General features: G+C 44.6%; 17 protein-coding genes and 1 long non-coding RNA gene across 50 annotated transcripts; 5 read left to right on the top strand and 13 right to left on the bottom strand.

Moving 5' to 3' along the window:
* The first annotated feature begins 6,489 nt into the window (after positions 1-6,489).
* loxhd1b (lipoxygenase homology PLAT domains 1b) lies at positions 6,490-25,845 on the top strand. Its single transcript, XM_078087173.1, has 42 exons — positions 6,490-8,691; positions 9,058-9,172; positions 9,438-9,518; positions 9,690-9,874; positions 10,070-10,168; positions 10,280-10,428; positions 11,277-11,400; positions 11,755-11,864; positions 12,080-12,220; positions 12,307-12,442; positions 12,824-12,984; positions 13,062-13,148; positions 13,304-13,439; positions 13,530-13,684; positions 14,065-14,219; positions 14,300-14,376; positions 14,464-14,660; positions 14,913-15,105; positions 15,329-15,489; positions 15,625-15,937; positions 16,283-16,434; positions 17,304-17,437; positions 17,587-17,732; positions 17,846-17,950; positions 18,030-18,158; positions 18,243-18,407; positions 19,234-19,415; positions 19,495-19,611; positions 19,754-19,916; positions 20,380-20,534; positions 20,608-20,817; positions 20,943-21,069; positions 21,482-21,690; positions 21,893-22,078; positions 22,172-22,299; positions 22,572-22,689; positions 23,193-23,370; positions 23,608-23,793; positions 24,136-24,306; positions 24,438-24,570; positions 24,771-24,926; positions 25,007-25,845. Exons 1-42 carry the CDS (start codon positions 8,430-8,432, stop codon positions 25,485-25,487), a joined length of 6,768 nt encoding a protein of 2,255 aa, XP_077943299.1. The 5' UTR covers positions 6,490-8,429; the 3' UTR covers positions 25,488-25,845.
* Positions 25,846-28,759: 2,914 nt separating this feature from the next.
* ark2cb (arkadia (RNF111) C-terminal like ring finger ubiquitin ligase 2Cb) lies at positions 28,760-36,490 on the bottom strand. Of its 2 annotated transcripts, none has more exons than XM_078087176.1 (8): positions 36,290-36,490; positions 32,474-32,795; positions 32,178-32,306; positions 31,113-31,242; positions 30,874-30,978; positions 30,496-30,591; positions 29,902-30,005; positions 28,760-29,617 (listed from the first exon to the last, which is right to left on the bottom strand). In XM_078087176.1, the coding sequence occupies exons 1-8, from the start codon at positions 36,348-36,350 to the stop codon at positions 29,500-29,502; spliced, it is 1,065 nt and encodes a 354-aa protein (XP_077943302.1). In that variant the 5' UTR covers positions 36,351-36,490; the 3' UTR covers positions 28,760-29,499. The 2 variants fall into 2 exon arrangements, with proteins under 2 accessions (XP_077943302.1, XP_077943301.1); XM_078087175.1 differs by lacking the exon at positions 36,290-36,490 and adding an exon at positions 32,927-33,328.
* An 8-nt stretch (positions 36,491-36,498) lies between these two features.
* Positions 36,499-41,822, top strand: LOC120830858 (ATP synthase F(1) complex subunit alpha, mitochondrial). 2 transcript variants are annotated; one of them, XM_040195805.2, is made up of 11 exons: positions 36,499-37,692; positions 38,168-38,243; positions 38,781-38,950; positions 39,151-39,324; positions 39,472-39,638; positions 39,735-40,035; positions 40,211-40,435; positions 40,547-40,654; positions 40,751-40,895; positions 41,010-41,160; positions 41,242-41,822. In XM_040195805.2, the coding sequence occupies exons 1-11, from the start codon at positions 37,633-37,635 to the stop codon at positions 41,318-41,320; spliced, it is 1,656 nt and encodes a 551-aa protein (XP_040051739.1). In that variant the 5' UTR covers positions 36,499-37,632; the 3' UTR covers positions 41,321-41,822. The 2 variants fall into 2 exon arrangements, with proteins under 2 accessions (XP_040051739.1, XP_077943300.1); XM_078087174.1 differs by having other exon boundaries at positions 37,379-37,692; positions 40,547-40,895.
* A 118-nt stretch (positions 41,823-41,940) lies between these two features.
* Positions 41,941-45,983, bottom strand: LOC120830865 (uncharacterized). Its single transcript, XR_005713963.2, has 3 exons — positions 44,717-45,983; positions 44,106-44,208; positions 41,941-43,717 (listed from the first exon to the last, which is right to left on the bottom strand). It is a non-coding gene; the product is annotated as an uncharacterized LOC120830865 (long non-coding RNA).
* Positions 45,984-47,978: 1,995 nt separating this feature from the next.
* LOC120830862 (phospholipid phosphatase 1) lies at positions 47,979-52,513 on the bottom strand. Of its 2 annotated transcripts, XM_078087171.1 has the most exons (7): positions 52,465-52,513; positions 52,294-52,392; positions 50,559-50,710; positions 50,180-50,460; positions 49,478-49,535; positions 49,013-49,189; positions 47,979-48,799 (listed from the first exon to the last, which is right to left on the bottom strand). In XM_078087171.1, exons 2-7 carry the CDS (start codon positions 52,349-52,351, stop codon positions 48,674-48,676), a joined length of 852 nt encoding a protein of 283 aa, XP_077943297.1. In that variant the 5' UTR covers positions 52,352-52,392; positions 52,465-52,513; the 3' UTR covers positions 47,979-48,673. The 2 variants fall into 2 exon arrangements, with proteins under 2 accessions (XP_077943297.1, XP_040051749.2); XM_040195815.2 differs by lacking the exon at positions 52,465-52,513 and having other exon boundaries at positions 52,294-52,449.
* Positions 52,514-54,231: 1,718 nt separating this feature from the next.
* Positions 54,232-59,811, bottom strand: LOC120830859 (chondroitin sulfate N-acetylgalactosaminyltransferase 1). Its single transcript, XM_040195806.2, has 10 exons — positions 59,644-59,811; positions 58,532-59,149; positions 58,330-58,430; positions 58,050-58,228; positions 56,918-57,134; positions 56,617-56,718; positions 56,261-56,442; positions 56,062-56,156; positions 55,905-55,986; positions 54,232-54,680 (listed from the first exon to the last, which is right to left on the bottom strand). Exons 2-10 carry the CDS (start codon positions 58,892-58,894, stop codon positions 54,415-54,417), a joined length of 1,587 nt encoding a protein of 528 aa, XP_040051740.2. The 5' UTR covers positions 58,895-59,149; positions 59,644-59,811; the 3' UTR covers positions 54,232-54,414.
* Positions 59,812-61,827: 2,016 nt separating this feature from the next.
* LOC120830863 (RING finger protein 122) lies at positions 61,828-65,532 on the bottom strand. 2 transcript variants are annotated; one of them, XM_040195816.2, is made up of 6 exons: positions 65,249-65,532; positions 64,464-64,581; positions 63,820-63,862; positions 63,692-63,733; positions 63,476-63,558; positions 61,828-62,749 (listed from the first exon to the last, which is right to left on the bottom strand). In XM_040195816.2, the coding sequence occupies exons 1-6, from the start codon at positions 65,292-65,294 to the stop codon at positions 62,632-62,634; spliced, it is 450 nt and encodes a 149-aa protein (XP_040051750.2). In that variant the 5' UTR covers positions 65,295-65,532; the 3' UTR covers positions 61,828-62,631. The 2 variants fall into 2 exon arrangements, with proteins under 2 accessions (XP_040051750.2, XP_040051751.2); XM_040195817.2 differs by having other exon boundaries at positions 63,476-63,555; positions 65,249-65,517.
* A 3,199-nt stretch (positions 65,533-68,731) lies between these two features.
* On the bottom strand, positions 68,732-77,996 carry LOC120830864 (RING finger protein 122). Of its 4 annotated transcripts, none has more exons than XM_078087169.1 (6): positions 77,708-77,971; positions 77,188-77,323; positions 75,608-75,650; positions 75,480-75,521; positions 75,264-75,346; positions 68,732-68,871 (listed from the first exon to the last, which is right to left on the bottom strand). In XM_078087169.1, the coding sequence occupies exons 1-6, from the start codon at positions 77,901-77,903 to the stop codon at positions 68,868-68,870; spliced, it is 504 nt and encodes a 167-aa protein (XP_077943295.1). In that variant the 5' UTR covers positions 77,904-77,971; the 3' UTR covers positions 68,732-68,867. The 4 variants fall into 4 exon arrangements, with proteins under 4 accessions (XP_077943295.1, XP_077943296.1, XP_040051752.2 ...); XM_078087170.1 differs by having other exon boundaries at positions 75,264-75,343; XM_040195818.2 differs by lacking the exon at positions 68,732-68,871 and adding an exon at positions 72,428-73,546 and having other exon boundaries at positions 77,708-77,996.
* Positions 77,997-78,954: 958 nt separating this feature from the next.
* On the bottom strand, positions 78,955-83,539 carry LOC120830861 (gamma-glutamyl hydrolase). Its single transcript, XM_040195808.2, has 9 exons — positions 83,125-83,539; positions 82,932-83,046; positions 82,733-82,783; positions 82,553-82,637; positions 82,106-82,244; positions 81,704-81,810; positions 81,390-81,483; positions 81,150-81,287; positions 78,955-79,286 (listed from the first exon to the last, which is right to left on the bottom strand). The coding sequence occupies exons 1-9, from the start codon at positions 83,240-83,242 to the stop codon at positions 79,168-79,170; spliced, it is 966 nt and encodes a 321-aa protein (XP_040051742.1). The 5' UTR covers positions 83,243-83,539; the 3' UTR covers positions 78,955-79,167.
* A 1,398-nt stretch (positions 83,540-84,937) lies between these two features.
* On the bottom strand, positions 84,938-88,253 carry nmrk1 (nicotinamide riboside kinase 1). Its single transcript, XM_040195814.2, has 8 exons — positions 88,070-88,253; positions 87,111-87,201; positions 86,964-87,012; positions 86,261-86,429; positions 86,030-86,101; positions 85,778-85,884; positions 85,516-85,599; positions 84,938-85,355 (listed from the first exon to the last, which is right to left on the bottom strand). Exons 1-8 carry the CDS (start codon positions 88,096-88,098, stop codon positions 85,345-85,347), a joined length of 612 nt encoding a protein of 203 aa, XP_040051748.1. The 5' UTR covers positions 88,099-88,253; the 3' UTR covers positions 84,938-85,344.
* A 338-nt stretch (positions 88,254-88,591) lies between these two features.
* Positions 88,592-95,395, top strand: ostf1 (osteoclast stimulating factor 1). Its single transcript, XM_040195306.2, has 10 exons — positions 88,592-88,774; positions 91,273-91,319; positions 92,141-92,191; positions 92,415-92,478; positions 92,554-92,607; positions 92,796-92,903; positions 93,162-93,211; positions 93,880-93,958; positions 94,222-94,320; positions 94,433-95,395. The coding sequence occupies exons 1-10, from the start codon at positions 88,741-88,743 to the stop codon at positions 94,489-94,491; spliced, it is 645 nt and encodes a 214-aa protein (XP_040051240.1). The 5' UTR covers positions 88,592-88,740; the 3' UTR covers positions 94,492-95,395.
* A 338-nt stretch (positions 95,396-95,733) lies between these two features.
* Positions 95,734-109,235, bottom strand: mapkapk5 (MAPK activated protein kinase 5). Of its 2 annotated transcripts, XM_040195305.2 has the most exons (14): positions 108,169-109,235; positions 105,884-105,957; positions 103,405-103,480; positions 102,417-102,514; positions 102,169-102,277; positions 101,807-101,896; positions 101,446-101,541; positions 101,227-101,307; positions 100,750-100,937; positions 100,489-100,609; positions 100,282-100,412; positions 99,949-100,064; positions 99,379-99,483; positions 95,734-99,143 (listed from the first exon to the last, which is right to left on the bottom strand). In XM_040195305.2, exons 1-14 carry the CDS (start codon positions 108,202-108,204, stop codon positions 99,049-99,051), a joined length of 1,416 nt encoding a protein of 471 aa, XP_040051239.1. In that variant the 5' UTR covers positions 108,205-109,235; the 3' UTR covers positions 95,734-99,048. The 2 variants fall into 2 exon arrangements, with proteins under 2 accessions (XP_040051239.1, XP_077943294.1); XM_078087168.1 differs by lacking the exon at positions 103,405-103,480 and having other exon boundaries at positions 108,169-109,119.
* Positions 109,236-111,091: 1,856 nt separating this feature from the next.
* On the top strand, positions 111,092-128,199 carry atxn2 (ataxin 2). Of its 16 annotated transcripts, none has more exons than XM_040195733.2 (26): positions 111,148-111,909; positions 113,386-113,416; positions 113,740-113,799; positions 114,195-114,266; positions 115,485-115,635; positions 116,379-116,393; positions 117,664-117,788; positions 117,994-118,085; positions 118,344-118,532; positions 118,882-119,054; positions 119,349-119,597; positions 121,209-121,394; positions 121,732-121,899; positions 122,039-122,146; positions 122,241-122,311; positions 122,398-122,744; positions 123,021-123,084; positions 123,190-123,336; positions 123,897-123,914; positions 124,442-124,508; positions 124,830-125,023; positions 125,447-125,573; positions 125,680-125,916; positions 126,289-126,500; positions 126,912-127,089; positions 127,398-128,199. In XM_040195733.2, exons 1-26 carry the CDS (start codon positions 111,794-111,796, stop codon positions 127,424-127,426), a joined length of 3,426 nt encoding a protein of 1,141 aa, XP_040051667.2. In that variant the 5' UTR covers positions 111,148-111,793; the 3' UTR covers positions 127,427-128,199. The 16 variants fall into 16 exon arrangements, with proteins under 16 accessions (XP_077943281.1, XP_077943280.1, XP_077943284.1 ...); XM_040195732.2 differs by having other exon boundaries at positions 124,442-124,514; XM_078087155.1 differs by lacking the exon at positions 116,379-116,393 and having other exon boundaries at positions 111,092-111,909.
* Positions 128,200-129,783: 1,584 nt separating this feature from the next.
* sh2b3 (SH2B adaptor protein 3) lies at positions 129,784-170,724 on the bottom strand. Of its 2 annotated transcripts, none has more exons than XM_040195684.2 (8): positions 170,348-170,724; positions 157,202-158,425; positions 138,130-138,231; positions 137,094-137,182; positions 134,317-134,408; positions 133,735-133,949; positions 133,411-133,588; positions 129,784-133,206 (listed from the first exon to the last, which is right to left on the bottom strand). In XM_040195684.2, exons 2-8 carry the CDS (start codon positions 158,399-158,401, stop codon positions 132,839-132,841), a joined length of 2,244 nt encoding a protein of 747 aa, XP_040051618.1. In that variant the 5' UTR covers positions 158,402-158,425; positions 170,348-170,724; the 3' UTR covers positions 129,784-132,838. The 2 variants fall into 2 exon arrangements, with proteins under 2 accessions (XP_040051618.1, XP_040051620.1); XM_040195686.2 differs by lacking the exon at positions 170,348-170,724 and adding an exon at positions 160,279-160,388.
* Positions 170,725-172,070: 1,346 nt separating this feature from the next.
* On the bottom strand, positions 172,071-175,871 carry LOC120830784 (sesquipedalian-1). 2 transcript variants are annotated; one of them, XM_040195690.2, is made up of 3 exons: positions 175,703-175,871; positions 175,182-175,297; positions 172,071-174,723 (listed from the first exon to the last, which is right to left on the bottom strand). In XM_040195690.2, exon 3 carries the CDS (start codon positions 174,670-174,672, stop codon positions 173,881-173,883), a length of 792 nt encoding a protein of 263 aa, XP_040051624.1. In that variant the 5' UTR covers positions 174,673-174,723; positions 175,182-175,297; positions 175,703-175,871; the 3' UTR covers positions 172,071-173,880. The 2 variants fall into 2 exon arrangements, with proteins under 2 accessions (XP_040051624.1, XP_040051625.1); XM_040195691.2 differs by having other exon boundaries at positions 175,441-175,716.
* Positions 175,872-179,221: 3,350 nt separating this feature from the next.
* On the bottom strand, positions 179,222-190,883 carry prr16 (proline rich 16). Its single transcript, XM_078087167.1, has 3 exons — positions 190,200-190,883; positions 185,679-186,748; positions 179,222-181,047 (listed from the first exon to the last, which is right to left on the bottom strand). Exons 1-2 carry the CDS (start codon positions 190,332-190,334, stop codon positions 185,885-185,887), a joined length of 999 nt encoding a protein of 332 aa, XP_077943293.1. The 5' UTR covers positions 190,335-190,883; the 3' UTR covers positions 179,222-181,047; positions 185,679-185,884.
* A 928-nt stretch (positions 190,884-191,811) lies between these two features.
* Positions 191,812-214,262, top strand: hsd17b4 (hydroxysteroid (17-beta) dehydrogenase 4). Its single transcript, XM_040195688.2, has 25 exons — positions 191,812-192,000; positions 192,480-192,533; positions 193,411-193,518; positions 193,865-193,924; positions 194,046-194,067; positions 194,199-194,245; positions 194,587-194,671; positions 196,620-196,807; positions 198,273-198,364; positions 198,559-198,583; positions 198,747-198,875; positions 205,979-206,082; positions 209,135-209,247; positions 209,346-209,469; positions 209,625-209,676; positions 210,062-210,133; positions 211,112-211,215; positions 211,299-211,364; positions 211,731-211,800; positions 211,916-212,022; positions 212,215-212,301; positions 212,404-212,490; positions 212,614-212,752; positions 212,874-213,001; positions 213,438-214,262. Exons 1-25 carry the CDS (start codon positions 191,949-191,951, stop codon positions 213,525-213,527), a joined length of 2,205 nt encoding a protein of 734 aa, XP_040051622.1. The 5' UTR covers positions 191,812-191,948; the 3' UTR covers positions 213,528-214,262.
* A 595-nt stretch (positions 214,263-214,857) lies between these two features.
* dmxl1 (Dmx like 1) lies at positions 214,858-264,325 on the bottom strand. Of its 8 annotated transcripts, none has more exons than XM_040195678.2 (51): positions 263,937-264,325; positions 262,179-262,422; positions 260,868-260,993; positions 257,970-258,047; positions 257,482-257,560; positions 257,225-257,366; positions 256,822-256,888; positions 256,356-256,534; positions 255,847-256,054; positions 254,038-254,218; positions 253,435-253,611; positions 253,024-253,265; positions 251,123-251,840; positions 250,667-250,788; positions 250,098-250,187; positions 249,752-249,854; positions 249,490-249,609; positions 249,059-249,277; positions 241,051-242,285; positions 240,630-240,888; positions 239,817-239,950; positions 239,298-239,484; positions 239,107-239,217; positions 238,050-238,219; positions 237,774-237,871; positions 237,436-237,601; positions 236,159-236,296; positions 235,888-236,026; positions 234,182-234,957; positions 233,763-233,861; positions 233,247-233,414; positions 231,386-231,574; positions 230,669-230,745; positions 227,992-228,113; positions 227,629-227,886; positions 227,038-227,234; positions 226,682-226,830; positions 226,381-226,466; positions 226,060-226,261; positions 225,429-225,546; positions 225,035-225,097; positions 223,488-223,574; positions 222,736-222,854; positions 221,798-221,945; positions 220,712-220,772; positions 220,153-220,280; positions 219,569-219,646; positions 219,351-219,442; positions 219,097-219,149; positions 218,254-218,471; positions 214,858-216,972 (listed from the first exon to the last, which is right to left on the bottom strand). In XM_040195678.2, the coding sequence occupies exons 2-51, from the start codon at positions 262,263-262,265 to the stop codon at positions 216,736-216,738; spliced, it is 9,300 nt and encodes a 3,099-aa protein (XP_040051612.2). In that variant the 5' UTR covers positions 262,266-262,422; positions 263,937-264,325; the 3' UTR covers positions 214,858-216,735. The 8 variants fall into 8 exon arrangements, with proteins under 8 accessions (XP_040051612.2, XP_040051616.2, XP_077943277.1 ...); XM_040195682.2 differs by having other exon boundaries at positions 236,168-236,296; positions 263,937-264,293; XM_078087151.1 differs by having other exon boundaries at positions 255,862-256,054; positions 263,937-264,286.
* Positions 264,326-268,504: the final 4,179 nt, after the last annotated feature.

The raw sequence follows: 268,504 nt of genomic DNA, 5'->3' as shown, positions 1-268,504 counted from the left end.
ATTAGTGCCAAGATCTCCCTTTGTGTGTGCATGACGTCCGTGGAGCAATATGATCGCAGTGATCTAATGTATCAGAACAACAAGGCCTTGTTTGGGGACAGTTTAACTGGTCATTTCACCCTCTCGCACCAAGCAGATAGTTACTTTCCCAGGATCTGATACTCATGCTGACAGTTTTAATAGGGACAACTGTTTTTGTTCAAACCACCGAAGAGGTCAATGTTTTTTAGGTCCATAAAATCATTATCTATTAACTTTAATGGTTTGGACCATTTAGCTTCCACAACACTAGTGGAAAGAAAACGTCCAAAATGTACATTTCGGTGTTTATTTTACTTTAGCATTTGCATCTGTAACACAACTTTGCATATTCAAACAAGGCAACATTTTTTTCTCTTTTCAATAAAGGGAGAAAAAAGAAAATGCATCACTAAATTGAAGCGCAAGCAACTTTAGGCCGGGCATGGTTGTGTTTTTCCTGTTTGTAAAGTGCTTATATTTGTTGCCATTTCTTATTATAAAGTAAATACTTAGTTTCCATATTTCATTTCAGTAAAAAACTAACCAGTTGAGTCCAATTGTAGCTGGAAAACTGTTCTGCGAAGGCGGCCTGATCGAGCCCCAGCATCAAATTACCAAACAATTTAAACCACTTTGTTGGGTTTTTTATAACATCTCTGCTTCATAATCACATTTGAATCTACCGATATACCATCTTATCAATCTAACTATCTCTAGCTCCCTGCAGCCTGGCCTTGTGTGCGGCCTGGTACGGCACGACAATGCAAACAGCTCCAGGCGAGGAATCAGTCAGCCTGCTGACTTCTTTAAGCCCTTAACAAATATACACTCTGTAGAGGGACTTATTTCAAAGGTTGGAAGCAGAATTTTGCACATCAGCAAGTTCCCATGACATCAGCAGCCAATGTGTGACTTTGATCTCTGCTGTTACATAACACCCAAGCAACTAGGAAAAACTTAACCACGCGAGTTGACCTGCCGCACAACGGGCCAATCAGACATAAATGGCTTTTTAAACAAAGTACAAACATTTTTGCTTTGAGAAATTGTTAAAAGAGTTCATCTGATTTCATGAAAGCCTTATAGCATATGGCGGAGGTCGGTAACCAAATATGAGTCACATCCATCAAAAGTCAAATTAGTTTGCTGAAAGAGTCAATTCCCATCAAGTACATAACGTTTGTATAGTGTGTGCACACTATTACCAAAGAAAGAAAAGGTTGATGAGGTTGAAATAAAACACCATTCAAAAGGAATGATTAGCACTTTGCTCCACCAACGCTGTGTTTACATCAAACCAGTGATTGGTTCAATGGTTGGGGAAACACTGGAACAGTTACTGGAAGTTTCAGGAAATTAGATTTTGGTATAAAGACGCATAATACGAGATTAGAGCATTTCTATCGCCTTTCAATAGCTCTCAGCATGGCAATGCCGACCATGCTAATAGCGCTAGCCATGCCAGCCAGGAGACGTCTGACGGGGCTCACAGTGTTCCCCTGAGAGGAAGTTGGCGGATGGGTGCAGCGTAACCATGTCGATAGTGAGCAGCTGTAACAGCTGTATGAGAGCAACGTAGAGCGGCAGCTGTGAGCTAACCAGTGGCACGTGCACTGAGATATGCTAATAGCCCGCGGCCTGTTTCCTGTCTTATGCTAAGGTAACTGTAGCAACTCAAAGCAAGAACGGGAATGAATGTTTTTCCCAAAGCTATCTTTTTTATGAGAATTGAATGATTACGCAGCAGAAATTGTTGGAAAAAAAAACAAAGACAGTCCCTTCGGTGATCATTCATGAAGTCATTACAGCCTCATCAGATGGACTTGAGTAGTTTCAAAGGTGATGGTGTCACCTTAAAGCAATGCAGAAACAGGGAAGTAGGGTGACCGCAGGTCCACAAGGAGACGTTGCAACGGTAAGTCATGTGTTCAAACTTACTGGAAGCCAGCACCATTTCCCAGCTAGCAGCACTGTGCCTGCCAACTGGGCTCCTCACTTCAAGTATTTCTTGAAGCATTTAGCTAGAGCGGAGAGTGCGGGTCGGGGTGTCGGGTTTGACCATGCCCCGGATGTAGACTGGACCTGATCCATTCACAGCACGGTACCTGAGCACCAGTGTTTTGAACTGGATGCGGGCAGCCACCAGTGAAGAGAGCGGAGGAGCAGAGTAGTGTGGAAGAATTTAGGAAGGTTAAAGACCAGTCGAGCTGCTGCGTTCTGGATGAGCTGCAGAGGTCGAGCGGCGGCAGCGGGGAGACCTGCCACTGCATGGGAACCTCTGGCGAAAGGTGCAGACAAATAGAAAAACGTGATTTAGTGGAGGGGTAATTTAGGAAACCAAGATAAAACTACAGCTACTGGCTGTAAATCTGCTATTTATGTCAACCTGAAATGTTTTATGACAGCAAAAGGGCGAGGAATCAAAGGGGAACTGTGTGTTTCAGGGAATTTAATGAGCAGATTATTCGTAATATTAATCATGTGTTTGCTTGTTTTCCTCATAAACAGGCCTTGTCCGCACAGCTTCACCGCCTGATGCTTGGCTTCAGTTCCTCGTGCCTCACCAAAGGCAATTAGACGCCGTCCTCATTCCCTCCACCCCGACAGGGGCCACTAATGTCTGTGGCGTGGATCAACATGAACAAAAGTGTTTTACCAGCGCTTCGCTGGAAGCAGACATCAAGAGCGCCCACTTGCACGCGCTGTATCAGATGTCGCCGCTCGGTGCACTTTTTGCAGTTAAAAAAATACCAAAGGACGTCACGACGTGCAGGAGAGCAGATGTGGGGTTGTGGATCCGTCTTTGTCTCCTTTGACGGCACCACCACTGCAGCAGTTGTGTCAAAAATAGACTAATGTCCAATGATTTATCGCCCTTCCTCTGACGTCGGCCCCAGCTCGCCATGACGTTCTTACTCAAGCTGAAACAGGCCGTATTCAGAGGTACCAATTACCTCCCAGATTTGATATAACATTTATTCCACGAGCTTAACTATCCGTCACAACGGTGCATTTCAGCTTTCAGCTACATTGGCCAAGATGGCTGTTCATGTGAGGTGCATTGTGCAACTGTTATTATTATGAGGATATCAATGACCTAATAATTCTTTGAATAAAAGATAAATAATCTTTTTTGCAGGTTCATAGATTTAAAAATGTCTCCAGACAGAGTGAAATAAATATATATGGGCTTATCTGTTCTGACCCCACGGTGGGACTGCAGGCATCTAGCTTTGAGAAAGTCTTGAAGTAACCTTATCGCTCACGGTTTAATTAGAAGCTAAAACATAACAGGAAGTTCACACTGGGAGTTGAAAGATGGCGATAAAACAGCTGTATGAAATGTACACTAAAGCTTACGTAACTGTGCTCTGCTTCAAAGGATGTTCTGATCATCTAATTGGGGTTGAGCATTGATGCCGATGTTCAGTCTTCTTTACTTTTCATTTGTCAAACCATCAACTTTGCATCACAACCTTATCTTTTCTCTGAGGGCCAATTGTGATTCTTTGGCCACAGAAGAAATGTTCCATGAAAGTCTGAGCGGTAATTGTGGGAACCAAAATTGTTGGAGAAGATTATCTACTATCACAAAGTGTTGACAACATTACAAACCCCTAAATAACAATTAAAGCCCACGAATGCACAATCCGTAATTAATAGGCATGCTTTTAGTATATGGACTGGCACCAAAATCAGGTTATTGTTTTCTTTCTGCTGAAGAAAACCCACACAAGTGTGTTTAACACATTTGGCCTCTAGCAGAGTCATTTGCAGAATAAATACTTCTTTTCATCCATGTTGGATCGAACAAGATCCGCTGGATTCAAAACAAGTTGTTGCTTTAAAGAAACCAAAAGTATAAACTGGAGTCTTTTTGTGACATCCAGTGCAAAGGTTTGATGTACAACTTTATGTGTTTAAGAAGCTTCACACTTCTCACCCAATCACCTGTTGAACAGCAACCAAACCATCACCACTAAACATCGACTTACTGAGAGAGATGACAAATCGCCTGGTCAAATAAATCAGTGTTCAGGTTCCACAACAATCTGATCCCTCATAACATCACTTTTGGGGACAAATGGGGACTGAGAGGCGGAGCAACGCGACAGAGACTGCGTTCCTCACGTATCCTGCTGTGTCAATCTATTTCCCCTTCACTTCCTCCAGCGCGTCCTTCGTGAACCCGAGGACCCGCCACTGTGTTTGTTGGGAGAGTCTTCGCCGATCATCTTCTGTGTTGCAGAGGCGCAGCTATGTTATCACAAAGCTCCTTGCGGATGTGATGGACAATAAACATTCTCAGCTTTGGGAAATCAATTAAACCCATGATTTAAAGACTGTCTATATATACTAAATATGTATATGTGTACTCTGAATCGTTCATTAACCTTTGCTTTTAGTGCCAGTGTAAACGTCAAAATCGTTTAAAAGACTGTTAAAACTACAGCACAACTTAAGAAATATATAACAAATAGAAAAAAAAAAAGAAAAAGGCCCTTAGATGTTCCAACGTGCCAACACGTTTTACCCACTTTAAGATGAACAAACCAATCAAAATGGATTTGATAGGCAGCACCTTTATGGAAATCAAGTGAAATGTGATGTGAAGATACTTTTATCTGCTATGAAATATAGATTTCATCTGAGATACTTTGAGAAAGTTTTTATACATAAACATGGACATTTTGGAAAATGTTTGCCGGTTTTAGCTTGTAGAGGCTTCACGTGAACCAAAGACAACAACCTCCAATGACAATAGCTTGACCAGTGACACGAGCTTTGGGATTCAAACCCTTTCAATCGACGTTCAAAGACACTACAAATAATTGTACCGTCTGAAGTCCAGTATCTGGCCCCTACGGACGTCTACACCCACGGCATGACAGTCTGCTCCTCTGTAGTCGAAAATGCTTCCTTTACTTCCCCTGAATCTGAAAGATAGGATTTTCAGTCAGCTTGTTTAGGTTGTCGGAACGAACTTGTGATGTAAATCAGTTTTCCTGCAGCCATCACTGATATGCATCTTATGAAGAGAAACAGAAAGGTTACAAACCAGGTCATTGGGTATCCGCCATCTTCACGTTTCAACCGAGTTTCTTTGCTTAGTGAAAACATTTCTGTCATCTTGATTCATTTTAATATACTCGTCCACAAACATCAGCACAAGCAGGTCAAGGGATGCAGATGCAGGTGCATTGTGACTGCGTAACTGAACAGCAAAAGCTAAACGGGATTTTAGATGAATACATATTACTAGAGCGGAGGAATTTGACCAAAACTGCACATTCTGCAAAAAATGCTTTTTTACAAACAGGTTCAGAACAGAACTCCAGTGGTAAAACACACCATGTGGCTGTGAATCAGAGTACACACAGAGTTCAAGGATTGGATGAATATGCTGTAGCACGGCAGACAGACAGACAGACAGACAGACAGAGGAGCAGGGAGAGACAACGGGTTGTTACAAACAAAATAATTGATTGTGGCTTAACACATCAGGATTGTATTGTACAGCAATATGAAACATGCAGAAAGTGGAGACAAAAAAAGACTTGGTCTAACAGAAAAATAAATGTATTTGTAATAAAAGTTTATAAATGCAATCAGTATTCACATTTTATGTATAACAAATCTTTTCACGTTGCATGGAATCCATTAAAATACATAATGCATTTTGTCCTGCTGTCTCTCTTGCTTTGTTTCGTGTGTAGCATCTTGACAATGTAGAAAGGCTTTCCTTTGAATGTGTAACAATTGTGGGTAACAGGCTTTGAGGGAGAATCCACGAGAAGGAGGAAATCAGCTTTAGGTCTTTCGATAGGAGTGTCACAATCCGGTTGATACAAACAGTGATCATCCTGTGAGTGTGATGGTGCAAACAATAACGCAATTGGAATCCAAACGCAAACGAAGGTGTCTCCCTCTGCCGGCTGTAATAAATCCTACACGCAGACTGTTAATAAACCGTCTCTGGGAGAAACGTCTATCCTTTAATAGAGAGGTTGTGTTAAATAACAATCTCAGGCTATTAAATACTAGTCCATAGTCTGGACGCACACAAGCAGTATTTTTCTACTAGTTTCACAAGTTATCAGCAGAATTATTTTGACAACAAACACACAATATGTCCTGCAATAACTAATAGGGCAAGTAAAAACACATCAGGCCAACTTTAACATGTATACATTAATAATTCCAACACAATATTCTAATATGGATTGTTCTCAAATGGGCAATTTTTTATTTTAATTTTTCGAAATAATAATACATTCAGTCGTTTTACTTAACAGCCAGGCACAGTGGCTTCTTTTACTTAAATAAAAGCTCTATATACTGTACAACATGAACAGGGAATATATTGTGAGGCAGCGCGTCATTTCGTAGTATCCATCGTGATGACCACGAGGCGGCAGCATAGTACACAAAAAGGTTTAAAGTACATACTTTCTACTCAAACAGTAAAAGTAAAGTGACATTACGGATAAATCATGCTTCTTCCTCAACATCTGCTTGAGGCCGAAGCGTCGACTCCAGCTCAGCACCCATGCAGTGAGGCTGTTAGCACCTAAGGGGGGGAAATGTGTCCAAACAATGTTCAGAATTACTAACGTTATGTCGTCCGACTTTACCGACTCTGGTTAAGGCAATGTTAACTCTTATAATTAAAACAGTATTCGGCTCGAAAGTTAAGGCACTGACCTTTACTTTAACACCATTAAGTCACCTGAAAATATTTCACAATCATTTCTATCAATAGTTTTACTGGAAAACACCGATTTAGGAAACAGTGCCGTTAGCTGACCTAATTAACAAGTAACGTTAAATGCTAACTAGTTATCCAGCTAGCGTTAGCTCGCGTCAGCTAGCACTAGCTAGCGTTAGCTGACCTAATTAACAAGTAACGTCAAATGCTAACTAGTTATCCAGCTAGCGTTAGCTCGCGTCAGCTAGCACTAGCTAGCGTTAGCTGACCTAATTAACAAGTAACGTCAAATGCTAACTAGTTAGCCAGCTAGCGTTAGCTTCTCACCAGCTTCAGCTGGAAGTGAGCAGGCGGTTTTATATAACTTTTCACTACATTTAAGCTTGCTAATGTAACTTTACTTTGTAAATACATTGTTTTTACAAACTAAACGTGTTAAGCAATATAATGAACATTATTACGCTTTGTTCAAAATAATTATAAATGAGGTTCGGTTGCAGCTGGGACATTTAGCTGAATATTGTTTTGATTAAATGAAAATCTATTGGCAAATAACGTTGATTGGATTTGTCTGTTTAACGGTTTCAGCTTCACAAATGTGGGGATTTGCTGTTTTTTCTTGTTGGAACAGTAATTAGGACGACACCACATTAATTATGAATGAAAATAGGTTATTGGTAAATCAAAACAGTTAAAATGATTTCAATCGGAACCAGCTGCAAAATTAATGCATTTATAATATGTAATTTTATAATCAGCTTAAAATACTTTATTTAATTATACTTAATTGATATAATTATTTCTTATTACTTGATGCCTTTTCTTAAGAAATATATTTAATGCAGAATTTGTATTTGTAGTATTTTATACAGTTTCTTTTTTGATTTTGCAGTTGTCTCTGCAGTGGCCAAAGATCACACAATTCCACTTTTCCTTCTTACAAAACGTGTGATTAAAAAATAATACAAAAAATATAACATGGAAGTGTAAACTACAATGTACATTGTGATAAAGGACCTGAAGAAATGTATTCTTTCTTATCAACAAGAGATTGCAGAAGAGGTACTGAAGTAGATATTCTAGCAGCGGGGATTTTTTTTGTCTGCTCATAACATGCCAATGATCATTTCTAATGAGGCCGCAGCATCTGCTTTAGTTGTAGGTCAGGGCGAGCAGCAGAGAAGGGCTTCCCCAGCAGGCTGCCAAACAGCATTCCGTGTGCTCTGACTCGGACGTGTCGTCACTCCTCCGCGGGCTTGGGTCGGCTTAATCAAGTTTCACCAGAACACACAACAATCGGTTACAGTTACAAGGTAGTAAATAAATTAAAGATGCCTACAAAAAGAGAAAGAAAAAAAAAACAAGACAGAGTGGCGAGGAGGAAACCAAAGATGTAGATGACGATGACTCAGGGGATCAGGAACCAAAGTCCAGGAAGAAAAAGTAAGCAAGCGGGTGATTCCGAGGACGCTGGAGGACTAAAGAAGACAAAGTTTCCCATCGGGGCCGGAGAGGACTACGAGAAAAAAGGACAGGGATAAAGAAAGGGTCGAGAAGAAAAAGAAAGCCAAAGAGGTGAGTTGAGCAGTGACTCTCAGAATTTGGATAATGAAGATAACGACAATGACTCCAAGAGTAAAAAGGGAGGAGATGCACTACCTGATGTGATTGATCAAGGAAGACCTCGGTCACAGAAAAGATGGGGCCAAAGGATAAAAAATCCAAGAAGAACTCTGATAAAGAGGAAGAACATGCAGCTGGGGAGGAAGCGGAAGGGAAAAAGAAAAAGAAAGTAAAGAAGAAGAAAGGGTCTACTAAGGGAGATAGTGAAGAAGACACCAAGAAGACGAAAGGAAAGAAGAAGAAGATTGAAAATTACGCTGAGATCTATGAGCGTGAGCTTCGCAGCTACGAGGCAGAAAAAGTGGAAAACTACGAGGATGAGTATCATAAAAAGAAAGGTAATTGAAAAGTTTTCATCTAGATTTCTTTACACACAAACATTCACTCTCTAACACACAGAAACACACTGGCAACATGCACTCCATTCACTGAACATGTCCTGCTTTTACCAAATCTTTCATGTCAGTGGCATCGTGGCATCTAAATTCTCTTATACAGTAATATTTATGTACCTTAATATTTCACTCTCAAATTGACGTAAAATCTGCCATTTCAAGGTACTGCGCATTATTATCAATATCTGTTATTTAACGTGTTTATTCAGAGGCTCATAGTGTTTGCTATTAAAGTAATGTTTGCTCAATTTAATGGAACTTTTCGCATCAACTGTCCACATTGGCATCACGTCACCAAACCCCCCCCAGTGTATGAGGTGGTGACCATCACTGGCGATGAGCCAGGAGCAGGCACCGATGCCAACGTGTTTGTCACTCTGTTCGGAGACTACGGCATCACTCCCAAAGTCCACCTGGCAAGCAAGTAAGTCCCCTGCAAAGAGGATTCTGTAGATCATTTCAGTAAACAGCTCATGTCTAGCCAGAGGCCTGAGATCCTATATTTTGAGTTACTTTTCATGCTTGAACTAAACACTGTCCCCCCCCTACGCCTTCTGGCCACCCGGCCCCCTCTTCCAACAGCACAGAAAAGAAGTACGTATTCATGAATTAGATTTACAATGAGTTTGCACAACACGGTTTGCTGCCTGGCTTTCCCAAATGTTTTTGTGACAATTTTGTGATTCCAGGAGCCGCACGGCCTTCGAAAGAGGCAAAACTGATGTTTTCCGAATTAGAACTCACAATGTTGGACCTTTGGAAAAGATAAGGTACGTCAGACGTTTCACCCACGATCAAGTCGGTCTTTCAGGACGGCGCCGATCACCTTCACTTTGACCGAGACCAAACACTGCTGGCCTCGGATCAGATCAATACATATTTGTTTCTTCCCCTAAATTTGTTTAAAAGAAGAATGGGTCTTATTCATTCTGCTGCTTTAGGATTGAGCATGACAACACGGGCCTGAGCGCCAACTGGTTCTTGGACAGGGTGGTGGTGACGGATGTGATCCGGCCTCACCTGAGGTTCTACTTTGCTTGTAACAACTGGCTCAGCAAGGTGGAGGGGGACTGCCTTCATGTGAGAGACCTGCTGGGTAGTATGGACCCCATGGTCATCCCCAAATGTATGTATACGCAGATGTGTGCACAACTACATGTGTAACCCTTTCAAAACTGGTAATGACATAATCAATGCACTGCATTTGATGGTTATTTATCTGTGGAATTCAAACCCTCCAGTGAAAACGAAAAAAGAACACCAATACTTTTTGAGCATTTTCAGAGGGGTTGCTGGTGGTTGACACTGTTTGTGTTTACAGATAACAAGTATATCGTGAGTGTTTTTACTGCGGATGTAAAAGGCAGTGGAACGGATGCAGACGTCTTCATTAATATCTTTGGGGAGTTCGGAAACACAGGTAAGTTACAGATGAGCTGACTCAAGAAGGGAATCCCAGCTTAAGTGCAGTTGATTCTTTTCCCGTCTGACATCCACCTCGTAGACTTTACAAACATTTTTGTTGTTTAAGGTGAACGGCGACTTAACAATGACAAAAACAACTTTGAGAAGGACACCGAAGACAAGTTCACCATCGAGGCTCCCAACCTGGGTAAAGTGAGAAAGATCTCCATCGGCCATAATAACAAAGGCTCTTCTGCAGGGTGGTTTGTGGACAAGGTGAGAAACAGTCAGATATTGTTTTGTGAGTCCAGAGTCACTCCACTGTTTGCATCATGTGTAATGAAGGGATTTACAAACATCTTGAAACAAAACTCTCTCATGGGGTCTTACTGTACCTCATTCTGCTCAGCTCTGTGCTTGTGGGCTCCGTGCTCCCTCCAACACACAATGTGCTCAAATGACTCAAGAGTTGGGTCAAACAGACACACACACACACAGATACGTGTCGTCATTCAAGCCTCTGTGTAAGTGGAGACCGTGACCCGTTAAGGGATTGCATTACGGCGCATTACGACAGATGAGTCGGTAGTTAATCATATCCTATTTGCATTGCACGGTTGCTGCTGTTGAGGGAATGTTGTCTTTTAGCAAAACAGTTTTTGTTCCTGTTATAATAGGCTTTAGCCTATTTACAATATTGCATGATAGTAAATGATTTACGTTGTAAAAACAGCTTTTTCCTGCAAATGATTACAGGATACTAAATAAAAACAAAGCGATTCAATATTTTTAAACGTTCATAAACTAATTAGCTGCCATTACAAGTTATACATTTAATTTCAGAGGACAAACCAAGAATCACTTTATATCAGAACATCACAATTATACACTAAGTTATATAATCTGCAATTAGCAATTAGCGCCGATTTTAACCTCTAAACTGACTTATTATTACCTGTTACTTTTATTTGGATAGTCATGATTTAAACCGAGCAACCTGTCCTGTCTCGAAATGTTCTCTCTAAAAGAAGGTGGCCTTGCTTTGCAGTAACATTTCAGAACATTATCTACATCAGACCTACAAATGCTGGCTGTGTTCACCATCTGATTTACTTTCAATACAGGCAGTTGTGGACGATATGGGAAACAAACTAGTGTATGAATTTCCAATCGGTCGTTGGTTTGCCTTTGATGAGGACGATGGGAAGATCCAGAGAGACATTTTGGTGGGGGCGAGCCAGCCCACAGGTGAGCCTGGAATAATACCCTCACATACACCTCGTGTCAGCTGATTCAATCATGGCAACGATGGACATGAACTTAAACCTAAATGATTTGCTCCATTGTGGAGCAATGATCCGCTTGCCTTGGCTGAAAAACGCGTTGCTGTTGCTAAGCAACCGATCGTGTGCTGTCTCTCCTACTCCAAACATAAGGAAGTGTTTTCTGTGTGAGCATCAATTCTTGTTCCAAACTATCAAATGTATTCGGGCAGTTGATCTTCCCGGTCCCGCTCAGCCTCGTGGGGAGAATGGGTGAAGTGAACCGTGGTCGCCCGCTGGCAGATCCTCTGATAGCCTGACATGAAACTCTACCCACCAGGTATCGTGTACAACGTCCGGATTGTTACGGGAAACGTCCGAGGTGCCGGCACCAACTCCAAAATCCACATTGTGATGCACGGCTCGAAAGGCTTGAAGAACAGTGGCCAGGTGATGACAAGATAACGTGGACAACTTGTACCTCAGTTTAAAAAAAGCAATGGCTGCTTCATTTTCACGTTTGTTCTAGTGGTAATCAAGTTTGTATTTTGGGGACGTTCAATTTCCTTTTTGGTGCTTAATAATCATCGCTTTTCTATTTTCTGACTGCGTTACCCCTAAACTAATTCACACCACTGAGTATGAATGTACGTATTTGTATCCAGGTGTTCTTAGAGGGGGGGCAGTTTGAGCGCGGCCTGACAGACATTTTCAACGTGGAGATCGCTGCGCTCCTCAGTCCCCTCAGCAGGGTCACCATTGGACACGACAATGATGGAGTCAGTGCTGGGTGGTACTGCGACAAGGTAAATCAGGAAATGCACAAGCACTTTGCAAACACTACAAAGTGGCAATTTACTGTGTTCAGTTGAATCCTTGGTTTTCTCCGTAGGTGGTGGTTTTCTGTCCGTTCACAGGCATAGAGCAGACCTTCCCGTGCTGTAAATGGCTGGATGAGAAGGAAGGAGATGGGCTGATAGAGAGAGAGCTCTATGAGATGGTCTCACTCAGACAGAAGAGACAGAAGAGTGAGTTAAATGTAAATATATATGGATCGTCTGCAGCTGCAGGAATCACGGCCATTGTATTTATAAAAAGCACTGAGTACTTGAAAACTCCATTCAAGGCTCCATTATAGGTATCATTTGCATAAGGACTCCGGGGGCATTGTTGTTTCTTTCCTATTGCTTGTGAAATGTCTTATAAAGAAAGGTAAATGGCCCGTGCAGTTATTTAAGTAGCATACTTGTTTTCTTCTGGTTCAGAAGAATCTATAGCAGAATAAGGAATAATCAATTTACGCAGCTTTGCATCGGCTTAATCATTTTCTGTCCACACAAGTTACCACTGCCCTCAAATGTATCAAGAATTTAAAATGTATGGATCTGATTTGACTTGATTGTCCTCAGAGCACCCCTGGTCTTTTTGGATCTGGACATCGGACATTCCCGGTGCCGGGTCTGATGCGGACATCTCTCTCCAGGTGTACGGAGAAAGGGGCAAGAGCGATGAGCTCCGACTGGACAACAAAACGGACAACTTTGAGCAGGGACAAGTAGACAGGTTTATGGTGAGTTCATACCACGCACTTTTATCAGCAACTAAATAAGAAGACTTTATGGGCAACTTTTCATCCTGATCTTACAGATTGAACTGCCTGATTTGGGAAAATTGACCAAACTCCGCCTTTGGCATGAGAAGAGAAATCCTTTTGCAGGATGGCATCTCAACAAGGTGAAAAAAGATCTTTGATAGTAATCTGCTGGTAGTAATGGATTCACATGCACACAGCTGATTTTGGTATGCTTCTGTATTTATGATATAAGGCCTGAACGATAATCCAGACACATTCCTTTACATGTATCGAAGCGTTGCATTTTTCCAATTAGGCAACTCTGATGAAGACATTAACAAAGGAGAAGTATAAGTTTCCTTGTGGCCGCTGGCTGGACACAAACGAAGACGATAACGAGGTTGTGAGGGAGCTTCCCGCCATGGGAGACTCCATCGCTGAGCCGCTGCCCGGTATGTCGATGCACCTGCACTCACCACGACCAGCCGCTTTGCAGAACATCATACGGTCAAACCTGATGGCGTTATGTTATCCTTCTGCAGTGATCAAATACAGAGTGACAGTTTGCACGGGGACGGTCGGCGGCAGCGGCACCGATGCTTCCGTTTTTCTAAATCTGATTGGAGACCAGGGGGACACTGGAAATCGACAGTTGGTCAACTGCAAAAACAACGTCAATAAGTTTGAGAAAGGCAACGTGGGTGCATTCTGTTCTTCGTTGTTGGACATACAGCTTAGTGAAATATCACAGTCTTTGTACTCTCCTTCTTCATATGCTTCACATGACAAGCGTTTTTTTTATCCTGGTCTTTGTGTTGAATCGAAATCTGGTGCTTGCTGTTTCTGGTGAGGGGGGAGTAGGTTCCTGACTGATAATGAACTTCATCCCACTAACCCTTAGGCATGGATTCTGTCCAGCCTATGGTGTATTTCATCAAAATATTTTATCTGGATAAACCAGACTCTGCTGACGAGAGTGCTTCTATGTAAACTTTATATAACTTCTTAAGCGAAACACTGCTATATTGAATAATTACACATTTTTATAATCTCTTATTTATCTTTTGGTCCTTGCAGTTGGATGAGTTCATAGTGGAGGCAGTAGCCATCGGGCAGATTCGCAGGGTGAGGATAGGACATGATGGCAGGGGTGGAGGCTGCGGATGGTTTCTTGATAAAGTGATTGTAAAAGAGGAGGGACAGACTGACGCAAAGGAGTTCCCCTGCAACAGGTGCATTAGTCTCGGTGTGAATACAGTGAAAATGTGCCGTGCAGTAATCGATGTAATTGATGAGAGTTTACTCACCGCAGGTGGCTGGACCGCAACGAGGATGACGGACAGATTGTTCGAGAGTTAGTGCCGTTCTCAGATGGACAGCGACTTTACAGTGAGTTTGGGGAATCTTGAATTTCATTTTCAACGCTTTAACGTGAACTCCCCATGACGCTCCTGTTTGTGCCGCTGCGTGTGTCAGACGTTGACTACCACATCGCGGTGAAGACGGGTAGCTTCGCTGGCAGCAGCTCAGACTCCAACGTGTTTGTCAAGCTCTATGGAGAGAAAGGCGACACCAGTACGATGACGCTTTTGGTCTCCGCCAACAACCTGGGGAACTACTTTGAGACGGGCCGCATGGACATCTTCACAGTGGAAACGTTTGATATCGGACAGGTGACTGTACTTTATTGAAGGCACACATCGTAGGGTGGCTCACTTTGTAGCCTTCTTTCCTAGATTTGGATTAGTAGTATCGTTATCTTTTATTAGACCAGGTCCCACTATGACACTGCTTTTGTAAACTTGTGGATTTGTGGAAAAATGAATCAACGCGGTCTTTTTTCTGACTCAAATGCATGATGCAGGTAAATGCATGAAAATCCTTTATCAAATTCATATATTGTCATCCATTTCATCTTATTCTAGATCAACCGGATTATGATTGGCCACACCAACAAAGGCATGCATGCTGGCTGGTTCTTGGACAGCGTTCAGCTCATGGTTCCAGTCCATGGAAAGCAATACATGTTCCCCAGCCACCGCTGGCTGTCTAAGGACGAGGCCGATGGAAAGACGGAGGTGGAGATCTATCCAAGCGAGATCCTGGACATAGAACAGCGTAAGCAACACTCTACTGCTATTAGAAGGAACTGCTTAGATACGCACGCGTTCATTTGTCTTTTCTTTGATGTGGTAGAAAAGACAAATGATTTGTTGTTAACATTTTTAGACTTTTTTTTCAAATTGCACTACCTGATTTGCGTTCGGATTATTGCCAACATTTGTTCCTTTATTCCTATGCTGGTGTATGAATTTCCTCTCATTGCATATGTTCTTTCCAGTGATTAATTATGAGGTGACAGTAGTGACAGGAGATGTGACTTTTGCTGGTACCAACGCCAGAGTGATCATCCAGATCTACGGAGACAAAGGGAAGACAGAGGTCATCATCCTCGAAAGTAGATCCAACAACTATGAACGAAACACCACAGAAATATTCAAGGTATCTGAATGCACACATAACTCGCGTCAATGGCGGAAAAATGCGCCTCTGTAGTTAAATCTTAAAGCTAAAGAAAGAAAAATACATTGTCACGATGTTACATTTGAGTGAAAACAGCTAAGAACTGTTCCTCAGATAGAGGCCAAAGATGTGGGGAAGATCTTTAAAATCCGCATCGGTCACGATGGCTCGGGGATCGGATCAGGCTGGTTCCTGGAGACCGTGGACGTTAAGCGTCTAATCTTGGCCTTGGTGCCCAAAGAGAAGAAAAAGGAGGACAAGAAAAAAAAGAAGAAAAAGAAGGAGGATGTGGACGAGGAGGGAGGAGAGGAGATGCAGGAGGTGGTGCTGACTTACAGTTTCCCCTGTTCGCGCTGGCTGGCCGGGGGAGAGGAGGACGGCGAGCTGGTGGTGGAGCTGCTGCCCGACGATGCAAAGGAGCTGGAAGGTATCAAATGTAACCCCCCTGTAAACGGCACAACGGGAAAATGCTCTAGAACTACCTTGTTTTTCTTTCTAACATTTAAAACACACAGTAATACCAATCAAACTACTAACTCCGAAATAGTTGAAATATTCTTCACCCACAGTGTGGTGCAGCTGCTGGTCATACACAGAAACTTTCAGGGTGATGAAAAAGTCATTGTTTCATTCTTTTACACAGGTTTGGGTCTGTGTTGATGTTGCTAGAGATGCATGATTTGATTTTCCTTTGAGTTTCCTGGCCCACATATGCAACAGGTTAAAGAGGTTTAAGAGGTGTGAGTAATTCGTCCCTTGTATCGTCTCCCAGTCAACACCTATGAAGTGTGCATCTTCACTGGTGACATGGCCGGTGCTGGGACCGACGCCCACGTCTTCATCAATATTTACGGGGAGAATGGAGACACCGGAGAGCGATATCTCAGGAACTCGGACAACCTCAACAAATTTGAGCGGCGGCAGGTATGTTGCGTTACACTGGGTTTTTTTTTTTAATCGGCTGAAGAATAAAGTTAGAAGTGCAATGAATTATATATATTTTTAAATAATTACTGCAAACGTAACGCAAACGTAAAAAAGTTCAAATGGGATTGTTTAAATTGGGCAGGCTGATATTTCAGCTTACCAACATAATTTCATTTATTTAGATTCGGGAATCAGCCGCATGAGAATTTTTCCGTCCGATGGACTGAGGGACCAAATATTTTTTGGGGCTTAGGTGTCAAATACAATATAACATTTAATTAGGGTGTGCGGTTCATTATCCTGAGATTATCGCACCACAGTGGGAAGTTCTCCAGCATGCCAGCCAGCCCTGACTGTGAGGAGCTGTGAGAAGCTGTGAGGGATCCTCTGTATCATCAGACCTGTCCTACTTATACTCATTACTTAACCCGAATTATTAATATATCATTACCTCTGGTTCAGTGGGAACACAAAGCTCACGCCAGAGATCAAAAGCAACAATAGCCATTTGTCATCGAGTGGAGGTAATGTTTGTTTACAAAAACAGCCAGATATTTATATTTATTTCATTATGATTCCTATAATGTGGTTTTGTTGAGACTGTGATAGGGGCTTTAATTCATTGATGTAGTGGCGGTGCACCCTATTCAGAGGTGTTTCTAACTTTCTCCCCTTTAGATATGATAATAAATATAAGGACATTCAGGGTCGATTAGGATGCATACATCTGTTTTAATTATTATATTCTGCCACCCTTGTGTGTTTACATTACAAGGTAAAAAAAAGAAGATGCACTTATATTTGAATCTTCAGTAAAAAGTGTTGTCTGTAACAGCCCAGTAGTCCCTGCATGCTGTGCTTTGCAGGAGGATGTCTTTATCGTGACAGCTGTTGACTTGGGTTCATTGAAGAAGCTACGAATCCGTCATGACGGCACTCGTGCTTATTCATCTTGGTACCTGGACCGTGTTGAGATAGTGGACACGAAGGATGATACAACGTAGGTGAACCCAGCATGCAGTTTGTGTGGGGTTTTTTTCAGTTATCAAGAGAAATTTTCACACACTACTGTGGGAGTATATTGTCAGGTAATTATTTGAATGGATAATGATGTGTTGTTAGTGCTTATCAGCAGTATTTCTTCCGCAGGTACTATTTCCCATGTACGCGCTGGCTGGCAGTGGATGAGGACGATGGACAGATAGCCAGAGAGCTGGTTGCTGTGGACGAGGCCTTCATGAGGAAGGATGAGGACGAGGAGGGAACCGGCCCAACTCTGGGGCTCGAGCAGAAATGTAACTTTCTTTCAAAACGGGCTCCTGTTTATGGAAGAGGGGCGCGTTCAAAGGGAGGCGAAAAGAGTGTGAGGATGAAACAATGTACTGACTTCTTGTATTCGATCTTACAGCCATGTCTACAACATATACCATCAAAATAAAAACCGGGGAGAAGAAGTATGCGGGGACTGATTCCAACGTCTTTGCCATCCTATTTGGTGAAAATGACGACACAGGTACAAAAACACACCAACATTCTGGCACTCCTGTGGTGACCTTCAGCTGAATGTTATTGGCTTTGAATGTCACTTACAGGGGTCATCAACCTCCGGTCTTGTAAGAACTATAAGAATAAGTTTGAAAAGGGGATGATCAACGAGTTCACTGTGGAGGCGGTGGATTTGGGAGACCTGGAAAAGCTTCGCATTGGCCACGACAACTCAGGTGGGGAAAGAAAAGGCTCTACTGACTAAAATGAAGCAGCACGGTTTGTGAAAGTGAATGACTAGATACCGTTATTGCAACCAGGGGGTTCATCTGGCTGGTTCTTGGACTGGGTCGAGATCGACGCCGCCTCTCAGGGTCAGAGACTGCGCTTCCCATGTGGCCGCTGGCTGGATAAAGGAGAAGATGATGGGGCGATCGTGAGGGATCTTTATCCCGCCGAGTTACAGACTGAACTCTACATGCCATGTGAGGGCACAGCTGTGGAAGAAGTGCTGAAATCCATTAGTGAAAGTAGTAATGTGCTGATCGTACCCTCAAAAGAGCTTAAAGTTTTACTCAAGTGACAGTGTGGAGGCATGCGCAGGAAGCGTGTTTAAAGCACTCTGTCTGAAGAGGGTGCTCGTAAGATCCTTGACTCTTTGATTCTGCCTTTAACAAGTGTCATTTCGTCACTGTGGAGGCCTGCAACAGTACTCGGCTTCTTGATTCACACACGGAACAGTCCAAACCACAAAACTGCAGTAGTAGATAATGTATTATTTTCACTTTTAACAAAAACAACATTACAGATTATAACACAAGGTCAAAGACTACCAACGTTTCCCTCAACACGCTCACTGCAATCTTTGTGCTTGCTCAAGTTAACTCTTAAACTCTTTCTAAAGCAGCTGATCATCATCATCATGTAATGAACTGTTTTACATTATCAATTCACACAACTAACAGTAGTTTATGAAGAAACATTAAAAAAATTATGGCAACTTCAGAATTTATGGTGGAAATAAATAAAGTCGGAAATGTGCCAGAAGAGGAAACAAAAAAATTGATTGGTCGCATTTGTGTGCAGAGGCCACGCCCACCTTAATGTTATTAGTATAGAATGCAAAATACGATTTTATGTTGCATTAACACACTTTTTGGGTGTCTGAAAATGTTAGTTTTAGGGGTCTCCGTACCAAAACTGCAATTTGTGAATTTCCACTTCTCTCACTTTAAGCATATGAAACATAATGTTGAATTGTGAATTTACATCCGTCTTACTCTCGTAACAAAGCTGTCCTCTTCCCCTCAGTCGTCCCTTACGAGATAAAGATATACACCAGCGACGTGTTTGCTGCGGGAACAGACGCAGACGTGTTCATAGTGTTGTACGGACGTAAGGGAGTGTGCACACAGCAGAAGTACCTGTGCGTCAACAAGAGGGAGAGACGTCTGTACTTCGAGAGGGGGGCCGAGGACATGTTCATCGTGGAGGTGAGCGTGTGGATTGTGACTCCACATCCTTTTTAAGGTGGCGACTTCATCTCCAAACACTGTGTTGCCTCTTTCCCAGCTGGAGGATGTCGGTGAGGTAATTGAAAAAATCAGGATAGGACACGACAACAGGGGCACCAACCCCGGCTGGCACCTCGACAGAGTGGAGATCAGACGTCAGCTCAGGAAAGGAAAGGTACTGAAAGCGCACCGGGCCCCGTGCCCTCATTAAACTATTAACAATTAAGTAACACCTTTTTCGCTCACACGTCTCTCTGTGTCGGATATTCTTTCCTTGAGTGTCGGGTAGGCAAGGATTCATTTTGTTCTGATTGTAGGGTTCAGAGACAAACATCTTCCCATGCGAGTCCTGGCTGGCCAGGTCTGAAGATGATGGGGAGACGGTGAGAGAGCTGGTCCCCTCCGACATCATCACTGAGAAACTCCTCCGGGATGGGAAGCTGAAAGTGACTGAAGAGGAAGTGGAGGATGCTTTGGAAAGTAGGTTATCCCGATTTCAGTGGTGGAATGAAACATTTACTACAGTGCTGTACTTAAATGTGCATTTAAGCTGTAGGCTATTATGTACTGCTAGATTAAATGTACCGTTTAAACCATTTATATTTGACTGCAAACATTCCCTCTTGGATGCCCCAATGGTAGATAAAGTAATGATGTCATGATAAAGTGCCCTTAGAATGGAGAAAACAGGGCCGTTATTCTGCATAAAGAGCATTTCTGTACTTATGATACTAGAAGTACACAAAAACATTCGTTTGGTTTAATAATATAATATAATCAATGGTTTTTATAGTAATGTCCATCCATCCATCCATCCATTAAATGAAAATGTGAAAGTGGTCCCTCGTTACAAAGAATTATCACCTGACTATGCAGCTCAACCGCTCAGTTTTATGAGGCTTTACGGTGAGTTTCATGTTTGTGTTTTTTCTTTCCTCGACAGCTCACATTTACAGCGTGTCCGTGCGGACAGGTGACATGTACGGAGCAGGAACTGATGCCAACGTCTTTCTCACCATCTACGGAGACCTGGGAGACACAGGAGAGCGCAAACTCGCCAAATCCGAGAAAAACAAGAACAAGTTTGAGAGAGGAGCGGTTAGTGAGAAAAGTCTCATCAATGTTGGTGTCTAAAGTTACCAAATTATGTCAAATTCCCTTTGCCTCTTAGGTGGACACGTTCACTATTGAGGCTGTGGACTTGGGCCAGGTGTTTAAGATTCATATTCGTCATGACAACGCCATGATGGGAGCCGACTGGTACCTGGAACAGGTGGAGGTGCTGGATCAGGATTCAGAAGAGGTTTACATGTTCCTGTGTGAGCGCTGGCTGTCGAAGAAGAAAGAGGACAAACGCATTGCCAGGACATTCTTCATCAAGGTTTGTTAAGTTGTGGTTAGGTTTTGTGTGTTTGTCTTTGTATTTCGTTTTCTTTTATCTGTTCCTGTGGTAAAATTAGTTCTGCATAATAAATGAGTAGATTGTTTGTTATTCATCGGTTTCAGGGGTACAAAGGTGAAAGAAACACTGATCCAAATATCAGCAAAATGCTCCAAGCCAAACTGGGACTGGACAGAAATGCCAACAAGAAGAAAAAGAAGAAAAAGGTGTCAGCTTTGGAAGAAGGTCCAAGTAAGGCCACACAACTATTCTGTGTGTTTCCCAATGCGGCTGCAGTACGACAACAACAGTGTGCTTTCTCCAAATGATCTTTATCACTTAGAAATTGGCTGAAAGTATTACCACTCTGAAAGTAGTATATCACACCGACAAGGCTTGAGTGTACGCACCGAGGGGACCGACGTGATTATTTAGTTTATCGGTGAGTTTTAGAGCTGCTGGTCGGGGGACTCACTTACTCTGAGACAGAGTCACGGCTTCCTGTTTCCCCGAGCGTCCAGTCCTTACGCTGCGCTAACACCTTTCTCTCAATAGATTTATATTTACTGTACAGACGAAAGAGTCTTAGAAAGAACCAGATGAGCGCAGTTTACAAAAATGTAAAATGATTTACGAGCTAATCTGATTCTTCTTTTCTGACCAGTCATCCCCTATCATTTCACCTTGTCCACTGGGATGGATCGTGATGGCAGCACCACGGCCCGGGTCTTTGTCATTATCATCGGGCCCAACGACGTTGAGACCGACCGGCTGTGGCTGGACCTGCCTGAGGGAAAGAAATGCTTCGCAGCCGGCACCATGGAGCACTTTGTGTGTTACGGAACTGACGTAGGAGCGATCAAGAGGGTGGAGGTGAGAATCTATGACGCGCTCTGTTGCTAAAACTGTCTTCTCCCTGCTGCCTCCTCGAACGCACTGACGGTAAAAAATTAAAACAAAGCCATTATAGCTCAGGAATATTTCATTCCAGCTGTGCCTTCCGGTGCCTATATCCCACAGAATCAAATGATATATAAATTCCCACTCCTGCCTCCCCCCTCCATGTCTTCCTCAGCTCGGCCATAACGGAGTCACACCAGAAAGCTGCTGGTTGGTGGACGAGCTGTCGGTTGCCGTGCCAACCAAAGGTATCAAGTACATTTTTCCATGTAAGTGCTGGCTGGCTAAAGACAGGGGAGATGGTCTGACTGCCAGACTGTTCAATGTGCTCGACTCCAGCACCATCAACATCACCCGCAAAGTGAGTCATAGCGCTTCAAATACGACACCGCCTTCCCCAACAACATCATTTGTCTCTTCCTGATCCTGTATACTCTGTTACTGTATATTTTAGGTCATTTATTCAGTGTCAGTGGTCACAGGTGACACTCAGTGTGCGGGGACAGACACCAGAATTTTCCTGACGGTGTTTGGCGCCAACGGGACGACAGAAGAAATGCTGCTGGCAAAAAATGAGGACAGGTCGGTCCTCTAATACCCCTCTGGTTGTATTGATCACGCTTTCATTGAACAAAAATACACTTATTCGCTCTCTTATTGTCACTTAATTAAATTAGATTACATTATATTTAGCTGAAGCTTTTATCTCCGCTTTAATGCTGCTTTGTTCAATATTTATATAATAACAGTGTATCACATGACATCGTGATCGAGTACAGTGATCAAACATCAGAGAATCAACACTTTAATATTTAACTATGCACTGTTGTGTACTGTATATAATTTGCGTTTAGGTTTGAAAGGGACCAAGAAGACACGTTCACTTTGGAGGTCGATGACATTGCTCCTCTGAAGAAGATCAGAGTTCGGATTGATGGCTCTGGAAGTCGACCTGACTGGTTTCTTGACAGGGTAATGTAAATACCACTATACTACTTTCTATAGTAGCGGCGATTTGTGAGGGCCTATCAAAATAGTATAAATAGTATAGTATAATATAAAGTAGTATAATAGTAATAGTATAAAATAAAGAAATATAGGAAGGTATTTTTAGAGATCTTAAAGCTGTTTGTGGCTATAAAGGAGCTTTGCAGTGCAAGTCCTAGAAATCGCCCCACGTGATTATGACTTCAGTTTGGTCTGAAGACCATACGTTCTCTGAAATCGTGGAGTTAAAAACATGTTAGCTTCTCAACATCTCTGCTTGAAGCTCCAGGCTACTTGCATCGCACACCCAAATCTGTCTATCTGCACTGTATATATATTTTAAATACCGGTTAGTTAAATTATGCATATTTAAAGAAGGTAATTCATATCAAAGAAGAAGTGCTATTGGATATACATCCTCTGAAATCATTCACCTCTGGAGACTACAGTGATGTAGTTTTCTAATGTCTAAAATTGAATGTCTTTAGATGCTGATGCAGAACCTGACCACAGAGGAGACGTTTCTCTTCACTTACGAGAACTGGCTGTCAAAGACAAAAGGGCCAAAGAGGACGAGGGAGTGTGAGCTGCCAGCTGTGGTGGACGAGGAGGAAATGGTGGAGAAAACAACCTACGTCATCCAAGTCCAGACTGGTGATGCCATAGGTGAGTCTCCCTGGTTGCTTGCTAACTTCCTAAACAAAAAGGATGGAGGAGTAAAGGAGCTTTATGGCCGTACGAATCATTTTACATTTCACAAAAGCACTCTTAATTAAGGCCCTGTATTTGTATTCTGTAACATGTAATGGTGTATTTTGTTTGTGATAACTTCTTTTCTCTGTAGCATCCACACAACAATACTAGACATGTATAGTCCTCAGTTCTACATACCTGTGATTTTAGGTGCCGGCACTGATGCCAACGTGTTTGTGATGGTGTTTGGGGAGTACGGAGACACTGGGACGCTGCCGCTGAAGCAGAGCACCAACATGAACAAGTTTGAGCGTAAAATGAAAGATGTCTTCAGATTCCCCGACATGTTGAGTCTGGGAGAACTGTCAAAAATAAGAGTGTGGCATGACGACAAAGGTGAGGAGAAAGTGGGCGTCAGAACAACACAGCAGACAACGACTCATACCTGCTGGCGTGTGTTTTAACATTAAAATCAGTCTTTTTGAACCAGCCAGTTGGTGGCTTTTTGGCTGCGTCCTAAATGATAAATTCAGCACCACCTCCAGACGTGAGTGGTGTCGATCCTTTCATCTTACTCTCGGCAAGAAAGCAATAAAATGTCACACTAGTTCCTCAGTCAATTTGATAAGTTGTCAAAAAACGATGTTAAGATACATTGTGAAATGATCAAACAGAAAAAACATGAACGCATTGAATGTACAAACTGAGTGGACTCTTCTTGCTCTTTGGTGCAAACAGGCCCTTCGCCTGGTTGGCGCCTGGATTACATTGACGTGAAGGACGAGGCCATGGACCAGACCTTTAGGTTCCCCTGCGACCGCTGGTTGGCCAAAAATGAAGACGACAAGCAGATAATGAGGGAGCTGGCCTGTGCCAACAACGACGCTATCGACCTCAGTGACAAAACCAGTTAGTAAAAGCGCGAGTGTGGGCGCGTGATGATTACAAGAACGTCAAGAGGCGAGCGGCTCATCACAGCCGCTCGCCCGGGTGTCAAATGAGCGCAGTGCCACAGCGTTTGTCTCCCTTCGTTGCCGCAGAATATGAAATTGCCACGACGACTGCGAACACGGACGACGCCTCCACCACAGAAAACGCCTGGATTGTGTTGGAAGGAAGGAAAGCTCGCTCCAAGGAGTTTGTTTTGGAGAATAAGAAAAAGAAGTTCTTACGGTAGGTCTTCAAATGGAGTCCCATTACGTGGGTTTACATAATCTCCTCCCTCTCTCACACGGTTTCTCTACCTCCTTTTATCTTCACTCTCTGTTCTCCGAGCCTTGGCTCCCTCAAGACGCATTGAAGAAAAACAGTGAATTTTAACCGTTTAATGCTCAGAAATGATTCGCCATAACCTTTTGCGTGCCCTTTCACAGCGGCGCCACCGACACGTTTGAGTTTTCGTCAAAGCACGTGGGGGAGATTGCCGGGATCTGCGTCGGCCACATCACCAAAGACGGAAAGAAGGTGAAGCATGAAGCCTTCTGGCACGTCATGGAGGTGGTGGTGACAGAACAGGAGCTGGGAAACAAGTAAGATGAACATCACACGTGCTGCTCTATGTCATACAGGCCGCCATGGTGGGGGACTTGAAGCCGTGCCTTCTGTTTAGGTATTTCTTCCACTGCGATGCACAAATCCCCCTGGCAGCCAAAAAGGACAAATTCCTCACATTCGAGTGCTTCAAGTCCATCGAGAGCTTCGCGAGCAAAGTCCGCAAACTGGTCCCCGTCAAGTACGAAATCATCGTCATCACCGGGGACGTGAAGGACGGCGGCACGGATTCCAACGTTTTCATCACCATCTACGGCGTGAACGGGGACTCGGGCAAGCGCCATCTGCGCCAGAGCTTCCGCAACCTCTTCGAGCGAGGGCGAACCAATCGCTTTGTTCTGGAGATGCTGGACCTCGGGGAGCTGCTGAGGGTCAGAGTGGAGCACGACGGCAGCAGCCTCCACTGCGGCTGGTTCTTAGAGTGCGTGGAGGTGACAAACACAGCCAACTCGGTGACGACCATCTTCCAGTGTGGCAAGTGGCTGGACAGACGCAAGGCCGACGGGCAGATTGAGCGGGTCCTCTACCCCAAATATTAGGAGGATGCGTGTGGGCGAGCGGGTTCCTCCAGATGGAAACGGATACACCGGAATTTAGTTGTACGTCAACTTTTAAAGGAAGCAGCTTTTCTTTCTTCTAAAGCTTGTGCCAACTCTAGAGCATTGGTCAGCCTCTTAAGGATTGATTTAATAATAAAATGATTGTCCGATATGTAAAGGCTTTGGAACAGGTGAAGCAAATTCTAGTCCACAGAGAATATATTTTTAAAGCAGTGTAATCCGATAAATTGGCAACACATTTTTTATACGGATCCCTTTAGTTTGATACAATACTGTTTCTAAATGATCTTGAGCGGATTTCATTACTGTAATAAAAGCAGACATGTGCACTGATACAGATTTATCTGTGATGTGTTAATATTTGTATTTCTAAATGTTTACTGGAAGTTAATATAAAACCAGAGTAGATTAGTTCTCAGCATTTTAGGCAGTTTATTTGAAAAACACATACAAAAAGATCATATACAAGACAATAAATAAAAAAGAGACAGAACAGTTTGGGTTAAGCTATGCAACTTTTTGCATCATCATTAGTAATAAATACAGTACAAAATCCACCCAGAGTGAATCTAAAGATTTTCCACAATATTCAATGATCATGTTATTCTTCATTATGATTTAGCTATTGCTTTCATATTATTGATACATACTTCTACTTTTCTATAAAATACTCAAGATCATAAAACATTGCGCGGTAACAGCAAAACAGCAGTGTGTTGTACAAAGATGGCCACTTCCCTTTTTCACTGGCAGGTTAATAATCAACATTTTTTTTCAGCAGCAAAGAAACATCTGAAATATTCAAGAAGGTACAGCATCATAATAAACACATCTACAGAGCTACTCCCACATACACATAGGAAAACCTGAGAAGGACATGCATTAAAAAGCTTGTGCTTTAAGTTCTACTGTTCATTCCGGTTCATCAGCTTGAGTTAATACTATGGCTACTGTCCAGTTCACTCTGGAGTAATGGGGTACACTGTGGAGGACACGGGTAAGGCCAGTGAGAGCACGAAATGAAATAATAAGACCAGCCAGCTTTGTTCCAAACAAATACACGTCATAATCATTTTTGCGAGTTAGTAGAGTATTATTAAGAAATGCAACACCGAAAACGTAAGTAGCTTATTATACCCAGGTGTAGAAGACGCTATCTATATTGTATAACCACAGTACACCAGAAGTTTGCTCAATAAGACCAATGGCTCAAGTTAGCATGTTAAATACTTCCCAAAATCCCACACAAAGCAACTGCCAGCAATACATTAGGACAAATAAAAGAGCTCATTATGGGAGTCCTTAAAAAATAAAGCGCAAAATTGAGATCTAGATATGATGGAATATCATGAAAATAAAACCCAAACAGGAAATAAAACATGACCGATTATGGGAAACGAAGCAGTATCATATAACGAAAAGCAAGCGAATTGTGGAGCCGCACTAAGACAAAAAAAGGTGGTCTGCTTCAGATCGAGCACGGCTCATGTTTCGTAAAGGAACAGATTTCAGAGCCAAATCAAGAGGTGACATGAATGGAATGTAATCCAGATCAACAGCACCATGCTGGCTAGAAAATGTGTCGGGAAAACACTCCCAAGTCCCAATTTTTTTAACAGGTTCTTTTTTTTTTCTCCTTTGAAAAAAAACAACAAAAAAAACAGACGGCATGCAAAAGCATCCCTACCGACCAATGCATAATGAGGTATTCTTTTTTTATATTTTGTGTTATTTTAAATAAATATATTGATTAAATTGCAAAGTTATGAGCTAGAGACATTAAATATTCCACCACAATAGCTAGCTAGCTACAGTTAGTAATAAATAATGATTGTTAAATACTTAAGGCATCTTTAATCACAGCATTCTATGTGAACTAGCAAAACCTCCATTTTCATCCATCTGTAGTTTTTTGGATGGAGGTTTCATACGAAAAGAAAAAAACAAAACGCAAACAGTCAAGTTACCCTCCAATAATACACAAGGAAGCGTGAAAAAATACTTTGAATAGAAACACAAAATCTAGGACATGAACCCACACCACCAAACCAAAAGAATCAGGCAACTCCATATTATAGTGCATTTACAAAACACAAGCTACATTAGAACAACAATAAATATGTTTTTGCAGCATTGCAGCTTTTTCTTCACTATGGTTAAAATGGGCACGGACTCGGCGTGTTAGTACCATGTCCAAATTGGCATGTGAGCAAAAAAAAAAAAGAGAGAAACAATAAGAAAAAGAACAATGGCAGAAAAAGACAATTGAAAACAAAAAATTAATTTTAAGAATGATTGTTTGGTATTTTTCAAATGGATGGCTTTTTCTCCCTTACACCCTCCTTCAAGTGAACTACGCCAACATGGTTCATGCGCGATACGGAGAGGAACCGGCTTCTATCACTGAACGTGTCACAGTTGTTCTAGAAATACCATTCACGACAACCATGGGGGGAGGGGGGGGGACAATCATACACATTCCGGCGCATATCACAGGCAAACCAGTTTGTATTTTCCCTGTAACACTAGACACAGTCTTTTAATCAGTGGAAGCAACTCATATTAAACTGAAAAGGAGCCGATAAACAACAGAGGCGATTCGCTGTATATAGAAATCACATGTGCTTGTTTGATAGGCAATAAGGTTCTGGTAATATGTGATGTCAGATTCGATTCACTCCGATGTCAAGACCTCAGGCAACGCATCCTCAAGCCCATGCCGGCCTCTCACGTCACGCGATCACGCCGCGGGCGAGGCAACAGAGAGGAGTTGCCGTTAGACACGGACCTGCTAGCAGCTCTTTGAATCCCGAACCTGCGACGGCGGGAGAGAATCGCCACATTGGTCCGAGGTCGGTGTCTAAGGGCAACTTGGTCTACACGTGATCGCGTGGGGGGTGGGGGGGTATTAGGTGCATTCTTGTCCTCCTCTATGAGTGAGTGGGATCTTCAGAGTCATGGTATACGGTTCACATGCACAGACACACAGTCCCTGCTTCTACTGCTCCACAATATTAACGACACAGCCCAAGCCTGCCATACAGCATGCACATCTGAGGCCTCTGCTCTAGATAATAGAGGCCCCACTACAACAATACACAGATCACTGGAAGCCATGCCTGCAGTTAGGGGGGTTTTGCATCAACTCTGATGGCATCTAACTGTAAATCCAAAAACCATGTTCGACAAGAAAGAGGGATTTTTGGCCTTTTTTCTTTTCTTTTTTTTTTTTAAACACAACTAGCTCCTCATTGTCTATGATTCATTAACACGCTGAATATTCTCTTATTTGAGCCGTCTTTGACCTCTCTGTAGGTTCATTTCTCAAAAGGCTTTTGCTTGCTACACAACACTGTTACTCTGTAAATACTTATTCAGTACTGTACTCCATTACACCACAAGCGTTGAGCTACGAGAGTTCACACCAAACAACCTCATGCTAATCATTTGATTATGTTCTGTACAGATGTGCTGAGGGCTTGGGCAGAGTGCAGCTTAAAGGATATTTTTTCACAGGGTTGGAGAGGGGGGGGGGGGGGGGGGGTCGGGGGTTCGGGGGGGTGGAACATGTCGTGGCAGAGAAATGGCCTTAATACGCCAAAACTGAGCCGGGGGGGGGGGGGGGTCGTAGTTAAGAGTGTCCTCTCGTGATGGCCGTATGAAGAAATGCACACAGTGTACACAAATCTGACAGGACCTGTGTGTGAAGCCTCAGCACATCTGTCCGCCCCTACCTCTTACATCCAGCGAGTCCATTCAAAGCAACCCCTCAGTCCAGCCACCTTTCTACCCCCCACCCCTCCATCCCTCGTCGTGTTGTAGATGAGTGTGCTTTGTCGATCCCTCGGTCACGGCTGTCTCACCAGGCAGGCTCGTTGAGTGATGGGGAGGAAGAGCGGGGCGTTTGGCAGAGCCCCCCCCCACCCGCAGGGACGCGATGAACAATTAACCAGACCAGATCGAAAGCTGCTGCAGCAGTCGACAGGAGCTATCAACTGTCGGGGGTCAGTTGGGTCTCAATGTCCACTCTGCAGATGGGGCACTTCCTGCTGGTGGCCAGCCACTGGTCCACACACCCCTGGTGGAAGAGGTGCATGCAGGGTAATCTCCTACGGACAAGGGTGAGACGCGGACAGGATTAAATGCTAATGCAGAAAATCGCTGTGCAGCATTTAAAGAAGTCTTTAGGTATCAAAGCAACCTTTTAGGATAAAATAGATACCAATCTCAATATGGGGATCAATTCACTAGTTAGTGAGATAGTTAGGACTAAAGTGGTGCCTACTAGTAACTGAGGACCAGGACCAGAGTGTATCTCCAACCAGGAAAGGAACTGGATTCACAGCTTAGATTCCCACCCCCAGTATCAGCATTCCCCCCCGTAGAGTTGTACCTGACATCCTCTCCATCCTCCAGCATCGACAAACAGATCGTGCACTTCTCATCGGTGTCAAGCTCCTCGTCGTCCAGACACATCTTCAGGCCCTGGGGTATTCTCTGGAGAGAGACCAACCATCTTTAATTATTCAAGTGCGTCGCACACTTGTGTGTTAGTGCGGACACGTTCATGCCGAGCGTGTCTCTGTCAGCTCAGACAGAGAAGAAGAATAAAAGGAGACCTTTAGCACCTAATCATGCTTCCTAGAAACAAAAAAGATATCAGATGGAAAAGACTCAATTGCTTCCTCTCGCTCAGCATGTAGGAGTATTTGGGTCAGTCGGCGTAGACGGAATTTAAAATTCATCCCACGCACGTAGCTGCAGACAGCCGGATGACTCATCCCTCGCCTTGAGTTGTGCACACTGCAGACCCGCATTACCGAACCGCAGGCTGAAATTACTTTGACCTTTGAACTATCGCGAGAGTCGGGGGCCCTCCTTCCACTCTTTGATCTTTTCGAACAGCCCCTGCCCAGTGACTGCACCGGGCCACATGCCACTCAGGCAGCCGGTGAGGAGATGGACTTTTTTTTTTATTTGTTTCTACCTTCTTGTACTTGTGGGGGAAGGTGAACCTCTCGATGGTGGTTTGGACGGCTCCCCGGTTCACACTGCCCAGTCTGTCCTCCAGCTGCAACAGCTCCTGGACAGGAAGCAACGTGTGGATTTTTTTTCCTTTTTGCCACGATAAAACAAACTTGTATTTGTATAAAAACATATTCAAAAAGAAAAGAGTGCAGAACGATTACATTTATGGAAACAAACGTCATGAGATTAAGGGTGGTTGGACCATTCAAGGCGAGTCGTGAGTAAATCAGTTACACACTGAAGCCCGTCCGCAACATTGGCCGCAGACCAAACCAGACAAATGATGGCGGACTGGCGCGTCCGCTGAGGAGGAGGCGGAGGACGCTGCGCTACCAACCTCGTAGCTCTCTCTGACGGCGGACGCGTGGCGGGACGGGTTGAGGCTCTGCAGAGCCAGCAGGTGCAGCTGGGGATACGGGTAGTTTCTGATCTCATGGACCACCTGGGAAGATGACAGGTAAAGGAAGCTCGCATCAGCTGGAATGCAGATCCCCCCTTTTTTAGAGAGTTTAGAGATTATTCTCATGACCCCGCGGGAGAAAGGTGAGCGATAGTGCTGAGGCAGACCGGGCTCACCACTTGTGTGGATGCATTGTTTCTAGGGAAATGGTGCATCCTAGGAGAGGTCAGGTAGTGCTGGTAGTGCTGCGGCAGCGGATGGATGTGATACTGGTGGGGGGGCAACCCGGCATCCACACTTAGATCCCTGTAGAGAGACCCCAAAAAAAAATGTCAGACTGCGGCAATCGATTCATTATTCCACCGTCTGACTGGCAAATTATCTTCTGATTAAAGTTGATTACTACACAGTATTGCTTGAGCTTTGGTTCAGCCGCTTCAAAGGATTCAGGATTTCTTTGGCATAAATGAAATAAAGCAATGTACTGTACAATGAACAGTTAGGTAAAGTAATGGAAAATAATTTGGCACAATTAAAGGTAACTGATCGTTTGACCACGAATGGCGTTGAATGAATACTACCTACTTGAGGTGATCAATCAGAGCTGTCGGCTTCTAAACACTCCAAAAGATTGACCACTGACTAAAGGTACGGGGCGGAACTGGAGCTGCAGGACTTCATCAGTCTCCACTTGTCCATTAGCTTTGGATCAGTCATGTGATCATCTTCATCACCTGTGGTCTAAGTTAATGTTTTTGATACTCACACTTTATTGGTAAAAGATTTGCAACATTAAATGAGCCACATTTTGCCAATCACTCTCAAATCCCAATATTGAGCACTCCCTTCCATTTCTTCTACATGTTTAGATGTTCGTTCAATTTGCCCTCACCATTTCTACAGTATGACAAAAGATAACTCCTGGTGTTCAGTTTTCCACAGCTGCTGTGGCTCACTCACAGAGCTCCTTGTAAAAGGTACAATGCCGATCTTGGTGTCTAGTGAAAGACTCTTTGAAACTTGGCCTGGACGCAGACGTGAGGCCGGTCAGGTTCAGTCACACTAAGAAAAGCTTCGGGATCTTTTTTGGTGTGAATATCTGTATTATATTACTTCATATAAGACTTACTTGGTGTGAATTTGAAATGTTGTGAAAGTGATTCCCCCCCCCCCCCCCAAAAAAAGCAAGCGTTTGCCTGTGGTTCCGCATACCGTGTTGATCCATGCAAGGTTCTGCTTACCAGTCTGTGCCCTCAGCCAGGTAGCGGGGCTGCTGCACCACAGGCTGAGGAGGGACATGAAGAGGGGGCGCAAACTCATAGCTGGGCCGCAGTCTGTGGGGCTGGTGAGGAACTCTCTCTGGGGTGCGTCTAAGACACATAGCAGTTGTTTTGTTTGTTTTCATCCCACGAAAAGCCCTTTAAATACTTCAAAATCAAACCTTACTTCAAAACCAAGAGGGTAACTGTAAACATAAGGACTTTGTCTTTTCTATCTCCTGTACTTTCACATTCCCCCAGAAAGCCGGAGTGGATACCTGGAGGGTGGCAGGATGTGTCGGTGCTGGGCCTCGAGAATCTGCTGCTGGAGGAGGTATTGCTGGTGTAATGCCTGAGGTAGGAAGGGAGGGGCGGGGATTTCCTGGAACTGGGGAGCTGACAGGGGGTTGAGGGGCGGGTGGAGCGGAGGGCCGTGCTGGTGGCCGGGAGGCGCCAGGTGGGGGTTAATGCCTGACTGCGGCTGCCCCGGGTGGGGCATGGGGAAGTCCATGGGCAGCGGCGCCTGAGGACCTAACTGGAAGTGCCGGCAAGAGGTAGCATGGCTGTGCTGCTGCTGCTGCTGCCGGTTGAAATGGGACCCTGCGGAGGAGGAGGACAAGTTGTAAGGCACCTGAGTGGAGAGATTAGATGGAATTAATTGTGGGTGAAATGTGGTGTCACTGCATGTGTGTGTGAGAGAGTTGGCATGTTAATGAAGCCCTACCTCTTACCTAGGGTGAAAAATACTTCTGTGGGGGCGGGGAAATGATGGTTACCACAAGTACCATGAACATGACCATTTTTGGTCCTGCATACAATACGCAAGCTGTGATCGCATTTCCGACCTCTGGATCGACTCCTGGTCTTCTGATTCACAGACAAGCCAACTGGATCAGTACGGATGAAACCGACCGGCATGCGGTCTATAACTGGGCTCGGTTCTTGTGAATTCTGAGTGAAACCTTTACTGCCCGGCTGCATCAAAGACACACGATGGGAGCCACGTCTCGATCTACATTAGCGCTAAACAATACCTTCCTTATAAACATAAAACCAGATATTCAATTCTAAGTATTTCGCACCGTGCTTCTCTCAAACCTAGTGTATCCTCGCACATAACGTGTGGCCCTACTTATTCTCTCATATGAACATTCGAGTTGAGAGGAAATAGCTTAAATGCTTTTGAAACCCTCTTCGACCACAGCTATTTGGCAACTGCAGGCAGCGGACTGCTGTGGAGACTCACCAGGGAGAAGAATACAGATGTGCTGTGGTGCAATGTGGTTTTAATAATCCAAGTCTACTAAAAATACTTTTTTCCATTAAGCATGTGCTGAGAAGTCACAAAAATAGCGTTTGGGAATTCTTGAGGACACCCTGGCTAAACGGGGAGCCATAATTAGTCTGCAGGGTTCGCTGTGCTGTTATGTCCACCTGGCAGAAACCAAAGCAGTGAATTTACAGTGTTTAGACATGAAATTGTGCAGTAAAAATCAAGCACGGTTTGAATTGAATCTGCTGTGATAGTGTAGAAATTTAATTTTTTTTTTTTTTTATCATGAGGAAATAGGCAACGTCTACAATGCATTTACTAAGAGTACGCTTGAAAAGTGCAGTTTGAGTTTAAAACACACCCGGAAGAAAGATCAGAAGTGTGACCTTCCAGCATTAATTCAGGTCGCCAGTGTTGCCGGGCAGACAAACGATGACCTTGCTGCCCAGGGTCAACCGCTCGAGTCTAGACTGTAACACTGCGTTTTCAAGCGTCTCAGTGAAAACGGTCACCATGAATGACAGCAGATAGACTCATTCAAGCCCTGTGATGGAGGAAGCGTGGAAACTGTCTATCTTTGTCACAGCGGGCGAGGAGGTGGGAGGGTGGGGTGGGGGGCAGGTAGGAACAAGGGAGAGGGAGGACAATAAATGGAAATCAGCAAGAAGCACACTGAAGGTTAGGAAAAATACTATATTCTTTATTGAAAAATATTAGTATATGTGGATTTTTTTTTCTTGTTTGTTTGTAATAATAGTATAAATCCATGCAACAAAAATAAACAACATAGACTGAAGGCAAGGCCCACCATGCTCCAATAGGGTTAAAAAGAACAAAAGCGGCATCCAATGAGCAGACGTGTTGGCTACAGCACATGATTTCAGTACAGCAGGGTACATCTTTACTACAGAAAGATTACATTGGATTTTCACTAGTCAATGTAGAAAAACAAAAACAAAAAATTATGAATCATAAAACGTGACCATGCATTGAAAGTACTATTACCAGAACAAAAAGGTAAAGAGAGACCACAACCAAACAATAAAGACGTTATTACTAATAGAGGATCTCTTTAGCAGTGCAGGAAAATAGGCATCCCTGTGAAATGGATAGCATTTTGGCCATGTTAGTGGGGGAATATTGGACGTACTGAACCACCAGTGAGCATGTTTTGCTTCCGTAAATGATTGGCGTTTCATTGGCCACTAAGGGGCAAGCAGCCCTGACAATTCAGTGTGATTCCAAGCTTGGAATTTGCAAGGGGAACAAAAAGGATTACACAAAAATGGAGACAGTTATGGCAGTTGTTGTGTTCAGGTGCAGTGTACCTTCAATCAATTTTAAGTGATCCAATGACAGCATTTGCTGGAATGCTGAGTTTTAACAACAAAAATTGGCACGCATAGGATTCCAATTTGCATGCTGTTTTTTTTTTTTTTTAATTTTAGGTCACTTTAATCATGTACATTGCACCTTGTGTGAAAAGAAGGAAGATGAGCCGAATTCTGGTGTTCAACAATGCAGTGCAGTATTTAAGATCATGCAAAATGTATCCACTTTACAGGAATTTACAGCATGTTGTCTATCAAGACTGGATGGGAAGTACACAATGACATTCAACTGACTTCTAAAAAAAAGGAGCTAAAATGTAATACTCAGTGCTACAGCAATTTGACAGAAAACAAGACAAAAAAGTGCTCTGATCTAGGTGTTAGCGTTTGTTTTAGTCGGCTCAACATGGAAAGTCTGTCACTGAATACATCTTTGGGAGGGGGTGCTTTTTAATACCAATGTCGTCTTCTGATGGAAAGAGGAAATGAAGAAGGGATTCACAATACAGCTAAATGCAGAGAACAGGCAGAGGCCACACCACACAGCAGCAGATGATCATTAGCTACACAATGGGGGGGCGGGGGGGGGGGGAAAGACGACAAAGATCTGATAAATGCAGAATGTAGAGCCAGCCTCCATACTATGAAACAGGGAAATAAGAACAGAAATAAAAGCACAATGAAATCATTGATGCCACTGTTATGGAATTAATGTTACACTGTAGCTTCACCATCGTTTTACTAAGACCACATTACGTTACTTGGGTCTTTCAAACGAACAGCTGCTCAATTTGCCAATTAGCAAATAAAAAGGGCGACGGATGCTTTAATGGCTCGCGAGTCCGCGCTGCCCGGGCGATTGGCCGTGAATCGATTAGCACGTTGGCCAACCGACACGGGTTATTGTTACTGAAATCACGCTGGAAAAACGGCGAGCGCTGGCAGAAGCAGTTGATCTTCAAATGACATCATCCAGGCACAGATAAGCTGACTGGCTGGAAAGGCTACGTCTATTTTGCGGTATTTTTACAGTGCAAATACACGGCAGTTCCTTGGGGGGATTAACAGTATATTGTAATTTTATTGAACTAAAAACTATTTCCCCGGCACCAGTAGGTATACGACTAAAATAGTCTGCTACGATCGTCTATTGGGGCGTTCGTGGACAGCCCGCCCCGTGGACGTGAAATCCTTTGTGAGAATGTTTCCGTTCCAATACATAGCCAGTGCCGACGAGACAGTTAGCTTATCTTTAGCGGCGGTATTTTTCTCGATTTAGAAGAAATTTTGCGAGGAAAGCAATATAACTCGATGTTTTGTAATAGTGTGCGTCGGAAACAAATTACGTTACCGAAATTTTATCAAATAATTTAATGTTAGTTTTAAGCTAGCTAAAGCGAGACAACCCAACGGCTAAACTCGAGCTATCTAACGTTAGCCAACAGCTGCAGTGCATATTAAGCTTAACGATATGAATATTAATACCGTACCTCGGTTTCTTACTGAGCCGAATACGGGAAGAACCAGATATCCGACATGCACTAAGACCATCCTGGGATCCTTATCTTATAGTTCCGCCGGGTTATTCGGAGAGAAAGAATAGCAGTAGCCCATGCGGATCTACATTCAGGCGGCTGGTCGTCGCTGGCTAGCACCACAGGCGGACCCACCGGAGCGACTGAGTCTGCCTCGGCCGTCCTTCGCTGGGGCAGACATGCCGTGCGAGGTCCCGGGCGGAAGAGGGCGATGTTGCGCCGCTGCGCCGCTACGCCACCACGGCTGGGGCGTCTCTCGCGGTTAAACCTAGCAAGCCGAGCCAATTGATCTTAATCTTAATAACGCGAAAAACAAGTAAAATAATATACATGAGCGATTGTTTGACGCGTTGGGAGAAAACACAGACACACACAGAACATACAATAAAAAGAGTGTGTTTTCTGAGAATGTACAAGGAGTGAGGAATAACACAAATGCCTTTTATTGTTTCCTCAAAACTGTCCAATTAGGTTGATTTTAGATTGTGTCTTTAATCCCGATTAAGTCATTGACTGAATATAAGAGCTCAAGGTCAAGCCCGCGCGCTCCTACATGTCCCATGGTGCAACATGCTGTAATTAGACCCACTCATCTCTCCACGTGTAGGGCTTTAATCATGGGCTGCAACTATTATATACTTCATGTGCATGTCGAGGTCATAGTGGGTGGTTGTTTTGGACAGGACTGCACATACTGAATGTAATCCTGGACGTTTTGTCCACCCTAAATTCTGTGCAGTATAATTTTAAATAACTACTTGAATTTATGCCACTTTACACTTCAACTACACTCCATTTAATATGGGTTATTACATGTTTAGCCTATTACATTAATCCAACACATAGCATACTGTGCTATAGATTGAACTATCCACCGAATTAATATTTAAATGTGCTCCACCAGCTGTAACATAAGCCTAATTATTACATGTAACATTTTGAAAGGGACACTCTGCTAAGAAATGATTTCTTGTTGATAATACTTTTGTACTTTTAGCTAAATGAACACCTCAACGTAAGAATTTTCCTTTTTTTCTTCCTATAGAGCAATATAGGCAACACATCTTACTGAAGAAAAACGATAAGCGCAAATCCTTTGCCACTGCACGTCTATATTGTTAAAAGGAAGTAGCCTGCACTACCAGGCCCGTGACGGCAGGGGGCGCAGCCGAGCAGAGAAGAGGAAAACGAGACGTCAGTGTCACATAAATAGAAGAAGAGTCCATTCAGCCATTACACTCTGACTCTCAGCCAGGTCGCAGCCGTTAGTGGTGGAGGACAGGTCATCAGCAACAAAAATGTTAACCGTGAGAGTTGCAGCAGCTTTGGCCAGGACCCTGCCCAGAAGGGCTGGATTTGTAAGTATTTCAATTAAAATCTCTACGTCCGATGTGAATGTTGGCGCATGTTAATCTATTACAGCTTCGTGGACCTTTTTTAGGCGTGAAGGGTAATGTTTAGGCCGCTAGCTGACTTAACATCCACGTATTAATACGGCCTTAAACGCACATGCGCTCTCTTCAATAACGACTCGCGTCATTTAACTCCAAATTGTCGTATTGCGTGTGTTTCTGTCGAAGTTGCCCTTGTGAAACGACATTCCCCGTCCTGCAGCGCTATAGTTAGCACACTATGCTAATGCTAGCGCTAGCTCCCAGCTAACGGCTCATTCAGCCACGCTTTGAAGGTCAGGAAGCCTGACAGCGCACGTCGTCGCCGCTGCACGGCGGCACTCTAGCGCAGCGATTAAAGTGCACGTTTTGATCGTCGCTGCGATATGTGTGGTGAAATGTTATTATTTGCAAATATTGAAGTTTGATTGATTTTAATCAGGTGTCCAAGGCTTTACCAGTCGCCTGTGTTGGGGTCAACCACCTCCACACACACAGACCATGGCTGCAGAAGACAGGTGAGACTAAAACAATGACGGATGCTTTATCCCCCGTACTCTAGGTCATCTACCAAGGGTAGTTTTATGAAGGTCATCGAGTACAGTCTTTACAGAGATTGTGGTTACTGTGTCAAAAGAATAGAATAGCTTTCTTCAGGTTGACGTGTTAATCTGAAATCACTGCATTGACATGTTCATCTTTAGTTGTATGTTCCATTATAACGATCTAGAGAAATATACATATATTCAAACCAGTAATATGATAAGATAGTGGATTATTATCTTTGTAAAAAAATATTTGTATACTGATCAATTGAATATTATGAGATAATCGATACTGAGAACTGAATCTCTTTTCCAATTAAATACATTCAACGTATTACACCCAAATTCTGAAATATTATCTAGTTCTTCTAAATCTATATTTTTTTTACAGAGATTATTTTTCTCTAAATATGATTTTATCTGGTACAATCAAATCAACACATTGTCAATTTGTTTTTGTTAAAATGAATGCATCTGTATTCAGAAAGTATTTGTCATTGTCTTCCACAGGCACAGCTGAGGTGTCTTCAATCCTGGAGGAGAAGATCTTGGGAGCTGACACCTCTGCAGATCTTGAGGAGACTGGCCGAGTGCTGTCCATTGGTGACGGTATTGCCAGAGTGTATGGGCTGAGAAATGTCCAGGCAGAAGAGATGGTGGAGTTCTCCTCTGGACTGAAGGTTTGTTAAAACCAAAGATGTTCTAAACACACTCCATTAAAGCTAAACTTGACACACAATATTGTTTTACCCTGTAGCGGTATTGCAATCAAAGAGCATTGTGTACCTTTTTACTGAAAGGCCAAAACCTTTATTTTAGCTTTACTGATACCTTCTTTAATGACACCACAACTATTGTAAAACTATGCTTTTCCCTCCAGGGCATGTCTCTGAACTTGGAGCCCGACAATGTCGGTGTTGTGGTGTTCGGTAATGACAAACTGATCAAGGAGGGCGACATCGTGAAGAGGACTGGTGCCATCGTGGATGTCCCTGTTGGTTTGGAGCTGCTTGGTCGTGTGGTCGACGCTCTGGGAAATGCCATTGATGGAAAGGTAACATGATCCGCTATTGCTGGTTTTCTTCTTCCTTTTTTTTTCTTTCTTTTTTTTTAAATAAATAAATAAATGCCTTAAGGGGTACACTTGTCAGTGTCCTGATATCTTGGTTCAACTTTTAACAATTCATCTTTGTTTCATCAGGGTCCTCTGGGCTCCAGCATCCGTAGACGTGTGGGTCTGAAGGCTCCTGGTATCATCCCCCGTATCTCTGTGAGGGAACCCATGCAGACTGGAATCAAGGCCGTGGACAGCCTGGTGCCCATTGGCAGAGGCCAGCGTGAGCTGATCATTGGCGACAGGCAGACCGGGTAAATACTTTTACACAAACATCTACCAGTCTTTGGCCATGCATTCAATCAATCAATTTTAAAGGCTTTTTTTTAAATGTAATTTTCATTAAACAGCAAAACTGCCATTGCCATCGACACAATCATCAACCAGAAGCGCTTTAACGAAGGAACTGACGAGAAGAAGAAGCTGTACTGCATCTACGTTGCCATTGGCCAGAAGAGGTCCACTGTTGCCCAGCTGGTGAAGAGGCTCACTGATGCTGATGCCATGAAGTACACCATCGTGGTCTCTGCCACCGCCTCTGATGCTGCTCCTCTGCAGTACCTGGCCCCATACTCTGGCTGCTCCATGGGAGAGTACTTCAGAGACAACGGCAAGCATGCCCTGATCATCTATGATGATCTGTCCAAGCAGGTGAGGACACAGATTGCTGTATGAAAATTAGAAAAATAAATCACTTCAAATCATGATAGATTTTAAGAAATGTTTCTCATGATTACAGTGAACAGATGTTGTGCATAATTATTATTATTATTATAATAATTACCATGTGATGCTAATGTTAATACCCCCCCTCCCCCTTCCTCAGGCTGTTGCCTATCGTCAGATGTCCCTGCTGCTGCGTCGTCCCCCCGGCCGTGAGGCTTACCCTGGCGATGTCTTTTACCTGCATTCCCGTCTGCTGGAGAGAGCTGCCAAGATGAACGACAACTTCGGCGGCGGCTCCCTCACTGCCCTTCCCGTCATTGAGACCCAGGCCGGTGACGTGTCTGCCTACATCCCCACCAATGTCATTTCCATCACAGACGGACAGGTTTGTCCAAAGATATCCTTCACATCATTGATTGTGCTCCGGCCCGCATGTGAAACATTCTACATCTGCGTAATCTTTATCTACTGCAATGTCTTGATCTGTTAATCATAGATCTTTTTGGAGACTGAGCTGTTTTACAAGGGTATCCGCCCGGCCATCAACGTGGGTCTGTCTGTGTCCAGAGTAGGCTCTGCTGCCCAGACCAAAGCCATGAAGCAGGTGGGGTTTTGTGTTTGGTTTCACAGTAAATGGTTTTATGAAAACAAATCCTGCACGTCATCAGTCTGCATCATAAATGGTCCTTCTTCCCTGCAGGTGGCCGGTACCATGAAGCTGGAGCTGGCTCAGTACCGTGAGGTGGCGGCCTTCGCCCAGTTTGGCTCTGATCTTGACGCTGCCACCCAGCAGCTCCTGAGCAGGGGCGTCAGGCTCACTGAACTGCTCAAGCAGGGACAGTACTGTGAGTGTCAGCCATTATTCCTTGTTTCTATCCGCCAATAAATGGAAAGTAAATACAAGGCTGGTATTGTGTGTGTGTGTATTTTTAAAAGCCAAACTAAACCCCCTCCCCCAGGTCCCATGGCCATTGAGGAGCAGGTAACAGTCATCTATGCCGGTGTCAGAGGTCACCTGGACAAGATGGAGCCCAGCAAGATCACAAGGTTCGAGAAGGCTTTCCTGCAGCACGTCATCGGCCAGCACCAGGACCTGCTCAACGCTATCAGGTGAGAAGTAGTCCTCTGCTAAAATATGTTCAAAGTGGGAAGTAGCCATCTTCTAAAGTGCTAATTTTATTTCTGTTTCAGGGTTGACGGCATGATCTCAGAGGCATCAGATACTAAACTGAAGGCAATTGTTCTCAGCTTCCTGTCCAGTTTTGAGTAATGGATTACACTTCCATCGATCTTCAGTGAGCTTACCTGTCTGTCCCATTATGCTTCTATATGTGAACACACTGAAGGCCAAGACCTCCATGTACAGATTTCTCCAAATAAAACATTTTACAACCCTACTGTGGTGTAAAATTCTTCTGATTGTGAGCTTAACTGAAGTAGGTTTTTTGTTTAGGCCGGTTCCCAGTGACTGAGGAGTGTTCGGTTTGTGTGCGGTAAACAAACGCGCACAATGTTTATTTAAACGCATTTAATGTGCGTTTGAATTTACTGTAATATTTCAGTGTGGAGAAAACGGTAACATCCACCAGTCTTGTATTCTGTTTGCCGTAGCAAGTTGTTCATGAGAGCATTATATTTAAGAGGGCAAGTTATCATGTTTCTGCTCCTGAATGTGTTCAGTGGATGGAAGGACTGTAAGCCTGGGTTCTCTGCTGTGGTCAAATGTTTGATACCGTGGTAATAAATTCAGTGATGTGGTCACATCAAATCCATCTTGTATTGTCCTGTGTTCTGTTGTGTGGCAAGTCCTGCGGATCATTTATTTCTCTTGGCCTTTGTATTGGAGTGAACTCTTAACGGTGCAGGAAAGCAAGCGATGCCACAAACAAATCAACTAATTGGCACATTTATTTTAGCATGTTTTTAAAAAGCGAATGGAATAATATAACTATATAAATCAAATTGCTTTGGTTTTGTTCTGACTAAAACATTAAATGTATACCTATCACAACGAATCTACAACTCTATCATTTGCAAAACAAGGAAGGTTTATAATTTCTCTTTAATTGTTTAATATTAACCTTGAAACATAATGATCACGGCTCTTTGCTGTCCTGGCTCCTAAATGGTGGAACGAGCTCTGACACCAGGACCGCAGAGAACCTTCACATCTGCAAGATCTACCTCGACTAAAAGACTAGCAAATTATAGCACTTATAATGGCACTCAAGTTATAAATTGGCTTAATTGATGAAATTGCCCTTTCTTGTCCCTTTTTGTTGTTCTGGGTTTGTATCTCTATGGTTGAATGCACTTAAGTCTCTGGATAAAAGCGTCAGCTAATTTAGTGTAAGATAGTCTAGTGCCTTTGTATCATGTCTGTCCAGTAGGTGGCCACAGATGCCAGTAGGTAGATGGGGAAGTCTAATTGAACCACGTACAAGGAACAGGGCGCAGGGCCTCATACCCGTAAGTACGCACTGAAGCATCAGGCCAATTTCTTGCATCTGCAATACGCTCAAAAAGTGTAAAACAGGATCCTTCTCATTGAATCTGGGCATTAAACGCAAATTAGCGCCAACATCGAACACAACCTGCACAGGCACAGAACAGACACTGAAAGCTTACAGTCACAAACTCAATTTATACTGCCGCAAGTCAAGATTTGGCGGAAAAAAATGAAACTTTTCTATCTGAATTGGCTGCTCCGTTTCCATGTTCAACCGGATTCTCTCCTGCTCAAATTACTACATCAACATCTCCTTCTGCTGCTCTAAAGTCAGCACCGACGTGGGTGCAGACAGATGTGGCGAGGATAGGGTGTGAAATGCAAGAAACCAATATATAAACTAATTACAACATGAATATTAATAATAAAGGGACTTAAAATGCTAGATGGAATTCCCCTATTATTTCTCTTCTTTCCTCCTTTCAGCCTCCCATCTCTATTTTCATTTATCAAAGAATGCAGACCCCTGGAACTCTCTCCATGTCATTTCCTTGTCCATGCCCTGGTCTTTGTATAGTGAAAAGATTTTAGTGTGGCAGAAAATGTACTTCTCTGTTACTCCAGGGAACCCAGTGTGAATGTGACAACTGTTTGGGCCCTGCTTCAGTTCCATCTTACAGAAACGACACTTGCGACCTGCGGACAATCAGTTCTCTTCCTCTTCTGCTGTCCTTTCTCTGCCACCCTTTTCTGTGTGGCATCCAGTTCTAGCTGAAATAACTTTGTCTTTCATGTGTCCCTTCTTTTGTCCCGGTTGTTGTTGTTGTTGTTCCTGCTTTCCATGATGTTGAGTACAATCTTCTCAATAGAGGCTTGAGTCACCATCTGAACAGGTGGAGTTGGGTGAACAATTGCAACAGACATTGTAACAACTGGCACACTAGTGGTCTCACTCGCCTCTGTCAGAGCGTGACAGAGTTTCTGCCTCTCTTGCAGTTTTTCTGGACTGACGTTTAAAGAGGAACTGGTGTTCAACAATTTGCTGAGGTGCTTTACATATTGTAGAATATGTAGTTTTGTTGTCGGGTGGAGCATGCTGCTGGGGTCTGTACAGGAGTCCAGCGTAGTCCTGGTCCACAAGCTTCAGCATGTCTTTCTGCTTACGGTGTTTGTTGAGCAGCTGGTCGATAACTGCCAGCGACGGCGGACGTGGGGTTTCTACAGGAACAAAAGACGGAGTACAATAAGTCATTCTGACCTATAGAATGAAATACTTGTATAATAAATATAAACTTTCATTAAAAGCTCACGAAAGACTGGTATTTGTATGTAAATGTTTATTCAATAACACCCTAAATATATTTTCACATCTTGTAAAAAAATGGAAAAGTGACACAAATGTATTACGCTGTCCATAAAAATAAGGTGATCTGTCTCGCTGTTGTGCTTGTCCCAGTCCAGAGGAACTGAGCAAAGCAACTGTACAGGGCGTGATGCTCCGACACACACTCACGGAGGAACCGCCTCATGCAGTGAAACAAGTCCAGCTTCATATTAATGTTTGCATTAAAATGTTATCTTGATGCACATGTGTTACGGAGGTTACCAGAAGTGACATCGGCAACAATTGCATTTGTTGTTCTCCAAGAATCCCATTCAGATGCTCTCCTGCAAACGACTCTGCCACCTTGAGTGCAACACAGCAATCCCTGGAAGAAAAATAAAAGGAAAGACATCAATGTGACAGCAGGCATATAGACCACCACGTGTGCTCCAGTGTATATGGTCATCAAAATAAAATTGAATGCAAAGGGATTTCCTTTAATTAAACTGAAAAAAAATGAAAAGTAATCTAAGACTATGAGCTGTTTGTGTCACCAATGATGGTAAAAAATATTTATATAATTTACCTGTCTACCCACTGGTATTGTGCCTTTTCTATGCCTGCAGCGCTGTGCCAGTCCCTCGTACATGGGCTTCAGGGACTTAGCATCGAAATGAACTTTAATGAAAGATTAAAACTAGTCGTGATGCCAAATATATCATATATTACCCTAATCATTGAGGCATTAATGTGTTTACATTTGACTGACTTTAAACAATCTATTACAAGATCCTCATTTATTAGTTAGGTAACATCTGTGATATGCAACTAGTCAAACACGTGAACACAACTATGAACTAGTAATTATATGACATTATATGTCATTGACTTACTGTTTAGTGACTTCCTCACAGCGCGAGGTCCGACGAAGGCGCCCCGTCGCTTCGGTGCTCTTTCCCGACTGACGGCCGGCGCACACTTCTGCTTCTGCGTCGACGCACTCGTTTCATTTCATGGTTCTAAAAGTCTTGCGTGTGTTGCAGAGCAATTCACCGCCAGAACAACAGGTGTAGTAACGAGTTTTGTTTTAGACGACCTAGAGAGTCACGTCTATTTATGTATTTGTTTATTTATTTATCACAGACTTTATTGCCCCGTGCATCGCCACTGCTGCTTTTCATCGCGGGCACATTTGTCCCGTATTTTCCTCCACAACTTCGTGCACCTTTTTCCCTCCGTGAATCGGGAGACCATCCGCACGTCCTTATAGTCCGCCAATGACGGCTTGTAGAAGCGGTCATATATACGCATTTCTTCCGACAAAAGCTATTCACTCTGCTCCGTTCTCTCTTAAACAGTCTCCGTTTTAATAATGGCGCTGTCGGGCTACGGAAGCGGAAACGTGACACTCCGTAAAGGGCGTAGTCAGCGGACCAATCGCAGCCTGGTGCGCTGCGCGAGGCTCGCGTCGCTCTGAAAACTCGGAAGCACAAACTAGGCTTTAAGCTGGACTGCATTCTAACCGAGTTGCTGGAGGGGTCAGCAAATAACCCTTTTGATAACACCTCAATGCATTTTCCCTTCACATATTGTTCTCCTCCAATTCACTCACTTTGCTCTCCTGTTAAATAAAAGTACACAACTAGCGCAGCAATTGTTACTGAATAAATTACACATTTAAGGTTTCATCCAAGAGAAAGAACTAGCAGACAATGTTACCGCTACTGACATTTGTCACGAGGGATCAGGTGGCGAGCTCTTGTGTAACAACCTGTACGTCCGTACCTGTGTTTTCACAACACCAAAGCCAACCTTTATCACGCTGCCCAATCTGCAGACAAACAGGTGGTTAGTTTCTCTCTCTTCTACTCCATCTGAAACTTTATCAAAGGTGGAGTGTAAGACCACTTATTGGCTCGCTTTCCGCCAATCATTTTCTACCTGTTAATAGAATTCTGTTCTGTAAAGGTATTTGAGTATTGATTCTCTCAGGAGAAGTTCTCTGGAAAACTGCAAAGAATTTAATCCACGATGTTTTTATGACAGCTGTCTCTGTATTGTGGGTCGCTTGTTTCTCCAGTGACATCACTGCCTGGCAAGTTAAAGTGAGACGTGTGAGAGTGAATGGAGCTGCTTTCAATTCAGACTATTGTTGAGGTCAGCGTGATAACAAGGAAGGGCTTTGTGGAGCGACAGACAACGTGATCGGTCACATTTCTGATGTGGGGGAGGTGGAAGTGGTGCTACAGCAACGTGAGCAGTTTCTCCCAGGACAAAACGTACTTGGGGTCATGACCTTGTGTTCATGCAACATTCATAAAATGACAAGGCTTGTGAAGGAATCTGCACAACACCCATTCATGTATTGACAGCACCTGTGCTGTTTGGCCTCTAAATCAAAGTTGTCAGGGTTTAGTCAAGATGATTTCTCCAGGGAACCTTTCACATATTCCTAAAAATGACCTGTTAATGCGCGGCTCTAACTGGATGTTACAAGTTAAGATTCAACAGGAACTGAAACTAGGAAAGTTTCCCCTGAGAGTACAGAGAGACATTAGCAGCAGCTACAATTCAACTGGCATTGCTAATCACATTAGCAGCAAGCATATCCTATATATATTCTATATATACATACATAGGGTATATATAACAGTGTGCTGGCTGCTAATGTGATTAGCAATGTCAGTTAAATTGATCACGTGCACCATGTAACGTGGTTTAGACCTACAATGTGTCTGTGGGGACGTCCCGTGTTTAGGGGATGACGGGAAAGTTGCCCATAGTTAGTTGTGTGAAGGGGAGAAAAAAAAAAAGAGTTTGTTGGATTTGAAATAAAAACCAGGTAATCAACAGCATAACATCATATTAATGAAACGTGAATTTACACTGAACGTCAGTCGGTTACATGAAAGGATCCAATGGTTGAGGCCGGAGGAGAGTGGGGAGGAGATGGACCTGAAGAAGAAATCCTGTTAGGTTCAACATTCCTGTTTGCATAATCTGCTAACTGTTGCCCACATCATATATAGTGGATGCGTACATGTGGTTGGTGTGGGACATCTATGCTAGGATGTATTTGTTTATTATTCTTAGTAAAAAAACGGTTGAGTAAAGCGAGGGTTTGAAATACCTGCTACCTACCTTCCTCCTAGAATAAATGGTTTAGCTTAGCCTTTTCTTACATTTTGTATTGAGTAGATGGTAGAAAATAATGTTGTGCTGTATAGGTATGAACACATTCACTCACACACACACTGATATATGTTTTTAACATTTTTGATTTAGTGTTCCCATAATAAATTATGTAAAAAGGGGGTAAATTGATCCAGGCGTTTGTCTTACTGCTCATTTAGGGAGTCACTGTCTCATCCTGGTTGGGTTAGTGAGTTGAGTGCAGAGATCAGAAAGCAAAGCAGAAAGTGCCAACCAGGCAGACAGTTCTGATAAGGATGAGTTAGAGACACACCAAGCACCATAAGACACTCACGTTTTGTTATGTTTACATTAATGTTAGACCACACATTGTATGTGATTGGCTCGTGTGTTGTGGCAGGAGGACCTGCTCCTCCTTGATGCCAGTTTAGGGCCAAAAGAGATCTTTCTAAGCTTGTTGAGTTTTCAGGCACAGGATTGAGCTCCTGCCGTGATGAAGTTGAAGAATGCAGAAGAACCCCAGTAGCTCTGCTGATTCAATCAAACAGTAGCTCTGAGTGGGGCCTGCAGACCACACTAGATGTTGATAAAAGTCTGGTTATTTGCTGTCACTGTGTGTTCACGCTGCAAAGCAGAGCTTCAGCCAAGGATCAGCGCCGGTCTGCTTACGGTTTCCTCCGGGGAACACAGGCCGACCTCGTCGTGTTAGAACAAGAAAATACAGCCTTGGTCGGCTAGTTAATGGTACCACCAGGATAATGAAAATAACATGTTTTTTTTCCCCCATTGACGTTCAAAGGCATTTGCCTGCTTGTGGTTTGGACCAAACCAGTGTTTTTTTTTGCTTTCATTTCTGCATTTCGGAGACAAAGTTGGTTACTGGATCACATCCTTGGTTTCTGTCTCTTTCTCTCTGAGAGCAATTCTGCCTTATGAAAATATCTTCACACTCACATTATATCTTTGTTTTTATTCTAAAGGAAAAACACAGTAACAAAGTAGCAAAATGGAGCTTTCTTTAATTGTCACACATCACACAGTAATGATCTGAATACCTTTTATTGACAAAAACAGATTTTGCTTCATATAAACCGTAAAAACATCAGGGAAGGGACATAACAGCAGGTAGCAAAAATCAATGTATTATTTCGGAGTTCAGTCTCCATCTGAAGTTCATGGACAGTCCAGGTTGTTATTCACAGGTGCCCGGCCCTCTACAAGCCAGCTTGCAGTGCGCACACAGACGCTCATTATATTCGGGGGCTACAGGAATTCCATTCATTCATTCATTCATGATGGCAACATCAGACCAGTATACGCGAGCAACCCCATTTAAAACAAGCGCACACTGTAAAAGAAAAAGGAGCAACTTTCTGGAAGCTCATTTGCTGTATTTTGTTTTGTCATTCCATAAACTACTACGTGTTTCATTTACCCAAAACCACTGCAGACGGTTCTGCTTCTTTATACCTCAGTAAAGTGCAAGAACTGTCTTCTATAGTGCACTTTTCTTCCTTGAATCAACCTTTACCGACGACACCAAAAGGTGTCAGCTGAAGCCCTCAGCACAGATGAAACTGTCCAACAAATGTACACAAACGGCAACCAGTTGATTACATCAAAGACTTGCAGTTCATTGGTTTAGGTCCTCCGTGATCATGCAAGGTACGCGGGGCCTCGAGAGTATCGTCTTTGATTCATTCAGTGCTGCCATAGTGGTTCCCGTTGGGAGGATTTTCCTGTAGACTGGTGTGGGAGGCCTCTTCCTCTTGTGACACTACAGGGTCCACCGGCTGTTCAAAGAAATTGGACACACAGAAGACCTGCAGAAAAATGAGCAACACAATAAAAAAAAAATCATTCTACTGGTACTATAGTACTTGTAAATGGACCGTACTTAGCAACCTTCTGCAGTACTCAGTGACCAAAATCTGCCTCAAACCCCCGCTCATATTCACTGTAATGTGTTTAGGTGTCACATATGTATGTGTACCTCTCTTTATCGTTGAGCTAATAGGTCTTTAGAGGAATCTTACCGTGAGAGTGGCCACTAAACCTCCTTGCAGGAGGCCAGCGAGCACGTCGCTCCAGTGATGCTTGTAGTCGGACACCCTGGACAGACCCACATACACAGCAGTGGCAGTCAGGAAGAACTGGATGGTGGGACGCAGCAGCCTCGCCCACTCTGACCTCAGTCTGGCCTGAATGTACAGCTACAGGACGACGAGGGAACATTTAAATATTAGAAACAATGAAAGCTGCTTATTTGGTCTGAGCCAAAATCCACAGTACAGGTGTTGGCAACTTAGCGTTGCTGAGGAGAATGTTGTCGTCTGTACGGCAATGCTTATATTGTTTGACAATAGCATGCATACATTAGTCATGTAAAATGTAAAGGAGTGTAGTGTAGAATCACAATACATACAATTAAACAGCATTGTTTTTAGCATTTCCAGCACTCAAATATTACACATTCGGGCGATATATTTAAATGTACTTACTACAAGGAACAGCATGCAGTACATAGAGAAGGATGAATGACCAGAGTAGAAGGACAATCTGCAACAAATAAACAAAAGACATACAGAATGAAACTAGCCATGAGCTTAATTAAGTCACCTTTCATTACTTTATAGGTATGATAATCAAACTCTATGTCACTCTCATTTTACCATAATGAATTGAATGATTTAACAACTGACAGCTGTATAACATCTGCGGTGACAGAGAAGCTTCACCAAGAACTACGGTAACTGATTTTATGATTATAATGGGGACTGCAGGCAGATAGGGAAGGTCTCATAAAAAGACTCTCTACAGTAAATGATTAATGTGTATGTGTGCTTTCATTTTCTGTTACTTTTATATGCATGTTTTCTCTTTACTCCAGTTATTGAGACACTTAAATTGGAGAAAAGCTCAATTAAGTATGATTTAACGTTTTGAGGACTAAGAGGCTGTAGACATGTAGACTACACTTGAAGAGAAATTGTTATACTAAGTCTTTGGAGAACAGATTGCCATAATAGTTAATAGAAGAATAGAACGTCTTACAAAATAATGCCAGTTGCTTGGGATCGAGTCGCTCTCAGAGAGACTCCACTTCTCACACAGAGCCAACAGTGTGATGATTCAGTCAGAAGACGCTACATCCTATAAGTTTACCTGCATTTCCCTTTCTAGAAAAGAAGCTGGCGCATTACCTGGCCTCATCCACCAGAAACTTGTCTCCTGTGCAGGTGAAGTTCTCCACGTATCCTCCGGCCTTGCAGTGGATGCTGTTCCACGCCGGTTTGCACACGGCCAGGAAGTTGGGCCGCAGGCGGCCGATGGAGTACTTGGCTACGTCCGTCAGGGACTGGCTCGCAGCCGCTCCGAACACGTAGCTGCCCACGGCTTTGTAGACGCACGCTACATACTTGGTGCCCAGAGGCTGGTTCTTGACGCGAGACAAGTAAACAGAAAGGCACTCGCCGCAGACGATCTGCCAACAGAAGGGGAAGAGGACACACAACGAGTGACCTCGCCGACGGACATTTTTCCCGCTCGGGGAACTCGTGGGAGAAGATGACGGTCGCTTACCACGATGAGTGTGAAGGGGATCATGACTCCTCCCAGCAGCTGGTAGGAAATGGTGTCCTCCTTGAGGGGGTATCGGATGGACTCGTCGTTACAGAAGAAACCCCGTTTGAAAGGGTTGTGTTGAGGGGTGAGGATGAAAAATGGAAGTCCGACTGTCGAAAGAAAGAAAGAGGAAAATGATTTGTAAGAAATTCTTCGTTGCTTATATGATCATGTTTGCAAGAAGCTGTAAATACTTGTGGCACACATAAAACATGCTTCAACGCGTGCTGCTTTCCTCTTCCCGGTTATTCCTGTCCAACACCAACATACTTTTGTCTAAACTGTTGTGCAATGGCAGGCATTCTTTCATCATTGCAGATTGCGTATCACACAAGTCACAAACCTTTGTTTTTTTCATATAAACCTTCTGTAGGGCAGAATTCTCTGCCTTTTGAAATTCTGAATAAACTAAAACTGTCAGTAAATGTCTACGCTGATCTGACTAAAATGCAAAAAGAGAAATAATATCCACAATACAGTTGTTTATTTTCTAGTTATTTTGTATTCATTCTTTAGCTCCGCAGCAGTATGTCGTTGGTGTCCGTTTTTCAGTCGAAAATGCCCTGTGACCGATGGTCTTGCGTCAAGATAATTTTATTTAAGTTGTATTTATATAAGTTCAGCTTATATTCAACCCAATAGTTCTACCATACGTTCCCAAGAGAGATATGTACATTATACAACATGTATTGTAACAATGTAACGAGGATACATTTATATCTATTCACTTTTTATATATTAAAATAAAAATGTGTTACGTGAAGGGGGAGAAAAAGAGTTGGTTGTATTTGAGAAAAAACAGGTACTCAATAAACTACAGTGCAATGTAATAGAGGAAATAACAAAAGAGGAAACACAATTCACCTTGAGAACAGTAAAACACAGTAATGCAACAGTATGACCTAACAGCACAAATACAATACTCATGGATTATAGATTATTCTTTTGGCTGACTACTAAATAATATCTAAACACTTGAATACAGGACACTATATTTTCTTTGTGGTAGTTTTTACTTCTAATCTAAAAGTTCTTCTTATCCTCTTAGCACTTTCACTTAAAATGTGGAATATGGAAAAGCACAAAAGCATGACTCATAATGAGCCTTTACTCTCCAGTGCTAAGAGGACTGTTCACTTTCCAGTTGAACTGGACACAATGGGAGGATTGGTGCCCAGTCAGCAGAAATAAATAACGACAAGGATGTGTGTGTGTGTGTGTGTGTGTGTGTGTGTGTGTGTGTGTGTGTGTGTGTGTGTGTGTGTCTGAGCCGCTCTCTATCTTTATTCTTTATGGCAGCCAGCAAACTGAGCCGTGGCAGTACAAAGGTTTTCTTTAATGAACTTTCTTACTGCAATATTGTGAATTTCGTTTTAGCAGCTTGTCTCTGTGCACTAATTACACTACAAACACACAGCTAAAAATACTGCTTATACCGAGAGAGACGCTCACACACGCACACTTTGTTTCCGTTTTTCCATCTCCTGCCTAGTTCCCTAAAAACCTCAAACCTGCCCACTGAGAGAGTGTGTGTGTGTGTGTGTGTGTGTGTGTGTGTGTGTGTGTGTGTGCCCACTCCATGTAATTGACTTTTACTGTGACGACACTGCGAGGCCCCTTTAACGAGCTGCGACTCTTTACAATTAAAGCCACGCGGATTAAATGGCTGCTTCACCCGACGCGGTGCACGTACCGAGGATGAGACAGAGGAAGTCCAGCACGACGAGGGGGCTCCCCGCCGCCTCGAACATCTTGCGTCTGCTTCTTCTTCTTCGTCTCCTTCTTCTTCTTCGTCTCCTTCTTCTCCTTCTTCTTCTTCTTCGTCTCCTTTTTCTTCTTCTTCTTCTTCTTCTCCTTCTTCTTCTTCGTCTCCTTCTTCTTCTTCTTCTTCTTCTTCTTCTTCTTCTTCTTCTCCTTCTTCTTCCTCTCCTTCTTCTTCTTCTTCTTCTTCTCGCTCACCGTCTCGCGCGCGGCTGTTCTGGCGTCAAAGCAGTGTCATCGCGCGGCCCCCGACCCGCGGGACCGTCCGGGGAAGCCTGCGGGGCGTAGAGGGTCTGATCCAACGGGGCCGCACGAGCGGGGAGCCGCTCACGCGCCCAGCTGCTCGCACGCCGTCATCGGGAGGAGGTGCTCCGCTCACAGCCGCGCGCCGTCCTCAGGTGAGACGAGTGATCGCCGCCGCCCCGCGGTGAGTCGATGCTGCCTTCACGGGACGCTGGGAAAGAAAACAAGCAATGTTCTGTTGAACGCATTCCTGTAATAACAATAGTACAAATAATAACCAACTGTGAGCTGTAGAGTAGGTGAGGCACTAACCAATGAAGTGGTCCCAGGACATAAGTGACATTAGCGTGTTAGGGAGAAGTAGCCTATTCTTCTTATGCAAAGATAGCGAGGCCATACTGTATAATTAGTTTAGTACAAGTACAGGGGCTATATGAAATGGTATATATATTAACATTAATGTACTTAGGAATCAATCTTAAAATGATTAAGAATTCAGAATTGTCCATTTCAGATCAACATTGCCTATATCGCGTATGTATTATATTCTATCCTATTATCACATATAGACTAAGTGAAGTGTTTGGTTTCATTGCTGACTCAAATATTGGCTAAACTCAATTACATTTTCATATTTCATTGTTAGCGTAGAACCATAGCAAATAATTTCACTATAAATTCTACATGCATTTGATTCATTCAATGCTCACTTTGATACTGCTATGATCTATTATGATAAGATACTCATTTATGAAATGTAAAGGAAATATATTAAAGACAATAAGCCTGTGTCTATGTTGAGGTCAGGCCTTTTATTGACGGGGTGGGGGTCAAGTGAAAGCTACAATTCCGAAAACGTTTTTCCTCCATTGGACAGAAATGAATTTCCGAGGTGTTCACGAATGCAGCATAGGGCAGGGACGTGGTGGTGGAGTTTTGGGCCTATCACGTGGCTGTGTTGATGGTCGGCTGATGTTGTCCCTCCCTCTGTGTCTGCAGAGGTAATGAGGTGACGTCAGTATCACTATTAATAGATCAATGTAACTAAATGTGTCTGCTATGCCGATTCAAAATGTCTGTTTAGATTTTTTATTTTTTTATTTTGTTTTTCATTTCGAATTTAACCCTGAATCAGATTTACTTTGGAGCACTAAAGACACAGGACTGCCAAAATGCCTCCAGGCTGGTGGCAGGGCAAACAAAAAAACGGTGATGGTCAACAAGCCGTCACTACTATTGAAAATATAATCAAACTGATCCATCACATTTTTTATGCATAAAAATCTTTGTATGTACAAAAAAATAGCTTTGTATTCCTATGAGAAGAGGTATTGTGCTGCGTTCAGAGTGGCTGATAGAATGCATGGTTCATAAATGTGGCTGTAGTTATTAAAATACAACTAACGTAACAGAGGATCGACATTCCTTTATCAATGATCTGTTAAGTGTGAACTAATCCCATGCAGTTATTATTACTTAGTGAGAAACATACTTTTAACAGGGAAGCATCACAGCACACGTTTGGAAACAACAAGAAAACTATATTAAGCCCCAAAAAGTTTGAATATTTCTGCCTCATTCCCACTTTGTTCCATGGAAAGAAAACCTACAATATACCTACATATCATATAGTTCATTGTTTTATTCACACAAAATATATCAGCCATCATTTTCACAAGTTTTCACATGGAGAACAATATTAATAGTAAATCATATATTGTTTGAAGCTGAATGATTTATATAAGTAAACAATGATGATCATAAACCCACAGAATAACATAACATTTACATTTATTTTCCTCATGTTCCTCTACTTCTGGGAGCTCAAATGGACCTGAATGTCTCGTCTGAAGAGCAGCTCTGCCAGCTGGCCGGGCGAGGCCTCGCTCACGGCTTTGGTCTGCATGCACATCTTGTATTTGTCCGGTGGGAGCTCGTCTGCACAGTTCTTCTCGTGCCACAAGTGGAAAAGCCCACTGGACGGACAGCGAATCACCATCAGCTTACTGTGAAGGTACTTCCTGTACAGGTGCACGTCCTCCAACCCCCAGCCTCTGATGTTACGGTCAAACCCACCTGCCGGGAAGTGGAGGAGTTCAGACGTGCGCATCGAGCAATCAGGAGATGCAAATATAAAGGTAACTCTGGATTCGACCGACGGACACCCTCCATATGGTGGAGCGAGAGAGAGAGAGAGATGTGAGTGAGTTATTATACTTGAAGGTTTCTCTCCTAACTGGGACAGAGGTGTCCTGGATAACTTCTTCAGGATCCTGGAGAACAGGGGTCTTCAACGTTTTTTTAGGCCAAGGACCCCCAAACTGATGGCGAGATGGAGCAGGGCCTTCTATTCTACGCAGTTTGGTCCGCCATCTTTTATTCTTGAGCTTCGCTCTCACGGGAGCATAAACGCGATCTGATTGGCAGGTGCCTGTGTGGTTACGGTGTGAAATAGACGCTTGAATTCAGAGTGTAGGGTTTTTTCTGTTTGGGTGTAGTTTTTCTTCATTGACATTTAGGGCATTTTGTCTTATTTGTAAATCAGTTTGCTCACTGAAATATCTAAGTGTGAAACACGATGCTCTGAAAGTTCGGAGTTCGAAGTGCCGTGGCGTGGAAGACTCCTCTGCACTAACATTAAACGGACCCACAGCCAGCTCCATATCCGTTTAAACGTATGATAAATCAGTCGGCAGCATGTTTTAACTATTAAGAGGCGACTACGCCTCAAATGTTGTAATGTATATCCTCCAATGTTGTTCTTGGTTCTGGAGCGTAAGCATAGACACTAGTGGCCTGTGGACTGTGAAGGCTCAACGCCAATAGAGAAATATATACTCTGTATCAAAACTTCTATTTATTATAACTCAATGAATCCTAAAGTTCTTTGTCCCAGCCTGAAGGTTTTTGAACACAACCCTTGTGAGCAGGGGGGGGCGGCTCTCTCAGGACGTACTGGGGAATCGAGTTCTTACCACAAGCACTGATCGGACATCCACTAGAGTGCAAATTTGACTTCTAGCTTTGGGCATGCATGTTTAATGGCTGAGTTAATATCATAGTAACAAATAGCCATCATTCCCTTAATTTGAACTTGTTAAACAACAAAAGGGCATAAAACAAAAAACAAATGTAAACCAACAATGTACAAAAAAGTACAATTGCTTTTTTTGAGCGTCAGCGACAGACAATCTCATCAAAAATCAAATTTTTATATAAAAATGCATGCAAATTGTAATTTAAATATTTTACAAAAAATGAAATGAGTGAAGTAGGTGAAGACACAAGCGGTTGCATTACCTATGTTGAGGAAATCAGACCTGTACTGGCATGTCATGCCAAACCCAAAGTCTCTCCAGAACCCAGTTTCCTTCCTCATCACCTGAGACAAAAAACAACGGCCTGACAATTAATAATGATGACTTCAGCCAACGTGGGATACATTTCTCCCACTTACCAGTTGTTGCTGAACGGAGGGTAGAAGCGTCTGATTACTGTAGATGATGGAGGGGTTGTACTGGCTGAAGAGCACTGGATAGTAGACTTTCTTACCTACAGTTAAAACGGACAAATATCCCCTTACAATGGCTCAGTGGGATCAGCCGGTCCTGAAGATGTGGTAAGAATGCTTGTAGGGAAGCAGTCCTCTCTCTCACCAGGCTCCGCGTTGAGGCGACAGGAAGTCAAGAAGTCGGCGGTGAAGTGGATGTCAACGTCACAGAAGAAGAGCAGGACATTTGGGCTGCGTCTCCACGCTCTGGCGCCTACGTCTAAGCCCCGCCCACGAGAAAACTCCTCATTCAGCTGGATCAAAGTGAAGCTCCTGAACTGAGTCTCTCTGAAGAAGGACAGGAGACCAGAAAAGGTTGTCATGGGAGAATCCATGTTTATTTAAAAGTTTTATTCAAACCTTGCTGAATCCCTCAAATTGCCCATAGAAATATAAAATATGTGAATGGAAACAAGACTAATGTGACATTGGCCGATGATTACTGTAGAATCGTTGCATTACCTGGTGGTCTGGTCCAGCAGGGCCTTCACCCGATCGATCTGATCTCGACCAAAGTAGACAACGGTCAGATGAACCCTGCCGTCTTGCTGGATGCACACTTCTCTGATCCAAAAACACAATACAAATGTGCTTCATTGAGTATCAGGACAACTTTTGGACTCACAACTTTGGAAAAAAAATCTAATTTGATCTGCAGCGGAGACAAGGACCCACTCCGCTCTGTCAATGTCAGGAGAATAATGTCCTGATCACAGCATGTGTGAGTGGAGGCCAGCTTGTCATCTCTCTTTCCAAAGGATACCTGAAGTTGCTGATGAACTGCCTGAATGCGTCCGGCCTCTTGGAAAGAGGTACGATGATGTTGATGAGCATGCTTCCGGCCGCCACTCTCTCGCTCTTCACCTTCAGCACGGGGCCGAACGGCCTGAAGAGCGAGAGCTGCGTGAAGTCCTGCGGGCCGTCGCCTTTGAACAACAGCTCGTACGCGGTCCCTCTGTCCCGCTCCGTACGGGTCAACCCTGCGACAGGCGGACTGCATTTCAGTTCATCAGCCACGTATTCATTTCTTACATTTTTTCAAGAATATCATGCAAGACAGGAAAGACATCCAATAAACTAATGCCAATTATAACATTGAACTTGAACGTTGCAACCAGCAAGTTAGATGTGCAACAATCTGAGTTTTGCCTATGATTCAAAATTTGCAATAAATGTATTGATAATTTATGGTTTAAGAGGTAAATGAATGGTTTTCTGTTTTTTGTAAGGAACTTGTTGATGAATGCTGAAGTGTAGCCGCGCGATTTCACTGGATTTATAGAAGTTTCACGACGGTAATGATCAGCTATTATATACAAAATGAGTCTGTGTGTGAATGCTTTCTCTCTAAAATAAATCATCAACTTTTAGAAGACACGTTTAACTCCAATTAGAAAATGCTATTAAAGTTAGTTAGGACAAAAATTGTGTTAGAATACTATACTATATACTATAATATAATAATATAAATATGCTATATGCTATAATATATTATAATACTATAGTATTTATACAGATGTGAAAAGGCATCTCGTTGTGTAACCCCTTGTAGAACGCTCAAGTGCCACGTTTCCCCGTGGAGGACAGAATGTCCTGGATTTGAACCACGACCTCTGCAGGTTTCAACCTTTCTACCCATTGGTGTTTCCTCTGGATGCTCCTGTTTCTTTCCTGCTCTCAACCTCTGAATCGTTAACTGATCCAAACAGGTCTCTGCGTTGTGATCCTTGACCCCTGTTTCCCTGGTTGTAAAAACAACCGCCAAATCATTGAAAGCAGAGGTAGATGAAGCTGTTCTTGCGTGTTTTATAAGTCAGTCAACAGAAAAGAAACTGAATCTTAAATCTCGTCAATTAACGTGGAAAAACATCAAAGGAACGTTTCCGTTTTCTCACCCTCTACGAAGTCGGCCGGGGAGTACGTGCGCCTCCGTCGGCCGCCGTGCGCGTGTTGCCGGGGTCCGTTCAGGACGTGCAGAGCTGTCTCCACCGTGCTTATCAGCTCGTCTCTGCGGTCCCTCCTCCCAGGCCTCTCCTCCGGGTGCCTCGACAGCCCCGTCTCCAGCTGGTACACTCTGAGTGACGGGACAACGAAGCGACACGCCTCAGGCACCGGGCAGGAGCGGACCCCTCCCCCCCCCCCCGGGGGGCTCCTCTGTTCTAACGATGAACTCACCTCCGCAGGGTGAAAGTGTCAAACGGTATCACAGCGTATTCGCTCGGCACCTGCACACCGGATGTCACCTCCGCCTGGTTCAGCTGGGAGAGGAAGAACTCCTGGAGGAAATGATGTGACATCGGCAACGACACACCTACACACTCATCCTCACCCCTCCATCTATTTTGCAACAGCACCAGCCTGCGTCGCGTTTTCCTACCTTCAGGTCAGTCTGGGTCGGGGTTTTGTGCAGACTTTCCAGCCCTTTAGGCAGAACCCCTCTTGTTTTAGCTTTTTCCAGGGACTCCTGGAGCTGCTTCGTCCTCTCCTTGAGAGCCTCCTTCAGCTGGGCTATCTGCTTCGTCAGGCTGTTGATGTAATGTCTGTGCGTATCCTCCCTCTCTTGCAACAGGGCCATGTATCCCTCTTTGCTGGTGGCCCCTGCAGACCACTGCAGAGACTGCTGGCTGCGGCGAGACGTCGGTTTACAGGCGAGGAAGTAGAACAGGAACAGACAGCTGCAGAGGCCCAGCACAATGAGGCCGACCCGTGCCAAGAGGGCCAAAAGCCACCGTTTAAACATGGTGGAATGTCTTTAAAAAAAACTTTAGCGCGTTGAGGTCTAGAAGATCATGATTGTTCCTTTGGTGACGGGGGAGATGTTTCCACAAAAAGGTGAGCAAACCATCATCTCTTAACCATAGATTAGTAAATATGGCTTTTGAAGAAGACCTCCTCCTGATTTCTCATGTTGTCCGCATCTGTCACATCCCCCGGCAGCATCTTCACAGGTGTCGCATGAACACTTCACTTCACATCACCAGAGCGCTGAAACTCCCTGTTACAACAATGTACATTTTAAAGCAGTGGTTTCCCAAACGTTTAGGTTTCTGTCCCTTAAAATGAACTCGCAAGTCCAGTCGTTGTCCAATACATCATTTTAGATTCTTAGATTATTCCATTTTCCAGATTTTTAGTACTTTGATTGTAAGTGTAAGATATTTCACGAGGAAAAAAGACAAGAGTCTTTGCTAGTAACCGTGTTACCGAGGCAGCACAGCGATGCTCACTGCCGACATCAGCATGTTGCTGTAATCTTTACCATGTTCAACATCATAGTTTGGTCTCTTAGTATGCTAAAAGTGCGTTCGAGGACAAGCCAGAGGATCAACAAAGCTCTTTTGGTTCATCCTCTCAGGAACGTGAATGTGCATAGGCTGCATCACTACAAGGCAGTCCTTCTGAAAAGGTGCTGACAGTTTCAAGGCAGAAGGAAACAGATGTAGGAGATTCATAAAACAGATGACAACAAGAGAAAGTAAACAAACTAACCAGGTCAGTCTCGTCCGGATGGGTCTCAATAGTTTGTGAGCAGCTTGTTTCCGTTCACTCGCCCTCTTCTTGCTGCTGTTGGAGTGCTGGTCAAGTTTAGTTCCGCTACTATAAAATGCACGGGGAGAGTAATAAGCTGCCCTTACATTCACTCTGCACTGCCACGACGCTGAAAGTGGGAAGTGACGGAAACAAGCATTTCTCTGTGTGTCTCTCCATCCTGTGTGTGTGTGTGTGTGTGTGTGTGTGTGTGTGTGTGTGTGTGCGTTGGCATCATCAGTTTATTCACAGCACAGATGGCCCTTTATTGCTCAGGTAGAGGGTGATCCTATGAAAGACTTGCTTATGTTTCTAGGTCCAGGGTGTGTGTGTGTGTGTGTGTGTGTGTGTGTGTGTGTGTGTGTGTGTGTGTGTGTGTGTATAAGAAGGAGAGTGTGTGTTGATGCATGTGCTCATATGCAGACCCCTTTGCAGGCACGTGCACAGATATTTTGGGGGGCAGGTGCTCAAACCAAAACACAGGGGCACCCATTGCCAAAAGCATTGATGAAATTTAAAATAATAATAATAAATAAAAAACACAGTAGGATATCTTATCCTTTATTTTTGTTAACAAACTAACTAAAATTATCAAATTGAATAAATAAACGAATAATAGGCAAAAACCGACAAAACAAGGCCTTATTGTATAACCAAATAGTATGTTAAATAATAATAATAAAAAAAATATGTTGCTCAACATTTTACAGCCAATTCCTTGGCCTAAATACGTCCACTGCAAACACGTATCATATTCTCATGTAAGTTAGTGCATGTAAACCAGCAGATACTAATTTAAAAGAAATCCCTGCATTAAAATAATGTATCATGACAGCTCGGATGATTTGAAATGGTCATTTATTATCACACTACAATTTAACTATCACTACAAACAATTACTAACCTGCAAGTGTAAATGTAAAGTGAAAATAACAAAAGCAGTGAGCATAATATCATTCACGTCTTTCTAAAACAGCGGTCACGTGAAAGGGAATGAGGTAACTGTTTTCTCTACTAAACCAATGCAGGTCACATGAAAAATGATTGAAGATAATTTGTAACAAAAAGGTTCACCTTGATTCAGAACCCAAAAACAAATTGCAAAAAAAAAAAAAGCAAATTGAGAGAAAAAATACTTTTGGGGTTTAAATAGTTATCTAAAAATCCATTCTAATAGTAATCTTCCATATCTCCTTATCTTGTTGGTTATTTAAAAACCTTGTAATCTATTTAAAATGGCAGCAGAGCTCTCATCACGCCTTCATCCCGACTTCACAGGCAAGTAAATCACGGCAGGTCAGATTTGTGATGAAACAGATCACAGACGAAAAACCTCCTCATCATCATCCACCGCCACACGCAACACTACAGAAAAAATATTTTTGATATAATCACCAGCTGCTGTGGGATATCAAGGGAAAGTTGCGACTGTCCATCATCCTGAACTGCTCATCTCTTCTTAGTCTTTAGCTGTCTTGAAGGACAAGTGGATGCCGGCCCGCACTGACAGGCTTACTCATCCATATAATAATGAAACAGCGCTCTCCCTTGTCTAAATTGAGAGCTAAAGTGTCCAAACCCGAGTACCTCTCAGTCTCCACCGTTTCCCAGCACTTCCCTCGAGGCAATAACACGAGGTCTTGCACATTTAATGAGCAGATGGGTGTTGTTTTCATTCCGATTTTGACTCCTGAGCTCTGACTCCTATAAATCTTTTGGTTTGCTGCTTTGTTTCCCCCCGTTATTCAATTTCACTTCATGGGGTCCATCCTTGCATTTAGTTATAATTGATACATTTTGATACAGTCAAACTCCTTTGCAGAAGGAACAATAATACTACAAAAATAGAATTTTTTTCATCTTATCTTTTACAGGAAAAAAACATTTTTATTAATATACACGCTTTTTATTTGGATTGTTTTTTTACAAGTCTCTGACATTTTTAATAAAAAAATTATATGAAAAAACATTTAATTAACCAATATTTAAGCACTCTTATCAAAGCAGGGAAGGGAGAGAAGGTTACTGCTATTAAAACAGTATTTCTTTCTTATGCGTTCTCACATTAAACCAAGTTAAATGTTAAATGAAGTATTTCACCTGATGATGGCGCCAGACACATGACAAGAGATAAACAAGAGAAGCTGAAGAAAACAGACAACCGTATTTATTATTGTTTTGTTGTGATTTACATTCGTTTCAATTACAAAATGTGGAAGGTGGCCAGAATCAGAGCGAACAAATCTATTTTCTTGGCATGTGAGTTTGAGAGCACTCATGTGTATGTTTGGCTTTTGATTACAGTGCAGGTGCCGCCTGTGTCCGGACAATGTGCTTTGAGAGTTTTGAGCTGTCGGCAGTGTTTTGCTTTATAATACGCTATAAATCATAAAAAAGAAAGAACCACAACAGGGAATGAATGTAGAGACTGAATCTCAGCAGTGATGCCACAGAAATATATGTGGTGAATTCACAACTCTGAGGAACTGAACTGCTGCCTCGCTTGTCTTCAGATGAAACAGCATCTCTGATACTTCAGACTTTTATCAAATAATTCACACCTGGAAAGATGAAACCTGCAACGCTGCCTTCAAAACTCTTACTATAATAGAAAAACAATGGGTGAATCCAAGGTGCAATTTATATCAACACAGAACTACGGTGAAAACTTAAAAACTCTTCTTCGCTGGTGCCGTCAACCCGACTCGAGGCAACGATGTTACAGAGCGGGATGTGTGGTGTACTGAAATAATCTCTAAGACGCCACAAGGTGTCCTTTTCCCATCCCAGAGATGGTTGCTGGGCAACAGCATACTTCAGATTCTTTCTCCGGGTTGCATCTACATTGCCCCAACAAAAACAGTGTCTCTCTTCCAGTTGGTCGCTACCTTTCATAAGCTTGTATGGCCAGGACGGGGCGTCCCACCCGGGCCGGCAGGGTTTCAGAAACTATATTGGTAGGTTAATATACTCGATAGGCTCGACCCAGTGCTCCACAATGGGCTCACAAGTGGTTTTGTTGCACGTGGGGCAGCAGCGGCGTACCTTCAGACACTTTACCAGACACCTGAGCAGAGGATCACAAACAGGAGGTGATATTTTTACTTAAGTGACAGTATCAATATAACAATATAAAATACTCCATTCTTAAGATCTAATGAAGTAAAACAGATCTATTCAACTGTAAAAGTATGAGTGTTCGATGTGTGTAAATACTCTTGGGTAATTGTATCTATAAGGACGCTATTTTATTAAAGCATTTTTTTGCCTCTACAATTTGATAATATTGAGAGTAACTGTCCTCCAAAGATTCCAAACGACCTAAAATACCATATTCATACCTACTCTATTAGATCATCTGTGTCTGTCCCTCTCCTTTTCTCCAACTCTATCATCTGACTCAGGGCATCTGAGAGTTTTTCCGTTCAACCATTCAGAGTTTGACCCGATCTCTGTGATCCATACATCTCATTGAGCTCATTATTAAGCCTTTTTCATATTTAGTCTCGCCTTGATGTAAAAAATGGTGATGTTCGAGTTGACTGTTAGCAAAATCACAGTCTGAGACTGAATGCTTCCCCTGCCAGGTTTAATCACTGATCTTCCCGGTGCATGCTGGGATATGCTATTGAACCACTCCAGTTCAACCACTCCTTCCTGCGATTTAGTCATGAATGATTCAACTAAAACTGTGTGTGTATCAGATCAAACACGGACATTTTCATTTGCCCATGCAGGTGCAAAGTGGCAAGAAGAGTAAAGCAGAGACTCTGCTGTTCGGTCCTGTACTTACTTCTTGTGGAAAGCATGTTGGCATGGACACACTCCCAGCTTGTCTTTCACTTTGAAGTCCTCCAGACACACGGCACACGTCTGCTGCGTGAGCGACACACGGGACAGAGTGAGGACAGGGATGAAATTATCATGCATAATTTTCTTCCTTTTTCTTTCATATTATACAACTTTTTGCGGAAATCAGTGAATTGGCACATGGAAATCACATCCTTACCTCAGGAAGATTCAACTTTTTTGGATCTCCATTATAAACCACCTGAAGTAACAAAACAAAACATGTTTCAGAGAGATTCATTATTGTCGCGTCCTAAATGGTGCTTCGGTATGAACGTCAGGCTTTACCTCTATGTATCCAAGCCATTCACTACCGTGTTGGTTTAGTTTACTGTGGATGAAAAGAAAAACACATTAATGGTCTGATTTGAATTGTTGGAAGAAGGACTCAGGAACCTAAAAAAGATGAAGTCAGACATTAATTGTCTGACGGCTGCAGAGCACAAAAGGCAGCCCCACAAAGCCTCAACAAGTGTTGTTTTGTGCTGTGAAACTGGTTTGTTTTCGGGGGTTGGTACAATTAGGCCGTGGTTACACTTCTCTTTGCAACGCCCCTTTTGGGATAAGATGTGCTGCACCGAAACTCAGCTATTTATTACATGTAAGACCATATTTGCTGTAAAGAATGTGTGTAATTTACAGAATCTGCACAATTCCTCTTCCTCCCCACAGCTGCCTTGTTTCAATTCAATTCTAAGTAACTCACTTATTTGAAGCTTTTACTATGAAAGCAGATAAATCAAATTAAGTGACTGTTGGAGAAACTTTGTCAATTTTACTTCAGGCAACAGTGTGTTATCTCTTGCATAGAGACACGTGGCGTTCTGGGACAACAAATGTTCAGGGTGGTTTGTGAGGCAGTATCAGGATAGTTTACCGTTTCTTTTCACACAGCTCTTGTTTTTAATCACATGTGTCTGTCTGTCCCTCACCTCAAGCAGTAGCAGAAGATAGTCAGGATGAGGACCAAGGCGCACATCACACAGAAGATCCTGAAGACGCTCATCGCCGTGACACACTCTGCGTAAGGTCCATTACCACAGTAGCACCCTTAAAATTAGAGGGAGGGAAGAATTAACACACATTGTTTGTTGTTTGAGGAGGTAGGCTGGAGAAACAAACGAACACGAAGGCCTGAAACTGCAAAACCTGATAAAATATCTCAAAACACAGATGAAAGCAACTGCACACATAAAAAGTACTCTACTATTCATCTTGAGCTGAGGGTCAGCTGTGTCGTCCTCTAATGGAAGTAAGACATTAGGATTCACACACACATGCACAGAATCAGAGACGGAGGAAAAGTGTAGCCAGCAAGGCCAAATGTTACACAGAGAGCACAGAAACCTTGTGGAGCCTCAACTGGAATTAATTTGATTAAGCAGCCTGTTATTCTACCAATCTATGCCTCAAAGTCCTTATATTTATTATCTACAAGCAGGGATTATTACATAAATATAATAATATTTTCTATTACCATAACTTGTTTTGACTGTTGTAATGTAGGAAATGCTCGTCATATTTTCCCACAACACAAGGTGACCTATTCGATCAACTTGTTGACCAAAGGTCTGAAATATAAAGCTATCCAGTATGTGACATAAGAAAATATTCAAACCATCACACTTTGAGAAGCCACTTTTGCTTGAAAAATGAAAACAAACAATACATTATACAGAAGTAGCTGAAGAATATGAATAACTAAAAGACTGCTCACCGTTACACCAATGAATTGCACCGGAGGGAATCGTTGGCGGCGGCATGATTCGTGTTTACCAGCAAGCCGCAGCCGCCCGAGCAGATGGATGAGAGCAAAGAAGTGGCCCGAACGAGACAATGCGACCTGTAAAAACAATACGCCAATAAAAAGGTGGATAAAAGGCGTGTTTGTCGATAGTCTTCTTTCTCCTGTGTTTTGTTAACAGACGGCATAACACTGACCGGCGGCCTCTGTGTGAGAAACTACATCACTCGCTGGATTTGCCTGATCCCGCCCCCCGCGGACGCGTACTGACGTGCGCGGCGACCAATCACCAGGCTGCTTCGTGGCGGCCCAGTTGGACCGGCTGCGTGGTTTCTGCCATCATGTCTCCGGTTCCATCACGCGTTTGAGATGCTAATGCCGTGACAAGACTTGAAAGACTCGGAAACGACTGAGGTTACGAGTCAGACTGGTCTCTCCCACACAGTTTCAGTATCCCTGTAGGTGGCCCTTGGGGCCAAATGTAGGCTACATGTGGGCCCCTATTTAAGCCCCCCTCCTCCCCCACACACACCTTTTATCCCACGCTTTATATGCATACGGTTATCTGGTGTAAACTTAATATTTGTCATCAGGATAGCCATGTTTTTCTCATTGCTGGCTCTGAGACCAAACGAAAAGAAGAAATAATTGTGCGTTGTGCCTCTAAGGTCTTCCGACTACTCATTGCGCTTTACACCACATGCGGTCATGGCATGGCCTCCCATGTGAGGAGTTAACATTCACACCCATTCACTGTGAAGAGCATAACAATTGGGAGGAATTTGGGGTTAAGTGTCTTTCTTGCCTCAGTGCACTTCGACATGGACTGGACGAGCTGCTGATCTTCTGTCTGGTAGTCCAGCTAATGGCCGTGCAGTGGCCATGTTAGCATATCATTTCATTTCATTTTATTTTATTTTATTAGTTGTGCACTACTGTCTTGTTGTCTATTGTTACACTGCACCAACCGCCAAGTCAAATTCCTTGTATGACATATTTTGGCAATAAATGTTTCCTGATTCCTGATGTCTTGAATAAACAATTTTCTATGAAAATATTTTGAATGTTGGGTGCCTGAAATAAGGTGTATGGCTAGCATAAACTTGGTAAATAGTTGGGTGAGTTAACGTTTTCCTTGAGTTGTTGCTTGATTATATGTCTAATACACCAGTCCAGAGGAGCAAATTACCTTTTGTTGCTGTCAATGGTATAGTTTTAATTGGAATAAATGTGAATTAGAAAGAATACATGAATGTATGCTTGGTTCCAAGTGCAAAAACGAAAATGCTCCATATTCTCCTATTGCTCTTATTGTATGTTCGGCTTTAAAATGTAAAACTAATTACTGAAGCTTTATTGTGGTCACAACATTAAAGAATACATTTAGCCACATTAGGCTTCCTGTGGAAACTGACCAGAAATGACTTTGTTGAAATAGCTTTTTACTTCACTAATTTACCCTAAAGACCCATCCAGATGTTCTAATACAAAGAAGTCAATCTCCAAAATGACAAAAAAAGTTTATTTGTACAAATAAGATTTGAGTAAAACCCCCCATGACTGTATGCAAAGTGCTTTGTGGCACATGCAGAGTGAAATGGGCCGAGCTGCTGGAGGCTTTCAGAAGAAATAGAGCTGTTCATATGCTGTGAAGTTTCCAGCGTAGACGGGCGTGTTGTTATAAATCAGTGACGAGGCCTCTTCCTCGGGATTGTCAAAGTGATGTAAACTTCTCCTTCCTGAACAAAGAGAGATGCATGTGATTAGAATATAATAATATCGGCAAATTGTCTCAATGGGACAATTGGAAACAAACGGATTTAAAACATTGAGTTGATTGATACAGTAATCACACCACTATGTTTTTTTTTGCTTAATGTGGATTCATTGGCTACACCACCAGGTATTTGAAGTCTTTCCCATTAATTGCCTCTGGTGGAGCCCCAGAGTCTAGTTTGTGCAGCCACATTTTTTTCAATTAACCAAAAACATTTACACTTATGTGGAAATAAAATCTCCCTAAAGTTGTGATTGCCCGTAGCTTCAGCAAAGCATCTCTCACTCCACCCCACCCAATACCTGCTGACACAGCATTGTTTCTCCACTGCCCTTATCTATTGCTAGTGAGTGGCCTGTCTGGTTCCTCACAGGCGTTTGCAAAGAGATAAACGGCTGGAGTACGGGTGGAATTTTATTGCTCTTCGTTTTGTTGTAGCAGAGGAGACAGCAGGGGCAGCAGCAGAGACAACCACAGCTGAGTTTCATTCAGAGAGGGACAAAAGGACAAGTAGTCCCCATTGGGGCAAAAGGCTCCACTGATGAAGGGGCCGTCGGTTAAAGAGGCCTGTAGGTCAGAGCAGTTTCAGTAGTTGCTGCGGGAAATATTTATTTTGATTATGCATATGTGCAGGAAAACACCACAAATGAATGCCTCGTGAATGAATGTTGTTGTTTCACATGGTAAGCTTAACGTCTGCGTGTAGTTCGGCCCTTTACAGCGAATTAGGCAAAAGTCTGAAGATTAGACTGAAGATTGTGGATTTCCATTCCAGCAAGGGTTATCTGGAGCACTGTATTCACACCGAGAGCCAGCGGCAGAGCGACAACGTGACTCACAATCAGTGCATTCAACAAAGAGGGTACAGACCCACAACAACAACAACAATCAAGACAGTACAAATAAAAATAAAAAAAGCCAAAGTACAAAGTGCTATAAGACAGTGCCAATGTACACAAATCCATTGCATTAGGTCATTTACAAGCTTTACCACAGTCACATCAGGAACATGTTTCATGATCACATGAGTTTCAGATGCAGTGGCTTAATGGCTGCTGTTCAGGGAGGCTTAAATTAGTTGTCTCTTTCTCCTTTATCCTATTTTTAAGGAGGATACTTTGTCATTAATGTTTTTGAGGGAGTCACTATTAAGGAGAAGGAAGTGCCTGTATTGTTAGTCCAGATTGAAGTTGGCGTAACACGTTGCAAACTGGATGACGCTTCCTTTATCGGGAGGATCAAGTTGTATTCTCTAATTTTTTTAATTAACTGTATGAAGCCTGTGTGCTCAAGTCGATCTCGCCTTCCCTGATTTGTGATTATGACTTTTTTGCTTTGTCTTCAACCTATTTACACAACCAATGTGTGTATTATTGACGTGTTTACCAGAGCACAAAGATCTCTGGAGAACTAGATTTTGCTCTCAAAGTGCATAAGATTTCATTTTCAAATGTTGTGTCGAATGCGCCCATAACCCCAATAGTATGTTGTTTTAGGTCCACTGAGATATCCACCAACAGTACTTTTGTTGCTTGATATAAACTCAACTGCTAACCGAGTCCATATAGTTTGTGAGATTTCCAGAAACTTAATTTGGAAAATATTATGGATATTTCATTACAACCCAAAACCAGATTGAATAACTAATGCAATCAAAACTCATTGTTATTTATCATCTTACCTTCGTTGACAAAAAACTCAGCCAGAAGAGACGATAAGTGAACAGCGTGAGCCGAGTGAGGAAAGTTCAGCCTGATGTTCCACTGAAAACGATTCACCTCCGGGTGCCACTGCACTCCATAGAAGGGATGTGTTTTACCTGGCATGAAGGGAGAAACAAAACAATATATTTGTTAGTTATTATGGTATAATAATTATAAGTTTAATAAAACTTGTGTGGTTAGAAGCGGGAAAAGAACAAAAATATGTTAAAAGACATTAAATGGACGGAAAAACAACGGGAAACAAATATTAAAGCAAAGAAAGGGTTACGTCTTATTAGTTTAGCACTAGTTTATTTTTCCTTTTAGTTCTTACGGTGTGTTCATTAAAAAAAACATCAGTTTAAGACTTCAGACCATTATTCCACAGGTCAAGGAGAAAAGATTGAGTATTGTAATGCCTGATGAATATCAAACCTACTGGGTGTTCATCTATACATTTATCTCTGCGCTGTATGTAAATACCATACTTGCCGACCTAATGTCTCTCATTTTATTTCCCAGCACAGTAGCAGCTGACTAAAAGAACAGGAAGTGAATCATACGGTTCAGGGACACTTTACTGTACCTTAACTGCCACTCCATAGTGATGAAAATTTCCAGTGAGTAGTTGGAAGTCAAAGCCTTCATAAGATTGTCAGGAAAACCCTCCAACATACTAGAACTGGCCTCTGCACCACGAAATCCCAAAACAAATCCAGTGTCATAAAAAAAACGCACGGCGCCCAATCGGTCCAGGAGTACGGGTATATGCATCAAACCGTGACACAGCATTCACCCTGCGACAGCCCACACAGGACCTTATAGAGCCGTCCTTCTTGGCGACCAGAACGATGGGGCTGCACCGGGCACCGTTGGGCTCCTCTATTACCCCCATCTCCAGCATAGCAGCCAATTCTCTTCGAACAATTTCCCTCTTGTGTTCAGGTAACCTGTCACCACTAGAACTGAGCCTGTTCGTCTACTGTTGTCAGGTATACGTATCATTATAATACATTTTACATGCGCCAGACACATGACAAGAAATAAACAAGAGAAGCTGAAAACACAACCGTATTTATTATTCTTTTGAGTTAAGTTTTTGGTTTCAATTACAAAATGTGGGATCTGACCAGAATCCGAGTGAACAAATCTATTTTCTTGGCATGGGACACCAGGAAAACAGATTCCGCATCCCTCCATAATTTGAGGAGGTTGAGGTGGTAGATCTGTGTAGCTCCACCCCTGTCAGATTGCACCACCTTGTAGTCGACGTCCCCTACCCGCCGTGTGACCACAAAGGGCCCTTGCCACTTGGCGGGTAGTTTTGAGCTAGACGAAGGAAGTACTTTTTCTCCCGGTGTAAATTGTGTGTTTCTTAAGCAGGTCAAGCTTAAGCCTTGGATTGGATTTGTCTTGATCCACATGTATTCATTCATTGAAGGTTACTGTAAAACATGCAGCGGGTGAAGGATGCGGCAGGTGGCTGCAGCGGGGGGGGGGGGGGGGGGCGTGGGTGGAGAGGGTGTGCAGAGGGTGTGCTTTGCAGACGATCAGGAAATCGGCATCAGCAGGTCCTCCCTCGAGAGTATTGTGAGACTTTTTTTGGGACTATTTTTACAGAGCTGCACAGAGAAATGGGACATCCAGGTGTGGACAGGGCATTAGACCTAATTCGGGAGAGGTTTTATTGGCCCAGGATGCAAGAGGAGGCAGAGCACTTCATCGCACATGTCTGTAAATGCTTCACCGACATCTGCTACTCCCATGCGACAGCTCGCCGATGGATGAACTGGAGGCTGGTAGGCCGAACAGGGGCCCGCCACAGCAGACTGACTACAGCAACACCCGAAAGACACTTGTGTAAAAAGAACACGGAAGAAGTGGCTCCAATCCCCCCTGTGACAAATGAGCCGTCTTCTTAACTGCTAATATCAGTTTGGATAAAATATGCGAGCAGGCATCTCGTAAGTAATTTCTACACCATTTGCACACTGAGTCAACCGCCGCTTTTTTAGTTATCTTGGATTTCTTTATTCTACTTTTGTGCAATACTCCCTGTTGCTGAGGTGAAATGCACTCTGGGATATCTGGAAGAGACGAGCCTGCTCCGATGCATGCCTGGTAAAATGGGCGGGACGAGTCATTCATCGGTATTACATCAGTATTCTGACTGTTCTCGGACAGATGCGGACTGGAAAATGTACCATGTATGAAGAGGGCAGTTTCTGCAGGTGGAGTCAGTAGCTGTCCCACCTTGAATCCCTTCCGTCACAGGCCTTCATTGGTTTAAAACAATGGCCAATTCCTCAGCTGGGGTGAAGGAATAAAATACTAAATGTTTCTGATGTGCAGGAATACTGAGGCACAAGGTGGTGTCACGAACCCCTCCTCGTGAGTCCTGCTGGTGGGAGGAGTCTCAGTGCCCGGGGCTCACACCTGCTCCTCATTACAATTAACGGCTGGATAAAGAGGAGGACCTGACGCCGAGTCCCCGCCGGGTCGTTAAGTCACTTTTGTGTGTGGATAGTTTGTGTGTGGATATTTTGTGTGTGGATAGTGCCTAAACGCTTTTCTGACCTGGCTGTCTGCAGTTTACATGATTCTGACTCCGACTTGCCACCACGCTCCGGTCCCGACCAGCTGGCCTCCTCACTCCTCACTTTATTATTGAATAAACCACCATTCTGAGTCCCGGTCTGCTTTTGGGTTCCTTCCCGAACCCTGACAGTACGATCTGCCCATCATGGACCCAGCAGATCCGGACGCCGTTCGCAACGCGGTTTCAGCCCAGGGAGCCTTGTTGGGCCAGCACAGTACCGCGCTAGTGGACACCATGGACAGCCGGCAAAGCCTCTCGGTCAGCATGTCACCAGTACAAAATCAACTGAGTAACCCAGCCACCCCTATCACAGCTGTGCCCACACCCGCAGCGTCTAAAGAGTCCGTTTCGGGGCCCTATCGTGAACCCAAGGTCCCAACCCCCGAGAGGTATGATGGGAATTTAGGACAGTGTCGCTCCTTTTTGATGCAATGCGGTTTTGGTTTTTCATCAACAGCCCCGAACGTACTGCACAGACAAGTCGAGGATTGCATATGTGATTGGGCATCATCATGACATTATATTATTATCATTCTATCATTATGTCAGGGAACACGCAGCGTAGCTGACTACACCATTGAGTTTCGCACCCTAGCGTTGGAGAGCGGCTGGGACGAGGATGCGCTACGAGCAGTGTACGCTCATGGACTAAGTGACACAATAAAGGATGAGTTGATCTCATACCCTGAATGTAACTGCCTAGAGGATCTGATTGCGCTGGCCATTCGAGTGGATAACCGGGGTCGGGAGAGGAAGAGAGCGACAGCGGGGCATTTCTTTCGGCTCGCCCCACAGTCCGAACACGTTGGGAAGGAGCAGCCAACAATGCGCTTACCCGCTCGCAAGACTACCCGAACCTATGCAACTCGGACGGTGTCAGCTAGAGGAGGAACGCCAGCAAACCACCTACTAATGGAAGCAAACCACCTTGGATGGCAGATTACTGGCCAAAGTCGCCACTGGAACTGAGCCCGTTCGTCTACCGTTGTCAGGTATATGTATTATTATAATATATTTTAATGCAATATTTAACCTGATGATGGTGCCAGACACATGACAAGAAATAAACAAGAGAAGCTTAAAACACAACCGTATTTATTGTTTTGAGTTATTTACATTGGTTTCAATTAAAAAATGTGGGATGTGACCAGAATCAGAGTGAACAAATCTATTTTCTTGGCATATACATTTGAGAGCACTCACGTGCTGTCTGTGTCTGGACAATGTTGTTTGAGTTTTGTGCTGTAGGCAGTGTTTGGCTTTATAATACGCTATAAATGATTTAAAAAAAGAACTACAACGGGATGAATGTAAAGACTGAATTTCAGCAATGATGCCACAGAACAGTATGTAAGTGAGATTCTGTGGTTAATTCACAACTGAGGAACTGAACTGCTGCCTCGCTTGTCTTCAGATGAAACAGCATCTCTGATACTTCAGACTTTTATCAAATAATTCACACCTGGAAAGATGAAACCTGCAAAGCTGCCTTCAAAAGTCTTCCTATTATAGAGAAACAATGGGTGAATCCAAGGTGGAATTTATATCAACACAGAACCACGGTGTTACAGTGAAAGGCAGGGCGTGTCGATATCAGTTGCACATACAAGCAAAGAATGTGTTGTTCAGTATTTATTAAGTTAAGTACAGATTAGTTTGCTACACAAAGACAACAGCTGTAGGTGCTCCTTTTAAGTAATATGATCAATCTAATTCTCACCCATGATGCCTGAATTCATGTTTTCCATCATTTTGTAAACCAGTGTGACTTCAATTTATACTTGTGTCTTCAAAGAATTCAGCCCTGGTGGACAAAACCCTTCTTCACTGGTGTCAACGAGGCAACGATGTTACAGAGCGGGATGTGTGGTGTACTGAAATAATCTCTCAGACGCCACAAGGTGTCCTTTTGCCATCCCAGAGATGGTTGCTGGGCAACAGCATACTTCAGATTCTTTCTCCGGGTTGTATCCACATTGCCCCAACAAAAACAGTGTCTCTCTTCCAGTTGGTCGTTACCTTTCATAAGCTGGTTTGGCCAGGACGGGGCGTCCCACCCGGGCCGGCAGTGTTTCAGAAACTATATTTCATATTGCATTTCAAGGCCAGCCCACATCACCTCAGGGGGTGTAACTACAGGTTTGTTGCACATGGGGCAGCAGCATCGTACCTGCAGCCACTTTACCAGACACCTGAGCAAAGGATCACAAACAGGAGGTGATATTTTTACTTAAGTGACAGTATCAATTAGGGGTGTAATGATTCATTCACTGAATCGATTAATCGATTTATATTCCTCCGATCCAACTGAATCGATCTGTGCTCCGCAAATCGGCATTCCGGACGACATATATTGATTACAAATCGATTGAAATGGTACATAATCGATTGTATCGGCACATTGCACATTGGGGTACAAAAACGGTATGGATGTGTGTTTGTTTGTTTTTTAGTACTTTAGACACGTTAAAGGTTACTCGATTCAGTCTGTCTGTCTGTGACGTCATCAGTACGCAGCGGCAGCCGCGCAAAACTCGGAACAACAACAAAACAGTTCTAAATAAGTCGGTCGCTGTTTGTAGAAGCCAAATAAAAAAAACACAGAAACACGACGAATCTTTCCGGCCATCTACTGAGGCGCCGTGGGATTAAACCACGGCGACAGTCAGGCGCCTCTAGCAGCGTCACCGCTGCAGCAGCAGAAGGTAACTCCAGCTCTGCAGACGCCTCAGGCCTCGCCAGCACCAAACTCAACATCACAGTAACAATTGCCAAGTTTATCTGTAAAGACGTGCGACCCTACAATGTGGTAGAAAATCCAGGGTTCTGTGAATTGATCCAAACATTGTGTAATTATTGTGTAATGTTTACATTGAAAATGGCACTTGATTCAAATGAAAGGTTAATACATTTGCCATTAATTGTTGTTTGCTTGTTTATAATATCCATAATTAATTTAAACCTGATTTCCTTACAAGAAACAACAGGGATCTCAGAAACTTTGCCTGCACTGTCCAGTAAAGTTACTGAATCGATTTCAAGTCACTGAATCGAATCGAATCGTTCTAAATTAACCCAGATCATCCATGAATCGAATCGGCAACCATGAATCGCGAATTGAATCGTCGTTAAAATGAATTGTTACACCCCTAGTATCAATATAACAATATAAAATACTCCATTCTTAGGATCTAACAGATCTATTGGCCTGTAAAATAATCAGTGTTCGATGTGTGTAAATATACAATATAATAAATGTTGTTTTTTTTTCCCTCTGCAATTTGTTAACGTCTAGGGAGATTCAACTGAGAGTTTAAATCAACCACCTGCTGTCTTTACTCCATCAGCACCACCAGTGTCCAGCCTCACGGGGATGCTAGAGTGTAACTGTCCTCCAAAGATTCCAAACGACCTACTCTATTAGATCATCTGTGTCTGTCCCTCTCCTTTTCTCCAACTCTACCATCTGACTCAGGGCATCTGAGAGTTTTTCCGTTCAACCATTCAGAGTTTGACACGATCTCTGTGATCCATACATCATATCAGTTTTTTAGTTGTTGATGTACACAGTCAAATACAATGAGCTCAATATTATGCCTTTTTCATATTTAGTCTCGCCTTGATGTAAAAAATGGTGATGTTCGAGTTGACTGTTAGCAAAATCACAGTCTGAGACTGAATGCTTCCCCTGCCAGGTTTAATCACTGATCTTCCCGGTGCATGCTGGGATATGCTATTGAACCACTCCAGTTCAACCACTCCTTCCTGTAATGCTGCGATTCAGTCATGAATGATTCAACTAAAACTGTGTGTGTATCAGATCAAACACGGACATTTTCATTTGACCATGCAGGTGCAAAGTGGCAAGAAGAGTAAAGCAGAGACTCTGCTGTTCGGTCCTGTACTTACTTCTTGTGGAAACCATGTTGGCATGGACACACTGCCATCTCGTCTTTCACTTTGAAGTCCTCCAGACACACGGCACACGTCTGCTGCGTGAGCGACACACGGGACAGAGTGAGGACAGGGATGAAATTATCATGCATCATTTTCTTCCTTATTCTTTCATATTATACAACTTTTTGCGGAAATCAGTGAATTAGTACATGGAAATCACATCCTTACCCCAAGAATATTCATCTTTTCTGGATCTCCATTATAAACCACCTGAAGTAACAAAAGAAAACATGTTTCAGAGAGATTCATTATTGTCGCGTCCTAAATGGTGCTTCGGTATGAACGTCAAGCTTTACCTCTTTGTATACAGGCCACTTATTATCGTTTTGGTGTAGTTTACTGTGGATGAAAAGAAAAACACATTAATGGTCTGATTTAAATTGTTGGAAGAAGGACTCAGGAACCTAAAAAAGATGAAGTCAGACATTAATTGTAATTTTACTCTAGAAAGCATTATTATTATGATGATCATCATTAATAATTGATTAAAAATCTCACACAGACGAATGGAGACAGGTGTTTAAGTCCCCATAATGTTAAAATTGGCATGAGAGATTGGCCTGTCTGACTGCAAAATAGTGCTCCCCCTACAGAGAATGACATTCATCCCTCAGTATTCATCTGGTGAATCACCAGATCAATAAATAAATTCACAATCACACTCCTGCCCAGGACTCCCTTCAGCATGTTAATGGGGCAGAAATGGGCCTGTTTTTTGTTTTGCAAAGGATTTCCTTTGGGTTTGCCTGAGAGTTGAAACAAAGGAATTTGTAATTTGTAAAAAAAAAATTGAATGATTGAAACAAATGGGTTAATTCAACACTATGCTGTCTAACTGCAATTACAGTTACAGTATATTGACATATTAAGTTTGCATTGTTCACACCTGAGTGCAAGTTTAAATATAGTCGAGTTTGTTGTAATCGCGTTTATTCTGAGTCTCTCAGCAGTTTTTCTCGCTGCTGTCCTCACGCATTGTGGCGAACTGCTTCCTGTTGCCTCACATCCCGTCACAAACGCCCATTCAGCTCATCAGGGAGTTTACAGTCGACAGGGGGAGAGGTTACCATGTTCCCCCTTTTCCCCCTTCCTCTTTCTTCTTAGATATAGACTTAAACATTTCCACAATTATTGGATGGATTGCCGTGAAACTGGTTTGTTTTCGGGGGTTGGTACAATTAGGCCGTGGTTACACTTCTCTTTGCAACGCCCCTTTTGGGATAAGATGTGCTGCACCGAAACTCAGCTATTTATTACCAGTAAGACCATATTTGCTGTAAAGAATGTGTGTAATTTACAGAATCTGCACAATTCCTCTTCCTCCCCACAGCTGCCTTGTTTCAATTCAATAAGTAACTCACGGTGATACACATTTTCCCTTAAACTCTCCTTAATACAAGTTTTAGTTATTTTGGTATTTAAAAGATTTTACTATCAAAGCAGAAGAATCCAATTAAGTGACTGTTGGAGAAACCTTGTAAATTTTACAGTGTGTTATCTCTTGCATAGAGACACGTGGTGTTCTGGGACAACAAATGTTCAGGGTGGTTTGTGAGGCAGTATCAGGATAGTTTCCTGTGAAGTTGTATTGTCTAGGTGTAAATAAAGGGTTGTTTCTCACCTCCCCTACAATCATGAATAACAGCACTGACCAGTGATCCATCCTCCCTGCTCAGTATGCATGTTATCTAAGACTCTATCCTTCCAAGTCGGGGGATGGAGAGCTCAGAAGAGCTCCCACTTGCAAGTATTCAATAAATGTCTCAGTCCTGTCTTAAACCATTCTGTATCAAGTTGCTTGTTGTGAAAATTATTGTTTTGCCTTTCACACCGGTCTGGTTTCCAATGTATACATATGCCTGTGTCTGCCCCTCACCTGAAAGGGGCATAGCAGCAGAAACCCAGGGCGATGAAAAGCAGGATTATCACAAAGAAGAAGATGTAGGTTTCAAGGATGTCCGGCAATGACAGCGCGGAACACGGCTGGAAAGGTCCCCGACCACAGTAGCACCCTAAAATTAGAGGGAGGGAAGAATTAACACACATTGTTTGGTGTTTGAGGAGGTAGGCTGGAGAAACAAACGAACACAAAGGCCTGAAACTGCAAAACCTGATAAAATATCTCAAAACACAGATGAAAGCAACTGCACACATAAAAAGTACTCTACTAATCATCTTGAGCTGAGGGTCAGCTGTGTCGTCCTCTAATGGAAGTAAGACATTAAGATTCACACACACAAAAACTTTTACTGTATACAGATATGTAACTAGGGATATTCCATGTCACTGTTTTAACAGGAGTGAAGAAAAAACACTCCAGCGATTAGGAGACTGTGATGAGAGATTGCTGGGTTGCACATGATCTCAGAGGCCCGTAACAATAAAGGACTGCTCACCGTTACACCAATCAAATGGGGACATTGATGCACCGGAGGGAATCAAGCCGCAGCCGCCCGAGCAGATGGATGAGAGCAAAGAAGTGGCCCGAACGAGACAATGCGACCTGTAAAAACAATACGCCAATAAAAAGGTGGATAAAAGGCGTGTTTGTCGATAGTCTTCTTTCTCCTGTGTTTTGTTAACAGACGGCATAACACTGACCGGCGGCCTCTGTGTGAGAAACTACATCACTCGCTGGATTTGCCTGATCCCGCCCCCGCGGACGCGTACTGACGTGCGCGGCGACCAATCACCAGGCTGCTTCGTGGCGGCCCAGTTGGACCGGCTGCGTGGTTTCTGCCATCGTGTCTCCGGTTCCATCACGCGTTTGAGATGCTAATGCCGTGACGAGACTTGAAAGACTCAAATAAACAACTTTCTATGAAAAGTTATTTAATGTTAGGTGCCTGAAATAAGGTGTGTGGGTAGTATAAACGTATAAGGCTCTGAGGTAAATAAGTAACTGAATATCCCTCCTGTAAATATTGAACCTTTTATTTTAATTTTAAAAGTAAATGTGACCACAAAACGTGATCCCGCAGACCAGTCCTGCTTTACAGCATTGTACAGCACGAATCGAAAGAAACCTACTTTTACTTTACTTTAACTTTTATTTCATTAGGAAACTAGCAACAATAAGGGATGGTTTCTCACAGCAGCAATGGAACTGGTCCGAAATAGTTGGGTGAGTTAACGTTAAGCTGCTAGCTGCTAGTTCAACAACAAATTGGCACAGTTTTTGTTTTTTCCTTGAGCTGTTGCTTGATTATATGTCTAATACACCAGTCCAGAGGAGCAAATTACTTTTTGTTGCTGTCAATCGTATCGTTTTAATTGGAATAAATGTGAATTAGAAAGAATATATGAATGCTTATTGTGTGTTCGACTTTAAAACGTCAAACTAATTGCTCACGCTTTAATATGGTCTCGACATTAAATAATACATTTAGCCACATTAGGCTTTCTGTGGAAACTGACCAGAAATGACTTTATACTGGGAATTGTGCATCGTTTCAGATAGTAATTGTTCTTGCTTGTGGGTGCAGTTTGTCTCTTACCCAAAAGGTGATCAATTTAACCCATTTTATTACTGAAATCATTCAAGTGAGTTAAGTGTGGTAAATAAAACCACATATAAAGCATTACATAATAAAATATGCTTGTTTGTGGAAGTAAATTAAAAAAGACAACAAATAAAAAGCAGTTATTAGTTGAAATAGCTTTTTACTTCACTAACTTACCAACTTACTAAGACCCATCCAGATGTTCTAATACAAAGAAGTCAATCTCCAAAATGACAAAAAAAAGTGTATTTATACAAATAAGAACAACAACAGCAGACTAAAACCCCCCATGACTGTATGCAAAGTGCTTTGTGGCACATGCAGAGTGAAATGGGCCGAGCTGCTGGAGGCTTTCAGAAGAAATAGAGCTGTTCATATGCTGTGAAGTTTCCAGCGTAGACGGGCGTGTTGTTATAAATCAGTGACGAGGCCTCTTCCTCGGGATTGTCAAAGTGATGTAAACTTCTCCTTCCTGAACAAAGAGAGATGCATGTGATTAGAATATAATAATATCGGCAAATTGTCTCAATGGGACAATTGGAAACAAACAGATTTAAAACATTGAGTTGATTGATACAGTAATCACATCACTATGTTTTTTTTTGCTTAATGTGGATTCATTGGCTACACCACCAGGTATTTGTATTAGAAGTCTTTCCCATTAATTGCCTCTGGTGGAGCCCCAGAGTCTAGTTTGTGCAGACACATTTTTTTCAATTAACCAAAAACATTTACACTTATGTTGACATAAAATCTCCCTAAAGTTGTGATTGCCCGTAGCTTCAGCAAAGCATCTCTCACTCCACCCCACCCAATACTTGCTGACACAGCATTGTTTCTCCACTGCCCTTATCTATTGCTAGTGAGTGGCCTGTCTGGTTCCTCACAGGCGTTTGCAAAGAGATAAACGGGTGGAGTACGGGTGGTATTTTATTGCTCTTCGTTTCGTTGTAGCAGAGGAGACAGCAGGGGCAGCAGCAGAGACAACCACAGCTGAGTTTCATTCAGAGAGGGACAAAAGGACAAGTAGTCCCCATTAGGCCAAAAGGCTCCACTGATGAAGGGCCCGTCGGTTAAAAAAGAGGCCTGTAGGTCAGAGCAGTTTCAGTAGTTGCTGCGGGAAATATTTGTTTTGATTATGCATATGTGCAGGAAAACACCACAAATAAATGCCCCGGTTTAAACACTGGTTGTTGTTTCACATGGTAAGCTTAATGTACGTGTGTATTTCGGTCCTTTACAGTGAATTAGGCAACAGTCCGAAGATCAGACTGTGATTTCCATTCCAGGAAGGGTTATCTGGAGCACTGCATTCACACCGAGAGCCAGCGAGTGACAAAGTGACTCACAATCATTACATTACATGTCATTTAGCTGACGCTTTTATCCAGAGCGACTTACAATAAGTGCATTCAACCATAGGGATACAAACTCAGAAGAGCAAACTCAGAGCATTCAACAAAGAGGGTACAGACTCACAACAACAAGAATCAAGACAGTACAAATTCTTCAAGAAAGCCAAAGTACAAAGTGCTATAAGACAGTGCCATCGTACACAAATCCATTGCATTAGGTCATTTACAAGCTTTACCACAGTCACATAACCAACCTGTTTCAGGATCACATGAGTTTCAGATGCAGTGGCTTAATGGCTACTGTTCAGGGAGGCTTAAATTAGTTGTCTCTTTCTCTTTTATCTTATTTTCATGGAGGATACTTTGTCAAATTGTGAAATTGGCGTAACAGGTTGCAAACCTGCTGGGTGACGCTTCCTTTATAGGGAGAATCAAGTTGTCTTCTCTAATTTTTCTTTTTTTAAATTAACTGTATGAAGTCCGTGTGCTCAAGTCGATCTCGCCTTCCCTGATTTATGACTATGACCTTTTTGCTTTGTGTTCAACCAATTTATACAACCAATGTGTGTATGATTGACATGTTTACCAGAGCACAAAGTTCTCTGGAGATCTAGATTTTGCTCTCAAAGTGCACAAGATTGATGCATTTAACTTTCAGATGCGGTGTCGACGTGTGCACCTACAACCCAAATAGTATGTTGTTTTAGGTTTATTGAGATATGCACCAATCAATATATTAGTCAGCACCTACTGTAGAAAATAAAAATTGTTTTATGTATTTTTTATACATCAGCACTTACTCTATACTATTGTTGGTTGATATAAACTCAACTGCTAACCGCGTCACTTATTATTGGAGTCATATAGTTTGTGAGATTTCCAGAAACTTAATTTGGAAAATATTATGGTTATTTCATTACAACCCAAAACCAGATTGCATAACTAATCGAATCAAAAGAAATTGTTATTTATCATCTTACCTTCATTGACAAAAAACTCGGCCAGAAGAGACGATAAGTGAACAGCGTGAGCCGAGTGAGGAAAGTTCAGCCTGATGTTCCACTGAAAACGATTCACCTCCGGGTGCCACTGCACTCCATAGAAGGGATGTGTTTTACCTGGCATGAAGGGAGAAACAAAACAATATATTTGTTAGTTATTATGGTATACTAATTTAAATAAATAAAAAGGTAATAGTTTGATATACAAAAAAAATTAACCTTCTATGGTTGAAACAAAGCGGACTCCGTTCTCAGCCACGTTTGTAGACAGCAGGGAGAAGAAACTCTGCAGCTTCTCATTTTCCTGGAAGGTCTGAAAGGACGTTTGTTCTTATTAACCTCACAGCACTATTCCTGTTTTAGCCTTGTCATTATTGTAAGGCCACCTAACTGATAAAAATGTGTTCTTGTATTGGGTTTTTATACTATAGACACATATAGACATAATGCCTCTAATTTTATTTCCCAGCACAGTAGCAGCTGACTAAAAGAACAGGAAGTGAATCATACGGTTCAGGGACACTTTACTGTACCTTGACTGCCACTCCATAGTTATGAAAATTGCCAGTGAGTGGTTCGTAAGTCAAAGCCTTCATAAGATTGTCGGGGAAACCCTCAAACATCCTACTAGAACTGGCCTCTGCAAAGAGAAATACTTGTTAGAAAAACAACCTAACGTAGAAGTGATATGGTTTCATCAAACAGATTAATATAACACAAAAATACTGAACATACTTTGATTTCTAACTCGCTTCTACTGACACCAAGTGGTACGATTCAGTACAATTAGACAATTGGAAATGAAATAGTTCACTTTGTTTAGACTTTTCCGCCATTTAGACTTAGACTTTTTCCAATTTATAACACATTTACTAAATGTGCTGTGGATGAAGGAAGACATTCCCTTAAACAATGATAAAGCAGTTAGCGCTGACCTGGGGTCAGGTCGAGGGGCATCGCTATGTTCTCAGCTGAGGTTCTTTCCAGCAGGTCTTCTCCGGCCACCAGCACAGTCAGCAGCTGCATGCCCATGCACGTACCCCAGATGGGGAAATAGTCCCCGGCATCATTGGCCTAGACACACGTACAGAGTCAATGTGTTTGTGTCTGAAACAAACAACAACACATGGTCGCTGTTGCAAAAACAAAACTACATTTTTAGGGGAAAGAAACCCTGCATTCAAATTTGTATTAAAGCATAATTACCATGTAAAAAACAAACAATCAAATATATCGGACTGCAGTGCAAAGCTTCCTTTCAGAGTAAAATGCCTGATGGATAATGGATAGTAAAACTGAGTTTTAATGTAGGAGCTCCACGTACTGTCGGTTGTGTTAAACTTCACAATGAAACAATGGAAATAAGGATCTGCTGAACAAACCATCAGAGCGAGTCTGTAAAAAATCTTTGCCACCCTGGCAAAGTCTGATGTCTCTAAGTCAGCTGCTCCCCCGATGAGAAGCAAGCTAAAGAGACAGCACACAGTTAGCGTAGAAATTAGTGTCTTATTTTGAGAGATGTCATTTTATTTCACTTCCACAACTCAAATGAAGTAGCTCACCCATTGATATTACTGAAGATTTTTTCATATTCAGTGGTTTTAAGAGTCAATCTGTAGAAGACAAACGCAATTATGCAATATATGGTGTTAATTGTTTCGATAAATGCCATTTTCTTGCTGCTTAAATTGACTAATGTAATCAAAACGGTCCAAAAAAGCTATTTGGTATAATGTGGTCTGTCTTTAGAACTCAACCCACCGGATCGCCATCACTCTGCTTCCCCCGGACTCGATGAATTTCACATAGGAGGAAGGTATGTAGGTCCTCCCGAACGGTTTCATTTCCTCGTCTGAAACTATCTGGGTCAGGATACCTGTGGGACAAAGACCTCTGCAGTGACACAGCTGCAAAGAAACAGTTGTGTTGTTTTTACCCCACAAACCTCACTCACCGATCACAGGTCGGTCGCTCACAGCCTCGGGGTTGAGTTTAGCCGGCAGAGCCTCGCTGTAACACAAGCAGCAGGCGAAGAACAAGCAGACGTATGTTGACGATGCCGTGTTAGACATTATCTTGCCTCAATATCCAGGGTCAAACCGAGCAGCAAGAAAAAGGTGTGAGGTCGTTAAGAGAGCTTTGACTTATGAGAGAACCTGCCGGAGACGATTATATATGTCGAGTTAGAAGAGGATATAGTCAGTACAGGGAAGTCAGGAATATCCAGATTTACATGTGACAACTCTTCAACTGCACACTTGCGTCACGCGAGTTGGCTTCTGTGGTTCACATAGATTTGCAGCTGACAGCACGGACTTTTTGAGAACTTTATCATTTAATGTAGCGGGAAACAATGTCAACTTCAGTGGTCGCAGAACGATTGTACAAAAGTTAAAGGAAGTTGCACGAGAGCTTTGGAGAAAGCAGCTCTCGGTTCAAACGGCAGACTGAGCTTCATACTGTTGTCAAACAGGTTTCAGCCAGAGCATGGAAGCAGGATTTCTATTCATAGGATTCTAAATGAGGTGCAGCGTGAGGCGGACAAAGACATGTAACAATCCTCAAGGGGTTTATGACTATTTTTAATAAATTAAGGAGAGGCCATTTTTTAAATCAATTCCTATTTATTTCCTATTTACTCCTTGGTTATTGTCCTTGGAGACTTTAATAAAAGGAACAAAGGAAACCTCAGCCATGGACTCTCCAAACAGTCAATTAGTTAAACGCTCCACCAGAGGAGAACACACTGGACCACTGGACGCCATCCCTCACGCTGCACGGGACACTGACCACGCGCTGATGCATTGGATTCCTGCATACAGGCAGAAACGCTGTAAGCCTGTTGTAGGGAGGATCTACAGGTGGGTCTGCACTGTACAGACTGCAATATTATCAAGACTGCTACCAGTAGTCTAGATGAGGCAGGGGCCTAGGCGACATACATCAGTTTCTGGGAAGACAGCCGTGTCCCATCATGCACCAGGGTGAGTTACAACAATGACAAACTCTGGTTCACAGCAGATCTCAGACACCTGCGGCTGCTCGAGGATCAGACGTTTAGAAGTGGGGACAGGGACTTGTGTAAAACACAGGTTCTTCGGCGAGGCGGTCAGAGACGCCAAGCGTGTGTTTTCACAGAGGCTCCAGTCCTGAGAGGCCTCAGACAGACCACCAGCTACAAGCTGCTCACTCCATGAACGACCTCCGCCTGGCCAACGAGCTGAATGACTTCTGCTGCCGCTTTGAAAGACAAAGGAGCAGTCCTGAACCCATCCACAGCCCTCACAGCACAAAACGGGCCCGTGCCCCCCACATCTTTCTATTCTGGAGAAGGACGATGGGATATTCATATCTAAGGACCCCCGGACAGCAGCCGGCCCAGACTCGGCCTCTCCCTCCACAGGGGGGGGGGCGGGGGGGGATCAGCACAATGCGTCAGGTGTGTACAGACATTTTCAACACCTCACTGGAGACCCGGCAGGCCAGGATCCTGTCCTCATCTTGGGCGGGTCCATTACGCACACATTTTATTTGAATCAGTGACGTAAATATTCTGGTGTGATGGGTTTTTCCTAATGCTTTCCTAGTGATGAGTTGAATGGAGTGTTGTATTCAGGTGGAGATTGAGTGCTTGTGCAGTAGACAATAGTCACTACTCTGCCTCCAGTCTCCTAGAAAGAAGCACCAGGGGGAGACAAGAGTCTCCCCCTGGTACTACAGTTGTAGTCTATAGACAAAATAAAAATGACACATGCAAGAGAACAATATTTGGTTGACTGGCAATACATCACAAGTGTATTTATTATGTACACAGTATCTATATGTCTGATAAAAAAAAAGAAAAAAAATCCTTTATACATTACTATAAAAACAATGCAAAGATATGAAAAATTGTAAGATATCACATTCGTCGACTGTACTCATCAACAACTTATGAAAAACACATTTTGGTTTCTCAGAGTGGATTCTAATTTTAAAATACTGTCTATTACATAAACGACTTGTAGTCTGTGTCCCTTCTCCAGCACCAACAACTTCAGTCGCTGCAGCATCATTAAATCCTTACACACCGTTTTTAAAAAGTTATTATCTATCGGATAGAAATGGACACCTTCCCTCACATCACACATGGGAGCAGCGGTCACTCTTCAAATTAAATTAAATCTGGACCACCTCAGTGTTTCTCTGCAAACAGAATAAAATAAGTTGTTTTTTCTTTTTAAACAGTGTGTGTTAAACAGTTTGAAACCTAACTAAAATAGTACTAATACTTAAATACTACTGAAGCCACAACAAGTAGGTTTGATTTGATTCAACGTATTGTTTAATATAGTTTGCAACTTACCCCTCAGCCTTTCTATTTCCTGACAAACATCTCTATACACATGAGCCAGAAGTTCTTCTTTTGGCTTCAGTCCATCCAGAAACACTAATGAAAAACAGATAAATCTGTCATTTCCTCCTAATAAGTAGTGAAAGAAGTTTCAAAATGTAACATTGTTTTCGAGGTCTCAACCACGTAAATACCGTGACTGCTCTCACAATTCTATTTATTTCATCACCAGCATCACATGCTTTTCACGTGGCATATCCAACTGGACACTCACAAATGTCAGACTCCATGCTCTCCATCTCCTGCCGGTTTTTCAGGTACATTGGCCACACGTGTCCATCAAAGTACCCCGGAGGATCGGGAGGTGTGTAAACCCTCGAACTGCAAAAGAGGCAAACACATTGACAAAAACGTTCTCTCTCCGCATTTTTGGAAACTGCAGCTCGAACAGAACTCGTGGAAATAAAACTGAAACCAAATTCATTCAAAAAGAAAAGACAAGTGTATTGATGTTGAATTCTGACACCTTCGTCTCCTCTTGCAGACATCGTAAGGTATTTCCATGAAGTATCTTTTGCAAAATATCTCATTCAGAGGGCTGGAAAGGTAAAGCACACAAAAACATTAGTGAGTTACAGCACAATGACCTACTATCTTATTATTCTGATTTTGAAGAGAGAAGTTGTAGAGTTGTTTCCTGGTAACGCGGTGATAAAGGGCCAGTAAATCATAAACACTGTTTTAAAGCGTTGTGTACCGGTGGTTGAAAATGAGGAAGCCCTCGACTATCAGCACATGGACCGCCTCGTCCGCCGATGGGGTCGCGTGCGCTGGGTTCAGGCCTCGCCGCCTCAGACATGCCTCAGGATCTCTTCTCCACGAGTTGACCTCGTCCATCATCGCGTCCATGTGGAGAGCATCCAGCTCTTCAGCAAAATGCAATGAGAAGGATTTCAAGACAAGGCATTACAAGATCCGTTGCATTATTAAAGTCATTAATTATCAAAATACCAACCATTGTCTGGTTCCAGCTTCTCGAATTTGAGGGTTTTCTTGTTTGTTTCATAATTTGAATGGGAAACTGTAACTAATATTTTTTACTATTTAACAATATTTTACAATAGATATTTACAAGTAAAATAAACATTAGCTAATTTTCTCTCATTAGTATAGCATGTTGTTTAATTTATTCAGTTATGAGTTTGTATATTTTCCATACTTTCACTGTATTTGCCAACATGATGGTCTAAATATTGTCTCAAAATCATATTTTCTTCACAGGTCTCCCAAAACACCGGAAAAAAATACCGAAAACGCGTGTGCAGTGTTCTCAGCTGTAGCGACTCCTGTGCATTCCCCATTCATGCATAAATCTATCAAGCATTTTCATATGATGACTGATTAAACGGATTAGAGCGTCACCCAAAATGTCCCCAACAAACAATTAAAAGTGTCCTTACTGTCATATTGCTTGAACCCGTTGCTGTCAACTGGAACCACACACTCTTCCTGAAGGAAAGAACATCCATTGTGATCACTTATGCTCACGTTTAGGTGTCGGAACTGTCAGTGCAAAAAGTATGATATGATTAGAAAAAAAAGTCAACCTTAAAATATGAATCCTGTGCAATGAGACAGCTGTTGGGTATCTGCAGGTGCAAACTCTTGGAAAGAGTTGATTTCCCCCCATTGGTCGTACTGAAAGAAAAGAACATCAGTAGATATCAGCTTCTTGCAGGTATGACACGTGGCATGTGTGCCAGCCAATAAAAAAAGGGAAATTGCAGTACAGACATTTTTGTTTTTATCTGTAAAATGTCTTGCCTGGTACATATTCAAGTCACATATATTAAGAGACCCTTATCAGAAATAATGTGTCTAATTTGATCTTTCTTGGATAACAGAAATAGAAGAAGAATATCTGGGCCACTCTTTGTCAAAGGCCAAGTTTATATTCTAATTTCTCTAAAATGTCACATTCAAAACACGTATCTGACCACACTGTGACATCACTGTTGTGTGTGGCCAGAGGTTCAACCAAACCACACTCATAGGTGCATTAAAAGTTCTTCACAGTTTGCTTTATGTAATTGCAGGTTTTACATGAGCCACTTATACTGAATTTTTGCATTTACAAACAAACGCTTCAATGCCTTAACTCTTGTCTGCACGTCTGTAAAGTAAATCAATGTCAGAATAATCAAAAACTCCTCAGTTGCACATTAGACACATGCAACGTATTCCTCTGCAAAGTCTTATCTGTCACGTGCTGTATTGATCTGGTGCAGTCCGTGCTGCTCCACTAGGTTGTGGTTAAGGTAGAACTCCTTGAATAACAGCGCACTTTCCCACTTTATATCTTATAATTGTGGTGTGAAGAACTGACGCCTGCAAAACAGCGTCTGGGGTCCTACAGGCTATTTACAGGCGAAATGAGCCGAGCAGAACAACGCAGGGCGCGTCAACACGGCAGCACATGCGGGGGGGGCATGCGGGGGGGCATGCGGGCATGCGGGAGGAGGGGGAGGGGGGTTGTTACCATGCTGGGGCCTCAGGACTTACTTACCCACCGACTCCTACGACTACTGTCTTCATCTCACCGTTTAATACCCACTGCTGGCAGTGAGTTAGCAGCCAACGTGCAGACGGATCCGGCCGTTGCTTCAGCCGCTTGCAGAGCGACGTCCTCGCGCTTCCCCGCTATCGGTTCGTGATTCGCTGATGCAGCTGTTACGTCATCTGACGTGCATGTACGTATACAGTCAAATCAATCATGTCACAACAGGGTTACATCCACCTGTTTATATAGATTGTATATATATATACGAGTTGTATATGAACCCTGAACGTTTTGCCCAATGTATTTGATATATAAACAAATTAATATATCGAAATACATATATATCAAAAATATATTTTTTTATTTATATATATATATACCAAAACTATTAGACTTTTTACATTAACATAAAATGTTATGGGAATTCCTCAAAATAGCTGTGAACATATCTTTGTGGTTAACTATCTATACATCTATACGTGTTAATTGGCCCATATATTGACACATATCACAAGCTTCGCATGTGCGCATGCGCACCACGGCCTTTCCGCCCAGCCCGCAGCGCTGCACGCACTTCCTCATTGGCAGAGACGGCAAAAGGTTTTCACACCAGCGACGTTTGTGTCAGACAGAAACCGTACCGCGGGTTTCGTTTGTTCACCTGTCGAGCCTCGCAAATGTCGAAGCCACCTCCGAAGCCGGCCAAACCAGGTAAGAGCAGAAGGTTTGCCGCTGAAATGTTTGAGCAAAGTTGCGCCGAGGCTCCCCGCGAGGACTCCGCACACCTTGTTGGCGGTGTGAGCCTAATGGGGCGGGCGGTGAGGAGGAAATGCTCCTTTGTGTCGTTTCTGTTACACTCTCAGCGGGGGGGCTCCTCCTTATACTCCCGATGAATGTAACGTTAAACACGCGTCGTTGCAGAGAGGACCAGCACGGTGGATCAACGGCCTCCAGGGACGATCGATAGGGGGATCTAACTCTTCGCAGCGGGCCCGTGTGACTTCCCTATTTCCATCACACACGCTAGAACAGTGCGCTCATTGAGTGGCTTCGTGCTGTAGGTTAGGAGGTGACAAGGAGTCACCATGCTCGGTGACAGCAGCGTCACTTCCTTCATGGCCCAGTGTGCCGGTGGCTCCATCCTAGAAATGAGTGTATGACTGCTGGTTCGCTCAAAAGCACATTTAATGTGCGTGCACATGACTTTAGATGGGAAGGCAAGACACCTTCATTTTGGGGAGGAAACCCTGCAGGTTGTTTCTGCGCAACCAGGTGTCATGGCAAAATTGAAAGGCTAACATTAGAAAATAATTTCATCTTCACATCTGGTGTAAAAACATGCGCTCGGTTTTTCGGTTGGCTGGTTGTTCCCGTTGACAAACGTATACCGATCTTTCTCAACGTGGATATTTAGTTTGCCTTTACTGACACTGACTGGAATGAGATGAGACAAAATACGTGAATGATAAAGCACAAAGTTCAATAAACAGTTTTCAGTTATCACCAACTTGGATTCATCGCAGGGGCGATTTCAGCTGGTGTCTGAGAGTAGCTCTGAGAATCTATGGAAACGCACGCTGTGCAGTAAATTTCTGCAGACATCTGTACGGTTTTTCAGGCCTCGGCCGAGGCCCACGCAGTGAAAACAAAGCGCACGCGCCTCCATCGACGGATGGACGTACAGGCGGCGTTATCGCTCATGCTGGCCGCGGTGGCGGCAGGTGAGATCGTCTGTCCCGCGTCCGTCTCGACGGGCGGCTGGTTGGTGTCTTCCGTTAACCCCTCACAGGGGTCACGGCTGGTGGTGTGGCTGATGGATCTTCACTGGATCGTGAGCATCTTGCAGGAGATATTCTCACGCCGTGATGTGCAGGTTTTGGGCGCTTCTGAAATAGTTGTCCTCTCTGTTCTCTCAGCTTGTTGGACACTTTGAGGAGGCAAAGCAAAATATGGAATTCATAATGTAGCGCGTACTTGAAGGGATCTTCAGTTTATGTCCCATGATCTCTTTCTTTAGTGGTAAACTAAACTCCCTGAACAATGTCCTCTAACAGGCTTGTGTGTTTTCTGTTCTCTAACGTGTGAAGAGGAATACTTTTGGAGAGAAAGAGGAATGTAGAGGGCAACTCTACATTCCTCTTTCTGAGATCTGTGTGTATTCTCTGGGGCAGCATGTTACTGTGTCTGCGCAAATGACTCTTGGTGTCGTATTTTTGGAAGCTTTTGAGGTTTTGGGGTTCTTGTGTTGGGCTTTGTGAAGGAATGGGAGATACCAGACTGTCGGAGTTGCTCTTTCGGTGAAATAACACAGCTGGAAATCATCAAAAGTCCACATGCAAAATAAAATATACTGACTGTTTTGCTCACTCTGAGGACATTTTTTTTTCTCTCTGTATTTTTTCAACTAGACAGTCTTTGTACGAGTCTCAGGCTTTAAAATCCAGACACGAGGCGGACTAGTCGGCACAGGCCTCCGGTGTGTTTCCGGGGACGTGACCGGGCCTGCAGAGCAGACGTGGCGGCTGGTGCCGAACAGAGTGGGCCTGTGCAGCCTCGCTCCTTTGCAGACACTGAGACAGTGTGCAAGCTAAACAGAAAGCCTAGCAAACAGCAGAGAAGAGAGAGGGGGTAGAGGGGAGGGCACGGCTCTCCTACGGTAAACCCCCGTCAGCTCAACCAATCGGCATCTACCAGCCTTCAGCGGCCAGAACGGGTTCAGCTGCCACATTCCCTCCGGTATCTTTTCCAGCAGCAGAGCTAACATCTCCTGCAGAAACCTCCAGGCTGCACGCAAGCCCCAGCTACGCGTTTCTGTCCCCGCTGTGCGCACAAAAATGTGTGTTGTTGGCAGGTGCAGTGTAGTTGAGGTGGAAGGGGAAAGGGCTCGAGGGCAGACATGAGGAGCGGTGTATCTGAGTGCAGGTTGCAATGCTCAGTCACATGCTGGGGGCTCTTAGGTCAGGTGACTGCCGGTGATGTTCAGGCGGCGAGCGCTTCTTCTGAAAGGTGAGGCCAATGTGAAAGATGTATTTTCTTTCAATCGGCCATCAGGGGGGAAAAACTACTGTTGAGTGGTAGAAGGTGTAGTGTCACCTCGCTTTCTCTATCATATTTGTATATTATATTTGTACTAGTATTTTGAATGAGGTTGACGTTCTGCAACCATGCAAATATTTAAACTAATGTGAAATCTGTTTTGTCTCAACTAGGCCAAGTCAAGGTGTTCCGAGCGCTATTCACCTTTGACCCCAGAACGGTAAGAGATCTCTGTTCGTTTAGGTGGATTGTTTCCTAATATTTGATTGATTGTCGAAAAACCATTAGTTTTATTTTCAATATCTATTCATTAGACATTCCATGATTCCAATATGTGAATCACGTTAACTCCGCCATGGCAGCATCCCAAATCCCGTGCAGAATAAAAGCCAGAAAGAGTCTGAATAAACGGGGACTTGAATAGACTTTAATGTCCACATAAAATAACAGGTCATTTCACAGAGAGGAAATCCTGCTAATATTTTTAGCCTTCTGCTAACTGTGGCCTAAATATCACGGCGGAGAGCCTCAAACCAGTGTGTCTGTTTACATTGAAATATTACAAATACGTTGAAGATTATCATTTACATTTTGCCCAACAACGCCAAAAACGTACTGCCTATCTTATCAAAATATTTATTCTCAAAATGTATATGAAAAATGTCTGTTTCTCAGAGTATTTCTACAAGCTGCTCATTTGTCCAACAGCCCAAAACCATAAGATCTCAAGTTAGCTATGAAATCTAAAAACAAAGTGAAGCTGTTCCTTCATGATTAAGAAGATGAAAATAATGAATGACTAATCAAATAATTAATTCATTATCAAAAAAATGCCATAGAAGCACTTAAAGGAAAATAAAAATAACCTGGCCGCTAAACTGTGTCACTAATTCCTTTTTTTAGTTTTAGATTTAACCACATTCAAAGCATTCGTCATTAACAACAAGGGTGAAAAGCGGATGAAATGCAGAATCCGTCTAATCCGTCGATGGCATAAAACTGGCTGATTAATACAGTCACATTCTTATTTTTGTATTACAGCCAGACGAGCTGTTCTTTGAGGAAGGAGACTTTCTGTATATCTCTGACACAGTAAGTAAAGCCTCAACAATTGTCTCCCTCTCGGTGTCCCATCAGTTTTTACCTTAATTTGCACTTTTTCTTCCCCTTTTTTTTGAAAGCTCAGTTGCAGTCTTTGCATTTTATGTCTCCCTTTTTGTTTCCACCCTTCAGTTTTTAAAAAGTCTCCCTTTCCCTCCCTCTTTATTGCACTACTATTTCCCTTCAATTTCTACATTATTATTATTATCCCCAGACTGACAGTAACTGGTGGAAGGGGACGTGCCGAGGAAGGACGGGACTCATTCCAAGTAACTATGGTGAGTAAGCAACGGACACACTTTAGAATCCTGACAGTGAGTTTCAGATAACGCTGGACTGTCTTGTCTTTTTAGTGGCTGAACAGGCGGAGTCCATCGACAATCCAATGCACGAAGCAGCCAAACGAGGTGTGGCGACCATCCACAAGTGTTTTTATTATTGTATTTTATGTGTGACCTTTTTTTATTCGTTGAGGAAGAAAAAAAACATTGACCTTTTTTTGTCTTTCCTTGCTGAAGAGCTGTTGCACTATTTCTATTATTAGTGCCCTTCTCAGTTTAACCCCTTGTGTGCTCACATTGGTTTATTTGAACAGGCAATCTGAGCTGGCTGAGGGAATGTGTGGAGAACAAGGTTGGAATCAATGGGCTCGATAAAGCGGGAAACACGCCGCTCTACTGGGCGTGTCACGGGGGACACAAAGGTAACAGACCGGCGTTAAAAACGCGTTAGCATTTACTCTTTCCTTATGATGAACCCTTCACACTGGCAGCGGTGATGGACTGACAGATTGTGTGCAGTTCTACACATTGAAACACAGTACATGAAAACAGGAACTTTGTCTATGAAACGGTTCCAGTTATCGTGTGTTCCTCCAGTGTTCCCACATGATTGTTTTGTAATACATAAACTCTTCAGCAAATCAGTTGCTCAAAGTTCCCTTTTTTCTTTTCTGTATCAGAAGTGGTGGAGGTGCTGCTGAGCCAAACCAACGTGGAGCTCAACCAGCAGGTAGGTAGAGTTTGAAAACGCACTGAGGCCTGAATGTAGATCAAACTAATGCATCAAAGCATTGAGCTGCTGTTACCTAAATGTACCCAGCGTGTCCCTTATTGCAAGATTTGCAGAATGGGGACACGTCTAAAACCGCAAATGTCTTTTTAGGAACTCGACCAAATGTATTTTCCTCCGCATATTCATTCTACTCGATCAATAGACCCTATAGCATAGATATATTTAATGGGCTTAATCTAAGATAATCAATGCAGCATGAGAATCATTTTGCAAACATTGATGGAACCAGGAAGGAACGTGAACTGATCTACTTTCTAACGTGTTTTGCCGGGTCGATTGGAGCTATCCATGTTACTGAAAGGGTGATTTTATGATTGAACCTTGTGTTTGGTCACGTCCCCTATGTGTCCCCATGAGGACAAGAGGGGGACACAATCATCCTGCTTGAAGAATTACATATCTGAAAAATAGGTTCCAATAACTTCTTGCCAATTGTAGATATTTAAAATATTCTATAAATGTTCTAGAAAATTGGGTCCATGAAAGCTGCAAGAAGTAGCTTACAAGTCTATATGGGCCCACTGTGGTTTGCGATAAAGTAAAGTAAAAGTGAATCAGGAGCTGTGACATTAAGAGAGCGGTGATGTTGATGCTTTGTGTTTCAGAATAAACTTGGCGACACCGCTCTGCACGCTGCTGCCTGGAAGGGTTACTCTGACATTGTGGAAATGTTGCTGAACAAGGGTGAGTGTCCAGTATTTGTCTTGTATTTGCTTTTATGAAGGGAAAAAAAAATGGCAAGCAGGTCATATTCTTTATTTAAATAGATATTGAAAGCGAGCAGGTGGAATGTAGGCACAGAGGTCCATAAAGGCGTGTGTCAAACCATAAAAGTGTGGTTCCAAATAGAAAGCCAGCTGACTCTGACCGGCACGCAGTTTTACCTCCGTCTCTTTCTGCGTGTAGTTTGTGGGCTTTTTTTTTTAGCGTGAATGTGCTTGTTTCAGATGCGAGGACGGACGTCAGGAACAACGAGAATAAACTGGCCCTGGAGATGTCCACCAACCCAATGTGTGCTTCACTTCTCAAAAAGAAGCAGGCAGGCAGTGAGTACAGCTGCCCAAGGGGGCACCATCGCAGCGCGCACACACACACACACACACACACACACACTATTGCAATATTCCTGTCATTAATTGTCCATTTCTCTTGTCTCAGACACCACGCGCTTACACAGCAACGCTGAAGAGTATTTGGATGATGAGGACTCGGACTGAGCTGGCCGGGTCAAAACATCTTCACTGTATTCCATTATTTTTTGGGGAGGGGGTCGTGGAGTTTAGAGAGATTTATTACAGACCAAAAATGGATTTGCTGCTCCCTTTTAAACTGTAACTGCATTTTAGTTCCATTATTTTGTGCAAACACCTCAGCATCACCGCATTGTCCGCTTTGAAGTGAGGCGTTTCAGAACCTACCATGGATTTATCTGTGATGTTGTCATGGAGAAAGCGGCAAAGCACTAAGAACACATTCCAGACATGCATATTGTGTGTTTAACCCATTTCCACTGGGCATTAAAGTGCCAGCGCAGATTAAAAGATTGGTCTGGTTTGTGTCTAGTTAAGTTTGAATGCTCCACCTGAATCACTGAACCACAGAATCCCCCTAAAGGAATTGTAAATGCCTGATCTCTTACAGCTTGCTATCAAAAATGTAACTGTACATCTGGGAGGCAACGCAACGTTTGCATTTAACCTTAATATTTCTTCTTTTAAACCCAATGAGATGTTCTTGTGTGGTAACCTGCTTGAAACACGCCTTCCCCTCCATCACGTCATGAAAGTCACCTGCATATCACATGTTTGGATCGGTTATAACACCTGCAATTCAACCCCTGTAAAACAGACTTTAGGTAACTCTTCTTTTAATCTTTTGATGGTGTTTTTTCCATTCTGGGAGCGTTTTCTTTGCTTCTCTCCCAAACATTTAATATATATAAAATGTCTATACCCAGATATAGATATATGTTTAAGTGCCTTAACTGTGACAAAGAGTGTCTTCTGTTATCTGTCAATGTGATCCTGCTTTTGTCTTGAGGTTATGAATTACTTAAAATATTTTTTTTTCTTCTAGATTCCTATCTGCTCTTTAATCTACAATAAAATATTTTTAACTTAATGTCATGTCGAGAAGATATTTAATTTATGACCGATTATAGTAAACACACACACGCTGTGAGAAACTAAAAAAAATGTAAAGATACTAAAGAAATGAAATGTGTCAAGATTTTTCTAGAGATTATAGTAAATCACTCAAAGCTGTCAAATGGAGACAAGTTTAATTGATTTGAATTAGTTTAGTTTCTTCCCGTGGTCTGGAGGATGAATGTGACTAAAATACCTCGGCAATTACGCTAATTGGGAGGGCGGGACTTACAGGTTCAATTGATATCTGAAGATATAGCAAAATGCAGAAAATAATGAATCCCAAAACACAGTGTAAAGCATTTAAGTCCGTTCAAAAGTCAAAGAATTCCTTTATTACAAAGTCAGCATGTTGATGATGTTCCAAAGAAAGGCAAGAAAGGGCAAAAGAGTTGGCTGTGAAGACAGAAATCGAACACGTCTCTGAGGGATTCAGGTGCATGCTACATGACTGCCAGGCCAGAGAGAACAGACGGGTTGCTCAAGCAGAGAAGGACCTTCACTCCTAAACATTTCCTCACTTAACTTACACAGGAACGGCTAAAAAACAAAAAGATACAAAACCCACCTCTCTACACTTACACAGAGGGAACAGAAGCAACAGGTATTTTTCAAGACTAGTCCCAACAAACCATTCAACTGCCTTCCGGGTCCTTTTCGGGGTGCTGGTATCTTACACCCCAAGAAAGAACGCATTCATTTATCCGCAGTCAGCGCTCACATCGGGAACCAGCAGTCTTTCCTGGTATAAAAAAACCCTGCAATCTAGTGAAATGTGTCTGCAGCTGAAAGACAGACTGAGGGGATCCTGCAGCAGCATCGACTCAACAAGAGGACGTGAGGAGGGAGGTAGTGTCTTCTAAACAAACCGCCGCTCTGGGATTTATTTGGGACGGCCGAGGCAGACCGAGCAGCAGACTTTCCCCAGGGGTTTTCCTTTGTTTGCAGTATCAGGATTTATGGCTCGACTTGGTAAGAAATGCTAATAAATACGCTGCGCTTCAGCAACGGACTCGGTTATTTGTAGGTGCAGCAGGAGATTTAAAGGAAGCAGTTTGGATTCATTTATAGGCCTCCAGTAGAAGGTAGGACTGAGACACACAAACACAGAAGACATTCATACACAATTCACTGCAGTGTCACATTCTCACACAGACGTGGTCAAAGTTAAACAAAAAAAACAAAGTATTAGTAAAGAGCGCCGCGGATTTTGCAATACTGTGATTTTGAACTAATTTTAAGGCCGCACACAATGGAGCAAAAGTTTGACATTTTGACAAATATGCTGATTATATTTGAATATTTGTGTTACTCCAAAAACCAGAAGAGTTAATGGTCGGACTGGCACCGTGACCCAGGTAGGACCAATTGGTTGCATTGATTTTACAAATCAACAGCATTTAGGAGAAGAAAAGCAAACAACTTTTCATCACGTGTTGATTACCGTGATGTCGAGAAGCCGGAGGCCGCACTTTGTTACCAGGCCAATTGTTTCCAGTCTCCCGTGAAGCCGAGCTAACCTGCTGCTGCTTACAGGCTATACGTTTTCTAAAAATCCCCTAATGTATGAGTAGTCGAATAAAGGGTAAAAAGACACTTATTTCTAATGAGTACTTATGCCAGATAACTATATTAATTTCAACACAATGTTGTCAAACCAGTAGGCTTTGATTGTTTGTGGACAGAAAGCCTTCATTTCATAACATGAAAACAAGCAAATCACAGCCAAAAGGACAAATACTGATATCTCACTTCTGACCTCTTCATCCTGTAATTCAGCTTCTCTGATAAAAGCAGTTAGGAATGAAGATGCCAGCCGACCGAGAAGGCACATCTGAGCGTAAAACGTGTTCACGTAATAAGGCCTTTTTAAACACGGGCCGTTTAAGACTTGAAGGGAGCTGTATGAAAAACATGCACCGCAAATTATAATCATCCCTCAGTTTTTAGGCCAAACATAAATAATTGAAGGTTTTTTTTCTTCCTTCATGGCCGATAGATTGTGTGAATAAGGCCAGCTTCATATCATCAGACCAGTAACTTATGGGTAAGATAGCTGTTGATGTGTGGCTATGTGATAATGCAGATTACCGATAATTATAGGTTCTATTCATGTTTTTAGTGTAACTAGAAAGACATTTCTTAACATTCAAAACAAAAGATTATTCAGTTTACAATTGTACGTTTTTTACTGAGCAGCAACGAGATATTGCTCCAACGTTTGAAGACTCAGAGTAAACATGTTTTCATTAAGGGAAAAAATAATAATTTTTTTTCATAAAGTTCCTTTATAAAAAAAACTCATTTAAAAAGGGGAAATTCATAGATTCTGATGATTTTCAAAGGAAACGCTCAAATGTATTGAAGAGGCACTGAAGAAGAGTTTCGTCTTTCAACCAGTCTTTGAAGAAACAAAATCAGACTGGAGCACTAGAGCAGTGGTAACGTGCTGGATAACCAATGACACATTATTTACAACTAAAGGAGGCGGCGTGAAGGGAAGATGAGGAGTATTTGCTGGTATTCAGACCATTGAAATGAAGACTGTAATACTGATGGACTGATAGATGATATCTCACTACCAAGTACATGCACACACACACTAGGAACACATTAATTAGGTTATTGCACAGTCAGAAGCACTGCAGGTTATATCAGAATGCAACCTGTTGAATGAGGCTGTGTTTGTTTCCGTTGGCTCAAGTAGCAAGCAGTCTTCCTTCGAAATGGCTCAAGTGCTAACGGGCTCCGGTCTGAATTCCAGTAAATACGACTTCAAGTCAAAGCAGCGCGGGTTGCGTTTCACAGCTGAACGACCTTAGCAGAAGACTGAACCGGAGAGCGCTCAGAATCCCATCAGAAATGTGAAAAAAAGCCTTTATATGAAATAATTAACTTCTTAGTGAAAACACATGGATGTTAACGTGCCTCTTCAGGCTGCCGTGATCTCTCTAATGCCGTCTGTTACAAGCTTCAACAATGACGAGGTTCATTTGGGGCTGCGACTTGTCTATTTGGGACACCTGCATTTCCAGTCTGCCGTGACCTCTACACAACAAAAAGGTCACACAAAAACAAAGACTAAGATCCTTTACAGCCCGCAGGTTCAGAATCACAGCGTGTGGAAGAACAAACAAGGACGGCTTGTCTCGACTTTAGAGCCCACTGACGGGCTACAAGTGAGGTATAAAATAATGGAACTCTTTGTTTAAATAAATTAAATTAGTCTTAGGGTGGTTAAAAAAAAAAGAAAAAAAAAATGGAACAGAATAAAAGGAAATAATTGGGGTAAAACATGTGACACCCTGGACAATCAGCTAGTTGGACAATCAGCTAATAAAAATTCCCTCCCAGAAAATACATTTCTTTTAACTGATTTTTCTCTTTTCTATTTTTTTTTGCAAAAATGAAAATATAGTTTTTCAATGTTCTTTGCAAGTTTCCATTTACAAAAAAATCATAGTACGAAGGATTTGAAATATATCTACAGCTGTACAATAGGTCTTGCAAGTGAATTTATGAAAAAGAAAAGAAATAAAAGAATTACGGCATTATTTTACATAAAAAAGCCTCTTTACAGATATGGGTTAAAAAGGGTCATATTAAACAATATATAAAATCAGTTTGCTAATGAGACTCCTGGAGATTCGTCTTTTCTTCGATAGCTTGTTTCACTATTTCAGCCAACTTCAAGCGGTCGACTTTATCGGAGAAGGATCGTCCTGCAATGAGAAAGTTGGCGGTGAGGCAGCTGGTAATGACATAAGCTTTGGATGGTCATTACAGCTAAACAAATACTTCTTACAAACATATTCATGCGCTAATGCCAGATGAATTAACAAAGAAAGAAAACAGCCGGTGAATTGGATCAACAAGGCGTCTCAACAGCTGCTTTGCTTTTAGTGGTTGAAGCGATAAGAACATGGCCTGCTGTAGTCGTGGTGAAATGGTACCGACCGTCCCAGCTGAGCCCCTGCAGGCCGTCTCTCAGGTGTTTACAGTCTCTGTTGAACCTCCAGGCTTCATACATCACTTCATTCAGCTTCTCGTCCTCGTTTTCTCCTGGACAAACACAAACAGTCACTCCAGAGGCGGCTCGCTCTCTCTGCGCTATTTAACATTGGCAATGTTGGGGCCGGTCATCAAGATTTATTTAGCATACATTAAGGATGGGAGATGTATGTAATTTTATCAAAATTTTGACGCGAGACTAGAGGTCATCATTGACATGGCATAGCACACCTATGCCTATGGTCTTCCTTACGCTAAAGTGGGTTACATAGCAAACGTTAAGTTAAGGACAATCATTATCCCGTTTTCATCTCCAGCTTAGAGATTCCTTAGTTGAACACAAATTTGTCCACTTAAATGTAGATATGGCGTCGGCGGTGTAATGTATCGCAGGTAACTATACCAGTAAATACTGATATGCAATCCAAACAGTGCACAAGTATTCATATATATACAGCAGAATGCTGGTTGCATGATCCTTTCGGCCTTGTTAATGACGGCGTTGTGTTTACTGACCAGCTTGTGGTAGTATACACTGTGCAATGACGTCTCGTAACTTCTCCAGCGCGACGTTGTGGTCTTCACCTCCGATCTCTGGGTCGTGGATGAAGAAACCGTCACTGGGCTTGGGGCTGCAACATGGACATCACAACATCAGTCTCAACATCAATTAAAAGAAAAGTTCAAGAAGAGAATGAGATTTTGGTTTCAGCTTTAGCAGCTATCTTATCAGTGCAATCTAGCGTGACGTAGCTCAACTTCAAACACTGAAATAAACTGCTAAAGTTTAGCAATATGATTACAGTTTATTTCTTAAAACAATTAAAAAATGACAAAAATGACTGGTACCCGAGTAGTTTGCGCTTCCTGAGGATTGGGTTGTTTACAGAGTTTAAAGGCTTCAGGCTGACGTTCAGATCTTGAATCCTCATGTTGGCCAGCTGCTCCGCATGCGCCTGCTGGATACCAGCGACTACCGCCTGGAGGGAAGACGAGGACGCTGGTACTCCGACCAACTTTCAGCCCTGTCAAGAATGGCTTTGGCTTCCCACTCACCTTGTCCATCATCATCTGGGCGGAGGGCAGCACGTTGTCGAGGGCCTCGGTGCAGTTAAGCCACGGGTGAGCCAAGACTCCCTCAATAGTGAGCCTCTCCTCGGGCTTCACCTTCAGCAGCCTGCAGGGGGCAGGCGGGGACGGGAAGCGTTGCGGACCAAAAAAAGGTCACTCGGATGACGAGCGAAAAATGCTTTGTTCTGCGACTACAGCGAGATGAGATAACCAGACGCAGAGGGAGCGAGGGACAGAATGACTCACTTGCGTACGATGTCCTTGGCCATCTCGGAGATCTGGCTCCACTCATCTTCAGGGAAGTCAAAGCTGCCCGTCATGATTTTCTTCCGCATGTCCTTTGGGATGGTGCGGCTGTGGTGCTTGGAGTAGAAGGGGGGGTAGCCGCACAGCATCACGTAGATGATCACGCCGAGAGACCACAAGTCACAGCTCTGCAGAACGAGTTGTGGAAGAGAAGCATTCGTTTAAAGCGTGACGTCCTCGGCAGGAGCCCAAATCCCCAGAAGAATGTGGGCAAAGGGATGAAAACCGCGCGTCAAAAGCCTGGACGCAACTTGGATTTCAGCGACATGCCGAATTTGATGGATTTACTGTTAATGTGTGAAGCAGGATTATACCCCACGTTCCCCGTGCTCTCCACCCACAGATTGGAATCTGCAAGTTAGATTAGGGTTCATTTTAAGAAATACTCGCCACCGAAATGCATAGTTTGGGTCTCACCTTGTTATAGGTATAAGGAGTAGGGGAAGTGGGTATAATTCCAGACTTTTCTTTTTGGTGTCTTCTTTGAGCCTCAAGTACCTGAACAGAAACAAGAGCAGAAGGAAATTGTGAAATGTGCTTCAGCTTTCATCCCCATCTAAGATGTCACCATCTGTCTGTGTGTGGGTGTGTGTGCGCGCGTGCATTTGACGAGTGAGACTGCTATTCCCTTCTTACCTGAGGTGCTACGTAGTAGGGAGTGAACTGAGGGGTCATCAAGTCCCCTTGGTCAATTTTGGCAAAGCCAAAGTCGCACAACTTCACAGGTGCATCCTGTGGAAAAAACAGCATCAAAGATGAACATGGTGACAGATCTCTGGCTGGAGCTTCACTTTACATTTGCGTTCCATGGACTCTTTGCAGGGCTGATCTTGTAGACTAGGACTAAATGCAAATAGTCGAGACAGATCTCCTCTTTGCAGGGTCTCAAAAACTAAAGCTGCAGCGTTACAGTCCAGCGGAGTTGAATTTCCTTTGTATCAAAAGCAACAGTTGGGGTGAATTTAAAGTATTTCTGTCCACAGCTTGAGCAACTTACCAGAGAATTGTCCTTAAAGAGCAGGTTCTCTGGCTTCAGGTCGCGATGTGCAATATTCAGGGAGTGACAATGTTCCAAGGCTTGACTGATCTACAGGGGGCAGAGACATCAGACTGAGACACCACTCCCGTCTGTGTGTGTGCGCGCGCGTGTATGTCCAAAGAAACATTTCAAACACACTTCATTTGAGCTGGTGAGTGTGTGTGTGTTGTGTATCTAAGCAGTGAGGCTGCGTGTGACATGTGGAGGCCGTCAGTGATTCTCACAAACAAACCCGCCGACAAACACCGGTGGGCGAAGACTGATCGAGGACATTTCATTCAGGGAGGACGAAAAAACACCCCGTGTGTGTCTTCACTCGCCTGTTTTGTGACCTGGCTGGCCATCTTTTCAGTGAAGTGCCTGTGCTGACTGATCCTGTGGAACAGCTCGCCACCCTCCATCATTTCCATAACGATCAGGAGTCGCGCTCTGAAACGGGGAGAGGCGGCGTGGCTGCGTCAGGAAGAGCGAACGAGAGGACATTCCAAAGAACTCTCTCTCTCACACACACACACACACACACACACACACACACACACACACACACACACACACACACACACAGTACCTCGGGCTGGACTCATGTGGGAACTGGACGCTGTTGGCATAAACCTCCAGGATTTGCACTATATTTGGGTGGTTGGCACACATCATATGGAGACGCACCTGAGGGAATCAAACACACCGCGCTGTAATCTACTGTGTGGGAGTTAGTGAGAGCAGGGTGACCACCTGGAAACTGAAGGTGATAAATAAACAAATGAACAGAGGAGCGGTGTGCCACGACAACCAGAACAGAAATGCGTTGAACAAAACTGCTGTTCAGCGCCGAGCGGATCTCCAAGCAGAGACCTGCGCGCTGCTCATTGAGGCATTGTGTCACAAGCTTGAACCAAAACACTGTCAGACGGGCGGCGGGATTTCTTCAGCTCCCCACACGGACTGCTCGAGCAAAGCCTGCTCAAAGCCGATTGGTCAGTACCGCTCGCCTAGAAAGGGATCAATAACGGTATCTTTTACCGTGGCCCACAGATTGCGTTTGAATGCAGAATCTGCTTCAGTAGATTACAACTCAAATATAACAAATTATTCAGCAACCAATAGAGAGGCTCCTTCCAACTAACGGCACGCTATGATTCAAGTTATCAGAATAAGAAGAAAGTGACAGATTGAGACTTTAGAAAAACATGTAGACTGAATAATTGTGGCAACGTAAATTAAAAAGAAAGCATGGAGGTAAGGTTAGAAGAAAAGATGGCGCTGAACACGACATTGTCGAGCAGTAATTGTGGGCGTTTGTGTGAGGCTGCTTGTTTTGGCGGCGCGTGTCACTGCTCAGCTGTTGTGTAAGCCGTTGGATCAAAACAGAAGCCCTCTAATGACACGGAGGGGCCGCGTTCACCGCAGGAAGACGGCGTTACAAACAAACAGGTTCAGCATTCAGGCACAGGAGACGGATCGACCCGGAAAAGGCAGACGGGAATTAATGGAGACTGATAAGAGGCAGGCAGACGGAACAAACGGAACCGGCCTTAATCAGACACAGCGACTCTGACCTCGTTCCTGGCCTTGGGCCGATCAATGAGGATCTTCAGGGCCAAGCGCTCCTGAGAGGACTTCTTCACACAAACTCTACAACAGGGGGAGAAAGAAAACAAAAGACAAGAGTCAACAAACATCTCGGCCAGCAGGATAACGCCACCTGTGCGACGGATGAGACCATGCACGGCATCGGTAGTATTTTCCTGGAGTTTGTTACGGATGTCGGAGTTCTGCGTTCTGAATCCTCATCTGTTGAATCTCAATCACTAGAAAGTACCCAGCCGGGCATTTAGCCACCACTCTTGTTGAGGACAAAGAAACATCATCAAATCAAGCCAATGTTATTAACGCAGCACAAAAAACACACACACATTTAGTCGTCCGAGCGTATCTCGTTTATTGTGCAGCAGCTTGTTTCAGGTCCCTGTTGAAGCCAGAGTTCCACACGGAGGGATCTCATTTCTGCGAATCTGAACTAGAGCTAAAATCGGCCGATATTAGCTTATATAATCGGCATGGTTGCAGCACAGAAAAAGATGAATTATATTTGATGAAGTTAAATTTGGCCTGACACAAAGACGCAGTCAAGAAAGCAGCTGACCACGTAGAGATAAGCACAATATTTTGTAAACACCCCACCATGTTTTGGAACATGAGAATCTCGTCTACATCTTTGGAAGAAGAGACGAACCACCAGCCTCCTCTTCTTCATATTCAAGGTTGACCATGTGTTCAATGACTATCTCCTGGTAACGACGGTCTGATTCCAGCAGAACACATGAAACACGGGCTGCATCGATCAACACGTCACTATCCAAGAATCTCATCATCCCGTTCCCCTCTACAGCAGCAAGGCCTCAGACATCCACTTCCACCGGCAACCGCAGATTACAATATTTAAGCATCGCTGCGAGAAACATTTCAGCGTCGGCCAAAGTCCACTTTCCTGGGAGGCAACACCTACCTAAGGAATAACACAGTTGGGTGGTGGGGTTGTGAGATAAAGAGGTGAGGGGGAGAAATAACAGACGGATACAGACACGCGCTACAAACCGCACAGAGCTGGAATCAGCAGGGGAGGCCGAACAGCTTGAACCCGACGGTGTCGATCTCCAGCCCCTCCGCTCTGGTAACGGACGAAAGTCTCGCTTCGCAGCCCGACAACTACCTCAGTCTGTGCCTCAGACGCAGCACATGATTCAAACCAGTTCCTCATGAGGTAAAGGTCATCGCTGCTGACTGCTGGGTTGCATCGTTGACCCCTAATGGATCCACGAGAATGGATCTCAAAAGCAGGTTGGACAAACATTTGATCAAATCGTAGAATAGAACCTAAGGAAAAACAAACTCCAGCAGGTTCTCTCCTGTCCCCACATTACAAAATGTGTCAGGTTGGATGGATTCAAGCCCAGGATGCGACGGGTTGTGTCTGAGCCAAATGAGCCCACAGCGACTACAACGCTGCTGCCAAACGTCTCCACATTCAGCCTCCGGCAGCGACATGTTACAAACAGAAAACACAATTACCATCGGACGACGGCCAAATGCAGAGGAAACGTTGGCTGCGCTGGGTAACAAATCACCATGGCAGATCGCCGTCTACTGTTTGAATAATTAGTAGTTTTAAATAGTCAGGGAGGGACGAAGACATATTCTGTATTTCCACTGTCTGACGTAGCATTTTCAATTTAAAAGTTCTGTTCCGGCACGGTGGCGTGGTGGTTAGCACTGTCGCCTCACAGCAAGAAGGTCCTGGGTTCGATTCCGCCCAGTGGCCTTTCTGTGTGGAGTCTGCATGTTCTCCCCGTGTCTGCGTGGGTTCTCTCCGGGTTCTCCGGCTTCCTCCCACAGTCCAAAGACATGCTCGGGGGATCAGGTTGATTGGGGACTTTAAATTGTATGAATCTGAGTGTGAATGGTTGTATGTCTCTGTGTTGGCACTGCGATTGGGTGGACCCCGTCTCTCGCCCGAAGTTGGCTGGGATGGACTCCCCCCGCGACCCTGTGTGCAGACTAAGCGGTTTGACGATGGATGGATGGATATATATTCCATATATCCATATATATATTCCAGAAGTGGCAGACAAAATAATTGAGCGGCCCGTAGAAATGTGTTGTACGAGCACAGAACTCAATGTAATGTGATGTTATGTTGATGTTGATGTTAAATACTCAAAATGCGTCAAAGTCAGACGTTGCTGCTGAAATGATGCCACATTGAACCGGATGCAATAAAATCACAAGCAACGTGTGGGAAAGTCACCAACTTTGGCTTAGTTAGCAAATACGCCACATCTGCTCCGACATGAAGCCGATCGGACTACAACCACACAATGCAGCAGCAGTCAACTGTGGGTTTGTCCCGCAGCGGCAATATATACATATTCAACTCTTTTTAATCCTTTCTTGGGATTCACAATGCAATATGCTCAACATCAATCCGACGCCGGAAGACCGTGGAGGGAAGTACTTCCGACACACTCTGGCACTCACCTGACGGGTCCACTGATGCCGGCTCCCAACTTCTGCGTCCAGTTGATGTTGTACTCGTCCAGAATGGAGGTCTCCTGAAACCACAAACGGAGGCCTTAAATTGGATGTGCGGAAAATAAATAAATAAGAATCAACCTTTTATGCAACAGACCCCAAGACGAGATCACATTACCACACCTGTGGGGCAGGAAGCACAAAACAAACGCTCCTGTCTGGAAAGGAACCTCCCCTCAGGTGTAACTGCTCTCGCTCAATGAGAGGCTGTGTTTGCTGCCTCGGTGCCTCTGTTCTCAGTTACCTCAGACATGACGTGTGATGCCTGTGAACTCATCAAGTGCGTCGCCCTTATCTACACAAAATGTCCGTCGTGATGATTCCATTTATATGTAATTTACTTTGGTCTCTCTGCGCAGACGTAAAACCACACAGAGGCCAAACAACCAGCCTTTGAAAACACGACAGCTGCTCTGCGTTCATGGAGCGCAACGACGCCGCCGATCCACAGGAGCTGCTGGTGCTCTGGGATGGCTCCATAAGTGAATATATGAGCACGATGCTGTGGACCGGCCATACGTCGGATACGACTCCTGAAAGGCTAAAGCGAATCCACCCCCCTCCAAAAAGAGACGCAACATTTTCAGGAACATTTTTGTTATCATGGCTTATATTTCAGATTAACACGGGGCCCCCCCAGCACCTGCTCCCCAGGAAGATTTCCCTCTTTCTTTTTCTAACCCTGGTGGGCAGCCATGTCAACAAGATCAGCGGATTATCTCCCGTTTCCACCCTTCATACCCCCCCCCCCCACACACACTATGGAAAGCCGCTCCCTTCGCGGAGACAGAACTCCACGCGTTGTCGGTGGAAGTTGAGGGAATCTTGAACTCAAACCTTTGGGATACACATCCTCACACCTGGCCGACTCTCCTCCCAAATACGATGCTTGTGGTACCAAACCTGCAACCATGAAGCAAGTGGCAGAGGCACATGGCTGAGCTGCAGTGCGGACGTGTCCTGAGGACATTACCTCACTCTCTCTGGCCTGTCGGTCAGGTGACAAAGTGCCTCCGGGTTTAGGTGGGCGTGTCCAAGCTGCAAAAAGTCAATCCCCCAACTACAGCCGTGTGCCCTTAAGTCAACTAGGAGAGGATACTAGGACTTAAAGTCGTGTCATCAAAAAGGAAAAATACGGCTTTGAAAAGAACCAAACTAGCCAGTTAGGGGGAATTGTTATTAATGTCCACATTTGGATTACATATTGACGTGTCCCGTCTAGACTGCTGCCGCAGCAGCTCCGCCCTGATCTGGACTCATCCGCTGCTCCTGAGTCACGTCCACCCCGACACCATTTCCTCTTCTTACACTAAACAGCCTCTCAGTTCAGCGGTCAGTCTGGTTCTCCCCCATTGGACCGGACGGCCCTGAGCCCACTGACTAAAACTGGCTCACTAGCCAATATGTTTGTGACAGACCAAAGCTTGTGACACGAAGAGTGACTCAGCGAATCAAACTTGTACGCCTAAATAATAACGCTGTAACCAAAGCTGAGCCATGATGGACGTGAGTCCAGATGCCAAGTCTGACTGTTTTCTTAGAGCTTTTATTTGAGTCAAAATTGCCTGAGGGGCGGCTGGACCTGATGGATCGGATTGGCAGTGTCGCAATCGGGTTTTTGGTCAATTTCAGTGTATTCTAATCAATAGGTTAGTCATGTTTGTCAGTTTTAGCACCATGAATATCCTGGGATAACTTCCCAAGTATGTTTCACTTCTCAATGCCACCGCCGTCGCCCCGGCATTAGGTACATTCTGACACTGTGACAGCAGGGGGCCGGGGTCACTGAAGATCACATTTTACTGCTTCTATAGATGCCTGAGCGGGGAGAGAAGCGGGGCCCTGGAGGAAATCCCAGAGCCGGGCTGTACGGAAATATGACCGTGACCACGTAAGGTTGATCGGAGCTGCACAGGAATGTTGTGTGTTACACCAAGTCATGACAAAGATTCAAGTGTACCTTCTTGTGCAGCCTTCATTGGCATCATTATTAATGCAAAGGACAATTAAGATTCAGCAGACAGAAGTAACAATGACAACCATGTTGTACACACCAAACCAAACAACAACAACACAAAGTGACGGTTCAGTCAGCTTCAAGCAAGCATCGATCAATTGATTCATTCGTTCAAAGGTTATGAAATCGAGACAAATGGATCACTACTACAAAAGTTACAATTACTGCATTACCTACTGGCACAAAGATGGACATGAGACTTGGTTGGGGTTACCTTGATGAACTTGTCTGCGTTGTTATCCTCCGACATGGTGCTGTGCTCTGGACAGATGAAGTCTGCCTCGCCGGTCTCACACAGTTGACGGACACAACGCGTTTTTCTCTGACCTTCACACAGCTCCGGTCTTGCAGCCCTGGCCTGGACCAAGGCTCGTGTATATAACTAGTTATGATCGAACAAGGCCATTGGACCAAAATGATATTCGGCCACCGATCAACGACAGCACTCCTCCGGTCACCGGGGCGGAGGGATGAAACGTTGGATCGGGCCAGCAGTGCTCACCGCCTCGGGGTCCGACTCGCTCTTCCAGTAGTCCTAAACTCAGTGTGGTGACCATGTAGAGTGCCAGACTCCGAGCAAGCCTAACAGAGGAGCCGAGGGCAAGTCCAATGTGGACTAGGCCACCACTTTTGGAGGCGCAAAGTCCATGGGACAAGGTGTATTTTTAGCAGAGCAATGACAGCGGTGCTCTGCAAAGACACCGGCGGCTGGCTAAGTAAGCTAGTGCCCCTCCATCCTGGGCTCAGGGCAGACGGCCACGCAACAACGGCAACCGGCGGAAAGAAAAACGACCAAGATATGCTCTGAAGATCGCAGATACGTCTCCTGGATTCGCGCTGGCTTGATCCGAACAGGACGAGCACACCGTGTTCCCAGAAGCACAGCAGCCTATTATGTCGTCGAGCCGAGCCTGCTAACGGGCTATCAAGTTAGCTTAGCTTGGCAAGTTCGTTTTCCAGTTCTCCTCCAGGCAACAGATGTTAACATGTTTCCGTAAGACAGAGGTGGCCTAATACAAATCAGCGCTCGTATAACGCAGTCTCAAAGGTGGGAAGGGTTAAGGGAGAGTGTTTTCAGAGGTGACCAAGGAGATACACACATCTCTGCACTGTTTAGCTAATCCCACGGTTGCTTGTCAGAGGGACCACCATGGACTGTATATAAGAAGGGGAATAGATAATTAGAGCCCCGTAATGAATGCCTGATTAAAATAATAGACATGATGTATAAATTGGATACGTTTTGGATATGTATTGTTTTTCGAATAGTAAATGTGTAGCTTTGGAACCTATTAGGCGTGTAATGCTCGTAATATTTTTTAATTAACGGTTGTAAATTTTGATAAAATACATTTGGAAATGGTCAGACACTGGTGGGTCCTTACAAAAGGGCCCCGGCGTTTTTCTTTAAATAAACTTTATTAACTCTTTTTTGCACAAACAATAGGCAAACATACAGTGCACCGCAACCCAGTAGCATACGCATTAGACACGCAGATAAAGACACATGAATAACAAAAAGTTGACTTATCTGTAAGTTCAAAGCAGATAAACAGTTGAAAGATGATGAAGTATGAAGGTGTCGTGATAAATCTTGTTAATAAATGTTGTCCCATGTTGTAGGGGTGTGGTGTTGAGTTGAGTCCATTTTTATTTGGTCAGGATATTAATCAGGAATCAGGAAACATTTATTGCCAAAATATGTCAAACATACAAGGAATTTGTCTTGGCGGTTGGTGCGTGACAGTAGACAGTGTAACAATAGACAACAAGACAGTAGTGCACAAGTAATAAAATAACATGAACTGCTAATCAATGGGTTAGTAGAATAAGGCTATGGGTTAGTATAAAACAAGAGAATAAAGTTAAAGTTAAAAATGTAAAATATTAAAAAAGTTAAAAAATATTAAGCATAAAGTTTTTAAGCGAACAAGTAACAAAGTGACGAGTGACGACAAAGTGAAAAATTACAGTTAAAGTCACATGTGCAGTATGAAGGGGAGTGACCGGTGGGATGTTATAGTCAGTCAGTAGGGAACCGGGCTCTGTTGATGAGCCCGACTGCCGACGGGAAGAAACTGTTGGTGTGGCGGGAGGTCTTAGTCCTGATGGACCTCAGCCTCCTGCCAGATGGAAGGGGCACAAACAGTTATTGTCCGGGGTGAGAGGGGTCGGCTACGATCTTTTTAGCTCGCTTCAGAGACCTGGAAGCGAACAAGTCCTGCAGGGACGGCAGATTGCAGCCGATCACCCTCTCTGCAGAGCGGATGACCCGCTGCAGCCTGCCCTTGTCCTTGGCTGTGGCTGCAGCGTACCAGACGGTGATGGAGGAGCAGAGGATGGACTCAATGACTCAATGATGGCCGTGTATAAATGTGATACAAAGCACCCTCACATAGTATAAGCATTTATTTCATTGACTGGGTAGGTGTGGAACTAAAGGATAGGGTGTGCCTGGAAAATGTGATTTGCATCATTAGATGAGCAGTAAATCATCTTTTTTTTGTATCACTCAAACAGATTTTCTCAAAAGATAAAAATCCAGAATTACAGAAATCCTTTTTATTGCAATGATTCTGTAGCTAATATGAATATATGTCATATACAAGTGAGAGCCTAACGATGTATTTCTTTGAAAATATCACACAAGTTAACTGTTTTGTCTTTATGTCAATTTTCAATTGTGTATATGCAAAAATTAAGATGGTGCATGTTCTGTCTTCATGTTTCATTTCAACAGTTATGTCTAGTACATCCTTCTCTATGTCGCATCCTGTTTAACGTAAATTATGAATAGAGAAATAAACAGTTAACATTTTATTATCTTAACTTAACATTCAGTACACAAAAGGCCCCCACAATGAATAACAATTCCTTAAAATTTCCCACAACGACACGAAATTTGATCTTGTATAGACAAATCATCAATGTATATATTTATAAAATAATATATGGTGTTAAGGCAATTTACCTGCAAGTGCCTCTGACTACTTATGTTTTTCAGGATTGTCGAGGTCAGAACAATTATTTGCAAGACGGCCAAACGTTTTAGGAAACTTCATCTTCATCATGCAATCGCATTGTAATGTTTAAATTAGCATCGTATTGACATCGGGACGATTGTAAATAATGTTTCCATGGCTTCTCTGCGTGAGCGCCGGTGTATGAAGCTCGTTCGCCGGCTCACGTGGACGCCACAAACCAGCCGTCGACGATTCGAGGACTTCCTGAAAATAGTGCCATGTTGCACGTATCATTCTCAAAATAAACGAGAATATATGTATTTCTTTTGTGATCTAGATTCAATACGACTACGGCTGTATTTTAGCAGATTGATGGTAAAAAAAAAACCATAATATAGAAACATTTGCTTAACATTACATGCTATGAGCCGCTACGCCTTTCATATATCCCTCCGCTGTTTTTTGTCCCCTTTCAGACTGTTTTGGTCTTTTCGCTGTTAGCAACGGAAGGAGCCTGAGATATCTGTAAACCCTATTTAGAGACAAACTATTTTTTTGCTCAGGATTACACAACATGTTGACAGAAGGCGTAGCGCCCCTGTTCATTTTGGTCGAGTAATTGGCGCTTGTTATCTTTTTAAACTATCATTTTTTTCTGTTTTACTAGGATTTGTACCGATTGCTAATTCAGATAGCAACCGTTAGCGAGCTAACTTTTAGCATAGCACCATCCTCAGCAGGCACGTTGACATTACCCTGTTCGCTAGCCAGATTTTAGGATTGCTAACGTTTGCGAGCTGTCACCTAATCGCACATCGCCGAGGGTTTGCGGTGTGAAGTCGGTCGTTTTAAGACGCTGCGTTTTATGGGATCACCATGTCAATGAAGGCCGGTGGAAATCGCAGCAAGCCCGGCGGAGGCAACACCTCTGGTGCCGCCGCAGCCGCCTCCGGTGCCGGAGGAAGCGGAGGGGGACGACAGAATCTGGGCAGGTCTGTGGAATTTAAAAAGCGAATTTAGCCAAATAAAAACACTGCAGCGAAGGACAGTGTGGCCATATTCCAATACTCGCGTACGGACGCTTGTAACCGTGGCGGTGTTGGGAGATGACATTCCCGTTAACGGTTTAAAAGTAGTATCGTTAACGTTGCGTGTTCCTGGGCGCTGTGCGGGCCTTGCGATGTCGGTCACCCGAGTTAGCATAACGCTCTGCGGCTGCGCTAGCGAGGCCTGTCCGCTGCTCGCTCCGGTAACGTTACAACTTCGATATGATGTTACCCTGTCCTGCACGTTGATTTAAAACGTATCATCTTATGTATTTAGACACGTTTCAGTGCGCACACACACACACACACTTCGCCACACGAGTGTAGCGCTGATGCTGCCTGCCAAGTTGCTGATATCAGTTTACTATCGGCTCGGAGCCGCTTCGGCTAACACCGTTAATTAGCCGTTTGACAGCCCGTGCTTGTGATTCGGTGCACTTGCCTCAGTCAGTTGTACAGCGGGGGGCATCAGGGGTCTATGATCAAACGTGTGTGTGTGTGTGTTTCACTCTCGTCTAGGCTGGTACGATACCGCAACATTGCTGCAACGGGTTTGTCAAGAAATTGATATAAAACGTGTGGGCGCACGAACGAATGGGGCGGGTGAGGAGGAGGAGGAGGAGAGGAAGAGGAGGAGGAATTATAGACCGACGGGCTTTCAACCTTGACGTTGTTTCGCGTGCAATAATGTCCTTGAAGCATGACATTTCTGTCACGGGCGTCCTAACGTACAGTGAATGCTTACTGTCGGTGCAGACGCTGCACGCGGGCCGTGGACGTCGCCGGTGTGAATCCGGGCCGGCCTCTGCCCCCCCACCCCCGGTCACTGGGACACTACGTCCCATTCATGGCGTAGGATCTTCCGTTAGGCCGGGCCAAGATCTAGTGAAATCCCAATGGGCAACAAAAACCCGCGCCTGGTTCATCCACATTACTTGGATCGGCTTTATTTCCTCTGCTAAAGGAGCGATGTGGCGGCCGTTGCCCACGTCGAATAAAGCGTGAGTGCTTTGGCCACGTGCCCGCTGCTGAACGCGGTGCGTTTTAGGACACGCTTTGTAACCAAAAATGAAGCCACTCCAAGTAGTGTTTGGCTGGCCGCTCATTCGACCATTCCAACCAGCAAAATGTCCTGGAAACTGTTTGGAATTTCAGACCGTACATTGCATTAAAAGATGTAATGAGGATGCCGAAGACATTTCAATGTGTATTTTGTTGCATTTGTGTGTATGTGTGTGAGGTTTCTTGTGAAACGGCAGTTCAGTACCGTCATAGATTTACACCACCATCTCTCGAGTAGGTGCCTCCATTAGAGATGGCTTTGTGTTAAAATGCGAGCAGTAACGTCAGTGCTGCTGCTGCTGCTGATGATGATGATGACGGTGGCAAGTTTTACAACACTGCCATTTCTTTTCCTTCCAGGGGAAGACACAGTGGTAAAGGTCCCGCAGCAGTGAGTAACCAGTTAACTGTCATAAGTCAGTGGGCTTTGATACGACGTAGGGATGTATCATCTGAAAATGACTCAACCGGATTTCTATTTATTATCAGCAAAAGCAGGCTTCTTTTACGAAAACCCCACTCTGGATTTAAACTTATTTTGATCATCCATTGCAGTCATGTGAACAGTCTTTTGTAAACTGATGTATTATAGTTTAAAAGTTGCACATAAACAGTTGTTATTGTAATAAATCTGTTATGAATAGATGTCACATACATGTGAGAGTGTACTAAGCAAATTATATTTCTTCGTATTTAACTTTTTTTTTTCTTTAGGTCATTTTCAATGGTGTATATGCAAATATGAGGATGGTCCATGTCTTGACTTCAGTGGTGGTATGTTTACTGTGTTTTATGTGTTATTTCTAGTTTTGTCTAGTACATCCTTATCTACGTTGCCTCCTCTATTACCTCAATTCTGAATAGAGAAATAAGCACAGTTATATGAATTGTGCTTACTGTAAATTAATGTGTAACAGCAGAATGAACTGCAGTCTGTCTTTCATCACACTGTTTTGTCAAATTGTCAACGCTGCAATAAGCAAAGCCTGTGTGATCTGTAGAGACAGCTGGTAGCATTAATGAAAGCAGAGATTGATCAATCATTTGTCTTTTTCACAGCAGATGGGTTTCTGAACTAGTTTTTTGCAATTTGTAAATAAACATTGTCACTTTTAATTGCATGTCAGTTTCAGACAATTGATAACAATAATAGGCATATTTATTTGCAGGGGACCAAGTGTGAGCTGAAAGTGAAAAATGGAGCAGTCTATGAAGGAGTATTTAAGACATACGGCCCAGAGGTAAGGATGACACATAGTGCAACATTTTTTTTAACTGTGCTAGTGTGGAGATAGATGTGTAATGAAGTTATTAGCAGCACTATTGACTAAGGATTACTATGCCGGGAAGTTGGTGCCTAGCCAATAGCAGCTTCACCCGTGAGGGGGCGAGGGCAAAGATCAGTCTCTCCATCTTTCCTTTTAAGGAGGCGAGGTATGTGGCCCTTCATCTTCCCTTTTAGGTTGAAATATTCTCCCATGTTTGCCCTGTGGGGAAATTTCACTTTGCCCAAATGAACAGCTTATAAGAGCAAGTAGTGGTAGAAATTTCTGTCTAGTTCACTTGGCAGAGGCTTTGTTTTAGGTTCTCAATGGGATGTACATTTTACCTTGTTATATTCACCACTATAACAGGTTATACGACTGAAATGTGAATCATGATCGCAGAATACTCCAAAATAAACTATATTTGTTGCTTGCACAGGTCAAACACAACCAATTTGTTTTGAGTCCAAAATCAAGAATCACATTTAGTTTTATTACTGCGTGCGCAAGTGGAACAGTGAAACATTCTGAACTACTCACTGCCCCTCTGTGCACTCTTAAGTCAACAATGTGTTGTTTGCTTGCTGGGTTTGTGTTTTCAATTTCCTCCTATAATTTACTACTTGTTGTTAAACCTGTTTTGGGGGGAAATTCTAGGTCACAAGCTCCTCCATCTGGGCCAAGACGTTAGGTTTTCATTCCAATGAAACACACCAAGGGATTTAATTTTCATCATTTTTTCCTCTGCTTATCAGAATTATTATCCATTAATCTTTCATTTTTAATTATTTCTTCATCATTTAGTGTATAAGAGGAAAGAAAAGTGCCCCAATTTCCTGAGCACAAGGTGACCCCTTCCCTTTTCCAACTGCTTGTTCAATCTGACATTTCAAAATTAGACATTTAATTTATATTCATTAAGATGTTTAGATATTTCATTCACAATGCAGGAAAAAAGACGCTGGAACCATAGAAAGATTGGCATTATTAAATTTTCTTAAAGAAATAATAGATTATTAAAATAATCTCATTTATTTTCCTACCTGTCCAGCTACTGTGGAACTTGATGGGAAGGAAACGCTGCACGGTCTCTGTCCTACGTGTCCCATGATCACTCATTACTTCTGTAGACGAATGTAGCTTTTGCTGTTTTCCAGAATGCACTTTAATCAGAGACATAACTTCCCTCCCTAGTGTGACCTGGTGTTGGATGCAGCCCACAGAAAGAGTCCGGAGCCAAGCATAGCTCCCAGGAAAGAAGATATTGTGGAAAGCATCGTTTTCAAGGCCTCCGATGTCGTAGTTGTGACCTTCAAAGATGTGGACCTGAATTTCGCCAGGAAAGGTACTGAGGGACTTTGTGTTGTCACATTTGTATCTAGTGAGCAGTAGTCTTTTTGCACAACAACGTCCTGCACATGCTGAAGACCCATGATGCACACACACAATGTTGATCCATTTGAGTTTGTAGTTACCACTTTGATTAGAGAGGCTTTGCCGGGAGTTAAATCTTGGGTGTCTGCTGTGAGTGGCCAGTCACTGAAGACTAATGTGATCTATTGATTGGTCCAATGTTTGCCCGGCCACAGCAAGGACACTCAATAGAGGCTGAATGAGTCCTCTTCATCTACTTAGTCTTGACCCACACAATTCTTCTTTCTGAAAAAGACGAGATAATGTATGAGGGTCTTCCCCACATGCTCTGAAGAGTTCCCTGGTGCAAAACTATAAATAAAACGGTTGTTAAACTGAGCGATTGTGTGGATTGTGGAAATGTACACCCAGACTGGAAAAGTAAAACATCTGAAGCGCCATTGCTAATGTTAGTGATCCCATGTTACTATGTCAACGAGGTAATTCATTCATTCTGTAGATAGAAATGTCATTTTTGTTAACAAGTTGCATATGATCAATGTAATTGCTGGACTTTGAGTGGTTAGAGTGTACTAGACATTTGACTAAATCCAGGAAAACAACTCTAAAGTTGTAAAGAAACAAAACAAGATTGATTGTTGGTGTCAGTCACTTGTTCTTCCTGAAAGTCCATTTTCTGACTATCGTTTATCTCTCTCCTCTCCAATGGTCCAGTCTCCTCTGATGCAGGTAATATATGACTTTTTCCTCTTGCACAACTCTGTATGCACTGAAGCCAATCTCTTTGGCTGGGGTTTGATTTATTTTTGGTGCCTTTTTGCTACTTTGAATCAAATTAGTTGAATTCTGGTATCAATCTGTACTCCTAATCTAAGAATCGTGTTGGATCCAAGTCAGTGTTCCTACATCTTTTGACCGGATGTTGCTTTTGATGGAAAACTGTGCCACCCGCTCTGTGATACACAGCGCTTATGCTGTTTAGCTTTATCTTAAAGATCAGCAGATGACATTGGGATAATTGGATGTGAGGTTCTGCTTGATTTCAAACCTTACTGGACCTCAGCTCAGTTACAATCAGCTAGATGATTCTATTGAAAGCAACCGATTGGAAACTAACATTGAGCACTAGCACGGTAATTTATATTCTGATGTATAAATCAAGTTGTGTTAACAGCTGTCATTTGCTTTGCCCCCAAATGTTTTACAATTGACCGCAATCTAAATGCATGTTCGCTTACCCTTCACTATGCGCATTGATTTATTTTATGTGTAATTCCCTTGGTGGACAGATCGTATAGAGCACACCAGCCACCTCCGACTAATGTATTTCCAGCCCAATTAGCTGCACGGTGCCAATTTAGTATCTATGAAAATGCTCTGTGCCGTCGGATCAGCAGCCCTCTCTCTATATTATACTAACTACTGGTGGCTGATATGCTTAATGCATGTCGTCCATTGGTGCCAGAGAGGGAATCTGTGCACACATGTGATTGGATTTCCTTTCTAATGTAGTTTTCTTTTTATAGTTTGAGCCTATATTCTGTAACTTCACTCAATGTCAGTGCATGTTCCTTTTTAAAGTATGGACAAATATCTGCCACAGGCCTCTCAATGTTATTGTTCTTTTTCAAAGTATTGGTATAAAGATGCATGATAAATTAAATTAATTAATCTGTATTTTTCTATTTGCATTTCTTCACAAGGCTGTTTTCATATTCTTGCGCCCACTGTAAGAATATTAATACTTTTATATCTTTACCAGCTCAAGTAATTAGCCAACAAAATAATTTGCAAGGATTTAGTTTTTTCAATCCAGTCGGCCCCATGTCTGTTTGTGACTGTGTGCCTGGTGAACCGCTACTAGCTGCACATAGACCTTTGCTATACCATGTGCCTCCTGGGGCACAGGTGTGCAAAAATGTGACAACGTGCCACCGGGAGCTGCTGTGTGTTTGTGTGCGTGACGTACATAAATATGCATTCTTTGTGTGTGCCACAGACAACTTCACAGATTCAGCAGTGAGCGGTAAGATCAATGGCGAGCATAAAGAGAAGGATCTAGAGCCATGGGATGGAGGAGAGACACACAACTCTGACAGCCTCGAGTCTCTGGATACAGATGTGGTGAGAGAAAAAAGATGGAACTTATTGATGTGGCACTTGTGAGCACATGGAATCCATACATGCATTCACATGATGAGGCTTGTGAATGGAAAACCTTATATTTGAATTAAGCAATAATAAGTTTTGCTGATCCAGATCACTGATTACATGTTAGTGGCCCTTGTGTCAAAGTCTCTGTCTGCTTCTCCCTCTCTCTTCATATCAGTCAAATGGCTGGGACCCCAATGACATGTTCAAGTACAACGAGGAGAAGTATGGAGTATTGTCTACATATGACAGCAGCTTGTCCACATATACGTAAGCTTCTCTTTGTTCATGTGTGTCTCCCTCAGTGCGGCCCATGTTATGTTTTCTCCATTAGAATAAGTTACTTTGTTGCCTTTACCTGCAGGGACATTTTGTACCACAGTACACGTACTGAAACTAATAGAGCAGATATAATTACAATTAGAGAATGTCTGCTCCAGATATTTCTGATATCTGTAGTGTTTAACCCTGGCGTGATGCAATGAATGGCAGGTCTTTGCACTAGTCTGACCTGAGCTTGTTTCCCAGGGTCCCTCTGGAGCGAGACAACTCTGAAGAGTTCCTTAAGAGAGAAGCGCGTGCTGCCCAGCTGGCGGAGGAGATTGAGGCCAGTGCCACATATAAGGCCCGCGTGGCCCTGGAGAACGATGAGCGCTCTGAGGAGGAGAAATATACTGCTGTCGTGCGTGGGGAAAGGGAGGCTCACACACTTAGCAGGTGAGACCAGAACTCACACGCAAACATCAGGCCGAGATGTTTAAATATGTTTAGTGGCTGCATCTATGAACAACTTTGTCAGACAATTTCAATGTAACTAGGCCAGTACAGTATTGTACTCCCTGTTTGAGTGCACAGATAAGATCTCAAGTACATAATATATGTACATAATGCTTGCAAACAGGGTGGCTCTGCCGTCTAAAAGCTTTGGCTTGAGAAGCATATTTAAGCCTTGAAGGGAGACAAATTAGTTCTAGCAAATTCACTAAGTGAACAGCAGCTCCTCCCAGAACAAATGCTTCCTTCGTAATTAAAGTAAACATGTTTGTGTGTGTGTGTGTGTGTCCAGAGAGAACAAGTACATTCCTCCAGGTCAGAGGAACAGGGAGGCGATGTCTTGGGGACCCGGGCGTCAGAATTCTCCCCGTCTAGCTCAGAGCTCAGCGGGACTCCCGACTCCTCGACCAGGACCCCACGACTACAGTCCCAGCTCCGGGCCCGACCAGAGGGTGGTCAACGGAGGTATGACTGACAAATCACACGCAACCACGTGGGGTTGCTTGCCACACACAATGTACAATCCGGAGGCACAGATGTTGTTTCCTCTACTGTGTAAATGATGTAAAGCCGGCTGTTTTATTCATTTTATTTATCGAACCGTATGTGTTAAGTACTCATTTTATTTCTGCCTCGCCATTCTTTCTCATATGTATTAATCCCCCTTCTTTAAATTCCTGCTTTACTTTCGTTTCCCCACTTTGACTGGTTGTTATCTGCCGTTTGTCATCCTTGATCATTTGTCCTTCCCTTTTTTAGGTTCATCCCATTGGCCCTCACCCTGTCCGTCTCCTTCCTCCCGCCCCCCTTCTCGTTACCAGTCTGGCCCCTCCTCCCTGCCTCCTCGGGCGACCACGCCCACCAGGCCACCCTCCAGACCCCCCTCTCGACCTTCCAGGCCTCCCTCTCATTCATCCCACCCCTCCTATCCCTCCTCCTCATCCTCCTTTTCCCACCATGGGCCCACATCGCCAGCCTCCACTCTGCCCAAACGCATGTCTTCAGAAGGTACCCACATCAGTGTGGAGTAGACCTGGGCAAAGGCACGGATTGAGTTCAATATGGAGCTGATGTTCCATTACAATTTAGATTGGAAGATGTTAGAAGGGTCACAAAAGTTAAATGAGAACTAGTTTCAGAAACACGTTTGCCCAGGTCTAGTGTGGAACAAAACAAATGGGTAAAGTTGCTTCTTCAGACTAATTTGGGGTCATATTTTCGATTTTCCTTACAAATTAGTATTGTGAGGGTTTCAATTTTAAGCTAATCTTTTGTCAGTGGGTCAGACAGTTTCACCTCTGGCATGTGGTCGCACTACAGTGTGCGTTGTGCTTTCTGTCAAGCTATTTCAACTACTTAGAAATGTTCTGACTCTTTCATGGCTGAAAACAAGTATGATTAGAATTATTATAACCATAGCCATTCCATCAGTCCAATTTTTTTTTAATGCAAAACTATGTGAAGTTATGAATGAAGAATGAGAAAGATGCAACCAGAAGTTGGCAGTTTTTAAATGAGGATATATTACATAAAACAACTTAGTCGGGCCTCACATACAGTGCTTAAGTGATATTTTCTGTTGTGTTGGCTCTGTACTCTAGCGCATTGGATTTGAAGTTATATCAATAAAAATGAGGGTAAAATACAAGCTTTGAGCTTTATTTTTTATGCTTTTTATTTAATTCCATATTGAATGGATTGTAGGAAAATATTCTCATTTGTTAAAATATACATGGCTCCCAAACAAGGAGTTTTTTTTCTATTAGATCTCTTGCTGAAAACGTAAGAAGTCTGTTGCATCTTTGATGACACTTAACCAGTGTGATCCCTTGTACTTGTAATAAAAGTCTCCCACTAGTGCGGCTGTGTTAGATCCCACTACTAGAGGACAGAAAAAAATAGTACTTAGTTACTCTAGTTAAATGCAAATTATTACAAAGCCTCCCAAGGTGTCTTTGGTTGTAGACTCACCACCGTCTTCCATGATGATGCTCTTTTCATTATCTTACAATTAGGCAGGGCATTGTTTAAGTTACAAATCCTGCCATGTTCACTTTTGAACTCTCAAAAAGCAAACCTTTTAAACCTGTAGTCCTTGTTGTCGGTGTGTTGAATCCAACTTCGCTGAAATGATCATTTCACAGTCCAAATACTTATGGATGATGTGTATTCTATTCAAATGTGTTCAACATTCATACTAATGTTTAGTCAAAGAATGGTTTTGCACTGGGCCTTTACCTGTGAGACACATTGTGAATTCTTTAATAAGGGTTTTCACCTCACTTCCTATCCTTTATTTCCCCATTTCTCATCTGTCACTTCACTTGGTTGTGGTTTGAAAAGTGTGTTGTGTGTTGGATCACTTTACAGGATCATCTGCGGTGTCTCCACTAACATGCATGTCACCCAATAACATTACTATGTGACACTTAAACATTTTATTTTTTAGATGTTATCAGTGCTATCAGCTTTTTTTTTTTTTTTTTCAAACTTTTTTTGATGAGCGTTTTAAAAGAGAAGCCCGCGCTGCGGGATTGTACGAGGCATCAGAGATCAGCGTGTTTACCTCACAGCTCTGCGTATGGAATTGTCTCTCTTACTTCCTTTCTTCACCTACAGGCCCACCCAGGATGTCTCCAAAGTCCCAGCGGACGCCTCGTGCTCACAGAGTGCCACCCTGTCGGACTGCTGGAGTCCCACCAGGAGGGGATATGATTTCCCACAATGCCCCTGGAGAGGTCCCGGTGACTCAACCGACCAGGAGCAGTTCCTCTGGGGGGACGTGGTCCTCTGTTGTTAGTGGAGGTAAACTAGTTAATTCTTTCCCTTCTATTTATTTACACTATACTTGTTATTGTGTATTATATTCATGACTACGTAACACAAAATAACAAATTTGCAAACCTTTTTTTTTTCTGTTGCACCTCTGAGCGGTGCTTTTTAAAAGGCCCAAAAAACCTTTTTCCGCCTCACACAGTATAGAAAAAGCACCTTTTTTATAGGGCGATGAGCACAAACATGGGTGATAAAACTAACCCTCATTCTTTAATGCTGACCAGTAAATGAAAACATGTTGACCTCGTTTGGTCTAATAGTTACATTATGTGATCACGTAAACCTAATGAATTCTTCCCCGTCTCAGCTCACAGACCTCGCTCCCCCAGACAGAACAGTGTTGGTGGAGCCTCTTCCCTCCCAGCAGCCCAGACAGGAACGGCTCCTGTGGAAACGGTTGCTGCGGCGACATCAGCTTCCTCTCCTACTGCTGCTAGCCCCGCCCCCCCTGTGGTTGCCTCGGCCTCAGGAGATGGTATGGTTAAAGTCTAGCCACACTTCCGCTGACATTGATTAAGGGAGGATACAAAATGTGTGTTGTGTACTGCGTTATTGGATAAAACGGTTGAGATAGAGTTTTTACTGGGAGTCATCAGACTATTCGTCCGTTGCAGCAAAAGAGTGCCGTGTCCAGGAGACCAGACAGGCCTCCCCCACTGCAAACAAGGAAAACATCAAGCCCTTGGAAAGCTCAGCTGGTATCACCAGAACAGTGTGTAAAGGTACAACACACCCCAGGCAGCAGTATTTTCAGAAACCATTCTGTAATCACTGAAACCCTCAATCATTAACTCTGCCTCTATACACACCTTGCAGGACTTCCCTCTATGGCACCAGACCACAGAAAACAAATCGATAATTTAAAGAAATTTAGTGTTGATTTTCGGGTAAGTGTGCGAACATAACAAACCTCATGTTCCTGAATGCAGCCTGGAGCTTGAATGTGCCTCAAACACTTGTCTTCCTCTTCCAGTTGCAGTCTAGTTCAAACCCAGAAGCTGCCTTTGACCAGAAGATGACCAAGCCTCCCAGAGACGCGGGAGACAAGCCGAAAGAGCTTCCCCTCGACAAAGCCTCAGCAGTGGGGCGGGAGGGCAGCGAAGACGGTGCTGCTGGCCCCTCCGTTGGTGCCCCCGCTCCGTCCACCGCAAACTCCAGTAAGCCCGGCAGCCCCGCTGCACTCTCCCCGTCTCCATCGGCCCCCGACCAAAGGAGGGCGGGACTGGATGTGACATCACAGGGAGTGCAGACGACCGCGGCGTCCTCATTCAGTGGACCCAAGCATGAAGAGAAGGAGGAGAAAAAGGAGCCAGTACACGAGTGAGTGGAACAGACCGCCGAACCAACGTAAAGTATTTAACGTGAAGTCAAATCCTGATGTATTCTCTTCATATTCAAAAAGACACATCAATGTGTCCCAGAAGTGCGCTGTTTGACCTGTTCCTGCTTCCACATGAGTGAAGGCACTGTACCAAAGAAATGAACTATTTACTCCTCTTTGAGTCTTGTTTCTCAGCTGTTTTGGGGAAATTAAGCAATCTTTCAGACTGATCCTTTTTAAATGTAATCGTCTCCACCATTTCTCCCCTCCTGCAGTCAAGTGAGAAAATCCACCTTGAACCCAAATGCCAATGAGTTCAAACCCCGGTTCAATGCGCAGGTAAAAAGTGCTGCCGCCGCCACCAGGCAACACAATGACCACAATCTCAGAATGTAACGGAACTCATTTTCTATGTCTGTCTCCCTCCACATGGTCCTTGATCAGCCCAAACCAGCAAACACTCCGACGCCCCCCCGGCCTCAGGGCCAGCCCAGCCCCTCCATCGTGGTCCAGCAGCCTCAGACTATGTACGGCCAGACGGTCTGCTTCCCCCAGATGTATCCCCTCACACCGGTCAGCCCTGGAGTGCAGGTGAGTGCACCTGCATGATGGAATTCCGGCATTAAGACAAATGCCTTTATTTTCTGTGCATGTCGCCCTGAGCATCACATTAAATCAGTATGAAATGCAAAGATCATTAAAACAAAACCCTAACAACCATCACCATGAGGTCTCCTTGCGTGGTTGCTTCTGTTTGTCCTCATTGGTATTTTCCTTTCCTTCGCTGGCTCTGATTAATTTTCCATGCATGCCAACATATGTCAGTTCTAATTTCCATTTTAATAAGCTGCACACATTCATTTTACGGCTATTTAGTTTTCTTTCTACTTTCATACACAGATAATGAGCAGCCTTCACTTCATCATCGCACCCCCCCCCCCCGGTCATCTTCCAGACACTGTTAGACGCTTAGTAGTGTGTATGTTCAACAACCATTATAGATGAGCACTATTATATATATTTAATTCTTTACCATGTTGCTCTAAGAAAAACTTGGATAAAATACCTTTGTTAATGATTAAAGAGTGGTTATTTTTCCTTTTCTCCCCCTCCTCCCTCTCTCTCTCCCTCTTTCTTTCTCGCTCCATTAGAAAAGCATAATATGGAAGGTTTGTGAATTTATTTAATCATTTTGTCAGTACTGAGGTGTTTTTCTACCATGTTGAATAAATGGCAATGTTTATCTGCCAACTTCTTAATGTAATTCATTCTAAACTGTCCTTGTGGATGGTCTTCTGCAACATAAACAAGCTGTAAACTAATAGGATTTTAAGCCTCTGTGTCTGCTGCAGTGCTGGTTTTGATATGAATGCACGGTGTCTACTGTTAAAGTTGGGAAAGGAAGATGACGAGCAGTGTTATGGTGGCAAAATACATGATAGAAAATGCATGTGGCCCCACAGATAATTCTCAGTCTATTTGGTGAGGGGCTGGCTGCTAAAGGCTGAATAGTTAGTGTCACACAGACTGAAAGTAAGACTAATACCACAGCAATATCCAAAGCTGCTCTTGTATTTTAGTGAGGGCTGTTTTTATTCTTGTAGAAATAATGCTTAACTGTCTTGAGAAGTTTGAGTATAAACATGTTTTTTCTTTTTTTCCTCATGTGCCGCGCTCGTTCCCGTCCTCACGTCAGTCTCCAGCTATGTACCAGGTTCAGATGCCTCATATGACAGTCAGCCAGTCTAAACCCTACAGACCAGGTAAAGGTGAGAATAAACGTGGCTTTGAGTCACTTCTCTCCCCTGCGCTCACTCTCTCGGTCTCTTGAGTGTGCGCTGTAAAAACATTCAGACACAAACCAGTATTTATGGTTTCACAGCTTCCAGCAATACTTTAATGGTGCTTAAACAAGTATAATAAGCATTATATACTACCTTTTTTTGTTTGAGGGGGGGTATTTTATAGCAAGGGTCCTCTTTTATTCAGGCCAATTTGTAAATGTCCTTTTCAAATCAGCAGTACCTTTTTTTTTTTTCTCCCCCAAGGAATCTTAATGAAATGTCTTTTAAATGATTCTCCAGTTCCCAACATGCCCCAGCAGAGGCCAGATCAGCACCACCCGCCCGGCGCGCCCACTATGATGCATCCAGCCACGGCCGCAGGACCCCCTATTGTAGCACAGAACCCCGCCTACTCTGCCCAATACTTCACCTGCAGCCCGCAGCAGTTCACCAGCCAACCGCTGGTGCAGCAAATGGCGCATTACCAGTCACAGGTAAGCTTTCATTCTCACGATACAAGCAGCTTGACGGAACGCCTGCTCCGTGCATCGTGTTAACTGATTTTGTGGAGCTGACAGGTTCCCACTCGTACGCCTGACGAGTTGTTACCTTGTTTGCCATCAGGCCGGAATATAACAGGTGCCGGATGTGGTTGATCGGGGATGAGTTTCATTTTTGTTGCCGCAAACGTCTGTGAATCTCACAACGCAATTAAGTTAAAGGATTTGAGATAACAAGAAGGGATTTTTTTCACCACTGCAGTTGATTAAAGAACAAGAATTAGCAAAGACTTCTGAGTTTGGTGTTCTATGGACATTACTTTTTATTTACTTTTTGAACTCGTCAGACGGATGTGTGTTCAAATGCCTCTGGATCCAATGCTGACGTTGTCTTCTGTCCGGCCGCGTGTTCTCCAGGCGCAGCATGTGTTCAGTCCGGTAATGCAGGGCAGTGCCAGGATGATGGCGCCTCCCACACACGGCCAACCCACGCTCGTCTCTTCGTCAGCGGCACAGTACCCCGAGCAGACACACACCATGTATGGTACGTCGGCGCACCGTTAGCGCTTCTTCATCTGCAAACCATAATGTGCAGGTCTCTTTGTATTTACCTTTTTTTATTTTATTTTTTATTCCTTAATGTCTCTTAGTGTCTCAAGGGCCGATGCCTCAGCAGTACGCCCACCCCAGCGCCACCTTGCACCCTCACCAACAGCACCCTCAGCCCTCTGCCACACCCACCGGCCAAGGCCAGCAGGGTGGTCCACAACAACATGGAGGACCTCCTAACCACCCAGCTGCCAGCCCAGTACAGCACCAACAGCATCAGCAGCACCAACAGCATCAGCAGCACCAACAGCATCAGCAGCACCAGCAGGCCGCTGCAGGTGAGTTTGCACATTTAACGCCTAATTTATACTTCTACAAAAATGTTCAAAGACGTGCAACGCGCCCCCTGAAACATTTTTGATAAGAAGAAAAAAATGACATACGAGTAGATACCTTATTAACTGTACACAGGATCTCCTCCATAATCACTTTTCCCATCACGCATCAGGCTGAACTTGTGTTGAACTATTGAATCATGAGTAAACAATACACTTCAATAAACATTTGAAGTGGGAAAGTCCAACTGAAATAGAAATGCGTACTACACCCAACCCGCCATCAGAAATCCGCTCACGTCTTGTTTAGAACGGAGCACTGGCGTTGTGTGCGGTGCCATTGTGTTCCCATGGGTGCGTCTCTGTGTGTCACAGCGGCAGCAGCAGCGCAGGCCCTCCACCTGGCCAACCAGCCCCAACAGCAGCAGATGTATTCTGCCTTGGCCCCCACTCCTCCCTCCATGACCCCGGGGCCCAATCCGCAGTCTCCCCAGGCATCCTTCCCCTCCGCCCAGCCGACCGTCTATATCCACCCACAGCAGGTGCAGCACGGCTACAACCACAACCACATGGCACACGTACAGCAGGTAAGTCACAACCCGCCTTCTGTTGGCACGACAACCGCGGCAAGCCAAGTCTCACATGAGGATGTAACTCTTTCCTCGGGTGAAATTCACTGCACAGAAAATGCTCTGTGAACTGAAACTATTATTGGTAGAAGTAGTACTTTTGGTGTAAAGTTGTCGCTACTAAACATTTCAGGGCGGTGTATTAATGAAACATTTTATCTATGGGTATAAATCAGAAAAGGGTTTTACTGTATTTAAAAGCCAGAGCTTTGGTTCTACTGTCAGTTAGTTTGAATGGAGATTAATAGTGTTTGCAAGCGGGAGGCTACACTTGATGCCTTATTTCATCCGTCACACCCACAGAAACCGTCCCCTGGTCCTCCGACTGTCCTGCTCCTGTGTGAATGTTGTGTTGATGCTCTCCAACAGGCCCATATGCAGCCTGGTATGGTGCAGTCCCACCACCCGGGGCAGACCCACCCCACTATGATGTTGATGGCTACGCAAGGTCCTCCAGGTGGTCCGCAGCAACAAATGCCCCAGAATGCCCTCAACCCCATACCTGTTTCCTCCACCACGCATTTCTCCTACCTGGCACATCCACAAGGTATGTTTAGTTCATCAAGTAACTGCTGTGTGGGGGGGGGGGTCAGAAATATGTATTTTGTTTATTTGATCGTGGCTAGTTGCCGTTCAAAAAAGGCTGCAGAGTGAGATAGCTGTCTGCTTCACTTTGCTCAGGTCAAAGTATTTAAACAAACTCTGAAACATGGCCTTTATTATTTGTTTATTTATTAGTGCTGATCCGCTACAATTTTGGCTCCTGAATATAATCTCATCCTCAACCGTTTCAATTGTGGAGAATCTCTGAATCCTTGAGCTCTGCATCTCCCCCATTTTGTGTCGTGTCTGCAGTGCAAGCCCATCATCAGCAGCAGCTGTAGATAGAGGGCACCAGCGAGCCGAGGGACCCGCTCCTCAACCAGAGGCTTCACGACCAGGCGACCAAGAGAGTTAGAGCCCTCCCTCTCTTCCCCTTCCTCATCCTCACCAGACATGCGTCACGTCAGCTCTTCTCTTTCTTTCCCTCCCAGACTAGGCAATAAGAAAATGTTCATCAGGTTGAGGCAGTGACATGTTTTATCCAGCTAGAGAGTTTTAACAGGCAAGACTGCTCCTATTCAGCCCCCGATCACATGCAGACATCTGCACACACGCAGAAACAAACAAAACACCCACCTGCTTTCAGGGGTAACCAAATTGTACCTTGAATCAGCTTGCCAAGTAAGACGTGAGAGAGAGAATGAGAGAAACTAATCAGTGAGAGTGAAGAGGAATATTCAACTGGAACTTATATTTTGTCTGCACCTTGTTCTAAGAAAAAAAGAATCTTCCAACATTTAGACAGTATTAAACTTACTGTTTATTGCTGCTGCTATGTGCTGCGTTTGTTTCCAGACTACATGACAGGTTTCTAACCAAACTAAAAACAGAAACATGACAAGAAGCTTCCTGTGAAATAAACATGTTTTGGCAGCCAAGAGGACAGAAGAAACGTTATTTATGAAATTATAATGGCTGAGGTGATCAGATCCCACTTCTCACCCGACCCTTATGTAACTTTTAAGTTAAAACTTTTACTTTGTAGATAATATAAATAATTTAAAAAATGAGCAAAAAAAATTTAAAAACAATAAAAAAGTTTTAAAAACTGAAATGCTTACTGTGGTTGTGTTGCTTTGTGCATCTTCTGTTCCTTCATAACATGAACATCTGAGGGTTTTCTATCCATCCCACCTGCACAGTCCTGCTGCTGTAAATATTTAAAGACCCACTAATTTGTTTATTAAGAGGTTTTTATTGTTTATTAGTGAAGATAGATCACAACAAAAAACCTGATAGGCACTCCAAGAAACTAATAACAATACAACATCGGCAATATAAGTTCAGGGAATCAGCCTTTCAGACTTCAATTCAAGTTATGCTAAATGCAAAAAGTTGTGTTCCAGATGTTTTAGCCATTTTATTTTTTAACAATGAAATTAGTTGTTTGACCTGTTTTTAAAGTTTTGCTTCTTTAGCAGTGACCAACCGGCTTCGGACTGGAAGCCACACACACAACGCGGGAAGTCAAAGTATTAATAAACAAGCTAATGGATTGTTTCGGCCTTTTACAAAACTGAAGCACTTGGGAAATTGTAAAGTAATTAATCATTTTCTTACTCCAGTTTATACAGACCAGGACGTGTCTTTTTGTAAGGTTCTTTTTAGAAAATTGATCTAGTGTTTTAGCTGCCTGGGAGGGTTGAGGATCGTCCCCGTGGCAGGATGCCGTTGTTTTATACGACTCCAGCGGCAATAAACCTGAAGAGGTGTAATTTGTTCTCGAGTACCTGTCGATGCATCGCAGTGGGCCTGAGTAAACTAGTTTAGCCTGCATGGGCTCCCCAATGGGTTGGGGTGCACCTGAACCCACAAGACTTTTTTTTATAACTGTCAAATATAATAATCTGCATCTGATGACCCATTCCCCAAAAATTCAATTAAAGCAATGTGTTAACGGGATACAAATACCAAGGAGTGTGGGCCAATGTACAATGACAGGTTGTGCAGATATAAAGTGACATGTGCGGCACATCTTGTCTGCATTAATTATGAGTTATTTATGTTGGTGAGGGCGGCACGGTGGCGTGGTGGTTAGCACTGTTGCCTCACAGCAAGAAGGTCCTGGGTTCGATTCCGCCCAGGGGCCTTTCTGTGTGGAGTCTGCATGTTCTCCCCGTGTCTGCGTGGGTTCTCTCCGGGTTCTCCGGCTTCCTCCCACAGTCCAAAGACATGCTCTGGGCATCAGGTTAATTGGGGACTTTAAATTGCCTGTAGATGTGTGAATGTGGGTGTGAATGGTTGTGTGTCTCTGTGTAGCCCTGCGATTGGCTGGCGACCAATCCAGGATGTACCCTGTCTATCGCCCGAAGTTGGCTGGGATGGACTCCAGCCCCCCCGCGACCCTGTGTGCAGGATAAGCGGTTTGACAATGGATGGATGGATGGATGGATGTTGGTGAGCGATCACAGGTGTGGTGTGTGCGCTGTGTTCCATCTGTATTTCTACCTAAAACCACCCCTGACCTCTGAGACCGAAACAGTTCAAACTGGGTTGCTAATTCAGACAAAGTTTGTTTTTTGGATATTGACTCCCACTCTGTTGTACCAGAGTGAGATCGGCACAATCAGGCCAAGACCGTCATTCACCATGATGTCATTTCATTGGAGAAAAAGGCAACGCAGAAACTGGGGCAACATTTTTTTTTTTTTTTTTGGTTAGGTTTATTTTACAAAAGTCAAATATACAGTTGATATATATATATATATATATATATATATTCAATATTATTTAGATGCTTGTAACTGAAAGGGATGCAGACAAAGACAGGTTTAAAAAAGAAAAAGCACTTGGAGTTGTCATTGGCTGAGTTGGACTGGAATGTTTACAGTGCTAAGTTGAACAGAATGAACAGTATTGAGAACACATTACATTCATCAACTGGACATTTACAAAGAAACACATGCGGCGGGAGTGAAGGCGTTGCTGGAGCGGATGTTGAGGATTAAACACACCTGAGGCTCACACGGGATTCGGTCAAGGGAGCGTTGACTCAATTATTGCAGACTCATCGGGTCGACGCAGAATGAAAAGCCATCAACAGTAGCAACAAGTGGTAGCCCTGGTTTTAAATATAGCATTGTTTCCTGGGATTTCTGGCGTTTAGGCAATTTTTCCTTCGGTCTATGAGCAGAAGTAAACATTGATCTCTCACTCACTCGATTGATCGTTGGAGAAGCCGCTGATCGCGTCTTTCATACGCAGGACGGGTGAAGCACAAACAAGTTCTGCACCACATCACAGAGCTCTGGGAAAAAAAGGGGAAAAGCAACAGCAGCTTTCTGGCAAAGGCACAGTCATTCTCCCTAGAAATACAAGTATTGATCGGATAGGAGAAGGGACTGAGTCAAAAGTTATCGTTACCGTTGTTTTCCAGAATTAAAACAGAAGTGTTACATAAAAGGCAGGAAGACTAACCGTACTTTTGCCAAAAATGTCCTTGTTCTTGATCCCCTTGTAAACACTTCAAAGATGTCAGTCTTGAACATGATGACGATACATTGGAGAGAACTATACAACCATTGTGAAAATGTTCCTTTAGTAGATAAAGCGGACTTATTGCATAACGAGCGGTGTAACCAAAGCGGACTTACTGGTTCTGTTCATGAGGAAACTAAGTTGTTTTTAGGCATTTCTCTTATAAAAAAAAACAAAAAACTAAACGGAACAACAATGAGAAAGAGGGCAAAGAGACGGACCGCGTGGGGTCTAAACCATCCGTTAAGCACAGGTTTACTGAAGCTAATCCAAAGAAACTGCTAAAGTTAGTGTTTAAGCAAGGTTAGAAGACAGACGAGTCCGGGCACTATTTCCCAAAGTCCTCCCGGCCCGAATGGAAGAGAAGCTTCAGCTACTGGAACAAAATGAGGGTAAATGTCGTCTTCGATGCGTGTTTAAAGGCTTTTCTCCTCCTCCTGCGAGGACAGCGGCGCTCGCCTGGCCGCAGGCTGATCCTTTGATGCAAACGCTTTGGTTTACTAGTCAGCTTTTTGGATGCTTTTAAGAGAAGATTGGTACAAAAAAAAAAAAAATCTCGCTTTAGTAAAAGGCTTCATTTAGGTTTGAACTCCTCTATGCAACCTCCACTGATACACCAGCTTTGGAACAATACACACCTGAGCTGACAGAAAACTAAGCTCTCATCAAAAGCATTGAGGTGCTGCTGAAACGTATTCATGGTGTACAAATATATATTATTTTCATCTTGGTTTTTCTATTGGCTGCTGTCGAACAGGAAAAGCTTACAAAAATATGATTTCTATTAAAAAGTGGAGTTTCTACAGAGGCCCTCCTGGTTGCATCATATCGCTGTCCACTTTTCAGAGCCCTTCAAAGGGTTTAATGTAAGATTACGCAACATTTTAATCCTGAAAGGACGTTTCCAGCACTTTGACCTTAAGTGTCAAATCTGTGCTTTAATTCCTGTGTTTCCCCTCTGATGCTTGAGAACCCTTTCAAGTTTATGTTTTCTGTTGAGCACCCTTTTCTGCTTTATGCATACACATATACTTCTGGGCTGCTTTATTATCCCCCAAAAATCTATAAATTGAGTGAAATGTATAATTAATGTAATTAATTATAATTAAGGTAATTTGTAACACTTTGAATCAAATTCATTTGTGAATAATATCCATCCATCCATTTCAGACTTGTAAAAAAATATATGAAATTCTATTATGAAGTTTATATCATAGGCATTTGTATAATGACACTGTTTTCTTTGTCGTGGTTATTTCTGTGACACCTCGTGCTCATTTTGAGCAGATAATGCCTTTTACTCTAAATACCTGTCGGTGTGGTCGGACACACAGGCTGCAGGCAACACTTTACTACACACAGGCTGCACTACACTGGATACACTTTCACTCACATTCATACGAACGGCACACACACACACACGCACAGGGAGACAGTCGCACCACAAACATCAACAGGCTCTCAAGGCTTTTTGAAGACTTGGGGCTGATTAAAGCGAACCCAGAATATTTCCTGTGGTTTTTGTTTTTGTTGCAGCAAAGGTTTAAAGTGGCGGAAAAAGATCACTTTTTAGTCATGGCTGCAAACTAACTTTAACCAAGTTTGGCCTTCCTTAGTAAGTTTTTTTTTTTTCTACAAAAGAATCTGTGTATAGAAAAAAATACACATTGTTTCCAAAATGCACTTAAATATATAATGATTAGCAAGAGGAGGATCTAATAAAATAAAGAGTGCTTTCTTGTTCGTGTGTTTACATAAATATGCGAGTGTACTCCACACAAAGGCCTGTGTGTGAAGAGTACATTTATTTTTAAATAGTTTAAAGGAGTACTCCATCCAACCACTTTTGCACAGTGCTTTCCCATTCGTTCAGGCCAAGTGTCAAAGAAGTAAACAAGCGAACCTCTTTGAAATCCCAAAAATAGAGACATTTCCAAAATGACTTTTTAGCCGGGCTGCAGGACAGCAACACGCGTGGCTCACCCTCTCACACACAACCTCAACATGAATAATGATCATACTCAACACTGTTATAAAGCTCCCAAAAATACATTCACTGTGGACACTGCGGGAGGAGGAGGTTGTGAGGGTCTGACACGGGTAAACACACTCCCAGCACAGTGTGTGTGTGTGTCAGTGTGTCACGTGCATGAACGCGCGGGCTTCACAGGTGACTGCCGTCTGTCGGAGGCGATGGAGGCGCTGGCCTCGGCGGGTCAGACCAACATGTACTGGTTGTCTATTGCCCGCTTGTGGCCTCGCTCGGGCTCCAGCTCGTAGTCCGAATCCCGCTGGGGGATGTTGGTGATGGGGTGCCGCGGAAGGAGCGGCCGCCTCCCCGCCGACTCACTCCGGCGAAGAGGAGCGGCGGCCGTCAGCGGGGCATCGGGCACGCGGTTGGTGCGAGGGAACGGGCGGTTCGCGGGCGGAGGGACGGAGCCGGGGCTGGAGGAGGTGCTGGTGCTGCTGGGGCAGGTGGAGCGGGGCTGACTGGCGCTGCGGGCCAGGCTGCAGTGAGCCAAGCTGGGCTCAGAACTCCAACGATGGAGGGAGAAGGGGATGAGGTGGGCGCCGGAGAGCTGACCTGAGGTTTGAAAACAAAAACAGCAAAGAGGAAATGAGACTCGGCGAGTGGAAGCAGGAACTTTGTTTTGTCTGGACAAACGTTATGTTTGTAGTTTGGGCACTTATTGTAAGTCGCTTTGGATAAAAGCATAATTACACGTAATGTAATACACACACACACACACACACACGTATACATGAGGGGTGGAAGGCGGAGTCTCACCCTGTGATGGAGGGCTGGAGCCCGCCACTACGAAGCTGGACAGAGTGACGGCGCCAGCGGCTCCGCACTCCAGCGGGATGGGGAAGAGGCGGAAGTGACTGAGCATGTCCATGACGGAGGGGAAGCGCAGGTGCTGCACCCGGCACTGACCCCACTCCGTTAGCGAGAGGCGCAGGTGCTGCAGAGACGGAGACGTGAGGAAGGAGAAAAACACGGTGTGAGGCCAACGCGAGAGCTGAACTGCGCCTCCTTTTCTTCACCTTTAACTTCTCTACCATCAGCGGGGGTGTGAACCAGCCGGTGGGACATCGGGAGGAGACGTACCTTTGCTTTTCCCTGGTAGTTAAACGTGAGGACGTAGTCTCCCCTCCGCGTCTCACTCTGTCGGACCAGAAACACGCCGTGTCCTTGCGGGCCGGCGCTCTGAACCAGGTGGGCGGCCTTGACGCGGGAGATGGGCCCGTGGAACCACGGGTAGGAGAACAGGAAGTGATCGGCTTTCTGGGCAACCTGCTCGGGCAGGGCGAACGTGGCGGTGCCTGGTTGGATCGACAGAGTTCAAACGGTGTCATTTCTGATCCATACGGTCGCAGAGGGATCAAATGACAAGTGATTCATTGCGGTTAGATGACAATCTACTGAACGCAGATTTTAGAAATGACTTAATTTTGACTGTATTTGGAGAAACCAATATTGAAATCTCTCAGACTGATTGTAATAATCATAGACTGCATGTAGGATGTGGACGTAGTCGTCGGCACGTCATCCGTTGGGTTAAGAACTTTGGTTTGTGGAATGGACCAAAGATGGAGGCGGGACATAGGAGTGGTAGCAACCTGTCCATCATAAGGAATCCCGCCCTAAAGCACAGTCAGCTTTTTTAGAGTCTCGGGAAGAAACACTCACTTTGACTCCCCGGCTCTGAGCTCCCTCTGCGATTGGCTGGTGCGCCGCTGTCAGCTGGGGAGGGGAGGGGCTCCAGATCCACACTGCCTGACCTGAAGGACGAGAACACATATCAGACTACACACACACACATGAACACACACGCTGAATCATCTCATAACACGTTTGTTGTTCCCCTTGTGGACCACCTGGGGAGGGAGATCGGTCAATCCCCTTGTTGCTCCATCATTTCACTTTAGGCCAATCTTTCCCCTCTGTGTCTAAGCAGCAGTCTCATAAGAAGGCTTCAGGTCTTCTTTCAGTTTCCTGGTGAATGACTGATGATTTATGAACGTTAACATGCCACTATTCCTTTTATTCCCATTAATAAACCCAATGGGGTATGAGTGTAAAATTAAATGACTTGTGAGAAAACTAAATTAATAGTTTTAACTTTTTTCCTGTGACAAGTTTTCAAAACAGAAACAAATTCATTTTCCATTTCTGTACTTCCACTTCTGTCATCAGTTCTTGACCAGGCATCCAGAGAAAAAACCCACCACACGGGGTGGACGACAAGACCACTAGAGGAGTACGACATGACGCAGAAACAACGTTACAGTCCTCCCGCTTCCCAGAACTCACCGCTGAGGCCACATTTTGCTTCCCCTCAGATGGACAATAACCGTGTTTGTGGGCTGCAGGAGATTTAGAGCATGTTGCATGCAGCATGTTGTGTCTATTATGGTGATGTCATAGTCCAACAATGACACAGGTGTCAGGGCTGAAATATCAAATAATGACGGTAAAATCTAAAGTCAAATCTGGACGTACATAGTGTGAATGTGTTGTTGTTGGAGCGAGCGAGCGTTGTGAAAATGGAGAAAACAGCAGGCTGAAGGACCACAAAGAACACTGACAGGGAGTGAGGCCAGTTCTCTCTCTCTCACACACACACACACACACACACAGAGATCGGGAAGGTTAAAGAAGGAAGCCCGATCGGATTTCGCTAAATTGCTGACTTGAGATTGCAACGCTGTGAATAACAGGAAGACTCCTTCTCGTCCTCACTAGTGTGTGTATGCGTGCATTCTGTGTCCTTCTATCTTTGAGAGAATCACTTCACATTTTTTCTCTTGTGTAGTGAGGACATGTTGGTCATTTCAACTAGTCAGCGCTGCTACACCTCCACATCCGGCCACATCGAACAGGAAGAGTGGACGCATTCCAAAAAAACACTGTAGCACTACTGAGCCTCCTCGCTACCGCGCCTCCTCGCTCGCCTCTCTTTTGCAGGTTTTTGACGTGACGCAGACACATTCATAGGTGTCACTAATAGTGATCTCCCAGTTCTTGAACCGGGACCCTGAAAGGCTGCTCCTGCTGTGACACATCCACGGCGTTGTCGATGCGATGAGGTATCCTGATGCTACGGTGATATGAATGAGAGAGCTGCGTTCCTGCCAGTGTTGGTCCTTCAAAGGCCGTACACACACTTTAGTTTGCAGCCCTCTGACGCACACAGGGGCAGAACTAAGATTAGGGTTGACAGCCTTTGCACAACAAGTCTCGCATTTTTGTGCAAAATTGTCGCACATTTAAAAGTAAACAACCTTGTGCGAATCACACACACACAGACACATTTGTCCATTATTGAGAGTCTTCAGAGCAGGTTAGATTTTTCGATGTTTTTCCAGAGTAAACAGTAAATGTAAATGTTATGATCTAAAATGGCATGTGATAAGCCGTCCGATGAGGGCTGCAGCATGCGCACAGTCAAAACATTGTGAATCATTTGAAGAGCGCAGGCACATGTTTTCATAAAAAATAAGGAGATACTAAAATGTAATAGTCAGTGATGCATGTGTACAAACACTGAATTCAGTGTGAACTCTGACCTCACAGTGCATGAATGTTCACAGCGTTGCTGAGCACTGAGTGTGTGTCTGTTAGACATCTGCAGAAATGAAAAAGGTCCTGAGATCCTCCCGAGTCTCAGACCTCACCCACACACTTCCTTTTGCAGATCGCCCCCAACACACAACACACACACGCACACATGTTTCTACTGACACTAATGTCTGCTGCTAAAGATGTTCACCCAACAAAGACATAAAAGTGCAGAACATTTCATGTCTGTATTACGGTATTGAGTTTATTCTCTTTAATTCGGTTTGATTTCGAAATGGTATTTATTCCAGAACATTCAAGCTGTTACAGATTTCTCTCCACACCAGATGTTTGACCTCTCCAGGGTTTCGTGTAAATATTAAGTTGACTGGTGAAATTGAAGAATGATTATTTCCAGGAATATCCCAAATATAACAAGACTCCTGCTGCTCCAGTTTAAAGAGCAGGGGGAAAACAAATGCACGCACAAAGCTACACACAGTCGCACACAAAGCTCAAAATATTGTCACACATTTGCTAACGCACACCTCTACACAAGTAAACACGCAGCGCAGACACTAAAGACCATCCAAGTGTTGAATAATTCCACTTAGAACCTCACAGAAAAAAAAGCTGAGACTGAGGACGGCGACGCTGACCCCTCGGTGTGTGTGTGTGTGTGTGTGTGTGTGTGTGTGTGTGTGTGTGTGTGTGTGTGTGAGACACAGCTGGCTTGGACAGGTTGAATTATGTTTTGAGTCGGATTCAAATAATCGCTGGAAAAAAACAAACTAAATGCTCTAAATCGTTTTAAAAGGAGTTTTCTCTTCAGCCTCCAGTTTGACTCACAACCGTTAAATGCAAAAAGGAGAAAATGTACGTAAAGTATTAAAAGTGGTTCTCACCTGTTGTTGATACATTCTTTAAGCTCTGTGGTCCAGGAGCTGACCTGCTGGTCATTGTCCGTCTCAAATATCAGACTACCTTGATTAACCTGCCGAGACAAAGATGCTTTCATTACACTGAGCACATTATAGAGGCCAAGCAAGCTATGGGGAAACTACCAGAAACACACATCAGACCCATTTAACTGCTCAGGGAGCTGTTGCTCCATTATATCTTCACATGGACCATAGCTGCTGCTATATTATTGCTCTTGTTGAATGCAGCTCGTGGTGGTGTGGAGTTTAGTCCTTAGTCGTGGGGTCAAACCCGGCCAGCACCTTTCTGTGTGGAGTCTGCACGTTCTCCCCGTGTCTGCGTGGGCTCCCTCCCACAGACCAAAGACCTGCTCAGGTTTAATCAGGTAGAAAAGGTGACACCAAGTTTCCCGTAGGTGTGTGAAAGGGAGAGTGAATGGTTGTCAGCCCTGCAATTGACCGGCGACCAGTCTGGGATGTTAGGTGGAATTAACTGACTGACTGAATAGAAGGTCATCTACAGCTGCTATGAGAGGGACTTCCCTAAAAGAGGAGAGGGATTCAGGACATTTTGTTTAAGCCAGAAATGTTGTTTCTTCCAATGCAGTGATGGACAAAATGTCTGTAAAACTGCTCTCAAATTCTCCCTTAAGTGCAAAAACTCTTTGTGAACAAAAGTAGTTATCAAGTTCTTACAGCGACAACAACAAAGAAAGGGCAGAGTTTGATTTAAAAGGGCCCTGTGCATGTCTGGACAAGTTTCATCCCTCTCGTAAACACACATCTGACAAAAGCCACCCTTCAGCTTGGATATCATTCAAGTTCAAACCAACAAGGTCTAAATGAAGGCTGCAGGAGAGCTTTGTAATGAAATGATTTCACTCAATGACTGTCCCGTTTCCTCTTGATGGAGGACCGAGGGTTGAAAGCAAATGTGGACATAAACAACACAGTCTGCAAACTACAACTGGAGCCTTGTGATGTCAATCGTACATCCGTTTAGTTGGAACCTTGTACACACCTTTAAAACAAACGTGTTTAAGTTGTCAGGCATCTCCAGCCGGTTGCACCGACGGACTTCTTGGATATCTGAGCAGGGAGTCGTCAGCTTGGGACTGGAGGCCTGAAACACAAAATAAAAGACATGAGGACTGGTGCTACCCCAAAAAGAAAGGAAGGATGGGAGCGAGTGAGTAAGAAATGACTGTCTCCCAACATCACAGCGACAACACGATCCTGTAGATCCACGCCCTACAACATCAGGAGAATACGTCCCCTTCTCACTCAGAAGGCTGCCCAGGTACTGATTCAGGCTCTTGTCATCTCCCACCTGGACTACTGCAACTCGCTCCTGGCAGGTCTCCCCGCTACCGCCATTCCACCTCTGCAGCTCATTCAGAACGCAGCAGCTCGACTGGTCTTTAACCTTCCGAAATTCTGCCACACTACTCTGCTCCTCCGCTCTCTTCACTGGCTTCTGGTGGCTGCCCGCATCCAGTTCAAAACACTGGTGCTCAGGTACCGTGCTGTAAATGGATCGGGTCCAGCTTACATCCAGAACATGGTCAAACCCGACACCCCGACCCGCACTCGACAAGATCACGACAGTTTGCTGTCTTTGCTCCGAAATGGTGGAACGAGCTCTCTGAAGACACCAGGACCGCAGAGAGCAAACTAAAGACACACCTCTTCAGACTACCTCGACTAAAAGACTAACAAATTGTAGCACTTAAATTGTACTTATAACGCTCCTCATCTATAGCAAATTGTAAATTGGCTTATTTGATGAAACTGCACTTTCTTGTTTCTTTCTCTTCTGAGTTTCTATCCCTATGGTTGAATGCACTTATTGTACGTCGCTTTGGATAAATGCGTCAGCTCAGACGTAATGTAATACTGGGTCGACACACTCGGGGTCGACGCACACGTCAATCCTCAACCCTCGGCCTTACAAGCCTAGCTCAAAGCTTTACACTCAAACTGTGTGTTACTCAGAGGTAAAGACGTTCAGCTAGGTTTTCATTTATAGCCCTCTATTTATTTTTTTAATACCTTAATCAAAAGTGGTCCGTAGTAAGCTACGTGTGGGTGTGTGAAGCCTCTGTGCAGCAGCAACTGAAGCCTTCCTTCGCGAGAGAAGAGCCAGTGAATTATTGGGGGAAGAGGAGCACCGCACCAGAACAAACTATGTAATTGAAGAATGAGATGCGAGGGGCTTCCTGGTGGCCGCGTTGACCCGAAGCACAGAATGAACCTCAGGGGCCGGGACTGTAAGTCGACCATCAACACACGATTGGTCCTGCAGTCAAGGCCCTGAAGGTCAGCTGCACGACTGCAGACGCTGCCGCTCAAACTGATCACACGTCATTAACGAAGCGGCGCCCTCGAGGCCCCTTAAACATACGAGCGCTAACACAGTCCGCGGGCAAAACACACACGCAAGGGTGGATGACTTGTTCAGCCATGGGTATGGGCCTGTGGCACGTGGGGTCAGAGGTCACTTCTGAAGTGAAGTATGGTTGACAGATGATAAAAAAAACATGTTGGCCCAAGAGAGCCAGAACGTTTTATTTAGAGTTTATAACATTGCACGTGTGATATGTTAATTTTGTGTGTATCACTAACTGTTGCAGCTCTACTCAAGTCAAAATGGAGTTTGTTCAACTAACACGCAAAAGGAAATCCTGTGACACGGTACGCTCTTAATACAGGATCTTTGATTCAGGTTTTACTATGAAGTATCTTTACTGTGAAAACATCCCTGGAGGGATGGTGATGGTGATTATAACCCAGAACACAGCGGAAGCTAACGAGCTACATTAGCCCCAGAGGCACAACCGTACGCGAAGCACAACAAAGAAATTGAAGGGGGGTGAGGGGGTTGGTAGCTTAAGGGGGCAGAAGAAGCAAAAGGAAACAGACGAGACAGTGACAGAGGCGGCGCTGGGTGGGAGAAGAGGGAGGGATGAAGAGAAGGGGAGAGAGAGCAGGGAGGACGGATTCCAGGGCTTTGTGCGCCGGATGAGTTTGAGTCCACGTGACAGTGTGTGAGCCTGAGGAATGTCTGTGGTAATCTCACGCACACGCACGCACACAAACTCTCTACTGCTTGCAGTGACATGAACCCTTTTAAACTCTAAATGCTCTTTTGTTTTAACCGCAGTGTTAATAATATTAATACGAAGCAGCGAGATAGAGATGAGAGGGATGTGACTCATTTAGAGAGCTCTTAGTCAGTGAATGAGGAACTGACTAAAGTTATACTTGCGGAATTGAGTCCTAGATTATTATACGGCTTCAAATTCTAGTAAACACTTCAGGTTTTCTTCTAACTGTCAGGTGCAGAAAGATACAATCAATATATTCTGAGAGAAAAGTGCCTCTGGTCTTTCTCAGGAAAGCCCAGAGGCACGTACAGAAGATGCTTCAAGATACTACAGCGACGAAATGAATCCTGGCTGATGGCGACGGCCTTATGACATTCAGGGCCTTGTGTACGTACATTTGCAAACGTAGCATTTTTAGCGCTCGCTGTGATACTTCAGTAAACCTGCAGCTCATCCGGTAAGCAGCAACTTTCTACGACCCACTACAGCGCACGTTGCGAGCATTTAAACGTACAAGTGAACGGACCTCCTTCTCTCTTTCTATCATGGATCAGCCAAAGTCAAAACAGTGAAAAGTATAATTCAGTGACAAAGTTGCACAAGTACTTGTGCTGTGATGTGGCTGAGTGCAGACTGTGATATTCATGATGCCACGGCTGGTTGAAATGATCCTGATACCAATCATTGTAATGTAGCGAGGAGTGGAATGGAGATGCGATGTCATCTTTGATGTCTTCCAGTAACGGTAATGATGCATGGCTGCTTCATCTGTAATGATTTCCTGTTCACTCGAGTGAAAAAGTGTGATCCTGGTGGCAAAAATCCTTTCAGCTCGTTTCATGTGTGAGGAAACCCGCATTCTGGTTTACACCTGCTTTTAGGAGGCGGAGAATTTTCCCCGCAAAACAGAGGCGCACTTCCCCGGGCGGTTTCTGTACATAAGTTTACGCATCCCCTCCCATCTCTTTGTGGGAAACTCAACTTTCACCCTCCCGTGGATGCATATGCATGACACAAAAAACACAATTTTCCTTTTTGTGCAGTGTTTTGCTTTCACCTCCGTGCGGCTTGTTTCTACGTACATCGCCATGCTTTTACACTGCGAAACAAGTCTGCATGAAGTGGGCGCAAAAGGGTCATTAGTACATGAGGCCCTCAGTCCCACAGCTGAAGCTGCAGTGTGATCAACGGCAAACTGAGGAATAAAGAGGTTCAAAGGTTCATGAAAAGCCGCAACAATTAATTATTCAACAGACATTGAACCAAGAACGATTTCAATATTTCTTAAATTGATTGGCATATTAATCAAAATACTGTATAAAATATTCAACATTTTATTGAACTGATCTCTTTGGGTTTTGGACGGTCGGGCGAAACAAGACAGTTATCAAAGTCATTTTGGGCTTTTTGTGAACACAACCGATCTGAAATCTGAAAGAGTTGACGAACAGGAAACAAGCGTCCATTTGTAGATGGCTGATCAACAGTATCATTGTCGTGCCATAGGAAATTAAGACCACGGAGAAGAAGATGCAGGATGTGAGTTAAAGCTTCGCCATCAGCCTCGTAAACTCACACTGGACTGAGTGAGCAGACCAGCGTGAGTTACTCATTGAGTGGAATTCAATGTGAGGATGTGAATGAGTTTCTGACTAAAAGCATCTTTGAGGAACCATGTTTGCCTGTGGTGGGAAAAAGAAGAAGAAGAAAACAGGCAGCAGATGTCTGAATGGTTGAGCAAGAACAAAACACGCCTTATTCAACTTTATCGGGGGAGCAAGTTCAAGCTCACAGTGCAGTTCCTATGCATGCAAGTAATACTCCCTAGAGGACACACACACACACACACAACCCCTAATGACTATGCCTTTACACAACACAACCAAGTCATGTGGGAAAAATATGTGAGCGGATGCAAGAGGACTATAAAAGCAACGCTAAAAGATCACAGAGAGACGCAAAACCGGAGCAAAGACGCTAGACGGCCACAGAGAGGCGCCAGAGGAAACTACATGACACGGTCAGAAAGCGCCAATGCGATAGAGACCCAAAGCGGTGGGCAACATGGCCGAAAGAGAAGCTACACAATCACAGGACGCTAAGCGCATTACAACCAGGAGCCGCGGAGCGGAAAGAAATCACAAGCAGATCCAAAACCACCACACGAGGAGCTTTTGTCCAGGAGCCCGTTGTGTAATCTGCTCAGAGCTGATGGCTTTTTGGAAATATGAAATATCAACTATTTTTACTGCCATCAACCAGCGTTTTAAATGAGAGTCAGACGCATTTGAACCCACTTCCAAACCGGGCCACTGGCGTGCAGGTGGTTTTAGGTGTAACCACAGCGGAACGTTATCCTTTAACTACAGAGGCCGCCAAAAGCGACAGCTAATGCTGCGTGTCCCGCCCCCGACCTCTTCGCACAAACACACTCTGCAGGAGATCAAAAAGAGAGAGTCGGTGGATAAACAGTGAAACCTCGAGGAAGGCGTTTCAGCAGGTCTGCGGCCCGCAGAGCGCTGCTGTTGCTCATCCTGCAGCTGGGGGAGGCACGGTTTAGCGCACACTGAGAGGTTGAGTGTTCAAACAATAATGTGTTCCGGACAATAACTTAACATTTAGTCCCTTGGTGGAGAAAAGTGAGGAAGTCAAAATATCACAGCGCATTGCTGTGTGTGTGTGAGTCTACCTTAAGATGGCTTAGGGCTGCAGGGTTTACCGGTTCAAACGTACACAGGTATAAGATTTCCGTACAGTATGAACTTCTCACGCGTCGTTCACACCGGTGTTACGTTGCTCTTCAGCAGGCGGCAGAATTCATTTTTTACACATCATCGAGAAGCGGGTAGCGGTTGCAGCTACTTGTCTTATGTATATTGAGATTGAGTCATGGTCATAACTTTATAACAACAATGAAAACCCCACAACAAACACTCTTTAACAGGGTAAAACACCACGACACAACAGCTTGTGATACAAACTATTTGTAACACTAATAATTGTACATTTATAAAAACTACACCGCCAAACGCCATGTTGCGTACAGCTCACAACAAGAAGTAACTCTGTCGCTACATGAAAACACGGAAAAGAGCGATGCAGCAGGAACAACGAGAGACCAGAGATGCACCAACACAACTTGTTCCCAAGAGAGGAGGCGCGTCTGCTAGGAGGGTTTTTGGTTTTTGGAAAATCTGACGTAAGTTACGTTAGATCAGAAAACGATTCATTCATTCAAGTCTTCGCTGCTATTGCCTCTGGTGGCAACACGAACAGCCACAACAAGCTAACGCGCTAACTCGCCGGCCAGTTGGCTCCGATATGGATTTTTGGACACCGTGCAGCCCTAAGATCTTCTACTCAACAAGACCGAGTTTTAATAATAGTACAACGCAGAAATGAAATACTAATACAGAACAGTTCTTCTGCTGTCATCAACTCTGTTATTATTATATTATTATAAAAGACATAAGACCTATTTACACTTGAAACACATAAAAAGTCTTTATTAGGCAAGTTAGGTTATCCACCTTTTCATTCCTTAAACTCCATTTCCTTTGGTTTTCCCTCTGAATCGCTTTGAGATTGTAGAGAAAGTAGCTTGACAGTAACACACGTTTGCCTTGTCAGCTCGTTGAAGCTTTGAAACTGAGTGATGGGATATTATATGAAATATTCAAACCTTAGGTTGTGGTTTGTAATGGTTACATCATTGCGTCACACACACACTCACTGGCACTATGTTTATATACATGTATATTGTTTCAAAAGGTGCCAGGTTAATAACGATGCCTGCTGTACCACTGTTTACGAAGCTGATGAATTTAGATTTTTTCCTGGCGGCTCATATATATATATATATATATATATATATATATTATATATATATATATATATATATATCTCAATGAGTAACAGAAGCTGATGGGGATCTCGCTTAGTAATATGACCCTGAAGCGACTTTTCAATTTTCACTGCTGATTATTTTCAGATTGAGTCAACTTTCACTCGTATGTTTCAACTCTGCACACAAAGGACTGATATTATGAATATGAAACACAGAGATCAAACAGTGACAATACAGACCACATTGGCTTTTCAAATGAGATTTACCCACTTGCAGCAATTGTCATAATGAGCATTATTTATGTTTATAACACGGGTAGATTAAATCCAGCGTTGAGAGTGAGTCACGGGGGTGCATTATTCAGCGATAATGTCACATTGACCCGAGCGTTCCATATCACTGCGCAATCAAAGTAACAGATGAGAGTTTAGCGTGATGTTCGTTGACATTTCAGCATTTAGCTCGGTGGCGATCGGCGAAATAAGACCGGAAACACCACAAATGATCGTTTTCAAGCAATGCGAGCTTTTGCACCCGGACAATTCAGGTGGACGTCATGAGCGCTGTGAATGAATGACGATGGTGCGTGTCGGCCCCCACAACGCCCCCGAACTGTTCCAGTACTGGACGATAAAGTGCAGCCTCTCGTGCCTTATTGCTTAAGAATAACACATATTCAACATATACAAAGAAATACATTTTAGGCACCAACACTGACCAACCAAAACAACTGCTCACACACACACACACACACACACACACACACACACACACACACACACACACACACACACACACACACACACACACACACACACACACACACACAAGCAAACAGCAGGGATAAACAGTGATGAAAGTAGCTCACAAACAAACATGGAAGGAGCAGCGCAACCTCTCACCCTCAGCCACGATCATAACTACAGTTTGAGCGCACAAACCCACACACAGACACACACCCCCACATACACGCGGGTGACACACAGGATGTTTGGAGTCCAAAACAATCTTCCCAGGGTCCCTTTCTCAAGGCCGTCGTCGCGGCAACTGACTGACACACAACATTCCACTATCCCTCCGAGGGTCAGCACAGCCAATGCTTTCAGGGGTTCTGTGTGTGCGTGTGTGTGTGTGTGTAGGACTGACCTAAAAACTCTGCAGGGTTACCGAAATGGTCTCAGGAGAGATTTTGGAAAGTGTGCATGCACAATAATCCTACACACAAGGACAAACATACGCAGAGACATTTTACAGTACCGCCCATCAGGGCCGTATCAGCCAGATGAGACCTTGACCGACACATCTGTCTGTACTTCCCCTGGTTTCATCATTGACTCGCTTCTTCTTTTTCCTGCTGCATACTTAAAGACTGGTCTTTACTCTCCTGATTGTCAACAACACGTATTAACAAGGGTCGTTTGTGTACATCTCATTATTTCAGTACCACACATGCTCCATCGTTTATCAACACAATAATGAACCACACAAGTCAAGTTTCCGTTCAGGTTTAGCTTTCTAACCGCTCCACGTCGTGGGAGGAGTTCTTGAGAACCGGGCTGTGAGCACAGCTCTTCTCGGATCGGTTTGTACAATAGCTGTAGCTGAAGCGAACGCCGTGGTGATCTGGAGCAGCTGCCATTGTTTCCACCCTTCTAATCCGCTGCCAGACTCCACCACCTGTTGTTTGTGTCCCACACGTACACACTCCTGAGGTTCTCCCCCGCTAGCGGGCGGGACCCAAATAAATGCTCTGATCACGTGGTGGTTGAACTATTCTTCTATTCCACGTAATGCAGCAACTAGTGAGATCTAGTTGGTGATGTGATATTAAAGATGAGATGATCATGTTTAAATATTTTAAGTTAAATGCTCACTTTCTTATTTGTGTTTATCAATGTTACTTTAACTGTATTGATTTTAGAGAGTTTATAGGTCGGAGGATGTCAATGCTCCATCTGAGGCCCACTAGCGATCCGACACAGAGAGACAACACACAATAAACAAACACTGCATGTCCTTAAAACAAACAAAACTAGAAGATCAACAGTAATAGTGCAGTAAAGCTCAGGTTCAATCAGTGCTTTGTGTTGAGTAGTATTTGACTCAGAAAGTAGAAACAACAGCATTAAAAAAAAAAGTATATTTGACCTAATCTCTGCTTGTTGTGTTTTACTGTGTTTCTTTCAAATCAGTCCTTTCAGTCCAAAACTCATTTAAAAAACGTACCTCGGCTGAAAAGAAAACCGGTTTGTGCTGATTTCTGGTATGTGTACCTTGGTTGAGTAAAAGGCAACCAGGAGATCAGATCACATTCACAATCAGCTCTGACTGCGGCATCATGGAGGATGTGGGAAACACGCACACACACAAACACACTAGTTGTGGGGTTGCAAACTCCGATAGAGATGAGTGTGTTCTAGGAAACCTGTCAGAAGCAGCCTTCAATGACGAATAAATGTGTCAGTGCGTTGTGCTGCCCTGCTTGCATACTTCTCAGAAACATCGATACGTTCGCCAAATATGCAAAAGTTAAGACGGCACACGAAGAATTCACAGAACTACGCGCAGTTCCATGTAAACTAATTAGTGGTGAGTTTTTTTTCATGAGAAAAAGTATAATCAGCGAACCTGACAGAGCAGAGGAACAGAACGGAGGGTCACAAGGTCAAGTGACATTACAGTCGGACTGCAATCCAGAAGGCAATGTGAGAACAGCGGACACGAATACCGGCCAACATTAACAAAATGATTGAGTCAGAACGCCGTTTGAGACCGAGCAGAGAAATCACACCTCATTTATATCAATGAAGTCATAGCATTCAGCAGAAACACTCTGTACTACGAAACACAGCTCAACAAAATGATCAGAGGGCTGATTAACATCTTTTTACAGTAGTTTTGAGAAAGTCTAATCTTCATCGGGGCGGTCTGTGTTAAGCTGCGTGAGCTCTGTCAGAATCCGTTACGTACAGTCGCATAACGCTGTTCATCCGTGTGTGTGTGTGTGCACGGATAGCGCTTAAAGACGCAGCTAACGTCTCCTCAAGCACATCATTTTGGATATCATTGCCCGCAGATTTGCGATCTTCAATGACTCACCGGCAGTCTTTATGCATCGGCTCACGGGACGAGACCAGCGGAACTACTTGCTATTCAATAGGGTGAACAAAATGGAAACTACTTAAAAAGTAAAGTAGTTTTTAGCAGGTTTTGTTTTTTAAAGAACCACACGCGACACTTCAGTCAGCCACATTGTACCCGAGCGGGGACACTCGTGGAGGCACTTCTGTATGTGGCGATGTGGCATCAGACGCAAGCAGAAGCGTGATTCCGACATCGTCTCATTTACTGTCACCTCTCTGCTGTCGCCATCAAATAAAAGACAAAAAGCAAAATTCAAATAGAGGATTTCTCCGTTTAAATATCTGCTAATACGTTACACGGCCATTGGGATGAACCATTGGATTTTTGGCTATGTGATTGTTTTCCAGTTGAATCTTAGACGTGCAGGCGAGTTTCTACCTGAATCACAAAAGTATGGAAAGTTCTTGTGTACCGGTAAATAAATTCTACTTCATAATATAACGCTACTGGCACAATTGACCCCCTTATTGTTTTCTGTCATGTCCTTTTTTTCACTGCGTGCAATTCACCATCTCTCTCCCACACCGACGGCAACACTTCAAACTAACATGACCAAAAAGAGTTTGGACATGTAACCTTCTTACTTACATTCTATAATTATTATCAAAAAGCATTATATGAATAGATAGAAAATATTCATTGGCTATTTCCGAAAAGCCGCCGCGAATACCTGCGGTTGCATTGGTCTCTCCGGCACTAGAGAGACATAGAAATATAAAGTGTGACTCATTTCTAAAACAACAAAATACGGCATGTGACAGAGAGACGTGCCCAGAATCTCCCCCGGTCCTTCCTTTCCCCTCCATTGTCTCTGCATGCGCCTCACGGTGCACTTCTGCCCCTCAGAGCGACGCCTCCCGATGCCGCAGAGCCAGAACCAGCTCAATAACAGCGCGGCAGATCGGACCACGATAACTAGGAGCAGAGGCGAGTGGGACTCGTCAGGTCCAGAGAAAACTCCACATGTTTATAACGCAGTATCAAAAGCCGCTGTTTGCTTAGTGAGAAGCTACAAGCCACAATTGACAAACAGGATGAAAGAAATGAGTCTTTTTTTTTTTTCAGGGGAAACTGAGAGGGATGGATAATGAGTAGATGCTGGTTGTGTTTGGCCCTGTAATGGAAACCAGGCTAAAAGACTTGCATGGAGAGGGAGGGAGGTTGGGGGGGCAGTGGGATCGGAGATGTGACTTAGAATAAAGTTGGCTGGGATTAAGTAGAAAAGAATGGATTGAACGGTAGAAGATATACAGAAATGTGCACATGGCGTTTCTGCAGACTTTTTACAGCCTTTTAATATTTATTAAAAGGTAAAACCTCACAACATTCATGACAATTGACAATTACGATAGATTGGGGCTGCAACTTAAACCATCAAATTAACCGTTTAATTGTTAATTCAATAAAAATAGTGACTAAAACTCCCTGTAACTCCCTGACTGAAATATTAAAAAGTTGTTCTTAAATATAAATGACCAGTTAAATTGACAAATCATTGTCACTTTAAAGTGCATTAATGCATCCTCAGATGTACTTGGTGGCAGAAAATGTACAAAACATTTATTCTTTTCATTCTATGGAGAGTCTTTAAAAGAGTCAATAAAGAGTGTTTACTTGACTCCAAAAAAACAAAACAACTTAATCTTACTGTAATTACACCCCTCAAACTATGGCACAAAGTGCTTGGTAACATGACAAAATAGTGTTTGGAGGAGAAGAAGAAGAAGAAGAAGAAGAACAGATGCCCGGAGAAACTATAGGGTGAGGGTGTTGCACAGCTTTGCTTTGGGGGCTTTCCACATGCAACTCAGCAAGGTCATGTGCACTGGCAACGTGATTGTAGGTCACACACACAAACACACACACACCCGCGCACACACACACACACACACACACACACACACACACACACACACACACTCAGACACTATATTATGACGAGGGAAAAATTCACACTTTCGATGCATGAAGGATTAAATACTACAAATCATGAAGGGGAAACTTTGTGTTGAAGTAAAGTACTCATTAATGCCGGCAGAGACACGCACAGAGATGACACGACGACCACTCCTACACAAGATACACACAAGTAGAAAGAGCGACCGAGAGATCTGACAAACATCTTGACCGCATGACTCTAACCGCTCCACTTCCTTTAGATGTTTCTATAGATTTCTGTAACACAGAAACACACACACACACACAAAAATGCACAAGACTTATTTGAAGTTACCCGGGTCCTCTGTGAGCTTCATGGTGAGCTACATCTTAGCTTAACTTCTTCTGCATTTCAAGCAGTTCTTTCATTTCGCTTCGTCTCCCCACTGATCCCTATTCAGTTGCAAGAGTGTGGGATTACCGTGATTACCTAATGAGGGGGGCCACGATAACGGCCCAACAGAACGATAATAAACGCCTGTTAGGATGTTTTAGGCAGACATGAATTTGGTTGCTTTCTATACGCTTTATTGCAGCTGTATAAATGTAATTAATGCATAGAAAGGTAAAACACTTTCGGAGTGATAAAATGATGAATGCAAGTCTGCCACCGATTCCAGCAGCCGGGCCACAATTCCTATCAGGGGGACCATTGGACCCTCAGTGAGGCCCAACCGTCCTCTCAGGCCTCATAAAGCAATCATTGAAAGTGGGAATCCTTGCACATTGAAGAGAGCTGTCCCAGAAGACCAACAGTGTGTAAACCTTTCTCTTATCCAGCCTGGCCGCTACAAAGCAGTTTGACTAGCGCAGCGACCTCCGAGAGTCGGACCAAGAATCCCGGTCGGGGCTCGGCTGCTGAGAACAGCGTGGCCAAATCCCTGCTTCATGTCAACATGGTCACCGACGTGGATCTGCTCCATAAACGCTCTCCCACAACAGGAGCTTTGGGATCACAAATGTCCACATGAATCTTATCGTGTTGCGTCTCGAATTAAATCAAAGACCAGAAGACCAACAAACATCAGAAGCCAGAAGAGATTATCTTGTAATTTACTCTGTGCAATTCACAACATCTGAGAGGTTCCAGTCCTTTGATTCTGTTAGTCATATTTACACCGAGCGCTTTAACTGGAAACCTGATGGTGTTGTATTCCTGAAAAGGGTCACAACTGCTTTCACTTTTTAAGTGACATTGGAAATTTAGCAGAATGCTATATTATTACATTCTATTTAAAGAGTCAAAACCACCATCTATAAAGAACACTTATATTTTCCACTTCTGCAAATGTACCAAAAAGTTAAACGGAAAATTTTGTTGATTTTTGATTTAATTTTTCTTTTGCGGTTACAGAAACTTGTTTCTCCCGTTTCATAGAGACCTTTACTTATTCAATTCTACTTATTCAGTAAAACGTTGGGAAACCGTGGCAAACTGTAGCAATGATCCACATTTCCCATCAATGAGAATACATTCATTTTAGGTTTTATTGATCCAGATTAATTTCATGCCTCTGTAGTTTCTTAGTAAAAAAATGCTCCCTGTTGTACATTCCTGCAACTTTCCAAGCAGCTCTCCCACATTTTGGTATACAGACACAAAGTGGATGGTTCGCTCTTTTCCTTATCTACCGTAAAAAATGGTGAAACCATTCGTCAACGAAGTAGAAGAATCATCTTCACGAGCGCTGCATGTGCATAACCAATGACCAATGAGCTCCTTGCATGTCCTAAAAATGGTTGGGACATCTAAATATTCATGCAAAGTCTGATTCACAGGTTTTAATTTTGAAATCAACAACATTCTGCCAACGAACCAGAGATATTGTTCGATGAGGGATTTCCAAAACTTGGGAGTCTGCTGGATGGCTCCCTGAACATTCCCAGAAGATTTGTTTCCTCTTTTTCATTTTGAGAAACTCCCCCAAGAGGACAAGTTCAAGCATATCTGCAGAAAATGAACTAAATTGAGCAACTAATCTGGTTAAATGAATCAGAGGACAAACAGGAGATCATTGACTCTCACGCTTCACCATTTATCTCTTCACTTTGACCATCTGTCACGTAAGAACAAATTTGATTTGTTGCATGATAATCACACTCTATCAAACTGTGCAAACTTATGCATGTGTATCATACACATGCATGCGTGTGCACTCATGCAAACATCGGCGTGTGCATTAAAGGACTCAGTCAAGTCACTTCGAGGCAGAATTTCTAGGTTTCATGAAACTCAAACAGAGATTTGACTTTGTGGTTGAGATTCAAAGACTGCTGTGATGTAAAATGAAACTTTCTCTGAAAAGAAAATCTCTGCTCTAAATACGTCCATCAACAGCGGCTGACATTTTGAGATGTCTTACTACTAGTCTCTGGAACCAAACGATTCATTCATCACCATGACAGTTCATTCTTTTCTGTCATGTTATTTTTTTCAGTTTAAAACTTGACTGCCACGGTTGGTTTTAATTTAGCAATAAAAGAGGTTCTCCAAGTCACTCAAATTTATGATGTTTAAAGTGAGTCATACGGGAAATGTTTTATGACCCTTCACTTGGGCCCCAGGGTTGTCATTAAAAAATGAATCTCCGATAAGCATGCCAATACCCACTACGCACATAGGAAATAATAATAAAATCACCCGTAACTAGAACCGTTATCTCTCAGTACGGTAATTGGCTCCCTGCACGGAGACATCTGCATGGAATCGGACTTCTCTCTATTGGCCAGGTTGAACAGCAGAAACCACAGTTGCCGATATTTTCCAATTTGCATGTGAGAAAAACATCCATTTTAATTGATTTGATGGCCAGATGTCTGTAAAGGGATTTTCCATTCGGATGCAGAATCTGTAGGCAGCAGGACAAGATTTTGGGCATCGGAAGTGTTCTAGTTTGAACTAGATCACCGGAGTGATATTGAGGTTCTGAAATGCTTCCTAGGAATCACGATTCAGGTTTTTATTGGTGTGAAATGAGCTTGTGAAACAATTTGCTCGTCTCTCAGCTACAACTCCAGTCTCGCGTCTCCAGTTGCTAATCGGACAGGAAACAATGAGCAGCGCGGGGAAAAGGGAAGTCACGGGCCGGAAATCCGCTCGCTACGCCAGAACCCGAAAAAGTAGAGCGGATCGGAAGCTGAAGGGTTCTGAGATGGGACTCGGTTTAACCGAGCCTCAAATTTCACAATAGCATTATCCTAAATGATCATCTTAAACAGCAGATGTTGGTTGAAATACAACTCCAGAGCATAGCCTTATTTGAAGCAGAATTTAGCTAAAAGTCAAATATCGTCATTGTTGATGATATTATTATGGATGAATGATGACAAAAGAAAAGTTCTTTGTTTTGCATTGAAAGAGAAGACGTCATGTCCAACGAATGTAACGGTATATTTTTGACACCTTTGGAGTCCATGTGGGCGGGGCACTGGTATGCATGACACAATAAATAAATGTAAACCAGGGAGGCTTCTTCTTCTGCGTCCTTCAGGACCTCTCACACGTTCTCTAAGACGTTTGCAGAACTTGCATTACAGGAATAATAAACATTTGAAAACTGGCCACGGCCCCTCGGCCACCTTGATCTCACTCCATCCTCTTATTTGTGGGCTTGTCCACCTAACTTTGAGTCTTTCTTTCTCATGTCTCCTGCTGCTGCCCATCTCGTGTGTCTCTCTCGGTTGGTTTTCATTATTTTTCTGGTTCAGCTGACTGGGGCCCATATGTTCGGAGCTTCAGTTGTGGTATGCAGCGAGATCCAAATTAACGCTGCATGTTGCCATATGAGAGACTGAAATACAACAAGTAACACAGAACAGATGGACTCCAGATCCTGGTTGCTGGAAAAGTATTTTCCACTGATGCTGCTAACTCCCCTCTTACTGTCGGAGGGGGAAAAAAGAAAAAACCCAGCAGAGACGTAGAGAGAAGAACGTGTACACTTATAGATCACTTAAACACATTCTGACTACTACCAACAATCATTCTGATGGTTCACTGAGAAATAATGTCCCTTTGGCTTCATTTTTTTATTTGTCCTGAAGGCTTGAGGTAAAGCGCTGCATGACCTCGACCGGAGATGAGACGGGACAGGGGCCGTGTGACTAAGAGGAGGTCCACAGGCGGTCTGAGGAAACTGCAGCCGACTCCGGGGGGACAGAATACCACCATTTTCCTGGCAAGACGCTGACCTCGTCTGTAACCTCGCCTGCCGTACGTCGGATGAAAGGAAAAGCGGAGCTCGATGGTGCTGAGACGTCTCTCTCGAAGGAGGAGAGACGCTCGAGTGCTGGCGGAGGTTTTTGAGACAACTCCACTGCAAGGAAAACTGTACATTACAAATTGCTGAAAAGCAGGCAAAATGAATGAACACATGATACATTATGTTCACCTTTAGGTCCGTGGACTAAATTATCTAAAATACTACGACACAGAGACGGAAATGTTCATCATTTATCTGCCGGCAAGCCGTCACCAAAACCAAAACCCTTGAAGCCGAGGCGAGGTGGAGGAGTAAAATGTTAGAGTCTGAGCTGAGGAGATTGGGGGCTTCTGCTCGATTCAGCTGACATGACAAGATTCACTTCTGTAATAAAACAAGTGTTACACCACTTTGGCTATTTTGTCATTTTATCGTCAAAAATGACAAATAGGAAAATACAGTCCTTGTATAACCAGAAGAAATTGATGCATCCAATCTACCCTCTTCTAGTGGAAAACCATTTTTAACAGTTTTATAATATAGGCTTCCTTTGATTTCTTTTCAATTTGAACACCAAACGACAAAGTCACAGTAAGTCATACAGCAACATCCTCACTCGTCCTCACTACGTTGACAGAAAAATATGAAAAAGAGCGTTGGGCACTTTGACAGCTGGACTTGGTCAGAGTCTTCTGACAGAGTCTTCTGACCAAGTATAGGAAGTTGGCAATACGCATACTTTCATATCTGAATTAAATTAGTTTAAAAGTTCTGTTTGAACTGACATTAGCAATGCTTCAAAAGCCTGGCCGCCAAAGACGCTGTGCGCACAGTGGAACTTTGTCAGGGGAACACATTATCAGTTTCCCTGCAGCTTCCTCCTTTGTGAGAAATGAGCGGACTGATATTCTCACGCTGAAAGATGTAAATAAAAATACATATGAACCGGACCCATGGATAAGTATCTGCTGTGCAGCACACTTAGATGTAACCCACAGATGTGTGAAACCTTTCTCCACACCCACACAAAACAAACGGTAGCTCAACATGTAACCCAGCAGCCCCACACAGTAAGTGCACTTAAATGCTTCTTCTGGGGTGTGAATGTGTATGTTTAAATGTGTGCATCTTAATCCACAGTTTCCCTTCCTTTTAAGGTAATTTCCAGGGCCTTAAGTCTCTGCCCTGCCTCAATCTATCTCTCTGTCCCTCCCCTTCTCTCCCCCTCTCACAGCAATGTAGTCGGTTGACTAAAGCTGGCTAATGCCTACCCATTTCTGATCAAACACACACACACACACACACACACACACACACACACACACACACACACACACAACTCTATCATTAACTGAATTACCTCACGCACATGGTTAGGGCTGCAGCTGGCTGAAGAATTGAGGGCTGCTAAATATAAAAACCCTACAAGCACACATACAGACAGACATGCGACGTCTTCCTCATGTACCCCGGCTTGGGCCAGAATGCACACATTCTCTGCGGCGCTGCAGCGTAGGTGGCGGCGACTTGCACAGCGGTCAACTCAATTAATTTCGATTACTGGTTTGCGGATCTTTGAGGACAGGCAGCCTCGCAACTTGCCCCATCTGGAATTATTATAGGGTTTTATGCCATGGGGCCTCGTGTGTAGCGCCAAGCATTTCAAAAAAAAAAAAAAAGAAGATATCCTGCTGTGTTGCAATGAGCCGTCATGTGAGGATACAAAGAAGGGCGAGCTGATCTTTCTGTATCCTACACTTAAATGCCGGATACGCAAATTTCAAATATATTTAAAAAAGGGACAATTTCATACCATTTAATTCCAACTGTCGAGTTGATGCACTAAAGTAATGTGTGACTAAATGTTGTGACTGGCTGAAACAACCCCACACAAACAGGAAATAGTGTAGGAGGCATATCTACTCCTTACTAAGAGTAAAAGAAGACATGCATTTTGCAAATTCTTTGAGGTAATTGAGCACAAAAATGCCATGCTACATTAATCCATGAAAATGACCTGATTAGAAAAAGATGCGTGGCAATAAGCGAGGCATAGGCGGATAAAATCAATTTTTACTCGTACGAACAGCGACTCCATTTCCTCGAGCTCCTTTCACTGAGTTCAAGGGCAAACCATCCGTTCTCCTATCTTAAGAGGTTATCAGTGTGAAACGAGCCATGCCGTTTCAACGGGGAGCCTTCTGCTCTGCATGCGAGGCAAGAACGTGATGCTCTTATTAGTTTCCATTCATCTCAGCTGCGACCAGACTAGTTATGATCTCTCTTCTCCCACCCGTCCAACACTGAAGCCAGCTCAACCTCGCAGCGCACTCTGTAGCTGCAGCGCAGACACAAACCCATCACCGGAGGCAAAGATCTATGAAAACCAGCAATGAAAACAACGTTTTCTGAGACAAAGCTAAATGTCATCACATCTTTGTTCTGTCATGTGGCAAACTTTACAGCAACGACAGCTTCTTATATGTGGCAGAATACGATTTATGAAAAACAAAACACAGAGAAAAGAGATTTGAAAGTGGGCGGGGGGGGGACCCCTGTGACTAAAACAGCTAGAAACAGGAAATTACTTTGTGCCTTTGTGTGCCAGTTGTTTTATAGTGCACTCATGCATCTGCGACATTAACCTTCAAGGGGATTGTGTGGGCTTCCATCTTATTGATGAAGGCAAACACATCTGCAGAATCATCCAGCTTTCACCCATATGAAACACAAGCTGAGGGACCTGCCAGCTGTTCAACGGTGTGTAGAGTTCTGAGAAGAAGCTCTACAAACACTTGCAAGAACTGCGCGCACACACACACACACACACACACACTTGTGTAAAACGCAGTCCTCAACGCAGGCACCTGCTGTACCAAGAACAGGAACTGAGGAATTGTCAGCTACATACATACATACATGTTACATGTTACATGTTACAACCAAAATAAACAAATCTGCAATAATAGTAAGTAATAGAGACAATATAATTAATCATGTATATATGGCATTTGGGTGTTTGCTTTGATTTACTTCACAAGCAAATAGTACTACTTTGCATTGATATTGATCAAAAACGTGACTATATGACCACTTGCTTTCACCCTTTCCTTCATTCCAATATTGAAAAGCTAAACTAAATACTTAGGGCAGCCAGTTTGACAAAGGGAGAGAAAACAATCTGCAGTGCAAAATTCCTCTAGCAGCCCTGAAAAGTTCCACCTTCAGCTTACTCCTTTTCTAGCTGAGTTAGATGAGAAGACGACCAGTGTTTTTGTATTGTTATAGTTATAGTTGTTAAAGTCACAGCGAAGCAGGCGGAGCTAAGACACCATCCATGTAACGTCTGTGCTGACTCACGGTTGGAAAGAAAGCTAAAAACAGATTTCCCATAAACTTGAACTTTCTACTACTACTAAGTGTCCATTGCCTACACATCAGATAATGGGTGCTGCATCATTTAGTTAATGAAGATGTTTGACAGAAAATGTACCATGTTCCAAAACGCTGAAACCAGTGAAGCATGTTCAATTTGAAGTACTAAAGCAGTACTATCAACCAAACTAGGAACACAAATATGATAGCATCAGCCAACAGCTAAAGACAAACTTGAACAGAAACACTATGCCAACTTTTTCTCTCCTTCCTGGGTGACCAATGTGCAGCTTTTTGAGAAACCATTTAGGCTATTCAGTGTGTGGATTCCACTGCGGCAAATTAAAAACATATGTGATGGACATATAGTGCATCCCCTCAACGACGCCCACGATGTGTACATGTTTCTATAATTTTCTTGGTTTATACAAGATATGTATGTATGTACGTATAAATGTAAGCATGAGCCAATGTTTCTACCTTTGGCGGATCATAGAGCTCCAGCTGGTACCTCTCTCCTCCTCCTCCTCTTCCGGCTACTTGAGCGTCCCTGATCCTCCTGACCAGCAGGCGGCAGCGCTGCCAGCGGGGCTGAGTGTCCGAGATAGCATCTTCAACCAGCAAGTACCTCAGTTGGCCCTCTTTACAGCTGCCGCTCCCCTCTGACCTCTTCTGCCTCGTGCTCCCGCTGCGCAACAAACGGAAGCGATTCCGGAAGCGAGAGGCCACTCCAGCCACAGACATGTGCGAGGAGGCTGGGGGCGTGGCCTCAGAGCTTGGACAAGAGGAGGGACTGGAGGATGAGGATGAGGACACCTCCTCGTTTGCAGGGGAAATCCCACCCACTGTGTCTCCATTATTTGGGGGACTGTTGGTGGGGAGGTTGGGGTTGCTGGGGGCCAGGTCCTGGGATGAGAGGGGGCTGGGCCGTTTCTGGAAAAGCCGCCATACGGTCTGCCGGATTTGACTGACGGAGAAATGCGTGACGTCTGCGTGTGCGGCATTGAAAGTCGAAGAGTCGGAGGAGTACCGCTCACACACCTGCCGACAGTCGGTGCTGGAAATCTCCTCGTTGCTGCGACTGTTAATCAGCAGCGGCCCGCTGCCCGCGCTACGATTCGACCCGCCGCGCACCACCGGGTTGCCTGGCGAGGAGTTACCGGCAGAGCAGCCCAGCGGCTGCTGCTGCTGCTCCTGTTCCCGACTCGCCACCACCGGCTCCAGTTTGGGCGACCCCACACCGGACGGAGCGGCTTCTCCGCCTGGCCGGCCCGCCTCGCGGTAGTCCTGCGCCCCCGACACGGGAGCGACGCGCAGTCGCCCAATCACAGTCTGTGATGGGAGGAGAGGAGCCGCCGTAGCGGTGAAGGAAGCGCTGCCGGTCGAACCAGAGCTCGTGATCTGACCGAGCAGGGCGCCATCTTTGTCGACCTCGCAGCTGAAGTGCTGCTGGAAGAGGTCGGTGAACTGCTTGGAGAAGGTCTCCGGTGGGAGTGCGTCATGCTGCGGCCGCTCTCTTGCGAAGATCCGGTAGTGTCCAGCCAGCTGCCGGGCGGTGGCGATGGCATGCAGTTCGCAGAATTCCCTCCAGCCTCTCGGGGGCGCTGCCACGCTTGGGCCACCTCCTCTCGCTGCTGTTGTGTTGGTGGTGTTGGCTGGATGGATAGTGTTACCATTCATCGCAGTAACCAGAGCTGAGAATCACTGCTAGGCAAAGAATGGAAAGGAGACAGAAAAGAGAAAATGAGGAATGGATGGTCGGAGAGGGGTGGGGGTCAAGGGGTTGATTTTGAGACAAGAGTGCAGGGACGGACAGTTCAACAGAGAAGTAGGAAAGAAGATGATTGAGGGACAAACAAAGGAGAGATATGAAAATGTAGTTAGAGGCAAATCACGATGATGTGGAGCGCAATCCAAGCGCTGAAACGCTGGCTAAACAGTCAGAGCAGATCTTTGAACTACTAGAAACTTTGTAACGGTTCAAACAGAAAGTGAGGACGGCCAAAAGTATGCTTTTATCTCTACTCAATCTGAAGCGGACAATATTGGATTACGTGAGCCTGCAACGAATCTCTGGCAATCAACCAGTCATAGAATATTTCCATAGATAAGGACGGCGAGAGTTCACTCAAAGGACAATTGGTAACCATTCGATTTAGGGAAAAAGGGTCAATTGAATCAAGAGCAAAAACAATGGACATGCACACATTAGAGGATAACTAGGAAGTCAGTGAGAACAAAAGGTTCTCCATAAAAGAGTCCATAAAAATTACAAATTCGTTCCAAATTATACCAATATGGACGACAGAGGCGAAGGTATTTGAACTGAATGAAAGCAGCAATAGATCATTTGGAAAGACACTGAATGAAGCGCCGTCTTGAGGAAGTATGGTTAGAAAATGTCCCAATCAACCTCACTGTCTGGCCTGTTTCAATGTTCTGTCTGCTCCTCTAGTTTGGTTTTTCTGTCGCCCCGTGAGGGTTAGAACATGGACGTCGTCTCTCCTTCTCCGTCCTACAGTTCACACACACACACACACGTACACTAACATGTGTCGTGTCGACGCCTGACATCGCCTCTGACTGCTACATTTGTTTTTCCTGCCACTTCGGCCATTTCTTTCTTCGAGAGCGGACTGCAAACGATACGACAGGGAATGAAGGGAGCGAGCGAGGAGGGAGGACATGAGTCAAAGCATGGGAGACTGTCTTCGGGTACATTGAGGTGGGGGTCGTGGTGCTGCTTGGGCGGCCTTGTACCGCTTGGCGTCTGCTACTTCTTATTCTCTGCTCTGAGCTTTGTTTCACTTCTGCATACCGACCCAATGACCACTGATTAGTCCAATGTCGGCAGCCTTTGCAGGCTTCGTCCGTAACAATATTATCCCCTCTAAGGCCAAATAAAAACCGAGAAATGAGACAGTGTTTTCTTTAGTTCACCACATCGCTTCACAGAAAAGAGGAAGCAGGATGCATTCCTGAGTATTCAACGAGATGATGCGCTTCATTGTGCGTTTTTTCATTGCTGACAACCGCCCCCCCCACCCCTGCGCCGACCTGTAGTTACCAATGATGAGTAGGACGACACATTTCCAAGGAACCACAACAGGGCTAGGCTGATGCAATAGTGGGGCTTCTTGGTTTATGCAGACAGCCCATGGATGATACAACGATACACAATCAGCCCCAGAGTTGCACCATATCCACACGGCCGTCATGTAACAAAACAGCCACCGCTAAACATTCTTGTGCATGAATTTCCATCCACAGGTTTTTTACAAAAGAATTTGTCCCCATAGCACCCCCATTTCAACCCATAGCATGATAGGATCTTGCGGTTACATTTGTTGCATAACATGGTAATGGTTGACTATTTGAGCCAAAGCTGTTTGTAGAATATCTCCCCATAAAACACGGGACGTCATTTTAACGTTGCATTATATGAGAAGTGCACGTAATGCCGATACAGCTGCTTTCACCCCACAAGTCCCCTAAAAGAGCAACGGTTACACAACAAGAATTCATGATTGTCAAAGTACAACGTGTGGCATACGTACATGTAACATCTCCCTCCGGTGCAGCCCAGAAGGGTCTTATCTAAATAGAGGAAGTACGCGTGGCTGCGTGCCTACAACTCAGTGTGTTTGTGTGAGTGCGTCAAAGATTGTGGTCCAACAGATCACAGAAAACCACTAGAAATCGAGGAGGAGGAGGGATGACGGGTTGGGGGCGGTGGGCTCGGTGTGGTTGGGCCAAACGCGGAGCGACATCTCCCGTTATCTCTCGGCTGCCATCTCTGTCCCTGCGTGAGCCCGCTGACTTGTATTTTCCTCCTCCGATAGCGTCCCAGAACACGCCGGGGTCGCACGAGGGCCACGCGTGCGTCAGTGAAAGACAAAACCTGGCACCGAGAAATGTTGCGTCACTCAAGTTCCTGGATGTGTCCTGTCACAACAACTTATTTCCCTTCTTGTGCTTTTGCGAATGCAAGCCCCCCCCCCCCCCTCCTTGCGCCCCTCCAGCTGGCGCCCCCCCAGAGGGCCACTTCTATCTGCGCAGCCAGCCCAGCGATGACTCAGCACTGACTGACGGCCTGCAGATCATGCACACGCACATGTCCTCTGGCTGTAGACTACCTACCTACCCCCCCCCCCCCCCACCCCGAGGAGAACCTCAGTTCCCATGGTTTTCACTTTCTCCCCAGATCTCCAGGATCTGGCTTGGCTCCTCCTTGACCTGTAGTGTGACGTTCCCGTTGTGAGGGGGAAACAAAAGAGGACTAACAAAGGTGTGAGTCTCCTTTCTTTGTTCTCATCAAGGGCCTCTAGCCCCGACTTGGCACTTTGTTATCGTGTTATTGTTTGGCTAGACGACGTACAGCGGGGGATGGTGGGCGGAAAATGGGCCGAACATTCCTGCACAATGAATTTATTGCATTCCCTTGTGTCTTGGTCTTCCTCACTCATCACTCCCCTGTGCTCATCCTGAATGGCTACAGCCTTCACTCTGACACACACACACACACACACACACCTTTTCTTAATCCCTCTCAGGCGCTCCACAAAACACCTGACACAGCTTTTTGCTGCAGCGTCAACGCCACAAGCATCCTGAGAAGTCTGTGAGATTGCAAGATTGTGTGCTAGAAGAAAAAAAGCATACAAATACTACTAGTGTGCGTTGCGCCTTTTCCTGAAATAATAGAACCTGTTACCTAAAATGGCAAAAAGACCTGTACAACAGTTAGTCGTCACCAGAATCAAACAGGTGCTGGAAGAACATGGGGAGGCCTCAACAGCAGCTTGAAACAGCTGAGCTGATATTTAGAAAGCGGAGACCCCCCCCCACCTCATCCCTACCTCTGACAGGACCTCATCACTTACTCCATTAGTCAAGCAACGGAGTTATCGTCAAATAGTTTTTAAAGCTGATCGGAATGATTTAGATGATGAGGTGCACTAAGGACGTCAGGCAGGTTGGCTCCTCTGCAGCTTTAAAATGTAAGTTAAGATCAATGTTGAGACCCAGATGGGTTATAAAATGGATATCAGCCATATACAAAGTCAGGACACGACATAACAAAAATGCAGAGCGCAGTTTGTTGCTCCTGACGCCAAAAGTGGAACTTTTCTCTGTTTCTTCGGGGGGGGGGGGACTGCCTCAAGCCGATCTGTAAGCAAGCAGGAAGGAAGCCGGATGCGTGAGGGACACACGTGAATTGATCTTGTCACCGCGAGTAACCCCATGACTCGTGAGTGTTTTTTTTTTTTTTTTAAAACCTCTCATCAACCTGAGAACACATGGGGGGGGATGAGCGGGCCATGACGTTCGCCGCTGATAAGAGTTTTTTTTAAAAGTCATTGAGAAAGTAATTTCTCTGGAAAATAATTAATTAAAATCTACAAAGACGCACATAGACTGCTTACACAACACGCGGAGAGTTATCAGTGCTGCTGGTGGGAGCCTTGTTGCAGGGAGGTCCTATTTATATCTCCAGAGCTCGGTATCAGCTCTCACACACCACTGTGTGTTCCTTGTTGTCCCCGGCAGGGAGCAGCTCTTCTTTGATGCAATGAACACAAGTACACACGTACACACACACACGTACACACGTACACACACACACACACACACACACACACACACACACACACACACACACACACACACACACACACACACACACACACACACACACACACACACACACACACACACACACACATTCATCTTGGCCTGTGAGAATGTGACAAATAGTTTAATTGGTCTTCTGTGGGCTATTAGAGATAATCAGTAGATGGATCCATTACAAAGAACATACTAGTTCCGCTACCATCCTCTCGCAGTGGATGTTAAGGACCTCATTACTTCTATTACTTCAAAATACAACTTTACGCAGTAATCCTGACAGGTTAAACAATCACTTTTATATTGCTCCTAAACTACTACTAGCTAAACTACTTTTGAAAATAAATATGAAGATGTCACATTGGGCTTTATTTCATGTGATATTTTGTTGACGAAAAATTTACAAAATGTATTAACCAGTAGAAATAATGAATTGAAATAGCCATTAGCTGCAGCCCTAAAGCCTTTTTTGGTGGGCTGTAAGGTAGATTGTCTCAACTCAAGCTCTACTCGTAAAAGCCTTGCTAGCAGAAAACTATGCACGACACGACCTCCATGTTTAAACAGGCATACTGGAACATGACTACACATCTGACTTTTCCAACGCACACAAAGAGACGCGTGACTAACTCGTCTGGGAATGTGTGGAGATGTACACCTCCACGCACCGTCCGGTTGCTTAAAAATAGGATGTGCTCCTAATTGGCATACTCATTATATGAAATGCAATTTACGGCGAGCCACATCCTTCTGACCTTTATAGAGCCCTGGCCTTATTACGGAGATCAGCCGGATCCAATCTGTTGCTTACAACCGAATTATCCTGGCATCAAGGCTTTCTGAAACATCAAACACTCTGGAGGAGTACAGGAAAACCTGGGGGAAAAAAAGCCGCACCATGTGCATCACAAGGGTCTGGAATAAAAAACAGGCTTTAGTAACACCAGAATTTTCCGGGAATCACTGAATGAATCGCGGAGCACGGTCACAAACCAGGGAGACGGTGAGTGAGTGTGAGAGTTGGGGGCTTATTAAGAAAAGAGAGGGAGGGAGGAGGCTGTAAGAAGTGAGGTAGTCAAAACATGAGGAGGAAGAGGAGGAGACGGGAGAAACAAGGGTCACATGGACAGACGGAAAGCGAGATGAGGGCGTAATGAGAAGGCCGGCAGGAAGTGAGGAAAACGGAGAGGGAGGCGAGGCGATGGCGTCGGGTCCAGGTGGCAAAGCTAAAGACGGATCTCTGCTCTGCTCCGGGCAGCAACCACAGCGTCAGGAAGCCCCGCCCTGCAGCCAGCGCACACGTGCAGGGTCCCTGTGCACACACGGAATACCAAAATACACTCCTGCATTAGAGCTGGAGTAAGTACCACAATATCAAAGCACAGCTGCTGTGACTTTAAATATGACGGGGACGGAAAAGAGCAAGCAGACCCATCAGTCTCGATTCATCTTTCGGCAAAAAAACAAGCAAGTAATTTCACTGATCTCTAATATTTTTCACTACACTTACGCTCACAAAATGTCTATTTGAAATAGCCAAATCAGGAACATGGGGCTATCAGGAAATGTACGCAACTTTATTCCATCGTTTTCTTATATTTCAGCAAGATAAATCGCTGAGTACAGAACCTCTATCAACTATTATGCAAGTTGCCATCGGAACAAAAAGGTCCGGGACTCCCACCAAAACCATTGACTACGGTCATGAGAGGCGTAACAACCTGTGTTGGCCGAAACACCAGTTAAAGTGAATCGACACCATCTGACGTTCCATCCTTCTCATCACTTTGCCTTTTGCACTCGCATCGCCGTAGCAACAGCTACCAGCAGCTAAAAAGGTGCTTTATTCATTTATCGGTTGCCCGTTTGACGAGCTGCACGAAAAGCAGAAGGCCCACGTGAAAAGGACTCGGCGCCAAGCGTGTTCCTGTTTGCAGGAAGCGAGATGTGAAAACAGGCTACGCTAACGAGCGGAGCAAAAATTACATAATCGAAGAACATATTGTGAGGGAGGAAGTAGCGCCGAAACCTGAGATAACCGCTCAGCCTGGGGGAGGGCACCAGCTGATCTTGGGTAAAACATAAGGGAGGAGGGGGTCGGGGGGGGGAGGGGGCTGCAGCTACATCACAACCATGGCCCGTTTCAAATCTTAACCATCCGTATGCACCACAGAGACAAGGACATTCATGTTTGTGTGAAACAAACTGCACTCGGGCAATGAATCAGCAACATTACATTACAGGTCATTTAGCTGACGCTTTTATCCAAAGCGACATTACATTTTTAACCCATGGCTTTTACATTTTGCCCAGGGGGCACTTAGGGGTTAGGTGTCTTGCTCAGGGACACTTCGACATGGGACATGGGGCAGCCAGGACTCGAACCACCAACCTTGTGGCTCCCAGCGCACCCTCTCTACCCCTGCGCCACGACGACCCCGCAGCAACAAATATTTGATGTTGTTATTACATTCATATAGCCACAGTACATCAACAAAGCTACAGCGGTCAGTTCTCAATGTCTGGCATTCACTGGGACAGACATCCTGGGAAAGTAGACGTACTTTTCAAAAGTAAGAATGTGGATTTTGTTTTCAACATTGTGCTTCTTCACAACGCTTTCTTTCACTAATAAAACATATGTATCTCAGCAAAATACTACTGGGTTCTGGGTAATTCTCTCTATTTTCTCACAACAATGCAGACTACAACACAACACAATGCGGCTATTCTTGATAAGCACAGAAAATAAGCCCGGTGGCTTTGCTGGTCATTTCCTGTGGGAACCGCCGGAGGGAAGCATGCTGGTAAAGGACCGCAGCGAAAAAGGGCCCGACTCCGTGATAAGAGAAAGGACGGAGGACCAGCTGGGATTAAAAGAAGAGAAGTAGGAAACAAAAGGTCTCTGCCTTCTGCCGATCCCGGCGCGTCGAGGAAATGCTCAAACACGGGAGTCCAGAGGCAGCGAGAGAAGAGAGGGAGGTCCGGAGACTGAGGCCAGTAATAACCAACCAGGCCTCATAAACAACGTCAGCATTTATTGCCTTTCCTGTCTTTTGGAAATTCAAACTCAGACAGGCACAATTCACCCGGTGATAATCACTCAATGCTCAATAACTGTGTCCAAAGTTGTACTAAAATACCTTTAAAGCTAATCATAGCATTTTTACATAACAGATATGACTGATGATGAGAGAACTATTTCCCTACCAAACGAGAAATACAGTTCAAGTCATAGATTATGGATAACTATTGCTCAATAGAGCTGTATTCAAAGATTATCGGATTAGTCTGCAGATTACTTCTACATTTGTCGTTTTATTTCTGTGGTGAAAATATCGATCACAATTTTGTTCAAGAAAAACAAGACGCCAATTTCAAGTAACCCCAAAGTATCTACTCGATACAAACATGAGCAAAGAAAAGCTGCAATACATTCAAATGTAGTGGTTATTAGTTTTCTTTATCAAAAATACAAAATAATTTACAAAATACAATCAAGGTAAAAAGGGCCATGACAGCATTTGTTTATTTTACAAAAGACACCAAATCTGATTTCATGAATAAATCTAAGAGTCTATTAAAGCTTCTGCTAGACAACCCAGAATATCTGAATAATAGTTTAAAATATGTATGCATGCATATATGCATGATCCTGCACCACACTGTTAAAACGAAGAAAAACTGGATTCACGCACAGACACACGCACACACACGGCAAAATAAACACCGACTGACTGCACACACACACTACACAACGTTAAATACTCACACACTGAATAACTAAACAGTTTAAGTGTGTTTCTTGGCTACAAAGCCACAAAAAGCTGACCTTGACTTACTGGAACCCTGAAGCGCAGGCTGGGGTTTTATGAAAAGCTGAAAACAACAATCCATCATTCACAACTCGGCTGAGACAAATCAATAGAATTCAGCCGATTCAAGCATCCAAGACTGAAAGGTTCCAGCCGGGGGGGAGAGGCACAGACCTCTGGCTGAAATCCACAGGCGCTTTATGAATGAGTCATCACTACTCAACATGGGTTTCTGATTCATGGTGAATCGCAAAGACGTACGGTAGTAGTAGCGTGTGTGTTTGTGTTTGTGTGTGTGCACGCGTTTTGGCTGTGAGGTAATCGACTCCTTCACATCGACTGTGGATCATCTGCGGCCTTCTGACTTTGGAATATCGGGTTTGGGCTTTTCCCCAAACGCAGAGCGCAGTGACAGCAGACTCTGCTCTCGAGCTAGAAGTGAAAATGACACGATGCAGATTGTGGGTTTTTGGTGAGAATGTGTTCCTCCTCTCACTTCGCCTTAGACTTGAAACAAACACGAAAATAACTATTTACGTGCGCACGCTGAAGGGCTGTGACTAACGATTACTATCTAGTCGCCTGCTGATGGCTGACTCAATTCACTCATTGTTTGCGCTTTGAAAGAGTTAATTGTGGAGAACGGGTGCCGTTTTCTAGTCACCTCGTATCCGAGAGCAAATTATTTTTAATAGGAATTCCAACACGTCCTCATATTTCAGAAACTGAAAACTTGAAAATCTTTAGCATTTTTGCTGGAAAAACAAGGAAAACGAATGATCTTTTCATATAGTTGCCGATAAGAAAGAAAAAAAACACATTGCTCAAGGCAAAAGAAGAAGAAAAAAAAGAAGCAAACATTCCTGGTGTGTTTCTTTTCTTAAGCTTGACAAAAGCTAAACTCTTGACCCCATGCTAACTGTGTACACAGACACACACACACACACACACACACACACACACGCACGCATTAACGTATTGTAGCTGCTAACCCAGAAGCACACACGCATTGAAAGCTACATCCCCGTGCTGCTGCAGCTATATCTGGCCTATAATCAACATTCTTCAACAACGCGAACCGGGGTGCATTGGGAGTAAACACGGACAGATGCACACACGCACACACACACGGCCTCTAATTATCGCTGCTATGGAAAAAACACACACAGGCGTGCATGAGTGAGTGTCTCCCTCTCCACCCCTCAAAAACGCTTGCACAAATGCGTACACACAAGCAGGAACTTAATCCTACTGTATGCCGTGTGTGTGTGTGTGTGGTCCACGAGTGAGCCTGACATATTTCCGCTAAGCTGTTTGGGTGGCCAAGTGCCTCATGAGTCAAAACACACACACACACACACACACACACACACACATATATTCTATTGACACCCAAAAATTACTTTCTTATCCTCCATTTTCTGCCCTAATTTGCGTCTTCTGTCTTTCTAGTCAGTGGACTCCACATGGTTCCCCTCTTTTCCTCGTCTCGTCTCCTGAGTGGACGACTCACGAGTTGGCACACTGATCCCTGGTGTTGTCCAGTCCACGGCTGGCAGGGTCCACAACTTGTTTTTGTGTGTACTTCAGTTCCACGTCAACACATGACGCACGCGTGAGAAAATATCTTGTTTCTAAGAAGCTATATGTTTGTTTTTTTTCTTTCAAGGAAAGACGTCTCATCGAGAAAGCCAGACAATATTGCGTTGTGGACAAAATCCCCGACCAAGTAATAGGGTCAAGTCGCAGAAAATCTCATTAGAATCATGTTGAGCAAGCGCCTCCTTCCTCTACGGGGAGAGTCCGACATTTTTCAATGCTGAAGCCGGAATTTCTACTCACGTGCTCTTTAGACATGAAGATCACAGAATAACATTCTATCAATACTTTGTGGTCATTAGCTTCTATTTTATAAATGTAGCTGTGTTAGGAGGGGCCACAACAGGACGTCTCTTCTCCACACAGCGCCGAGCAAAAGAAAAGTGGAGACGCCCCCCCCCCCCCCCAAAATATCCAACCGTCCAAAAAACAAAGGAGGCCTGTAGTGGAATCGACGATGTTTACAAAACAACTTGTTTCTGGAATCCATCGGAAACGTTGCCCGGAAGCGTAAATGCCAATTACAGACCCAGAAACGCGCTGGGCCTTTAAATCAAGAGTCAACCTTTTGTGTGGTTGACTTCAGCCAGTCTGCCGTGGAAAATATGATTTAACCCCCCCCCCCCCACATACCCCTCTCCCGCCCCCCCACGCCTCCCCTAGAGGCACGCTCCTGGTGCGTTGGTGACTCAGGGTGTGAGAGCTGTCACAATTAACGGGGGCTGAATCCACAATAACTGTGGACCTCCGCGGGGTCTGGAATTACTGTGAATATAAACACGTACCCTGCAATTGTGTTGTTATACATGTGAGATGACGTGCAGCTTAAAGACGGCCTGGAAATACAACGCATGCTATCGAGGGACATTCCTTGAAGACAGGCCTAAACATTGTTTTCAATACACGGGCTGCCTATTAGTTGTTGTTTATTAAATAATGCACTGTGTCACAACATGCATGGTGCACTAAACTTAAAGAATTGGCTGCCCAATATACATTTTCATAAATAGCGATTTATGAATTCAGTTTGTTGGCCATTCCCAAAACCACAGAAACAGCATGCGTATTCTGCAGATTATTACCCGATCTTGTTTGTTCAAAGAGAACAGTCAAATCAGAGCAAAACGCGGAACGCGCGGCGGCCACAGAACTGATACTCTTGGCCTCGTTAGAAAACCAGAGCTCATCCAACAGTTAGCATGTCGGTTGGTCGGGCAAAATGGGATTTATTACATTTCACAATGCTCGGGCTCTCTCGGAGTTCAACTGAGGCCTGTTGTGTAATTGTAATGGAAACAGGCTGGCAGATGGAGGCAAAAAATATCATTTGGACCTTTGGGAGACATGTGGATGCACATATAAAGGAAATGGTGGAAGTATGTTAAAAGTAGTGATACAACCAGTCCAGCAGTCCAAAATTTGGTAAAAATGAATAAGCAGTTTGGGCAAAATGCATTTTGAAATGTGCTATACCTCATTGTGAGTACTTCGCAACTTTAAAAGTGTTATTAAGTGTCATTATCATTATAATTATTGCTAATAATGATGAATTAACGTATCTTAATTTGTTTTAGGCGGTCATAGTGGGGTTTATTTAAACATATCATGTCATATAATGTTGCGGTCCAAAATGTTGTCGAGTGAAAATACAAAGAGTAAAGTACCTCAAATGTGTTTCACTACAATACTGCACAGGAATGTAAGATTTGATCAATGGTCCGCGCTCCCACTAAATGTCCCACTACTAATGTGCTCAGAAACATTTGGAAACCATCACAACTTCAGAACCTGTTGCATCCACGCAAACAGAGAGAAGGCGCCTCCTCCTTTGAAGGAATGTGCCCCTGCACACAAATCCGTCTTCATCCAAACACACACACACACACACGCACACAAGCTATAAATAGAGGTGGGTCCCTTGCAAAACACACACACTCCTCACTTCCTCCCGTTGCCCATCCCGCAGTCACGAGCGGTGACCCCTGACCCCGAGCAGCCGCACACTCCACACGGCGACCAAGTTCACGCATCAAGTGCACACTTTTTAACGCGTTGGTTGGAGAAGGGGTGGGACGGTTAGGTGTCCTTCGTCGACCCATTCACAGGAATCACAATAGGTGCGGGCATTGCGAACGTCGCCATGGAGACCGCCGCCTTTGTAATATTTGCGCCAAATAATGAAGAAGAATGAAAAAGTTCGGCGCAGTTGAGCTCCTGCCGTTACTTTAGCGGAGAGAGGCACGTGCGCTGCGCATCTTTTGTGGCTGCAATCCGCTACAAAACGCTGCCCGAAGGTGCGACAAAACCAACAAAACTTATGTTGAGGAGGGAGGGGGGGGGGGGTAAAAAGTCTGCGCGAGGACCACCGGCCCGGAGCCGAAGAGCCCTTTAAATTTCAAACTTAATTTCGACGAATACGGAGCAAGAACAAAGTGAAGTTTTGGACGGAAGCGAAATATGTCCACATTGTTGGTGCGGTTCGTCATTTTTTGGGATTATCCCCCCCATGTGGTTAAGAGTTTAGTGATGGCGAAGCCACTTTAAGAAGACAAGGTAACGAACGCTGATAGTCCTCCATACTCACGTTCTCCGTTATCTCGGATGGGCACCCACCGCAGCACGACGACGAACCAGCGAGTTGGACTTCGCATAACGGAAATGTGTTGAGAGGCGTCTAAAGTAACGCACAACGACGCGGCGAGGAGCAACAGGAAACTGGACATCGGGGGGGGGGCTGCACGTTCAGAAGTCCGCCGCGTTCTCTCTCATGGTGAGTAAAAGCAACGGTTCCTCCTCGGCGGGCGAGACGACGACGAGAAAAAGAGGAAAGAAAAACTTTCAGCAGTGGACTTGACGCGTAAAAAACTGGCGACTCCTCATTTCCGCTGTCAAAAAAAAAAAAGCGCCGCGGTCCGGTTGTGTCAAGCTTGTGCCGAGTCGGTGTAAATTCACAGCTGAGCTTCCGGCTCTGTGCTTTTCAAAATAAAAGATGCAAGCTTGCCTGTGTTTAGTAAGCAACGCTCAGCAGCGACCACGCCTGGAATAACCAGGAGGATATTTTATATCTTCTTTATTTGTTTCTTTTAGCAACCTAATCACTGGCTGATCTAATGAATTGTCTGCGAAACACTTCTGTGTTATGTAATCCCAGCCATTCTAATTGTGACACGAAAAAACCCTGTTTATAGCTAAATTCCTTAACATACAAACTAATAATTAGCGTGTGCAAAACAATGAATAAACCCTTGGTTTTACGTGTATATTATATATTCACACTTAGTTGTCAGTTTATAAAGTACACCTAACTAAAACTAAAGCAGTCCTGAAGTAAAACATATGTTAAACGTTAGAGAGATGTAGTGTTTGTTCCAGCACCAGAAACTACAACCTCAAAAATGAGCGAGAAACTCCGTTGTATGTATCAGTGAACAGGTTTTATGTTGAAATATCCACAGGAAGTAGCTCCCGTGTTGTGTGAAGTCCTCTGGTCAAGTACAGTTATGTGAAAGAGACTCGATCCACCATTCAGATACAGAACATTTGCATTGGACTCGAGCTCAGCTGGTGCCACACCGTTTGCTGCAAACTCACCACACTAAACTCGGCTTTTGTGCAAAGACACGACCCCCAAGATGCGCGTGCATCTCCTATTGCCCATTTCTGTCCTTATAACATGAAAAAACGGGGCACGTTAAAAAAAAACATTTAAAATGTCAAATTATTATTATTTTTGTTCACTAAACAATCAAAGACCTGCTGCTGCATCTCCGGTTGTGGTGCAGTCATTGATGTCACTCGAAGTCTAAAGATTTAGGACTGCGGTTTAAAGTTTATGCGCAGCGCCCCCTGGTGAGATTTGGGCCAAACAGCGCAAATAATGCGTGTGGTTGCAGGATGTCTTGCGTGAATTCAGGGGATCATCAGCGGGGGAATGTTAGAACATACACTGGTCTGAAAGCCTTAAAGGAACAGCGTGTAGCTCGTGCGGGGATATACAGGCAATGACTGTAAAATAATTATAATTATAATCCAGTAATATCCATCTAAAATTGCCTTTCCGGCATAATGAGTGTTACTTTATCATGAGGCGAATGTATTGAGCAAATAGTCATTTTACTCAGGGTTTTGCTTGTCAGACTATGACTTCAAACAGTATTTCAAAACTGTTGTAGTGATGCTTGAGAAAAAAAATGAGAATGTCGTCCACTGCTACCCATTCACACTTAACTTTGAGATTAAGTACAATGAAGAAAGTACAAACAATGTAATACGTAGCCAGATATCATGAAATATCACAAAACCGTTCACAATGTGCAATCAACAGGTTTATTACAATTTACAAACATCATGTCATGGTACCATTTTAGGACAATGTGTTAAATATAAATGGTTATTTAAAACAATTTATATATTGTGTGCTATAAAAATGAAAAATTGCACAAAAACCGTGGAAAGACAATTGGATTGGATTTGTGCCTTTATGTTGCATTCCTCATTTGGCACTCTTGATATAAGATTATCATTCATATGGTTGATTTGACAGACACACACTCATCTCAATTATTATTATTATCCTTTAACAGAGAGTCATCATCTGTAGTCACTCTACTGCTTCTCTCGAGTTAAGCAAATCTGCACAACAACAATCCTTCTAGTAAATACTTGTCAAGAGCATACCTCCTTGACAAAAAGGACCCCATCCACGCGGTATAGGACTCCTTCCCACAATTGTTTCCGTACAAGCCGTGCGTATAACAGTCTCGGCTGTGTTGTGGAACGATGATAACTCTAGGAACACGGCCATTGTCAGGAAGGAAAGGAATGAAAGGAAGGAAGGGAAGCAGTTCAGTAACACTCTCATTGCTATAGACCTTTGGGAATGGTTGCAAGCGCAGTAACAAAGTAATACAAATAACGTAAGGCACATAAAAAAAAAAGTGTGATTTTTTTGACATAGAAAAACAATCATTTTAAAAAAGGCGCCGGTGTTCATTTTCCATGGGACATGGATTGGTTAAATACGTACATGCAGAGCGAGGGGGTTAGTTGCTACGGCGGATTCACGCAGTCTCCTTTTCTGAGCTACAGGAGCCGAAGGAGAACTGAGTGATGAGCACTCTTATGACACGGCATCATCTGGCCGCCGGCTAAAAAAAAAAGGCTAAAAATACTAGCGTCCCGCTCTGAGCGAGACATTCGGCTCCCACCGCGGCCCCCAGTGACTGCCGACCTTAAGCGGCCGCCGGGCCCCCTCCCCCCGTTGGGAGTAGAATCTGAACCGGTCTCCCTCCCGTTTACAGGAAGTCGTCTCATGCCCTTGCTGTCAGATCGGAAGAGTGTCATCGATGGTACAAACGGCCTCCTGATGTTGGCGCTTGCTGTATTACATCATCAGCTGCAAAATTTTCCCGTGGCCATCACCTTTGTGTGTCGTGGATGATGCGTCACCGTGGCAACCTGGCCCATCTGGATTGTCTTGATTCCATTTGCATGAAACAAAAACATCCTCAGAAAACTGTTTGAATGTAGCGATTGGTTGTTTTTTTGGCATTCCTCGGATGTTCAGCACCATATTCTGCGTGTATACCTACATAGCAAGTATGGTTTAAATCAAGGATGCGACTGCTTGAAAGAGAACGAACCGCAAAACAAGCGCACATATATTTGGAAGCTAGAAGAGCAGAACAAATCTGGAACCTCGGCAGTATACTCACAGAAGAGCCTCTTTTTCTGAATTGTTTGTCCAATAAGGACGATCAAGGCAAAACTGTTAAGCATCTTGTTAGAAAGGCGTTTAATAAATGATGAGCACTTTAAATGCTGTGGCAAAACACATTGAAAACTGTGCAAAAGAGGGTATTTTTCTGTTCTAAAATGTCTTGGATTGTACAATGGATAGTGTGAATTTTAAAGACGGACCGATTCCCTTGTGCCAGACGAGATCTGGAATCAATCCATTTTTTTTTATATAAGAAAGGACTGCAGTTTGCAAATAAGCCTCTGTTTTGTCACTCGTCTTTTGGGTTCAGAGGGGAGTAGCAATGAAGAAGGATCTGAAAAGGAATGCTAAAACTGGGAGGAATAAAAATAAATAAAAGATTTTCCACCTCCATTAGTTCACTGGCTGTGCAGCCACTGCGTCCTCAGTTCCTCCACCTCCCTGCCGTACCAGTCGTGGAGTTTGGAGAAGCAGTCGGTGCCCGGGGAGACGGGGCTCTCCAGGGATGCTCCTCTTCTCCTAGGCGGCACTGGCGGAGCCCTCGCAGAGTCCACGCAACCCTCCCAGGCCGCACAGGACGCCCCCTCCACGAAGCCGTTAGCCAAGGCGACGGGCGGCGGCCTGCTCCATGCGTCTCCATTCTCCTTGGAAGAATCGGAGGTGAGCTGCACGTCTTCCTGGAGGCTTTCTCTCCACGGCAACGAGGATGAGGACACCCCGGACCTGGACCGCGCCACCTGGTTGGGCCTGGCGGTCTTGGGTCTGCCCTGCGGGCCTCCCACTCCGACCCCAGCCTCATGGATCTCCTCCAGCTGCCTCTCCAGCTCCTTCACCACCAGTCTCATGTAGTCGAAGCTGGCCCGCGACAACGCCTTCACCCACGACTCCATGGCGGCTTGGCTCTCCGCCGACATCTTGTAGACGCGCGCCTTGGCGCAGTCGAACTTCACGGCGAAGGCGAACTCCTCGGCCGACTCGCACAGCTCCACGGTGCACCCTTCCAGCACGATGACGCCGATGGGCTCCCGGCCGTCGCGCTCCTCGAAGTAGAAGAGCATGTTGCCTTTCAGCACGAACCAGCGGCGGTGGTACGCCGTGTTGCGCTCCCCCTTCTTTAACAGGAAGCCCGTCTTGTCCGGCGGCGAGTCGCAGGTGGCGTAGTGCGCCACGCTGCGTTCGTTCAGCTTCATCCCCTCGTCCCGTCTTCCTCTTCTTCTTCTTCGATGGAGGCTTTATCTCACCTAAAGAACATTGTAAAGAGGTCATCCCAGAGTTTAAAAACACATTTTGAATTGAACTAAGTAGATTTTCCCTCAGTGCCACCGGAGTGCAACGTTTTGGTTCACCGACACGGCGGCATGATAAACAAGTTCAGTAGGCAAAGTACTTTATTTGCTCATGTTTGTTTATTCAGGAGGCACCGGATCAGGTGCAACCCGGAAATAGGTTGTTTTACACCTGGGAGCTATACAGGCAGATGTGTGCCAGGAAGCTTTCCACCTGGCCTCCACCCCGATGGCATCCTGCTCTGATACTTGAGTTATATTGAGTGTGATCACATGTTCCTCTAGGAACTCCCTCCATGTAAACAACTCCTCCAATTCTACACTGTGAAGGCAGGATACAGGTGTGTAACTTCACTAATTACTATACTAATCTAAAATACTTTTTATACACATTTAAAGTAGATTTTACTCACGTGTTTATCTCATTTACAGCAGACAGCCACCAGCGTCCTCCCATCTCACACAAAGAGATAATTATTCAACATGTCTCCATCTTCTTTTGTCTTTTTACCCTCTTTCCAAGGGCAGGCTGGGAAGACAAAACACGTCATTTTTTTCTCTGTTACGTCACTTCTGTTACTGCCAGCTAACACACATCACAGAAAGAAGTAAGCAGAGAGACAGGGACAGAGACAGAGACAGGGACAGGTCGACGTCCAGCTTTCTTTCCACCTCTGCCAGAGCGACCGTGTGCGGACAACCGATGCGGTCTCAGGCGCTGTCGGTCACACGCGTTTGACACATCAGCACTTGGAGCAGTGCGGAGCGGCTGCGCAGCACGGGGACGCCGCTGCGCCTCTGCGGCCACGAAACGAGCTAAACGCCTTTACCGAATACAAATGAGCATCTACTCAGCAGGAAGCTAGCGTTAGCTAGCACCCGCAGCGGCACGTCGGCGGTGTTTTCGCGGCATCGTGATGATTCGCTGTGTTACCTGCTGGTAAAGGCGCCTCCTCTTGTCGGGCGGTTAATCTTCCTGTTGTTTATTTTTTTTTTCACCCGTATCGCTCTCTTACTTTCTTTCCTATTTCCTTTTTCTTCCCGGCCACGTGACCGAGCGAGTGTTAATGTGCTACGCGGACATTTACGCTGGGCGGAGTTACGTCTTTCTCCTTAAACGTTCGTCGCCCGGATGAGCGGTTAAGGAAAACACGCGCACCCTTTCTTTGCCCACGGGAAGGAGGCATTCCAACAGATGCGCGTTGCTTGATTTGCATGTAAGGAGCAAAGCCGCTGACTCTGTAACATATCCTATTTATTATTTAATACAATGCAATATTCATGCAACACTGGAACACAGCACACGCACAGGTGGAATAAGCACTGATACAAGCAACGCTAAGTGTTACAACTAACAACTAATTTGTGATTATAAATACATTTTTCATCTTTGAAACAAAAAATATGCTATGGATGTAAAAATGCATGTGTAGCAAGGACAGGCTCATGTCCCAGTCTCATAGTTTGCTTGTCTTTGTCGTTTGTGGTTGGAAGCTTAATATTTAGGGGAATTTATTTAGTTCTAAATCAATAATCAATAAAAGGCCCAGAAAATTAGGAGAATGTCAATGTTCAAAAATATTTGGTATATATGCAAGCGTCTTACAAAATCGACCCCGAGTAAGTTAAACTATATTCTTAGAGAGCCTAATTGCGCCTTTCAGTGTAAATTTACTGACAAAAAATGTAACTTTAAATTTGTTTTCAAGTCGGGTAGCATCCAGAACACACACAGACATGAACCTAAAAAAATATCTCCATATATAATACTAAGGAACGTATTATACTATAATTAATAGTAAATTCTTGAATTTATTGAAGAATGTAATCCAAGATGAGGTGGTTTTTACTTTAGTTCCATGGATCCTGGCTACTACAACATTGTCTCAATGTTGTAAACATGGGAGAGTCCCATGTTTACAACATTGAGACAACGAGAATCACATAGAGTATGTGGAGGACTCCATCTCAATGCCGTTTCTTTTGCAGCTGTCAGGTTTAAAACAATTGTCAAATTGGTGTTATGAGGTCTTTAGTCCAAACTTGCTATATACAAAGGTTTGTGAGAGTGATGTGGGCCCCTAAGTCACGTAGGTTTGAAGGCTCTTTGGATTATTGAATGGGAAAACCCTTCAGGGCAGCACACAAGTCTCTAATATTGAGTAGGGACTAATACATCTTTCTCTTAATGATGCCACTACGGTACAAACCTAGGGTACAGTAATAAAAAACACACTGACTAATGCAGTTTGGATTAATAGTCAGAAGGCAGGTTTCCTATATTCATAATATGCAGTTATATTTTGTATAATATTTTAGTAGATGAGTGTTGTGTGCTTCTGCTGTGGCAGGATTTTAGATAAATAGTGCTGGGCAAAGATGAAAAAATGTAATCGATTAATTGTATGATATTTCTGACAGCGATTAATCGTGTTATGCAAAAAATTGAAATGAAAACAAACAAACAATGAAAACAATATAGAAGGCACTCTTGGTGAAACGGCAAGTTAACACACAGTACTTTTCTTTGCGGTACTTCTATCAGAGAGAAGCACAAACTGTTAAGTGGTCTATTACAAAATAAAGTACCCAAATACGATTTACAGTGCAGGGGACTTTTTACTCAGTGGAATTCTTTGTAGAATCTCGGTCAAAGAAAGAAAGAAACACCCTCAGCAATGCCGGTTGAGCAGTTACACAATGACAAAATTAACTTTTAACACATCATTAGTAGTCTGCCGAAGTCCCGCTAAACTGGTTGTTTGAGTTGCTAGTTGGCGTCGATGCTGTGTGAGTGCAGTGCTTCCCCTACCATTACACAGGCGGGGCGCGCTCGCTGTCCGCCGGCGAACACATGCTTGCTTTCACCATCGGACAGAGAGCGAAGGCTGTTAACGCATGATGAAATCATTGTCGAAGTTAATGGATTGCTACGTTAACATACTCATAGCATGTTAGCGTGCCCAGTCCTAAAGATCACCCCGTGTGAGGGACCAGGACAGAGACTCAGGCGCAGAGGAGGGAAACAACAACCAAAAATGCTTCTTTCCAGGTTTAGGATCTTTACTGGCAAAAAACTGACTTGACAAAACAACTGAAAAGCAGCACAGGCACAAGCGGAAGCGGAATTGGCACGCTGGAGAAGGAGAAAACAAAAGGCCTCGCGACAAAAACAGGAACACTAAAATACAAACCTGTGAACACTGCTGGCTTGATGCACAGAAAGGTTGAATCAATTTATAGCCTGGAGTGACTGATTGGGGCTTAAGTATAGGTGGGGTGATGGTTAACTGAATTGGTGTTGGGGGGGGAGGCGGGAAACTAAACAACGACAGGAAGTCGAGTGGCTCTTGAGGGAGAGCTGTGTGGTCAAAAGAATAAAACAGGAAGTTACACTAGTTGCAGTTTTGTTGAGTTGTCACCGCTCTTCCCGTTAGGCATCAACAAGAATGTTTGACTCATAATCCATCATTATAGTTCATACAGAATATTTTCAGTAAATCCCTAAGACATTCATCATATTACAAATATACACTTTAGCCAGTAATGCTGACATTTATACCACTTCCATTAAATAAAGGCATTGATATAGCCTCCTATGGTAAAGTGCTTTTAAAAAAATAGAAATGACTTGTTTTCCAACCACAATAATAGAAATAGCTGCCTCTTGCAACCACAGTCCACCTCTACCACGTTACTGGTTGGCCGCTTTGCTTGAAGGTACCGAGGCAGCGAGTTCCCGTCTCAGTTTCTGTGAACCCCGTTCTTTTCAACTGTTTTCAGCTGCAGGCTTTGACCCACGTAGCACCGTGCATGTCCACGACAAGCCGCTAACAATTCATTAGAATATCTTCTGGAGACGACCGATGGCCTTTAGCGCTGCAATCTCGTCACACTGATCTTCAATTAACCGATGCAGCTGCTGGGGACGTTACATGTTTTTCTCTTTCTGTTTTGTTCACACAGGTTCTTGGTTACGTTTAGTGCGATGCTCTCGCAGCCTTTTGAATTCAATCCCTCTAATAGATTAATATGCCAAAGGTATAGCTTATAATAAATAACACAGATGTAGTCGGGTAAAATTGAATGACACCGACTACTCTTAGAGGAGAGAGCAGTATTAAAGAAATTTGGTTATGTTCAATTTTATAATTTGACATAAAAAAACATTTTATTGTACGTTTAAAACAATTATCCATTTAAAACATGTCACAACCTAAGTAAACTGTAGTGGTAACTCGGAAAAAATCTACAGCTCCACAGGTCAGTCATGTTAAAAAAAAACTCACTTCCTGTTTTCCTCTGCACACTGCGCTGTCTCAGGAGCACAGCGCCCTCTGAAGGCTTTACTGGTACACATCATTTACCCACTAGGCTACACAGACATACAATCAAACCTTTCTGCACTTAAAGTTATTGTTCAGTCCACAGTAAACACACAGACTCACCAACATTATGTGTAAAGTGTTTACTCATTTTCCAACAATCTGTGGACACACACAACTAAATATCACCGACAGCTTTTGGAAAACTTTCGATCGTCTTCAAATCGTTTGTCTGAGGGAAGTTTGGTCATGAATTCAGTCTTTGTGTCCAGTGCGAACAAAGAGGTGGAGTCAACAAGTGTGGGTCCCCCAGTCAGCATACGGAGACAGGCTGTGCATTTGCGTACACTTCCCATATATGTATTGATCCACAATGGTAAAATGTGTTGTTCACTATTATTTAATTTCCTTTTTAAAATTTGTTCTTAAGAAGCACTTTATAATTTCTGTTTTTGTGCTATATGAATAAACCTTTATACTGCCATTAATAATTAACAATTAATAACGGTCCTAAGCAGCGTGACTAACGGGACATTTGTTAGGTTTATAGTAGCTGCAAGAATAACCACTTCATGAGGAAATGAGAGGGAGCGCAACATAACTCTGTATGATGGGCAGTGGAGCAACCTGCACGTCGGACCCAACGACAGACCGCCTCTCCTCACAAATGCATAGAAAAACACAGTGATGGCAGGACAAAGAGTCACTCACTCGTGCGTTCATTCAGCCCCATGCCTCCCGTGGGATAAAGAACAACTAGGTATTTGGTTTACGCCACTCGTCTTCCTTGCCTTACATTTCCCCCCCACAACGCAGCCCATTCTGTAACGTTCCTTCAAGGATGATCACCGAAGCACTTGTTTTTCATCCATTCAAACTCCATCCTGTTGCTATGTATAAATAAATCATCGTGCTCGGCCCTGGTGAAAACCACGTTCCCTGAGGGAATGTCATCTTTTGTCAAATTACCTCTCATTCATCCAACACAATATCAAAAATATCATCTCATTAAATGTTAAAGTCTCTGTAGAAAAATGCCTGAAATATATATATATATATATATATATATGTGTGTAGAGAGAGAGAGAGAGAAAGTGAAAGAGAGAGAAATAGAGTGAGAGATATCAAACATGTTCATGTATATTTGTACATAAAGAAAATTTGATGCAAATTATTACTTCAACAATCCTTTAAAGCTGTAACTATGGCACTATACTGTCTTTCTGCACGTTATTGTGAAAAATAAACATAGGCTGCATGGCAGGAGTTGAGGACATACAGTAGATTGCGATGTACAATTTAACATAATGTCTGGACACAGATCAGCGACCACATCGTCTTTCATTTCAATCCGTTCCATGAATACGCCACGATTGAGCACTGGCACCTGCTGACATGATATCAGCGTCTCTTTATCTGCAGTCCAGCCGCGCTTTGCCCTGTCGGGCTCTGCAGACACAAACAATTACAATTCCTAAAAGGCAAATTCCATCGGATGAGTGGAGCTATTGATTTCCATCTGAGAATGCACAGAATACAAGCCTGTGTAGACATCAATCAAATACTGGCTGACATCATTTGACCCCATTGTGTACCTCCTCATCTAAACTGGCCACTTACTTTTGATGATAGGGCTTCAGCAGCTTTCTAATATTAAATGCAACTATTTTTTATGTTACAAAAATATCACCTCCACAGCTCTAAATTCACCAATCCGTGACCACTTTCTATTCCCCAGGTTCACTACGGTGGCGGTGCACTGGCACAACTGAGCCCGGAAGTTGTTCAGTGCTCAAAAGTCAAAGTATGAATCGGATGGTCTTCTGGTGAAGCCATTTTAATATATGTGTAAAAAAAAAAGGTTGATGCTTGGTCTCGGTCCTGGTCTGATCGGTCAGGGTCGATCGGTGAGTGGAACAAGCTTCCACTCGTATCTCAAGCATCTCGATGGGCCCTGCAGAGACAAAAGAGGAAACACATTAGTGTGAATATCTGCCTGCACAAAGGAGAGACACTTGACACAACAGTGTCACTTTACACACAGAAAAAGAATAGAGCACCCAGACACACACACACACACATACACACACACATATATCAGAAATCGAAGTTAATAAGACTGAAACATCTCGCTTTGGATGGAGAAGCCTTCCCTTTTGGGAAAAGAACAAAGAATGGCCACAGCACGTGTCTCTCCTTTAAATAGCTGCTATTTTTTTCAGTGTCCCTTAGTCAAGTCTTAACTGGTTCAATGAGCAGAGGACACCATCTGCATCACTGTTGCTCTTGCAAATTCGATCCTGTTGTTAAGCCACTGTGTACTTTCCCCTGGTGAGGTGCAGCTGATGCCTCCAACTTTTGACAATCTCCAAAGCGGCGTGAAATCCTCACATTAAGTTTGCTTCAACTGCAAATCTTTCTAGGTTGCACTGAAACTATTTCTCAAATGCCTTTTTGCACTCTCGTGCACAAGCACAAGAATGTCTTTAGCATAACAACATATGTACATGAGTGTGCACACACAAACACGCATGCCCACTCACTTTCCAACGTCATGACTTCGTCTGAGTCACAGATAAAGAAGCATCAAAACGAGCCAGTATCTGTCTCCAGTGTGCACCAGATTTACTTTTCATTGCTCCGATGTTCAGCAATGTAGGTCACGTCTGTTTTTTATTCAAACAAACTTTGCATGTAGTAACCCCACCGTGCATGAAATACACGCACAACTACGCTTATCTGGCTCCTATTTTGTTTCATGTTTTTCCTCAACGTTTTATTTTCAATGGTCGTAAGGAAACAAAGTCTATTTTGAGGCAAACAGAAATCCAAGTCAATGGTGCCTGCAGAACGGGGATGTGAAAAACGTCTCTTGGCAGAATATCATCACTTACAATCAGACAGAAACAACGGCTAATTAATATTCTCTGGCACAATGCGTGTCTCGCTCTGACACATTTATAGAGGTGTATTGCACGCTGCGCACTTGCCAGGTTGGAAAAAGGGAATGAAGACAATGCAGTTAGCATCAGAGAAACGCACACACATGGCTAATGTCCTTCTAGACAACACATCGGAGCAACACAATTACATTTACAAACCGAAGCTGTAACAATGCAACAATTCGGCTTCGTGGGATTTTATGTTTATCACGGAAGCTGATGATCACACCAGTGACGTCGGCGTTACGCGGGGTTTGAAATCGGGGAAAAAAAGCCCAGCCTTTGAATGGAGGAGTGACTGTACGCAATGTTTTTTCAGCAGATGCGTAACTAGCAGGAGTAGATTTGTTTCTCCTTCCTAGACGGCTGTTTGCTATTCAAAGGTAAAACGTGAAGGATGCAGGCAGCAGCAAATCGGGAAAGAAAAAGTCAGTGAACATTTGATTGAAAATGGAAATTCTGCCAAGGGTGTTTTGCTGTACAAAGTGTCAGATATGTTTTCATAATAGATACCCAGCCCACACATACACAGAGATGCATGTGCGCACAGAGATTATGCATACAGCTGCTGCCGAGTGGGAGTGGAGCATCATCCAAGGGGAGAAGAAGACGACTATGGAGAAAGAGAGAGAGGGAGGGGGAGAGAGAGAGAGGGAGAGAGAGGTGGGCTATGAACTAGAGCGGTGAGCTGGAGGGAGTAGGTCAGTGCATTTGAGTCAGTCCTGACTCATGATGGAGGCGGTGAAGATCCACCTCCTCCCTGCCCATTACAACTTCATCCTCGAGCCTGCAGCTCAGATGGCCATCGCAAAAACGGAGAGAAAACTCCCACACCCGCGGCCAGAGGAGCACCAGGTGCTGTGTTACAGGGACAGTCCGACTACTAGACAGGGTCGTATTAAGCGGTGCGCGATGAATCCAAACGTGAGGGGACCATCGCTTGTAAGGGGGAGCTGCTCAGCCGGCGCAAATGCCAGAATAAGTTTCTCCCGTTCCCCGCTGTGGGTGTCATCGATGTACTCACGTCAGTGTGTTTCGCTTCCTACACCCTCTCCACAATTATGAGGCGCCTGTTAAATGTTTGAAATGATTCATGTAAAATGAATGTTAAGGTCAAGCGACGTGTCAAGCACGTGTTTTTTTTAAGAATACTGGGAAGATTAAAAGCAGGATTTTACCGGATATGAGTTTTTATAGTGCCGAGTAGAATAGCGCAATACCTTGTTGGTGCAGACCGAAATGTGTCCTCTGCAGCTCCGACTATAGAAATATGTCGGAGAAACGAAGGCCAGTAGTCTGGTATTTGGCAAGATTCATAGTCTTCCTGCTTTAAATCAACTCTGAATAATTGGGCACAATTCTTGTGAAGCTGCCTCTATGTGAAAATACTGGCTCCTTTCTAAAAGCAACATCTCTGTTCTAAGGAGTTCCTTGATGGACAAATGTCCACAGCGCTTTCAGTCCACCTGGGGACCTCCATTGCTTATCATGTTTCCTGTCTACGTCTTGACTAGTGAGCGTCCAATAAAAGCAAATTTGGTAAAGAAACACGTGACTGGTGACACTGTATTTCTTAGAGTAAAGAAATGCACAAAGGCACATTTGTGCACTCCCTTGTAAAGGTTTCAGCCTGTTCTCCTCACAAAGGCCTTTTGTGTTGTGGTGAGTGTTCAGCAAATGTACACGGACAATGTAACTCAATAGACACCAGACCTCTAAAAACCTAACTAGACATACGCGCAAAAATTAGGGATTATGTACAGTATCTTACTTTTTCCGAAGGCCTCACAGCTAAAACAAATAAGTGCAGAAGCCTTGACTTTTTCGGAGTGTTTGCTTAATCGTACAATCCCAAGGCCACTGTGTCAGCTGAATAGTGCATCAGCTGCTAAGGCAGTGCTACGGTAACAAAAGCCCTTACGAGGTGCATTTATTGATGATACTGGCTGCACTCCATCATGTAGCACGCTGTTCTGCTCAACCTGAGCGCGTGTGTCATTGTGCATGTGTCAGTGTGTGTGTGTCAGTGTGTGTGTGTCAGTGTGTGTGTGTCGGTGTGTGCGTGTGAGAGCTGCTGCCAGACTCATTAAGATTCATTAATAGGAGGTAAATACTGTAAATGTTCTGAACTGCCGTGAGCAATCGTCCTAATGACGGACATGCATCTGCACAAGCTCTCACATAGTTGCAAACACTACACGGCCAGAGAGGCATCAGTCTGCACCGCAGTACACCCCCCTCTCCCCCCTCCCCTCCCCATCCCCCCTACTCTCCCCCTTTCTCGTTTCTCTCATGGCTGAATATCCACTGATCCCTAATATACAGACGCTGATTCCTATATTAGAGAGGCTGGCGAGGTTGTGCATTTGTCAATTTTGTCATTGTCACCCTCTAAACGCGCACAATATAGCATCATACATAACTACACCCCACTCACACTCTCTCCCCTCCACACACTCCCAAAGCAACCTCTTTACCCGTCTTTTCCTTTGGTCAATTTCCTTTTGTTAGGTCCCTCTCTCCCTATCTGTTCATCATAAAATAAATGTGCAGCAGCAGTTCAGAGCTTTTTGTCGAGGCTGATGTTGGTACAAAGGATGTCTGAGGCGGTGCTGTTATCTCCCGTAGTCTAATCCGGCTAATTAAGGGCATCGCTGGGAGGAAAGTGCTACAATTCTCATCCAACTCCAGGGTATGCTGTCTCTCTGAGTCTGCAGTCTGGCATGTGCTTTTACAAACACCTGCACACACAAAGATGTAGTTAAAGATTCCCCGACCTTCATTTTGAGAACCATTTTGGATTTTTTTTTTTAAATCCACCACATGCACACGGTGTTTGCACACACACACACACACACTGGAAACTCATTAAATGTGCTGCTTAATAGAAGCTAATAAAGCGGACGATAACAACTACTCACATTGTCAGCGATGGCAATATTTCTTTTAATTGATATGCCCTTGAGGGAATAAAACCTGATTCTCTCCGCTTGAGAGCTGATTGGCTTACCGTTCACGTACTGTAGCCTGATAGACGTACAGCGAGTGACGGGGAAGGTCTACACAAATGGTCAGATTGTTGAACTTCTGCCTGACGATGATATGCAAGACTTTTCATTAGGAAGCATCGTCAAAGCGATGAGAAGATCAAAATGAAAATGGCAGTTTAGTCATCTCACTCCTCCACAGCCCACCACGCCACTCGCTCGTCATTCGCTCCCGCAGTCTGACACGTCAGCAAACGGCACCCCGTCGAGGCAAGAGGTGGTGATGGATGAACTCACTAAACCCCCACTGTTCATCAAGAACAGTGGTAGATGTGTAGGTTTCGCGGCATGGGGAGATCTTTTGGAGGAAATGTGAGTGAGGCGGGTTTTCTTGTTTCATCAAGAAGGACATGAATTAATTAAGAGTCCCTCTCTGAAACAACTTCCTGAGTTTGAGACTTGTTAGCACCAACACCACCTCCTCTTTTGTCCCTGTACATTTTCCATCAATTGCTCGCCCGCCTGCAGACATCTCGCGCTTTGCACACATGTGCCCATGCACACGCCAGGAAATGTTTACACTCCTCAATATACCCATGTGTCGGCGCACACGTTCTCTTCCCGACAAACACACTAAAACATGCGCAAACACTCACCGCTTCTGCCTGATCTCTCTGTGTGCGTCTCGGCGCGCTCGGCGGGGCCTTACTCACTGTATCCATCCCCCTCTCTGTTTGGATAATCCAAAGTACATTTGGAGTAGAAAGCACTCATAAAGTAGAAAACGCCATGGATGACTCAAGAATATCAAAGTCAGACCAAAGAGGTTGGGGCGGGCGGGGGGGGGAGGAGGGGTTGGGCGTCAAACCGTGGTGGTGGTTGATTTGCGTAGGATGGTTTTCTGGGGCTTGGCGGTGGGCGGGTGAGGAGGCACACAAGGTGGAGGTGTTTTTGCGGTCGGCGGGAAACTGTGGCTGGACGAGAGGCCGCCGTTTTCCAACATCAGTTGGTGAGGAAAAGGAGGCGGGGAGGAGGAAAAGCAGCAGTGCACCGGGCTGAGCCTCAGGTTGTTCAGCTCGGCCTGGAGGTGTAGCTCCGTGTCGTCCACGTCGTACTGCAGGTCGCAGTCCGGGCAGTAGCCGTGGTACTGCACCGTCTCGCTGAAGCGGACGCGTTCCCGCTCACGAGACTCCCTGCCACGGGCCTTCGGGCATTTGTTCTTTTCGTGGCGGAGAAGGGGCATGGGCCGGGGTAATGTAGGGACGAGACCCGACTCGGGGATCCCGCCGTCGCTGGAAATGAAACACGGCATAGTGGAGAATAAATCCCTGTTTGGTTTCATTGGAAAAGCGCCACCATTCCTCATCAGGGACCCGGCGCCCTTGGATATATTCCCTGATAACACGAACGTCGGATGAGGCAGGTTCTTGATGTTGTGGTCTTCGGCTCTCGGCGGGGTGAGTCTGGGCGGCGGTAAAGGAGGGTGGGGTTTCTTCAGCACCGTCAGTACTCCGAGAGGGTTGACATGGACCGGGTCGACGAGGGCGGGGGGTCTGAAGATGAAGTCCTCCGGGAAGAGTTTCATCTTCTCCAGGCTGGAGGCGGTGGTGGTGGTGGTGGTGGTGGAACTGGAGCTGGAGTTGAGCGTGTCCGTCTTGGAGCTGTCCGTAAGTCCGTCCTCCTCCAGTTGCAGGTCACCAGTCAGGGTGTCGATGTCGTGAACCACCTGGTGACAAGGAGAGGAAATGTCACAGAGACAGCGGAGGTGAGGAATGACACCGATGTCTTCATCTTTTCAAATAATGCATTTAAAAACCTCAATATGCACTTTATGTTCTTGGAAGAACATAAATATTGTATGGGACCCGCCGTGGACATGCCAGGCAACAACAATCCCGTGCACTATCGCAGCTATGAAGTAACATGACCAACTCTGTAGCCAAGTCCCAAAAGCAATTATTTATAAAAACCAAGCAAAAGCGTGCAGGGGACCCAGACAAACACAGGGATATAACCGGCAGTAATGCAGGCCGATATAAACCTGTCTACCTGTATAAGACTGTCAATTTCTTGTTGGCAAAACATCTGCACAAATGTTTGTAATATGTGGCAGGTCAGCCCAATACAACAACGAGAGTAAATACGATCACACTGAATAAAAAGCTCTGACAGGGAAGATCCATTTCTACTAAGTGTCACATTTCTTAGCATCCGCACAGTAAAGATTCATTTTCACATTAATTCAGTCCAAGAAACCAACCTTGACAGCGAGAAAAATAAATAAATAGCTGTTTTACAAAAGCAAGGAGAGATGTTTAAACACCTGATATCATGTAATATGAAGGAGAAAATACTCTTTATACAAGAGAACACATATTTAAGGCACTCTGGCAAAGCCCAGTCAATATTGTCTAGAGGAAGAAGCATTTAGATGACCTGTGTACGGGAGACCATTGTGATAAAGAGGGCGGGGGGCCGAAAAACAATGTTTTAATAAAGAGATATTGTCAGAACTGCTCCTCTCAGAGCAGTAGGAATAGATATAAGTCTGTGTGTGGATCATGTATACATGTATATGTATATAGTAGGTCTACAGATCCAAAGGTTCTTTCTCTGTCCTGCAAGAGGAAATTTGTTTTCACAGCCGGCTCAGGGAAATATTAAACAACAGTCGACGAAGACTTTTTCCTTTTGTTGAGCCCGTAAAGGCAGCAAGCAATGTTGTAAAAAGTTGCAAGGATGCAGCAGCACGTATTGAGAAAAGAAATAGCACATTCACACGGTGGATACTGTACAGACATCCACACATCCGCTGAGCGACACATTCTTTCAAGGCATGGCGCTCAGCTAAATTCAATGTAAAATGCACCATATGCATACGATCAGTGTGCAACAACCTACGGCCAACTACGGATTGTAAGCACTGAATAGTGACATCCAGCGTTGTTCTCAGCATGCGTCCAGCGGCTCTGGTGATTATCTCCGGTCTCGCGACGGATCACATTTCATTAATTTAAGACAAGCACTCGCTCACATCCCTGGACAAGTTTACCCTCCCGGATGTCCTGAGTTAAGACAACACCTGGATTGAAATTCCATTCACAAACCCTAAATATTGCCTTAGGAGAAATGATTATAGGGCAACACACTTAAAAAGGCAGCTTAACAAACATAATAGATAGACTGGGGAACGGGGGCTGATATTTTAGTACAAAATGTCCTTGTTCCTCAGACATTTTCTGACATCTACTCAAAAGCCTTTTCCTCGTTCTCCTCCCTTTGTAAAGCTGTTTTTACATTGATGCCAAGGACCGGCATCCAATACAAATTGAACTGAAGTCATCTAACTTCAGTCAAGAGTCAAGAGTAGAAGACAGTTTCCGTATTGTCCCTTACAGCATTCATAAAATAATTACGACAATGTGCTCTGATTTAGTTATGCTCATCTCGGAGGGAGAGGCCCGGGTACAGTAACCCGCTGCTACACGCCAGTGATGTCATCGAGGGGTTTGAAAGGCCCGGGCGGAGGCTGAGATGGAGATGAGGAGCGATTGGTGAAGAAAAGAAGAGCGAGAGAAGGAGGAAAAAGTGACTGGGAGATAAAGAGAGCGATTCCAAGGCCGGGGCGGGGAGAGTGGAGCTAAACTCTTCACGCAGTCTTCAAGGGGATAATTTGTTGGGACACACACACGAGGTAATACCGGTATCCCGCTGTGCAGCCCCTGCTGGAGGCCAGGCGGCTTATGTGGCCGTGCTCAGCATCCGGGCCGGGTACCTCCTCAGAGCCATGGCTTCGCTCCAGCCCCGTCCGTGAGTTACAGCAGATAACTGCGTTTTAAAAGGATTAGACCCCCCCAACGCTGGCTTTGATAGTAACACCTCGAGGTATGTCTTTAGTGGGCCGCCGTGTCAGTATGACTGATCCCCTCTACACAATCTCCTGCAAGCCAAAGAAGAAAGAAAGAAGAAAAGAGAGCACAACAACACGTGAAAAAAAGAAAATCACAATAGAGCGTTTACAATGCCGTCTTGTTCTCATTCGTCTCCGGCGCCTGCTGCGCGACCTTGTAAACCGCCGAAAACCACGGAAGAGGTCTAATTCAGCTCAAGTTATAAAAACAAAGTGAGGGGAGCAGGGAGGCAGAAGGAGACATATGCTGTGCTGACTAGCCATCCATAATGTAGGAACCAGACACTGTGCGCCATAGGGTTTTATTAGCATGGCAGCCTCTCGTGTTGGGGTGAGAGGTTCAACACAGCGGGCCGGACGCCGGGCCTGTGAGGCAGGTAGAGGAATGTGTGTCAACATGACGGCAGGTGAGACGGCAGGTTACTGGCAGCATGGGATGCAGTCATCGGCAGGAGTTGAAACACTGATTTTAAGCAAGCGGAGCAACACACAAATGAAATTTGAAGATGACGGTGAAAATCTAAGAGAAGACCAATAAGAACCCTATAGAATCCTCATACACTGCGGATTTCAGGTTGAAATCCCTGAAGCCTTCAGAGCCGCCTCCTGCCTCTGCTTCACTAATATCTAAATGTCCAATCAGACGGCTCAGAGAGTTTTGATCTTTAACAGGGATTATGTGGAGAGAAGGAGAGAGGGACAGAGAGAGAGAGAGAGAGACAGCAAGCGATGAAGACGGGACAGAGATGAGCGGCTGCAAAGAAGCTGCGGATAAACAACTAGAGAGGCAGCACGAGGGCTTGAGAGCGATCTGAAGTGAGAAGTTTAAGCCAACTGCTCCATTATTTGTCAGCATGATGAAACGCAATGCAAAAAGCGCCTTCCTGGTTGGACCGGCTTGCCTATATGAAATATTAATAGTGATCAAGCCTGTGAGTCAGGGCAGCCGTCCCGTCACTTCACACCCCGCATCCTCCTGTGCCACATGTCCCTCGCGATGGAGACGATGATCACACACATTAGTGGGTGGGGGAGGACAGGGAGGGGGGCGCGTTTGCATGTGTTCGTGAGTGTGTACGTGTGCGTGCGTGTGTGTGTGTGTGTGTGCGGGCGCGCGCGTCGTGGCCTTTTCCAGGCCCGCGAGGTGTGCGTCCACCTCTCGGGTCCCCTCACACGGGGACGCTGAGAGAGGGAGAGCATCCTCGAGGCGCGTCGGAGTGGCACAACACATGGCGGAATGGTGCGCGGTGTCCCCCTGCTTATTTACCTCCTTGAGCTCTTTGGCTACATCCTTGAGGTCTCCCAGGATGGTTTCCAAATTCTCCACGATTGTCTTGATCTCCTTTTTCACTTTCACTTTGGAGACTACTCCTTCAGCCTCCGCATTGGGCGAGCCTGACATCCTTCGGTTCGTGGCACAACCTATTCCGCGAAGGATCCAAAGTCAAATCCTTTGGCCGCCGCGCCGCCACTTTGCCGACGCATTTTCTTTTAAATTCGGTCCTCCGCTCCCTGCTCACTTTTCGCTCCTACATCACGGCCAGGACGGAGCCGAGTGGCGTCGGGCAGCGGTCTGTATCCACCACTGGGCATGCGCAGTAGAGCGTTTCACAACACTGAAACGGTAACGCTCGTGTCAAAATGTTGTATCACAGCGTCCACAGGTCTCGCGCCGCGCATCTCCACGTCCGAACAACACGACGACGCGCCGCGAAACCTCCTCCACGGAGAGAGAGAGCGCGCCGCATCCAGCATCCTGCGAGAAGCCGCGTGCGGGTTGGAGAGAAGCACCGGCGCGAGAGAGACTGACGGTAGACACAGTTGTCGTAATCCGAACCGTCACCCCGGCAGGTGAAAACACCGCGGAGGAGGAGGAGGAGGAGGCACTTTCCTCCCCGAAGGAACAGCCCGGCAGTCGCGTGCGGTCTCCATCGCAGGTTCCGCGGACAGCGCGTCTCCCTCCAGTCCCTCCGCCGCACGCTCGCTCTCCCACGCGCTCGCTATTGGCGGCGGCCGATGGTCTCTATCCAATCTGAGGCCACGCCGACGACCACTTGGACGGCACGGACGCGTCAATAACCACGGATGACTGCCACCGCAACATGTGCCACTCCATCGAAGAAGTGTGTGTGTGTGTGTGTGTGTGTGTGTGTGTGTGTGTGTGTGTGTGTGTGTGTGTGTGTGCGCCCACGGGGCAGATCATGCTTTATTACATCTAATGAATAAATGCGACACAAATATAGAATTAAGAAAAGACAGTTGAAGTAAAGTTGACAAACACACGTACACACAGCATAAGCACGAACAAAAAACAAACTACCAACAAATAGTCTTTAAAATATGAACCCTCTTTTTTGTTATTATGAGTTAAAATATTTTTGATAGCTTTCCTATTAAATAATTTTGCTCTTTTTAACATCTAGATTACTGTGTCATGTATTTTGTGTGGATTACATTAGATACTCATTGTCAGTGATGTAAATCATCAAGCTTGAGAACCTCTGTAAGAAAAGGAGAGTTTTCAAAGATATTTCACAAAATTTTCACGAAAACAAAAGATATGGTTTATTTTGTCATTGCTAGGTAACAACATGGGCCATCATCAGCAACAGCACTAACCGCTCCGACATACTTGTCATTGTGGTCATCGTCACAATTATATCCTAATTAGAATGCGGGTATGTTGAAAAGTGCTAGAATACAAAATTGGTTACAAAATAGTTTAGTACAGAATACGTTGATGGGGAAATCACAGATAATGATATTTACAAAGTTTGCATAAATGAACTGTTTTCACGAGTATTCAAAGAATCAAAGTAGACTGCGTGTGTTAAATTAATCATGGTGAGAAGGAGGTGATAAGCTCCTGGTTCCTGATTGGTCCGCGCTAAGCCCGCCCCCTTTAACTGCGGAAGTGGAAGTTGTCAAAGTTCACCCTGCTGTCTCTGACAGTCAGCGTTGCTCTTGTAACCGCTGCTCACTAAGTGCTGTCAAACGGGCCCTGATATTCAGAGGGATGTCTTTGTCTTTCGAGGGAAGAGTTGCGCTTGTCACCGGCTCCGGAGGAGGTACATGTCCCGTTCGCACGTAACGTTAACTCAACGTTAGCGAGCCCGCTGCTAACTGTAGCTCCGAAAGCTAACCCGCTACTTGCATCGATTAAGTAACGTGAAGTGCGTCAAACTATTAAGAGTCCACGCACGGCGCTTGCTTTTCTTTCATCTGTTAGCTGCCCAGAAGTTACATTCGTTGCGTCAACTCGCTAACGTCACATGCCGTCACCGGCGAAAGAAACGATCTTTTAGACCAAAGTACCACAAATAACGCGTATTTTAACGCCTGACTTGACCTTAATGTTTTGATTAGAATCGTGCGCGTCCGCCCGATCTTAGGAGCAAAGGGCACGGGTCGCTAATAGAGATCCTGCCATCACGCCAGTGCAAAGTGTGTGAAAGGTTACTTACACACAACAGCACCGCAGCAGTGTGTTTCTTTACTCTGATGAAGTATGACGAAGAGTTTAACCCAGCTGACTTTGTTTTCACAGGCCTTGGCAGGGAATATGCTCTGGCTTTTGCTGAAAGAGGAGCCTCAGTTGTAGGTAAACAAAAAACACTTTATTTTAAGCTCATTATTTTGGTTCAAATGCAGAATCGAAATGCGCTTTTTTATATACAGGTACAAAGCAGAACACACAAGCACATTTAGCCTCTGCACTCAACCCCTTGTGGCACAAGGACCAGTGTCCAGGTGTTAGACAGGCCCGATGCAGTTTGTGGGGCTGGTGCCTTGCTCACATCTCCAGCTCCCACTTCACACTCTGCTCTGGTCCCATTTGGGGACTTAAATGAGCAACCCTCTGGTCGCTACCCTGCATTTTTGTTTGGAAAAGGTATTTCCTTTCCAGAAGAAAACCCTCATGACCTCTTTAGATGTTCTTTGCCACTGCTTAACAACGGAGAGCCTTTTCAGCGTTGCATGTTGACATTTTGCTCAGCAAGATTTGAGATGTTTTCTGGGATTTTTTTTTTAAGGACTGTAGATCAGTTTCATCCTTCATTTATTAAATATCTTTTACATCGTTCTTATTTACAAGCTACTTAAAAAAATATTTTTTTACTTTCCTGTAGCATTTGCTGCTGACTACATACAGACTACAGAACAGCTGCTGCAGTGATTTTTAATCTGTACTTCATGAACTTGAAGATTGTGTCTCTTGCACAAAACAGGCCACGTCATAAAGAAATTAGAAACTACATTGACCATCACAAAACTATTCATACTTTTTAGACGCAGGCAGAGTTGCAGGTGTTGCGCTCCCCAAAATAACAGCTTTCCCAGATGCCTGGACAGAATCCCCCTTTATCTCTGACAAGAAATCAGCTTAGCTAACCTCTGCTCATAAACTAATCACTCTTGCACAATTGCATAACTCCCCCGATTATTGCCTGTGTTTTTTTCTTCTCGTTGGAATAAAGTGAATGACCTCGGGGCAGACACTAAAGGGGGCGGAAAGAGTTCTGCAGCTGCTGATAAGGTGGTGGAGGAGATAAGAGCAAAGGGAGGAAAGGCCGTGGCCAACTATGGTGAGAAGTTTGGACTCTAAATCTTCTTGTCTCTTTCTTTTCCAACAGAACAACACAACACTTTGATTAATGCATATAGGCAGCTTGGTAAATGGCAGCTTGATTAATGCACTTTATAGGCAGCTTGGTAAATGGAAGATTTATATGTGAATGTAATACAAAGGTCGGCACAACTTTTATCAGATTCATGATTCCCCAGAAAAAAATAACATTGTAACATTTTCGAAACAATTACTCATCTCGTATAATTTCTCAACATACATAACATACATTGTCGTGATACTCTGCACACCCAATTTCTATCTGTAAACCAAACTTAATGGCCTTTTTTATCCTGCACATACAGATTCTGTAGAAGATGGAGAAAAAGTGATCCAATCAGCACTAGATGCCTTTGGAAGAATAGGTAAGAATTGTCTTTGCATGGATTCTTATCCCAAGTCGCTAATCAATAAGCTACATTAAAAGATTGCTTGTGATGTTATTGCTGCATTTTGAGTTCATAACTAAAATGTCTTTACTTCCAGATATTGTTGTAAACAATGCGGGGTAAGTCTGCAAAATTCACACTTTGTGCAAGGTCACATCCCATCTGCTTCCGCAGTGGCTATTAGATTGTAAGCTACTATAAGCATGTTAATGAGAAAAAGTAAAACCGTCTCCTGCTTTTCTTTGCCAAGGATTCTTCGTGACCGTTCATTTGCCAGGACGAGTGATTTGGACTGGGGTGAATATATTATTCATAATCTTACATTTTCATGTATATGTACTTACATCTTTACATTCACTTCAATGTCAATAATTCATACTGTGCACAGGGTCCTCTCAAATAATTACATCACATGCATTTGTTTAGCTTGTTTCATAATCAAAAATCATGAAAAAAGCAAACGTTTGTTTGAACTTAGGCTTGTTTTTTTTATGTCCGTCATGTCTATACAAAGATTCTATGTGGGAGTTTTAACATCCACTGTATCCTGGATCTGTTCCACAATGTTCCAATGGGAAATAATAGTAGTGCATAATGTTATGTGTTATCCATCTCTGTCTCATCACACTCAATATCAGACCTGATTCATCGAGTTCACTTGAGAGGATCCTTCTCTGTGACTCGAGCTGCCTGGAACCACATGAAGAACCAAGCATTCGGCAGGTAAGCAGCTACTTAAGATCTATGACAGTTGTGCCACCTTCCTGTGACGTAGGTGGGATTTATTTCCCCCAAAAACGCACAGTATGCTCAGCTGAGACATTAGGCCTGCTAGCCATTAATCAAGAGGATGTCAGCATATCACAAAATACTGTTTTTGGTAAGAACTGATTCAGACATCAGCTAAAGTACCCAAAACATTTTTTATGTGCCCCATTTTAAGTGGGCTCTTGAGCTCGTGCTCCTGGGGTAATAAGCATTATAAAGCACGTCTCCCGTCATATTCTTATAGACATATTCTGCCTCCGACTTTAGTCCCTTGATACCCGTTAATATGTCTCGCTCCATTAGTTTCAAGGTGTGCAAGGAAATAATCTGCATAGTTATAAAAGCCCCAGACAGCAAATCTGAGATGAATATGTAAATCACCGAAGAAGCAAGGGAATTACTTAATATGGTTTTGCAGCACTGCAGGATAATCTCTGATCAATCTGAGTACAATTTAAATAATAACTCCTTACTTGGCTGCAATAATGTCTGTGCAGACTCATCATCATAATGATGAACTCTTCCAAGTGGTGGCAGCTTAAAAAAATCTAGTAGTCTGAAGAGTTCGATGTGTTTCTTCACCTCTGGAGTATCTTCTTGAATTCAATGACTCATTCAGTTGATCATTTAAACGGGTATTTTATGCATGTGTATTGATCATGTTTTGGAGCCATGATCAGTCGCTTGTGGAAGGTGGAAGATATTTTGACCTGCCTGGGGGCACAAACCGCGGCTCCTGTGCTTTTCCTGCCACGACAGTTGAAGACGTGTGCTCTGAAAAAGGCCGACTGAGGTTTGCGTGTTTCGGATTGAAATGAGCAGAGAGAGTCTCATAACCAGCTGTGGTCCCATGTAGCTCCACGGAGCAGATGTCCTCCCCGTGTTCTCTTTGAATGGGAGAAGCCTGTAGTTCATTGAACATCGAAGTGATATTTTGCAGAAAGCTTCCCTGCGTTGAGCCCAGGAGCAGCTTGTTATCAAGTGGAGTAGAAAACGGTTGCAAGTAGTGCAGTTGGTTTTGTATCGCGGTTGTGATTTAAAAATAAATTTAAAAAACTCCAATAATCGTGTTACTGTCAGAATTGTGTGTATTTTTCTTCTAATGTCCTATGGGTTAGAAACTCAATCAGTGTGTGCGGTCAACCTAAGAAAAAGCTATTTGTATATTTAAAGGTAACACCAAAGCAGAATGGTTGGTGGCATAAGTCACACAGAATGAGGCCATGGCTGTGAATGAGCATGCAGAGGCACACGGACACAACTCTACTTCCTATCAGCTCCCCAAAGCACAAAGGGCACTTTGTATGTTTGCTGTTGCTCTTCGTCTCTGTAAAACGTCTCATATGTGTATTTATCAGAGTAATTTAAGCATAGACTTCGGCCAGTAGAAAATATTACTTTAAGAAGGCTACACGGCGGACAAAGCAAAGGGAAAGACAGTGAGAGTAACCCAGATCTGTGTCATCGTCTGTAGGTGGAAGCGGCAAAATGCCATAAACTGCACAAAGACGAGGAGGGGTCGTCGTTGTCTGCAAACTCGTACCTCGTATTAATCGACTGTGGGATAGCCTTTAGCAAATACAAAATTAAATTAAAGTAAGGCATTTCAAATATTTTAAATAAACCCAGATGAATCCTGTAAACAATTTGACTCTGCTGCAAAATAAGTTTTAAAGTAACTGGGCCGGTCTTATTTCTTTCATGTAAAATAATCAAGGTGATTTTGTGCACAGTTCTTTATCTGTGTTCGCAATTATGCAATCAAGAGTGTTCTGTGTGTAATGAATGGGCAAACATGACACAAACTAATGCCTACACTCCCGTGTGTGTGTGTGTGTATATGCATGCATGAAAAGCTTGCACCACTTAGCAAAGCTTGTTACTGACTGTTTTCCGTGGACAGAATCATCATGACGACTTCAGCCGCTGGCATCTACGGTAACTTCGGGCAGGCCAACTACAGCGCCGCCAAGCTGGGCCTGCTGGGGCTGGCAAACACCTTGGCCATCGAGGGACTCCGATACAACATCCGTTGCAACACCATCGCCCCCGTCGCCGGGTCCCGCCTCACAGAGACCGTCATGACGCCAGGTGAGCAGAGAGATTAGACCACACGCATCGGTGCGTGATGTATAATGCATGCTGCGGTGCGCTGCTGAGTACAAGTTTTCTCGCCTCGACGCTAAAATGGGCAAATGGACCGCAGCAATTTTTTTTTCATTTTAAGGGAACGGCTGTATTTCCTGTGGGATGTTGATTTACAAAAACTTAAGGCAACAGCACTCTCGTTTGACATGCAAATTTGTCATCTAATATTAAAGTTGAATCTGATGTAATCTAAAGAACTGTGGATTTTAACTGTGATGAAATCACGCGCCCTGTAAGTGCTTTAAAAGTTTAAATGCGTCAGCAAGATCAGATTCAAAAAGGCAGCTGTGACCTAATTGTTTTACTGTAGGTGTTGGAGTAAGGAAGCGAATGAAACATTTCTATTTGTCGCGTTCAAGTGATTCCTAAGACAAAAGGTGATGCAGCTTCCGATATTCACAGTGAACACAACCGAAAAGCTCTTCCCCTTTTTGCTTGAAATGATGCTCAGGGGGAACATCATTTCAAGCAAAAAACAGCCTTCAAAATGTCAAGCGAATGTTTTTAGCACACTCGGCTGTGTCTTTCAGAGGCTCCAGCGAGCCCATAAAGAAGGTGCATGTTTTTCTAACCAACCAAAGCCAGTGTCTGTAGATGGTTACACATCACCAGCACATTGTGACGGCTCTGCGCCTGCAGCTCTGTTGACGGGAGGATTAAGTGACAAATTAGAGGAATGGCTTTGCTGCCCTGCTGTGCAGGTCTACAGTAGCATCTGTCACACTGCACCGTGCCAACGGTCCCGGGATGGCCTCACCTTTGTAAATGACGTGGTTCCATATGTCTGCTTTCACTGACTCAGGCCTTTCTAAAAAAAAAAAAAAAAAAAACACAATCTTGGTAAACATTGCAGGGAGCCGAGAACAGAGGAGGGAACAGAATGCCTGTGCCGCGCTTTGGCTGTTGAAGGGTGGGGATATTTTCGGCGCGCATATGGTGCCTTGTATTAAAGCTTTTAACGGTTACTTGACCTCACGTTGAGGACACATTTTACTTATTAAAATAGAGATCCCTTTAAACAGATTGAAAACATTCCCGTGTTTGTTTTTTCTGCTCATCAGTGCATGATTTGTCCAGCAGAATATTACACGGAGTGGTTGGGTACAATTTGTACTGTGTTATGACAATTAATAAATGGCTTTTTATAAATGATCGTATTTGCCCCCTTCCATTGTTCCTTTTGGGTGAAATGTGTACAAATAAACAACTTATAATTCAGCTACGCTGTGCAGAAAGAGGACAAACTGCTGAGGTTTGTCCATTAACTCAGACCATATACATTGTAGTATTTAAACAATACACTACGAAATGAAGACACAAGCAGCAATCCATCGTTTAGGACTATTGTACAACAAATACACAATAAAAAGCAGCTGTGCTGCGCTGCTTTTGTTCTTTCTTTATTCAGAACTTGTGGCGTCTCTGAAGCCGGAGTACATTGCTCCCATGGTCCTCTGGCTCTGTCACGAACAATGCCAAGAAAATGGTGCACTTTTTGAGGTATGCAAGAACCTTTTCTTTCTCTTGAATACAGTAAGATCTCACTCCCACTGTAATTTAATTTAGCTTTGTATCTATTCTATCGCTGAGCCCAGTAATGTAACATTCACCAGTTCATTCTCCATTAAAAGACTGGAGAATATATATATACATACATACATACATATTTCTAAATATGTTTCATCTCCTTTCAGGCCGGTGCTGGCTGGATTGGTAAATGTGAGTATTGTGTGGATTTCTCCCCAGGGAATGTCTCTATGCATCTACATTTATTGGCCCCTGGTTCTCTACCACTGTATCTGTGATTTCTATTCTTTTCTCCGCGCACTGACCTCTTTATTTGTGTGTGCGTGTGTGTGTGTGTGTGTGTGTGTGTGCGCAGTGCGCTGGGAGCGTTCTCAGGGCAGCATTGTGAGACAGAAAAACCAACCCATGACTCCCGAGGCTGTCCGGGACCAGTGGGACAAAATCTGTGATTTCACTGATGCCACCAAGCCGAAGAGCGTACAAGGTTACACGCTCACATACAGCCTACAAGAGCACATGTGTTCCCATACTGTGCACCCTCACACATGCATGTGCACTCACACGCTCTTGAGGCATGAGGACCATACAGTAGAGGAGGGGATGTCTTGGTCTCTGAGTTAGATGGCTCGCTCCCTGTCTCCCTGTCTGCCTGCACACTCTGGCTCATGCAGATTGCAGAAAACGATCAAAGCCGTTCCTCAGTATTCTCTTTGTTACTGCGTTGGTTGATTCCCTGATCGTCTGAAGTAACTTTAGTGAAAAACAAAAAAGACCTCTTGTACCCATCTTCTCTAGCGCGCCACCTTTGTAAAATGTTTATATTCATCTGGGACTTTTGTGTAATTAAAGGCCGAAGTAGTTTTAATTGGGTGGAAGCTGAAAACAGGGGAACGCGAGGGGAACGCGAGGGGAACGCGAGGGGAACGCGAGGGGAACGCGAGGGGAACGCGAGGGGAACGCGAGGGGAACGCGAGGGGAACGCGAGGGGAACGCGAGGGGAACGCGAGGGGAACGCGAGGGGAACGCGATGTCGAGGGGAACGCGATGGGGAACGCCATGTCGAGGGGAACGCGATGGGAACGCGATGGGGAACGCCATGTCGAGGGGAACGCGAGGGGAACGCGATGTCGAGGGGAACGCGAGGGGAACGCGATGAGGAACGCGATGGGGAACGCGATGGGGAACGCCATGTCGAGGGGAACGCGATGGGGAACGCCATGTCGAGGGGAACGCGATGGGGAACGCCATGTCGAGGGGAACGCCATGTCGAGGGGAACGCGATGGGAACGCGATGTCGAGGGGAACGCGAGGGGAACGCGAGGGGAACGCGATGGGGAACGCGATGGGGAACGCCATGTCGAGGGGAACGCCATGTCGAGGGGAACGCGATGGGAACGCGATGTCGAGGGGAACGCGATGGGAACGCGATGTCGAGGGGAACGCGATGGGAACGCGATGTCGAGGGGAACGCGAGGGGAACGCGATGGGGAACGCGATGGGGAACGCCATGTCGAGGGGAACGCGATGGGGAACGCGATGGGGAACGCGATGGGGAACGCGATGGGGAACGCCATGTCGAGGGGAACGCGATGGGGAACGCCATGTCGAGGGGAACGCGATGGGGAACGCCATGTCGAGGGGAACGCGATGGGAACGCCATGTCGAGGGGAACGCGATGGGAACGCCATGTCGAGGGGAACGCGATGGGAACGCCATGTCGAGGGGAACGCGATGGGAACGCCATGTCGAGGGGAACGCCATGTCGAGGGGAACGCGATGGGAACGCGATGGGAACGCGATGTCGAGGGGAACGCGAGGGGAACGCGAGGGGAACGCGATGGGGAACGCGATGGGGAACGCCATGTCGAGGGGAACGCGATGGGGAACGCCATGTCGAGGGGAACGCGATGGGGAACGCGATGGGGAACGCCATGTCGAGGGGAACGCGATGGGGAACGCCATGTCGAGGGGAACGCGATGGGGAACGCCATGTCGAGGGGAACGCGATGGGGAACGCCATGTCGAGGGGAACGCGATGGGGAACGCCATGTCGAGGGGAACGCCATGTCGAGGGGAACGCGAGGGGAACGCCATGTCGAGGGGAACGCGATGGGAACGCGATGTCGAGGGGAACGCGAGGGGAACGCGAGGGGAACGCGATGGGGAACGCGATGGGGAACGCCATGTCGAGGGGAACGCCATGTCGAGGGGAACGCGATGGGAACGCGATGTCGAGGGGAACGCGATGGGAACGCGATGTCGAGGGGAACGCGATGGGAACGCGATGTCGAGGGGAACGCGATGGGAACGCGATGTCGAGGGGAACGCGATGGGAACGCGATGTCGAGGGGAACGCGATGGGAACGCGATGTCGAGGGGAACGCGAGGGGAACGCGAGGGGAACGCGATGGGGAACGCGATGGGGAACGCCATGTCGAGGGGAACGCGATGGGGAACGCGATGGGGAACGCGATGGGGAACGCCATGTCGAGGGGAACGCGATGGGGAACGCCATGTCGAGGGGAACGCGATGGGGAACGCCATGTCGAGGGGAACGCGCTGGGAACGCCATGTCGAGGGGAACGCGATGGGAACGCCATGTCGAGGGGAACGCGATGGGAACGCCATGTCGAGGGGAACGCCATGTCGATGGTAACGCGATGGGAACGCGATGTCGAGGGGAACGCGAGGGGAACGCGAGGGGAACGCGAGGGGAACGCGATGGGGAACGCGATGGGGAACGCGATGGGGAACGCGATGGGGAACGCCATGTCGAGGGGAACGCGATGGGGAACGCCATGTCGAGGGGAACGCGATGGGGAACGCGATGGGGAACGCGATGGGGAACGCGATGGGGAACGCGATGGGGAACGCGATGGGGAACGCGATGGGGAACGCGAGGGGGAACGCCATGTCGAGGGGAACGCGATGGGGAACGCCATGTCGAGGGGAACGCGATGGGGAACGCCATGTCGAGGGGAACGCGATGGGGAACGCCATGTCGAGGGGAACGCGATGGGGAACGCCATGTCGAGGGGAACGCGATGGGGAACGCCATGTCGAGGGGAACGCGATGGGAACGCCATGTCGAGGGGAACGCGATGGGAACGCCATGTCGAGGGGAACGCGATGGGAACGCCATGTCGAGGGGAACGCGATGGGAACGCCATGTCGAGGGGAACGCGATGGGAACGCCATGTCGAGGGGAACGCGATGGGAACGCCATGTCGAGGGGAACGCGATGGGAACGCCATGTCGAGGGGAACGCGATGGGAACGCCATGTCGAGGGGAACGCGATGGGAACGCCATGTCGAGGGGAACGCGATGGGAACGCCATGTCGAGGGGAACGCGATGGGAACGCCATGTCGAGGGGAACGCGATGGGAACGCCATGTCGAGGGGAACGCGATGGGAACGCCATGTCGAGGGGAACGCGATGGGAACGCCATGTCGAGGGGAACGCGATGGGAACGCGATGTCGAGGGGAACGCGATGGGAACGCGATGTCGAGGGGAACGCGAGGGGAACGCGATGTCGAGGGGAACGCGAGGGGAACGCGATGTCGAGGGGAACGCGATGAGGAACGCGATGGGGAACGCCATGGGGAACGCGATGGGGAACGCCATGGGGAACGCCATGTCGAGGGGAACGCGATGGGGAACGCCATGTCGAGGGGAACGCGATGGGGAACGCCATGTCGAGGGGAACGCGATGGGAACGCCATGTCGAGGGGAACGCGATGGGAACGCCATGTCGAGGGGAACGCGATGGGAACGCCATGTCGAGGGGAACGCGATGGGAACGCCATGTCGAGGGGAACGCCATGTCGAGGGGAACGCGATGGGAACGCCATGTCGAGGGGAACGCCATGTCGAGGGGAACGCGATGGGAACGCGATGGGAACGCGATGTCGAGGGGAACGCGATGTCGAGGGGAACGCGAGGGGAACGCGATGGGGAACGCGATGGGGAACGCGATGGGAACGCCATGTCGAGGGGAACGCGATGGGGAATGCCATGTCGAGGGGAACGCGATGGGGAACGCGATGGGGAACGCCATGTCGAGGGGAACGCGATGGGGAACGCCATGTCGAGGGGAACTCGATGGGGAACGCCATGTCGAGGGGAACGCGATGGGGAACGCCATGTCGAGGGGAACGCGATGGGAACGCCATGTCGAGGGGAACGCGATGGGAACGCCATGTCGAAGGGAACGCGATGGGAACGCCATGTCGAGGGGAACGCGAGGGGAACGCCATGTCGAGGGGAACGCCATGTCGAGGGGAACGCGATGGGAACGCCATGTCGAGGGGAACGCGAGGGGAACGCCATGTCGAGGGGAACGCGAGGGGAACGCCATGTCGAGGGGAACGCGAGGGGAACGCCATGTCGAGGGGAACGCGAGGGGAACGCCATGTCGAGGGGAACGCGATGGGAACGCCATGTCGAGGGGAACGCGATGGGAACGCCATGTCGAGGGGAACGCGATGGGAACGCCATGTCGAGGGGAACGCGAGGGGAACGCCATGTCGAGGAGAACGCGAGGGGAACGCCATGTCGAGGGGAACGCCATGTCGAGGGGAACGCGATGGGAACGCCATGTCGAGGGGAACGCGATGGGAACGCCTTGTCGAGGGGAACGCGAGGGGAACGCCATGTCGAGGGGAACGCGATGGGGAACGCCATGTCGAGGGGAACGCGATGGGGAACGCGATGGGGAACGCGATGGGGAACGCGATGGGGAACGCGATGGGGAACGCGAGGGGGAACGCGAGGGGGAACGCGAGGGGGAACGCCATGTCGAGGGGAACGCGATGGGAACGCCATGTCGAGGGGAACGCGATGGGAACGCCATGTCGAGGGGAACGCGATGGGAACGCCATGTCGAGGGGAACGCGATGGGAACGCGATGGGAACGCCATGTCGAGGGGAACGCGATGGGAACGCCATGTCGAGGGGAACGCGATGGGAACGCGATGTCGAGGGGAACGCAATGGGAACGCGATGTCGAGGGGAACGCGATGGGAACGCGATGTCGAGGGGAACGCGAGGGGAACGCGATGTCGAGGGGAACGCGAGGGGAACGCGATGTCGAGGGGAACGCGAGGGGAACGCGATGAGGAACGCCATGGGGAACGCCATGGGGAACGCGATGGGGAACGCGATGGGGAACGCCATGTCGAGGGGAACGCGATGGGGAACGCCATGTCGAGGGGAACGCGATTGGGAACGCCATGTCGAGGGGAACGCGATGGGGAACGCCATGTCGAGGGGAACGCGATGGGAACGCCATGTCGAGGGGAACGCGATGGGAACGCCATGTCGAGGGGAACGCGATGGGAACGCCATGTCGAGGGGAACGCGATGGGAACGCCATGTCGAGGGGAACGCCATGTCGAGGGGAACGCGATGGGAACGCCATGTCGAGGGGAACGCCATGTCGAGGGGAACGCGATGGGAACGCGATGGGAACGCGATGTCGATGGGAACGCGATGTCGAGGGGAACGCGAGGGGAACGCGATGGGGAACGCGATGGGGAACGCGATGGGAACGCCATGTCGAGGGGAACGCGATGGGGAATGCCATGTCGAGGGGAACGCGATGGGGAACGCGATGGGGAACGCCATGTCGAGGGGAACGCGATGGGGAACGCCATGTCGAGGGGAACTCGATGGGGAACGCCATGTCGAGGGGAACGCGATGGGGAACGCCATGTCGAGGGGAACGCGATGGGAACGCCATGTCGAGGGGAACGCGATGGGAACGCCATGTCGAAGGGAACGCGATGGGAACGCCATGTCGAGGGGAACGCGAGGGGAACGCCATGTCGAGGGGAACGCCATGTCGAGGGGAACGCCATGTCGAGGGGAACGCGATGGGAACGCCATGTCGAGGGGAACGCGAGGGGAACGCCATGTCGAGGGGAACGCGAGGGGAACGCCATGTCGAGGGGAACGCGAGGGGAACGCCATGTCGAGGGGAACGCGAGGGGAACGCCATGTCGAGGGGAACGCGATGGGAACGCCATGTCGAGGGGAACGCGATGGGAACGCCATGTCGAGGGGAACGCGAGGGGAACGCCATGTCGAGGAGAACGCGAGGGGAACGCCATGTCGAGGGGAACGCCATGTCGAGGGGAACGCGATGGGAACGCCATGTCGAGGGGAACGCGATGGGAACGCCATGTCGAGGGGAACGCGATGGGAACGCCATGTCGAGGGGAACGCGAGGGGAACGCCATGTCGAGGAGAACGCGAGGGGAACGCCATGTCGAGGGGAACGCCATGTCGAGGGGAACGCGATGGGAACGCGATGTCGCTGAGGGGAACGCGATGCCGCTGAGGGGAACGCGAGGGGAACGCGATGCCGCTGAGGGGAACGCGATGTCGCTGAGGGGAACGCGATGGGAAGGCGGCGTCGCTGAGGGGAACGCGATGCCGCTGAGGGGAACGCGATGGGAAGGCGGCGTCGCTGAGGGGAACGCGATGTCGGCGTCAGGCTGCAAACAAGCCTTGTGTTGTTCCCGAAAGGTCTCATGCAAACAAGGGGGCGGCAAATGTTGATTATTAATTCCCTCCGCCTCCTCCATCTCTCTCAGATGTGCATTCGAGGAAAGGGCGCCGGTGTTAACATTAACTGAGCGAGGGTGGCGGTCCCGCGGGGCGCTAGCTGGCCTCATTAGCACGGCTTTGTAGTGCCTCCTCATTTGTAGCTTATTACAGAGACTTGTTGCTGCCTCTGGTCCTTAACTGCCTGTCATTAGCGGCCGCCGTCCCCCCGTCTCTGATGTCGTCCTCTTTGTGTTGGCTGAGCCTGTGCGGGGATTCATAGCTCGTGTTACCTGGGTGGATTTGTTGGTTTGTTTAGACGAAAGATGTCTTGAGTGTGTAGATGAGTCACGCTTGAAGAACTGAGACCTGGTTCTGTTTGCTCAACGCCAGAGGACCTGAGGACCATCCGTGCAGTTTGAAGCTGGTTCAGCATCTGATCCAAATTCTTATCACGCGTCAGCGTCTCCCTGGAAGTCTATTTCACATTACGGCGATCAATTTAACTTGAGATCAAAAATTCGCTGGTGCTAAGGGAGCAAAAGATATATCTATCCTTGCGTTCATTCCTGCAGTTGTGGCGGTTTAATGATAGTTATCTGTGGGATGATGAAATTTGAAGAAGATGAACCGCATTTACAAACAAATGTAGGCTTCCTCCCATCTGATCTCTATCAAAGGCACCAGTAGAAAAATGCTGATATAATCATTATCTGAATCTGAATTGATAAATCAGATCTTTTAGGTTTAATTGCAATTTGACAATACAGTAGTGTCCTATCTTATGAATACAATAAGTGAATGAGCTATTTAGTTTTAGTTCAAATAAAAGTGTCTCGTCCTTAACTTTAGATCTATTTGATAATATAGTAATATAGATATAAATACACAAGTATGTTTTTCTACAAAATCACAGATGAATGTTGGTAGTGGGTGGCGCTGAAGATGAATTCTCCTGCTGCTCATTTCATCTCACGATGTTGTTGTTGTTGTTGTTGTGCGCTCGCAGTCATCCGTCATCTCTCCCCCTGCGTACAGAGTCTCTGCTGTCGATTGTGAGCGTGCTGTCCGGATTGGACTCGGGTGGAGGAGTGGGGGCGACTCCAACAGCTGCTGCAGCTTTGGCCTCAGGGGTCAATCCTGTGAGTGGAGATGACTTTTGCTGCTTTTTTTTTTCCTTGTCTTTGACAGTTTTATTTTTCATTTAGCTGATGCTTCTATCCGAGGTGACTTGCAACGAGGGACAGTCAACGCTCGCGTCTCACGTCTTCAAATGTCATTTTCTGCTGTTTACCTTGTGTGAGGCGTTACAACATTAGAAATTATTGTATTGATAAAAATAGTAGTTCCAGTAAACATTGTTGTGACCGGGGTAGAATCTGCTGACTCCATTATAACTCACTTAATGTGTCCTAGTCCTCCACCACCTGCCCCCCCCTCCCCCTTCTCGCCTCGCCTCGTTCATTTCCCTGCGCTGCGTCATTCCTCCCACGGAGGCCCTGGCAGCCGCTCGGTTCAGGAAGACGTGTGAAAGTGTGGAATCTTTAAAACGTCAGTGTTTCAAACACGGCAACTCGTGACTCTTTAATACCAGCGCTCGCTACTCAGTCAGGGACGACGAGGACATTCTTTGCAAAGCCGTTTCATACTGCCAGGAGACCAGTGCCGGCTCAGATTAGCTCCTGCGACGGGATGTACATGAGACGTCGTAGCAACAATAGCAAAGCGACAGCTCCCCTGGATGGGTGCGTATCATCCAATCACGCGAAGGGAACCGGTTGCGCCTCACTTCCACTCACTTCAGCGGAGTTGCTTAAGTAGAAATGGGGAGAACGCGTCAGTATTTGTAGCGTTCCTCTGACAGCCGGCTGAACAAACTGCTCCTCTGAATTCATTTAAAAGAACAACAGCTGACTGGTTCAATCATGACGAACGCTCCAGTTAGTGCGGTGTGTGGGGCGACACGCGTAGGTTATATTATTAGTATCAGGCTACAGTTGATAAAAGGTGTGGTCAGAATCCTTCTGGGTATCTTAGGGGTCGTGTTGGACACCATAGAAGCACACGGTCCACGCTTGGTTCCCAGCTGGGGGACCCGCTGCCTGTGAGCTATTCTCTCCCCGCTTTCCTGACCAGAAACCAGTAAATATACATCTCGCAATATTCTGATCCGTTCGTCTATCATATTTCATTTATTTATATTTGGTTTCATTATGCGATACAACAACAATGTAAACCGCTTGTGCACAAAAAAGACACAAAGCAACATTGACTATCTGATACCAAGGATGTGTGATTATATAAGCATGACGCTGTTTACAATCTTCTTAAAATATGAACAGTAATAATTTGTCATCCTGCTTTAGAGAAATGTTTAGTTCCTTCTGTTGTAAAAGCATCCGCACTAAATGCTACACGATGAACTCTACCACGTAGAGACCTCGCTCACTTCACCGTTATAATTATACAGACTTCTGGTGACCTCATTTCTTATCATCCTACTTATCCTTAATATTACTCACTAGCCTGCTTCAGTAATGTCACGATTCACTCCCTAAAATGTGTAATGATTAGGTGTGTGTGTGTGTGTGTGTGTGGACTTGAGATTCTAAGCAGAGACACAAAGTAGCCTCAAGATAAACATCACCATTGCGTCCTCAGTTGACACAGCTTTGCGGCGTGTGTGTGCGCGTGTAGTTCTACGCACACGGCTGTGTTAGTTGCTCGTGTGCCTTTGTCCTTGTCATGGTGCTGTGCAAGTATTGCTTAAATTACCCCAAGCTGCGCAACTGCTTTGCTCATATTTATTTCATGTCACGCAAACTATCACAGGTTTCAAATTCCTAGATTAATAAATGTACTTTCGCTCTTCTTTCTCATGCACACATTTGTCCGTCCACCCGTAAGATTAAAAGAGCTTGCTGGATGTCAAGTGTCGAAAATGACTGCAGGACGTCGATAATACAAAGCACGGTTGAAGCCGTTCAGTTTCAGTTAATTCTGATAACTGATCATTATAAATGTCCTTCTGAGGGATAATTACCACACATTCAGTGAGCCGGTGGAGAGCTTCAAGTGTGTGGTTATTAGTTTGACATCCACCCGCACCGGGTGGAGCTGTGATTTGTTGGTGCAGATTTCTCCACATCTCACTCGACAGGAAGAAAGCAGTGCTAGAAGGTTTCCGGCTGCCCTCGGCTGTGAAAGGCATTGGTGACTTTGTGTCATTGACACTTGATCTCTGCGACTCGCTGTAATTGTCCCGCTCGGTCACTCGCCACGTTCCAGATGTGTTTTTAAACTGTGCGGATTCCCAAAGCGCCGCCTGGTCCGACCCTGCAGGTCCTCAACATAAATACTGCTGATGACCCCGGATTAAATCTACCCGGCAGATCCTCCTGGTGCCTTCTTAGATTTGTTTGGTTTTCACTTGCTCCCCGTACGTCTTTCCCATGACACTCACTGAGCATTCAGCCGTGGGCCCCTTTTGAAATGCTTGAAACAAAGATTTCCACTTTACGTCAGTGTTTTTGATCGTCTCCTACGATCTACGATCTACAGCCATGCTAGCTGCTCTTATCTTAATATAATAATATATCTAAAAAGATCAAGTCATGAGAATTCATCATCTGGGAACCATGAAATTAAAAAACTATCCATCCCGTAGTCGTTGGGATGTTTCACTCGGGTCCAAAGTGGGGATCAATTAACCGGCCGCTGGATATGACCATGCTAGATAGATTGATACTTTATTGAGAGGGAAAATTTGGTATCACAGCAGCATGTACAGGGAAGAAAATAGAATAAAAATATACACATTATATACGATATAATAAGATAAAAATATTAAATAATTAAATTAAATAAACTAAACAAACAAAAGAATAACCTTTCAAAAAGAGACAATAATATTAATTTGTAAAAAAAAGCAGCTAGCGTAGCTTCAAAGTGCTCTACAAACAAGCATTCGCTCTTATTCATCTTGGCTGAGTTACAGCAAGATGGATTCATCCGGCGGCCTGCGCACGCTTCACTAACGCTTTTGTATTTAAGGGTGGAGCAGACGAGCTTATTTACCACGATGTCATAATTATAATTTCATATTCATTTTCTCCTTTTTTTTGGTTTCCATTAATGTCCTCAACACCTTTTTTTTAGCCGATCACAACCTGACAAAGACTCTTGTCTCTTCAGGCCGAGGCCGTGGGACAAAAACTACCACCGTCCACCTTCACCTTCACTCCCGCCCAGTGCATCCTCTATGCGCTGGGGGTCGGCATGTCCACCAAGGACCCGGACCACCTACGGTGTGTGTGTGTGTGTGTGTGTGTGTGTGTGTGTGTGTGTGTCCGGTCATGCTAACGACTCATGCGGTGTCTCAGTAACTCTTTACGTTCTCATGCAGGTTCTTGTATGAAGGCCACGAAGACTTCAGCTGCCTCCCAACCTTCGGGGTCATTCCCTCCCAGGCCGCCATGATGGACGGCGGCCTGAGCTCAATCCCTGGACTCAACATAGATTTTACACAGGTCAGAAAACACACACATTGTGTGTGTGCTTCACACGTGTGCTCGTATGTGCCATTGTATCCATATGGTGTATTTCACACAGCGATGCACACGTTACTAATGAGGCTCGTGAAATTGTTGTTGTACATCACAGCTGTTCTAATGTTGTGCGTCAGGTTTTGCATGGGGAGCAGTATCTGGAACTTTACAAACCTTTACCAACCTCAGGTATTTCCTTTTATTATTTTTATTGAAATGATATCAATGCAGTAATTCATCTTACTCAATGTAATTGTACCAACTGTGAGGATCTCTAAGGGCAGCTTACCCTGTAGAGCCGCGATGGTTTAATCTGGTATACGATACTGGCTTTCATTCTGTTATCATACTAATTGTAGATGCGACTCAAAGACTGCCATTTTCCCACATCTTACTCTAAAGTTGATTTAATATTTTGGGACAAAGTGTCACATTGGAGAAGGTGGAGTCATCAAATGTTTGTTGGCATTTGTTATAAAGTACAGAACTGGTTTGGTAATATTAAGCACTTGTGTGACTTACGTAGGACATTTTATTCAAGTAGAATGTAAATGGTTCAAATACTTCCTCGCAGGTACACTTACCTCTGAGGCCACGGTAGCAGACGTGCTGGACAAAGGATCCGGAGCCGTCATCCTCCTGGACGGTGAGTGTGTTTTCCAGCGCAGACTCACTTTCATTCCACACGCGTTTGTTCTCCTCACTTTAATTAGTCTCTTCCTGAAAGTTAACTTTCAGCGTGCGTCTGCGGGGATCGAAATAATGGCCGGGCAACGGCTCCTCCTCCCGTTAGACAATTCCACAGAGCTGCACGATACTAAAACCGCTCTGATCTATAATGAATTTGACTTAAAAACGAATCCCGCGGGACCCGAGGTTCCACGAGCATTCGAGTGATTTCCTAATACTAAGACCCAATCAGTGCGTGGCATCCTCCCGGTGTGGAGGTTATTTCTGGGCAAGCAAACACATTACAGTTCCGTCTCGGAGGAGCAGCCACGTTTGCGCCTGGTTGTATTTTTGAATCCAACCTAATGAAATGAACCGTCTCGTGAGTGTAATTGTTGCTTCTTAGTCAGCTTCCATGCGTTTCCTTTCATGTCTCCTCCCGCTGATTTCATTCCAAATGTGCTGTAACGAGAAATTTGGTGAGTCCCTCCACCGTGTATTGTTATTCGTAATGTGTGTTGATACGTGTCATTTAAAGCCATTGGCAGCCAACGAATACATGAATCATTCATTTGAACAACTCCGTATTTAACCAAGCTTGAGAGGCCACTTTGTGTTGTTTTGGTTGTATGGTAATTTAATTTCAATCTAGATATTTCAGTGTCTGAATATTCTTATGAAGTAAGTTAATTACTACTGGCGTTCTTGCGTCATCATGCCGTTATATCATCGTTTATATTACCGGCATGAAATGTTCTACAAATGACAATGTTTATTGCAATTAAATTCTTGGACGATAAAAAATGGTTTCATTGAACGACTAGTGGGCAACAATTGCATATTAGTTAATTACTTTAGAAAATAAAATAATTAAACGTATGATGACGTTAAGTATAAAGGACTTTAATGCTGCATGTTGCCTGTGTTTAAATGCCACGTTTGCGCTTCTTTCCAGTGAAAACCTTCAGTGGCGACCAGCTGATCTGCTTCAACCAGTTCTCTGTGTTTGTGGTCGGAGCCGGAGGGTTCGGAGGGAGGAGAACCTCCGACAACGCCAAAGTACGTATTCCATGTGTCGGTAACAGAAAGAGACAGGGGAGACTGTCCCCGCCTCATGCTGGATTTGTTTTTATTTCCTTCAGGCTGCTGTGCCTCCACCCAAACGGGCACCAGATGTTGTGGCGATTGATTCTACCACCAGAGACCAGGTGAGTGGGTCTGAGAGCTGCAGAATAAATCCGCTGCATTGACGACTAGTGTGAAATAGGACCTTTTGTTGTTTGGGTTCTCTGAAATAAGCTTCTGAAGGGTTGGGCAACATTATCATGCATGAAAAAAGGAAAAAACTACTGTATGATGCAGCAGAAAATAGAAAAGAAGGTGGAGGGGGCAAAGCGGAAAAAAAACCCTTGAGCACTTTAAATGGCTGCAACTGTATCACTTCAAAGACATTCCTATTTTAGGTATCTGTTCCTTTGCCTTCTTGATAATTTAATTCCATCCAACATCTGTGTGGGAAAAGTTCAGGGGTTCATGAATAAGATATGAATCTAAACAATATCTGGTTCCTCTAGGCGGCCCTGTACCGTCTGAGCGGAGACTGGAACCCGCTCCACATAGACCCCAGCTTTGCTGCCATGGGAGGTGAGTCTGTCCATCTATTGATCAGTCATCAAAATCTAATCTGAATTTCTATTGGTCGAGACACAAAACGTTCCCTTTCGAGTCCTATATTTTGATGTCATGTATCCACAACCAGGCTTCAAGGCTCCCATCCTGCATGGCTTGTGCTCGTTTGGCTTCGCTGCGAGACACGTCCTCAAGCACTTTGCTGCCAACGACCCCTCCAGGTTCAAGGCCATCAAGGTGAGCAGCCCTTTAGGTTGAGACCCACTCGTGCAGGTTGGGAGTCAATGGGCTTCATGCGAGAACCACATGTATGCAGATTCATTCTTCCCCGGAACATTTGAGCGATTCTATAACATTCATACGTATGCGTTCAAGAATTGAATTACACATCGATGGCCTCTTGACCCCCGCGGCTGCATTCTTTCTCAGGTTCGCTTTGTAAAGCCGGTGATGCCGGGTCAGTCGCTGCAGACTGAGATGTGGAAGGAAGGCAACAGGATTCACCTCCAGTGTAAAGTCAGTACGGATGGTCATAAGCGAGCTAACGGTCACTTCAGTGCGTTATTGTGTGTTCAGGGAATGTCCTGCATGCGTCTTATTGGCTCTTCTTTGGTCCAGGTGAAGGAGACGGACGCCGTCGTCCTCGCTGGCGCCTACGTGGATTTACATGGCGCCTCAGAAGCTTCCCTGGGAAATCTCACCCAAGTACGTCAGTCTGAAAAACGTCTTTTATGACATTTTCTCATTGAAGCGCTTTTCCTTGTACTGTCGATCCTTTATTATTTTGTGTCTATTGACATATATTCTGTTCCTTCTGACTTTGTGCAGCACGGAGCGCTGCAGAGTGAGCTGGTGTTTGCGGAGATCGGCCGTCGTATTAAAGACTCGGGCTCGGAGTTGGTCAGGAAGGTGAACGCCGTGTTCGCCTGGGAGATCACCAAAGACAGCCGGAGCGCCGCCGAGTGGAGTAAGTGTGCCGAAGGCCAATTAAACACAGCCTCACCTCTCGTTACGAGCTGCTAAGCGGACCCGTGCTGATAGAAAGTCCCAACGGCTCATCGCTAATGCAGCGTCTTTACCTCCTCCAGCCATGGACCTGAAGAACGGCAGCGGCTCCCTGCACAGAGGCCCTGCTGGTGGGAAGGCGGATGTGACCATCACCGTGTCAGATGAGGACTTCATGGAGGTGGTGCAGGGGAGACTCAACCCTCAGAAGGTAACGAACAAGTAGTCCAAGCTGGACCACACGACCTCCTGCTGTACAGTGATGCTCGTTTTCCCTTTGCAAAAAAGATGGTCAATATATTTTTCTGGTGAAAAACCGAGCCTCTTATTTTGAACCCCGTCTTGTACATTTCAATTAAGGCCGTTCAGGCTGTAACGACTTCTCGCTCGAGCTCATCACGTCAGAAGAAGGAAACACAATTATCCTTCAAAGGGAGTTCAGAAAGCACTCTGTGCGGGTAATCAATCGGTGCCACCGGCATCATCTCGCACATCATCACTCCACAGAATTGGTAGGCTTCCCGGAGCGGCCGATATTGATCTGAGGTCAGCGTATGGGCGCTCTTCGCCAAGAGCGTCAACAGGCCGTGGTGATGGAGGCAGCAGCCGGAGGAAGATGTAGCTTTTCATTTGTGTCATTTGTTTAGGCATTCTTCTCTGGCAAGCTGAAGGTGAGAGGGAACATCATGCTGAGTCAGAAGCTGGAGGTAATCCTGAAGGACCATGCCAAGCTCTGAGCCAATCTGATATCGCCACAAACTAACCATCGCACCGGCTCTCTCCGCGTGGCGTCTTCTCTTCTCCTGAGTCATGCGCATGTACTCGCACTCTTATGGATTCAAAAGACAAAGTTTGATTTCATTCTGATTCAGGATGAACTAAAAATTAACTTTCAATGAGAATGTAGACGTACAGACTACTGGAGGCAAAGGTTTTCTTGTGTGTCACATGGGTTGTTTTAATCCATCCCTGTTTAATATGCAATTAACACATCTGCCTTTAAATGTACAAAAACATTTCACTGATTTTTATTCAATAAGAACTAGTTTCCACAACCAGAATTCTTCATTGGTTGAATATACTATATATAACCAATTCCGTCCTAAACGTGTTGGAAAGCTCAGGCTGACTACATTCATAGTTCAGAGGGCTGTTAGTTCATATATATGCAGCCCATCCATCACTCTGCTGCTTGTATAAACTGAATCTGTAACCATGTAGTAGTGACTTTGTTATGAATAATTTTCACTGAATTTCACTTTTTTTTTAAATGTCAATTCTAATGATATTCAATGATTGCTCTTTGAAAATAAAGTGTTTAAATTATGCTGCACTATGGATCATTATACAAAATGCCAAATCATGAATACGACCCTCTGAATTAACTGGATGGACATTTCCTTTACAGCAAGTTTAGATCCGTATTTGATCCGAAGTATTTTTCAATAAAGCATGTTCAATTTAAGATCAGATTTCTCAAATCTTCGACATTCCTTCATTTTGGGGAAATACAATACTGTCTTATTCTACATTGAGTCATTATATAGAAACTTTAAATCAAACATCAGCGTGCGACGCTCACTTTTAATGACTAAAATTTTTCAACCTGCTCTGACTTTATTCAAAATACTATAATTTTTCAGTTGACCTTCCCCAGAGGACTCTTTAGAAAAATAATGAACCTCACGTTTCATATCAGTAATTATGATTGCTCGGTTTGCTTCAAAGGAAGTAAATTTATTCAGAATAGCAAAAATCTGAAGAGGTTACTTCAATACCTGATTATTTGGCCAGTAATTGTTACAAAATTAGTTGAGACGTTTGTTTATCTTCTAATGCTGTAATATAATCAGTCTAATACATTACTCATTTGCTTTTTTTATTATTACACGGTACATTTTCTGCATATTAATACAACAATTTACATTTGGCATATTGAGGGTAAAGGGATTTTTAAAAGGTTTTGCATTTAGCGGAGTGAGTTACTTTAATCTACGCTGATCTGTGGGTGACGAGTCTGTAAATGAACTTAAGCAGCGTTTCGGTGAAAAAAAAAAAAGCACCTACTTTGATTAAAAAATATTTTTATTCTACAGTTTTGGTAAGCGTACATATAGTTTCACTTTGATAAAAAGTACTTAATCTCCGGTTCCCGTAGCAGAACATCATTTAACAACCACTTTGATTCAAGGGGAAACAAGAACATTGCAATGTTGTTGCTCAAAACCAGGAAATAAAAGAAAGCAGGAAATAATATTACATCTGCCTGTTGGTCACTCAGTCTAGAACCCTAAATATTAACATATTTCATAAATATACCTGTATTTTTACAGAATGATATTCATCCTAAAGTGGCTTCTGTAATATACGTCTCGGCGTTATGATAATGTGCTCATTCGGAGAAGCCGAGCTTATGGATCCATGTATTTACATAACTGCAGTAGATCTACTTCATCTTAAAGGTTTTCCTCAGTTTATCCTCCCTGAAATCAAAAGCAATTGAACATTTGTTTCTCTACAGCAGCACAAGGATCTACGGGGAGAGAGATAAGTGGGTTGGAGTATATATTCCGTCTAGCTAAACATCTATGGGACGATTTGCGTGAACCTTCCTAATTGAGGCGAAGACGTCCTATTACCTACATGACACATCCCAAGCAAGTACGCAGAGCAATGCGCTGCATCTGCACGAAATAAGATTTAAAAAAAGGAAAGTTGAAGCCATTTCTACGGTTGAGACAAAGGGAACGAATATCAAACCAGACGACGGGAGACGTCTCACACAATGAAGATTACAAGGCAAACGTGTACGAGGCAGTTCTCAAACCATCATATATAGACTATAGCGGAATACTGAAAATAAAAAACACCCAGAAAACGTATTCTTCGTGTTGTCCCATACCAAAGGACCGACTCGGGGGGATCGGAGATCCTGACAAGGCCTAATTGATGCTTTAATTTAACCTCAATAATAATAACAGTAGTACAGCACTGTGCCAGTGTGGTAGAAGTCAAAGGACACTTGTAATAATAAATATACCACTGGTTCACTCTAGGCCGGGATAAACAGTCATACTAGACGTGCTTTACTGATCTCTATTAGCTATTTACATCCCAATACATACCGTCTAGCTTTGTGTGGACGTGCAAATTAAGTCAGAATATTTTGCATTGAAGTAAAAAAAAAAGGGAATATGCTTCACTTTCTGGTGGAGAGTTGACGCCTGACGAGCAGATAGATATATCGCGCATCCAAAGAGGGTTTTTATTTGTGTCATCTCTCCCTCAGAAAGAGTCTTTGCATAGTGTCATTATTCAGAGACAATGTTTTTCCTTTTGTACTTTTATAAAAATCAGTTTCCTGTGCTCGTTTCAAGTCAGGCCGGAGACAAGTGTAAATTTAAAGTATGAAGCGATAATAGCGATGGGACGTTGACCCTCGACCTACACTACACTCCCCAAACCAGGCTGGCTCATTTAGGGTGGAAAATTGTGCTGAGTGGCTTTAGAGGGGTTCCACACCCTCAACCCCCCCAAAAGGAATGACTATCTGAGCACACAGATACTCTGCTATAAACTAAGATGAGGATACCGTCCAAGCAGAACCACCCTGCAGCTCCAGACTCTTCACGGCCTCCCGTCACTTCCTGTGCAAAAAAAAGAAAACGGAACCGGAGCAGAAGGAAAGGCTGTGCGTGTGCTGCCCGGTCCTCATTGTGTCCCCTTGTACCCTCGGCCGTTACCCCTCCTTCAACTCGCAGAGGCTCCTGCCGGGTGGCGTCACGTCCCACACGGCGCCTCCCTTTGTCAACGTCCGAGTCCCGTGGCGCGTTCTTCACTTACGCGGTTAATAACACTAGCGGTCGTCGCGCCATGACGGCGGCTGTTCTCCTGCAGTGGCCACTTCACTTTGTCCTGATTGATGGCTTCAACCGGCCCGTCCTCCTAGATGATGAACTTGACGTCGTTCTTGAGGTCGTTGTTGTTGTTGTTGTTGATGATGCTGAAGCGGTTGGGGAGGACCCTCATCTTCATGGTGCCGTCGGCGCCGCAGGAGAAGATGTGATTGGTCGGGCCCACCTCGATCTGCATGACGCCCGTGCCGAGGTTCCTGAACAGCGACTGGCGGGCGTGCTCGTTGGGGAAGGTGTAGAGGGCGCACTGCGTGGCCAGACTCCAGATCTGACAGGGAAGCAGAGAAGAGACCCAGTCAAAGATAAATCGCCTGTAAAGAAAACATTTTGCTCTTCCACGACTGTTCTGTGGTGGTTTACACAATTAAAAAATGTTAAGGAGACGTGCGCGACTATGACTCATGTAGACGGGTGAGGAGCAGGGGACGGTCAGTCTGGGGGAGCAGAGCCAGAGCAGCGCTTCCTAACATCTCACTTCACTTCCAGTTATTATTGAGCATCTTTATCAACATCAGACTGAGAGATGAGGGAATATATAAGTATGTAGGTATGTTGAGTCCTGTGGGAACGAGGCTACGATAAACTTAAGTCATTACGCTACTTTCACATATGCCCATATGCCCAGTCAGTTCCTGTTAGCAGTTTGTAAGAAGGCTCGTTAGGGAGAGATGCTCCAAGTCACAACCTTTACTAAGAAAGGCAGTGTAAAGAAAAGGTAGAATATCTTACCTGAACCCTCATTATTATATATATATATATATATGTATGTATATATATATATATATATATATATATATATATATATATATATATATATATATATATATATATATATATATATATATATATATATATATAATAAAATACATCACAATGCACAATTGCATTGTTTGATCCAGGAAGACTAAGTAGAATAAAATAGGATAAACTAAAATAAGATTCAATGAGTCACACAGCTCAAAGCTTCGCAGGGTTTTTCTGGGCGAGAATGAAAGTCATTTGACTTTCAAGCTGATGTGCAGCTCTCTGTGTCGCAGTGGCTTCATCCTTTGAGCGACAGCAGTGGGAATCGTTATTTAAGTCAAAGATAAAAAAAGACCAACAAATATATTAGCTTAAGGCGGCAACCTCTGCAGCCTGTTCAGTCCAAACGCTTTCACCTCACACTTTAGTCTCCATTTGCCACGCTGCTCTCCTGAATGAGTGCTTCATCGGAAGTGTGACATTGGCTCTGAGCGAGTTTGATGGGGCTCGTGCAAAATCATCCTGCAGTACCGTTCTGTTAGTTCAAGGTCTGCTGTTTTGAGGAAATGATCCAAACTGGCTTCATAATCCAAGCTTTTAGAACTGTTCTCAGTGAGCCTCTCGTACCAAATGAATGAGGCAAAGAAACAAAATCATCCTTTCTGGGACTGAAATTGGACCTTAAAAAGCAATCCGCAAATGCAAATAAGGATTAATAAAAACTAAAAATAAACTAAGCAAACTCCCTGACCGTAAAATCCCACATGTAAGGAAACGTACTGAGATGCTTAAGTGGTGGAAATACCTTGATGTTGCCCTCGGCCGACCCGCTGATGAAGCAGTCCTCGGTCGGGTCGACGGCCAGCGCTTTGACGGGCGAGTCGTGGGCCTGGAAGCTCTGGCGCTGGCGCTTGTGGGCCAGCTCCAGGACGCTGATCCAGCCCTTCCTCCCCCCGGTGATCAGCAGCTGCTGCCTGGACGCCATGGAGAGCACCGTGGCTCCGGACTCGTGGCAGCAGAAAGCTTTTGAGAAGGAGAGCGGGACACGCAGTGGAATAAAGTGAGTGAACAGGCGGAACGTTCAGAGGAATGTTGCAAAAAAAGGACAGCAGTGAACAGAAAACATTTGGTACTTTGGTTTTGAATGATCAGTTCACTAAATCATTTTATTATTGCTCAAATTGGGAATTAAAGCGAGCACCAATCTTGCCCGTTAGGGATCAATAAACACCTTCTTTAAAACAGACAATCCGGGATAAATTAGTGCCAAATCTGAGAGGTCACGTTAACGGGAAAAGAACGTAAGGTCACCAGCATCACCAGCATGGAGCCACGACAACTTTAGCTCAGAAGTAAAACATTAAGATGTTATTAAAATACATAGTGTTCCTCTTGTATCTGCAGTCAGTCACAGACTGACCGTCCAGTACTTCATATACTGGATTCCACTGGCAGGATGCAGAAGAAGAGCTTCTCTTCTACAAACTATCTGCTATTTCACATAAAGAGGTATTTTTGCACATTGACATGTTACTTGACATTAGGACGCCAATTATTTATCCAACATATTCAAAAATAAAAGTAATAATTAGGGTTTGGAACAAAACAAATTGCTTGGCCGATTCCTCAAGTAAAATGTGCATCTTACCATGAACAAGGCAGTTTGCAGGCGTCACCAGAGTGTCCCACAGACACACGTTCCTGTGGCATGAGGAATAAAAGAATTATTATTCATTTCCACGTATTAGTCAAATGACAGGTCATTATCCCTGTTGGCCACAGCACAGTGGAGCCGAACGGAAATAATTCTGCAGTTAATTAGAAGGTCATGAAACAGAATTCAATTGGGAGAACACACTCTGAAGAGGAATGGAGACGAAATTGTCCCTCCAACCGTCATACCTGTTGTCTGTGGAAAGACCCGCAGAGGCAATGAGGGAGGAGGAGCCCACGAAGACAAAGTCGTGAGCCGTCTTGTTGTGGCACTGCAGCGTCTGGCACAGGGAGACAAAGACGACGAATAGTAACACTAATAGAGCCCACTGAATTAGGCATGATGGGGAGACGGCGCGAGGACACGGAGAAGCGCCACACAGACAGGAAAGCAGCGACTTCCTTACCAGGTATGGTTTAGGTGCGTTCCCACTGGTGTTGGTCTGCCACAGACTCAAACCTCCATCGGCGTCGACGATGCCAAACTGCACAGAACATTCGGGGAAACCGTCAGACTTTGAGAAAAGATCAAGCTGAGAGGATCCAATCAGAGGGACACAAACATATTGCCGCCCACCCCCCCCGACAACCGTCTCTGCCTGCCGGGTGATTTGGATTCCGCTGAAATTATCTTCCAATACGCGTCGCCGGGTTCACGAGTCCGAGCACCGCTTACGTAACCACAAACACCGAGCCCTCTGCTCGTCCCCGCGTCCCAATTCTGTTTTCAGGCAGATATCACTCGTTTGGCCAGATAAGACGGCTCTGGCACAGGCGAGGCACCATCTGAGGAAGTTGTTAGCTCGAGGCGAGCGCCCGAGTTCAGAGCCGCTGAATCACTCAACAAAAATGGGCCGGAGCACAACTCCCCGCTGCGATCCGTGCCTGAACGGCGTGAAAACCTCAGGGAATTCGGCAGACTCACGTCACGATGGACGGTGCGAGTGTTTAAACGGGTCCGTTCGACAGTTCACAATGTGAGCTTTGTCACCTTGTTTCCCTGGTGGTTGAATCGTATCCGGGTGACTCGGGAGTTGCCTGGACTTCTGAAGCAGATGATCTGCTGGGAGTGGCCCCACTCGAACATCCTCACGCTGCCGTCCTGCGCTCCCGTCAGGTCTGGAAGGAACACAGTGTGTCATCAGCTCGTTTCCCAGTGTGCGTCGCTCAGGTCCCAACGGGAGGTTTTTCAGTCTCTTTGTTCCCGACGTTTTAGAAGGGATGAAGGAAAACAGGTTCTCTCTCAAACGCTCAACACATGTTTTTTTTTATACGAGCTGGGGAATATTGCACCCAGAAAACCCTCACAACTTCATTCCCCACACTGCGGTTTGACTGGGAAATACAAGGTAGGGCTCTTACATCTAGATGGGTAGCAGCACTGGTGCCAGAAAAAAAATAACTCAACTCTGCCAGTTTCTAAATATCTGCTTATGAGAAAGTTTTGGGGGGAATGTAATCCTCCCCTGTAGGCCATTTTTTAACACGAGGAATACGATTTCTGGATAGTAGCTTTAATCTACCGACAGAAGCATCAGAGTCGTACTTACAGTAAGGCAGTGTGGGGTGGGAGGTCATTCTTCGAACATTGTTGATGTTTCTCTTGATCATCTGGGAGAAGAAAAGTGAGGAGGAAGAGATGTGAATGCAGATATTCATTATGCTAAATGCTTTACAACAGGGAACTATGTAAACGGGTAAGTAAAACACATCCATTGCTGCCGTCCTCTATCTGTTAAACTAATGGCTTGTTACTAATGGGTTGTCATTAACTTTTGTTAATGTGAATGTAAAAGCACCATAACATTTCCGTATATCAAGGAGCACACTTGAAAGGGGCTCATCTGTAGCACGAATCCACTTAAAAAGGTCAGAAAAATGCCAACAATACCAACAGAACCAACACAGCGTCTTCATGTACTGTAGCTCAGTTACAACTCCAGCCTTGTTTTATGACCAGTGGGCCGGAGAACTTATCGTCTCTAAATGTACTCTGGTCCAACTTAGTGCACGATGTCTGACTGGTTGGTGAAAGAATAAGATGCAGAGGGTCTCTTACTGCCCAGTATGCATCAAGAGCAATGACGAGCTGGTTAATATCAACAAAACATGACTCACCACGGACTCGTATCAAAGACACTGCTACCATGGGAATCAAATCCACCCTCCCAACTGCTGATGCAAAGTTCCTCAGCCCAGTAGAACGGCATTTAACCCAATATCCCATTGAACACTAGCACAAAAATGAGAATGTGTCCAGTTGTCCCACAAGCTGTCAGCAACATCTTTGTTCCCCTGAAAGTCAAGGAGCCGAGCTACTGTTGGCAGCCATGGTGCTTTTGGCAAAGTGAGTCCAAGACCAAGATTAATGATTAATTAAGTCTTTTAAACTGCTTTTAGATTTGGCTTTGATTGCAAAGAAGAGCAGATCCAGGGCAACAGACATTAATCAAAGCAGGGAAGCAGTATTTATAAAATATATATGCACACACACACACACACACACACACTTGGTCGAACACAACAAAATGGTTAAATTGGTCTTCTGATTCAATACATGTCCCTCATCACCCATATCAAACTGGGGGCAAACAAAGGGCTCAAATGACATGACGCCATCCGGGCGGGGAGCTCACCACAGCTGCACCCCGGCCCGTCTGCACTCCTCCCAGCCACGGCATATTGATGGGTGTACCGGGGCTGCTGTGGGTGTACGGCGTGGTGCCGTGCAGGGCGGCAAAGTCATCACGTGCATGGACCACCAGGAAGTCATCACTAGTAACACTGGACGCAGAGACGGAATAGGAATTAGCTACATCATCATACATCTTCAAATCTTAAAACTCGAAATACCTCAACTCCAAAAATGATTTTATTTAAGCAATAAAAAAGGTATGAGAGGCTGTACTTTATCGTCCAATAATGCAACAGGCCACCCCTGAACATTATTGAAGATAAAGTACTGCCTCAAGTATCTTATTTCTTTTATAATACGGTTACCAGCGAAATTTGAATTAGTCAGTAAATAGTTGCCTTTCAGCACAAAACCGTATTCGCCACCAAACGTTGTGTATCGCATTTCAGTAGTCTAGAGAAATAGTCCCCGTACGTGCACGTAAACAGCATCGCGTCTCCTTGCAAGATCTCGCAGCATCTCGTTCATTCACATGGCTCATGACGTCCACCTGAATTGTCTGCTTGCGAAAGCTCGCATTGCCCGAAACCGATCACTTGTGGCTCTGCAAAATCTAACCTGTTACTTTGAGAACGCTGGATTTCATCTTATAAAATGCGTTAACAGCATTCTTTTTTGAGCATTGGGAGAAGTTATGTTAACAATCCATAGAGAGAAAGTGACCACTTTGTGGGATGATAAGAGAACCTCATAAAGGAGGCAATACACAAATGCATACTAATAATGCTGCACACACTCACACAATCCATATTCACCGCTGAACTAATCACATCGCCACACGCCCACACTCGCTCTGGTATGACGGTTGATGTTACTCTGGGTGAACTCTCATGGCCTGAAGAGGTACAGTCGACACACACACACACACACGCCTCTTACCCTTTGACTTCTGCATCATCGTCATCGATCCATGTCAAAATCTGTGTGGCCAAGATGGATGACACATCCAACTCCTGAATGTCATGGGTGGAGGCCATGACTAAACAATTACGGTTTGCCTGGGAGACAAACAGAGACAGGAAGTGGGGAAACGGTGAGGCGGCTGGCAGAGAGAGTAAGGAAAAGAAAGGGAGGCTTAAAGTGACTTATTCCTACTCTATTCCGCTTGTGACCACAACAAAAATCTGAGTGACATTAATAATTATAAAATGTAATTTTTAGTGGCCCACAGTTTAGTATTTTGGATCCAGACTACATTTACCCATATTTGGTTAGTGGCACATCTGTACTAGTACTCGCATGGAATTATTTGTAATTGAATTGGCGAATGTTGCACCCATCTTGTTCTCGCCATCAATGAGGCACAGCGAACTGGCATTGTGTGTTCCTGGCGTGCGTTTAGTCCAATATTCACTCTCCTGCTTTGGTCTCCACATACTGCTGAAATAGCCGGTTCTGTTTAGCTGCTAAATGCTCCACTAAGTTCAGCCCGTCAGACCTTTTCTGCCAGCTCATTTGCTAGAAACAGCTGCAGCTGGAAACAAGCTTAATGAGCGATGTAATGAAGCAAAACAGTAAAGTTGTGGTCCAAGAAACCAACACAATGAGCTGCATGACATTTGACCCAGACTTTAATATGAAAATGATTGATAATATTGATGTTCAGTGACATGCGTTTAAAAGACTTCTACCTTGTTGATGGCAAAGGCCGTGATGATGTCAGATTCCTTGTGGATGATGCGTGCCTTTCCTCCAGGGGAGCCCAGATTAGATTCAGTCTGCACAGAGGAAGGACCACAAACACTTCAATCATTATCGTTAAAAACATGTTAGGAAAACAAATAGCCCTAACATCAGATGCAGTGCATTTCCCTTCATGCTACAGAACCAGTGACATGACAAGATCCATTAGAGAGCTTGATGAACGAGGCTCCAAATATTTGCTGTAGAAGACAGCTGATGATGTAAGGGCTCAAGCTGAACAGACCCTTCGCTTTCTACACTCCAATATCTGCACTGTAGGTTTGTCTCGCCTTTTAGGTTAGGAGACAACATGTGAGGAACTTCAGGCCACCCTATTAACCACCTAAATGGATTATTGCCATTGGATAACACAAGCACAACAAATCCAGCACACACTGTGCCACAGAGGTCCGATGAGACCGTGGAGTGGCAGAAAACGTTACACTGCAGCTATGCATATTGTAAAAACATGCAACATTTAACTCAAAATGAGACAAGCATCCTTTGAGCATGAGATTGTATTAAAGTCTCTACTGCATCTATTCAAGGGGAAAAGACCACGTCTCTGTCAGATGGAATAAAGGAAAACTTGACTTGCAGAGATCTAAATATGGTAGTTTGCCATTTTTGCCGAGGACGTAATCCCTGTGGGGCGCAGATTCACTGCGACACTGTGAGGCCCATTAATCAGAAGCTATTCAGCTTCAGTTTGTCCTCTGAGAGACGAGGTTAATTAACACTGAGCCAAATGGAGTAGCTGCAACATGGCAGCTTGCACAGCGAGAGACAGCAGATTAGAAAAACTCTCCGAAGATTCGATGTACAGTGCAATTTGACATTTATGGATTCCATTCACACGGATATTTAGACAGCCAAGTGTAAGATTAATGTCAAACAGTTAAGGGCCCAGAAAATGTGCGTACTATAAATCTGTCAAGTTCACAATTTGTAGGTTTCTTATTATTACATGTGACAGGCCACATTCGCTATTCTAGAGTAGGAGGCCAATAGATGCACATGATGTGCATGTTCTCCTACTCAGCAGTACAGTTTGTACAGATGACAGCATCATATGCTGTAAAGCACGCTGGTAAACTACATGGCAAATCATTTTCCATCTGCACAACGCAAGAGATATTTAATATGAGATAATTAATATGGTTCCGATGACACTAGAAAGTTTTTAAATTGTGTTTAACATTAATAGCGTTAAAAAACAACACAGGAGTCTATTGTAAAAATGTCGATCCAACCTCTAAGGCGGGGCACTATTTTTACCAAACATCAGGGCCAACACAGTTCATTCACTTCTAAAAGCAGTGTGTGATCAAAGAATAAGTTACTGTAAGCAAGACTATAACCAAATTACTTGGTGCCCATTTTAGTTTGACAGTTTTCAGTCCTTTGTGCCACAAAGACAATTCAGTTGGAGCAGAGATTTGGTGGCCCTCCAACCCCAATTCCAAAAGTCCCAATTATTCTGAAGCAGCTGTACCTGATTGTTTCCCGTCTCCTCCATCCCTGACAATTTCATATTGTCAGTCTGGTCCTCACCCGACTTAAATGATTGGGGGGGGAAGCAGCAGACACAAGACAACAACCAGCAATGAACCATGCAGTCAAACACACACACAGGAAGTGAATTATTGTGCTGTTAATCAAAACAGGTTGTAAATATTGGAATACAATTAAAAACTTCCAACACGCAACTGGAGGCCGTAATAATACATTTGATTAGCATGCTGAACAAAAAGAGCACAAGTGTGTTTGCCGTGGAGCACATACATGACACAATGGTTAATTTGTTATTCTGTGATCATTATTACCATGTGCTAGCTGTGCAACACGGAGACAGTTCATGCAGAAGAAGTGCAGTGAACACGGCGTACCTCATTCAGGCCCCGTTTCTTGGTAAAAATGTTCCGAATGAAAGTCTCCTGCACTTCCTCCTGCTTGACCAGAAACTGCCAAAGACGCTTCACTGGCAGCGCGGAATGGTGGCTAGTTCTGAAAATAACACACACCATTTCATTAAATCAGTCGCATCTGTTCACTGAAGCCCAACAAATGTGCTGGAGCCATCGTTTTTGATTTCTGCTAAACTGAAAGCTCGACATATTTGGTACTAGAGGCAAAACAAATCAAATGCACGTACAGTAAATCCCTACAGTGTGTACAGCACGCCCGTATGGAAATCATTAGGGGTTACATCAGAAGAAAACAACTCGCATCTATGGAGATCTCGGGAAACAATTTTATAAACACAATTCACTGGTGTAAATGTGTCTCACAGATATATCTGTGCTGAAGGCTAAACTGTAATCAATAAACCAGCATCACTTATTCATGATGTTTAAAAGCTGAAGGGTACAAGCTGTAGGATAAAGGATAGGCCAATTGTTTCTTCAACCCAAAAAAACACTATGGCTGACTAATTTCTACTTGAATAAAAAGATTTTAAAAACTAATTTAAAAAAAAAACTTTTTTAACTTGTTCTACCAATTCCCAGCTCATGGTACCTGAACGGGGTGTTGGATGGTTCAAACAAGGCCTTGTGTCTGAGCAGGGCGGGGCCCGGGGCGGCCGTCTCATCCTGGAGGGGGGTGGAGATGTACTTGGAAGGGGGGCCCCCGAAGATCTCCAGCCTTTTCTGCAGCACCTGCTCCCATCGCTGCAGCGTCTTCAGCACAGCGTGACAGAGGGGAGAGCCCACAGGCAGATCTGTTTCCATGAGCAAACAAGACAATTCGATTAGCCAAGACAGGCGGTGAGAAATGGGTGCACTTGGCCACATCCTAGAGGTTAATATTTAAGAGTGTGTGGAGTACTTCATCGTCTACCTAATAGATCATATCCTGCCATTGGGTAAAAGGACTTGAGGTTGACCAACACGAGCTGAACCATAGCGAGTCGCATCAAACACCAACTGAGAGGACGGGGGGGGAAAAAAAAAAGAAGTAAGATTACAATTCAGAAATACTTAATGGGTCCTTTTGAAACACAGAAAAACGGTGTGGAGCAGTTTGGAGGCGGTGCAACTGAAAATACGATCAATGGAAAGACACAGCTGTAAACAGAGGTTCAGGCAGCATGAAGTGAGGTGAATATGAGTCACTCTGCAGTAGGACCGTGTGTTGTTACCTGTATGAATTGTGATTAGAGTGTTCTCTTTGCGGAGAGCTGGGGTCAAACACATCTTCATATTCATTGTCATCTTCTTCTTCATCTTGACTACCTTGGCTCTCCTCCGAGTCATATTCGATTCGGTCTTCTGATGGTGGCAGCAGGGGCTAAAAGAGACATCAACGAATTAAACAGACACACACTGCTGCGCTGAACAAATAAAAAAAGGCTCTTTTATTCTGCCTTCTACATTTACCAGTCAACTTCAGCACATGTTGAATACATAGCGGATTAAAAAGTTAATGATGAAGTCAATACACTCACGATCAAGTAAGTTGTTACAAGGAAGTTTTTTCAAAATTCTTTTGGATTACCTTGGCGATGAAGTAATCCCAAATGCTGAGCTCTGGAGGGACGAATCGTTCTTTAAAGATGGAGGCAGCTTCTTGTTCCACAACAGGGCCGTGCTTGGGGCTGGATGGGTGGTTGATCCCAGACTCTTCCCTGGATCCACTGCGTGACGACAGGAACCTGAACCGTCTGGACTTCCTGTCTGAGCCGCTTGGTGAGGCTGGATGTCGAGAGAAAGTGTTGATAAATTGATGCAGTTCGGATCTTCGCCAACATAAAAATAATACTGCAACTTGTTTCTTAAAAATGTATATATATTTTTTAAACTGCAGTTGTGGTGCCAAAATATTCTGAAATGGACAGGTGTTAGTCGCATTACATAAGGTATCCTCTGCCAACCTCGAGGGAATAGCGCAAATCGTGACGTAAACAGCGGCGGCTCTAATAAATTGATGGATTTTACTCCGACCTACAGACTAGAAACCAATAAATTTAGAGGAGCTGATTCGATTTAGCTTCTGGGTCACCTCCAAAAGAAAACTCTGCAGAGAACACAGCCACTCAGGCAGCCCGGCAGGAAGAAAACTAGACGGTGCACACTAATCCGTTCCAACCTGGTGGGGGGGTTTTCGTCGGGCTGTTGGGTTTCCCGATGACGGGGGTCCGGGCGCCCCCTCCGAACACCGCCACCCAGAGCTTGCCGTTGAGCGGGTGGGCCCCAATGCGGAACAGCTCGTTGCTGGAGTGAGTGGCCATGCCGTGAACAAACAGACTGAGGAAGACGGCAGTCAGGATCTCGCAGAGCAGCACGGTTAAGCCCGGTTGGCTCTCCTCCCCTGCTGAGCTCAACAGACGAATCAGAGAGGCGATACCTGGAGACAGAGCGGGACGTGACAGATATATATATATATTTTATAAATAACAATTCACATCCTCATTGAGAGCGCGGCTTTGTTGAATGCTTTGTGTGTTCTTACCTGGCCACTGTGCAGGGGAGGTGTTGGGCTGAACGGACTCATCCATACTGACGGTTCTGAGCGGCTGCTTCAGAGATAGCAACACACTCTGATACACGATTCCTGTGAATTGGTTCACATGGCTGCAGGACACAAAAGAAAAGTGAGAAAAAAAAATCAAATTTTAGCAAGGTGTTGTGTAATTACATATAACACACACACGTTCTGAATTCTGAAAGCCGTTACTTAATTACAAAGTGGATGTCTCTGGCTACATTCCAGGGAATTCGCGACACCGTCTGGATCTCTGGGACGTGACAACACCTCAGCACCAATCATTTACGTGGGTGAAGTCAAAGATATAAAAATATATAAATATTACATATTTGAGATTGCAACTTATGTTGCCTTAAGACAATGAAAGCATGAGTACCAGAGGTATTGTGTCAAGTGGATTTGCGAATAAAAAAAAATCTGGATATTTTTCCACAGAATATGAGACGTTCAACACGCTAATGAGTCGGTTTGACATCCTATACCGTTAGTCCCCCGTTATGCTTCTGCAAAAATAGACTGCACATAAAAAACTTGTAAAATTAGAACGGCTACCTTATTAAGATTGGGGGTCAATGCGGTCTTAATGCACACAAGTGTAATCTTATGGAAGAACCGGCACGTTGTTTTCATAAAAGGTTGACTAAATGAAACTGACAAGAGAAAGGAGCGGAACATGCATCAAAATACTGTCAGCTAGACGACAACATTCAACCCCCACAACCTACATCGTGAAATACCCTTTAAAAAATTAACTTGTACCCTTTCGCTCACTCTGACATTCAAGAAGAAACAGAAGCACATTCCATCAAACCTCCGCAGCAACACACCAGGAGAGTTTATACCAGAATTAGCATAACAAAGACAGTGTTAAATTAGAAATAGCCTTGCTAGTCTAGTTGGGCTGATCAACTCCCAACAGTATGGGATAGATGACTGTGTGCGCACGAGTAAACAAAAAAGTGTTGCATCAACTTGCTTGGAGTTGGGTGAGGTTTAAAATACCGAAGCCAAAAACTTCCTCTGAAAGAATAATGAAGTCGCTCTTTCAACTTAAAGACTAATCTCTTTTTGACACATTAATTGTTGCAAGCAAATCTTTTCTGGGGGTCACAGCTCCGTGGCTTCAACGTTCCTAGTTTGGTCAAGCATAAACATTTTTTTTGTACAGTTAATCTGGCATAACCAGGAAGTCCCACAGCTGCAGGCCAAATGGGCTACACACAGGCAGACATACACACAGGCAGACACAAATAACCACGTCATGAATAAGCAACGTTCCAACCAATCCGTCGAATCAAAAAATCGGATTAAGTATTTACAATAAGAATGACACACAGAAGCCTTGCAGCTTTCATAAACCATTTTCAACAAAATCAAAACAGACATTTTCTTTTTGCAAACGTATTGCTTATTGCTAACATATTTGTCTCTTCAAATGTCTTAAGGCATATCAACAGAGCGCTTTCTAAAAGCAGCCTGAAGCCATAAAAGAGAAGTGAACTATGGGAAGTCTCCCATTGGATTGGAGGGGGGGGTGCAACTAGGGGCACCACCTCTGGAGCTAAATACAAACAGACACTTTTGGGCGGCCAAAAAATGTTACACCCCTTTTTTGGAGTGCAAGTTCTGAGACGATAACACACAACTCCCAGAGCGGGCAGAGCCGTGCTCGACACGCCGTCTATACAACCAGAGGACTCACCCCCTGCTGTTCATCGCAGAGGCGTTTAAGGCCCTTCTACGTTGACTTCTAAGGCATCTTTAAAAGCATGTTTTACTTCAGTAATACATTTGCAGTGTTTGACTAGAGATTTCCCCCCCCCTGCTTGGTTACCACCAGCAGTCATGTCCCTTCATACTTATCTTATTATTCTGCTCCAATAAGTCTAAAAAAAACACACGCGCGCACACACACACGCATGCACACGCATGCACACGCCGGCGGCGGTTTGTCGGTTAGACGTTAATGCTGAAAACAAAGTAAAATCACTTTTGATAGATTAATAATCCAGTAGTGGCTGGTGCTGTTAACAGAGTTGTGTCAAGGTGAATGTGGTGGAGTTGTATCAAAGAGAGCCATTGCTTGGAGTCACATAAAGAATTAAAGAGGCTTGCTCGGAGAGATGTTGCAATGTAGATACCCACTATGAAGTCTAATTTCAGTCCGGCTGAATGAAAGCATCTTTTTCCAAACCACGGTTAATGAGATATTAAGGAGATATTATTAATATTCCTAGATAATATTATTGTAAAGAAATGAATGGCTTGACATTTGCTCAGGGTTCTCATCTATTTAAGTTCACTGCGGTGCTGCAGATTATGTCACTTTGTGAAACAGTCCTGGCAAAGCTGACACCCCGAAAGGGTCATAGTTTAAAAGAGTTTGTAGCTTTTAGGAGGATAGAATGGCAAAAAAGTAAATGTAATAGAAAACATGTCAAAATCAAAATGAACTGAAAATGTCTCGTCATTTCTACAGATACGTCTTTCTACAGTACCAATCAAAAACAGCCTTTAGACACGACCACTGTCTTCTCCTTCCTGGTTGGAAAGAGAGCGAGGCTTCAAAATGCACACTCACTGCTGCATGCAGGGAAATCCGACACACTTCACCTCAAATACCCCTGAAAGGGAAACTCACCTGTGGGTGTGTCCATCACACAGACACTGATATATACAGGCGGACAAGGAGGCAGCCAATGTGTGCATCACGTAGATCTGAAACATCAGAATTATGACACGTTTCAGGTGCATGAACACAATCGCAGCTAAACGCACAAGAGACAAAAAATGTCCACGCTTTTGTTAATTATTACATGTCACTTAGCAGACGCTTTTATCCAAAGCGACTTACAATAAGTGCATTCAACCATATGGATACAAACTCCGAAGAAGAAACAAGAAAGGGCAATTTCATCAAGTAAGCCAATTTACTACTTGTTATAGATAAATTGTACTTATAATGGCACTTAAGTGCTACAATTTGTTTAGTGTTTTTAGTCGAGGTAGAGCCTGCAGGTGTGTCTTTAGGTTGCAGGTGGAAGCTATGAAGACTCTCCTGGTGTCATCAGAGAGCTCGTTCCACTATTTCGGAGCAAGGACTTGCTCATTATTGATACACCACTTTGAAATATGTTCAATCGATATCATGTCTTGACATATCTTTTCCTTGTATGTTAGGCAAATTCTTCTTCACTATTTACAGACCGATGCCAATATATCTGCAATTGGCTGGTATCACATAATAGATCGAACTTGATAAAGACACTTATGTCCTGGCACTAATGAATGGCCTCAGATGCAAAACACACAAACACTTTTCAAAGGGAGTCCCACATTAGACCAGAAACTGCCGTACCTCATTGTTGACCACATCCGGATGTGGAGGAGAGTCGAACGAATTGATGGTCTTCAAGATGTCGTGAGCCAGGTTGGTCAGGTAGACGAGGGGATTGGCGACCACAGTCTTTACGTTGGAGGTGCACGCCATCAGGAGGGGGATGGAAGTTGGCTGACCACACGGAACCACTGGCTGGGTGGAGTCATCCTGTTGGGAGAAACCAGAGAGAAACGCTGGAATGCGTGTTCGGTTGTGACGGCGGTAAACCAACCAGCAGACCCACCAAACCGTTTTAAAAATGCTGATCATGTAGAATGCTGTAAATATTAAGGGGGGATATGTACAACTACACGTCACTTGCTCATTCATGTTTCTGGAGGGCAACAGAAACAGCTCACAAAAAGGGAGCTGGGGAACAAGACTCCTTCAGAGCCCGGATGTGTCATACATGATCCCATACTTGGAGAGTACATGATGGTTTGCCGATGAATGTGTGACTGACATTTAAAGAAAAGACAACAAAGAGTGCATTGTATTGTGTTTGTTTACAAGATCCCTAAACGTGACTGGGTGTATAAGAATACCACAGGCTTAAGCTTGTTACGCTAGATAATCACATTCAGTTGTCACTAAACTCTCTAAACAGAAGCTTTATAGGTCGACTGAGGTTAATACAAAGGGAACAATACTGTAATCTCTGCGATAACAAGAAACCACGCAACCAGATTTGGGAGGGAAAAAAAAAAAAGATTTCAAAATGAGAATGAGTAGACAGAACACCTTGTGCTGGTCGACTGCTAACATTCAAAAACAATATTTTCATTCTGGCTTATAGAGTTGTTTACCTCCTCACATTGACTCAACCTTTGAATACTGTGCTTAAGGCAGAAACTCCCTTAGGATCATGGAGAATAAGCACAACCTGCCAGCTCTGTGCTGGAAGTGTGAATGCCAGTGCACTGGAAGTGTGAGTCTGTGTGCATTCACCGCAACAGAGCAGAAGTGGTGCTTGGCCCCTAGGCCTCCCAAAAGGGAAAAAAAAACAATGAAAATTTAATAAAATAATACAGTGCAATAATCTGCATCATAATGTCTGATTGTTGCACTTTTGGTCGTCAGATAGTGGACTCGCAATGTATGTCACCATCTCACTTTAAGCACACAGAGGAGGGTCTTAGGTAGGGCTGTCACAAAGACAATAACGGAATGTAAAAAAATATATCCTAAATAATTAAAAATAAATAAGTGCTAGGGACACGGAGAGGGGCGAAACATCGGGGTGGGTGCGGTAATTCGAGAAAATGTGTCCAGCGGACCGCGGTCCGGGGGAACCGACGGTAGTTTAGGTTGAAGAACTGGGTGGGATGCTTGTCACGTCTATTGGCTCTCTTCTCTCATTCGGCTTAAAGCCAAGATGTTCCCACACCGGCGCTGAAGATTTCAGCTTCAAAACCGAATCCATTTGGACTTGTTCATCCTAACTGGCTCGGCTTTAGATGTTCCGAATAAGAACACTTCATAACACAGTGGTTTCACACATTCCCTTCCCCTGTTGGTGTCCGCTCGGTCTGTGTGTGTGTGTGTGTGTGTGTGTGTGTGTGTGTGTGTGTGTGTGTGTGTAGACGCTGCCGGAGTCCCGCCTGAGCCCCGCCTGAGCTTTCGACTGACAAAGCAGACAAGAGGACAGAGGCAGCATAATCGACTAAATTGTTGGTGACATTCATGAGTAAAATTAATAAAATGTATAACGCAGCAACAAAAATGATCACGCTGATTTTCTTATATTGTGCGATAAGTCAATATAATCTATTATTGCGACAGGCCTACTCTGTGGTGTATTTGCATACAAGAAGGGTGCATCTCTGTATGCTGTAGCTACCTGGTGAGACTCTTGAAGCAGTAAAATGAGCTCCATGCGCACAGAGGCAAGTCCTCCACCGTGGGAGCCATGCAGGCTGCAGTAGCTGAGAAACATCCTCAGTAGGGGCTGGTTACTCTGCAGCCAGTGTCTCCTGCTCCTCTGGCTGTCACCATGAGGACTCCCAGGCTTAAAAACAGGAAAAAAAACATTTGAACTTTGTTCCAAAAAAGACAAATAAATCAACAGGCCGGTAAATATGCCAACATTATCTTGCTTGTATTCATACTAGTGGCTCATTGTGTTAAAACAACCACGTTTTAAAATAAAGCATAGCATATGTATGAAATAATCAGGTTTGCTGATTGAGGTAATTTTATAGCGGCAGGTTAGGAGTTGATGTATTCAAGGGAAAAGGGGAGAAACATCTTTTTTAATAAGAATTGTGTATACTACATAAACTGTGCTGTTGGGTTGCATTGATTTTTCATCATGAACATCTGACAAATGCAGAAACTGCCAGCTATCTACACCCACCCGTTCGTCCTCCACCAACCCAGAAACGGGGGCATCACCCTGGAAAGACAGCTCTGGCAAGCACGGCTTGTAGCTGCAGCAACGCTGGAGAGCCACCACCTGGGTTAAACCGAGGGGGGAAAAAAAGCATGGTTATGATCGATTTATCATGAAGGAGTTCATCCTTCATCTGTGGGAGTGAAAGAAAAACATTTCGTCAATTGTAAAATAGGAAAAGGCAAACTACTTCGCAAGAGAAAACTACTGGACTGGCTTTACTACCAACATTATGTTTTGTGCCAGTGAACAAAGACAGAAGAGATATGTGGAAGTTATGCAAGTTGTACATATTTTGGTCAGTGAGCTCAAAAGGTGCAGTCATACGTGGATGTGAACATTGAATCTGTAAGTGTGTTTAAATATGCCTGAGCTGCAGTTACCTCTCTCTCTAACCACTGGTAGAGCTGGCAACGCAGCTTGCCGCCATCCAGTTCATAACCGGTTGACAGCGTCCGTAGCTCATTGGTCATAATCTTCAAGCAGGCCGTAAACTTCAGCTGAGCTGCTAAGATGTCATTAGACGGAGGAAGGAAGTCATTGCAGTCCTCCCTGACCTCCCCCATCAACACCTCCGCTAGCGGCGACGTGGCGTCCTCCGGGTTCTGGAACACATGGCTGCTGTCCACATTTTTGGTTTCTTCTTCATCTACATCGTCTTCTCCATCTTTGTCACTGTCCCACTTCAGCTCCAGTGGCTCATCCGCATGAGTGATTGACTGCTGGCTCCAGTCGAAACTCAACACGGAATCTGACCGGCTGTTGGATAAGCAGTTTCCGTCGGACTCGTAGCCGTTCAGAGTCTGCTGGGACCAGCCCTGGTTCGAGGTTTCTCCGTTCTTGCTCCCAACACTAAGCTCAGCCGCCGCGCCTGCATCGCCCTGGTTGGGTAGCTCGGAATGCTTGCGGACTTTGGGCATCTTGGAAAGGACTTCGAGGGCTAGCATGGGGCAGCCGGCTTGAAGATGAGAGTAGGCGGCTGTGAAAAAGAGCGTCCTCTCTTCCAGGCTAATGGAGTCGGCTCTGCGCCCCTCGGCCGTCAGTCCAACCTTAGCCTTGTCCGAGGAGCCAAAATGGCGACGGAGGAGGAGTGGGTGGGTCCGAAGGTAGGTATAAAAGTTGAAAACCTCTGGGTTACAGGTAGTTTCAGCAGAATAACCTGTCACAGACACAGAAAAGCATTCTGAATGAATATTGAAAACATTATATGTGACACACATGTAGCCAGGGGATGCCAAACCAGGGTGGTTTTCTTTCACTTGAGTCAAAATGAGGTTCATATTCAGTTCTTCATCTTTTCGAAAGACAAGGCTCCTCCATTCAAATGGTCTTGGGTTTCCATTATATGCTGCATTTTCCAATGCTTAAAAAACAGCTGCAAATCTATGTCCTTCTGTAAAAGTGTCTACCCTGTGTGCATAACTTGCAATGCCGCATTTGATGGGCCTGACATGTCCATAAAGTGGACAGGCTTATTGAGATATGTTTAAGGCTTCTGACAGAAGACTTTTACCATTCAACTAAGACGGACTTGAACCAGCGACTCTCCTGTCCCGAAGCCCAAATCCATTAACCCGAGCATGGCCAAATAGAATCTTTTCATCCACAAATCCAATGATTTTGGAATCATTAAAAGCGAAGTAAGCTGTATGATGAACATTTACAGCGTACTCAACTGCCCTAAGAGGACGGACTGAGCAGCTAGGACCCGGCTCCACTGCGGATTCCTGGATTAAAGCTGCACTGCACAGACGAACAACAGGACACAGCGCAGGACTCTGATGTGACGAGGGGAAGCAAACTGTCTGCTTACATTAATGCTGCTTGGTGAACATATTCAAAGTTCAAAGTTCCGCCCACATTATCTGCCCAGAGAACAGTTTTGTTGCTGCTGTTCTGATGCAAATATAATAAAAAAACGCACCACTTGAATTAAATTTTGTTTTTGATTGGACGTATTCTTGTGTGTAGCATCAATGGAATAGGCTACAACTACATTTCAGTGTGTACTCTGTGTGACAATGATCCTTGAATTGTAATCTTACCTTTCCATAGAGTAATGAAAAGAAATGAAAAGGCATAGACCTACCTGCATCACATTTGGTCCCAGTAGAGGCGGATCTGGTGCTGTTAGCTGGGTGCTCCAGTAGAGTGTCTAGGGCTCTGCTGTAGTCCTCCAGGACCCAGTGAGCCATGCTGCGCAAGAACGGGTCCTGGTGGGCTTGAATCTGAAAAATACAGAGAATCACAACATCTCCTTCTGGTTTCTGCAGTTTATTAAATGGCAAATTTCCAAAGAGTCAAACAACAGTGGGTAGCTTAATGAAAAAATTGCAGCGGCACGTGGAGTCTGTACACACATTGCCAACCTGTTTGTCCTGTCCCAGAACATGTCTCTGAAGGATCTTTTTGTAGGTGGATGTCGTCTCAAACTCAGACTCGTACAATCTGGAGATCACCAGTGCAAGCTGTAGGTCCTGCATTTTCTCTATGCACACCTAGAGGAAATAAAACCAGATATCACAATCTGTTATAACTTTAAAATGGTTCTGAGCTGTTGCCCCAGGACTGAATAGGGTGAGATAGGACATCAGCAGACAAATAATGTATATTCTTGACACAGTCGTGTCTTGCAGTTGGACAAAATGATGCCCTGAAGTTACAGCCATCTTGTTAGTTTATCTGTTGACAGGGAGTGAAAGCAAAAATAAGAAAAGTTTGTGCATACGGCTAAGAGGTTGTACATAGTTGCTCCCAACTTGTAAGGCATGATGTGCATTTCAATGAGACTCTCCCTCCCCCAGCCGGAGGCAAAACTAATTCAATGATAGCCCTTTGCCTGGGTAAAGCTCATTCCTGTTAAATGCTTAGAAAAACTGCAGTTACTCAGCGATGAAATAATGTGACTCATTGCTTCAGGGACTTTCGAAACAGATAACCTTGATGACTAAAAAGGTTATGCAAACATGACCAGGAGCAGCACTCTTTATACGGGAGCAAAATTGATTGAGAGCTGCCTGACTGTTTTTTTAAAAACACATGTGAATACAGACATCTTTCAAACTAGATCAGCCATTCTAAGAATCAAGAATAAATATACAAGTTCACATATCAACATCAAAAGAGGGTAGTCTGTAGTGTCCCCATTTATGAAGCCTCAGCGGGAAAGATGTGCAGCAGCTTCATAAATGTAACAACATGCTATTGAAACTTCTTACAAAGAGAAGGAAAGACAGACAGCAAAACCCAAGAGTTAAATTCCAACATCAATAAGTCTGTCTTGCATTGTGCTAAAAGCTCATGACAAAGACGCCACCACTGGGAATCTATTGAGCGGCTTCAATAATAAAAAAGGATGCAGCACACTACAGGAATGTTGGCTGCGAGAAGTGGCTTCACTGCTTTTACTGCATCATCGAGCAAGGCCCTTGATCATGAACTGTTGGGGGGCAGGAAAGGACGCACCTTAAAATGCTACAGATATGTTATAAATAAAAATGAGCTGCACTTGACATTACTCATGCTGAAAGCAAGGTTTCTAACTTTTAGCGAGGTTTAGAAGGCTGACAAGTGGCACTTGCTGCTGAAAGAACAAGTGCTCCTGGCAAACAGTGTGAAATTTCTATTTTCCACTTGCCTCCACAGCATCCTTAAGGGAGCCGGCTAGAAGGAAGAAGGCTGCAGAATGCTGGAACCGCTGCTTTCCCAACAGAGAAAACGCATTTTTCAATGCTGCTTTCCGCCACCGGTCCTCACTGAAGTTGTTGCGGAAGAATTCTGTCATTTTGGCATTCTTCTGAGACCTGAAGAGAAAAGCGTTGTGGAGTCAAAAGAGGACACCACAGCTGTGTCACAGCTTTTCAGCAATGTGACAGAACTAATCTTGGTTAAGGGTGGGGGGGAGGGGAGTGGGGGGAAATATTGGGACAACTGCATGTGTATTTCACAGGGAAAATGATGTCAGTTTAGCCGTACCTGTACAACCCCCAGACCACTGCTTTTTTCTTCAGCGCGAGGTAAAATATAGCTGCATCCAGAGGATCATTGTTTTTTTGTAAAGACGTCTTGGCAACCTGACAAATAAAGAGGAAAAACAAACACTAATGAGATCGCACCTCCTCAGCCTTTGCGGTCACTCCATGGGTCATTTTGGGGAGTGGCAAAACTGGTTCAACAGTGGTCACCGTTTAAGATCCGAGCAAAGACAACTAAATTGATAATGAAAACTTGCTAATGTCATAGATGCCTCACCTTCTCCATACACCTGCGCAGCTTGTTGGTGCTGCGGAGCCACCAGCCCACGCCCATGGAGCGCAGCTCAGGCCAGGTTGGCTCTCCCTTCTGTAGGGCGGGCAGCATGTTCAGCAGCTCCTCCTCGGCCTCAGAGTGGAAAGCCCAGGCGTAGTGACATGTTGACAGGCCTGAAGGGAGAAGAGACAGACGCACGTTAAAAGATGCTCTGTATTTCACAGGATTTCAACACTGTGCAGTGAGTTAATGTAGAAGCACAGTTGATCACCTTTATGTTGGTGCCACAATGGCTGGTGTTATTTATTAAGAAAAGCACTCCTTTATAAATCATTTTTGGGAGAGAACGAGTCGGCGAGACAGGGTTACGTGTTTTGCTGCATCATTCTTGATGGACTTCAAACATATCAGAATCTACATATTTCAATATGTTTTGGTTGTAGTAAAATCATCTCGCTACAGCTTCAACATCTAGTTTTATCATCCGAGATCAAATTCAGTATGCATGTTGGTCGGCTAGGAGTTTTGTTCTCAACTAGTAAGTATAAATCATTTAGTTTAAAATAATGTACTAGTTTTACTTAGTTTTTACGTCTAGTTAATATCCATTTAGGCTACCAGATTGAGCAAAAAGCAAAAAGAGTGTTGTGCAGCTACGGTGTTATATTACTGACTGCTGAGGAGTTCTGGCTGCATTCACAGATTAAGTGCTTTGCTCAAGGGTAACTTTAGTGGTATAGTTGAGGATGATGAATAGACTGCGGCTTGCTAAGAGCGCTCACTGAGACCTTTACTGCCTAAAATGTACAATTGAGACCGTGAGTAACCTCCATCTTTGCAGCTTCAGTTACAGGTCTGAAAAATAGACGGCCACTGGAAGTATATCTGAAAGGAGTGCAGGGACACAACTTTTGAGGTAGGAGGCTGGAGACTTACATGGTGAAAATATAATCTTTTAGATAAAGTGTGCCAATTTGGAGGGACATTCAACAGTATTTGTGAGTTGAATGCTACAACCATGGAATGCCGCTAATGAAAAAAAGTTTGAAGACCACTCTACCTTGCCTCAGCAGCTGTGCTCGGTGTGCAGGAGGCACCGAGGTAGAGAGGAAAGTGTGGAGTCTGACGGCCAGCAGGAACTTCAGACCACACTCGTCCAGAGTTTCTCCACCTAGTAAGTGAATGAAAGCTCTGACTGCTGGAAATAAATTGGAAGAGCCTTTGTTCTAAATCTTACTTTCCCTGCAGTACCTTTGCTTTTGCCCTGGCTGTCCTTGAGGTCGGTGCTTGTGGTAGCGATGGTGTCAGCCAGAGCCATGAGAGACATCTGCTCCATACGGGTTAAGCCCGGCAAACTGGAATTAAGCAGGTGACTGGACAGAACCTGTGCATGTTCTGCACCAAAGAATGTGGGACTGTACTGGGACAGGTCAATAACCTAGAGACAGGAAGAAAGAAGCTTGTAAAATGTTTTTTTCCAATTTATTTAAAAATAGATAAGAGAAAGGAAATCATGTTAAAAAAGGGAATAATGTGTTGATGTTGGAGTCATACTTCTAATGGAATACAATATTGTATTTAAATATTGACCATTAAAGTTTTTTTCAAATGTGTCAGCATGTTTTCTAGGGCCATGAGACTTATCAGTTTCAGTTTTCTAAAATGACCGTTGCTGTGCTTAAGCTTCGCACTGTAATAGAAAATATACAAAAAAGTTGCTGTCCAATTTTAGAGAAATTCTGAAACGAACATTAAACAACAGAAACCGACCTTGTTCCCAGTTTCCTCTTGATCGTCGTGCAGGGGATCCAGGTCCCCGATGGTGGGTGTATGAAAGAGCTCGTCATAAACATCGGTGTGACTGGAGCCATGTCCACTATCTCCACCGACACTGCTCACGTTATCTGTAGGGGGAGATGAAACGGCGAAATGAAGCGAAAAAGACGTGTATTGTCAAAAGACACATGCAGAAAAATCCCCTCCAGCTGGGGAGACGGCAGATTAAAATAAAATACAGACGAGCAGAAGATTGTGTTCCAATTCAAAAGTTTCTGCTTTCGTTCTCATTTCGTATCCCCAGAGAAACAATGAGGAACAACAACAAGCCCACCAATGAGTATGGTATTATTCCCAGTCCGTTACACCTTGTAGTAGGGGTAGTTTTCCTGTTTTTGTACTTTGTATTTGAACTATAATAAAGCTGCGGTAGCCAGTTATCTGTGGGCATGCTGAAAGTGACTTACCCTCCGAATAGACACACACACACACACACACACACACACACACACACACACACACACACACACACACACACACACACACACACACTTCTGTGCAGCCAATTCAGACACCTCTCTGAAATGACTTGTGGCTGGCCAAAGTCTCCGGTACTGAGCAACATTTCCTAAAGCCTGACAGCAGACCCAAGAGGAGATACAGACGTTTTGCCCTACACCACTCGAATTATAATACTTTGAAAAGATCAACTTCCTAACTCAGCTTTTAGTACCACTGTATGAAACTTCATTATTTTCTACTCACTACTGAATAATATTATGCTAAAACCACACGTGGTATACCAACCAGGTTTTGGTGATGTATCCTCATCGGCCGCCAGCAGGGCGTACAGCGGCAGGGGGGGGATGGAGCTTATCTCTGTGTAGTCAGGAATGGAGTTCTCTGCTTTAGTGAACATCTTCCGATCCCTGGCTGTGCTTCCTCCAGCGCTGATTGTTCGAGAGCGCACACGTTTCTCATGACTGGTGGTACTGTCTTTTAGTGCCACAATTTCTCCAGCAATGCATTTCACCAGGTGGGACAGGATGGCTTTGGCACGGTGAACCTTAGAGACAGACATTTTTTTGCACATTTATAGATTGTCAAATGTAAACTTAACTTAAATCAACCGACAAAACAATGTGCTTGAATGTATTTCACATCGGCATGTATTTCAATATAAAAGTATGATAGTAAGGATCATTATTAAGTAATTTACTGAACTCACTTTCCCTAGATCCATGAGCTCCAGTAACTGTACAGGGTGGTACTGAGGCAGAGTGGGAAAGAGTTGGTGAGCAGCTTCAAAAAGCCCAGAATCCTCCATCTCGACAGGCAGGTCATAAGCTGTTCTCTTCCCACTAAGTTTCTGAGCAAGGCTCATCATTGATCTCGTCAAGGCCCTTTTGGGAGGGGCGAGAGAAGACATGGCGGCCCCGGAGCTGGGATCCTCCTGGCTCTGCCTGATGGCCGAGATAATAGAGGAGAGACTGCTGCTGATGTCTGTGTCCTGAGCAATTGGGGCATTGGGTCTGGATGGTGCTGGGGGCTGCCACTGGGAGTACACGTGCATTTCACAGTCCATGCCGACAACCAAGATGCCATCTCTTACCCAGGAGAGGGAGACGGGAATAGGTAACGAGCCTTCGACTGAGGAGACCAGATTGACTGAACGAATTAAGACCATGCGTGAAGAGCTCTGTTCTCTGCTGGCATCAGACATCAACCCGAGTTCAGGAGGCTTCCCGGAGAGACGGCCGTACATATAAATCTTTGTCCCAATACCAACAGTCAGAACATGTGACCCGTCTTCTTGGGAAACCCAGTCCAAATGAACCAGGCTCTTACGAGTAGAACCGAGGCAGTCCTCGTTAGTGACAGGGATGTCCACGTTACCAGGAATACTGGCGCTAGCGATTGTGGGGTCTGCGCTGTCCAGGACAATGGTTTGTTCTAGATGCCACTGTGAACCACCTGTGGACTCGCACTGGAAGATGCCGATGTGGACCAATGGCTCCCTAAGGTTTGCTGCTTTGGGGCTTGGAGGGAGATTGGGACTACGCTGCACCGTCAGCGTCGGGGTCATGTGGGTGTTTGTGTTGTTGTGCACATAAGGCGAGGAGGCGAGGGCAGGAGGAGAACTCAATAGTTGGTCAGAGGTCAGATAAGGTGTTGCGTTAAGAAGCGGGCTGGCCGTCTCCCTGTAGGCAACTGCGATCCGTCCAGAATGGCAGCAGCTGACCTGTATGGGACGACCTTGCACGCTTACTGCGCTACAGTTGGGAAGGTTCTCCTCCACCAGTAAAGGCCACTCCTCCCAATGGTAAACCAAGCTGTCCATACTGAAGGGATCTGTCGCAATTACGTTACACCTCCAGAAGCGCACCTTTCCATCAGAACAGGAGGTAGCGAGGAGGTAGGGTACACGATCAACTGGCAGAGAACATGACGCACTCAGGTGACCTGGAGAGAAAGGCGAAAATGCCCCGTTAGACAAGAAAGCAGAATGTCTATGACAGACAAAAGTCTAAAACTGAGGCAAAACAACATTCTTTTGTAGGATTTAAAGAGTTTAACATCATATTTCTTCTGAGCACAATTAAGAAAATATATATATTTTCATGATGATGGCACCACCGCTGTGACGCCATCACGGTGGTGGTGTCATCACGATGATGGCGTGGCGAAGACGCCTTGGCGATGACGTAATTACGAAATTGCGCTGAGGTAATTCCGATGACGTCGTGGCGATGACTGAATTACCAAATAGCGATGACGGAATTACAATGACGTCGTGGCGATGACGCAATTACGATGACGTCGTGGCGATGACGCAATTACGATGACGTCGTGGCGATGACGCAATTACGATGACGTCGTGGCGATGACGCAATTACGATGACGTCGTGGCGATGACGCAATTACGATGACGTCGTGGCGATGACGTCGTGGCGATGACCTAATGACGTAATTCTAATGACGCAATTTCGATGACGTCGTGGCGATGACGTAATTCCGATGACGTCGTGGCGATGACGTAATTCCGATGACGTAATTGCGATAACGTCGTGGCGATGACGCAATTACGATGACGTCGCGGCGATGACGCAATGACGATGACGTAATCGCGATGACGTAATGACGATGACGTAATCGCGATGACGTAATGACGATGACGTAATTGCGATGACGTCGTGGCGATGACGTCGTGGCGCTGACGCAATGACGATGACGTCGTGGCGATGACGCAATGACGATGACGTCGTGATGACGCAATGACGATGACGTCGTGATGACGCAATGACGATGACGTCGTGATGACGCAATGACGTCGTGATGACGCAATGACGATGACGTCGTGATGACGATGACGTAATCGCGATGACGTAATGACGATGACGTAATCGCGATGACGCAATTACGATGACGTTGTGATGACGTAATGACGATGACGTCGTGATGACGTAATGACGATGACGTCGTGATGACGTAATGACGATGACGTCGTGGCGATGACCTAATGACGTAATTCTAATGACGTAATTCCGATGACGTAATTGCGATAACGTCGTGGCGATGACGCAATTACGATGACGTCGTGGCGATGGCGCAATGACGATGACGTCGTGATGACGCAATGACGATGACGTCGTGATGACGCAATGACGATGACGTCGTGATGACGTAATCGCGATGACGTCGTGATGACGTAATCGCGATGACGTAATGACGATGACGTAATCGCGATGACGTCGTGATGACGCAATGACGTCGTGATGACGCAATGACGTCGTGATGACGCAATGACGTCGTGATGACGCAATGACGTCGTGATGACGCAATGACGTCGTGATGACGCAATGACGTCGTGATGACGCAATGACGTCGTGATGACGCAATGACGTCGTGATGACGCAATGACGTCGTGATGACGTAATGACGTCGTGATGACGTAATGACGATGACGTCGTGGCGATGACCTAATGACGTAATTCTAATGACGCAATTTCGATGACGTCGTGGCGATGACGTAATTCCGATGACGTAATTGCGATAACGTCGTGGCGATGACGCAATTACGATGACGTCGTGGCGATGACGCAATGACGATGACGTCGTGATGACGCAATGACGATGACGTAATCGCGATGACGTAATGACGATGACGTAATTGTGATGACTTCGTGGCGATGACGTAATTGTGATGACTTCGTGGCGATGACGCAATTGCGATGACGTCGTGATGACGCAATGACGATGACGTCGTGATGACGCAATGACGATGACGTCGTGATGACGCAATGACGATGACGTCGTGATGACGCAATGACGATGACGTCGTGATGACGCAATGACGATGACGTAATCGCGATGACGTAATGACGTAATGGCGATGACGTAATCGCGATGACGTAATGGCGATGACGTAATTGCGATGACGTAATGACGATGACGTAATGGCGATGACGTAATGGCGATGACGTAATGGCGATGACGTAATTGCGATGACGTAATGACGATGACGTAATTGCGATGACGTAATGGCGATGACGTAATGGCGATGACGTAATGGCGATGACGTAATTGCGATGACGTAATTGCGATGACGTAATTGCGATGACGTAATTGCGATGACGTAATTGCGATGACGTAATGGCGATGACGTAATGACGATGACGTAATGACGATGACGTAATTGCGATGACGTAATTGCGATGACGTAATTGCGATGACGTAATTGCGATGACGTCGTGGCGATGACGCAATTCCGATGACGTCGTGATGACGATGACGTCGTGATGACGTAATGACGATGACGTCGTGGCGATGACCTAATGACGTAATTCTAATGACGTAATTCCGATGACGTAATTGCGATAACGTCGTGGCGATGACGCAATGACGATGACGTCGTGGCGATGACGCAATGACGATGACGTCGTGGCGATGACGCAATGACGATGACGTCGTGATGACGCAATGACGATGACGTCGTGATGACGCAATGACGATGACGTCGTGATGACGTAATCGCGATGACGTAATGACGATGACGTAATCGTGATGACGTAATGACGATGACGTAATCGTGATGACGTAATCGCGATGACGTAATGAAGATGACGTCGTGGCGATGACGCAATGACGATGACGTCGTGGCGATGACGCAATGACGATGACGTCGTGATGACGTCGTGATGACGCAATGACGTCGTGATGACGCAATGACGTCGTGATGACGCAATGACGTCGTGGCGACGTAATGACGATGACGTCGTGGCGACGCAATGACGATGACGTCGTGGCGATGACGCAATGACGATGACGTCGTGGCGATGACGCAATGACGATGACGTCGTGGCGATGACGCAATGACGATGACGTCGTGGCGATGACGTCGTGATGACGCAATGGCGATGACGTCGTGATGACGCAATGACGATGACGTCGTGATGACGCAATGACGATGACGTCGTGATGACGTCATAATTATGATGTCACTATGATGACGTCATAATTATGATGTCACTATGATGACGTCATAATTATGATGTCACTATGATGACGTCATAATTACGATGTCACTATGATGACGTCATAATTACGATGTCACTATGATGACGTCATAATTATGATGTCACTACTTCCGATGACGTAATTGCGATAACATCGTGACGATGACGCAATTACGATGACGTCGTGATGACCTCGTGGCGATTACGAAATTGTGATGACGCAATTACGATGACGTAATTCCAATGACGCAATTACGATGACGTAATTCCAATGACGCAATTACGATGACGTAATTCCAATGACGCAATTACGATGACGCAATTCCAATGACGTCGTGGCGATGACGCAATTCCGATGACGTCGTGGCGATGACGCAATTTCGATGACGTCGTGGCGATGACGCAATTTCGATGACGTCGTGGCGACGACGCAATGACGATGACGTCGTGGCGACGACGCAATGACGATGACGTCGTGGCGACGCAATGACGATGACGTCGTGGCGACGACGCAATGACGATGACGTCGTGGCGACGACGCAATGACGATGACGTCGTGGCGACGCAATGACGATGACGTCGTGGCGACGCAATGACGATGACGTCGTGGCGACGACGCAATGACGATGACGTCGTGGCGACGACGCAATGACGATGACGTCGTGGCGACGACGCAATGACGATGACGTCGTGGCGATGACGCAATGACGATGACGTCGTGATGACGTCGTGATGACGCAATGACGTCGTGATGACGCAATGACGTCGTGATGACGCAATGACGTCGTGGCGACGTAATGACGATGACGTCGTGGCGACGCAATGACGATGACGTCGTGGCGATGACGCAATGACGATGACGTCGTGGCGATGACGCAATGACGATGACGTCGTGGCGATGACGCAATGACGATGACGTCGTGGCGATGACGTCGTGATGACGCAATGGCGATGACGTCGTGATGACGCAATGACGATGACGTCGTGATGACGCAATGACGATGACGTCGTGATGACGCAATGACAATGACGTCGTGATGACGTCATAATTATGATGTCACTATGATGACGTCATAATTATGATGTCACTATGATGACGTCATAATTACGATGTCACTATGATGACGTCATAATTACGATGTCACTATGATGACGTCATAATTATGATGTCACTACTTCCGATGACGTAATTGCGATAACATCGTGACGATGACGCAATTACGATGACGTCGTGATGACCTCGTGGCGATTACGAAATTGTGATGACGCAATTACGATGACGTAATTCCAATGACGCAATTACGATGACGTAATTCCAATGACGCAATTACGATGACGTAATTCCAATGACGCAATTACGATGACGCAATTCCAATGACGTCGTGGCGATGACGCAATTCCGATGACGTCGTGGCGATGACGCAATTTCGATGACGTCGTGGCGACGACGCAATTTCGATGACGTCGTGGCGACGACGCAATGACGATGACGTCGTGGCGACGACGCAATGACGATGACGTCGTGGCGACGACGCAATGACGATGACGTCGTGGCGACGACGCAATGACGATGACGTCGTGGCGACGACGCAATGACGATGACGTCGTGGCGACGCAATGACGATGACGTCGTGGCGACGACGCAATGACGATGACGTCGTGGCGACGACGCAATGACGATGACGTCGTGGCGACGACGCAATGACGATGACGTCGTGGCGACGACGCAATGACGATGACGTCGTGGCGACGCAATGACGACGTCGTGGCGACGCAATGACGATGACGTCGTGGCGACGCAATGACGATGACGTCGTGGCGACGCAATGACGATGACGTCGTGGCGACGCAATGACGATGACGTCGTGGCGACGCAATGACGATGACGTCGTGGCGACGCAATGACGATGACGTCGTGATGACGCAATGACGATGACGTCGTGGCGATAACCTAATGACGTAATTCTAATGACGCAATTTCGATGACGTAATTCCGATGACGTAATTCCGATGACGTAATTCCGATGACATCGTGGCGATGACATCGTGGCGATGACATCGTGGCGATGACATCGTGGCGATGACGCAATGACGATGACGCAATGACGATGACCTCGTGGCGATTACGAAATTGTGATGACGCAATTACGATGACGCAATTCCAATGACGTCGTGGCGCTGACGCAATTACGATGACGTCGTGATGACGTAATGACGATGACGTCGTGGCGATGACCTAATGACGTAATTCTAATGACGCAATTTCGATGACGTCGTGGCGATGACGTAATGGCGATGACGTAATGGCGATGACGTAATGGCGATGACGTAATTGCGATGACGTAATGACGATGACGTCGTGATGACGTAATGACGATGACGTCGTGGCGATGACCTAATGACGTAATTCTAATGACGTAATTCTAATGACGCAATTTCGATGACGTCGTGGCGATGACGTAATGGCGATGACGTAATGGCGATGACGTAATGGCGATGACGTAATGGCGATGACGTAATGGCGATGACGTCGTGATGACGTAATGACGATGACGTCGTGGCGATGACCTAATGACGTAATTCTAATGACGCAATTTCGATGACGTCGTGGCGATGACGTAATGGCGATGACGTAATGGCGATGACGTAATGACGATGACGTCGTGATGACGTAATGACGATGACGTCGTGATGACGTAATGACGTCGTGGCGATGACCTAATGACGTAATTCTAATGACGTAATTCCGATGACGTAATTGCGATAACGTCGTGGCGATGACGCAATTACGATGACGTCGTGATGACGCAATGACGTCGTGATGACGCAATGACGTCGTGATGACGCAATGACGTCGCGATGACGTAATCGCGATGACGTAATGACGATGACGTAATCGCGATGACGTAATGACGATGACGTAATCGCGATGACGTAATGACGATGACGTAATCGCGATGACGTAATGACGATGACGTAATCGCGATGACGTAATGACGATGACGTAATCGCGACGACGTAATGACGATGACGTAATCGCGACGACGTAATGACGATGACGTAATCGCGACGACGTAATGACGATGACGTAATGACGACGACGCAATGGCGATGACGTCGTGATGACGCAATGACGATGACGTCGTGATGACGCAATGACGATGACGTCGTGATGACGTCGTAATGACGCAATGACGTCGTGATGACGCAATGACGTCGTGATGTCACTATGATGACGTCGTGATGTCACTATGATGACGTCATAATTATGATGTCACTATGATGACGTCATAATTATGATGTCACTATGATGACGTCATAATTATGATGTCACTATGATGACGTCATAATTATGATGTCACTATGATGACGTCATAATTATGATGTCACTATGATGACGTCATAATTATGATGTCACTATGATGACATGTTTTTTTTAATTATAAATTTTTTTGTTTTTATTTTTCCAGGCAGGGCAGTTCCACACTGACATTAATATGTCGCGAATAAGTCCGTGTGGCGCTCGCACCAGCGAGGCAAAGACAACCAATACGCCGTCCCCCTCAATACTGGTGTCGCTAAATACTTTAGAGGCTGCTTAACTTCTTTATCAGTGTTCCGCTAGTAGGCCGGCCGCCTACTTTCCCAGATGGAATGTGTTGTACTCTGGGTCCCCTGAGCTGCGTTTCACTTTCAAAGTGTGCGTTCATTGTAACTCACCTGCTGAGGGTGTAACACTAATGGCTTCCACCCCTTCAGGCAGAGCCATCTCATGGCTGTACAGCCTGTGTGTTGTGAGGCTAAGGCGACAGGCACTTTGCAGATTGGAAGTGCAGGGTTTACTCTTCTGAGCTGCTGGAGAACTGAACGTGTCAAAGCTAAATGTAGAGCTGTTCATAGAAGACGCTAAGGTTGCATCCATCTCCTTAGTAGTCTCTTCTGTGGTGAAGGAAAGAGGGAGACAATGTTTAGAGAGCATAAGTCCCCTCCAAAAAGGGTTTCAAAACAATACTTTGAATATAATATCTGTAGACTGTTCAAAAACAATTGCAAATCCATACATTAAACAAAACCACATTAAAAAGTAATGGTGAACACCATTGGTCAGGCGTTCTCACACTGAATTGAGTCTTTTGTACAAAAGTGCTCACCCATGGTGATCGGTCGCGCTGCGAGATGGAGATGCCACATGTGGAGGAGCGAGCGACCCGTCGGGGTCAATTCGACCACGACGAGAAAAAAACGTGCCGAGAACGCCGCCTGACTTGAGGCTGCAGGAAGAAACAGACAGATGTAGAATATTGATGAACAGTGCAGGTGTAAATGTGTCGGGTGGTGGTGCAAATGATTGGTATCAAACGGTAAGAATATAAACACATTATTAAATAGTTAGAATAATGATTTGGTCTCTACCAGTGTGAAGTGGATCAGGAGTTGGCAGAGTGCTCTCCATCCGCTCACTGCCGAGGATCAGATCCTCCTCAAAAACATGCAGGAGCTGCGTCTCCTTCCCCTGCTGTAAAGGACAAAGGCGGCCATTATGAAACTACATTCAGAGGCAGCCACTTAGCAACATGCTTCCTCCACTGCGCAGCCGAAACGACAAGCGTTAACGCTGCATAAACATGGACATGTGCGAGCAGCACACTTGAGGGGAAGAAAGAGGGTTAATATCATGTTAATATCATTTTAACAGTCTGCTTACTGTCAGACAGACAATGATCAGATTATTATTGGAAATGGGCTTGTGTTTACTTACAAAGTCAGTAATGGTATCCAACTCAATAATACACCCTGGTTTTGCTGTGGATTGCTGACTGATGATGTTAAAGACCTCCCCAACATATTTCTAAAGAGAAATGAACATAATAGAGGCACATTATTTGTCAATTTACATCAAAAACATACAAATTAGTGAATTAGCGAACTGTTTTTCAGAAAATTTGAAAAATGTCAATACTATCTGTGCTACAAAGTAACCAATGAGCAGTTCATATCCAATGGCAGAGAGAATACTATTTATGCTCCGTGTGAATAAAAAAAAAAAACTGAACATAAACTTTGTGCTAGATGCAACTCTGCTGAACTGGGTTAGAAATATCTATGCTTTTGAATCTCAATCTTGCATGTTCCTAATTTGTGCTCTTGTGTAACCTTTTGGCTACCTAATGAAGCGACAACACTGCAAATTACTAACATATTATTGCCTCATTGATCCTTTCAGGCCCATTCGGGAACGTTTGTTGTTTTTGGTGTTAAAAAAAATACTGCAATGTTACTGCGAGGTTGACTGTATTCTGGAGAGTTTGAGACTCCTTAATGACTTACTGATATCTGTGGATTGGAGAGCTCACTCAGTAGTTTCTTCGCTTCAATAACAGCCTGATACAGCCTGAGTGAGTGGCCGTCACTTGCCACAAAACAGGCGCTGGGAGAGTTACAATAAACACCTAAAGAAGGACAGAAAAACAGTATTGTGCATGTTTTTCTAAAAAAAAAAAAAAAAAAAGGACCAAAATAATACACAACCTCTTGCTGCAGCACATTCACAAAGTCATAAATGGTGTACTATTTGGATACAAGTCTTCATGGAACAGTTAAAATGTACTTATATCTCTGGGGATTTGGTCTAATGTCCCAGAGATAGTCGCAGTTATTCAGTAAAAGATAATTGCCTTCGTATTACTGAAAATAGCCGTTTGGTAAACAAAAAGAGAAATAGACACATTTCAGTATTTTATCCCGCGTTGCTTTGAATTTTTTTTTAAATCTACTGTTTCTAACCTAAACAGCTGCTGGGGATGAATGTAGGCAGCCAGGCTACTTGAGCAAACGCCGATGCATGAAGGGAATTGATCCGGGCAAGCTCTGAGACCCCACCAGACAGAGACAGCGGGCCGACAGGGTCCACTCTCCATAAAATCAGTTCACTGTAGATTGCATTGGGGTCCTGGGACACGGCACCCAGGGTCCCCCGGCCGGGTCGGGACCCCCGGGGAATAAATGCTGGATGGGCGAAACCACAGGAGTAGGCGTCCGGAGGAGCCAGGATGCTGTCTGCCTCTGGCGTCCTCAAGGCGTTGTGGTGCGAGGTGGTCAGGAGCAGAGGCAGCAAAGAGTGACAGGCCAGGTCATTCAGGTGGAAGCGGTGGCCACAGTACCGTGACTTGTGGGAGACGCTGAGCACAGTGGAGAAAGCGGAGTCCTCTGCAAAGCCAACGGCCCACTGGTTCAGGGATCCGTCGGCGTGTTTGGAAATCATGAGGACGTTTGGGGTGAAAATGCTTAATCGAAGACTACTGCTGGGTGCGGCTTTTCCTTGACCGCCGTAGCTTATAAGAGGAGATTTGGCTTGAGGCAATGTGCTCCCGGGTGGCCGCTGTCGGCCGTGCTGGATGGCCAGATCCACGTTCTTGTTGCAGGCATACATAACCACACTGTGGCTCAAGGAGATGGCATCGCCTGTAGGGAACGCTACCGGTATACGGGACACAAACGACACCTGAGAAAGCAAGCAGAGTTATGGCGAAGTCAATCAAGTGATAACAACATAGCATTAAAAACATACATATGCACATTACGGAACAGCTTGGGTTCTATGTGAATATGGTAATGACACAGATGGCAGTCAAGATCAAGAACTCATTTTACAAAAGGGTTAACAGCAAAACAAAGAGGGAAAACTCTGATTGTCTTTTAAGAAATTGAACGACTTGATATAATTATGCAAATACAAATGATGATCCAAGAATCCTGTCCATCATATAAAGAGGTCCACCTGAATGTAAATGAAACTGGATTTTTTAGCTGCCTTGCCTCAGTGACCAACTGCCATGTAACGAGGCTCATTATTTCACCGCTAACAAAATGCAAGAGACTTTGATATGAAGTCATGCATAACTGTAATATAATTGTGTAAATGCATGGATGAGAAGTCATTGAAACAGCCAGACCATCACAGCAGCCAAACGGATTCACAACCTTAAGACAAATTCATCCTTTTCCCGAGAATTGCCTCTTGAAATTGTGAAAGCAAACAAGAGGTTGCTTACTTTACAATGTTATTCCGGTTATAAAGTAGAAATATAACAAATATTTGCCTTACTGTAGTTTCCAAACACTATTTCATTATCAACCTTGAGGGATTAAGTCTGTTCACACCCACATCTTATATGTTTGGCAAAGAGACGAGATGTGTGCACATTCAGGCATGCGTCAAGATGCAAGTATGAAAAAAGGGGAAAAAAAAGGAAAAAGGGCCCAAAGGAGGTGTCGACACTCTTGTGCGCCAAATAAATATTTTATCCATCATTTTCTCTTTTCTGGAGCGGTTATCTATACTCCCCCTCGCGTCTCCTGGGCCAGTATTCTAAAATTAGTCAGGAAGCTTGTATTAGAAAATTGTACTTCCTTTCTTATTAAATTAAGCAGTAAAGTATATAGTTGAAGCAGTGGCACGGTGTGGATTTGACCAATGAGCAGCAGCAGTGCAGAGAGTTCCTGTTCTCTCAGAGAGTGCTGCCCTCTGACAAGATCTTACCCTGGGGGGTTAAAATGTCTAACTTCATTTAGACCCTCGTCCCACCAGGTGACACAAAGTTACCTTACTTCAGAAGGTTCCTAGTCCCTGGTGAAAGGTGCAGAGCATGAAAAGGGGACATGAACCACATTAAGAGTAAACATACCTGAGCTTGTCTGAACATGCCTGGCTGGTACTCATCCAACCAGTCGACATGCCAGACCAAAAGAGAGCCGTCCATGGGATGGATACTGAACAGCATGTCTGCCCCTTTATTCCACTCTTCTAACAGCACGTCCACCTGGTGCTTCACTGCTGCCAGGGGAAGCTCCGCAGCCTCAGGTGCCTGGGAGTCACCTGGCCTGCAATTGTTATCTTCTTCATCAAAGTTATCCTCCTCATCAGGCACTGGAAGAGAACGCAAATCACAGTGCCCACGTGTCAATTCTTAAAAGCAGTATTGAAGACTAATTTGATACACAACGTCTGGCTCTTAGATTGGAGTCCAAAGTCGTATATGGAGCCCTTTAGAGAAAAAACACAACAACATGGAAATGGCCCAAAGATGTTTCTGTACCTTCATGGGAGCATTCGTCCTGTTGCTCCAGGCTGCCTCTGAGCTGCTGCATGAAGACCTCCATCGCTAAGGTGAAGTGAAGCTCCTTGTTGTTGAGCCAGTGGACAGTAAACGGACCTCCAGGTTCCTCGTCATCCACAGAACTCAGAGAGGAGATGGAGGGCAGCAGTGGAATGTCTGTGATAAAGAACATAAGTGGGGAAGAATACGATAAATTTACATTGCATTACATCAGGGACATGCTGGAGCATATTAACCCTCATGAATATTAGAATGATTTGAAGTATGCTAAAATCCAATTCAAGTATTCACATACCATTCTACAAGACTTCTCAGCCTCAAGGCTAGGGAAATCTAAAAGTTCTTATTCATGGAAAATTAAACTGATGTCGAACAAACATCCTCGGGCAATCTCCAATTTCAATTCCAACAAATATTTTCAGCCTAAGGAGTAACAAGCCTCGGACCTAGAGCTAATTTTATTCAACTATACGCTTTCTCTATGGTTTAGAAATAACTAACATATTGCAACACTGTAGGTGGCCGACGTGCTTTTCCTTCTAATTGGAAAATTAGTTTGCTTTCTCATCATCTCATTTTCACCTGTGGCGGGGTTGATGCTGGCAGCGATGTGGAAGTGGCAGAGAGCGTTGGCATGAGGCATGCTGCTGCGGCTCCTCTTGTGGCTGTCGTGCCTGCTCGGATTGTGAGGCAGACAACCAGTCATAGAGGGCTGCAGGACGTCCCGGTAAAAGGAGCCATGCAAGGATTCTTGAAAGTTCAACTGGAAGGGAAAACATTCATTCACGTTAGATAGTCAATAAACAAAAATGAATGCTAAATCAGCAGTTGACAGGACAGCTAAAGTTCTATCTGTATCAATGTGAACATGTTTTAGCCCAAATATCCAACCTGATTGCCACAGAGAAATTTGCCGAGAGGGTTTTTGGCTGACCGCTGAATTGGAATAATTCGTTCAATATTAATTAATTCAAACACTGAACAAGCTAGGATTTTAAGGATTTTGAGGAATGACATTTTTCCCCATGAATACTATTCTCAGAATTAGCAAGATCATTTTCTGTCTCGCATTATGTTCAAAGTATGTAGAAAACATTTCGAATGGCTTAACCTAAAAGTAGAAAAATGGGAGGTGGAATTCCAAAATATCAGTCTCCTGAGAAGACTCTCAAACACCCTTTTCTATAAAGTTTTGGTTTAATCTTCTTCATTGATTTTATGAGAGAACTTCAACTGTTCATCCCACCTTGAGGCAGCGAGTAAAGTAGAGTTTAAACTGGGGCGCTCTCAGTTTCGCCCACCCGTTCAGTTTGGAGGGAGAGCGAGTTACCTCAGTCCGGATCCTCAAGCACAGACTGTGCTATGTTAATCAATAATTCCACACGCATACGCTTACAGACTCCCCTCAAGGCACCAGTGAAATTAGCATACTCATTTTTCCTGTAATCACATGAGCCCTGAGTTCTCCAAGTTCCAGTGAGACCCATAACCATTTAAATGTCCATATTTAAATGGATATTAGGTATCGGGTTTGAGTCACTTGAGCAGAAGCAGCAGAGACCACCATTACAGAAGTAAATTGCAGCAGCTAGATTAAAAGACGAGGCTCAAAAGACAAAAGTCATACATTTTGTGGTGCTGAACAGATTATAGAAAGGAGGGCAATATGCTTCACTGATGCTTGTCTTAAGCCTCATAAGCTTGTCTGAAAATGTCTGATAGCCAATTAATTTTCTCCTTTAACATTTTCCTCCGTCTCCCTTGGCTCTTGTTCCCTCATCTCCGCAGCACCCGGATGTCCTTCGTTAGCAGCGAAGAAAATACAGTAGGACGGCTTCTACTTCAGGGCCAAACAAGGCAAACCACAGATCATAGCATTTGTGCCATTTATTCAACTATAAGCAGAATGAGGTCAATTGCTTTTTGCATTTAATTAACTGAAATAGATGATATTCTCTAGTACAGATTTTAAAATAATGCTTTTGATTCTGAAAGAAAAGGTCGTTTTGCCTGCAGCAACGTCTGTGATCCAAGTTTTTGCTAGCTTTAACCTAACAATGTGCTTGTAAATCTATGAACTGTATATTTTTAGAAGTTCAATTCTATGGTAGAATTTGGGTGTGATGATCAACCTCCTGCACCTTGTTTAGATGAATGTATGTAGTTCTTATATTTACCCGTTGGTAAAGTACACGCACAACGCATTTAATACTACAGTCCAGAGCTAAGTTTTTTCATCCAAGACGTTCAGGTTTTCCAGTCGTTGACTCAATTGTGTGGTCATTTTGGAAGCTTAAGTTAAAGTCGTGGTACTGACCCACATTATGTTGGAGAGAGAACATTTGTTTAAGGTAATTGTGCCCAAAAAAAATAAAATGAATAAAAACGTACATTGGAGTAGCTAACTTCTTGTGCTGTACTCCCGTGCAGCTTCCTGTTGCAGGTGTTGCCAGCACACCCGGGTGTGGCACCGTGTTGGCCAGAAGCGTGGTTGTTATGGTAACCAGACAAGAGGCCGTCACCCGGCAGGAGCGTCTCTGCCCAGAGTCTACACACGCTGTCCTTACAGCAGGTGAGCAGAACGTTACACACGGCGCCTCTGTTATGAGAGAGGAAGGAAAGGTGATGAGAAAAAGGTTCAGGGTGCAGTCTGGACGGCATCGAATTTGTCGGTGAGGCAACAACTGCAGTGAAAAAGAAAATGTTAAAACAATTAGAATATACATACAAAAAAGGTTGCCAAAGGTGGAATAAGAGAATGATTTATAACTGCAACAGATTATTGACAGCTGACACAAGTGAGAAGAGCCTAAGTTCAAAATGAACCAATTGAGAAAGTATATGAATCATGTCCCTAGCGAACGGGCTGAGAAATGAAACGCTGTGCAAAGTGTCCGCACCGTGGCATGTACTTGCTGGTCTTCCTCCATGAGAAGCCAGTCACAGAACGGGGATGGGCCAGGTAGACGAAGGAAAAGGCCAGCTCTCCCTGCCCACATGGTTCTGGAGGGGTGAAGAGTTTGGAAACACCCAACTTCCACTTACTGGTGTTGTACCAGATCTTGACTAGGCAGTCGTCCTGAGAAGAAGTTGGAACAAAACAGGGATATGGTTGATACCACGCTGTTGCCTGTGAGATTACAAGGCGCAGTTGTTAGGTTGTAGGCGATAAAACACCAAAGGAGGTCCTGGCCGGTTACCTTACAATTACTATGAAGCCTACAGTGTATGCATGCAAAGCAAACATGAACTGTAAATACAGACGACTTGTATCCAGATAATCTCTCTCACACACACACAGCTTCTGTTTGATTAATGTTGTGCCTGTGACAGAGAATTTGAAATCCCGGTAAAAGCTTGACTTACTTGACCGGCAGTAGCAAAGAATTCCCCATCAGGAGAGAACTTCATTAAACTGACTTGAGATGCCATCCTTCACACAAAGCAAAATATGTATTAATATTTGGTTTATTGGTATAAAAAACAACAACATAGTAGATAGTTTCCAACTGTTGAAGGCAAAGCTTAAAACCTTGAAATAAATTAAACTAAATTAAAAGTCAAATATAATGCTGTTTTGGAATATCAAAACATTTTGAGCTGGTTTATCAAAATTGTCCGTTTAACACATTACTAAAAATATTGTTGATAAGTTCTCCAGTTTGGGTACATCTGTTGAAAAAAATAAGTAAAAAGAAAGGCGACACGATCACCATCTCAGAGTTTGGAGGAAGCTTAATTTGCAGATCCTGCAGGAATCAGCTCTTACTTGCTCTGCCAGATGCACCTCCAGGCAGAATGAGACTCCATGGTCATTTCAGCCTGCGTTTCCACTTCCTCAGCTTCATCTCTCACTCCAGCAACATTAGACCATAACTGGAGACTACTAGAGCCCGTTAGGAGCGTACTGCCTGGATACACAAAACACATTCACAGAAACGTCTTTCATCTTAGAATTTGTGAAAAATGTAGTTACATTAGGAGGAATAACACAGTTACATTAGGAGAGCAATGGTGTTAAAATACCTGTCGGGTGCCAGGCCAGGTTCCGTACCATGGACTTCAAAAGAAATTGACCAGTCTTTTGCCACTGGCAGTTCAACTTCTGTACAGAAATAAAATATAAAAAAGAGAAATGGCAAAAAATGAATAACAGATAAATCATTTCATTGTGTCCCTTGTATAAGTAGTTGTGGAAGTGAATCACATGTGAGCCAGATGTCAGCAGCTGAAATACTTGTGCAATGAAAGAAGTACTGGGTTTATTTAAACTTTCCATCACTTACGACTACTCTTTAACTTCTCTAACAATAGAAGGCCATTTAACAACTTCTGGAACCAGTACAGAACAGAAATAAACAGTAAATATGACAATAAATGCAACACTTCATATTACATTTAAGTAAGAATGGACAATTCAGCTCCATTTCAAATAACAACCAGGCTTCCAAATCCTTGATTTTCAAGCTGATCTCAACATGAATGTGACTTTAAGATAAAGGCGGGCAACTCACCGTCAGAGAAGTGTCTTTTTGGTCCGGAGGCTGAACAGGCTCAAAGACGCACACAATGCTGCCATAGGAAGCTGCAATCTGTCAGCAGATAAAAGGCAACATGTTAAATATCAGGACAGAGAAACCATATCTGCAAGAATCACATTACTCCATATATTATATTACATTTCTCTTTATAAACATCAAATCATTGCAGTAAATTACATTTAAACTAAAACAAAAAAAAAAATACCACCACTTTCATTGCCATGTGTAGTCTTATTTCAAGGTCCTGATGAGGAGCAAAAATAATATGAAGCCTATTTTGTAAAGCTAGACAGAGTACCTGGACAAAAACCAAAAAGTAACAGCCAACGTTAACAGAATTATTGGCCTTAAGCACACCACCCATTCATTCATTAATTCACTCACTGGTTACAGCTAAAAGCAAACGAGAGCAGTGTCAAAATGTCAAACACACTCAATGGATGGAATTTCCGTGGCAGCGAACACAACTAATAAGATAAATAAGGCCAGGGTTGAATACAAGCCCCGTCTCTACTGGGGAAAATACTACGCAGACTGTCAAAGAATGAATACCGTGAGTCACATGCGCGCACAGTCAACACAGTTGACAAATTCCAGTGCAAAGTAGCAAAAGAGCAACATAGAGGAGGGGGGGGTAGGAGGGATGCCCGGACGGACGGAGTGACGGGAGGCAGAATGTACCTAAAGTGCTAACACACATTGTGAGTACAGGGGCGGTGGGCTCACAGTGCCATGTAAACTAATAGCTTAGTAAATATTAGCGCATGAACTGGGGCAGTGAGGTGGAACCAGTGAGCATTCCAACCCAATCTAGACAGCTCCGGGGCTTATGCAAGGTTACTTCTGACCCGACTGAATTGGATTAAACATCACATGAGGAGGATGGCAAAGGGAGGAGTGCACATTTTCTCTGTCATTTTAATTCAATATGTTGTTGCTCCCGGACGTTTCAAAAAGGCTACCAGCATCCCCAATCTAAAACAGAAACCCAAGTTATAGTGATGGGCCGTTAAGGACGCAATATTTGCCAAATAATAATCTTGACGATCCACTAGAAGTGAGTGGCGGTGTCTGGATCTGCAGAGAACTTGGCCTCTATTTTCTAATGTGGGGATCAACCCCCCCCCCAGCCAATTAGCAGCAGTGCTGCGCATTCCGACTCCTAGGTGGAACCACGTAGCGCGAGGAGAAGAGCGGGCGGTTACGTCGCAGGGTGCTCTTCCGCATGTACGTGTCACTGCGTCGCCCTGAGTCAGTGACAAAGCAGGGCGGAACCTCCCTCGGCCGCAGCCATCAATCATCCAGCCCCCTTCGAGGCAGGTTAGTGGATGTGTGTGGAAGTGGATTGTGCTTCAGAATGTCACCAACGTGATACAATCAGAAAACAGTGTTTTACTCTGCTGATTCACGTCTCTGCCCTCACCGATGCCCTCTGTTCACTCTCTGGCTCGCTTGACTGCTGCTGTGCTCTTTTTTGCTCACCGTTTGTGTGCTTGTTCAGCTGGAGAGGAGTTTTACAACAGTAATGAACATATATTTTAACTAATTTGTATGAAGATGTTTCAATCCTGGAATTCTCCCCTTTTCTATGTGATTGCAGCATAGTTACTAGTGACCGAGAGGAATCGTGAACACGAAGCGAGATTTAAAAAAAAAAGAAAAGAAAAAAGAGGAGACTTTGACTACCATTTAAATAGAAAACTGTACTATATAAAGCTTGAACAAGTATGTGATCTAGTGGTTACTTTCTCATAATCATTGCTAGGGAGATTAAAAGACTGCAAGTTAGCAGGCGTCATTATTTTAAAAACATGTAGTGCACATATCGCTTTGATTCAGGCCTGAAATTTTACAATTGACAATCTTTTGGGGATTTTAAGTATACATGTGAAGAATGTTTGAGTGTTTGTGATTTATGTTCAATGTGGGCATGTGTATTGTGATGCTGTTAACTGAATTGTGTGATGTAATGGCTTAGAGCACGCCAGACAGTATATAAGTATATAAAAGTTGCCCATTCTCCAACTTAATCTACCCGAAGAATCACACCAAAACAAGAGCCAGTTCTACATTTGGACTAATCCTGCAGCAAACTTAAAGTGTATACACAAACTATTCTGCTGTCTCCCTGTAGCTCAACTCCGAACAAAGCACAATAAGAAACAGACATTAATGCAGATCTGTCCCAGATATAAATTACAAAAACATCACAGCAACCCACTTTGGGGTCATTAAATGGGTGGTGAGTGTCATTTCATGAGCGAATGTGCCTGCTGTGCCACTACTTGGTCCTTCGATGGGATGACAGCAAGCAAAAGTTCATTGAAACCAACGTTGATGGTGCCAATACCGCTCTTCCCTGAAGGCAAGAGCTGTGAACACTAAATAAATAAAGAGCTAGACAATTATGTGCCCGCCAATAAAGGATTCATCATCATCAGTCTGAATCCAAATTGAAGAACAGTCTTTTTAGCAACGTTTGGGCGGGATTCACGAGATAGATAAGATTCTGCGGACACTGCACTGACCACCACGCATTCAACTCTGACTGTGTAGTCATTCAGGAGAACGGTCCGGTCAATGGGGAAAACACTGAAAGATGAACACACATAACATATGAATTCCTTTGTATTATTCGTATGTCCTTCATTGTTTGTATATGACAGCAACACTTTCTGTAGCAAATTCTTTATCCACTAATGATCTACAATATTGACCTCCAATCAAAAACACAAAAATGTAATCACGAACCAAAAATCCCCATCGCTTTTTCATTTGAATATACCTTCCCACTGATAAGCCATGAATAAATCTACTAAAACAGTCATTTAAACTGCAAAGCGCATGTTATTCCAGGAACACGTCCATTACCTTTCCACCCTGCAGCGAGCAGTCGACACAGCAGACCTGGATGTTGCCATGTTTGGCCCCGGGGATGATCTGCAGTCGCTCAAAGTCGCTGCCCAAAATCACCACGTCACAACCTGACGCATAGGCCTGCCGAGAGAGAGCGGGGGGATTGAAGAGAACACTCATGAGGGGGAGGAGGAGGAGGAGGAGGAGGGAGGGTCATGTGAACTTCACTTGTCCTGGAGCCAGTGTCACCGCATCAAACCACAAACATATGACAGCTCTGGGACACGAGCAGATAAGATTAGAATTCAATGCCTTTTCAGTCGCTCTCGGAGGGAGATCTCCACATGAGCCGTGAGTCACCGTGAATCTGTCGCAGGAGGACGGGCGGACGTAAATAGTTCTATTGATTTACTCTCTGAATAGAATTGCGGTCGTGTCACACAAGAGTTGCCGTTGACTCCACAAAGGGCAAAAGCTGTGGTCAGGTGTGGCTTTGTTTTTCCAGACACACAGTCCTAAGACCTTCAGGACGTCCTGCAGTAGAGGGCAATGCTTTTGCACTTTTGAGCGTGATCTTAAAAAATGATTTGGCATCTAACGGTTTCCTAATTCGTCCCTACAACCCCCCTGACGGCAGGTTATCTGTTATCTTGGATTTCTACAAACAATAATGGGTCTGTATTTCATTCTTCAAAAACTGGCATCGAATTTGTGTTGTCAAATTTCCGTCTCATAGTGTGCGTACGTACGGACCAGAGTTTCCGTACAAGTGTGCCGCTTTTTTTTTAATGGCTCCAAACTTTTGCGTGGGAAGAGGGTTTAGACTGTGCAACACTTAAAAATGAGGCCACCAGCCTGCAGCCCTGGTCGGTTTAGTACCTTCCCTCCTTTGTGTTAATACTTCGAACTGGGAGATGTTGACAAAACTAATTACACGTTTCCCTCCGGCAGGGCTTTACAATGGACGTGTGCTACCTCACCTGGGAAAAAAAAAAAAAAAAAAAAAAGAGTAGAACTTGTATTTCACAAAGTTTACTAGGAGTGGCTACTGTAAATGTTGTCTACTTCTTAGAAAAATTGTATTGTTTGTATGATCACCAGGCAGGATGGGGAATTGACATTTCCATCCAGAAAAATCTTTTCAAATGAGCCAATTGTTAATTTGATCACTCATCTGTAATGCTGCTTTTAACAAAGAACAACAAAAAAACACCTATTGCATGACAAATTATTGACTATAAAAAATAAAACAATGTTAATCTATTTAGTCTCATTGTGAATTAGGAAATAAGTCCCCTTGCTAACAGAAAGCCTGATACATCTTACCGTGAATGGCACATTGTTGACGCTCCCCACAGAAAAACAATTGTCTCCAGGGTTGACGGCTCCTGTGAGGACCTGATGGAGATTCATGGCTCTTATTTCCGGTCTCCTTGTGTTCCTTCTGCGGTCGCCCTTCTCAAAACACCCTTCCACTCCAGGTGAGATTCATGGGAAACCATGGGAAGGACGTGTTCATCTTTGTCCTTATCCTGGGAACTCACTTCAGTGTCTTTGCAGGCTTGCTGTACTGAAGAGAGAAACAACGAGACGGAAGACATAAAACAGAGAATATATTGTTTCAGTACACATCAAGCCTAGAGCATATTACTAACATGGATATTGATTCAACACTCAGCATGTGGGAGAAGGAAATAAATGGTCTGCAAATTGTTTTCATTGAATTATAGTTTTCATACAGAGCATCAAGAGTTTTTCTGCACCGGTCAAAAACAGCATGAAATGGGTCTCACAATGGGACCATTGTATGAAAACATGCTGGCAGTATGGGAAACCAACTAGCTGCAAATAAGCATCAAACCTATTCGGCACACAGACAGTGGAAATTGGCGTCATGGGTCACTTGATCAAGGTTAAAGACTGAATTACCCTAAAACTCGTACTACTTGTGTGAGCTGATCATCTTTCACTGCCGCTCTAATGTAGTGAGTTTCTTGATTGTCAAACTAATTAGTATCTATTAGGAATTGGAGTGACCACCAGGTTGAATACAGCCAGATAAATAGCAGGGAGGCCTTTCAGGAAGCGTAAAAAAATAATAAAAAAAATCAGCAAGCTTGATTAGTCTGATGACAGCACACGTCCAGTGTTGTATAATCCTTGAAAAGGCAAGAATGTCTAGCAGCTTCTGTTCACTGCCCACGTAGAAAATTGTGTCATGTGTATATGAGAGAAGCAATCGTATGACTGCCATAGCTAAATTAGATTACAATGAGAGGTTTTGATTGGCCTTTTGACAGACCCCCATCTGTCCAATAGACACTAAAAGGCCTTTATAAAAAAAGAGTGCAGAGCAGGTGCCAGAAGTGATTCAGCGCCAAGCAGCAGTCTCACTTACACCTTTATTCCACTTCAGCTCACCTTTGCTTTACCACTTGTTTTACAATGCTCGTGCAATGCAAAGGATTTCTCAATACTGATGGTTATAGGTCAACATCCCGACTTAAGTAGCTGTATCGTGACAATGGGACGTCTGGTATTAGGAAACATATATAAAATAAAAAAACAAACACATTACGTCTCCTAAAGCCATATTGCTGACTCGGTTAACGTTAGCGAACGTTACATATTTCTGTTCCGGGGAAAGGCACATGACTTAATAATATAATAATTATTATTATTGCAACCGTCAAATCGCCGTGTAATGTCTTTTAAGCGGACGACGGGTGTCAAAATGTTTTCGTGCACAAACACACGGTTCAGTGGTTTGGAGGCGACGCGCGTCATGTCGTCCGTGCGGTGGCGACTCACGTGATAAACGTTTCCCCACCAAACAGCCCAACTGAGACCGCGTCTGGGTCACACCGTGGGCCCGGTACGGATGAGACACACAGGTGGTCGAGTGTCCCGATGACTTCAAGCAAACACCTGACACGTTAGCCAGCGGCCAACTACCTGTGTTCAAGTCGTCGAATGCTGTGGCTAACTTGGCTGTCAAGTTTGGCTAACGTCAAACTGCAGCTTCACCAGTAACACAAACACCGCGACACAACCTGACGTTAAACGCGGTGGCGCGCTACTTACCCCGCGTATCTACTTGATAATGTCCCTCAAAGCCCGTGTCTTCGATGCACGTAGGTTACCTCTCCGCCGTTAAACGTCACGTCCCCTCGGCTAGCTGGCGTTAGCGCGCGCTAGCATGCGAGGCTGTCTTCTATCGAGCTGCGGAGCGAGACAGCTAGCTAAACATTCGGTCACGTGTGCACGCCTGACAATCTGTGCTGGCTGAGACCAGCGGCTTTATGAATACTTCTGCGAGCGCTGACCGCGGGAAGGGGGCAGCGTCTGCCCGAGGTTAGCAAGTAAAACGCTTCCAAGAGGGAAGCTTTTTCCCATGTTGAAGATGTGTCATGATTATGACCGTTCGCTGCAGTGCATTGTGGTCCTTGTAGTTGCCCTGTGACATCAGCGCAGGGCCTGCAGGCTCGCAGCGGACACCTCACGTGTGGCTGTTTGTTTGTTTTTTACAGTTGTTTTCTGTAGACGAGTATTACATAACTGCAATGTGATCATATGGTGAAATATAAGTCATATTTTCCTATTTAACAGTGCCCCTAAAGGGGTTAAAGTAGCTTTTACTAACTTGAATGGATTTGCAACCACCATTTAACCCATGCAGCATCGAGATGAGTAAGCAGCACATGATAACTATGTAAACGCAGATCGGTCGGGATGCTGCTATATAGGCAATGGTTGTACTTGGTGTAACAATGGTTGTACTTGGTGTAACAGTGTACTGTAACAGTGTACTGTTACACTTAACCCCAACATGGCTTTGACTATGATGTGTGAATGGTGAGAATGATAGTCACCGATGGGTTACAGGTGCCACTGTGTATGGTAGCTAGCTTCCATCATTGTATGAATGACATGTAGTGTCAAAGCCCTTTGAACGGGGAGAAGTGTGTTTGTTTACCATTAACATTAATGTCCTGGTGAAATAACACACCCTGTATTAGTATTTCACTGTGAAGTAAAAATAACCCTCTCATGTGTGAATTCAGTGTGTGACAGTTTAAATGTGTTCTAAAGCTTGTCGAACCAAGTTTGTTTGTCATCCTAGACAGGTAATATCTATCGGCAACACTCTCTTTACTTATTTAGGGGCAAGACATTTTGGGCAACTGCTCATCTGCCATTTGCTGAGATTTTCAACCTGTTACTTTTCTAGTGTTGTAAAATGATATTTCCACAATGCTTGGTAGTCCAATGTAAATTCAATCTAAATCAGATTTGCATTGAGCCCATTAGCAACCACAGGATGTCACTGTTGCTCAATACTCTGGTCTCTAGTTTACTTTGACCACTATGGTAGAACTGGACTATATTCCGGTCTTATGATCAGATGTTATTTTTTGCTCTTGTTTTTTAAGTACATCTTTCTTACCCCTTTCCCTCATTCAGATCAATGGAGGCCTGTCGTTACGATGACTGAACGCTGACTTTACACAGCGTAAGATATTATCCCGGCTACATGACATTTAGCCTCCAGCTAACTTCTTAATTTCTACTTGTAAATATTTCTGCACATTCGACCCAATCTCCACGGGTAAAACACTGTTGAATGGGAAATTAATGAGGACGGGAGGGTGGAAGGCTTCTTACTCGATTAACGCGCTAGGAGATAAGTGGGAACGACAGTCACTATGAATAATTCAAATGGGTGACGTGGCAGTGACATTAAGGAAGGTTGGCGACATTCATCGTCCTGGGAGTTGGATGGTGATGATGAGGAAACTGTTGACTTCCCATTCAGGAAGTAGGTCACTGACTTATTAAATATGCATCTTTATTAGTGTGATAAATAGTGATTTATAGTTTTAATAAACACATATACGTGTGCAGGTTAAATGTATGTGCAAAAAAATGACATTATATTCTTGCACGCATGCATGCTTGTGCACACATGTACAAACACACACACACACACACATGGGTTTGTCTTTGAAAAAATCCACAGCGAAAATACGAATTCTTCCACAGACAAACTCTCGTCCACGGTGTATAAAGGATAGTGCTCTTCAGTGTGATATTGAGTTTTTTGAGTTTGTGTATGAGCGCCTTTGCCAGCAATAGTTTCTTTGTAGTGAAGATGCCTAAAAAGAAAGAAGAAGAAAAAATCTCTCCCGTCTGAAATTGGAAATAACTATAATGGAGTTTAGTGAATGTTAAAGCTCCCTGTGCCAGAGAACAGATGCTGATACTCAATTCAAGGCTTAAACCATTTTGTTTTATAGAGCACTATGTTAAAGTGAGCATACACATACATGCATATAGCTATTATTACAGTTGCATAAGGGCAGAGCGCTAAAACCAGTCCAAACATATTGCAATTTGAATGTGTCAGCATCGCTAAAGACCTACATCGACCGTTTCAAGATCGCTGACGCGCTTCCTCTTCCTCTTCACCTCCAATGTCTTTTGTCTCTAATATACAACACATATCTTCTAAAAAGGTATAATTGGTAAAACGATCCACCATGTTTATGAGTTTCTCGATTTTTTGTGGGACAATTTGTTTATATATTACGATCTCATCATAGGAATACAATAATATGAAAACAACAAAAAACAGATATTCTCAAGCATGACACTATTGCGTAACATCACAAGAGGGCAGTGTTGAAACACAAACAAATTGTGCTGAGGAGCTGAGGCCGTCCTACCTGTGAAGTCGCTGCAATTTAACCCTCATGACCAAACGCACACTCGGCCGCCGAGCACTCCCATCTCTGCATGTGAAACGAGCACATGGCAAAGCCAGAACACAGGCTGGCAGGAAGAACCTCAAACCACTGGCCCGCTCACTTTCAACAGTCATGTAAAAGGCATTTTCAAATTACCCCGACACAAATCCTGATCTAGAAGAATTGGGGTTTCGCTCCAGAAAACACAGACTGAGCCCCAGCTGCTTCGGAGGCTGGATTCTGTCCTTCCTGATGCATAATCCATGAGTTTTTATTTTCCCCTTGAAATGTGAGTGGCCTCTTTGAAGTGTTTTGTGGTATTATAATGCCGCGGTTTTGACGAGTAATAATGTTGATGTCTTGTATGAGCTGTAATTACTGGATCTGGAGGTACGAAGGCAATGCCAGAATGGGCTTGAAGTCTCAGTGTGGTCGTGCTTTGATGTTTTCCCACTGGGGTTGGGGGGGTTCAGGGGAGGGGGGACTTTTTCCACATTGGGGGGGAAAATACCCACAAGTTGCTGAACTTTGACAGACAGACAGGAACACAGGCAAGCCAGCAATGATGATGCTTGAACGCAAATGAATTCAACTAACCATTTAATGATCAGCTTTGGTAATCACGTAAACGATCAATGCTCTCATGTCGGTATAATTACAATTATCCTTCACACACACTTATCCGATGATAAGCTTTCATTTCGGTACCTGTAAAACTGCACGGAGAGGGACAATGGGCTTTGTTTGCTCCGAATAAACCCGACCAGCTGCGCTGCAAAGCGCTATGATAATGTTTTTGTTATTGCAATCTCCGGCAGACTTTGCGTGTTTGCAATCCACCGGCTCTTCCTCCTCGGCCCCATCGTTTCAACACTGTCCTACATTGCTGCGCATCGCAGTGACCCGAGTGGAGGCATCCTTGGCCGTGAATCTTGTTGAGTCATCTGGAGTTGAGTGTGTGAATGCGTGCGCGAAAGGCCCTGCGTACATCGGCGGTGTGTGTCCATCTGCGCGGGCGTGCGTCACTGCGCGGGGTGTCTGCGAGTGCGCTGGCTGAGGCTCGGCGGTGACTGGGAAACGACGCAAACGGGCTTCACAGGCTTCACAGGCGGAGGAAGAGGGGTTAGCAGGCAGCCGGCAGGATATCCCATCACATTAAGGCTGCCGCTGCGCCCACTTTGCCACGACTCTTCCCAGCAAGAGGTCGGCGGAGGTCAAGCAGGCCCCTCCCCCTGTCATTATGCTTCCATCACCTGCCGTCCGCTCTGTGCTGACAACAGAACTTTCTCCTCTCTCTCCTCAACCTTTACTCTTGGAAGCAGCTTTAGCTTCTCGCTTGCGCTCAGCCCCTTTTTCTTTTTTGTCTGACTTTGTCTTTCTGATTTTCACATCTCCCCCTCCTTCCTCTCCATCTGTTCCCCGGCAAGCTTTTCAAAGTCCTTTTATTTGTCTCTGTTTTGCTCTTTTGATAACTCCACATCACTGTCAAGGTCCTTGTGCCGTGTTCTCTTGCAGATTCGGGGGAACTCAGGGGTCCCTCTTTCTTAGAGCTTTTGTCGAGTCTGCAGCCGATCTCGAGATTGCAACAGCGATACCATCCATCCACAGCTGCTCTCCCAGACAGCCTGAGCCGCAGTCTGTCAGAGGAGGATCTCTGGTGAGTCTTTTAGCGAAGGAGGAGAGAACTACCCGCGCCTTGTGAGGCCTGAGAGCGCCACCCGATGTGTGTCAAAATTACAGCTCAAATCTGGGGCAAGTGGTAATGCAATATAGATGTTATATTGTACTGAATATTTCATTATACTCAACAATGTACTAGAATAATGTATGTGTATCGACCAAACCGAGGAACAGAGGCGACAATTTGATGTCTTCATGTTCCTTGTCATGCAAGTTTGAAGGGAA

Source organism: Gasterosteus aculeatus, chromosome 13 (assembly GCF_964276395.1).
Source record: "Gasterosteus aculeatus chromosome 13, fGasAcu3.hap1.1, whole genome shotgun sequence".
Taxonomy (NCBI): Eukaryota; Metazoa; Chordata; class Actinopteri; order Perciformes; family Gasterosteidae; genus Gasterosteus; species Gasterosteus aculeatus.
The sequence above is the reverse complement of the archived record's forward strand: the minus strand, read 5'-3'. Positions and strand labels throughout refer to the sequence as shown.

Coding starts and splice junctions, on each gene's coding strand:
- LOC120830864 (XM_040195818.2), bottom strand. CDS start 77,903: ATGCCGTCTGTTAACAAAACACAGGAGAAAGAAGACTATCGACAAACA. Junction 75,522..75,607: donor AGTGGCCTGTATACAAAGAG/GTAAAGCTTGAC, acceptor TTGTTACTTCAG/GTGGTTTATAATGGAGATCC. Junction 73,547..75,263: donor CAACATGGTTTCCACAAGAA/GTAAGTACAGGA, acceptor TCCTTTGCTCAG/GTGTCTGGTAAAGTGGCTGC.
- LOC120830862 (XM_078087171.1), bottom strand. CDS start 52,351: ATGTTCGAGGCGGCGGGGAGCCCCCTCGTCGTGCTGGACTTCCTCTGT. Junction 50,461..50,558: donor TCCCCTTCACACTCATCGTG/GTAAGCGACCGT, acceptor TTCTGTTGGCAG/ATCGTCTGCGGCGAGTGCCT. Junction 48,800..49,012: donor GTTTAGTGGCCACTCTCACG/GTAAGATTCCTC, acceptor ATTTTTCTGCAG/GTCTTCTGTGTGTCCAATTT.
- dmxl1 (XM_040195678.2), bottom strand. CDS start 262,265: ATGAATCTCCATCAGGTCCTCACAGGAGCCGTCAACCCTGGAGACAAT. Junction 256,055..256,355: donor ACCAGCAAGTACATGCCACG/GTGCGGACACTT, acceptor CTCTCATAACAG/AGGCGCCGTGTGTAACGTTC. Junction 219,443..219,568: donor ACGCACCTAAACCATACCTG/GTAAGGAAGTCG, acceptor TCCCTGTGCCAG/ACGCTGCAGTGCCACAACAA.
- LOC120830858 (XM_078087174.1), top strand. CDS start 37,633: ATGTTAACCGTGAGAGTTGCAGCAGCTTTGGCCAGGACCCTGCCCAGA. Junction 40,036..40,210: donor ATGATGATCTGTCCAAGCAG/GTGAGGACACAG, acceptor CCCCTTCCTCAG/GCTGTTGCCTATCGTCAGAT. Junction 40,436..40,546: donor TTTCCATCACAGACGGACAG/GTTTGTCCAAAG, acceptor TGTTAATCATAG/ATCTTTTTGGAGACTGAGCT.
- sh2b3 (XM_040195684.2), bottom strand. CDS start 158,401: ATGAATGGTAACACTATCCATCCAGCCAACACCACCAACACAACAGCA. Junction 137,183..138,129: donor TAAACACGTTTGTTTTAAAG/GTGTGTACAAGG, acceptor TTGTCTCGGCAG/GTTAATCAAGGTAGTCTGAT. Junction 133,207..133,410: donor CTCCAGCCCTCCATCACAGG/GTGAGACTCCGC, acceptor TTCAAACCTCAG/GTCAGCTCTCCGGCGCCCAC.
- ark2cb (XM_078087175.1), bottom strand. CDS start 33,176: ATGCAGCCGGGCAGTAAAGGTTTCACTCAGAATTCACAAGAACCGAGC. Junction 32,796..32,926: donor AGAAGTATTTTTCACCCTAG/GTAAGAGGTAGG, acceptor CCTCCTCCGCAG/GGTCCCATTTCAACCGGCAG. Junction 30,006..30,495: donor TCCCCCACAAGTACAAGAAG/GTAGAAACAAAT, acceptor GTCTCTCTCCAG/AGAATACCCCAGGGCCTGAA.
- LOC120830863 (XM_040195816.2), bottom strand. CDS start 65,294: ATGCCGCCGCCAACGATTCCCTCCGGTGCAATTCATTGGTGTAACG. Junction 64,582..65,248: donor TGCAATTCATTGGTGTAACG/GTGAGCAGTCTT, acceptor TCTAATTTTAAG/GGTGCTACTGTGGTAATGGA. Junction 62,750..63,475: donor CAACATGCTTTCCACAAGAA/GTAAGTACAGGA, acceptor TCCTCTGCTCAG/GTGTCTGGTAAAGTGTCTGA.
- LOC120830861 (XM_040195808.2), bottom strand. CDS start 83,242: ATGTCTAACACGGCATCGTCAACATACGTCTGCTTGTTCTTCGCCTGC. Junction 83,047..83,124: donor GAGCGACCGACCTGTGATCG/GTGAGTGAGGTT, acceptor TTTGTCCCACAG/GTATCCTGACCCAGATAGTT. Junction 82,784..82,931: donor AGCAGAGTGATGGCGATCCG/GTGGGTTGAGTT, acceptor TGTCTTCTACAG/ATTGACTCTTAAAACCACTG.
- LOC120830859 (XM_040195806.2), bottom strand. CDS start 58,894: ATGTTTAAACGGTGGCTTTTGGCCCTCTTGGCACGGGTCGGCCTCATT. Junction 57,135..58,049: donor CCCGGCCGACTTCGTAGAGG/GTGAGAAAACGG, acceptor CGCCTGTCGCAG/GGTTGACCCGTACGGAGCGG. Junction 56,719..56,917: donor CAGTTCATCAGCAACTTCAG/GTATCCTTTGGA, acceptor TTTTTGGATCAG/AGAAGTGTGCATCCAGCAAG.
- prr16 (XM_078087167.1), bottom strand. CDS start 190,334: ATGTCAGGCTCGCCCAATGCGGAGGCTGAAGGAGTAGTCTCCAAAGTG. Junction 186,749..190,199: donor TAGCCAAAGAGCTCAAGGAG/GTAAATAAGCAG, acceptor CCTTGTCACCAG/GTGGTTCACGACATCGACAC.
- atxn2 (XM_040195732.2), top strand. CDS start 111,794: ATGTCAATGAAGGCCGGTGGAAATCGCAGCAAGCCCGGCGGAGGCAAC. Junction 118,086..118,343: donor AGCAGCTTGTCCACATATAC/GTAAGCTTCTCT, acceptor CTTGTTTCCCAG/GGTCCCTCTGGAGCGAGACA. Junction 118,533..118,881: donor GAGGCTCACACACTTAGCAG/GTGAGACCAGAA, acceptor GTGTGTGTCCAG/AGAGAACAAGTACATTCCTC.
- LOC120830784 (XM_040195690.2), bottom strand. CDS start 174,672: ATGAAGCTGAACGAACGCAGCGTGGCGCACTACGCCACCTGCGACTCG.
- hsd17b4 (XM_040195688.2), top strand. CDS start 191,949: ATGTCTTTGTCTTTCGAGGGAAGAGTTGCGCTTGTCACCGGCTCCGGA. Junction 193,925..194,045: donor AGATGCCTTTGGAAGAATAG/GTAAGAATTGTC, acceptor CTTTACTTCCAG/ATATTGTTGTAAACAATGCG. Junction 210,134..211,111: donor AGCCGTCATCCTCCTGGACG/GTGAGTGTGTTT, acceptor GCTTCTTTCCAG/TGAAAACCTTCAGTGGCGAC.
- ostf1 (XM_040195306.2), top strand. CDS start 88,741: ATGTCGAAGCCACCTCCGAAGCCGGCCAAACCAG. Junction 88,775..91,272: donor TCCGAAGCCGGCCAAACCAG/GTAAGAGCAGAA, acceptor TGTCTCAACTAG/GCCAAGTCAAGGTGTTCCGA. Junction 93,212..93,879: donor ACGTGGAGCTCAACCAGCAG/GTAGGTAGAGTT, acceptor TTTGTGTTTCAG/AATAAACTTGGCGACACCGC.
- nmrk1 (XM_040195814.2), bottom strand. CDS start 88,098: ATGAAGACAGTAGTCGTAGGAGTCGGTGG. Junction 87,202..88,069: donor GTAGTCGTAGGAGTCGGTGG/GTAAGTAAGTCC, acceptor CTTTTCTTTCAG/TACGACCAATGGGGGGAAAT. Junction 85,885..86,029: donor GTCTGCAAGAGGAGACGAAG/GTGTCAGAATTC, acceptor CCTCTTTTGCAG/TTCGAGGGTTTACACACCTC.
- mapkapk5 (XM_040195305.2), bottom strand. CDS start 108,204: ATGTCGGAGGATAACAACGCAGACAAGTTCATCAAG. Junction 102,278..102,416: donor CCACATGAGTCCAGCCCGAG/GTACTGTGTGTG, acceptor TCCCCGTTTCAG/AGCGCGACTCCTGATCGTTA. Junction 100,938..101,226: donor CTCCTTATACCTATAACAAG/GTGAGACCCAAA, acceptor CTCGTTCTGCAG/AGCTGTGACTTGTGGTCTCT.
- loxhd1b (XM_078087173.1), top strand. CDS start 8,430: ATGGGGCCAAAGGATAAAAAATCCAAGAAGAACTCTGATAAAGAGGAA. Junction 11,865..12,079: donor GCTTGAAGAACAGTGGCCAG/GTGATGACAAGA, acceptor ATTTGTATCCAG/GTGTTCTTAGAGGGGGGGCA. Junction 23,371..23,607: donor CCAGACTGGTGATGCCATAG/GTGAGTCTCCCT, acceptor CTGTGATTTTAG/GTGCCGGCACTGATGCCAAC.